At 41.9% G+C, this 282,288-nt stretch overlaps 3 protein-coding genes, 1 long non-coding RNA gene and 1 pseudogene across 8 annotated transcripts; 2 read left to right on the forward strand and 3 right to left on the reverse strand.

Moving 5' to 3' along the window:
• Positions 1–73,627: 73,627 nt before the first annotated feature.
• Positions 73,628–145,131, reverse strand: LOC101429649 (uncharacterized). Of its 5 annotated transcripts, XR_011647913.1 has the most exons (7): positions 144,787–145,100; positions 143,835–143,893; positions 109,865–110,112; positions 108,267–108,468; positions 80,043–80,120; positions 79,653–79,842; positions 73,628–78,751 (listed from the first exon to the last, which is right to left on the reverse strand). It is a non-coding gene; the product is annotated as an uncharacterized lncRNA (long non-coding RNA). The 5 variants fall into 5 exon arrangements; XR_011647911.1 differs by lacking the exons at positions 73,628–78,751; positions 109,865–110,112 and adding an exon at positions 107,747–107,823 and having other exon boundaries at positions 78,835–79,842; XR_009184441.2 differs by lacking the exon at positions 73,628–78,751 and having other exon boundaries at positions 78,835–79,842.
• LOC131277323 (small nucleolar RNA U13) lies at positions 81,628–81,725 on the reverse strand (annotated as a pseudogene).
• Positions 145,132–146,276: 1,145 nt separating the features above from the next.
• On the reverse strand, positions 146,277–168,583 carry LOC111761236 (heat shock transcription factor, X-linked member 3-like). Its single transcript, XM_023585314.3, has 3 exons — positions 168,565–168,583; positions 147,388–148,087; positions 146,277–146,975 (listed from the first exon to the last, which is right to left on the reverse strand). The coding sequence occupies exons 2-3, from the start codon at positions 147,880–147,882 to the stop codon at positions 146,391–146,393; spliced, it is 1,080 nt and encodes a 359-aa protein (XP_023441082.1). The 5' UTR covers positions 147,883–148,087; positions 168,565–168,583; the 3' UTR covers positions 146,277–146,390.
• Positions 168,075–229,107, forward strand: TMEM185A (transmembrane protein 185A). The gene is made up of 7 exons (XM_004480854.4): positions 168,075–168,296; positions 209,117–209,293; positions 211,520–211,727; positions 216,653–216,736; positions 224,955–225,131; positions 225,936–226,059; positions 227,431–229,107. The coding sequence occupies exons 1-7, from the start codon at positions 168,259–168,261 to the stop codon at positions 227,673–227,675; spliced, it is 1,053 nt and encodes a 350-aa protein (XP_004480911.1). The 5' UTR covers positions 168,075–168,258; the 3' UTR covers positions 227,676–229,107.
• Positions 227,902–233,197, forward strand: LOC139436112 (heat shock transcription factor, X-linked-like). Its single transcript, XM_004480856.5, has 3 exons — positions 227,902–227,992; positions 230,235–230,940; positions 232,403–233,197. The coding sequence occupies exons 2-3, from the start codon at positions 230,356–230,358 to the stop codon at positions 233,129–233,131; spliced, it is 1,314 nt and encodes a 437-aa protein (XP_004480913.1). The 5' UTR covers positions 227,902–227,992; positions 230,235–230,355; the 3' UTR covers positions 233,132–233,197.
• The last annotated feature ends 49,091 nt before the right edge of the window (positions 233,198–282,288 follow it).

Consider the following 282,288-nt stretch of genomic DNA (forward strand, 5'->3'; position numbering starts at 1 on the left):
ACAAAATATTTGAACAGTTTATTAGAGGAGCTGGATCTAATAGACATATACAGATCATTACACCCAAATAAAGCAGGATATACATTTTTCTCAAGTGCACATGGATCATTCTCCAAGATAGACCATATGCTAGGCCACAAAGAAGGGCTTAATGAATTCAGAAAGATCAAAATCATACAAAATAATATCTCTGACCACAGTGGAGTGAAGCTGGAAATTTGCAAGGGCCAGAGGCCCAGATTTCACAGCAATATTTGTAAATTAAACAGCACACTCTTAGAAAATCAATGGGTCAAAGAGGAAATCTCAAAAGAAATCAATGACAACATTGAAACAAATGATAATGATAACACAACATACAAAAATTTATTTTTTTATTCATTTTTTAAAAAATATTACATTCAAAAAATATGAAATCCCATTCAACCCCACCGCCCCCACCCCCCACTCCCCCCACAGCAACACTTTCTCCCATCATCATGACACATCCATTGCACTTGGTAAGTCCATCTCTGGGCAGCGCTGCACCTCATAGTTAATGGTCCACATCATAGCCCACACTCTCCCACGTTCCATCCAGTGGGCCCTGGGGGGATCTACAACTCCCATTCCCCGCACCCAGCAGGCACCATGGCCATCCTTCCCACACCAATACCACATTTTCTCTGTGGACATTGGATTGGTTGTGTCCACTGCACATCTATGTGAAGAGGGGGCTTAGATTCCACATGGATACTGGATGCAATCCTCCTGCTTTCAGTTGTAGGCACTATAGGCTCCATGGTGTGGTGGTTGACATTCTTCAACTCCATGTTAGCTGAGTGGGGTAAGTCCAATAAATCAGAGGGTAGGAGTTGAAGTCTGTTGAGGATCAAGGCGTGGCTATCATATTGTCAATCCAGAGATTCAAATCCCCTAGATATATCTTAAACCCCAACACCAACTACAATTCCAGTAAAGTAGCATGAAAGTCTTGTGAAAAGAGATCCCATCTGAGTCCAGCTCCATCACGCAGAAACACCGACTCCAAAGAAGGGCCAACTGACATGACAGTGAACCCCATCTGCCATGACCATAGAACCCGTGGGTCTCTTTAGCCCTCAAAAGAACCAATACCTGGGGTTGTATCTACTTTATCTGTCTCTGAGACTCTGCTCAGGTGTGCATAAGGGCAATCCTTCTGAAAACCTCCAGACTGTTGTTTAGAGACTCATAGCCATATAAACTCATTTCTCCTTTCCATTTCCCCCTTACATTAGGTCAAACAGCATTTTAAAGTCCTGTTATTATATGTAGACAGGGATATTCTGCTGATCCGCGTTGAACCTTTAATTCAAGGTCATTTTCTGGTTGCATCATCAGCTGGTATTTGGTAGTGATCCCTCCGTGCCAGGGAGGCTCATCCCCGGGTGTCATGTCCCACGCTGGGGGGAGTGCACTGCATCTACATGCTGAGTTTGGCTTCGAGACTGGCCACATTTGAGTAACATGAAGGCTGTCAGGAGGAAACTCCCAGGCACAGTGCTGCTCTAGGCCTTGTTCTTATTTCAGGTGTATAGGCTCACAAGCATAGTCATTAGTATCAGGAGCCCACTGTTGGACCCTCATTCCTTCCTGGTTCTTACCGTTGCACCTGGGGGACTGCCGCTGCTCCCCTAGGGACCACGACAGAGCCCCCCCCAGCCAGTAACCCAGTACCCCCCCTGCTGTTGTTTTTAATTGTTTCCACTATGAGTATATCCAAACATTTCCATGCACCCCGGACACATGCCCTGTATAACTCCCTGTCAACCATATGACCCCTGTCAATAACATCCCATACCAGTATTCCTCCACTGCCATTGTTGAACTGCTCCTTTATCCAAAACTTCCTGAAAAGCAAAGCCCAATATAATGTCAGGTTCCCTTACTAGTAAAATGGAATACAGCGATGAGTTTAAAGGTTAGATCTAGAATACGTACTGATTTGGAAAAATTCTACATCCTATCTTTTTCTTTTCTTTTTTCCTAATTATTGAGCTTCTCTTCACAAGAGCCTTAGATCACAGTAATTCACATATACAATATACAGTACTCCCACACATCCACCATAAAACCTTTTCCCTTCCACAGCGATAATCTTTTAACTTATTCATATCATATTTACTGAAACTGATGTACAGACTCCGAGACAATAGCTTTCAAACAAGGTGACATCTGTGCTTACATTGTGGTCCATACATAGGCTATACAGTTTTCTAAATTTTTTAGTTATCCTATGTTTTACATTATGGTTTACATTATTAGTCTGTCGTCCCCTATATGTTATTGGTGTAATATTACATGTTTTATATCCATCCTTGTGTACTCTCGCAAAACTCCTCTCTCGCCCCCACATTTACCTTGGTTCCATCCATTCAACATCCATTTCCCCCTCCCCGTGGGGCCCACAGCGACAGCCAATCTCCATTTCCTGAGGAGCCACGTCCAGAGATACTTGCAACAGTGTTCAGGGCCTGACTTGCTCAACTGCCCTAATGCCCTGGGAGCCACCCTTTCTCTCAAGAGATACAGTTCCCTCTATTTGATGGCATTAGTCCTCCCCAGGATGTGGGTCCACTCCCACTCTCACTACTTGGGTCTCTCCCCAATGGTACAACCCACCCTGGCAAAATGAACATTCAGACATTCCCCAGGAGTCCGTCACGCATCAGACCATCCCCTCCGAGCATCCTAAACAGGTAACCCTCCTAATTATATTTTGATACGGTTTTCTCAGCATTTTACTCTCAACCAACACCTGACACTCTCCTATGTTCGTATGTTGCCCCTCCCTCCCCCCAATTTTTTGGGCAATATTACCCATCCGCCCATCCCCAGCCCCCCTCAAACCCACAAAGCCCCACCCAAAGGCAACCCCTTGCCCCCATTTTATCTCTTCTTTGTGCTCATACTTACCGTCAGCTCATCATAGATTCCACCCCTGCAGACGTCGGCTCACATCCTTCCTCCACATCCCTTTCTTCACATCCTCTCCAGCATTTGTATTTTTCTGTTTTTTTCATAGCTGCCAATCTTATGGGAGCTGGAAATTTGCAAGGGCCAGAGGCCCAGATTTCACACCATGATTTTGAAATTAAACAGCACACTCTTAGAAAAACAGTGGGTCAAAGAGGAAATCTCAAAAGAAATCAATGACTACCTTGAAACAAATGATAATGATAACACAACATACCAAAATTTATGGGATGCAGCAAAAGCAATACTGGGAAGGAAATTTATAGCCATAAATTCATATATCAAAAAAGAAGAAAGAGCAAAAATTGAAGAATTAACTGCACATTTGGAGGAATTAAGAAAAAAACAACAAAGTAATCCCACAGGAAGAAGAAGGAAGGAAATAACAAAGATAAAAGCAGAACTAAATGAAATAGAAAATAAGAAAGCACTTGAAAAGATAAACAAGACCAAGAGCTGGTTTTTTGAGAAGATCAATAAAATTAACAAACCTGTAGCGAGACTAACAAAGAAAAAAAGAGAGAAGATGCAAATACACAAAATAAGAAATGAGAAAGGAGATATCACCACTGACCCCACAGAAATAAAGACTATCATATGAGGATACTTTGAAAAACTATATTCCAACAAAAATGACAATTCAGAGGAAATGGAAAAATTCCTAGAAACACATAAGCAGCCTATATTGACAAAAGAAGAAATTGATCTCAACAAACCAATCACAAGTAAAGAGATAGAATCAGTCATTAAAAACCTCCCAACTAAGAAGATCCCAGGGGCAGACAGCTTCACAGGTGAATTCTACAAAACATTCCAGAAAGAACTAACAGCAAACCTGCTGAAACTCTTCCAAAAAATCGCGACAGAAGGAACATTGCCTACCTCCTTCTATGATGCCAACATTACCCTAGTACCAAAGCCAAACAAAGACACCACAAGAAAGGAAAATTACAGACCAATTTCTCTAATGAACCTAGAAGCAAAAATACTTAACAAAAGACTTGCTAATCGTATTCAACAACACATTAAATGGATTATACACCACAACCAAGTCGGATTCATTCCAGGTATGCAAGGATGGTTCAACATAAGAAAATCAGTCAATGTAATACACCATATAAACAGATTGAAGGAAAAAAATCACATGATTATATCTATAGATGCAGAAAAAGCATTTGACAAAATACAGTACCCTTTCTTGATAAAAACACTCCAAAAGATCGGGTACAAGGAAATTTTTTGAACATGATAAAGAGTATATATGAAAAACCCACAGCCAACATCGTTTACAATGGAGAAATCTTAAAATCCTTCCCTCTAAAGTCAAGAACAAGACAAGGATGCCCACTGTCTCCCCTTCTATTTAACATTGTCTTAGAAGTACTTGCTCGAGCACTGAGGCAAGAACCAGATATAACATTCAAATTGGAAAGAAAGAAGTCAAAATTTCATTATTTGCAGATGACATGATCCTATACATAGAAAACCCTGAGAGATCTACAACAAAGCTTCTAGAACTCATAAATGAGTTTAGTAAAGTCGCAGGTTATAAGATCAATGTGCAAAAATCAGTAGCATTTCTGTACACCAATAATGAGCAAGATCAGGAGGAAATCAAGAAAGAAATACCATTTACAATAGTAAATAAAAAAATCAAGTATTTAGGAATAAATTTACCTAAAGATGTAAAAAACTTATACACCGAGAACTATACAAGACTGTTCAAGGAAATCAAAGAAGACCAAATAAATGGAAGAATATTCCCTGTTCATGGATAGGAAGACTAAATATTATTAAGATGTCTATCCTAACAAAACTGATCTACACATTCAATGCAATCCCAATAAAAATCAACACAGCCTTATTTAAGGAACTAGAAAAACTAACTATGAAATTTATTTGGAAAGGAAAGAGTCCCCGAATAACCAAAGACATATTGAAAAAGAAAAACGAAATTGGAGGAATCACACTACCTGACTTCAAAACATACTACAAAGCTACAGTAGTGAAAACAGCATAAGGTATTGGCATAAGGAGACACACAGACCAATGGAATCGAATTGAAAGTTCTGATATAGAACCTCATATATATAGCCATATAATATTCGATAAAGCCACCAAACCCTCTCAACTGGGAGAGAATGGCCTATTCAACAAATGGTGCCTGGAGAACTGGATATCCATATGTAGAAGAATGAAAGAGGATTACCATCTCACACCTTATACAAAGATCAACTCAAGATGGATTAAAGACCGAAATAGAAGAGCCAAGACCATAAAGACCTTGGAAAGCAGTATAGAGAAACATCTACAAGACCTTGTAATAGGAAATGGCTTCATGAACATCACACCAAAAGCATGAGCAGCAAAAGAACAAATAGATAAATGGGACTTCCTCAAAATTAAAGCCTTCTGCACCTCAAAGGAGTTTGTCAAGAAAGTGAAAAGGGAACCTACACAATGGGAGAAAATATTTGGCAACCATACATCTGATAAGAGACTTATAACTTTCATATATAAAGAACTCCTATATCTTGAAAATAAAAAGATAAACAACCCATTTAAAAAATGAGAAAAAGATTTAAACAGACACTTCTCCCTCCAAAGAAGAAATACAAATGGCTAAAAAGCACATGAAAAAATGCTCCAAATCTCTAGCTATCAGGGAAATGCAAATCAAAACTACAATGAGATACCATCTTACTCCCATAAGATTGGCACTATGAAAAAAACAGAAGAATACAAACGCTGGAGAGGATGTGAAGAAACCATCCACTGCTGGTGTGAATGCAGAAGGATCCAACCATTCTGGAGGACAGTTTGGTGGTTTCTCAAAAAACTAACCATAGATTTGCCATATGACCCAGCAATACCACTGCTGGGTATATACCCAGCAGAACTGAAAACAAGGACACAAACCGATATATGCACACCAATGTTCATAGCAGCATTGTTCACTATCGCCAAAAGTTGGAATCAACCCAAATGCCCATCAACAGATGAGTGGATCAATAAAATGTGGTATATACACACAGTGGAATACTACTCGGCTATAAGAACAAATACACTACAAACACACGTGATAACATGGATGAATCTTGAGAACCTTATGCTGAGTGAAGCAACCCAGGCATTGAAGAACAAATACTACGTGACCTCAATGATATGAAATAAGCAAGCTGCCTCAGAGAGCTAAGGACTGGAAGATAGGCTTACAGGAAATCGGAGGGTGGAGGAAGGATGTGAGCCGACGTCTGCAGGGGTGGAATCTATGATGAGCTGACAGTAAGTATGAGCACAAAGAAGAGATAAAATGGGGGCAAGGGGTTGCCTTTGGGTGGGGCTTTGTGGGTTTGAGGGGGGCTGGGGATGGGCGGATGGGTAATATTGCCCAAAAAATTGGGGGGAGGGAGGGGCAACATACGAACATAGGAGAGTGTCAGGTGTTGGTTGAGAGTAAAATGCTGAGAAAACCGTATCAAAATATAATTAGGAGGGTTACCTGTTTAGGATGCTCGGAGGGGATGGTCTGATGCGGGACGGACTCCTGGGGAATGTCTGAATGCTCATTTTGCCAGGGTGGGTTGTACCATTGGGGAGAGACCCAAGTAGTGAGAGTGGGAGTGGACCCACATCCTGGGGAGGACTAATGCCATCAAATAGAGGGAACTGTATCTCTTGAGAGAAAGGGTGGCTCCCAGGGCATTAGGGCAGTTGAGCAAGTCAGGCCCTGAACACTGTTGCAAGTATCTCTGGACGTGGCTCCTCAGGAAATGGAGATTGGCTGTCGCTGTGGGCCCCACGGGGAGGGGGAAATGGATGTTGAATGGATGGAACCAAGGTAAATGTGGGGGCGAGAGAGGAGTTTTGCGAGAGTACACAAGGATGGATATAAAACATGTAATATTACACCAATAACATATAGGGGACGACAGACTAATAATGTAAACCATAATGTAAAACATAGGATAACTAAAAAATTTAGAAAACTGTATAGCCTATGTATGGACCACAATGTAAGCACAGATGTCACCTTGTTTGAAAGCTATTGTCTCGGAGTCTGTACATCAGTTTCAGTAAATATGATATGAATAAGTTAAAAGATTATCGCTGTGGAAGGGAAAAGGTTTTATGGTGGATGTGTGGGAGTACTGTATATTGTATATGTGAATTACTGTGATCTAAGGCTCTTGTGAAGAGAAGCTCAATAATTAGGAAAAAAGAAAAGAAAAAGATAGGATGTAGAATTTTTCCAAATCAGTACGTATTCTAGATCTAACCTTTAAACTCATCGCTGTATTCCATTTTACTAGTAAGGGAACCTGACATTATATTGGGCTTTGCTTTTCAGGAAGTTTTGGATAAAGGAGCAGTTCAACAATGGCAGTGGAGGAATACTGGTATGGGATGTTATTGACAGGGGTCATATGGTTGACAGGGAGTTATACAGGGCATGTGTCCGGGGTGCATGGAAATGTTTGGATATACTCATAGTGGAAACAATTAAAAACAACAGCAGGGGGGGTACTGGGTTACTGGCTGGGGGGGGCTCTGTCGTGGTCCCTAGGGGAGCAGCGGCAGTCCCCCAGGTGCAACGGTAAGAACCAGGAAGGAATGAGGGTCCAACAGTGGGCTCCTGATACTAATGACTATGCTTGTGAGCCTATACACCTGAAATAAGAACAAGGCCTAGAGCAGCACTGTGCCTGGGAGTTTCCTCCTGACAGCCTTCATGTTACTCAAATGTGGCCAGTCTCGAAGCCAAACTCAGCATGTAGATGCAGTGCACTCCCCCCAGCGTGGGACATGACACCCGGGGATGAGCCTCCCTGGCACGGAGGGATCACTACCAAATACCAGCTGATGATGCAACCAGAAAATGACCTTGAATTAAAGGTTCAACGCGGATCAGCAGAATATCCCTGTCTACATATAATAACAGGACTTTAAAATGCTGTTTGACCTAATGTAAGGGGGAAATGGAAAGGAGAAATGAGTTTATATGGCTATGAGTCTCTAAACAACAGTCTGGAGGTTTTCAGAAGGATTGCCCTTATGCACACCTGAGCAGAGTCTCAGAGACAGATAAAGTAGATACAACCCCAGGTAATGGTCCTTTTGAGGGCTAAAGAGAACCACAGGTTCTATGGTCATGACAGATGGGGTTCACTGCCATGCCAGTTGGCCCTTCTTTGGAGCTGGTGTTTCTGCGTGATGGAGCTGGACTCAGATGGGATCTCTTTTCACAAGACTTTCATGCTACTTTACTGGAATTGTAGTTGGTGTTGGGGTTTAAGATATATCTAGGGGATTTGAATCTCTGGATTGACAATATGATAGCCACGCCTTGATCCTCAACAGACTTCAACTCCTACACTCTGATTTATTGGACTTACTCCACTCAGCTAACATGGAGTTGAAGAATGTCAACCACCACACCATGGAGCCTAGAGTGCCTACAACTGAAAGCAGGAGAATTGCATCCAGTATCCATGTGGAATCTAAGCCCCCTCTTGACATAGATGTGGAATGGACACAACCAAGCCAAGGTCCACAGGAAGGAGCAATACAGTAAGGATCAGAGTGGACTTAATGATATTCTATTCATGAACTATTGTGGTTAATAATCGAGAAAATGTGGCATTGATGTGGAAAAAGTGGCCATGGTGGCTGCTGGGTGCGGGGAATGGGAGGAAGAGAAGAGATGTGGAGGCATTCTCGGGACTTGGAGTTGTCCTGGGTGGTGCCCCAGGGACAATTGCCGGATGTTGTATGTCCTCCCATGGCCCACTGGATGGAACGTGGGAAAGTGTGGGCTATGGTGTGGAACATGGGACATGGGGTGCAGCGATGCACGGAGATGTACTCACCAGACACAATGGATGTGACATGATGATGAGGGAGAGTGTTACTGTGGGGGGAGTGGTGGGGTGGGAGTGGTGGGGGCAAATGGGGACCTCATATTTTTTTATCATAATATCTTTTTAAAAAATGAATAAATTGAGTAGAATTTGGGGAAAAAAACATATTAGGAACCAAATTGATGAAGAGAAGGAAGAGATTAAGAATATGAAGAAAACACATGGAGAGAATACAGAAAAAATTGAAATCCATACACAAAAAGATACTGGATATGATGGTGATAAACAGCACAATTCAAGAAATCAAAAATAAACTCTCATCAAATAACAGAAGATTTGAAGTGGCAGAGGAAAGAATTAGTGATGTGGAAGACAGTACATCTGAAATCAAACAGAGAGTAGAACTGATCGATAAAAAGATAGAAAAAATCCACCAGGGACTCAGGGACCTGAATGACAATATGAAATGCACAAACATATGCATTATAAGCATCCCAGAAGGAGAAGAGAAGGGAAAGGGGACAGAAGCGGTGTTGGAGGAAATAATGGCTGAAAACTTCCCAAACCTATTGAGGGGGATGGATGTACATGTCCAGGAAGCACAATACACCCCAAACAGCATAAATCCCAACAGGACTACCCCAAGACATATACTTGTCAAATTACCCAATGCTCAAGACAAAGAGAAAATACTAAAAGCAGCAAGAGAAAAGAGAACCACCACATATAAACGAGGCTCCATAAGATTAAGTGCTGATTTCTCACCCAAAACCATACAGGCAAGAAGGCAAGGGCATGACATTGTCAATGTACTAAAATTTAAAAATTTCCAACCAAGAATACTCTATCCACCTAAGCTAGCATCAAAAATGATGAAGAGTTCAAAATGTTCACAGATAAACAGAAATTAAGAGAGTATGCCAACAAGAATCCTGCCCTTCAAGAAATACTAAAGTGAGTTCTGCAGGAAAAAAGAAAAAAAAAACAAGTGCAATAGAGTTGGAGGAGACTGTAAGAGCAACTAAAAAGAAAGACAAAAAGAGAAAAAAAAGTCAAACAAAATATGACAAACACAAATCCAAAGAAAATATGGCTAATATAAGTAATTCCTTGACAGTAATAACACTGAATGTCAATGGATTAAACTCACTTGTCAAGAGACTCAGACTGGAAGGTTGGATAAGGAAATATGACCCATCTATATGCTGTCTACAAGAAACACACCTTAGACCCAGGGATTCAAGGAGGCTGAAAGCAAATGGCTCGAAAACAATCTTTCAAGCAAACAATAAACAAAAAAGGGCAAGAGTAGCTATATTAATATCAGACAAAATAGACTTAAAATGCAAAACAATTGTGAGAGACAAAGAAGAACACTACATATTAGTGAAAGGGATAATCTTTCAAGAAGAAAGAACAATCATAAACATTTATGCTCCTAACAAGGGCACCTACAAATAAGTGCGGCAAACACTGGAAAAACTAAGTGAAGGAATAGATGCCTCTACAGTTATAGTGGGGAACGTTAAAACACCACTATCAACTTTGGACAAAACATCTCAAAAGAGAATCAATAAAGAAACAAAGACTTTGACCAACATATTAGAGGAGCTGGACCTAATAGATATAAACAGAACATTAAACCCAAATACAGCAGGATATACATTCTTCTCAAGTGTACATGGGTTATTCTTCAAGATAGACCACATGCTAGGCCACAGAGAAAGTCTCAATGAATTCAGAAAGATCAAAATCATACAAAATAATTTCTCTGACAACAGTGGAATGAAGCTGGAAATCTGAAAGGGCCAGAGACCCAGATTTGGCTCCAAGATATGGAAGTTAAACAACATACTCTTAGAAAAACAGTGGGTCAAGGAGGAAATCTCAAAGAAATCAATAACTACCTTGAAACTAATGAAAATGATAACACAACATATCCAAGGGATGTCCCCACATGCAAGGAGTGCACCCTGTAAGGAGAGCTGCCCAGCGCAAAAGAAAGTGCAGCCTGCGCAGGAATGGTGCCACACACACGGAGAGTTGACACAGCAAGATGACGCAACCAAAAAAAAAAACAGATTCCCGTGCTGCTGACAATAACAGAAGGGGACAAAACCAAGAACATGCAGCAAATGGACACAGAGAACATACAGCTGGGGAGGGGGGGGGAGAGAAATAAATAAAAAATAAATCTTCAAAAAAAACCAAACACTTCAAAACTTATGGGATGCAGCAAAAGCAGTACTGAGAAGGATATTTATAGCCATAAATTCATAAATCGAAAAAGAGGAGCTAAAATTGAAGAACTAACTGCACACTTGGAGGAATTAATTTAAAAAAAAACAACAAACTAAACCCAACGGAAGAAGAAAGAAACAAAGAACAAAGATCAGAGCAGAACTAAATGAAATAGAAAATAAGAAAGCACTTGAAAAAATAAACAAAACCAAGAGCTGGTTCTTTGAGAAGATCAATACAATCAACCAACCCTTAGCTAGACTAACAAAGAAAAAGAGAAAGAAGATGCAAATATACAAAATAAGAAATGAGAAAGAGGATATCACCACTGGCACAACAGAAATAAAGACTATCATAAGAGGATACTTTGAAAAACTATATTCCAACAAGAAGGACAATTTAGAGGAAATGGACAAATTCCTAGAAACACATAAGCAGCCTACATAGATGAAAGAAGAAATTGACAATCTCAACAAAGCAATCACATGTATAGAGATAGAATCAGTCATTAAAAACCTCCCAATTAAGAAGAGCCTTGGGCCGGATGGCTTCACAGGTGAATTCCCCCAAACAGTCCTGAAAGAAGTAACACCAATCTTGCTTAAACTCTTCCAAAAAATGGAAACAGAAGGAACATTGCCTAGCTGATTCTATGATGCCAACGTTACCCTAATACCAAAGCCAAACAAAGTCACCACAAGAAAGGAAAATTACAGACCAATCACTAATGAAACTAGATGTGAAAATCCACAACAAAATATTTGCTAATTGTATTCAACAACACATTAAACGAACTATACACCATGACCAAGTAGGTTTCATTCCTGGTATGCAACAATGGTTCAACATAAGAAAATCAATTAATGTAATACACCTCATAAACAGATTGAAAGAAAAACATCACATGATCATATCCATAGATGCAAAAAATGCATTTGACAAAATACAGCACTCTTTCTTGATAAAAATACTGCAAAAGATCAGAATAGAATGAAACTGTCTGAACATGATCAAGGGTATATATGAAAAACCCACAGCTAACATCCATTACAATGGTGAAATTCTAAAATCTTTCCCTCTAAGATCAGGAAAAAGACAAGGATGCCCATTACCACCTATTCTGTTTAACATTGTGTTAGAAGTACTTGCTTGAGCACTGAGGCAAGAACGACACTTAAAAGGTATCCAAATTGGAAAGGAAAAAGTCAAAATTTCACTATTTTCAGATGACATGATCTTATACATAGAAAACCCTGAGAAGTCTACAACAAAGCTTCTAGAACTTATAAATGAATTCAGTAAAGTTGCAGGTTATAAGATCAATGCATAAAAATCAGTAGGATTTCTATACACCAATAATGAGCAATCTCAGGAGGAAATCAAGAAACAAATACTATTTACAATAGTAAATTAAAAAATCAAATACCTAGGAATATATTTAACTAAAGACATAAAAGACTTATACACAGAAAACTAAACAACACTGTTCAAGGAAATCAAAAAAGACCTAAATAAATGGAAGAATATTCCTGTTCATTGATAGGAAGACTAAATATCATTAAGATATCTATCCTACCAAAACTGATCTACAGATTAAATGCAATCACAATAAAAATCAACACAGCATGCTTTAATGAACTAGAAAAACTAACTATGAAATTTATTTAGAAAGAGGCCCCAAATAGCCAAAGACATATTGAAAAAGAAAAATGAAATTGGAGGAATCACACTACCTGATTTCAAAACATAGTACAAAGCTACCGTAGTGAAAACAGCATGGTATTGGCACAAGGGTGGATACCCTGACCAATGGAACCAAATTGAGAGTTCTGATATAGATTCTCATATATACAGTCATATGATATTCCACAAGGCCACCAAACCCACTCAACAGGAGAATGGCTTCTTCAAGAATGATGCTTGGAGAATTAGATATCCATATGCAAAAGAAGAATAGAGGATTACCATTTCACTGCTTATATAAAAATCAACTCAAGATGGATCAAAGACCTAAATATAAGAACCAAGGCCATAAAGACTTTGGACCGCAATGTAGGGCAGCATCTACAGGACCTTGTAATCGGAAATGGCTTCATGAACTTCACACCAAAGCACAAGCCACAAAACAACAAATAGAAAAATGGGACTTCCTCAAAATTAAAGCCTTTTGCACCTCAAAGGAGTTTGTCAAGAAAGTGAAAAGACAACCTACCCAATGGAGAAAATATTTGGTAACCATATATCTGATAGGAGATTAATATCCTGCATATTAGAGATTTAAGTAACACTTCTCCAAAGAAGAAATGAAAATGGCTAAAAAGCACATGAAAAAATGCTCAAAATCACTAGCTGTTAGGGAAATGCAAATCAAAACTACAATGAGAAACCATCTCATTACCATGAGACTGGCGGCTATCAAAAAAACAGAAGACTACAATTGTTGGAGAGGATGTGGAGGAATGGGAACACTCATCCACTGCTGGTGGGAATGCAGAAGGATCCAGCCATTCTGGAGGACAGTTTGGCGGTTTCTCAAAAAACTAGCTATAGATTTGCCATATGACCCAGAAATTCCAATGCTGTTTATATACCCAGTAGAACTGAAAACAAGGACACAAAATAATATATGTACACCAATATTCATAGCAGCATTATCTACTATTGCCAAAAGTTGGAATCAACCCAAATGCCCATCAACAGATGAATGGATAAATAAAACGTGGTATATACATACAATGGAATACTACTCAGCTATAAGAAGGAATACAGTACAAACACATGTGACAACATGGATGAATCTTGAGGATCTTATGTTGAGTGAAGCAAGCCAGGCACCTGAAGGATAAATACTACATTACCTCACTGATATGAAATAAGTAAACCAATCTGTCTCAGAAAGCCAGAGATTGGAATGATAGGCTTAAAGGAAGTTGGGGGGAGAGGAAGGTTGTGAGCTGACACCTACATGGGTGAAATCTATGATAAGCTGAAGGTAAGTATTTGTACAGGGAAGGGATAAAATGGAGGCATAGGGATAAGTTTAGGTGGGGCTTGAGGGTGGCTAGGGTTGGAAGGATGGTTCAGATGGCCCAAGAAATTGGGGGGAGAGGGGGAACATTTTAACATAGGAGATTGTCAGGTATGTGGAAACTATAATGTTGAGAAAACTCTTTAGAAAATATAATAAGGAAGGGTACATGTTTAAGATGCTTAAAGGGGGGCATCTGACACAGGGCAGGCTTCTAGGGACTGTGTGAGTGCTCATTTTATTATAGTGTGTTATATCATTGGGTGGAGACCCATACAATGAGTGTGAAGGTGTACCCACATCCTGGGGAGGACTGATGTTCTCAAACAGAGGGAACTGTGACTCTCGAGAAAATTGGTGGCTCCCAATGATTTAGAGCAGTCGAGTTTGTCAAATCCTCAACATTGTTGCAAGTATCTGTGAATATGGTCCTTCAAGTAATGAAGATTGTCACTGTGGGCCCTGAGGGGTGGGGGAGAGATATATTGAATAGTTGGAATCAGTGTAACTGTGGGGCATGGAAGTGTTCCACAAGATCATGCAATGGCGGATATAAGACATGTTAAATTACACCAAAAACGTATAAAAGTCTATAGGCTAAAATGTAAACCATAATATAAAACAAAAGATAACTAAAAATTTAGAAAATTGTATAGTCTAAAATATAAACCATAATGCAAACCAAAATGGAACCATGTCTGAAAGCTATGTTTCAATATCTGTACATCAGCTCCAGCAAATATAATATGAACATGTAAAAAGGTCATTGCTGGGGAAGGGACAAAGTGTTTGATGTTGGATATGTGGGAGAACCCTATATTGTATATGTGAATTGCTGTGGTCTAAAACTTTTGTGAAGAAAAACTTAATAATTAGAAAAAAAAAGGAAGGTTGTAAACACCGAGGAAGAAATGAAAGAAATTGCCTTCCCATTGTACATACAGCGCAACACCTATTGCAGTGATGAAAGGCAAAACATCAATAACAAAGCTTTTTCATTTTTTCATTTTTTGATATGCCAATTTATTTTTACTTTATTTTTCTAAATTAGTATGTATTCTATATCTAGCCTTTATACCCATCACCATATTCCATTTTACTATTAATGGAACTTGGCAATATATTAGGCTTCATTTTTAAGAAGTTTTGGACCACAGAGACGTTCAACTATGGCAGGGGAGGAACAACGGTGTGGGGTGTTATTGATGGGGAGTACATGGTTGGGAGGGAGATCTCCAGGGCATGTATATAGGGTACATAAAAATGTTCAGATATATGTTGGTTATTTTCATAGTAGTTACAGTTACCAATGACAACTGAGGGCGTGCTGAGTTCCTACCCAGGGGAGTTCGGTCACATTCCCGAAACGAACAGCAACAAAACTCCAAGGACAATGGCAAAGACCAATGAAAAAGGATGGTCCAATGATAAGCCCTTGACACTGATGACAATGCTTATGAGCCTGTGTGCCTAAAATATTAAGTAGGCCTAGAGCTGCAGGGTTCCTAAGAGTTACCTCCTGAGAGCCTCCATGTTGCTCAAATGTGGCCACTCTCTAAGCCAAACTCAGCATGTAAATGCATTACCTTCCCTCCAGTGTGGGACATGACTACCAGGGATGAGCCTCCCTAGTGCCAAGAGATTACTACCAATCACTAACTGGTGATGCAACTAGAAACAGACCTTGACTAATAGGGTCAACTCAGACTAGCAGAATATCTCAGCCTACATGTAGATCAAGTGTTAAAAGCTGCTTTTTGACCTTGAATAAACGGGGGAAATGGCAAAGACAAATGAGTTTATACAGCTAAGAGTGTTCAAAAAAGAATTGGGAGGTCAACGGAGGGGTTTCACTTATGCATGTTTCAGCAGGATCCCAGAGACAGCCAAAGTAGATACAACCCCAGTTACTGGTGCTTCTGAGAGCTATGGAGACACACATGTTCCATGGTCATGGCAGATGGTTCTCGAGTTCAGTGTCATGTCAGTGGGCCCTACTTTGGAATCTGTGTTCCTGTGATGGAGTTGGACTTAGATATGACCTTTCTACACATGCCTCTTCTGTCACTTTTACTGAACCTGTGGTTGGTGCTAGGTTTGGTGTATGCTCAGGAGACTTGAATCTCTGAACTGTCCATGTGCCAGCTGGGCCCTGAGCCTCAGCAGGGTTGCAACTCTTACTCTCTGGTTCGTTAGACTTACCCAGGTCAGCTAATAGGGAGGTGAAGATGGTCAACCACCACACCAGGGGACTGAGAGTGCCTACAACTACAAGCAGGTGAACTGTATCCATTATCCATGTCAGATCTAAGCTCACTCTCAATATAGAGGTGGAGTGGACATCACCATCCCAGGGTCCACAGGATGGAGGAATAAAATATGGATTAGAGTGGTCTTACTGATATTCTACTTTAGAACTATTGTGACTAGTAATGGGAGAAATGATAGCATTGAGGTGGAGAAAGTGGCCATGGTAGCTGCTGAGGGTAGGTAGAGGGAAGAAGAGATATGATGTGGGGGCATTTTCAGGACTTGGAGTTGTCCTGGGTAGTACTGCAGAAATAGATCCTGGACATTGTAGGTCCTGCCATGGCCCACTGGGTGGACTGAGGGAGACTGCAAACTACAATGTGAACCATTATCCATGTGGTGCAGCAGTGCTCCAAAATGTATTCACCAAATGCAGTGAATGTGTCATGATGATGAAAGACGTTGTTGATGTGGGAGGACTGGGGTGAGGGGGAGTGGAAGTATATGGGGACCTCTTATATTTTTTGAATGTAACATTAAAAAAAATAGATAAAGAGAAAAAAAAATCCCAAAACCTGATGGCTTAACAGATGAATTCCACCAATCATTCAAAGATGATCTAATACCAATCTTGCTCAAGCTTTTCCAAAAAGTGAACAGGAAAGAATACTACCAGTCTTGTTCTATGAAGCCAATATCACCCTGCTACCAAAACTAGATAAAGATACTATAAGAATAGAAAATTACACACCAATACCTCTAATGAATATAGATGCAAAAATCCTCAATAAAATACTTGCAAACTGAATCCAAAAGCACACTAAAATAATTATACCCCATGATCAAGTTGGCTTTATCCCAAGTATACAAGGGTGGTTCAACACAGGAAAATAAATTAGTATAATAAACCACATCAATAAATTGAAGAAGAAAAATCACAGCATTCTTAATTGATGCAGAAAAGACACCAACAAAATATATCATTATTTCTTGATGAAATCACACAAAATGAAAGGAATAGAAGGCACCTTTTTTAACATTATAAAATGCATATATGAAAAACCTACAACAGGCATTGTACTCAGTGATGAAAGACTGAAAGTTTTCTCACTAAGATCAGGAACAAGACAAGAATATCCACTGTAACCACTGTTATTCAGTACTGTGCTAGAAGGTCTAGCTAGAGTAATTAGACTAGATAAAGAAATAAAAGGCACCCACATAGGAAAGGAAGAAGTAAAACTTTCACTATTCACTGATGATACGATCCTATAGCTAGAAAATCCTGAAAAATCCACAAAAAAGCTAGTAGAACTAACGGATGAGTTCAGCAAAGTGGCAGGATACAAGAATAATACATAAAAATCATTAGCATTTCTATACACTACTGATGAGCAGCCTGAGGAGGAAGTCAGAATAAAATTCATTTATAATAGTGACTGATTAAAAGAATCACATACTTAGGAATAAACTTAACCAAGGACATAAAGTAATGTATTCAGAAAACTACAAAGCCTTGCTACAATAGTGAAGAAGACTTAAATAAATTGAAGGATATTCTGTGTTCATGGACTGAAAGATTAAATATTATTAAGATGTCAATTATACCCAAACTAATTTACAGATTCAGTGCAATCCCAATAAAAATCCCAAAAGCTTTTTTGCAGAAATGGTAAAGTCAATTATCAAATTTATTTGGAAATATAAGGGGCTCAAAATAGTGAAAAATGTCAGGTGCAGCAGTGCTCAGAGATGTATTCACCAAATGCAATGAATGTCTCATGATGATGGAGGAGATTGTTGTTATGGGGGGAGGAGGGGGTGAGGGGGGTAGGGGGTATATGGGGACCTCATACTTTTTTAATGTAATATTAAAAAAATAAAGACAAAAAAAAAGAATGTAGTTAGACGTACTTCCCAATTTTTTTTTTTTTTTTTTTACAATTGGATGTCAGTATGTCACTTTATTTTTTTTTTAATTTTTTTATTTTTTATTGACTTTGTAATAATATTACATTAAAAATATATATGTGAGGTCCCATTCAACCCCACCCCCCCACCCCCCCCTCTCCCCCCCCCCAACAACACTCGTTCCCATCATCATGACACATCCATTGGATTTGGTAAGTACATCTTTGGGCACCTCTGCACCTCATATACATTGGTTCACATCATGGCCCATACTCTCCTCTATTCCATCAAGTAGGCCCTGTGAGGATTTACAATGTCCGGTGATTACCTCTGAAGCACCATCCAGGGCAGCTCCATGTCCCGAAGACGCCTCCACCTCTCATCTCTTCCTGCCTTTCCCCATACCCTTTGTCCATTATGTCCACTTTTCCCAATCCAATGCCACCTCTTCTATGTGGACACTGGATTGGTTGTGTCCATTGCACCTTTATGTCAAGAGGAGGCTCAGATTCCACCTGGATGCTGGATGCAATCCTCCCATTTTCAGTTGTAATCACTCTAGGCTCCATGGTGTGGTGGTTGTCCTTCTTCACCTCCATCTTAGCTGAGTGTGGTAAGTCCAATAAATCAGATTGTAGGTGCTGGAGTCTGTTGAGGCTCAGGATCTGGCTATCACATTGTCAGTCCAGAGATTCAAATCCCCTAAATATATCTTAAACCCCAACATTAACTGCACCTCCAGCACATTAGCATGAAAGTCTTATGAAGGGAGATCCCATCTGAGTCCAGATTGATCACACATAAACACCATTTCCAAAGAGGGGCCATCTGCCCTGGTAGTTAACCCCATCGGCCATGACCATAACTCCCATGGGTCTCTTTAGCCCTCAAAGGAACCAATATCTGGGGGTTGTATCTGCTTTATCTGTCTCTCTGACTCTGCTCAGTTGTGCATGAGGGCAAACCTTCTGCCAGCCTCCAGACTCTTTTTTAGAAACTCGTAGCCATATAAACTCATTTCTCCTTTCCATTTCCCCCTTACTTTAGGTCAAACAGCATTTTAAAGTCATGGTATTTTATGTAGACATGGATATTCTGCTGATCCGCATTGAACCTTCCGTATAAGGTCATTTTCCAGTTGCATCATCAGTTGGTAGTTGATAGTGGTCCCTCGTTGCCAGGGAGGCTCATCCCCGGGTGTCATGTCCCACGCTGGGGGGAAGGCATTGCATTTACATGCTGAGTTTGGCTTCGAGACTGGCCACATTTGAGTAACATGAAGGCTGACAGAAGGAAATTCCCAGGCACAAAGTTGCTCTAGGCCTTGTTCTTATTTTGGGTTTATCAGCTCACAAGCATAGTCATTAGTATCAGGGGCTCACTGTTGAACCCTCACTCCCTCCCGGTCCCCACCACTGTACCTGGTACTTCCCAATGTTAAAGCATATTACTTAGCTGGAGTTGCAAAACAGCATGGTACTGGCATAAAGACAGATTGACCAGTGGAACCATTTTAAGAACTCAGAAATAGACCATTACATCTATAGTCAAGTGATTTTTGACAAGACCATCAAGCCCTCCTAGCTAGGCCAGAATGGTCTATTCAACAAATGGTGCTGGGAGAACTGGATAGCCATATCCAAAAGAAAGAAAGAGGGCTCCTATCTCACATCTTATACAATTAATTCAAAATAGATCAAGGACCTAAATGTAAAAGTGAGAACCATAAAATTTCTAGATGAAAATGTAGGAAAACATCTTCAAGATCTTATAGTAGGCAGTAGTTTCTTAAACCTTGCACCCAATGAGCAACAAAATAAAAAATAGATAAATGGGTCCTCCTCAAAATTAAACACTTGTGTATCTCAACAGACTTTGACAAAAGGGTTTAAAGGCAGCCAACTCAATGGGAGAAAATATTTGGAAATCACATATTCGATAAGGGTATAATATTCATGAATATAAAAAGATCATACAACTCAACAATCAAAAGACAAAATACCCAATTAAAAATGGGAAAAAGAATTGAAAAGAAAGTTGTACAAAGAAGAAATACAAATGGCAAGGAAACATATGAAAAAATGTTCAACAGCAAAAGCAATTAGGGAAATGCAAATCAAAACTACAATGAGATATCATTTCATACCACTATTAAAAAGTCAGAAAACTATAAATGTTAGAGAGGATGTGCAGAGATAAGAACACTTAATCACTGTTGGTGAAAATGCAGAATGGTACCGCCACTGTGGAGGACTGTCTGATTGCTCCTAAGGAATTTGACTATAATCTTGCCATGTGACACAGCAGTATCATTGCTATGCATATACCCAGAAGAACTGAGAGCAGTGTCATGAACAGACATCTGCACACCGATGTTCATAGCGGCATTATTCACAATTGCCAAAAAATGGAAACAACCCAGGTGTCCATCAACCAATGAATGAATAAACAAACCTTGTTGTATACACATGATGAAATATTATGCAACTGTAAGAAGAAATGAAGTTGTGAACCATATGACAACATGGATAAACCTGGAAGATACTATGTTGAGTGAAGCAAGCTAGACACTAAAGGGCAAATACTGTATGATTGCACTATTATGAACTAAATATATTGTGTAAACTCAGGGAATAAATAACTAGAATATAGGTCACTAGAAAATAGAATGAAGGTAGAGAATGGAAGGCTGATGGTTAATCTGTGCAGAATTTGTTAAAACATTGTTTAAAATCGTTGGAAATGAAAAGAAATGGTGAGAGCACATCAAGTTGTTTGTGATTGATTAGTAGAGCTATTGTAGGGATATGATAGTGGTTGAAAGGGAAAGTCTAAGGACATATTTATTACTAGAAGGAAAGCTAAAAAATGTAACATGAAACTGTATAACCTAGTGTGATGGTAAGACTATTGTGTCAACTCAGCCAGGTAATCCTGCCCAGTTGTCTGGTCAAGCAAGCACTGGGCTAATTGTAATACAATGGCATTTCATGGGCTTTGTTCATCAGTGAGTTGACTGCAAAGATGGCTGATTATATCTACAATCAACTAAGGAGACTGCCATCAGCAATGAATGATATCTCATCCAATCAGCTGAAGGCCTTAAAAGGGGAAGTGAGCTCAGCATTCAGGGAGAGAATTCCAAGCTCTACGTCAGACAGCCAGCATCTCCTGGGAATTCATCAAGGACCTTCATCAGAGCCCCTGGTTTGCAGCCTGTGCTGTGGAATTTGGGTTTGTGCATCCCCATGGCCATGTGAGAGAATTTTATAAAACCTCATGCTATTTACAGATATCTCATCAGTTATGTTTCCCTAAAGAACCCTGACTAATACATCTTAGTAACAGCAGTGGGGTACAGTCTGTTGCAACTACCAAAAATGCTGGAATGGTTTTATAAATGGGTAAGGGATATTTTTTGAGGAATTGTGAGATGCTTGATAGAAAAGGTCTAGATTGCTTCAAAGAGGCTGATGGTAGGAATATGGACACTAAGGAGACTTTTGATGAGGCCTCAGAAGGAAATGATGAAACTATTATTGGAAACTGGAGAAAAGGCATTCCATGTTTTAAAATTGCAGATAACTTAGCAAGATTGACTCCTGATGTTGGAAGGAAGAATTTGAACGTGTTGAGCTTGGACATTTAGCCAAGGAGATTTCCTAACTAAATGTAGAGAATGCTGCTTGGCTTCTCCTCACAGCTTATAGCAAAATATGAGGGAATACAGATAAGCTGAGAACTGAATTGGGCACAAAGAAACCAGAGCCTGATTCCAGAAATTCTAAGGTTCTGGGAAATCAAGTTCCCAGTTGATAGTGCCCTATTTGAGGCATTAACTAAACTTGGAACTTGTAAGTCAGGATTGAAAATGTAGCTCTCTAGGAAAGACTTGTTGAAAGTCTTACTGTCTGATGGCTTGGACCCCTGCTTCCTGCATGCTAAACCAGCAAGCTTTTTGAGAGATATCTATGAATGAAATCACTCTCAGCCGGGACTAAAAGGGACAGGGAGGGGAGAGATGGAAGGGAAAACAGTTTTAAGAGGAAAACCATGGAAGCTAAGTTCTGAAATTAAGACATCTCCTTGGGTCAAGAGAGGTATCCCGGGAAGTGGATTTGGCTCAACCGATAGAGCATCTCCCTACCATATAGGAGGTCCAGGGTTCAAACCCAGGGTCTCCTGACCCGTGTGGTGAGCTGGCCCATGTGCAGTGCTGATGTGCGCAAGGAGTGTGGTGCCATGCAGGGGTGTCCCCCATGTAGGGCAGTCCCATGCACAAAGAGTGTGCCCCTCAAGGAGAGCCACCCCATGTGATAAAAGTGTAGCCTGCCCAGGAGTGGTGCCACCCATTCAGAGTTGATGCAGCAAGATGATGCAACAAAAAGAGACACAGATTTCTGGTGCCACTGACAAGAATCCAAGCAAAGAAGAACACACAGCAAATGGACACAGAGAGCAGACAATGGGTGCGGGGAGGGGGGGGAGGTAGAAAAAATTCTTTAAAAAAGAAAGGCATCCCACCCATTTGTACAGAGAGGGTGAATTAGTCCCAGAATTTGAAGAGGGTGGATGTTTTAGCCCATTACTCAAGGTGAGTTCGACTGAAGCACGCTACAAGGACGATCGAGCACATCCCCCAGTGCTAGTGAGAGTGAAGTCTCTTATCCCACTCCTCTGAGGGGATGGGCCTGTTCCCCATGGGTTGGGGAGAGTGAGGTCACCACCCCACTGCTAACCCCAGGGAAGAGGGGTTTCCACCAGTACCCAGAGCTGCTATACATATTACCTAAAATGTCATGTTGGTTTGCCAACAAAAAAATGACAATACATGCAAAAACAAAAAACAAAAAAAAACCCACAGGAAAATATGACCCATATACTGGGGAAGGAGCTGGACAGTAACAATAAAAACTGCCTGCAAGAGTGACCAGATATCACATTTAACAGAAAAAGACTTCAAAGTAACCATATCAATATATTCACACAATGAATGGTAAACAGAATTTAAAAAGCAAAGGAAGGTATGATGACAATGCCACATCAAACAGAGATCATCAATAAAGAAATCAGAAATGATAAATAAATAAATGGAAACTTGGGGGTTTAAAATTACAGAAACTGAAATTTAAAATTCACTAGAGGGGCTCAGCAGATTTGGATTAGCAGAAGAATTAGCAAACCTGAAGGCAAACAGAGATTATGCAAGTCAAAGAATAGAGAGAAAAAAGAATGATGAAAAATGAACATTACCTCAGAGAAATGTGGGACACCATAAAACACACCAGCATATTGAAATGGAAGTGCAAAGAGAGAAGACAGAGAAAGAAGAAGAAAAACCATTCAAAGAAATAATGGCTGAAAATTTCCTAAATTTATTGAAAAACAATACTCTATATATCTAGGAAGCCTAACAAACTCCAGGTAGAATAAACACAAAGAGATTTTTTTAAAAGACATGTCATAGTAAAAAAGCTGGAAGTCAACAAGTAGGATAAACTCTTGAAAGCAGCAAGAATGAAACAACTCATCACTTAAAAGAGAACCCCACTGTATTAGTCAGCCAAAGGGGTGCTGATGCAAAATACCAGAAACGGGTTGGCTTTTATAAAGGGTATTTATTTGGGGTAGGAGCTTACAGATACCAGGCCATAAACCATAAAAACTTACTTCCCTCACCAAAGTTTATTGCCATGTGTTGAAGCAGTATGGCTGCTGACATCTGCCAGGGTTCAGGCTTCCTGGGTTCTTCTCTTCCTGGGGCTTGCTTCTTTTTCCTCAAAACCAAGCTCCTCTGTGTGCTTATTTCCTGGGGCTCCAGCTCAAGACTCCAGCATCAAAAACTCCAACATTAAAAACTCTAATTCTGTTTTTTGCCACGTCTCTTTTCTGTGAGTCCCCAACCATTTACATGGCCCAATCAAAGCCTTAATCATAATTTAATCATGCCCAGGTACAGACCAGTTTACAAACATAATCCAATATCTATTTTTGGAATTTATAATTATATAAAACTCCTACACCCACTAAAATTAACAGCTGACTTCTCAGTAGAAACAATGGAGGGAAGAAGGTAGTGGGACAATCAGAGGGCTCAAAGGAAAAAAACTGTCAACCGAGATTTGTATACCCACCAAAGATATGTTTCAAAAATAAGGGTGAAATGTAGACTTTACCAGACTAAAGAAAACAGAATTTATAGCTAGTAGACATTCCTTATAAGAAATTCTAACAGTTCATATTTAAAGCAAGTAATTCCAGATAGTAATTCAAAACCACACATTAAAAAAAAGAGCACCATGAAACATAACTATGTAAATAAAGAGAGTAAAAAATGCATATTTTCTCCCTTATTCTTTTAACTGAGCTAAAAATAATAGTATAAATAATACGCATATAATGTATTATTGAGCCCATAACACATATAAAAGTAATAGATGTATAGTATACTTGCCAATAACAGAACAAAGGAGGGAGGTAGAAGCAAAACTGAATTAGGCTAAAGAAATGACTATAGATGGCGAAATCATACTTACAACAATATACTGTTGAGTATGTAATGTTAATAGATATAATATGTATAACAAAAATACCACAAAAAGGAAGAAAAGGGAATAGAGTACACAGGAGTAATACTTCTATATCTCATTAGAATTTAGTATGAATCTGAAGTAGAATCCGATAAGTTAATAGGTGTATGGTAAGCCCTAGAGTAGGGGTTCTTAGGGTTTTTTTTCTTTTTCTTTTTTAAAATTTTATTTTGTACATTTAATAAATGAAAATATAAACAATAATTATAAAAAGAAAATATAGTTGAATAAAAACATACATTTCTCAATTAATGTACTAGATACATATAATTTTTTAAAATCATACAATATGTTACACAATATATTTGGTTCATAGTAACACAATCATACAGTATTTGTCCTTTCATGTCTGACTTGCTTTGCTCAACACGATGTCCTCCAGGTCCATCCATGTTGTCAAATGCTTTACAGCTTCATTTTTTATACAGCTGCATAATATTCCATCATGTGAATACACCACAGGTTGTTTATCTATTCATCAGTTGATGGACACCTAGGTTGTTTCCAACTTTTGGCAATCGTTAATAATGCCACTATGAACTAAGGTGTGCAGATGTCTATTCATGTCACTGCTCTCAGCTCTTCTGGGTATATACACAGTAGTGGTATTGCAGGGTCACATGGCAAGTCTACATTCAACTTCTTTAGGAACAGCCAAACAGTTGTCCACAGTGGCCATACCATTCTGCATTCCCACTAAAAGTGAATAAGTGTTCCTTCTCTCCACATCCTCTCTAAACTTGTAGTTCTCTGTCTTTTTAAGAGTGGCCATTCTGATAGGTTTGAAATGATATCTCATTGTAGTTTTGATTTGCATTTCCCAATCATTAGTGATGTTGAGCATTTTTTCATGTTTTTTTTTTGCCATTTGTATTTCTTCTTTGAACAAATGTCTATTCAGGTCTTTGCCCATTTTTAAACAGGGTTGTTTGTCTTTTTATTGTCCAGTTTTAACATCTCTTTATATATCATGGATATTAAACCCTTATCAGACATGTGATTTACAAATATTTTTTTTCATCTGCCTTTCCACCCTTTTGACAAAGTCCTTTGAGGTACAAAAGTGTTTAATTTTCAGGAGATTCCATTTATCTATGTTTTCTTTTGTTGTACATGCTTTGGGTGTAAGATCCAAGAAACCACCACTTACTACAAGGTCTTGAAGATGTTTCCCGACATTTTCTTCTAGTAGTTTTATGGTCCTGGCCTTTATATTTAGGTCTTTCATTCATTTTGTGTTGATTTTTGTATAGGGAGTAAGATAGGGTCAAATTTCATTCTTTTGGTTATAGATAACCAGTTCTCCCATCACCAGTTGTTGAAGAGACAGTTTTGTCCTGTTAACATGGACTTGGTAGGTTTGTCAAAAACCAGTTGACTGTATAGGTGAGGTCTTAACTTTTTTTTGTTCCATGGACCACTTTGCCAGCCAGGTGAAAACCATGGACCCCTTCTCAGAATGCAGCGGCAGGTAGTTTTATGACACTCAACATCAGACTCAGAGAAAATAAAGATAGTAAGTTGATCTTTTCAGTTTAAGCTCACAGACCCCCTGTAATCTTTCCACCGACCCCCAAGGGTTAAGAACCCATACCCTAGAGGAACCACAAAGAAAATAACTGAAAGAAATATGGTGAAAAATCATTAAAGGAATGAAAATGTTACATTAGAAAATATTCACTTAATGAGAAAAAAAGGAATAAAGGAAGAACAGAGGAGCAAAAAAAGAAATGAAACATAAAATAATAAAAGTACTGTCTGACCCATCCTCCCAACCCTAGCCACAAGCCTACAAAGCCCCACCAAATAGTATCCCTATGCTCCCATCTTATCCCTTCACTTCACAACTACATACCTCCACTTTACCATAGATTTCAAAAGTGTGGGCGATGGCTAACAACCTTTCTCTCCCCTACTATTTTCTGTAAGACTATCTTCCAGTCTCTAGCTCTCTGAGATAGCTTGATTTGCTTAATTCATATCAGAGAGGTCATGTAGTATTTGTCCTTAATGCCTGGCTTGTTTCATTAAGCATAAGTCCTCAAGACTCATCCATATTATCCCAGGTGTTAGTACTATATTCATTCTAATAGCTGAGTAGTATTTCATTGTATGTATATACCACATTTTGTTTATCCATTCATCTGTTGATGGGCATCTGGGCTGATTCCAACTTTTGGCAATAATAAATAACGCTGCTATGAACATTGGTATACATATATTGGTTCGTGTCTTTGTTTTCTGTTTTTCTGGGTATATACGCAGCAGTGGAATTGCTGGACCATATGGCAAATATATACATAGTTTTTTGAGGAACCACCAAACTGTCCATCAGAATGGTTGGACCTTTCAACATTCCCACCAGCAGTGGATAAGGGTTCCCACTCCTCTGCATTCTCTCCAACATTTGTAGTCCTCGGTTTTTTTAATGGCTGGCAGTCTAATGGATATAAGATGATATCTCATTGTAGTTTTGATTTTTATTTCCTAATAACTAGTGATGTTGAGTACTTTTTCATATGATTTTTAGTCATTTGTATTTCTTCTTTGGAGAAGTGTCTGTTGAAATCTCTTGCCCATTTTTTAAATGGGTGGTTGTCTTTCTTTTGAAATAGAGGATTTCTTTATAAATGCTGGATATCAGGCTCCTGTCAAATATATGGTTACCAAATATTTTCTCCCATTTGGGTAGGCTATCTTTTCACTTTCTTGATAAACTCTTTGAGGTATAAAAGGCTTTAATTTTGAGGTTGTTGTATGCTCAGGAGACTTGAATCTCTGGACTGCCCATGTGTCAGCTGGGCCCTGAGCCTCAGCAGAGTTGCAACACCTACTCTCTGGTTCGTTGGACTTACCCAGATCAGCTAACAGGGAGATGAGGATGGTCAACCACCACACCAGGGGACCAAGAGAGTCTACAACTGCAAGCAAGAGAATCCCATCCATCAGGCACGTGGGATCTAAGTCCCTTCTCAAATTAGAGGTGGAGTGGACCTTGCTATCCCAGGGTCCTCAGGATGGAGGAATAAAATGTGGATTAGAGTAGACTTACTGGTATTCTACTATAGAATTATTGTGACTCTAGCAATAGAAGAAATTGTATCATTGATGTGGAGACTGTGGCCATGGGAGTTGCTGAGGGCGGAAAGAGGGAAGAAGAAGTGTAATATGGGGGCATTTTCAGGACTTGGAGTTGTCCTCAATGGACAGATGTGGGACATTATATATCCTGCCATAACCCACTGAATGGACTGGGAGAGAGTGTAAACTACAATGAAAACTATAATCCATGCGGTGTAGCAGTGCTCCAAAATGTATTCACCAAATGCAATGAATGTGCCACACTGATGAGAGAGGCTGTTGATGTGGGAAGAGTGTGTGTGGGGGAGTGGGGTATATGGAAACCTCTTATATTTTTTAATGTAAATTTTTGTGTGATCTATGTATCTTTTAAAGAAAGACAATACAAATATTTAAAAATAATAATAAAAGTAAAAGGCAAATAATGCAAATCCAACTATATCCAAAAAAGCATTAAAATGTGAATGGATAAAACAATCAAATCAAACAGAAGAAGTTGTCAGGCTGGATAAAAAAAATATGTTCCCACTATATGTTGTCTACAGGAGAAATATATTAGATAGATTTAAAGATAAAAATAGATTGAAAAGGGAAGCAGATGTGGCTCAAGTGATAGGGTTCCACCTACCATATGGGAGGACCCATGTTCAATCCCTGGGGCCTCCTGGTGGAAAAGAAGGAGAGAAAGTGGGCCCACGTGGTGAACCAGTGCCCACGTGGGGAGTGGAGTGCCCACACAGTGAGAGTGCCCACACGGCGAGCCAGTGCCCATGCAAGTGAGTCACGCAGCAAGATGATGCATCTAAAGAGAGACAAAGGAGAGAAACAAGGTTAAGTGCAGCAGAAACCAGGAACTGAGGTGATGTAGCTAACAGGGAAACTCTCCATATCAGAGGTCCCCAGGATCGAATCCTGCTGAATTATAGAGGAGAAAAAAATGAGAAGAAAAGACCAGAAAGAGAAATAGATAAAGAAGAACACACTGCAAATAGATACAGCTGGCAAAAATAGCAGGGCAGGAGGAGGGGGAGGGGAAGTGGGAGAAATAAAATAAATAAATCTTTTTTAAAAATAGATTGAAAGTAAAAGGATAAAAAATATATTTCATACACCACCAAAAATCTGTAGTACTTATACTCATATAAGGCAAAACGGACTTTTTAAAAAAATGTTACAAGAAATAGAGGAACATTTTATAATGACAAAGGGGTTGATGTATCAGGAAGATATAACAACTATAAACATACATGCCCCTAATAACAGAGCACCAAAATACATGAAGCAAAAATTGACAGAAACGAAGGGATATATAAACCATTCAATAGTAATATGTGGAAATTTCAATATCTCACTTTCTGTAATAGATAGAAAAATTAGAATATCTACAAGGAAAAAAAGACTTGAAAAACACCATAAACTAGGTAGACCTAACAGACATCTATAGAACACTACCCTGAACAACAAAAGAATAAACATTCTTCTCAAGTGCACATGGTACATTTTCCAGAATAGACCATATGCTAGGCCATACAATAAACTTCAATAAATGTCAAAGGATAGAAATAATACAAAGTATGTTCCATGAACACAATGGAGTGAAATTAGAAATCAATAGTAGGGAATAAAAGGGAACTCACAAATATGTGGAAACAACATACTGCTAAATAACCTATTTGCAGTTCTTTCAGGTATGTACCCAGGAGGGAATTCCTAGAAATAGGATAATTCTACATTTAACTTTTTGAGGAACCATCTAACTGTTTTCCACAGCAGCTTCCCCATTTCATATTCCCACCAGCAATGGACCAGGGTTCTAATTTCTCCACATCCTTGTCAACACTTTTTATTAGCTAACTTTTTTATTCTAGCCATCCTAGCAGGTGTAGTGGTATCTCACCATGGTTTTGATTTGCATTTTCCTAATGACTAATGATATCTACCATCTTCTCATGTACTTATTAGCCATTTGTATATTTTTCTTGGAGAAATGTCTATACAGGTCCCTTGCCCATTTTTATTTTTATTTTTTTAAGGAGAAAGATACTCTTTAATTACATTTATTATTTTCTGATTAATTTAATAAGAAATTTGATGCTGGTATGCTTTTAACATCTATGGCTTTTAATATTGCTTTTTTAACTTTTTTAAAGATATATAGATGACACAAAATATTACATTAAAAAATATAAGAGGTCCACATATACCCCCAATCCCCACCTCCCCACACTCCTCCCACCTCAACAACCTCTTTCATCAGTGTGGCACATTTATTGCATTTGATGAATACATTTTGGAGCACTGCTACACAGCATGGATTATAGTTTACACTGTAGTTTATACTTTCTCCCAGTCCATTCAGCGGGTTATGGCAGGATATATAATGTCCTGCTTCAGTCCCTGCAATACCATTGAAGACAACTCCAAGTTCTGAAAATGCCCCCATATCACACCTCTTCTTCCATCTCCCTGCCCTCAGCAACTCCCAAGGCCACTGTCTCCACATCAATGATACAGTTTCTTTCATTGCTAGAGTCACAATAATTCTATAGTAGAATACCAGTAAGTCCACTCTAATCCATATTTTATTCCTCCATCCTGAGGACCCTGGGATGGCGATGTCCACTCCACCTCTAAATTGAGATGGGGCTTAGCTCCCACACGGCTGATGGATAGGATTCTCTTGCTTGCAGTTGTAGACTCTCTTGGTCCCCTGGTGTGGTGGTTGACCATTCTCACCTCCTTGTTAGCTGACCTTGGTAAGTCCAATGAACCAGCGAATAGGTATTGCAACTCTGCTGAGGCTCAGGGCCCAGCTGGTGCACGGACAGCCCAGAGATTTATGTCTCTTGGGCATATGCCAACCCCAGTACCACTCCCAGGTTCAGTAAAAGTGACAGAAGAGGCATGTTTAGAGAAGTCACATCTGAGTCCAGCTCCATCACACTCAGGAGCACAAGTTCCAAAAGTAGGGCCCACTGGTGAGGCACTGAACTCCCGAGTCATCTGTCATGACCATAGGACCTGGGTGTCTCCATAGACCTCAGGAGCACCACTACCTGGGGTTGTATCTTCTTTGGCTGTCTCTGAGATCCTGCTGAGTTGTCTATAAGCGTTACCCGTCTGATAACCTCCCAACTCAATCTGAAGTCTCTTAGTCATATAAACTCATTTGTCTTTACCATTTCCCCCTTTTATTCCAGGTCTTTTTCTAGTTGCATCACCAGTTGCTGCTTGGTAGTAATCCCTCCTTTGCCCATTTTTAAATTTGCTTATTTTTCTTTTAATTAGAGTTTTAAGCGTTCTTTATATATTCTAGATACAAGTCCTTTATCAGATTTATGATTTGCATATTTTTTCTCCCATTCTTTGGATTGTCCTTTCACTTTGTTGATAATGTCCTTTGATGCAGAGAAGTTTTAAATTTTGATGAAGTCCAATTTATCTATTTTTTTAATTGCTTGTGCTTTTATGTCATATCTAAAAATCCATTCCCAAATCCAAAGAGATGGAGATTTACTCCTATTTTTCCTTCTAAGAGTTTTATAGTTTCATGTCTTACATTTAGGTATGTGATCCATTTTGAGTTTCTTTTTGTATATAGTATGAGGTAAGGGTCCAACTTCATTCTTATGCATTTGGATATCCAGTTGTCTTAGCATGAGTTGTTGAAAAGATTATTCTTTCCCCCATTGAATGGCCTTGGCATCCCTGCCAAAAATCATTTGCCCGTATTTATAAATGGGATTGTGGATGAAAGGTGTAGTCTAGTTTATCAGTCACAGTTCTCTAGGGAAATAGAATTGAGAGGAGATATTGTAAATAGTATGAGATTTTATAAAATTGTCTCATGTAAGCATGGGGATGCACAAGTCCAAATTCCATAGGGCAGGCTGCAAGCCAGGGACCTAGATGAAGATCCTCATTGAATTCCCCAGGAGATGCTTGCTATGTGAAGTAGAGATGGGGATTCTCTCTAAATGCTGAAATCCCTTCTTTTAAGGCCTTCAATTGATTGGATGATATGCCACTCATTGCTGATGGAATTCTCCCCACTTGATTGTAGATGTAATTACCCACCTATACAATCAACTCACTGATGATTAAAGTCCATGAAGTGCCTTTGTAATACAAATAGCTCAGTGCTTGCTTGACCAAACAAATGGTCAGCATTACATCTATAGATATAAATGTCAACTAAAGAGTGTGAGTTAATAATGTATGGACTGAATAAAAAGCGAAACAGGAGATGAATGAGGATTGTAGTTAATAGTACAAATAGAGAAGCAGATTTGGCCCAACGGATAGGGCGTCTGCCTACCACATGGGAGGTTCAAGGTTCAAACCCAGGACCTCCTGACCTATGTGATGAGCTAGCCCACGCACAGTGCTGATGCACACAAGGAGTGCCATGCCGTGCCATGCAGGGGTGTCCCCCACGTAGGGGAGCCCCACGCACAAGGAGTGAGCCTCATCAGGAGAGCTGCCCAGCACGAAAAAAAATGCAGCCTGCCCAGGAATGGTGCCACACACAAGGAGAGCTGACACAGAAAGATGACACAACCAAACAAGACACAGATTCCGGGTGCCGCTGACAGGAATACAAGCAGACACAGAAGAACGCAGAAAATGGACACAGAGAGCAGACAACCGGGGGGAGGGGCAGGGAAGGGGAGAGGAATAAATAAAAAAAGAATAATTTTTTTAAAAAGAAAAAAAAATGATATTTTTAAAAAATAGTACAAATAAAAGAATGTTCTTATTATGAGCTAGAACAAATATATATCACTATTACAAGACGGTAAGAATATGGAAATTCATGGGAAAATAAATTAATGTAACTTATGTAGTATAGTTAACAGCAACCATGTCAAAGAAGTTACTGGGTTAATAATAGAAGGGGTATGGAAAAAATATACCAAATGTACCGTATAAACCATAGTTAGTGGTAATAGTCTGATGTTGTTCTCTCATAATCTGTAACAAACGTTCCACAACAATGTAAGGTGTTGGTGGAGGGGTGTTGTATGGGAATTCTGCATATTATGCATAATTGTTTTGTAAGTTCGCAACTTCTCTAATTTTATATATATATATATAAATCAGTTGACCATAGATGTACTGAGATTATTTCTGGACTCTCAATTCTATTTCATTGATCTATATGTCTATCCTTGTGCTAGTTCCATATTATCTTTTTTTTAAAAAAAAAAGATTTATTTATTTCTCTCCCCTCCCCCCCCACCCCATTGTCTGTTCTCTGTGTCTATTTGCTGTGTCTTCTTTGTCTGCTTCTGTTGTTGTCAGTGGCACAGGAATCTGTGTTTCTTTTGGTTGCGTCATCTTGTTGTGTCAGTTCTCCATGTGTGCAGCACCATTCCTGGGCAGGCTGCACTTTCTTTCATGCTGGTGGCTCTCCTTACGGGGTGCACTCCTTGCGCGTGAGGCTCCCCTATACGGGGACACCCCTTCGTGACAGGGCAGTCCTTACACGCATCAGCACTGCGCATGGGCCAGCTCCACACGGGTCAAGGAGGCCCGGGGTTTGAACCGCGGACCTCCCATGTGGTAGACGAATGCCCTAACCACTGGGCCAAGTCTGCCGTCCTCCATATTATCTTGATTACAGGTTGCTTTGTAGTACAATATATTTTGAAACCAGGAAGTGTGGGTCTTCCAACTTTGTTCCTTTTCAAGATTGTTTTAGGTAGTCTAGCAAATCCAAATCAATTTTAGAGTAAGCTGGTCAATATCTACAAAAAATTCAGCTGGGTTTTTGGGTTTTTTTTAGAGAGATTACATCAAATCTGTAGATCAATTTGGGTAGTACTGCCATCTTCCCAACGTTAAGTCTCCTGATCCCTAAACATAGGATGATTTTCCACTTATTTACTTCTTTACTTTCTTTCAAAACTCTTTCATAGTTTTCAAGAGTATAAGTTTTGTGCTTCATTTGTTAAATTTATTCCTAAATATTTTATTCTTTTTTTTTTCAGATTTTATTTCTCCTCACCCTCTGATTGTTTTACTTGTTGTGTGCTGGTCTTCTTTTTTTTTTTTTTTTTTTTAGGAGGCACTGGGAACTAAACCTGGGCCCTCCATGTGGGAAGGTGCCTAATTGCTTGAGCCACCTCTGCTAGCCCATCATGTCAGCTCACTGTCTTGCTCATCTTCTTTAGAAGGCACTGGGAACTGAACCTGGGCCTCCCAGGTAATAGGCAGGAGCTCAGTCACTTGAGTCATATCTGCTTCCCTATTTTATTCTTATTGATGCTACTGTAAATGGAATTGTTTTTCTTAATTTCATTTTATATTGTTCCTTGCATTCATTTTTGTATATTAATTTTATATTCTGAAATCTTACTGATCTCATTTATCTAATAGTTCTAATAGTTTTTAGTGAATTCCTTAGGATTTTCTAAATATGATGTCATGTTATCTGTGACTAGAAATAGTTATACATCTTCATTTCCAATCTGGATGCCTTTTATTTCTTTTTCTTGACTAACTCCCCTGGGTAGAACATCTACTACAATGTTGTTCCTGATATTATAAAGAAAGCATTAGTCTTTACCATTAAGTAAGGTAAGATGTTAGCTGTAGCTTTTTTGTAGATATCCTTTATGAGGTTGAGGGAATTCTCTTCTATTCCTAGTTACTTCAGTATTTTTTATTATTAAACGGTACTGGATTTTGACAAATAACAAATGCTACTATTGAGATGATCACACAATTTTTGTTTTTATGCTGATTATATTACTTATTACATTAACTGATTTTCAGATATTAAACCAACCTTGCAGTTCTGGGAAAAATCCCACTGGATCATGATGTATAATTCTTTTTCTATGTTGCTGGATTTGGTTTGTTAGTATTTTGTTGAGGATTTTTGCATTCAAATTCATAAGAAATATTGGTCTGTAGTTTTCTTATGATGTCTTTGATCTTGGTATCAGAGAAATAATGGCCTCAAAAAATGGGTAGGAAGTTCTCTCTCCCCTTCACTTTTTTGGAAGAGCTTGTGAAGAACTGGTATTCACTTTAAAAAAAAATGTTTGGCTGAATTCAGCAGTGAAACCATCTGGGTTTCTCTTTGTGGTAGTTTTTAAAATTGTTTTATTTTTCAATTTTTTTCACTTGCTATATGTCTATTCATTCTTGAATCAGTTCTGGTCATTGGTATTTTTGTAAGAATTTTTCCATTTCATCTATGTTCTCTAATTTGTTGTTCTTACAGTTGTTTGTAGTATTCCTTTATGATCTTTTTTATTTCTGTAAGGTCAGTAGTGTTGCCCCCCCCCTCATTTATGATTCTAAGAATTTGAGTCTTCTCTCCTTTTCCTCTTGCTTAGTCTAGTCAAAGGTTTATCAATGTTTTTCTTTGCAAAAACCACCTTTTGGTTTCATTGATTTCTTTATTGTTTTACTGTTCTCTATGTTGTTAATTTATGCTCTAATCTTTTTTTAATGATTTGTAAGAAACATTTTCTTAGCACCAAGTCATGAAAATATTTTCATATGTTTTCCTCTAAAGGCTTTATATTTTGAAGCTTTTATATTTTTTAAGATCAAAAATTGAATTAATTTTTCTGTATATTATGAAGTAGACATCCAGTTTCATTTTCAAAATATATGTATTATTCCAAGGAACTTTCTTTTCCTCATTGGATTGTTTTGTTACCTTTATTGAGAATCAAATGTCCTTGTGTTTATTTTTTTAAATATACTTTTTACTTATTTTTTAAAGGTACTTAGATTACATAAAATGCTACATAAAAAAATATAAGGGATTCCCATATGCCCCACTCTCCACACCTCCCACCCTTCCCCACCTCAACAACTTTTTCATTAGTGTGGTACATTCATTGCAATTGATGAACACATTTTGGAACACTGCCGCCAATCATGAATTATAGTTTACATTCTAGTTTACATTCTCTCCCACTCAATTTTATAATATAATGACCCATATCTGCCATTACAATGTCACTCGGGACAATTTTGAGTCCTGAAATTGTCCCCGTATTACACCTCTTTGTCCCTCTCCCTAACTGCAGCACCTCCAGTGGCCACTGTCTCTACATCAATGATATAATTTCCTCCATTGCTAGAATCACAATAAGTCTACAGTAAAATACCAGTAAGTCCACTGTTGTCCATATTTTATTCCCCAATCCTGAGGATTCTGGGATGGTGATGCACACTCCACCTCCAATTGAGGGGGGGTTCAGGCCCATATGGCTGATGGATAGGAGTCTCTTACTTGCAGTTTTAGACCCTCTCAGTTCTTGGAGTGGTGGTGGTCCATCCTCACTTCCTTGTTAGTTGTCCTGGGTGAGCCCAATGAACTGGAGAGTAGATGTTGCAACTCTGCTGAGGCTCTTTATTATTTCCTCCTTTCTGCCTGCTCTTCTTTTTCCACTGTCTTAAAGTGGAAGACAAATTATTGATTGGAGATCTTTCTTCTTTTAATATAGCAGTCACAACTATAAATTTCCCTCTAAGCAATGTTTTACCTGTATCTCATAAGTTTTGGTATTTTCTGTTTTCATTTCATTTAACTCATTTAATGCAAAGTATTTTCTGATTTTCCTCTTATGTCTCTGCTTAAAAAGTAAATTTGGGGCCTGGTGTAACACAGACTCTGGGAGTAGCACTGCTGGTAGGAGAAGGCAACGAGGGCAATGCACTCTAGGCCTGCCAGGGAGAGAGGCCAGGCCTAGAGCCCAGCACTAGATTGCCACCCTGCACTGCACATGGCCATGGCAGACAGCCACTGAAAGCCCTGTGCCCCATACTAGGTCTGGAGAGGAGAGACCCAAGTTGAGGATGATGGTAGACTGCCAGTGTATTTATGAGTTGGTTTTGAGCAGGGCTGAGACCTGTATCACACAGCTTCCAGGACAGCAACTTTTCCTATATCATCATCTTCCTGTGCACCTACAGAGCTTTCCCCACCCAACAAGTCCTGGACCTGCTGTTTAAAAGGATATAACATGTCAGCAATGGAATATCTCCACCAACCCACTCCTGCTTGCAGAATTTGGGGAGTCTCACGATCTTCTTTCACCTTTTCTGGTCTCTGTCTGTCCCTTTCAGTTCAAGCTGGCAGTGTTTGTATTGCATAAATATTCTCAAAAACCTGGTTGCCCTCCTGTGAATATAATGGGGGTTCACATGTTAGACAGGAAGGTCGCCAACAGGTTTCTCCTGCCTAATCCCACTCCACCCTGCCTTCTGCTGAGATGGGTGACTGAATGCATGAGTCACAGGCAGAACGTTGTCCTGCCATGCCCTACATCCTCTGTTACCAGCACACATGGCCATTTCCTAATATTACCATTTTTTTGCAGTCAGGATAGACTAGGGACTTCAAAATCATCAAGTGCTGGTTGCTTTCATTTCACATTCCATGCTCAGTTTGTATCTTGCTACTACATGTTAACAGCACTAAGAAGAACCAGATATCATCTTTATCTTTAACAACATCCTTGGAAATCTCCTCAATTAAATATCCAAGTATATTGCTTATTGTTTCCGTTTTCTGTAAAGAAAGAGAACAAATGAAGACTCACTCTCTGCCACTTTATTACAAGGATCACCTACACTACAGTTTCAAGCAAAGCAAAAGTTTCCTCATTTCCTTCTGAGACCTCGCCAGAAGCACCGTTGATGCCCATAATGCCGTCGATGGTCTTTTAAAAGCAATCTAGGTTTTTTATCTCATATATCTCAGAATTTTTCCAGCTTCTATCCATCACCCAATTTGAAAGGCACCTTCACATTTTTAGGTATTGAATTTACTGGCACCCCACTTCATTTTACCAAAATCTGGAATTAATCCCCAGGGTTGTGAAAGCAAATGACCACAAACTTGGTGCATTAAAACACCAGGAATGGATTCTCTCATATTTCTGGTGCCAGAAGTTCAAAATCAAGGTTCTACTGGGTGTGTTCTTTCTGAGGAAGAATCCAATCCATGTCCCTTTCTAAATTTCTGGTTGCTCCAGGTGTTCCATTGCATTCTTTGGCTTGTGAACACACAAGTCCAATCTCTACCTTGGTCTGTGCATGGGTCACCTGAAGTCACTGTGCTTTTATCAAGTGGTGGTTTCCTCAGTGTCCCTCTATTGCTCTCCTGTTCTTTGAATGTGAGGACTGTCCAGCATTGCATTATGCCACAATATTCCAGGATGATGTCATCCCCAGATCCTCAATTCTAGACGAGAGCCCAGGATAGAGAAGGTGGAGGGGGATCCTCACAAGCCTTGAAACAAGAGGGATTTCAGACTGGCTGGCAGAGATAGCGTAGGGGGCATGTCTTATTTGTGTTATGCCCACACCCCTGGGAAAAGTTTGCCTTTTCCAATGGAAGGGGGCTGGAGGGTAGGGAGAGATGTACTTTCTGGCACCCTTGAACTGGCAGGACACCACCTACATGAACACCTGTGGCAAAGCTGACAACTCCATAGGGTGGAGAGAGTAGCTTCTAAAAAGCACATTTTCTCCACTAGAACTCACTCAGTTCTCTACTACTCTTCATCCTTCCCTCTTCTCCTTCCCTAGTCCATAAAATAGCAGGAGCCTTTTGTTCAAGGATCCATCAACAGTGAGATGATTCATCTTCCCTATACTGATCCATCTGACTGACCCCCACCAAGCACTGTCCATTGGGAAAATGAAACAGTAAGATAACAGGGCCTTTTCCATTTAGCCTCAGGCTTAAAGAGTGACTGTTATTCTTATTTTGCCGTGTTGTCAATCAAGTACTTTGACACTTAGCTCAGTTCTCACCCACTCAACTTTGTTCTCATAACTGGTAAGATAGAAAGTGTCTGGGTTTCAGTTTAGGGGCCTAGAAAAGAAGATATAAGCAGTGATGGGAGTGTATGGGTCAGAATTCAAGCTGGGAGACCTTAGCCCCTATCCCCAGAGGATCAGGTAAGAAGTCTGTAAAAACACAGTTATCAATCTTACCAAGGCATATCAATCTTTTGTGGTCTCTCAAGCTTTAGTCATTTGGGAAGTATTATTGTAATAAATATGATACAAAATTACTCATAAAAATTCCTGCAGACCCCCTTGCAATGGGGTTCTTGAATCTTAATCTTCCTATCGTTCTTACATGTTCAGGCAACTCCCATCCCTCCTTTGTAGTCGAACATCATCACAAATCCTCTAAGGCCTGGTACAGAATATGTTTATTCATGCTGCCCACCATTTAAGTATGCTATTCCCACCATGTGTCCTACCATCTCACAATTCACAGGGACTCGCTTCTTTTTGTGTTTGGTGTGTTGTTTTTTTTGGGGGGGGGGAATAATCATTTTTATCTATATAAGCTTAATTCATACCCACACTTATTAGGTTTTGTCAGATTTTTCCTTCATATTATTTTTAATTTTCTTGAGCTCTGCACTACCTCAAAAAGTAACCTATTCTTCAAAGGGCCCAATGAGCATAAAACAATCTAATTCAGTGATACCTAGATTTAATACAAATAAAGTACAAAATATAACCAATATTGTATAACCTAGAATTTTGAAGCTCTTCATGAAGGTCTAAAAATAAATGACTCAAGATTTAAGCTATTTTATATTTATCATGTAAGAGATAGTTGTTATAAAGCAAACCATTTACATTTTGCATATCCTAATATATTTTCACAAGCCTTTAAATGTCTACAGTTTTATAGACATAGTTTTCCATCAGTGAGGTCAGGTAATTTTTCATATGTAACTAATTAAATGGTTAAAGAAAGTATAGGCTGTATATCAGGTATAATTTAGTCATAACACTATTGCTTATTTTTATAGTGAATTTTAACAAAATTTATCTCCATAGTCTTATTTTTAATGCTTCCTATACAATGCTACTTCGCAAGTAACATAGGTTACTGAAATAATGTTTTAATTCATATTCTAATGTGTTAATCAATGCATGTATTCCTCTTTAACTACTTGAGACAGTACCTCAGAAATAATACTCCTAGTAAAAGCAACCATCTCAAGTGGGAAAAAACAATGCAAAGCTTTATCTATTCCTTAAAGATTTTCAAGTATTAATAGGAACACCGATCCATGAAAAAAATTGATTAAAATTTGACATTCCATCTTGCTTTACTAATTACGTGAAAAGAGAAAAATGTGAAAAAAAGGTTCCTTACTATTACTCTGCTCAAAATAAATATTATACTAAGAAGTATTACAACTATGTTTATTAAGTTTTTTAACTCCTTTAAGTATGACTTAACTATGGTACCATTAATGAGGAGAAATGAACAATCTTATGCAACTCAAGGAAGATGGGAGACACAAAAATATAAAATGACACTGGGATTTTAAAACCTACTGTTGACCCCACTCACATCCAACAAAAAATTGAAACTTAGCCTAGTAATACGTATTTCAGAATTACCTCCTGAAAGTCTCCTTGTTGTTCAAATGTGGTCTCTCACTAAGCCAAACTCAGCATATAGACTCACTACCTTCCCCTGGGCATGGAACATGACTCCCGAGGATAGGCCTGCCTGGCACTGACGGATTATTACCAAGCACCAACTAGTAATGCATTTGGAAAAAGACCTTGCCCCAAAGGGGGAAACACTAAATACAAATGAGTTTTTATGGCTAAGAGATTTCAAAGTGAGTTGGGAGGTCATTCCAGAGGTTATGCTTATGCAAGCCTCAGCAGGATCTAATTGACAGACACAGTAAAAATACCTCATATAGTGGAGTTCCTGAGGGTTCTAGATACATCTGGACACTATAGGCAGGGCAGACAACCCAGGAAATTGGCACCCCATCGGTGGGCCTTACCTCGGAATATATGATAACCTATCTCGCCAATGTATCAGAGTTAGACTCATTTATAATATTCCTACACATGGTTCTTCTGTCCCTTTTATTTGAACCTATAATTAGCACTATACCCATTAAATATATGTCCCAGAGCCTTAACTCTTTGGTCAGAGCCCTGAATCTCAGCAGAGTTGCAGCCAACACCTACCCTCCAGTTCATTGGACCGCCTAGGACAACTAACAAAAGGATTAGTTAGGATGGACAATGCCCATCCCAAAAAAGAGAGAATATCTACAACTGCAAGGGAGACAGTTCCATCCATCTGCCCCATGGGATCTAACCTCCTCCAATCTGAAACAGAGTGGGCATCACCTTCCCAAAGTCTTCAAGACTGAGGAATGAACATATAGAAGGGGTGATGCAATTATGGACTAAAGTAGACTTATTATTATTCTAGTAATGGCAGAACTTGTAACATTGATATACAGACAGAGGTGTTGAGGAGAGGGAAAGGGAAGAATAGGTGTAACACGACGTATTTGGGGACACTGGAATTGTCCTGCATGACACTATAATGATGGACACAGACCATTACACATTTTGTCAAAACATATAAAATTGGAAGGTGCAAAGTGTGAGCTATAATGTAAACTACAGACCATGGTTAGTAGCAATGCTTCAAGATTTGTTCATCAATTGTAGCAAATGTATGACACTAATGAAAGATGTTGTTAATAGGGGAAAATGTGAGAGGGGGAAGAAGTGGGGTATATGGGAATCCTCTATATTTTCATTGTAACTTTTATATAATCTAAAACGTCTTTAAAAATAATAAAAAAGATAAAAAAAGTAACCTTGTCCTTGTTCCCAGAACACTCTCTGTACATTCTTACCACTGTTTTTACAATAATATGTTATAATTGCCTGTTTGCTTGTCCATCTGCCCAACTACACTGTAAGCTCCTTAAGAGGAATATTATCATATTCATCTATAAATCACCAGTATTGGCAAGGCGAAAGTATATTTCACAAGTGCTTTTATGGATGAATGGATGGATGGATGGATGGATGGATGGATGGATGAATGGGTTGGTGGATGGATGGATGGATAAATAGATAAATGAATGAAGAAACTGAGATCCAGTGAGGGAATTCCTTTTCATAAGGTCACCCATGTTTGTATTCTAAATTATGACAATCCCTAAAAACTATCTAATTGTTTTTCCACTGTTGTGATTCTGATAAACCCCTTCACCCCACCCCAAATGAGGGTTGCTGCTTTAGTCTGATGCTATGACAAAGGAGGAACTCTTTTACCAGCTGCAGACCACAATAGGAGATACCCAGGCCGAGTCCTATTATCTTCATTTGACACAGACCCTCAATGGGATTGTGCATGGTGACCCTGTTGATATATAACCCAAGATTATAAACCTTTAGCCCCTATACTTCAAGATCATTCATATTCAACCTGCACTCACTGAGTAAATGCTCTGGGTGAGACCCAGTGCTGGATAATTTCACATCCAACATCTCACTGAATCCTTATAACAACCCTTGGAGGTAGGTAGTGATTATCACCCTCAATTTAGGATAAGAAAACTGAGGCACCATTGGTAAACAAAGAAGAATGGCTTGATGGGAAACTAGATAGTAAAACACTTCAATCTTAATCCCAGATTATATTATTTTGATTTTCCATATGATTTTCCATGTTATGAGTCAGAGGTTAGCAAGGGTTTCTAGAAAGAAGAAAAGTATTCACTGTAATAAGGAATATTCAAGGTAGGAGAAACCTGGTCATCTGAGTTGAGTCCAAATTAGGGGTACTTGCCTAAGTTATTGGTTTCCATGCCTGCAAAATATAGGAGAGACATCAGCTGATTATAGGAAAATGTTTCTGGATGACCAAGGGCCTCCATGTTCCAAAGTACAGATGGGAGAGCTCATGGAGTCTCTGCCTATGGAATATGAGTTATTCCCAAGAGTTTCTCTCAAATTAAAAAATAATAAAAAATAGGGGAAGTCACACAGAGAAGTAGAGGAAAGAAAAAATATTTTAAAATCTGAGGAGGAAATCAGGGGGGAAATTCTATTTACAATAGGAACAAAAAGATTCAAGTACCTAGGAATTAATTTAACCAAAGAAGTATAGGACCTATATGCAGGAAACTACAAAACAATGCTGAAAGAAATCAATGAAGACCTAAACAAATGGAAAGGCATTCCATGATCGTGAATTGGAAGACTAAGTATCGTTAAGATGTCAATCCTACCCAAACTGATTTATATAGTCAATGCAATACCAATCAAAATCCCAAAGCCTACTTCACAGAATTAGAAAAGGCAATTACCAAATTCATTTGGAAGGGAAAGTGCACTGGAATAGTCAAAAGCATTTTAAAAAAGAAGAGTGACAAGGGAGAAATTTCACTGCCTGACCTTGAAACATATTACAAAGCTACAGTGGTAAAACAGCATGGCACTGGCATAAGATAGACACATCGATCAGTGGAGTAGAATTGAGAATCCAGAAATAAACTTACCTATACAGCCAACTGGTTTTTGACAAACCTACCAAGTCCATGTTAAAGGGACAAAAAAGTCTCTTCAACAAACCATGCTGGCAGAACTGGATATCTATAACCAAAAGAATGAAAGAGGACCCCTATCTCACTTCCAATACAAGAATCAACTCAAAATGGATCAAAAACCTAAACATAAAGCTATGACCATAAAAAATTACTAGAAGAAAATGTAGGGAAACATCTTTAAGACCTTGTAGTAGGTGGTTTCTTGGACCTTATACCCAAAGCATGTGCAACAAAAGAAAAAGTAGATAAATAGGATTTCCTCAAAATTAAACCTCAAAGGATTTTGTCAAAAGAGTGAAAAAGCAGCTGACTCAATGGGAAAAAATATTTGGAAATCACATGTATGATAAGGGTTTAATATCCATCATATATAAAGAGATGTTAAAACTCAACAATAAAAAGATAAACGACCCAGTTAAAAAATGGGCAAAAGACTTGAAGAAGCATTTGTCCAAAGAAGAAATATAAATGGCAAAAAAAAACATGTAAAAACGCTAAACATCACTAATAATTAGGGAAATGCAAATCAAAACTACAATGAGATATCATTTCACACCTATCAGAATGGCCACTCTTCAAAAGACAGAGAATGTGGAGAGACGGGATCACTTATTCACTGTTGGTGGGACTGCAGAATTGTACAGCCTCTGTGGAGGACTGTTTGCCAGTTCCTAAAGAATTTGAATGTAGACTTGTCACGTGACCCTGCAATACCACTACTGGGTATATATACCCAGAAGAATTGAGAGCAGTGACACGAATAGATATCTGCACACCTATGTTCACAGTGGCATTATTTGCAATTGCCAAAAGTTGGAAACAATCCAGGTGCCCAAAAACTGTGGTATATTCACACAATGGAATATTATGCAGCTGCATGAAGAAATGAAGTCGAAAAGCATATGACAACATGGATAAGCATGGAGGACATTATGTTAATTGAAGCAAGCCAGACACAAAAGGACAAATACCATATGATTACATTATTACGAACCAAATATTGTGTAATATATTGTATGATTTTAAAAAATTCATACTGGGAAGCAGACTTGGCCAGTGGATAGGGCATCTGCCTACCACATGGGAGGTCCGCGGTTCAAACCCCAGGCCTCCTAGACCAGTGTGGAGCTGGCCCATGCACAGTGCTGATGCGCGAGGAGTGCCATGCCACGTAGGGGTGCCCCCTGCATAGGGGAGCCCCATGCGCAAGGAGTGCACCCTGTAAGGAGAGCCGCCCAACATGAAAGAAAGTGCAGCCTGCCCACGAATGGCACCACACACACAGAGAGCTGACACAGCAAGATGACGTGGCGGAAAGAAACACAGATTCCCATACCTCTGACAACAACAGAAGCGGACAAAAAAACGCTCAGTGAATGGACACAGAGAACAGACAACTGGGGCTGGGTGGGGAAAGGGGAGAGAAATAAGTAAATAAATCTTTAAAAAAATATTCATACGTATCTAGTACATTTAATTGAAAAATGTATGCTTTTATTCAACTATATTTTCTTTTTAAAATTGTTTATATTTTCAATTATTAAATGTCCAAAATAAAGTTTAAAAAAAGAAAGAAAAAGATATCAAAAATGCCATTTCAGTTGGCCCTGGAGTTCAGTGCCTCGCCAGTGGACCCCACTTTGGAATTTGTGTTCCTGAATGTGATGGAGTTGGACTTACATGTGACCTTTCTACACATGCCTCTTCTGTCACTTTTACTGAACCTGGGGTTGGTGCTTGGGTTGGCATACACCCAGAAGACTTGAATCTCTGGACTGGCCATGTGCCAGCAGGGCCCTGAGCCTCAGCAGAGTTGCAACTCCTACTCTCTGGTTCGTTGGACTTACCCAGGTCAGCTAAAGGGGAGGTGAAGATGGTCAACCACCACACCAAGGAACTGAGAGTACCTACAACTGCAAGCAGGAGAATCGCATCCATCAATCATGTGGGATATAAGCCCCCTCTCGATATAGAAGGGGAGTGGACATAATCATCCCAGGGTCCAGAGGATGAAGGAATAAAATATGGATTAGAATGGACTTACTGGTATTCTACTTTAGAACTATTGTGACTAGTAATGGAAGAAACTGTAGCATTGATTGCGAGAAAGTGGCCACGGTAGTTGCCGAGGGCAGGGAGAAGGAAGAAGAGATGTGATGTGGAGGCATTTTCAGGACTTGCAGTTGTCCTAAATAATATTGCAGGGACAGATGCTGGACCTTATATATCCTGCCATAACCCACTGAATGGACTGGGGAAGAGTGTAAACTACAATGTGAACTATAATCCATGTGGTGCAGCAGTGCTCCAAGATGTATTCACCAAATGCAATGGATGTACTGCAATGATGAAGGAGGTTGTTGATGTGGAAGGAGTGGGGGGGGTGGGGGATGGGGTATGTGGGAGCCTCATATTTTTTAATGTAACATTTTTTGTGATCTATGTATCTTCAAAAAAACACAATTTTAAAAATGCCATTTCATCCACCTTAGAAATGTCAGTTCAACATGATACTTCCCTCTTGAGTGCCTCCTTCTAATTTCACTCTTTAGATCAAAGATAAGGTATTTAGCTCCATTAGTTCCACTGATCAAGACATAATGAGTGCCAATCATAAGGTCAAACCCCCATATGCCTGAGGGGAAATCCAATTTGTCCAGATTTTTTCTTCCTCAGCCTCATAGCATTAATATTGACATTCATCAATACAGGATCATCAATCCCATTGTACCTTTTAAACACCTATCAAATCCAGTGTTGATAAAAGGGAATACTGTCTTTGATTTTAAGTAGTCCTTATGGCATAAATAATCCAACACCAGACAATATTCTAGTGACTGGAAGCCAAGTCGAAATGGATAACATAAGTGCAAAGCCCTCTGTGTTAGGGACAGTTTGAACCATATATCACTCAGTGTAAACAGTTTCCATTTGACAGGAATGGATTTAGCATAGTCCATTCAAAAAAGGTTCTTTGCAAGTCACTAAGGGCTTTAAGAAAGATGGAAAACTTTAAACAGGCACACTGTATTCTAAAGCCCCTTTGTTGGCCACCGGTACACATACAAGGATGAGAGTCAATAACAAGAATAAAGGTTTTATCTTATTTCCGCGGTATATTTTACTTAGTATGCCTCCAATCAGCAGTGCTCTACCTCTGGACTCTACCTAAGACTGTCAAATGAAAAGGAAATTACTAGCATATTGCAAGGTGATTAAATTTACACAATTACTCTGGATTTGGTTACATGCCAGATCCCCCTCCAAAAAAATTACTGGTAGAGACTTTAAATCTTACAGCCATACACACCCTGCTGCATTTACCCTTTATCCACAGAAGCTGTGGTTCATCTTATCGGAGATTACTGCCATCCCTCCAGAGGAATACAGCATGCAGGTAATGCTCAGAAGTTTATTTAGGAGAGTGACAAGGTCTCATGCAACTGATTTGCAGAATAAATATTAGAAAAATGTGCGTGTGAGAGAGAGCCAGTCATGTGCTCATCCAGAGAAAAGACAGAGCCAAAGGCTTAGATGCAGACTTTTCTCCTCCACTGAAACGGAATGTCTTCTTAAAATACCATCCAGATACTTTCCTCTGAACCCCAAGGCTTTCCTCCCACTAACAAGCTCTAAGGAGCTAACCATGAGCTTACCCTTTCAGGAGCACACTGGCAAGGAGTAAGGCCATGGCATGGCAGATTTAGAATACATTCCTGTCAAGTTGGTAGGTTACTACTTGTTTTTTCATCCTAAGTATCTTCTCTCAGACTGGAATTGCATAGCATGATATTTTCACATTGCTCAGTTGCTGCATGGTCCTAGATGGCAGTCTTCGACATAAAAACATCCACGATAACAGGTAAAAAAAACTATTTATTATCATTATGATATGTGCTAAAGCCAGAGGTACCATGATACAGGTTCCAGAATATTCACCATACCTACTGAAAATTAACATACACAAAAGCACTCTTAAACAGCATTTGCCTCTAGACAAATTGTTGGCTAGGGGCTTGCATCAATGCAGAAAGGAAAAGATGTCTTACCATATTCCAATGAAACATTAAGAAAAGGGACTGTAGCATCAGCATGTTTCTCACTGGATCCAAACTGCTTTAGTCAGAGGAATCTACCAGAACTCATGGAAAGCTGATTTTCTCACAAATTTCAATCTTCAGTAACATACAGAGTCTTGCTTGGGCAACTACAGAAACCTAAATCCCACCCAAAGCTCTTGGCATTATTGTTCAAAGAATCCTATGTTTGCTACCAAATGTTCATTCTCTCCTGCCAGTCATTTGCAAGGATTTGGAGGTATGTCCAGTCTATCTACAGTATATCTACAGCGCACCTGCACTGCCTTCAGCAAATGCAAACCCAGATCTAAGGTCAGTGCTTTATCAGTAAGTTGTAAATAGCTAACCATGATTGTGGCAGACAAGTTGCCTCAGCAACCTGAAAAAGTATTTTAGCATATGTCTGACTGACAACACTTATGAAATAACCTTTAAAAAGTGCCATTATTGGGCTATTTTTCAAGAGTGCAACAATTTGAACATAAAAGGACTAAACTTTCCAGTTGCCAGCATAAAATAAGGATGATAAACTAGTAGATTAACATTTTCTAGGCATCTGTTATGGCACTTAAAAATATGTGTAAGTGTAGTAAATAAATAGTTTTAAAGGGCACAGGATGTCTTTTAGTATTTCAAAAATAACTTTATTATTTGTTAATTTTTATGACAATTGTATGGAAGGCTAAAACTGAAATTGTTTCCCTGTGTTAAGTAAAATAAATTGGCTGCTATATTGGCATTGCCAGGAATGACCCACTTTCCTGAGAAGTGACAGAGACTTTCTAAGAGTGAAAAATTTTAAGTGCAAGTTTTCCAAAAGAAAAGAAAACAGAACAAAAAAAAAACAAAACAAAACAGGATCCCCTGCAAAAGTTGCAGTTTAAGTAACTATTAGAAATAAGCTGGTTTTAGTCCAGGAGAGATAACCTATCAGAAATAGATGAGTATGCTATAATAACCAATCTATGATCATTCCTCAATTTGTAAGACCCTCCTTTGTGATGAGGAACTTAAATGTGAGCCAATTACTCTAACTTCCCCTTTGGAAGTCCTCTAACTGCCTTTATAAGCCAATATAACTTACTAACTGTACTACTTAGCTAAAGGGGTGCTGATGCAAAATACCAGAAAATGGTTGGTTTTTATAAAGGGTATTTATTTGGGGTAGGAGTGTACAGACAACAGGTCATAAAGCATGTTACTTCCCTCACCAAAGCCTATTTTCACGTGTTAGAGCAAGATGGCTGCCAATGTCTGTGAGGGTTCAGGCTTCCTGGGTTCCTCCCTTCCAGGGTCTTGCTTCTCTCTGGGTTCAAGGTTCCCTTCTTCCCAAGGCTTGCTTCTTCCTGGGCTCAGGGTTCCTCTCTTCCTGGGCCTTGCTTTTGTTTCCTCTATGAGTTTACTTCCCGGGGCTCCAACTTAAGGTTTCAACATCAAACTCCAACATCAAAACTCCAACATCGAAAACCCTCAGCTCTGTGGGTTTGCCACGCCTTTTACCCTTGGTGGGTGGGGACTCAATGCCCTAATGATGTGGCCCAATCAAAGCCCTAATCATAACTTAATCATGTCCAGGTACAGAACAGATTACAAATAAAATCCAATATCTATTTTTGGAATTCATAACCATATCAAACTGCTACACTAACCATTCGAGACATTTTGTTCAGTTTGAGACCTCTCTGCTCAAGCAGTTTCTCTTTCAATAAACCCATTGTGTTGATTATTGATTATTATTGGTGACTCAGTTTCTTTTGATACCTGCAGAAATGTTTTTCTTTATCACACTTTTTATTATGGTAGAGTTTCTATGAGTCATGAAACTGCTTTGTTCCATTTTTCTTTTTAGAAGTTCCCCAGGGAACTGAGGGGATTAAACTCATAAATTTAATTTCAATATCTGGTAAGCTGTAAGGACAAATATTAAGGCAGTCATTTATGAGTACCTAGTACCTAGGGGAAACCCAAATGTTAAGCAGTCATCAATACAGATTCTTCAAACACAAATCATGCCAAAAGAAGCTAATTCCTGTTCATGATACGATGACAAGCTGATGGTAAAAGAGGATGGAGCAAAGTTAACATATCTTAGAGAGGAGGATCTGATATAATTTAGTGTGGCATTTGAAGAGGAATACTAGAGAAAGACAATAAAAAATAGAAAATACAGGTAGTCACATACACTATTGAGGAGAAGGATAAATTAAATACATTATGGATATATTGGAGATGTTTAAATCAACATAACATGGCATGTTTTTTAAAGTTAATTATTTTTCACATTGGAAATTTTCATCAGATGAACACAAGTATTTATCAGAATGACACTGTCTGAATAAAAGGACCATTGAGAAGAACCAGGGGCTACAGTGATAGGGAAAAGGATCATCTGTGATTTGGGGGTGGGAGCTTATCCATGACTCCCTTCAGTCTACAGAGCAAGTTCAAACCCTTAGTCTAGCATTTAAGGTTCTTCATTTACTGTTTCCAATCCACCTTTCCAATTGTATTTCTTAATTCTCTCTCCCATATCAGACTAATTTCTATTCCCTGGGCTTTCATGCCTGTAGAGTAAAACTGCCTCAGCTTAAACTACCTGTCAACCCAAGGTCTCCCTGTAGTAGTCTCATCAACCCTTTAAGACCAAGCTCAAATGCTCCTTCTTTCTCAGAATCTTTCCAGATTCCTTAATCAGAATTAATTTTTTGCTCCTATGATACTCCCATAGCACCTTGTTTAAATTTCTACATAGACCATTATCACTGCTTTCCTTGTACAAAAGTCAATAGTGTTAATGTCTGCTTACCCAGATTAGACTGTGAACTCCTGAAGAGGAAGAGCAACATCTTTATCTTTTTAACAGCAAGCATTCAACAAATACTTGTTGAATAGAGTTGGACTGGAACAAAAATACACATACCATCTAAACATTTATTATTAGGATTGGCCCACAATTCCAGAGCAACAGCTATTGGTTTGGCCTTTCTCTTTCTAGATTTTCAGGTTTATTTCCCAGTGCTGGGAATAAAATTAAGCAAAATAAAACTTAATAAATAAATAACAATACAACAATTTTCCAACTACTCCATTTGTACCACACAGTGATGAAATAAAAGGTTGTTGCCTGACATGTGGAATGACCTTTCTTTTGGATACCATAGGACTTAGAAATGCATAATCCAGTGACTGGACCATGCCCACACCTAGATTCAGAATCCTCAAAAAGCATGAAGGCAAGATGGTTGGAGAATCAGGATTGGAGACTACCAGAAGAAGGAGACTGGGATAGAATTTGCCTACTAGTTACTATATACCATCTCTTGGATTCCCCATTCAGATAAAACTGAATTCAAAGAGGCAACTCCTAGGGCAGGCAACATTGACTGAAAAATTGGAGAAGTCTGATGAGAAAAGTAAAATAAAAGACCTTTCCCTTCTTTGTCTTTTGGTGTTTTGAGTCAAAGTTGTATTCACAAGTCTGTATACTCTAACTTATGGGGAGTGTGGCGGTATTAAACAAAAATGCCCAATGGCTGCTGATTCTGGGTGTCGTCTTTAATAATGGCATTACACAGGAAGAAATTGGGGACTTCGTAATGTAGAAATTCTTTTTCAGCTTGAATTATAAGGAGGAAGTGCTTCTTCCCACCCAAGATCCCTCCTATGGTTTCACTTGTAAGAAAACACTGTTCTAGCTTGCAAGAACTCAGCCTCATCCTCCAGCACAGAGCTGGAATTTGAACCCATTCTCAGAGAATTACAGGTTCATGGAAGGTTAGCGCTTCTCTGCATGATTGGCTAGCCAAGAAACACTCACTGACTTAGGGGAAGCAGTACATGAAATGGTTAAAAAGCATGGTTTTCTGGGATCAGATAAACCTGGGTTCAAATTCCAGCTCTTCCACTTACTACCTGATGACCTTGGACAGTGCACTTAACCACTTTGTGCCTCATTTATAACTTGGGGACAATAATTGCACCTCTCTCACAGGATTTTTGTGAGGATTAAAGGAAACAATTCATGAACAAGTCAGATGTACCCTAAATGCTCAATAAGGAATCAGCAGTTCTTTGACAGAGGAATCCCATTGCACACAGTCAAAACCAAATCTGTGAGGAAACAACAAGTACAAATAAGTAAGAACTTATAGTCAATGAGGCCAGACTGGAAAACAGAGGCTGAAGTTGAAGGAGAAAACTCTTATGGAAAGGAAAAAAGAAACTGCCATCAAGCAGTGGAACAAGATCTGAAGACTGGTTTGGGAGCTGTCCAAAGCTAGAGCGGATACTTGGTATTTAGGGAGGGAAATCAATCAAGCTACTTGTAATCTCCCTGGGGCATTTGCAAGCCACGCAAATCCTTCAAGTGCATAATGCATAACTGGGAAATGCCCCGAAAACAAAGAGGAAAAAGTAAAAAGAAATCTGAGGACAGTGAATGAAATCTGAGTTTACACATTCAAAATCGGCCATCTTTAGTGACTGTATTAGTCAGGGTTCTCTAGGGAAACAGGATCATCAAGAGATATCTGTCAATACTATGCGATTTTATAAGAGTCTCTCATGCAGCTGTGGGGATGCACAAGTCCAGGTTCCGCAGGCAGGCTGCAACCTGGGGCTGCAACGGAAGTCCAGTGAAGGTTCTTGACAAGTTCTGGGAGATGTTGGCTGTCCAAAGATGAGCTGGGAAATTCTCTCTCAATGCTGGAATCACTTCCCCTTTTAAGGCATTCAACTGATTGGGTTAAGCGTCACTCATTGCTGATGGCAATCTCCCTGACTGATGTAATTATAACCAGCTATCTATGATTTACCACCACAGTAAAGTCAATGGTGACTAAAGCCCATAAATGCCCTTGTATTACAGTTAGTCCAGTGCTTGCCTGACCAAACAACTGAACACAGTTACCTGGCCAAGTTGACACAAAGCCTAACCACACAGTGACCCTTCGGTAAAGTCCTCAAAACCTCAGGGCTTTCTTAAAGTTATGTTTCAATCATGTAGTCTTTAAAGGAATAAGCAGGACTGTATTTACTGACATGGAAAGCCTTCCAAGATACACATGGAAGTGGGTACACAAAACTGTTTTTTGCATGCTCTGTTTCCTAAAAAAAGCAAATATAAGTCTATATGCATGTGTGTATATGTACAGATGAATATGCATGTTATATAAATACACACTTATTTATGCATTAAAAATTCCTAGAAGGATACACAAGTAATTGTTGCTGATAGTTATATGCATAAGGAGTTAGACTGGAGAGTTGGGGTGGGAGGGGGCCTTCTTTTCATTTTATAACCTTTTGTGGTATTTACATTTTTTACCATGAATATGTATTAATTTGTATTTAAAAAGAAACAACAGCACCAAAAATAACCTCCAAAAACTCAGTATATAACATGGTGATTTACAAAACTAGGACTCAGTAAATGCTTGATTGAAAATCACTCAGTCGCCCCATTAGTTGGTATATAGGAAGAGCAAAAAAAGAAATGAAAAGAAATAAAAAGGGGAAAATAGAAGCATCACAGAAGCAACCTGCTGCAGTTTTCACTCCCTCAAAAGAGAAGAAACAGCCACTGAAGGGAAAAACCAACAAGTACCTTCCCCATCCTAGCGGCATCTGTTATCAAAAATTCCCAAGTGCTTTACAAATAGTGTCTGCAGATCTTTCACAGGGTGTAAACAGAAGGCTCTTTAAGGAGCTGATAAAAGGTGCCCTGTGCTCCAAACAGGGAAGGAGCAGAACAGAGTTTAAACGTTCTCCTACTGGCCATGAGGACGCATCTCAGTGAGGAGCCCAGGGACTCCACGTGTAAAATACCCCATATTGCAAATAACACATGCCATTTGCAGAACACTGGTTTTCTAAACATGACAGTTCATTATAGAACACTTTCCCATAAAGAGCACTATAAACGAAAGACAGAAACACTGACTAGGTTATGCACTTTCTCCTAAAGGGCCCAACTCAGACTCTAGTCCCCTCATAAATTCTAACATTTTCCGTGATGTATACGAGAAGGAATGAAGGTCCAACAGTAAGCCCCTGATACTAATGACTATGCTTGTGAACCTATATGCCTGAAATAAGAACAAGGCCTAGAGCAGCACTGTGCCTGGGAATTTCCTCCTGACAGCCTTCATGTTACTCAAATGTGGCCAGTCTCAAAGCCTAACTCAGCATGTAAATGCAATGCCTTCCCCCCAGCGTGGGACATGACACCCGGGGATGAGCCTCCCTGGCACCGAGGGATCACTATCAACTAACAACTGATAATGCAACTGGAAAATGACCTTGAATTGAAGGTTCGATGCGGATCAGTAGAATATCCCTGTCTACATAGAATAATATGACTTTAAAATGCTGTTTGATCTAATGTAAGGGGGAAATAGAAAGGAGAAATGAGTTTATATGGCTATGAGTCTCTAAAAAAAAAAGAGTCTGGAGGCTGTCAGAAGGATTTCCCTTATGCACAACTGAGCAGAGTCTAAGAGACAGATAAAGTAGATACAATCCCCAGGTATTGGTTCCTTTGAGGGCTAAAGGGACCCACGGGTTCTACGGTCATGGCAGATAGGGTTCACTGCCATGTCAGATGGCCCTTCTATGGAGCTGGTGTTTCTGCGTGATGAAACTGGGCCCAGAGGGGATCTCTTTTCATAAGACTATCATGCTACTTTACTGGAATTGTAGTTGGTATTGGGGTTTAAGATATATTTAGGGGATTGAATCTTTTTACTGACAATATGATAGCCAGGCCCTGAGCCTCAACAGACTCCAGCTCCTACAATCCGAATTATTGGACTCACCTCACTCAGCTAAGATGGAGTTGAAGAAGGACAACCACCACACCATGGAGCCTAGAGTGCCTACAACTGAAAGCAGGAGGATTGCATCCAGTAACCATGTGGAATCTAAGCCTCCTCTTGACATAGAGGTGCAATGGACACAACCAATCCAAGGACCTCAGAGAAAAGGTGGCAATGGAGTGGGAAAAGTGGACATGGTGGCTGTTGGGTATGGGGAATGGCAGGAAGAGATGAGATGTGGAGGCGCCTTTGGGACTTGGAGTTGCCTTGGAGTTGTGCTTCAGGGGCAATCACCGGACATTGCAAATCCTCCCAGGGCTCACTGGATGGAATGGGGGAGAGTGTGGGCCATGATGTGGACCTATGACCATGAGGTGCAGAGATACCCAGAGATGTACTTACCAAATGCAATGGATGTGTCATGATGATGGGAGTGAGTGTTGCTGGGGGGGGGGGGGGGAGGGGTGCGGTGGGGGTGGTGGGGTCGAATGGGACCTCATATTTTTTTAATGTAATATTTTTACAAAATCAATTAAAAAAAAAAGAGGACTGGCACTACTAAAATTCTAAATGAAAACCACAGACAAAAGCAGCAATACTGAATGCAAATTCAGATGTACACCAAATGCTCAATAAGGAATTAGCAGTCCTTTGACTGAGGAATCACATTGCACACAGTAAAAACCAAACTGATAAAATTCTTTATCAATTCATCTTAATGCAATCAATTTTATTATGAATTACCACATGTTTTTATTTATATTTTTTAAAATAATTAAAACTTTTTCAAAAGTTTAATGCATAAATCTATCAGCTTCAAGTAAAAACAAATGAGCACATATGCCATTTTCATTGATCACTTCAATTTAGTATGCTCATGGGAGATAAAGAAACTCCTGAGCAAATATGGGGATAAATATGGAAATATGGTCCTGCAGCAAGCAAAATGTACCTTTATTTTAATAAGGGCAAACAAACACTCTTTAGCCAAAGTGGTCAGACTGCATACAGTGGCTTGCCACTAGAGAAGTCCATAGACGAGCTAATTTAACCGCCAATGAAGCCTACAGATACTGATCATTTCCAATTTTGGGGTTTAGTGATGAGGGACTCTTGTCAATAAATTTTCTATTTTATTTTCAAGACTATTCTATTTTTCCTCCTTTCTATCCAACTGTAAAAATCAGAATGCTTCCTAATTTGGGGTCATTTATTTACCAAAGGCCCATGGAAACATAGGAAAAGTATAAGAGAAATCCAGAGTTCTTTTTATCAGACAACCTTTACCCTTTTCCCTCTCTTCTCTTCCTTAGTTATTGTCAGGAGATCTGAGTGCTAGACCTGGCTGCACCACCAACTTGAATTTTGGCCTGGGGACATGCCTCCTCTTTTCTTAGTTTCACTTTCCCATTTGTACTAGGAGTTGGATCAAATGAGCACTAACATTCTATGCCATTGATTTCATTAAGTCTGAGTAAGGACACCCTCAGAAGTCCTCCTTGACTGCATATCAACCCCTTAGAGCTAAAGGTCCTTTCTGGCTGGATACCCACCTCCTGCTAGAGGCTTTAGGGCTCTCCTCAGGGGATAAATTTCTCTGACATGAAGGTGAGAGCTTCCATGCAAGTTGTGAATGGACAACTCAAGGATCTGAGTCAGCACAGGTTGTGCCAACCAACATGTCTGACACAATAGACACTCAATTAATAGACATAGTAGACACTCAGTCAATACTTCGTAGCTGACTGACAGGTTTGGTAAAAGAACTCATCATAACAACAGCTCACTCAAGGTTCTCCCTGATCCTGACATTGTGTCTGCTCAAAACTACATTGCCATCATAATGATGTCCAAATACGGCCTGCCTTTTACCAGGGACTAGCTGATACTGACTTCGTTCCCCTTGCCTGGTACCTAAATCTTACTAGATCTTATAATAATAGCCTGTCACATTTGATCTATTCTTCTACCCTATTAAATGCTTCCAGAACGGCTTGAGTCTAAGCTGCTGGACCAGCAACAGCAGACACCAAAAAAAAAGCCCTTGTACTCCAGCTCAGGAAATTCCTCTCCTCCCAACTTCCTTATACATTGGTTCTGCTGACTCCCCAGTGCTCTTGGTTTTGAGTATTGTCTCCCTAGTCTCATCTAGCTCCATGCCAGCCATTTGCCTCAATTCAAGATACCGATCCCAGTCTTTGCTATCCACCAAGATTGAACAAAACATGCCATGTCTGTGGTCCCCACTCATTTGGGAAGAAAGACTGGATAACCTGCATCACATGCACATGTTACACTTCTCAGAACACTTTCACACCCACTATTTACTAACTGGTATCATTGACACCATTCTGAGAGCTTATAGATAAGCAAATACATTACCTCCAGAAAGGCTCATTTGACAGATGAGGAAATTAAAGTCAGAAAGAGTGAATCTTCAGCACAGGAGGACACGGCTGGCCAGCATGCGTGCCCCTGCTTTGGGGCTGGGACTCTGGGTTATTTCATCAAGTCAGAGTACCTTTGCAAGGAGGCGAATGCTACTGGACTGAATACTAATAACAATGCCACTTTGGATTTACATGCAACTTTGCTTCCAAAAAAATAAAAAAGGCATTTCTCACCTCTTTCATCTACTTATCTCTTACTGGCTCAAATATTCCCAACAGCATCCCTCTCCCTGATTTAGTCTGAAGAGAGATAAAAATTCTCCCTCATCCTCCACCTCAGAATCTTAACGTGAATTTAGCCTACACAGTCACTGACTCCAAAGTTTTGCAAGGCTGTTTGTACACTGATGCATAGTGGGTAAGAGTCTAGACTCAATAGCTTCCATTCTGAGGGGTGGCTGTACAGGACTGGGCCCAGGTAAGGAAACCTAGACATGGAAATACCTGCAGCCACACAGCCGCAATGACCCTGGACTCTAAATCTCCCTTGACTACATTTAGGATGAAACTCAGAGACCCACTGGGTGGGTGGAGAGGGATGTTAAGCCTATATCTGGGGACCATATAGGTCCAGCTATAGGGAAAGGAGGGCTGAAAAAGCAAGAAGCCAATAGGTCAATTACAGGGCTATGAAGTGGAAACAGCACTTCCCTTATCAGAGGAAAGTCTGCAAGGAAACTCTAGTTCAACACATAATCTACCACTCTGATCTAGGTGTCCTGGGATGTAATTCTCCCTCTCTCATTCCACAAGTAATGCCAGCAAGTGCATTTTGAAGCCATGCAAGGAGAAACACCACCCTAAACATTACAGAATCCTACAATGGGAGAATTCAACTCCTAGCTAAAAAAAATGGTGAATCTGAGACTCAAAGTCCCTTTAGAGACTTGCTCAAGATTGCAAGATGATTTAATAATAGAGTCTGGGACTTAGCTTTCCTGAGTTCCAGCCCAGAGTTATTTCCACTAAACCCCAATGATGAATATTCCAACACCCACACAAATCTGAAGATGGCTTTATGATAGCCCAATTTCCATCCATTCTTTGGACAATCAAGCTGATTTATCTCATTTTCTTTCAAAACACTCATTTATAAATAAAGATTAAGGTTGAAAGTGGGGAGACTTCAGCAGCCACTCAGTAATCCTAACCACCATATATAATAAATTATCTTTCCTTCCAAAGCCTGATTTCAGCACTTGGAAAATAAAGCAAATACCTACAATATGTACCCCATCACAAAGAGTGCTATATTTAGTAAATTTCAGTAGCATATTAATCTCGAAATTCCAATATTTCCCCGTTGCTATAGTTATGGCATCCGGTTAAATCAGAGTTTAGCAGCTGTGGGCAGTACTAATACTGATCCCAGCCAACTTTGCACTTTGTTTCTAAGGCAGGATGAGGAAAAGGGGAGCAAAGCAATCACTTCCTCTCCCATCCCATCTCTGGAGCAAAGCCCCTTAACTAGTCTAGGTTAGACCACATATTGGCTCCCCAAGGGCACCAAAACAACTGGAACTGTGAGTCCCAAGATATTGGCTTAATGATGGCAGCAGCTCCAGTTCTAGAACTGGGAGTCATGTGCTCAGGACTTGCTAATATGCCAAGCTGTCATCTGCTCAACTGCAGAATTCTGCATCTGAATGCTGGTGTGTCAATTCCTTTCACAAGCATACCATTTGAGGATTCCGGACAGGGAAAATGAAAGCTTTAAATGGAGTCATCACTTTAGGTTACAGGACTTTCCATTTTTGAAATTTTGAAGGCTTCTTTTATTTGCTTTTCAAAAGAAGCTGTCTTAGGCAGATTTCTCAGATCTACACACTGAGCCCATTAATGGGCATTAACCTCTCAAGATAGATCTCTATTTCCTTGACTTGGTCTCTAAATGAGAGCACAGAGTTATTCTGAACATTTATGGGCCATGATAAATATACATGACAGAATACTTCCAAAGTTGTGACAATACAATCAATACTTTGCAAGGATCAAATAAATTATGGCATGGATTTATAATGACGTGCTATGTTACAGGATTGGAAAATAGAGTTAGGCACATCTTTTAAAGGGGATTTGGTGGGTTTTCTATAATCCTTTCTCTCAAATGTTAACTTTTCTCTTCAAATTTTCTGTTTCATAGGTACATGTTTTCTGAAATATAAGACCTGTCTCTGAATTTAAATGGACTTTTTAAAAAGTCATTCATACACACCTATTGAGGCTATTCCATTTATGTATACACAAATTGGTAATGGATAATTCCTTGTGGAGAAGTTCTGGCAGCAGGCTATAGCACATTGCTGACAAAAGCAAATTCTCAAAATGGTCCTCAGTTTCTGTGACTGTTCCAGAATATATGATGCACCCTGATTGACCAGCATGTACTGGTTTCTGGTAAAATGGCTGTACAGCTTATGCACTGTACTACATTGACTTAGTCTAGGCTAGCAGTGCCTCTGCCTTTAAACTTGAAGACTATTTCATCTGGTCCTTCTGCTAGGACCTCACATGGTTCTGGAAGTCCATCATAGAAGCAGAATCAGCATTGGGTCATCTTTACACTAGGCCAATGGCTCATCTCAGTATAGTTTCTACCTGCTAGTTCTCAGCTTGGCAAGAACCTAAACTTATGGGAGGCAACCTACTATGACCTTTGTGGAGGACTACACAAATGTGGAATCTATTAGACTGGCACTGTCTTTGTTTTTCAGATAAACAAATATCCATTGAGTGCCCACAGAGTGCCCTCCATGTCTCCAAGATTATGGAATCTTAGCAAGCCTTCTCCATTCCCAACACTTGAAAACTCCTGTACATTGCGCACTTGGTCAGGTGAAATTCTGCTACTTTTAATTTCCATTTATATTGATGTTGCAATAATATGATCACATGACATCGGTATTTTATGGTACAATAATATACTGTATTGGCCAGTATTTCCATTTCTGTTTTGAAATGTCTTATCAACATTCCCATGTTGTATCCATGCACTTAAAATATTCCGTGTAAGAATTCCTTGCTATAATGGGGACTTTTCCTTGCTGATGTTAACATGAACTCAAAATGATGTAAATTGCTAGGACTTTGATGAACGTAAAAGGATGCTTTGGAAAGCAGTTACTTCAAGAGCCGTAAGAACTATTTCATTCCTAATTTTCATTCCATACCATTTGAAATATATTTCAAAGTGAAATCTACATTGCTGACAGCTTCTAGAGGAAAGGTGGTAACAGGGTATCCTTTATCAGCCAGTTCTTGCATATGTCCCAAGTTAAGGAAACACATGGTATGGGAGAAAAACACTGAATTGGCAGTTAAAAGACCTGGATTAATCTTAGTTCTGCCACTTATTAACTATGGCACACTGGGCATCTTCCTTGCCTCTCCAAACCCTATCTATAAAATAATGAACTTAGACCAGGTAATCTCTAAAGGCCTCTTCTACCTAGAAGCTGGGGTTTCCTAATATGTGCACATTCTCATTCTGTATATTATATGGAAGGTCATCCCCAGTTTTCTGGTGATCATGCTAATGTTATCACTATCAGTCTTAAGTGATTCGATGCTTAAGCTTCTTATTCTTAAGCTGTTTCATTCTCAAATACTTATATATTTAATTCCTTTCCAAGTTGCTTTTACTTTGGGGTTCCTTTCATATACCTAATTGTGCTTATCTGTACCAAGAAAAAATGCACAAGAGAATAAATATTTCCTTCCATTGGAAGCCTTTTATGCCCTCACAAATAACAATGGGTAGGTGGGAAACATCAGTTGATGACCAACTGAAGGAACTTTAAATGTTTGCTATAGACAAGAGAAGACAAAACAGTACATAAGAACTTCTTTTAAGCATGTGAAGCTTTCACACTGGCAAGGGATTTGACTTGGCCTGTGTAAACTCCTACATCCAAATAGCTGAAGATTGAAGGATCAAGTTGACAGATTTTGGTTCAGTGTAAAGCAAACCAAAGATGGAGTAAACTGCCTTGAGATATAACGAGTACTTTGTCACTGGAGGTATACAAAGCAGAGTCTAGACAACCATTTAGTAGTGATACAGCCAAAGGTACTTAGGCTAGATTAGCTGATCTTTGAGACCCCTTCCAACTCTGAAATTCTGTGGATTCATTTCCTTCCTCACTCCTCCTGCACCTCTCTCCCTTTTCCTCCACATGCCCTCTCTACCTATCCCAGATCACCAAGTTAGACAATTCATCTAAATGTACTCCTCCTCTCTATCCCCACTGTCTCTGTCCTAGTCCAAGGCCGTATCCTTTCTCACTTGAGACTAATGCAATAGTTTCCAGGCTCTCACACTCCATCCAATGTCCACATTGCTGCCAGAATAATCCTCTAAAATAAAAATGTTGCTACATCATTTCCATAATTAAAAATACCCAGTGCCCTACCCCCATTATTCTATAGAAAAAATCCAAATTTCTTGGTATAGCATGCTAGCCTTTCAAAGCCTAACTTTAGCCTGTCTTTCTAGCCACATACCCTATGCTAGAGTCAAACTTGGCTGCTCACCATTGTCAGAATACCCCAGGGCCCTTTCACAATTATACACTCTTCTCATATTTTTCCCTCTCCTTGGAATGCTCATCCCATTCTTGTTCATCAAAAAAAGCTCCCATTCAGCCTTTAAAGTCTAGGTCCAATGTTCTGTAACTTTTCCTCACCTTCCTAGATAGAATTGTTTCCTTATCTTTGTGGGGCTGCCATTTTCCACATACCTTAATATCCTTTATTCTGTGGTACTGCATTAAGTGAATTGTGTATGTGGTCATTTCAGGAAATAGGGAATGCAAAAGTACCCCAAATGAATCCCTGGTCTTCAGGGTTTAATCTTCAACATGGCACTGCCAAGTTTGTAAACCATTTAGCTTCTTTAATAATACCTCCCCTATGTTTTGGTCTCAATTCAATTTTTAGGTGCTTAGAATGGAAAGACTTTATTATTATGACTTTTTCTATGAATCTTAAAACTTTAGTTGCCACAGCATCCTGAGGAGAAAGACGTTGTTGTGAAGAAAAATGCAAATGGCTTGCTCATGGAATACAGTGAGTCAGTAGCAGATGAACAGGCATAAATTAATTTTGTAGAGCTAGAAAAACATAGAATGGAAATAGAAACTGAACATGTTTTGCCTCTTTCTAAATGATGAATTCCACTTCTTCCTATCCCTGTTTAGGGTCTATCCCAGGTCAGGGTGATAAGTTGAGAGCAGGTGAGAAGTAAAGAATGGTGACAGGTGATGCCAGGACAGGGTAACAGAAGAGGCTGGTTCCAGAGAAATGACCAGAAAGCAAAAGGACATACAAAGTTGAGCCAACTGTGAAGCCCCAAGAGCAAGCAAATATTTACATTTATGTTTGTGCATAGCCTCATTCTGGAAGGATCCACAACAAGGTGATTATAACAGTTACTGCTGGAGAAGGGAATGAGATCACTGAGGATCAGGTAGGAGCCAGGAGGGGCTTACATTTCATTGAACATACTTTTGTTTCACTTGCATTTTTATTATGTAGGTCTTACCTTACAAAAAAAAAAGGACATAAAAAGAAAAGTCACCAACTGTGAATAGAAAAATTGTTGAAATAACAGCACGATACCCTGAAAGAGCCAGAAATCAGCAAGGCTGCCCTGATCTAAGTAAACAAGGCAAGCCAGAGAAGAAGGCAGGTTCTCAGACCAGAGAATAGTGCTGCCCAAATCTCCAGTGTATGTATTTGTTCCCTTCCTACCATGCTGATAATGATTTCTGAGCAAGCCTGACCTGGGGACCTACAGGTGCTAACTGAAATTCCCTGACTGGGCAGAAGGGTGAAACAGGGAGCAGACAGGATTTTCTGGCAGAGGGACTGCTTTGATAACTGGATTCCTTAGTGTACAATAAGTATATGTTTTTATAAGAAGTCTGATAAAAATTTTCTAAATATCAACACAATGAGCATGTAAATAGCAATATCCACTTTTGTCCTAAATGATGACTTAGTACTATCATATACAATACATACTGAATCTGGTTCACTTATTACCTTAAATCCACAAAGCACAGGCTTATGTTCAGGATTGAGAGGGACCTTAAAAGTCATCAAGTTCAATCCCATCAGATGTCTGATTCCCCTCTATGCCTTCCCTGCCAAATGGTCAATCAGCTACTGCTTGAACACTTCCAGTGACGGAAATCACTGACAGCCCATCCCAGTGATGAATAACATGAAGTCATTAAAAAGTTTCCCCTTGTGTTGAGTCAATAATCTGACTTGCAATCATTTCAATCCATTGATCCTGATTCTGTTTTCTGGGGATTTGCAAAACCAGTCTGTACTTTGCCCAAATTCCAACCCTTCAAATCTTTGCAAGTTGCCACGATATTTCCCAGATTCTTCTCTTACCCAAGTGAACTATCTCCAGCTCTTTCCACCATCCCCTATACAAAGGAATTATAAATTCCTTCCATGCCCTGGTCATTTTCTGAATGGGCTCTGGTTTTCCCAGGTTCCTTGTAAGGTGCTCTGAGCAGTGTGTGCAAATATGGACCGTTAACCAGTATGTGCAGATATGGACCGTCACCTCCAGTACTCTAGGCACTACATTTTATTAACTGCTATTAAAGCTGATCACCCCTATATATTTCATTGGTGCTGCGAACCCATAGTTCTTTTTCCTGTTACATTTCATCCTCTTGGAATTGATCTACCATTACTCTCTGAGAGCCAATGACTCTCTGAGCCAATATTTTCACTTGGCTGCCCAGCTTCATACCATCTGTGAATCTCCTCACCGGCCCTCAGGTGTCTCACCAGGGCACACATGACAGGGCTTTACAGGACAGAGGAAGGGACAGTGCACTGAGCAACATCAGCCTCTCTCTGAAGGCATTAGTACAGACATCAGCATCTGTAAAGTATGTTACAAAAGGGCACATTTTTTCTTTTTGAGTTTTGGTAAGAAACCTTCTCTGCAAATACAAGTATTCATAACCTTTTAATTCACATATGCTTGTTACTTTTCTCAAAGAAGATAACAATCTTTGCAAACATTTGGTTCTTTTATACTTGTCTGAAGAAAGTAAACAATCTTTTTTTTAAGATGGAGTCTTTCCTTCATCCATAAATATTTAAGCAGTATCTACCTATGTATCAGGTACTGTTCTAAGAAACTAAGGATAAGCAATGAATAAAGACAAAATTCCCTGTCCTTATGGTATGTACACTCTAATGGGGTTCAGAGTCCAGAAGAATGTTTTTGATGTACCTTCTCAAGGTAGGGTCTAAACAATCAATCCAGTTCTTCCCAGAAGAAGGTTTACTCGGACATTACTCTTGACCTTACAGTAATAAAGATGATTATATGAGAATACTATGAACAAGTGTATGCCAGTAATTAGATAGTCTAGATGAAATGAACAAATTCCTAGAAACAAAAAAATGCCTAACTTGACTTGAGAAGAAAAAGAAAATCTCAACAGACCTACAACAGTTAAAGAGATTAATCAGTAATCAAACACCTGCCAAAAAAGAAAAGTCCAGGACCAGATGGCTTCACTGGTGAATTCTACCAAACATTCCAAGAAGAATTAACACCAATCCTGCTCAAAGTCTTCCAAAACACTAAAGAGGAGGGAATACGTCCTAACTCATTAATATGAAGCCAGCATTACTTTGATACTAAAACCAAGCAAAGACATCACATGAAAATAAAATTATGGGACAATATCCCTTACAACTATAGATGCAAAAATCCTCAACAAAGTACTAGCACACAGAATCCAGCAGCATATCCAAATGATTACACACCATAACCAAGTGGGATTTATCCCAAGAATGCAAGAGCATTTCAACATAAGAAAATAAATCAATGTAGTATACCACATTAACAGAAAACAGGAAAAAATAACACATGTGTATTAGCCAAAGGGGTGCTGATGCAAAGTACCAGAACTCTGTTGGCTTTTATAAAGGGTATTTATTTGGGGTAGAAACTTACAGTTAACAGGCATTAAAGAGTCCAACTCAAGGTAACATAAGCAGTACTTTCTCACCCAAAGTCTGTTGCCTCATGTTGAAACAAGATGGCAGATGATATCTGTGAGGCTTCAGTCTTCCTCCTTCCTCTTAAGGTTCAGTGGGCCCAGCTTCTTCCAATCTCAGCTGTAGGCTGGAGGGTTCATCACTCTCCTTGAGGCTCGTTTCTTTCCAGGCTCAATTGCTCTGGTCTCTCTACAAGGTCAACTACAGACTATAAGGCTCATCTCCCTTCCCAGGGCCCTGTTTATGGAACATTTGCTCCTCCTGTGTATCCGCTTCTGTGTTCTCCTTCTCTGTGTTTTCACTTTCCTGTCTTTGACTGAGCATCAATTTATATAGCCCACAGCTGTAGGTTAGCTGTAGGCAGGGACTCAAACTGAGTCGCATTAATGACATGGTCAAATAAAAGCCCTAATCTTGACTTAATAAAGTAAAAATGAAACCTCTGAGCCTAATACAATCTAATAGACCCAGAGGACAGACCAGTTTACAAACACAATCCAATATTTATTTTGGGGAATTCATAAACAATATCAAACTGCCACAACATGAAAAAATAACAAAATCCAACACCCCTTCATGATAAAAACTAAGATTAGTAGGGAAATTCCTCAACATGATAAAGGGCATTTATGAAAAACCCACAGATAATATCATAGTCAACAGTGAAAGACTGAAATCTTTCTCACCAACATCAGGAACAAAACAAGCATGCCTGCTTACAACACTACTATTCAATGCTTTATTGGAAGTTCCAGCCAGAGCAATTAAGCAAGAAAGAAAAATAAATGGCATCCAGATTAGAAAGGAAAAACTAAAACTATCCATATTCACAGGTAACATTATCCTATATATAGAAAATCCAAACCAAAATCCACAAGAGAGCTACTAGAGCTAAAAAAAAAAAAAGAATTTACTAAAGTTACATGGTACAAGACCAACTTACAAAAATCCATTGTTTTCCTACACACCAGCACTGAAAAATCTGAAAAGAAAATTAAGAAAACAATTCCATTTAAAATTGCACCTAAAAGGATAAAAATACCTAAGAATAAAATTAACCAAGGAGATGAAAACTTTTTACAATGAAAATTACAAAGTGTTGTTGAAATAAATTAAAGGAGACCTAAATAAATGGAGAGATATTCTGTATTCATGGTTTGGAAGACTTAATACGGTTATGGTGCCAACACTACCCAAAGCAATCTACAGACTCAACATAATCCCCATTAAAATTTCAACAGACTTTTTTTTTGTAGAAATGGAAAAGCCTATCCTCAAATTCACATGGAATTTCAAGGGGCCCTGAATAGACAAAACAATCTTGAAAAAGAAGAACCAAGTTGGAGGACTCATAATTCTCAACTTCAAGACTTACTACATGGGAAGCAGATGTGGTTCAAGTGATAGGGCTTCCACCTACCATATAGGAAGACCTGGGTTCGATCCCTGGGGCCTCCTGGTAAAAAAAGAAAAAGAGAAAGCATGCCTGCTCAGTGAGCCAGTGCCCACATGGTGAACTGAGTGCCCGCACAGCAAGCCAGTGCCCGCATAAAATAGTCATGCAGCAAGATGATGATGCAACGAAAGAGAGACAAAGGGGAGAGTCAAGGTAAAGTGCAGCAGAAACCAGGAACTGAGGTGGCGCAGGTGACAGGGAACCTCTCTCCACATAAGAGGTCCCCAGGATCGAATCCTGGTGAATCCTAGAGGAGAAAGATGAGAAGAGAAGACAAAAAGAAATAGATACAGAAGATCACACAGAGAATGGACACAGACAGCAAAAGCAGCTGGACAAGGGGAGGAGAGGGAAAAAAAAACTTACTACAAGGCTATTGGCATAAGGATAGATATATAGACCAATGGAATAGAATTGAGAATCCAGAAATAAAATCACACATCTATGGTCAATTGATTTTGACAAGTGTGTGAAGTCTATCCAATGAAAAAAAAATAGCCCCTTTAAGAAATAGTGCTAGGCCAACTGGATCGCCACAATCAAAAGAATGAAGTTGGATCCTTACCTCATACCATATACAAAACAACTCAAAATGGATTAATGACCTAAATACAAGAACTAAAACCATGAAATTCAGAGAAGAAAACATAGAGGTAAATCTTCATAACTCTCTTTCGCAATGTGGTCTTAGATATGACACAAAAGCACAAGCAATAAAAGGGGAAAAAAAAGAAAAACTTAACTTCATCAAACATAAAAAACTTTTGTGCATCAAAGGACATATTCAAGAAAGTGAAAAGACAACCTAGAGAATGGCAGAAAATATTTGTAAATCGTGTAACTGATAAAAGTTTAACATCCAGAATATATAAAGAACTCCTACAATTCAACAAAAAAAGGATGAAAATCCAATTTAAAAATGAGGAAAGGGCTTGAAAAGACATTTCTCCAAAGAAATATACAAATGGCCAATAAACACATGAAAAGATGCTCAACATTATTAACCATTAGGGAAATGCAAATCAAAACCATGAGATAGCACTTCACATGAACTAGGAAGGCTATTATTATTTCTTTAATGGAAATTAGGCCCTGCCCCCATCAAAATGGCACCATGAGATAATTCAAGGCTCTATCTGCCCACAGAAGCTTTGAACAACCAGCAATAACTGGCAGAAACATCTTTCTCCAGGGCTCCAGAAAACAGTTAATGGACTCCAGTAACAGGGTGTATACCAAATCAAGTAAAGGTGATAGGAAATCCACAAATAAATTAGAAAGCAATAGGATCTTATACTGCCCTGGCTGACCCCTCCTCCATTCCTCATCCGCTCAGCTAATGCAGATCCCTGGTCCAAGGCCTGGGTGGGAACAGAATAGCCTCAACATACATATTGGAGTATATAGGTCTGGCCCAGTTTCTCTGGTGGTAGACTGAGGGACTGAATCAGGATACTCATCTCAAGTTTGGCAACACAGAACTTGCCCTGTTTGTAAAAGACAGCTCACTGAGCTCTACTACAGTGTAGGGGAGCAATTAAGTCGTGGTTGCCTGGGGCAAGGGATTGATCACTACAGGACATTCAGTAAAGTGCCCTGTACTGTGAGAAACTGTTTCCTAAGGAAGAGGGGATATTTGTATCTGTATAAATGGGGGAATTCCTAGAGCCACAGATGCATGCCTGAGAAAAGATAAATGTACAGAAAGCATCAGGAAGGTCCCTCTGCTTTGTCCTGGAGCTATTCTCTAAACTAATTGTATAGATAAGCTCTGAAGTAAAATGCTGGCAGAGGTCAATCTGCAAAAACTGGGTAAGGTGTTTTCTTTTTTTCCTTCTTTTTTTTATTTGTTAGCTCCTGGCATTCAAGGAAAGCTCTGTCAAAACACTAGCTGGATACAAGCTTAAGAAACAGATGCTGCAGTCTAAATTTCAGTGACAACACATTAAAATATAAAAATGCCCACATTTCAACAAAAGATTACAAAACATACAAAGAAACAGGCAAAGAAGATTTAAGCATTAGAAACCATCAAGGTTTGTCTCAGCTGAACTGAGACAAAAACTTTTTTAAAAATTGTCCTAAATATGCTCGAAGAGCTAAAGGAAAACATGGGGAAAAAAACTAAAGGAAATCAGGTAAATGACAGATGAACACAAACATAATATCAATATAGAGATGGCAATCATGAAAAGGAACCAACAGAGCTGAAGACCACAGCAACAGAAATTTAAAATTCCCTGGAGGGGTTCAACAGCAAATTGGAGCTGGCAGAAGAAAGAATCAAAGAACTCGAAAATAAGACAATTGGTATCATTCAGCCTAAGGAGCAGAAAGAGGAAAAAATAAAGATAAGTGAACAGAGCCTGAAAAACCTGTGTGACACCATCAAGTATACCAATATATGCATTGTGAGAGGCCCAGAAGGAGAAGAAAGACAGAAAGAGGCAGAGAGAATTTTAAAGAAATAATGGGGAACCAGACTTGGCCCAGTGGTTAGGGCGTCCAGCTGGCCCATGAGCAGTGCTGATGCGCACAAGGAGTGCCCTGCCACGCAGGGGTATCCCTATGTAGGGGAGCCCCACGCGCAAGGAGTGCGCCCTGTAAGAAGAGCCACCCAGCACGAAAGAAAGTTCAGTCTGCCCGGGAATAGCGCCATACACATGGAGAGCTGACACAGCAAGATGACACAACAAAAAGAGACACAGATTCCTGTGCCGCTGACAACTACAGAAGTGGACAAAGAACACGCAGCAAATGGACACAGAGAACAGACAACTGGGGCGGGGGGGGGGGAAGGGGAGAAAAATAAATAAAAATAAATCTTTAAAAAAAAAGAGAGAACATTGTGAGGTTGGGAATAGCTGCTCACTAGGTCAGTAGTGAGTTGTGTTGGGGTCTGGTTTGGGGTCCTTGACCCATTCCTGCAGCTATTCTAATAAGACTAAGTGTTTCTGCTGGAAGAACCTAAAATGCTGCTTTTCCAGCCCCTGGTGCTCATGTGGTCAAAGGAAAAGTTAATCAGTTTAGAATCTTTGTATACTTGGTCATCTTAGAAGGTTTTAAGAGTATTACATGATTCCTAGATGTTTGGCCCGTCTTATATCTGGGCCATTAAAAAGCTTCCTGATTGTTTTAGATTTATACAGTTGGGGTCTTTTAACATTGCCAGTGAAGGTCATCAAGGTATATATTATATTTATAAAATTATAATATATCTTGATTTCATGAATCAAAGGAATCAATAAAACAAAGCCTAAAATAATAATAATAACAAAAAGAGATGCTGAAGAGAGTTCTACAGGTTGAAAGGAAAGGACAATAGATAATAAATGGAAGCTGCATAAAGAATAAAGGCATTGAGTTAACTACCAGGGCAGATGGCCCCTCTTTGGAAATGGTGTTTATGTGTGATCAATCTGGACTCAGATGGGATCTCCCTTCATAAGACTTTCATGCTAATGTGCTGGAGGTGCAGTTAATGTTGGGGTTTAAGATATATTTAGGGGATTTGAATCTCTGGACTGACAATGTGATAGCCAGATCCTGAGCCTCAACAGACTCCAGCACCTACAATCTGATTTATTGGACTTACCACACTCAGCTAAGATGGAGGTGAAGAAGGACAACCACCACACCATGGAGCCTAGAGTGATTACAACTGAAAATGGGAGGATTGCATCCAGCATCCAGGTGGAATCTGAGCCTCCTCTTGACATAAAGGTGCAATGGACACAACCAATCCAGTGTCCACATAGAAGAGGTGGCATTGGATTGGGAAAAGTGGACATAATGGACAAAGGGTATGGGGAAAGGCAGGAAGAGATGAGAGGTGGAGGCGTCTTCGGGACATGGAGCTGCCCTGGATGGTGCTTCAGAGGTAATCACCGGACATTGTAAATCCTCACAGGGCCTACATGATGGAATAGAGGAGAGTATGGGCCATGATGTGAACCAATGTATATGAGGTGCAGAGGTGCCCAAAGATGTACTTACCAAATCCAATGGATGTGTCATGATGATGGGAACGAGTGTTGTTGGGGGGGGGGGAGAGGGGGGGTGGGGGGGTGGGGTTGAATGGGACCTCACATATATATTTTTAATGTAATATTATTACAAAGTCAATAAAAAATAAAAAAATTAAAAAAAAAAAAAAAAAAAAAGAATAAAGGCATTGGTGTGGAGAAAGTGGCCATGGTGGCTGCTGGGGGTAGGGAGTGGGAGGAAGAGATGAGATGTGGAGGCATTTTCGGGACTTGGAGTTGTCTTGGGTGGTGCTGCAGGGACAGTTACCGGACATTGTATGTCCTCCCATGGCCCACTGGGTGGACTGTGGCAGAGTGTGGGCTAGGATGTGGACCATTGACCATGAGGTGCAGCGGTGCTCAGAGATGTATTCACCAAATGCAATGAATGTCTCATGATGATGGAGGAGATTATTGTTATGGGGGGAGGAGTAGGGGAAGGGGAGTGGGGGGTATGTGGGGACCTCAAATTTTTTAATGTAATATTAAAATAATAAATAAAGACAAAAAAATAAACAAAAAAAAAGAATAAAGATCTCTGGTGAGGGTAAATGCATGGGTTAATACACAAATGCCAGTACTATTGTATTTTTGGTTTATAACTCCTCTTTTTACTTCCTATAGGATCTAAAAGCAAATGTATAAAATGTAACAAAAAATCAGTGGTTTTAGATTCATAATGTATAACATGTAATTAGTGATAAAGGTAGGGGGACGGAGGTGTACAGGAACATAATGAGTGTATACTATTGAAGTAAAGTTGTTAAATTTAAACTCCATGGTAACTACAAAGAAAATATCAGAGAATATGCAAGCTCACAGAGACAGAAAGTAGACTACAGGTTGCCAGGAGCATGGGACAAAGGGAATAGGGAGTTAATACATAATGGGTATAGGGTTTCAGTTTGGGGACATGGGAAAGTTTTAGTAAAGGAAGGTGATGAGGGCACTGCAATATTGTGAATGTGGTTAATACCACTGGATGGTATGCTTTTGAGTGGTTGAGTTGGGAAAGTTTACACTATATATATGAACAAGGAGAAATGTGTGTGGCGGGGGAGAGAGAAGGAGAGAGAAAAAGAGAGAGAGAGGAGAGAGATAGAAAACACAAACAACCAAAGAGACAATGACAATTAAATGCAATACATGGTTCTGATCCTGGATGGGATACAGCAGAGGAGGAGAAAAGGCTCAAAGGGACATTACTGGGACATATTTAAAAATTGGAATATAGAGTACAAGGTTTATATCAACGTTAAATTTCTTGAACTTGATAACTTTACTTATGGTGGTTACATAAATAAATGTCTTTATTCTCAGGAAATTTACATGGAAGTATTATGTGTTCAGGGAGCATGATGTTTACAACCTATACTCAAGTGTTCAGAAAATGTATCAATGAGTAAATAAACGGATGGATTATGGATGGAAGGAAAAAAGGAAGGAGAGGAGGGAGGGTGGGCAAATATGGAAAATGCTAAAATTGGTAGATTCGGGTTTCTTGGGAGTAGGGGTATGTTGGAGTGCTCTGTATGGAGTTTGTATTATTTTTTGAACTGTCCTGAAAATTTGAAAACATTTCAAAATAAAGTTAAAAATAATGGAAAATAAGAAGTGTACCAGTCTCGAAGCCAAACTCAGCATGTAAATGCAATGCCTTCCCTCCAGCGTGGGACATGACACCCGGGGATGAGCCTCCCTGGCAACGAGGGACCACTATCAACTACCAACTGATGATGCAACTGAAAAAGGACCTTATACGGAAGGTTCAATGCGGATCAGCAGAATATCCATGTCTACATAAAATAACATGACTTTAAAATGCTGTTTGACCTAAAGTAAGGGGGAAATGGAAAGGAGAAATGAGTTTATATGGCTACGAGTTTCTAAAAAAGAGTCTGGAGGCAGGCAGAAGGATTGCCCTCATGCACAACTGAGCAGAGTCAGAGAGACAGATAAAGCAGATACAACCCCCAGATATGGTTCCTTTGAAGGCTAAAGAGACCCATGAGAGTTATGGTCATGGCCGATGGGGTTAACTACCAGGGCAGATGGCCCCTCTTTGGAAATGGTGTTTATGTGTGATGAATCTGGACTCAGATGAGATCTCCCTTCATAAGACTTTCATGCTAATGAGCTGGAGGTGCAGTTAATGTTGGGGTTTAAGATATATTTAGGGGATTTGAATATCTGGACTGACAATGTGATAGCCAGGTCCTGAGCCTCAACAGACTCCAGCACCTACAATCTGATTTATTGGACTTACCACACTCAGCTAAGATGGAGTTGAAGAAGGACAATCACCACACCATTGAGCCTAGAGTGATTACAACTGAAAATGGGAGGATTGCATCCAGCATCCATGTGGAATCTGAGCCTCCTCTTGACATAGAGGTGCAATGGACACAACCAATCCAATGTCCACATAGAAGAGGTGGCATTGGATTGGGAAAAGTGGACATGGTGGACGATGGGTATGGGGAAAGGCAGGAAGAGATGAGAGGTGGAGGCGTCTTTGGGACATGGAGCTGCCCTGGATGGTGCCTCAGAGGTAATCACCGGACATTGTAAATCCTCACAGGGCCCACTGGATGGAATGGAGGAGAGTATGGGCCATGATGTGGACCATTGTCTATGAGGTGCAGAGGTGCCCAAAGATGTACTTACCAAATCCAATGGATGTGTCATGATGATGGGAACGAGTGTTGTTGGGGGGGGAGTGGGGGGGTGGGGGGGTGGGGTTGAATGGGACCTCACATATATATATATTTTTAATGTAATATTATTACAAAGTCAATAAAAAAAAATCAATAAGTTAATCTAAAAAAAATAAAATAAATAAATAAATATAGTCCATAGCCTATAAAAAAAAAAAAAGAAGTGATAGGGAGGATGCAGAGAAATCCATGTGCATAGAAGTGTAAAATAATGTGTGGCTGTGGAAAACAGTTTGGTGGTTCCTTGAAAAATTAAACACAGAATTGCCATATGACTCAGCAATCCCACTCCTAGATACATATACCTGAAAGAATTGAAAACAGGGACTCAAACAGATATCTGCTCACCAATATTCATAGTGGCATTATTCACAATTGCCAAAAAGTAGGAGCATCCATGAACAGATGAATGGATTAAAAAAATGTGGTTTACACATATAATGGAATATTACTCACATAAAAAGAAATGAAGTTCTGATATATGCTACAACAGCGGATGATCCTTGAAATCATTATGCTAAGTGAAATAAGCCAGTCCTTTACATTTGGCAATATGTATAAAAGATCACATATTTTATTATTCCATTTATATGATATATCTAGGGACTGGGAGGAGGGAGGAGTAGGAAGTTATTGCTCAAAAGGTACAGAGTTTCTGTTTGGGCTGATGAAAAAGTTTTAGTAATGGATGATGGTGATAGTAGCACAACACTGTGACTGTATTTAATACCACTGAATTGTACACTATGGTTAAAATGACAATTTTATGTGATACATATTTTAATACAATAAACTTTGTTTACAAAGAAGGTTTACTATCTTCCTACTCCTTAGGTGGGTTCTGAATCCCATTCATCTTCAAGGAGCCCCACAGAGAGAGAGTTATAACTCAGCCTAGTGCCTATTTGGAAAGTGCCTATTGTGCACCCAGCACTATATCTGATGCTGTGTGAGACAATAGGGAACTAGTAAGCCAGTTTTTGTCCTTTCTAATAAAGCTAACCATTCTATCAAGGAAACTACCCTGCATTTAGGTTTCCACACTCAGATACAGAAACACAGGATGGAAGGGATGTGACTTGATAGCATACTATGTCAAAAAGAGGTCTTTGCAAGACTTTGGAGAATTCCCTTCCCTACTCTGGGATCCATTTCCCTCCACCATAAAATGAAGGGGTTATACTGGCAGTGGCCTTCAACGGGAAGGGTAATGCACCCCTAGAGGACATAAGGAAATATATGGGCTTGCGGTTTTGCCTGTCATTAGAACAAATGAGGAGACCTACTGGAATTTTGTTGGCAGGAACCCAGGATGCCACACATCTTGTATTGCACAGGATAATCAGACCCCTACAGTGAAGAACAGTTCCACTCAAAATGCTAATAGTGAGTGGCACTGGTAGATCTTCTCTCTAAGGGCCCCTATAGCTCTCTGAGCTTTGTGACTTGGGGGCTTTAATTGACAACTAGAGTGGGACTGGACTGCCAAACTTCTAGTGGCAGGAGTCCCCAGTGTTTCTCTTTGGAATACTGGAATCACACTCACTTCTTATGCTTGTTAAACTATAGAGTCCCAGGTCCCACCTACTGAAACACTTTCCATGGCGGAGGCCAGGATTCTGGATTCTAATGTCAATGACAGTTTGAGGGTATCGATCAAGGAACAGTGGTCTTGCTTTCCAGATGAGAACACAGCTGGGTTTCAACCTCACTACTCTTCTGACCCTGTGCACAGAACATCCCTAAAGTCCTCCAAATTACCCTGCAGCCTACATGCTGTTGCCCACCCCTCCTAAACTCTTCTCTGAAACTCTGTTTTGCTATATCCTCTCCCACCTCTCTCACTTCTGAGTTTTCTTCATTGACTTCTCTTTTCATCCTACTCCCTAAGTCAGTGATTCTTGGGCTATGTGCTAGGTACTTGGTTAAATACAGCCCCTGTCATCAAGGAGATTAGTCTTACTTCAAGTGGTTCATGACTAGCATACTTGAATCATACATGAAATGCACATACAGAATAACATAATACTAAAAATAAAGCAAGTTCAGACAATCAATGATTAAATGCTGTGGGAGGTTAAAGAAGGAGATATTGCCATGTCTATTTGATATCCAAATATGCTGCTCTAATCTCTTAACTCAAGGAGCCAGAAGTGAGGGTGGCAGATGGAAGTAGAGCCTTGAGAAGCTTATAGGAAAATACTCTTAGACACTTCTAAGGACAGTGAACCTATGGTTCTGCTAAAAGTTCCCTTCTGAAATACTACCTTGCTCCCTTGCAGTTTCCTCCCATCCTAACACTGAACCACAGCCTAAAGAAGAAGGCAGAATTGTAGCTAGAGTGGAATAACTGTGCTGGAGGCCATGGGGCCTGGGTTCTTCAGGTAAGAGAGCCATCCAGCCATGTAACCAGAATTCAGAAGGCTGGTAACTGTGCGGCCAAAGCCAGCACTGGAAGCAAGCATCATACCCACCTAGGAAAACAACCTATGCTGTGTGGTTCAGAGCAACTATGTGTTGGTTTGAACCACCCAGAATCTGTAGCTCCCTCAGGGAGGACCTGGGATATAGCTGACATTCACTTTAGGTTGAATACTGTAGGCAAAGGCATCAATAATGTTGTCTTTGAATAAAAAATAATAATACACTGTGATGGAATGTGGAGTGAAGTACCATTTTCTCAGCAATTAGATGGCAAGCACTACACTTAGAACAACCTACAAGGTTGTGATTCTTATGTCCACATAACAGATGAAAGAATTAGGGTCCAAGTAGAAGAGTCCCTTCAAAACTAATTGTGTCTGATTCCAAAGCTCTAAGAACCTGGATCTAGAAATGATATTCTGTACAAGGAAGGAGAGCCTGTCTGGAAGGACAAGTGTAGCTGCCATCTAGGTCCTTCATAAGGTGGTAGAAGGCAATGGTTATTTGCCCACAACTGGTCTAGCTCACAAGGGCTCCAATCAGGACCTGCCACAAATTATTCCAAAAGACAGGTCATTGAGAGCTGGAAACTGAGGTTTATCTATCAACAGGTCATGATAGCTAAAGTCAAAAGGTAGGAGGGGTAAAGAGCACACCCTGATGTAAGAGGCCTCACCTTGCGGTACTCAGAAATCAGTGCATTTCTAACCTTCTTTCCTGGTGCTTTCAATATCTGCCTTCTCCACCAGACTGGGAGACCCATGGGTGTAGGGAGCAATTGTATATTGGTCTGAACCACCCAGAATCTGTAGCTCCCTCAGGGAGGACCTGGGATATAGCTGACATTCACAATCCATACCTGTTTGCTGCATTAACAATTCACCTGTGGGGGGAGGTAGCTGGAAAGTCCAAGTAAATAGAGAAATGCAATCAAATATTAAAATATAATAAGTATAGTAATGGTGGGGATATGTGGGACTGGCTAAAGGAGTCCAGAGAAAGGCATCTAAATCCAATTGGGACAGGTTTGTTCAAGAAGGTTTCCAGGATAGTGACTCTCTCTTTACTTGAAATATTAAAGATGTCTGCCAAGTCATTCCTACTCCTTTCATTGAGAGGTGGAAACTAACTGCCCTTCCCTTGAATCTGGGCTGGTCATTAGTGTCTTACTTGACCAAGAGAATGGAATGGAAGTGATATTCTGGGACTTCTGAAGCTAAGTCATAAAAATCCTTTAAGCTTCCACCAGGGCCTCTTGAAACACCGTTTCTGGGATCCAGGGGCTGCCATGTGAGAAATTCGACTACTCTGAGATGGTGAGGCCGCAAAGTAGGAACTCTGGTGGACAGCCTCAGCCAAGTCTGGCCTTCTAGCCATCCTGCTAATGCACCAGACATGTGATGAGCTATGCTGGGACTTTTGGTCCAGTCCACCCACCAGCAGAATGCCCAGAAATCTCTGTTGAGGCTGTGTGGGCACAAGAATCACCCAGTGGAGCCTTGCCTGAACCCAAGCCCATGGAATCGTGGGATGTAGTAAAATGGTTGTTGCATTAGGACACTAAATTTGGGGGGTGAGGGTGGGTATTGCACAGCAATAAATAGGTAGAACACTTTACCATGATATCCACAGTGTTGGCACCATGTCTGGCACATAGTCGACTTACCAATACATACCTTTTGCTATAAGGAATGGGTTCTGGAGAGAAGGACAAGAGAAGGGGCTATCAGAGAAAGATAAAAGATGAGTTGCAAGTGGCAGGAGTTATATGTTAAGAGAGAACTTCAGATAAATGAGTGGACTTTCAAATAATAAGGTACCCACTCTAGGAGGCTAAGCTGAGTAGACACTTAAATTCTCCTGGGGAGTCAAAAAAGAACAACTTAGTCTTTAGCCCATGTTCCCTACCACAAAGTACAGCTGCCCAATGACTGTCCCTTTTCCCCAAGATCTCTTTTTCTTCCTGGCACTAAAGATAGGGACTCAGTCTAGCTGCAATTGATATGCTTTTCCTTCTTTTCACTGTAAGACCTTTGCATTTTCTTAGAAGTGATTAACTCAAAAAAGGCCAGCTAAAAATTTGAGCAAGATAACAATTACCAAAATGAATGGGCTTCCTAGTTTGGCTTCAGAACCAGACCCACCTTGCAAAGCACACACACTATGCCCTCTCTTGGAGATATAGTCATACGTTGGTACAAGACTGCTTTGAATCAAATTTGGTACTTCATGCATTTTGACACAAAAATTATGTCCCAGTACTCATAGTTTTGTTTGTTACTCGATGTGCAAGCTAGAACTTACTGGTGTCAGTTGCCTCGTGACTCGCTACCCTTTCCAGCCAAAAACAAAGTATCATGTGTTAGTCATGCAGTAGCTTTTGCTCTGTGCACATCCCATTACGGTCATATCTTAGCTTCTGTGGTCATTTTGTATATTTTTGCATGGTTTTTTTTCCTCATCATGGGTCCTAAGAAAATGAGCAGTGATAGCACTGAGCAGAAAAGAAAATTACTTCGCACCACCATTGAGCAAATAAAAAGAAATAACAGGTAACTATGAGAGCAGTATTTGCATTACTGATCTAGTTAGGGAATACAGTATGCCTAAAACAAAAATCTCCACCATGATTAAGTACAAAGAAGTGATTTTTAAAAGTTTGATGTTGAGAAAGGAGTTAAAGTAGTAACAAAACAGCATTCCCAAACACTTGAGGAAATTGAAAAGCTGTAATTAATTTGGGGAAACGAGAAACAGCCGGCAAGTGTATCAGGAGCCATGATATGTGAAAAACTGAAAATTGTTGCATGCCCATCTTCTGAAAAACAAACCAGAACTGGGTGATGAGAATGTTGAAGTTTTTAAGGCCAGCCATGGCTGGCTTGATTATTTTTAAAAGAGGATTGGCATCCATAGCGTCGTGAGGAGTGGCAAGGTAGTAAGTGCTAATAAAAAGGCTGCTGATGAATTTGCCAGTGAATTTCATGACTATGTAGAGGCTGAGGGTTTTATTCCCCACCAAGTTTTTAACTGTGATGAGACTGGAGATTTTTGGAAAAGAATGCCGAGTAGAACCTACATCATAAAAGAGGAGAAGGCATTAGCAGGCCAGAATTTGTGACCAGAAGCTGTGACTCAAAGAAACTTGGAAGGGTTTGAGGCTGACCCAAGACTACAGGTACAGGGGGGACAGTTGTGCAGGATATTGTATCTTTAGGCCAATCCATGGGTCTGGAGGTCGATGCTGCTGATGTGGAGGAGTCAGTTGGAGGAACATCATGAAGAGCTCAGCACTGAGGAGCAGCAGGAACTAAGGAAGGAGCAGCAACAAGAGGTGGCTGGAGAGATTTCTTCAGGTGAGGAGGAGAGAAGGGAGGATGTCCCCAGTTCCCTGATAAAAGAAATGTGTGCAAAATGGACAGAAGTTCAAAACTTTTGGAGAAGTACCACCTAGACAATGCTCTAACAAGCAGAAATGTGAATTTATTGAATGACTAATTTCATACTTTTGAGGAATTCTGAAAAGAAGACAGAAGCAGTCCTCATTGGATAAGTTTTTGGTGAAGGTGACAAGGAGTGTGTCAGAGCCTGTGGTGCAAGTTTAAAAAAGGCAGAAAAGAGAACAAACACCTGAAGTGCAAGTGCCCAGTGTTCTGTTGGAGGGGACTCTCCTTCCAAGCAACAGTCCATGTGACCTCTCCTCCTCACCACTCTCCTCCCACTATCCCATTAGGCCATGGACTCTTCTCAGTACAGGTAACATGAAATTTTTATTTATTTAATCTAAGTATTTATTAATTTTTAGGTTTATTTCTCATGTAAAGTAAGGATATACAATCCTATCGTTTTACATATTGCCTTAAAATGTGCATTATCACTGGTTTGGGAGCACATTAAATTTATTTACATTATTTCTTATGGGAAAAATTTGTTTGGTATTCATCATTTTTGGTACTCGTCCTGTCTCCCGGAACCAATTAACCACAAGTACTGAGGCACCACTGTATGTGGACTTTGATTCTAAATGCAACTAGCTTTTACTCCTTCACCATTAACTGCCTGAAGTTCAGACCAAAATTCAATCACTAGCCTATTGTTCTCTGCTTCCTGGGAAACAAATATCAGTTGAAGGAAGGGCTGGGAGAAGAATTGTGTGGGGTTGTAAATCTGAATCTTGGCGTGACTCTTAAGAATTTTCTTTTCCATTTTATTCACCTCCTTCTGGCAGATGTTACCAGTGATTTCCCAAGACAGAGAAAATCTAGATTTCCTTAAAGAGTTCAACTACCTGCCTCAGCAAAATCCAAAACAGGGAGAACAGAAACTCCCTGTCCGTGTTTGTGTCCTAGGAAACTCATACAAAGGAAACCTATTGGCAGGCCTCTTTCATTCCTGCCTTCCTCTAGATAGCTAGGAAGTAAAGTCCATGTTGATTCTGGGTAGCTCATCCAAAATGCAGAAAGGACAGGACACTCTTGCAACCTATGAATAGACAGCAAAGGAAAGAGAAAATCAATCCACTTCTGATATATATCCATAACCAGCACCAACACAATGAGCTATGCAAAGGACAGAGCAGAAAGCAGACTTAATTTTCTCATCAAGTCCAGGGCTTCATTTGCTCAGGTTTAAGTTTCAAAATGGTATAAATGTTAAAAGACCAAACCTGGCTTTTTTCCTACCTTACACTGTTCACCTGGATTCCTCTGGTTCCTCCCGCAAACCAGCCCCTGTCCCTTTCTAGGCTCAAGTTTGCTCATCTGCAAAATGAAAAGCATCAACAGAGAGGGTGAAAAGAGGCCCCTGCCCAACTATGATGAATATGTAACATGAGCAAGAAATAAAGTTTTGTTGTGTAAAGCCATTGGCATTCAGGAGTGGCTTATATGCAGCATAAGCCAACCAAGCCAGACTGGTATAGGCTATGAGAAAGATCCTCATCTACCATCACAAGAAGTCAACAAATATCTTAAATGATGAATCAAGTAAGAGCGGTATAAGCATATATATATATATATATACACACACACACACATACATATATATATGTTTTTTTGTTAGGCCAGTAAAAAGAAGTTATTGGGTAATGAGGGAAAGAACAGAGCTTGCTGAGAAATGGGAGAAAAAGATGGAAATACACACCAAGATTTGGTGTGGGCTTCTCCAGGCAGAGAGAGAGTGTATATAAGCATATTTTATGAAATACGAAAACAAATACCAAAAACAATAGTTAAAACAGTTAAAAAGTGGCTTTTCTAGAGGAGCAGGCTTGGGAGGGAGCAGTGCTGGCCTGATATTTTGTTGTTATAAGTTTGATTTTAAAATTATTAATAAAATAATCTTATCTTTAAATATTCATATTCTAGCAGGGATCCAGTATAAGGAAAGAGATACTGATAGCAGAAGAGTTGTATGAGCATTCTCCAATGCTCAGAATTGCTAATGGAGAAAACAGCATCTAGCCTTCATTGTTTTTCTTAGAGGAACTCCATTACCACCTGACCTTTAAAACAGGTTCCTCCAGATTAAACACTAACTACAGGAATTTTGTAGGACTTTTATCTCCAGGATCATAATCCCAGAAGCAAAAATGATAAAAGCAGTTGAAATTGATAAATGAAGAGAGTTTATATACTATTTAGGTATACTTAGAACTAGTCTGTCAGAAGGGCTTCGAGATTGTACAAAACAAACCATCCTTTTAAATTCAAGAAAATACATGTTTGTCCAAGGGCCAAGCAGAAAAGGTCTCCTCAGGAGCAGTTCTGTCACAATAGGACACCTGCCCAAATGGATTTTGACACCTTCAGAGATCTTTGCCTCCTTAGAGAACATCTCTTTTTTTTTTTTTTTGAGGAATTTGTACTGTGCTGCTTTAAAGGAGCAATACCTCATCCACCCCCCCCCCCAAAAAAAAAAGGAGTGAAGCTGAGGAAGGACCCAAGCATCTCACAGCAAAATAACATACACATTAAGAAACATGACTGATGACCCTTGGTAAAGCCCTCTTCATCGATAAGAAGGGAGAACCTCTAGTGAAAGCTGTGTTTCCATGTGTACGGTTGCATCAACCCAAGACCACTCCCTGTTATACCACGGTCTAACCACAGCATAAGCATAGAGTTTGTGGCTATGGGCCTCAAGGAAATACCAAGTATGCCTGGCTCTTGATGTACAGGGACCAAGAGCTCCTGGATACTGCCCATGGTATCAAAAATGGCTTGACTTTTGGTTGGTCTTGTAAACAAGCAACTCTTTTTTTTTTCACATCGGATGAGTAGTATGCCAACACAAGGTTTAAGGAAAGTGCATCTCACACAAATGCGTGAATACCTATTCATCATGCTTATGAAGCACAAAAGGATCCAAGCAGTCAGCTCTTGATCTTGTATTTGCTTGTGAAGTGGAATCACATAAAGAATATTGCAGGGACAGATGCTGGACATTATATATCCTGCCACAACCCACTGAATGGACTGGGGGAGAGTCAAAAGTAAAATGTTAACTATAATCCATGCAGTGCAGCAGTGCTCCAAAATGTATTCATCAAATGCAATGAATGTGTCACAATGATGAAAGAGGTTGTTAATGTGGGAGGAGTGGGGGTGGGCTGGGGGATGGGGTATATGGAAACCTCTTATATTTTTTAATGTAACATTTTTTATGATCTATGTATCTTTTTAAAAAAGACAATAGGGAAGAGGACTTGGCCCAATGGATATGGCGTCCGCCTACCACATGGGAGGTCTGCAGTTCAAACCCTGGGCCTCCTTGACCCATGTTGAACTGGCCCACGCGCAGTGCTGATATGCGCAAGGAGTGCCGTGCCACACAGCGGTGTCCCCCATGTAGGGGAGCCCCACGCACAAGGAGTGTGCCCCGTAAAGAGAGCAGCCCAGCGTGAAAGAAAGTGCAGCCTGCCCAAGAATGGCACTGCACACATGGAGAGATGACACAATAAGATGACGCAACGAAAAGAAACACAGATTCCCGGTGCCACTGATAAGGATAGAAGCGATCACAGAAGAACACAGCGAATGGACACAGAGAGTAGACAACTGGGAGAGGGAGGGGGAAGGGGAGAGAAATAAATAAATAAATTTTAAAAAGACAATAAAAAAGTGTCAAGAACAACAACAAAAGAAACAAAATTAGTCCTTTATATTTAAACTGAATGCCTGGTGTTCATGATTACTTTTAAATATGTACCTCTGTATGTTCTGGAACATTACAGTATTTTAAGACAATAATTAAATCAAACTATAAATTTCTGACTGAGGAGCAGCTGCAAAGCTGCCATAATTCCTTCCCAACCCTTCCTTCAAAACCAAGTCTTCTCTCTCTTTTCTAAGCTAAAGCTATTACACATACATCTCAGACTGATGAAGAGCTCCAGCCCAAAGCCATACTTTGTAACTTTGGACTTACACCATCCCTAGGACTGAGGACCATTGTTTTAACTTTAACAGCTTTCTCTTCCACCTTCTGCTAGACTAAACAAAAGTTCTAAGAATTTCAATACGTTGGATACAACATGTTAAGTTCAAGGGATACCATTATCTTCTGAAAGCTAGAAGTCTCTCAGCTCTTCAAAATCTGACCCCAATCTACCTTGCAGTCTTTTCTCCAGGTGCTTCCTGCCAACACCCACAGCACACTCCACCACAGCACGTCACTCATGTTTCTCTCAACAAACCACGTATTTCCCTGCTCATGCCAGTGCCCCGACCTGAACTTTTCTGCCTAACTTCTAAAGTGTTAGAGTTAGTTGTTGCTGTCTCTCTCCCACTACACTGAGAAAAAACCTGAGAGCAGTAACTGTGCCTCCCCAGCATCCAGCATAGCACCTAGTTCATAAAAGGTACTCAATAAATATTTCTTAAACAAATCTTAAAGGACACCACAAACCATTTGCCAATTTCTTAAAAGTAACAAATATACCAACTGAACATACTTCTCAACATACTGCCTCAAATAGCCAAAATCAAGGCTTATGTACCTTGTATAGAAGCTAAACAACAACAACAAAAAGCCCAAAAGCAAAAAATAAAAATTTTAACCCTCCCCTGCCAAAAAAAGTAAACAGAGCTGATCTCAGATTCCAGCTTTTAAAAAAGGGGAAAACTGCCTCTCAAAAAACACTATACTTGTTAAATATATGTATCAGAGACTTAACTCTTCTCTTGTTCATATGTGGATTGAGCCCTGAATCTCAGCAGAGTTGCAATACCTATTCTCCAGTCCATTGGATTTGCCTAGGACAACTAACAAAAGGATGATGATGATGATGGACAACACCCATCCAAAAAAATAGAGTGTACCTACAACTGCAAACAAGACAGTTGCAAGCAAGACAGTTCCATCCATCTACCACATGGGATCTAAGCTCCCTCTCAATCAGAAGCAGAGTGGGCATTACCATCCTAAAAATCCTCAAGACTGAGGAATGAACAAACGTAAGAGGGAATGCAACTATGGACTAAAGTAGACTTCTTAGTATTCTAGTAATGGAAGAACTTGTATCATTGCTATAAAGGCAGTAGTCACCAGAGGTTCTGAGGGGAGGGAGAGGGAAGAATAGGTATGACATGGGGCATTTGGGGGACACTGGAATTGTTCTGAATGACATTGCAATGACGGACACAGGCCAATATACATTTTGTCAAAACCTATAAAATGGGCAGAGTATAAACTATAATGTAGAAGTCACAACTCTGCTGAGGCTCAGGGCCCAGCTGGCACATGGGCAGTCCAGAGATTCAATACCCCTGAGTATGCACCATCCCTAGCACCAACCACAGGTTCAGTAGAAGTGACAGAAGAGGCATGTGTAGGAAGGTCCCATCTGAGTCCAGCTCCATCACACTCAGGAGCACAAATTTCAAAATAGGGCCCTCTGACATGGCACAGAACTCCATATCCATCTGCCATGACCATATACCTTATGGATCTCCATAGCCTTCAGGAGAACCAGCACCTAGGGTTGTATCTACTTTGGCTCTCTCTGGGGTCCTGCTGAGGAGTGTGTAAGCGTGACCCCTCTGATGACCTCCTGACTCTTTTTGGAAGATTCTTAGCCATATTAACTCATTTGTCTTTGCCATTTCCCTCTTTTATTCAAGGTCAAAAAGCAGTTTTTAATATTCGATCCAATATGTAGGCTGAGTTAGTCTGCTGGTCTGAGTTGACCCTTTTATTCAAGGTCTCTTTCTAGGTGCATCACCAGTTAGTGATTGGTAGTAATCCCTTGGTGCTAGGGAGGCTCATCCCCAGGAGTTATGCCCCACGCTGGGGGAAGGTAATGCATTTACATGCTGAGTTTGGCTTAGAGAGTGGCCACATTTGAGCCACATGGAGGCTCTCAGGAGGTAACTCTTAGGCACCCTGCAGCTCTAGGCCTAGTTCATATTTCAGGCACACAGGCTCATAAGCATATTTATCAGTATCAAGGGATCATTATTGGACCATCCTCAGCTAACAGGGAGGTGAAGATGGTCAAACACCACAAAAGGGAATCAAGAGTGCCAACAACTACAAGCAGAGGAATTGCATCCATCATCCATGGGGAATCTAAGCCCCCTCTTGATCTAGAGGTGGCGTGGACATCACCATCCCAGCGTCCACAGAATGGAGAAATAAAATATGGATTAGAATGAACTTACTGCTATTCTACTATAGAACTACTGTGACTAGTAATGGAAGAAATTATAGCATTGAGGTGGAGAAAGTGACCACAGTAGTTGCTGAGGGCAGGGAGAGGGAAGAAGAAATGTGATGTGGGGCATTTTTGGGACTTTGAGTTGTCCTAAATGACATTGCAGAGTCAGATGCTGGACTTTATATATCCTGCGATAACCTACTGAATGTACTGGGGAAGAGTGTGGACTACAGGGTAAACTATTATCTAGTGGTGCAGCAGCGCTCCAAAATGTGTTCACCGAGTGTGATGAGTATGCCACAATGATGGAGGAGGTTGTTGGTGTGGAGGAGTGGGCTGGGGGGAGTGTATACGGGAACCTCTTATATTTTTTAATGTAACATTTTTGCGTGTGGTGTATATATCTTCAAAAAATACAATTTACAAAAATAAAAATGATGGGGTGGGGGGTGAGTGGGGTATAGGGAACTCATGTTATTTAATGTTTTTTTAATGTTTTTAATGTAACGTTCTTTGTGATCTATTAACTTTAATTTAAAAAGAGAAAAAAAACTATAATGTAAACTATAGACCATGGTTAGTAGCAATGCTTCAATACGAGTTCATCAATTGTAACAGATCTACCACACTAATGAAAGATGTTGTTAATGGGGAAAAGTGTGGGAGGGGGATGGGGGTATATGGGAATCCCCTATATTTTTGATATATCATTTACCTAATCTAAAGCTTCTCTAAAAATAAAACATTTTTAAATGTAGAAACAAACAAACAAAAAAACTACTTCAGTGTGGCCAGAACCTTTGAGGAACCCATAGAAGTCTTCCAACTCCAAAACAAAGGTACAATATATGGTTCTGTGCCCCCATGTATTCTGCTCTAGATAGGATTCTGTTTCTCACCTGGGCACTGAGAAATATGACAGGAGAGCACAGCCAATTGGCCTTAGTTAATGGGTCTGTGAAGCTCGTATTGAAACAACTGTGGAATATGAGGAAACAAAATATACTCTTTCCTCTCAACACAGAAGGGGAGAAGCTCCCCCAAAGGATAGCCCAGGAGTCAACTAAAAAAGACCAAGGGTCAACATTTACTACACCCACAGGGCAAAAATGCTACATTTCTCCCCTACTAATTTGTTCAAGGTTAAGCTTAAGCATAACAGATGTTAAGAATTTTTAAATTAGATAGGCTGTGGATAATATACAACTCATATGATAGAGAACTGGTTATTGTATAGATCAAATGCCACTCTACTGTTGATATCATCAAAAAGTCTGCTGACACATACCTCAGGCACCACCTTTACCTAAAAGCTTGGGGTTTGAAAGAAAAATCCACCTCCAATCCTATATGGAAGTAAGCAGGAGGTATGGGAGGGAGGGACAGCAGGTTGACTACAGGCAACAATGATTTGTGTAATTGAACTTCTCTGCCCTTCCCAAAGACCTTGAAATAAACCTAACTTCCAGATGACAGAAGCAGCAGCCATTCAAGTCCATTTGCCAGAATGGCAGGACAAATTCTATGAATAAACATCACATTTGGACTCCAAAGAGGAACATGGGCACAGTGAATTTTAAGATAACAAAAAGGAGAAAACAGTTTTAAAAGATAAGTGACAGTGCCTCTTTAATTATTGCAATATCCTGAGATGAGGGTAGACAGTATCTGGAAGATAATAAATAACCTTCCATAACAGCTTTCAAGGAAAATGCTGGTAATCCTTTTATTGGCTTCTCCTGCACAGTGTACCAATGACATACAGCAGTTCCAAATTCCTTCCGATGACAATTCACCCTGGAGAGTCTATTTCACTGTGAACTACTAAGGAAAAGGAAAATTGTCAAAAAGTTAAGAGCTGCCAGATTTGGCTAATAAATCTGGACAGTTAGTTGTTTGGTGATACACAGTATTGTGTTTCATAGGAGGTTGGCAAATCCCCTTGTGACTTCTTTGGTTAATGCTTCCTGGGAAGGAGAAGAAGTGTGAGGTGAGTGAGTTCAACCATGAATGAATTGTGAAATGCCCACAGTTTCCCTTCAATGTGCAACTGGACTATGGAATAAATATGTTTCCCATATTTCACAGCAAAACCTTTATAGATAGAGGGAGATTCCCAAGACCTCAATGCCAGGAGAGCAAGAAAAGGAGAATGAGCACAGACCAAGCAGTGTTGGAACTTGGTGGACTACAAAGTTGTCCCCAAGAGGGCAGACTGGCAATCCAAATTACAAAACTCAAAAAGACATGGCAAATGCAAGCTCACTATTTCAGGTGGCAATCTGGATAAAAAAGACCCAGTAACAGAAGCAATAAGAATCATTAGGCAGGTGGCAGCACCATGTTTTCATGAGGTTTTATTTAAATTGGACACTAGCTTGCTGCTAGGTGGAGAAACAGAGCCCACCACCAGAGGGAAAGGCCTACCATATTCTAGAATGGATGTCAGAACTCAAACAAACAGGATAGCCTTCTAGAGCACAAATCAGAAGCCCAATCATCCCAACTTCATCTACACAAAAGGAGGAAGACTGCAGATTGGTGAGCCCTTATGGGCCCCAGGGGCTTTTCCTTCAGGTGCTTCATACTAGAGACATTGGGCTAATTCTAGAGATCACCTATGGTGCTGGGCAGACGTCTACTATCCTGCTAAGCTTAGTTCTTAACTCTTCCAGTACTGGAAGGCACTGAGTCTTCTGGCTGCTGGCCTTTACTGCCTATCACAGATCAGAGTGGGGAAAGTCAGGGACTGACAATCAGATGACACGTGTGGCATGTGGAGTCCATCTTACCATCATGTTCCACCAAGAAGATCATCAATCCACTCTGCAGGGCATCCAGTGCCATGTAGGAAAATGGAATTCAACCTTTGGTTTAGTGACCCAGGGCACTGGCTCACATTATATCACTATCTAAATGAAACCAGCAGATAAAAATCTAAATGAACATTTTCGTGTCAGTGGCCTCAGAGAGAGCTTCATCATATGTACCAGATGGATTCACTCTCTTAGATTTAGTTCTCATCTCAAAGCAAACTCCTCCAACACCAAAGGAATAATTACCACTTGGTAGAATATTGCAGAGTGCTAGCCAAAAATAAAGTCACAACAATTTAAAGCAGCAAATATGAATTTTGGGAAGAGAAAAGAATTCTCTTTCCAGAGGCGATTATTTTGTGTCTTTAGAATTTTTTGCCACTGTAAAATGCCCACCTCCCACCCATGGAACTCAGAATGGAGAATCACAGCAGTGCATCTGCAAGGAAGGAACTGGAAGGTGCCAGACAGGGTCAGAGATGGTTCTGCACAGAGCCTGGGGCATAGTCTCAATCTGAAAGCTTCAACACTAAGGAGAGAACAACATAAACCTAAACCTCATGTCCAGCTGAAAGCACATGCACAAAGGAAAGACAGCAAATGGTGAGCGATGGTAATTTCTTTAAGTGTACCCCACTTGACAGTTTACAAAGTACTCTTGTGCCCATTACCTCAACATCTCTGCAAGGTAGGCAGGCAAGGACTGTCAGATTCATTTTACAGAGAGAAAGCTGAGGTGCGGTTGCTGGGACAGACCATTTCTGTCCCACAATTCTGGCATCATCCAGGTGGAAGTGGATACAAAAGGACACACTTCACCCCTCTACTGGCCACCCCATCCCAACCACATCAACTACTGCTCTTAATTCATCAAGGAAAAGTACTTGCATTCTAGGTTTGAAGGAAGCTGTTTGAAGCCCACCACACCAGCATCCACCTGTCTCCTGCTGGAGGCTGATAATCTAATTGAGTTGTCACCAGGCACTAGAGGAGGTATCTTCATTGTTGTAGACTGTTTACAGGTAAGTCAACAAAAGTATCTCCCTAGCTAGTACCGCGTTTACTTAGAACAGTTCACTTTGATTTCCTCTTAAAGCAGTAATGGCCCCACCACAATTACTTTCCCAAACCCCATGAAGCCACCAAGGTGCTGGCAGACATCCAGTCCCTCAAGGAGGTATGAACAACACCTGCCCCACCCCCATTCCCACAGACATTTAGGACACCTTTCAACAATATTACTCTTAAACTCGGGCAACCAGGTCCCTCCCTAGGCCCCACACTCTAGAGGGTGCTATTCTGGCCCTCATCCAGCTACGTTCCTCCCTACACGCAAGGAGTCTATGGGTCAAATGGGACATGCCCATAGTTCCCTCTTCTAGAGTACTCTCAAAATACCCAGGACCTTGAAATTCCCAGCCCATATGTCCCAAACATGCTTCCAGGGCCTATGCAATCCTCATGTGAATCACCTGGGGATGTTAGTAAAAGCCAGTTCCTGATTTAGTGGGCCTCAAGTGGAGCCTGAGAGCTGCAGTTCTAACCTGCTCCAAGGTAATGCTGATGCTCTGGACTGGGGTCTGCACTTTGGGGAACAAGGATGGTATCTACAGACATGTGTGGAAAGCCCTTTAGGATAAGGAACAGTGCCATGAGGTTTGGGAGAAGGGGAAGTTGGCAGTGTGTCTCCATTTGTGCCCTTGCCCCAGACCCACCAAAGTTAAGGGTGGCCTTGCCTTTTATCATATCTAAAGAGTATGCCAATCATCTCTGGGCACCAAAGGAAAACTAAATGAGGGACAAATGGTATTTCCCACTTGACTAAGCCCCTACATCCCTCCCATACCAGCTCCTATGCCAGAGATAGGAAGACTACCCCCTAGGATTCTTCCAAATCACATCATCAATTTCATGGCCTATCAATGTCAGCCCCCTTCCATGCACATATACATAGTCGTTAGCTCCAAATCAATGTCTGGCCCTCAGAACTCATACATCCCACCTTGTTCACCAATGGTCAGCACCAAAGACCAAAGAGAGGGAACTCAAGTAAGCTGGAGAGGAGACACTAGATTCCTAAGGACCATGTACCTTCCACCAAGTAATCCCCTTCACTTCTTGGCCTGAGGGAGAGCAGGACCTGTTAGGAGGACCTGACCTACCCATCCTAACACATAACCAAGCCTCAGGTACTAGACTAGTTACAGATCATCTATATTCAAATTGCCAAGCCCACATGGGGAAGCCTGAATTTTTCCATTCTTTTTAGTATGCAAAGAAAAGGGTAAAAATAAAAATAAGCACAAAAACCTCAGGAATATTATTTAATTGAATATTCAAGTTGGGGAGCAAACTACCAAATGAATTCCTAAGGCACAGTAGCATTCAAAACATTTTCAACATGAAATCACTTATTTAAATAAGTCCACACAAAACAGATGAAAACAAAGCTATCCGGCCGAAATTAGGGTTGGCAGGCCAGGGTCCTGTTTACTTGGTAGCCACTGATCGCTACACACAGAGGCACCTAAGGCAGCTCCGAGAAATCCATGGTATTCTGAAGTACCCAATTTGAAAAATCGCCACTGGAGTATGTCAATTTATTAAGACCAGACTTTCTTCCTAATCTCACTGATTAGCACTCAAGCACAAGAGAAGGAAAAAATGGTCAGATGAAGGAAGGAAACCCTGCCACAATGGTCTTAGGAGCACGTCAGAGAACTACCAAATGCTTTAATAATGCATTTGAAAGAAACCTCGTGATCACTTGAGCAGTACAGAGACCTAGGTCTGAGCCCTAATTCAGCAGCTAAGTCACTCTGTGAGCTTAAAGAATGCCCTTCCATTCTCTGGGCCTCAGACATAGGATCCAGAGAGCCTTTGTCCAACTCTGACAGTCTGGGAGCTTATATTTCAGGATTCCATATTTAAGTGAAGATTCATCGTTCGTCAAATCATTTATCACAGATAGATGCTACAGGAAAATAAAGAAAGGAAACTTTTATGTTGTTCCTGCTGGCACAGTTATATGATTTCGTTCAGAAGCTCAAGGCATTTTAATAGCTTAGTCCTTTGGATCTATAGAAGAAAAACAAAAAGGAAATTAATCTTGAAGAAATCATGTCTAAAATCTTTGAATATATCTTACTGAGTAGGGTTCAAGCTATTTCTGCACTGACTTGGGGATACAGGAAGAGAGAACAGTATTTGCCTTTTGTGGGCAAGAAAGGTGGCCTTTAGGGAATAAGACCTGAGAGGCAGGGAGACTATCAGGAAGTAATTGAGTAGTCTAGGTAAGAGATTATGAGGACCTTAACAAAAGCCATGTTAACAGGGGTAGAAAGCAGAGGGCAGAGCCAAGAGACATTCAGGAGGACACACTGACAAGACTGGGTGCTGGAGTGGAGGAGGCAGAGGGGAGGATGAATGTCAAGGGTCTAACTTGGCTGAAGGTGTGGCACAACAATGCCTACAATGGTTTAAAGCTGTATGTACCCCAGTTGAAAATGTTCTTAAACTAAATCCATTCCTGTGGATGTGAGCCCATTATAAGTAGGACATTTGAGAGATTACTTCAGTTAAGGTATGGCCTACCTCAATCAGGATGGTTCTTAATCCTATTATTGGAGTCCTTTATAAGAAGAATGAAATTAACACAGATACAGAGAAAAAGCCACCAAAAGTAAGAAGCCCACAAGAGAAGGGAGAGACCAGAAGAGGTTGCCATATGCCTTGCCATATGATAGAGGAGCCAAGGATCTCTGGTAGCCAGTCTTCAGGCAGAAAGCACTGCCTTGATGACACCATAATTTGAACTTTCTATTAGCCTCAAAACTGTGAGCACACAAATTCTCATTGTTTAAGCTGACCCACTGCATGGTATTTGCTTGATCAGCCTAAGACAACTAAAAGTGTGCCATTAGCCAAACTATGATGCCAAGGAGGAGAAAGAGATTTGAGAGGCAAGATGGTAAACTGTAGATTGGAATGTTGACTGTAAAATGCCTGTGGGTTATCAGGTAGAAAAGTCCAGCAAGCATTTGACTCTACTATTATAAATCACACAAGCCTAGGAGGGTCCAGTGCCACCACAAGATTAATTTGGAAGTCCTCAGCATATAGGGCCCATCCCTCCTTATAATTCCACCACATTGCCTCATTCATTCATTAAAGTATTTAGAGTGCCAACTGACTTTATTAGGCAAGGGAACCCACGGATGAATTAAGTAGACAAGGTCCCTGCTCAAGTCTAGTGGGGGATGGGGATAAACAAGAAAAAAATACTGGTATACAGGTATAGTTTTAAATTGTTGTAAATGCTATGAAGGAAACATGGATACAGTGACCATGAATACAGCAAGGAAGAAATGAGATTTGTCTGAAAAAAAAAGCCTTTAAACTGAGATTTGAAGGGCATTCCTAGACAAGGAACAGAATCTGCAAAGACCTAGAGGCAGGAAGAATTTAGTCGTGAAGTGGAACACTCACTACCATGGTTTCTGTGGAATGCCTAGAAAAGTGATTGCTGCCATTACTGATATTTAAATTATAGTAATCAGGTAGTACAATAAGGCATGATCATAAAATTATACCAAAGCCAAAGCACTTTATGCCTATGAAATGATATTTAACAATTTTATGTTGTCACTGATGGCTAGATGCAGATGGTTACATTAGTTAAATATAATATTAACTTAAAACTTAGAATAAAATTGCTACAAAGCTCTGCATTCCACTACTGGTAACTCCGATCACCTTAAATCATACCAGCATGTTGAAGCCACACTCTGGGAAAAATCACCATTCTGGAGGGTACTAGTCAAACACTGTTATTGAGGAAGCAATATTGAAAATATTCCTTTCAGTGATTAAAGAGAGAGTTGGCACAAACTGCAGAACAGAAAAAAAAAATTCTATATAGCCATTGGGGAAAGGATAAGTAGGCTGTGTTTTGCAATTCCTTCCTAGTGAGGTTACAATTATTCCACAGCATGACAGCTAAATTGCCTAAGAAATCACTTACCTGAATCTCAATAATAATTAGTCCCATATCCTTTGTATGTTCACCATCAGTTTTGTTGACCTCTCCTCTTGGAAAGATTCAATTTACCCATTTACAGTTCTAAGTATTTATTCCTTGAGGGCAAACAAAAGTGTGCTGGGGGGTTGAACAACTCTTGGCCAACAGTGTGTATTTTAACTAGGATGTTTAAGACGCATCAGTTGAATAATTAATGTGTAAATCTTAGCTGGTTGGATAAGGAAAATGAAAAAAGCTTTATCTGTTATAGACAGATTTAATTATATTAAAGTCTTTCTGGTTTTAAGATGAAGTTGCTATGTCAAAAAGCCAAGAGACAGAAATACTCATTTGTAGTGCAATTTAAAAGGAAAATTAACAAATTTTGTTAATTTGTTGTGCCTGCAATTTAGCTGAAAATTGTGGCACTGCGGTATTACAATTTGGGTGTGGAACAGCATGCAAATGAAGAACTTACCAGCACTTGTTCACGATTCACTTATTCCCTCATCTGCAAAACTAATCAGAAATGTGTGGCCTACCTGTGGTAAGCTATAATTAAGGCTCTTTTTTAATAATTGAGGGCTGTTTTTAATTAACATATTGAAGTCCTCTGGCAGCCTTATGTCTTTTGGCGCACACTGGCCAGGACCAACAGGGTAGACCATTCAGAAGGGGCACTTAATCTTACTGCACCCCCCAGTCAATGCACTATGTGCGTGATTCTGGCACAGGAATAAAGGTCGCCAGCTTGCTGGTGGCCTGTGCGTCACTATGGGGCTATCAGCCCCATCAGAGTCTCAGGAACACAGTGGACCTCTAGTTTAGGACCGGTATGTAAGCAATTGCCTCTGCAGAGGCCAGGGAGCACAACTGTTCAACCCTATTCCGTTTGCTTTGTGCCTTTTCCATAAATGCTAAAAAGCCCAAGAGAACACAGACCATCTTTAACACTTCAAACTCTGACGAACAAACCAGGTAAAGGACTTGACTATAGTTCAATTTGGACTTTCGGGTTTTCCATAGGTTCAGCTCAGTGCAGTACCTAAGGTATATTTGTTTTCCTAAATCAAGCCAAATGCTAAAGGTCACCGAATCCAATCCTTTTCTACCCTTTGAAACTCCCAACAAACAGATGTACTATACACATTTACCAACTTTATCCTCATTTTACTTATGGTGAAACTGAGGCCCTGAAAGATTAGATGACCTGCCTAAGGGTCCATGGCCAATTAATGGCAGCAGGGCTTTTGCCCTCAGGAAGGGCTCTTTCCAGAGCACTATGACTCAGAAGGCCTCTTTCGAGCACACTATGATGCCCCCTAAAGTTGGAATGCTAGAAGAAGTCCAGGCAATGAGTTATACGAAATAATACATGCAGATCTAAGGAGAGATCTATGGGATTTTAAGTGAACAAAACTCCAAGCCTCTTACAGAACAGCCTAGTTATTGAGCTTCTCAGCCTCCCTTTGGGGTCAGACCAAAACCTGACAACTTGCTGCATTAAGAGAAACCCCAGGGAGTCACAAAAGAGGTAGGTTACCATGGCCCAAGTAGGATTTGTCTGCTCCATTGTTCCTTGTGTCTGTTCCTGCTAACTCTGACCTATCACCTTCCTTAGCTGACCCCTATGGCTCTTTCACAGATTCTCTTTCTCCTTCCCTCTGTATTCCCTGTCCTTGTATCTTCTACCCCCTACTGCTGCCCCAGCTTGCCCCTTCACCCCAAGATTTGAAGGACAGACCTCCACAGTCTCTCTCTCAGGATATTAGTTCCTGTGGAAAAGGATGAGGAGAGAGGAGGAGGCAAGAGTATTTAAATACTTTCACTTTTTCAAAATATCACCTAGAAGGTTCTAGGAATCATTCCTTGGAATAGCTGCATACAATGAAAAAGGGTAATAAAAAACTAATCCCAGGGCTTTGCAAAGATCTTAGAGGGCCACTGAATCATCAGGGAAAAATGAAATTAGGTTCTACCCATAATTAGGATTGAGTGCATTTTCCTACAGTCTTTGCTTTTCAAAGTTGTTCACCTCTATATGGTTCATAGTAACTTTTTCCTAGCCCGAATATTTGCTTAAAACTCTGCTCTCCAGCTAGGTATGACAATGTTTTAGTGACTTTTTAAAAGAGCCAGGAAATTACCTCAACTATCTTAAAGATAATTCCTCATAAAGCAGCATGGATTAAGAGCTTTTTATTTAGAAAAACAATCTCTATGTAGAGAAAGTTAGCAAGAAAATTAGGTCTCATTTAGCAAATGTGTGTTACACCAGTGATTGGCAATAACATAAATACAGAGAAAATATAATTCAATTCAGACCACTTCTAAATGTGTGATAATCCAATCATGGGATGGCATCTTTTACCTTTCCTCTACTATTAAAAACAGCAACAACATTTTTAGGTAGAGAGGAATCTAAAGTAACTTCTGCTTAATGGCTTAAATTTTCTCAATAAAATGGAAGCAAGGTAGTCTGTTTAGAGTGAAGATCAAGTGCTTGAGAACAATTGTGAGGGAACCAAAAAATAAAGCAAATAAAAAACAAACAAAACACAGGAACAACGGATTTCTGTGTAAATTAAGACTATAAACATGAGCTCTTAAGGGATGTTTAACCCAGTTCAGAGAACAAACTGTTAATAAGCTCTCTGACAACATTCATTTGCATATAAATAATTTCTGTGCTTATTACAAATGATCTTTACCTACTTATGAGAGCATAGCCAATCAAGACCTATACTTGGCAATATTTTCTTAGCTGTTTATATTATCATTTCTGCTTGAAAAATAATTTTTAAAATTGATCATTTTAAAGTAGTCTATAATTCAGAAATGCCACAGTATTAGAATGCCCATCTCTCCCATCCATCTGTGTTAGAGAGGCCTAACTGCACTACAGACTGCCTACCTTTCAGCATTCACCAAATCCTAATTAAACAGCACTTAGAAAATGCCTATAAATGCCCAGTGCAGTAAGACCCTGAAGCAGTTTATTAGGGGTATATAAACCATTAGGGGTATATAAACCAAGACTCTACTTAGAAACCAAAATGCCCAGGGCTTTAAAAGATGTTAAAGGAAAACAAACCATCCTGGACCTGTACTGCTTTTATAACTTAAAAAATTCTAATTACTATAAACCATTTCAGGGAAAGGATAAAGAAGTGACCTAGTAACTCATATGCACTGAGTCCTGAAAGGGTGCTCAGAAGTCCTGGTGGACCCTGACCTCAGGCAACAAAACCCTCAGGAGAAGCTCTGCAATCCAGCTTTTGTTTATGGACCTCCAGAGCCTCAGAGCCTCAGAGCCTCCCATCTCTTCCCATCAGCCAACAGCTCGAAGCATTAGACATTTTTTTCCCTACTCTGGGCCAAAATCTACCTCCCTGCATTTCCTACACATTGGTCCAAGTTTCTGGGGGTGGGGGAGGGGAAGGCCTTAATGTTTTTATGGGTCTTGACATGGCAAGATCACACACATGATCTCATTGGCCCTCTTCAATAACCCTGTGAAGTGGATATTATTACTATCCTTGTTTTATAGGTGAAGACATTGAGGCTGAGAGAGATTCAGTGACTGCTGAGGTTGCAAAGTGGTAAAGTGGCAGAGGCAGGGCTTACACCCAGGTTCTCTATTCCATTTTATGCCATTTTCACCACTCCACCCTGCATCTCACACATTTTAAAAAAAGGCTGTTCCTGCTTTCTCAGAACAGCCCTTAAAAGTAGGAATGGGTAGAATAATTAAAGGTCCACTCTCTGCCTATTCTCCCTGAGCGATATCTGCTACTCATTCGAGTTTAAAAAAAAATGCAGAGGGGTCCAGATCTGTAAGTGAAATAGCTACCCTCTATCTGGGTATCCCACAGTACTTCAAATTCTGCAGCTCCCAAGCTGAGTTTATCAAATTGTCCACCATTTCCCTCCATTCCTGATCTTGGTCAGAAATAACCACCCTCTACAGAGGAAGCATGCCCCCCACTCACCCACCTACCCCACAACATCATAAGGATTCCACTATTTGAACACTCTTATTATCTGACTCTTCTTCTTCACCCCCACTGCTACTACCACCTTATTCAGTTTACCACATCTTATCTACGTGAATTCAACAGCCTCCTAAATGGTGTGTCTGCTCCCAGTCACATCCCCCTCAAATCTACCCTCCTCCATGTGGATGTTCACCAGAGTGAGTGATCCAATATGGCAATCTATATCCCTCCTCTGCTACCCAATCTTCCAATGGCTTCTTCTTGCTGCCAGAAGTCATTCTCAAACCCAGCTGATCATTCACATCACTGGGTATGTCACTCAGACATCTGTATTTTCTTAAAGTTCCCCAGTGATTTGAATGATTCAGTCACGTTTGGAGGCTAATGGTGTTCAAAGAAAAGTTTACATCCTCAATGACCTGATTCCTGCCTATCTCTCCGGTCATCATTCCCACCACATCCCTCTTGCCAATCAACATTATAGCAGTCCTAGAGAATACCATGTTGGCTCTTGCCTCTGTGCCCATACTGGGGGCTGACCTCTCAGCCTAGAATGTTCTCTCTACCCTTGGCAAACTTCTACTGAGCCTTCGAATCTCAACTGAGGTGTCACTACTTCATGAAGCCTTTCCTGACCTCCTTAGACTGGATTAGGTGCCCCCATAGCATTACATGGATGTCTCTATCATAGTACTTAGCACTCTGTGTTGAAATTATTTGCTTGTGTGTCTAATGCTCTGACAAGCCTATAAGGTCCTTGAGACCAAGGTGTACGTTTATTCATCACTGGTACATGTCTGTCATATAATAGGTGCTCAGTAAAAATTGACCTGAACTGAACCTAATTTCAAGTCTAGGTTCTCCACTGACTAATTGGGATTTTAGACAAGACAATACACCTATTTGGGCTTCAGTGCCCACATCTGTAAAATGGACATAATAAATCCCCATATTCATTCAAACAGAAAACAGGTGAGTGTCCATTAAGTGCCAGGCACTGGATTGTGTGAAGACTGGATGAATCAGTTAATGTATGTGAGGCTATTTTGTAAACTATTATATAGTATCAGAAAGATATTTCTACAATTTTGGCTTTTGCTTAGTCTCTCTGAATTAGAAATAACAATTTCATGCCATATGACCGAATTCTACTAAGCTTTAGTCTCCATTTGGCTTACCAAGGTATCAGGTCAAGAAAGCCACTTAGCTCAAAGGCCTAACCAAGATTGGAAGTACACTCTGGGAAAGCATAACACAGTGAGGAACTCGCTCTAACACCAATAGAGACAGCACTAATCTCTCAAGGATACAGGCCTCACGACTGAGTATCACTGAGGAAAGGTCACTGAGCCTCAACACGCCTCACTGACTTCTGCCTACCCTCTGCTCAGGTTTCCATGGTGATGGGTGGAGCATGGAGCCCAATGCACCAGGCTGAACAGGCTCAACAAGCTGACTTCCTGAAGCCTGTCTACTCAGTGGAGTACTGGATTCCCTGAAATTTCCCTGGGGAGGGCATTCCTAGGAGCAGCAGCCTTAAAGGTCAGTCTCACAGAGCACAAGGAATCAAACTGGTTTACAGACCCTAGAGAAATTGAGCCTGGAGTAGCTCTCAGCTATTCTCTACCCAACTACACTGCTCTCTGAGACCTTGTATCCTGCAGGCCCAAAGGGGCCCATAAAACTCCCCCAAGTCCTTAGACTGAAGGTTCGTGGGCCTGTTCTAAACTCTCAATCTCTCCCATGGAGCTGTTGCTTCTCTTAAGGGAAGTCCCAGTCCATAAATTGCTTCTCAGAACTCCAAGCTCTGTAGGCATCCAGCAGTGACAGCATATGACATCATGCCAATCTCCCCAAAGGAATCTGATTCCTCATCCATCTAGAAGTGACTCCTGGAGCTTGGGAACTATGAGAAGTTACACCAAAAGCCAGGCAAGGAGGAAATGGAAGCACTTCCTTTACATACAGAACCCCAGAAGGTACACATCCACACTCAAGCAAGTTCTTATCAATCACCTCCTTTGAATTCCAGCTAGGTGATCATGCTTACCCCCAAAAAAATCTTAAGGTTTGGAGCTCTTTTATTACAAGGGAAAATACAAAAGATGAAACCTGTGTGACACTAACGCCCATAAAGGCCCCAAATGCCCACTTTGTAGTAATCATGTTAGTTTACACTTAACGCCACACAGGCTTGAGGGATAATAATTCAGCCCATGGGACATCTGAATCATTCATGTGGTAAATATTTACTGAGCATCTACTATATAGCTGAAAAATCAGCCTTTCCTTGGAGAGCTCACAGCCTAGTATGGAAGACAGACATTTAAACAAAAGAGTTATGTAAAAAGTACAGAAAAATCCAGAGCCGGACATAGTTCATTGTTTCTGGAAGCCTCAGAAAATGATTGCAGAAGAGAGGGCACTTAAACAGGGTTTGACGGATGAATGGTGGTGGTTCACTAGGTTAGGTAGACAGGCAGCAAGAGGAGTCCAAGCAGAGGGAACATGTTAAAAGTCCCAGAAGATTATCTGTGCAGCCTAATGTAAGGTGGGGATTAGGAAGTGGTGAGAGATGAGGCAGAAAAGTAGGCAAGAAGTATATTAATATACCAGGCTAAGGAGCTTGAACTATATCCTTTATAAAATTGTTTATTCTTTGCAGAACAATAGCATGACCAAATTTTCAGTTTAGAAAACCACCGTGTGTCAGTAAACTGGGTGGAGGAGTGTTGCAGGGCATGGGGAGACACTAGAGGAAGGAAGAAAAGATTGAAAACCACTGCAATAGTGTAAATGAGATATGATAAAAGCTTGGACAGAGAAGTAGCTTATGGATAAAGACAGCATGTTTGAGAGAATGTTATGATAGAATAGGCAGGACTTGGTAAATACTTGGCTTTGGAGAAAAGGGAGAGAGGAGAGATCTAGGATTATGGGCAGATTTCTGACCTGTGAGCTCCAGATGGATGGGGTTGCCATCAACCCAAAATATGAAAAGGAACAGGTTTGGGGACAGCTGGGGTGGGAAGAGTTCAGTTTGCCCCTACTGAATTTAAGAGGTCTGGGAATCAGAGATGCCCTGTGAATAGTTAGGTAGAAGAACCTGAAGTTCTGGGAAGATCTGGGGGCCAGAAACATATATCTGGAAGTCACCAGAGTATAGATAATAGTCCCAATCTTGGGATTACAATATAAGTAACCAAGAGAGAAGGTATACAGTGCTCACAGAAGAGGATGGCCAAGGAAGAATAGAACAATATTTTCAGGGGCAGGTAAAAATAAACTGAGATAATGTCCACATAGAAGAGGTGGCATTGGATTGGGAAAAGTGGACATGGTGGACGATGGGTATGGGGAAAGGCAGGAAGAGATGAGAGGTGGAGGCGTCTTTGGGACATGGAGCTGCCCTGGATGGTGCTTCAGAGGTAATCACCGGACATTGTAAATCCTCACAGGGCCCACTGGATGGAATGGAGGAGAGTATGGGCCATGATGTTGACCATTGTCTATGAGGTGCAGAGGTGCCCAAAGATGTACTTACCAAATCCAATGGATGTGTCATGATGATGGGAACGAGTGTTGTTGGGGGGGGGGGGGGGGGGAGAGGGAGAGTGGGGGGGTGGGGTTGAATGGGACCTCACATATATATTTTTATTGTAATATTATTACGAAGTCAATAAAAATAAAATAAAATTTAAAAAATAAATAAATAAACTGAGATAAAATGATCAGAGATAAAAGAAGCAGGAGAGCAAATGATCAAGAAAGTCAAAAGAGGACAAAGATCAAGGAGAGAGGAATGACTTTCAGATAAAAGAAAATAAAGAGAAAACAGATGCATAGTATAATGAATGTAACATAGAACTTGGTAACTAATCACCTCTTCCCTATCTCATCTCTCTTACATCCAGAGATGATGCAAAGCTGAAAGCTTGGGTGATTAGAAGAAAAACTGTATAATTAACAGAAATAGAGAACCCAAGAGGAAGAATAGCTTAGGAATAAAGTTGATGAGTTTCAGTTGAACTATACTGATTCTGAGATGCAATTGGGACATTAAGGTCTACTAAGCAGATGAGAATCTGAAACAATATCAAGAGAAAGGTCAGGGGTAGATGTAAATATTTGGAAATTATCTGCTTAAAGGTATTAGTGGAATACATAAAATTCCCATGGAAGAGAATATCAAAAGTGATGACATACAAACGGTTAAGATGCACAGGAGAATATGCTCAACGTAATGAGTCATAGGGAAATGCAAATCAAAAAACAATGAGATAGCATCTCACACCCACTGGGATGGCTATCATTAAAAAAAAAACAGAAAATTACAAGTATTGGTAAGGATATAGAAAAATTAGAACCCACATACATTTCTGGTGGGAATGTAAAATGGTACAGCCACTTTGAAAAACAGACAGCGAATTCCTCAAAGTTAAACACAGAGTTACCATATGACCCAGTCTTTCCACTCCTGGGTATACCCAAGAGAAATGAAGACATATGTTCACACAAAAACTTGTACATGAATGTCTATAGCAGCATTATTCAAAACAGCCAAAAGGTGGAAGCAACCCAAATGTTCAACTCAAATGATGAATGAATAAACAAAATGTGGTATATCCATAAAATGGAATATTATTTGGCCATAAAAAGGAATGAAGTACTAATAAATGCTATGACATGGTTGAACCTTGAAAACATTATAAGTGAAAGAAGCCAATTACAAAAGACCGCTTTGGTAATTTGAAGCTGTATGTACCCCAGAAAAATACGCTCTTAAATCTATTCCAGGGAAGCGACTTGGCCCAGTGGTTAGGGCATCCTTCTACCACATGTGGAGCTGGCCCATGTGCAGTGCTAATGTGCGCAAGGAGTGCCGTGCCACGCAGGGGTGTCCCCGCATAGGGGAGCCCCACGTGGAAGGACTGCGCCTCGTAAGGAGAGCCGCCCAGCGCGAAAGAAAGTGCAGCCTGCCCAGGAATGGCACCACACACATGGAGAACTGACACAAGATGATGCAACAGAAAGAAACACGGATTCCCATGCCACTGACAACAACAGAAGCAGATGAAGAACACACAGCAAATAGACACAGAGAACAGACAACTGGGGCGGGGAGGAAAGGGAGAGAAATAAATAAATAAATCTTTTTTAAAAAATCACCCCCCAGCGTGGGACATGACACCCGGGGATGAGCCTCCCTGGCACCGAGGGATCACTACCACATACCAGCTGAAGAAGCAACTATAAAATGACCTTGAATTAAAGATTCAATGCGGAACAGCAGAATATACCTGTCTACATATAATAACGTGACTTCAGGAAGCTGTTTGACCTAATGTAAGGGGGAAATGGAAAGGAGAAATGAGATTATAAGGCTGTGAGTCTCTAAAAAAGAGTCTGGAGGTTGTCAGAAGGAATACCCCTATGTACAACTGAACAGAGTCTAAGAGACAGATAAGGTAGATACAACCCCAGGTATTGGTTCTTTTGAGGGATAAAGAGACCCACGGGTTCTATGGTCATGGCAGAAGGGGTTCACTGCCATGACAGATAGCCCTTCTTTGGACCTGGTGTTTCTGCGTGATGGAATTGGACTCAGAGGGGATCTCTTTTCACAAGACTTGCATGCTACTTTATTGGAATTGTAGTCGGTGCTGGGTTTAAGATATATGTAGGGAATTTGAATCTCTGGACTGATAATATGACACCCAGGCCCAGAGCCTCAACAGACTTCAGCTCCTACACTTTGATTTATTGGACTTACTCCACTCAGCTAACATGGAGTTGAAGAAGGTCAACCACCACAACATGGAGCCTAGAGTGTCTACAACTGGAAGCGGGAGGAGTGCATCCAGTACCCATATGGAATCTAAGCCCTCACTTGACATAGATGTGCAATGGACACAACCAACCCAATGTCCACAGAGAAAATGTGGAATGGGTGTGGGAACGGTAGCCATGGTGGCTGCTGGGTGTGGGGAACGGGAGGAAGAGATGAGATGTGGAGGCGTTTTCGGGACGTGGAGTTGTCCTGGATAGTGCTTCACGGACAATTACGGGACATTATAGACCCCCCCAGGACCCAATGGATGGAACGTGAGAGAGTCTGGGCTAGGATGTGGACCATTGACTATGGGGTGCAGTGATGCTCAGAGATGAACTTACCAGGTGCAATGGATGTGTCATGATGATGGGGTGAGAGTGTTGCTGTGGGGGGAGTGGGGGGGCGGGGGCGGTGGGGTTGAATGGGACCTCATATTTTTCATAATGTAATTTAAAAAAAATAAATAATTTTTAAAAAAATCTATTCCATTCCTGTGAACTCATTGTAAGTAGGAACTTTTGATAAGATTACTTCAGTTAAGAGGGTATGTCTCACCTCAGTCAGGATGGGTCTTAATCCTATTACTGGAGTCCTTTGTAAATGGAATAAAATTCAGAGAGAGAGAGAAAGCCACAGGAAGGAAGAAGCTGAAATTCAGTGGAACCGGGAAGAGAATGAAGAGGCCAGAAAAGGCCACCATATGAGTTGCCATGTGACAGGCGAGCCAAGGATCAAGAATTGCCAGCAGCCAGCCCCAGAATGCCACAATCTTGGGGCAGAAAGCAGCACCTTGGTGATGCCTTGATTTGGACTTTCTTTTACTCCCAAAACCATAAGCTAATAAATGACCATTGTTTAATCTAACCCATTTCAAGGTATCTGCTTGAGCAGCCAAGGAAATTAAAACCACCATATTTTATTATTCAATTTATTATGAAAGGTCCAGAATAGACAAATCTACAGAGACAGAAAGTATATTATATTTGTCTAGGGTTGGGGGGAAATTAGGGGAAAATGCTGAGTGACTGCTAGTGAGTATGGGGTTTCCTCTGGGGTGATAAAAATGTTCTAAAATTTATTGTGTTGATTGTGGTGATGGTTGCACAACTTTGTGAATAAACTAATAACCACTGAATTGTATACTTTAAATGAGTGAATTATATAGTATATGAATTATACATCTACAAAGCTGTTAAAATGCTAATTAGAAAATCTCAGTAATCAACAATTTTCTAGGAAAATTAGCAAAATGGAGTAAAAAAAGTAGAATATATGGAAAAATAGGTTGTTAAAAAACATTTCCTCCAACAATTGTTACAGTGCCCAGTTTTATGAGCAAATTTCTTCTCATTCACAAGGACCAGCTCATTTCCATGATCTAAAATTGATTTTCAGTTCAGAAGAAAAAAAGGAAATCATCCCCCTTCATTTTATAAAACTAAAGTTATCCTGACCATGAAAACCTGGCAAGCATACTCATACATATACAGATAGAAAACTGTAAACCAATGTCACTTATGAATATAGATGGAAAAATCCTAAATACAATGCCAGAAAATCAAATTCAGCAAGACAAAAAGAATACTATACCATAAGCAAGGTGGGTGTATTCCAGGAGTGCAATTTAATAGAAAATCTAGACAAAGAGTTCATCACAACAATTAGTCAAAAGAGACAACCTGCATAAGACAACAAATTAATATTTTAAATTTATAAAAATATCTCACAATAAAATAAGGAAAATACTTATACCAGAACAAAAAAGGGTGGGCAAAAAAGAAAGAAGAAAACATTCAGCCTGACTAGTAATCAAATAAATTTAATTTAAAAATGAGATAACAATTCTCTGCCAGTCAAATTGGCGAAATTTTGTAACATAATATCCAGTGATGACAAGGATTCAGAAAAAATAGCATGCCCATACCCTGCCTCTGAGATGAGGATTGTTTCAGGGAGATTTAATCATGCCTATCAAAAACCTTGAAAATGTGCAGACATGAGCCACCAACAATTACAGTTCTCGGGATTTATTCAAAGGAAACAATCAAGGATTTTGCAAAGATTTACCCACAGAATACTCATACCTGCATTGTTTACAGTGGGGAAAAACAGAAATTGGCCTAAATGTCCAAAAGTAGCAGATTGGTCAAATAAGTCATAGTACTTTCCTACAATGGAATGCTATACAGCCTTTGAAAGAGTTGTAGAAGAATAATTAGCTTGAAAGGACATTCAGAATATATTAAATGAAAAAGCTTATGAAAGAGTATATAAAGTATAATTCCATTAAATTTCTGTGTGCATAGACACATATTATGTCTGCGTACAGAAAAGAAGACTCAGTGGATATAATAAAATGTTGACAGTGGTTATCTCTAAGTGGTAAGAATATGGGTAATTTTACATTCTATTTTGCATATCTGTGTTCTCTAAATTTTCTATAATAAACATATACTGCTTTGCTAAAGAAAAAAGACAAGAGAGTCTTTTAATGTTCATAGCCTTTAACTCAGAAGTTTCACTTCTAGAAATATATATATCCTGATAACCAGACATGCACAGAATGGTTTATGTACAAAAATACACATTGCTTATAATAGCAAAAAAGGAAACAACTAAATGTCTAGCAATAGGAACTATAAAGTATGATATGGCTATAGCATCAAACACTGGGTGATATTAAAAATCATGAGGTCAAAGAGTAAAGACCTAGAAAATTAAGTGAAAATGGCAGATTATAAAATAGTAACTGCAATATGAACCTAATTTTTTAAAACTATGCAAAAAAAAAAAACTGAAGGGAAGCATGCCAAGTGAGCATCAACTATGGTTATCTCCAAGTGGCAGGAGCACAGGTGATTTGCTTATTTTCATCTTTCTGCCTTTTATACATTCTCTACAATGAACCTCTAAACTCTAAAAAAATTCAAGTTTTCATCTGAGGAACAAAGGCAAAAGAAAAAATAGAATAACAATAATTCTCTCTGCTGCCATTATGCCACAAGACATTTATTTCACTAAAAACAAGAATTGGTCCTGTATGAATGGAAGAACATAGATTAAAACAAATGAGCATTGTTTGAGTATGTTGTCTATGTAGTTTTTAAAAAGTAAAAACATTTTTAAAAACCTGGAAACCAATCTATTGAGATATTAACAATGGTTAATTCTTGTAGGAGCATGGGTGATACTTTTTCATGTGTAATTTTCTGGGTTTTATTTTCCAAAAAGAAAACAAGTAAAGCCAAATAAGAGAGCTATAGAGATTTCCAGTAAATAGTTCTGAGGCAGTGGGGGGGGGGGGTGCATGTTTGATACTCTGCTTCAGAGTCGGTGGGAGAGCCCAGTCAGTTCCTTGGATGGGAGGGTGAGTTCGTGGCTAGTGCTTTCCTCTCCCGGTCTCCAGTGGTGAACATAGCACCCTGATGCTGGTCTCCTCATTTCCTATGACAGCAGCCTCCCAAATTAGGGTCATGGACTTAATGGTCACACACGACCTCCAGTCAGAAGCATTCTCCCCATGCCACAGCCCGCTCTCTATTCCAGCTCTTTTGCCATCTTTCTCTGTTACTCGAAAGTGAGCTCCTGTGGGCAGACTGTGGTTTAGCTCAAATCCTGCTTCTCTTCCTATCACAGTCCCTCACGTAGAGTAGGTGTTCAATGAACACTTATGAGGGTTTGAAAGGCAGGTAAGTATGTAACAGCATCTTGGTGCCTGACTTTGGAGTAGAGTATACCAGCAATCCAGAAGCGTTTCATCCTCTCAGCAAAGCACAACCCAGCCCACGCTAGGTGACTTGTCTTTACCTGTGCACAGCTGAGGGAGTCTCATGGGTTAGACTGCCACCTAGTGGAAGCAGGCAAGCATGGGCAGTAATGAAAGGGCAAAGAAGAAATAAAGGCTGGTTTAAACAGACTTTCTTTTAATTATTTAAAATATATTTTAAAATATATTTATAAATAAATAAATTATCACAATATGTGGAACAGTGGGGACCAGATGAAACTGTAAGGACACAGCAGCAAAGAAGTAAATATGGCATCAACATACAAATATAACTAAAATAAAATAGGCTTCTTTTTCAAAGCTAAGGAACACATCCCATCTCACGATAAGACTTACAGACTGTTGTGGTAGTTCCAGAACTTTAAAATTATTCTACCATTTTTAGCATTATTTCTCTTACTTAGTTGGGAGATGATGGATGTTGTCTATCAGAAGAAGTATATAATGGGAGAAATCTCCTTAGCTAAAGGTTCAGATGAAGGTGTGGAAAATCCATTTTTTTCCATTAAAAATTAATTCTTCAAATACACAGTCCCAAGGCACTGTAAACTGTTCTTTAAAAAGCTTTAGGTATAGAGAAACTCAGGTCAAAATTACACAGCACTTATCTTTTCCCCTTTAAATATAAGCCAAATGGTGGCTGTCATATTCCTCTAGTTCTTTTGTCTAACATCAGAATGGAATGTGCCCCTATTTCTCAAGCTGACATAGAACAGGTCTGAAAGCATGTGTGGGTGAAATACCTCAGACTTGGTCTTTCAATAGTTTCCAATTGATCTGTCATCACTCACCCAAATTTGGCCAAACCTACACATTCTAGCCATACTAATATTCCTAGAGTCTAAATTGGGTCATTTCATATTTCTCCTCCAAACCTTGCTCAAAAACCTTCAACGACTCCATATTTCCTACTGAGCAAATTTGAAACATCTCAGGATGGCATTCAGGACCTCAAAACTGGCCCCAACCTACCTTTCCAAATATATTTGACATAATTCTCCCATCCTGATCCTGTGCTCCAGCCAAACCAAACTGCTCACTGTTCAAGTATTTCAATATATATTTTTCTCCTATAAAAAAAATCAGGCCACCCCCAAAATCCATTAGGATAACTCTCAAGGGCTATAAGAACCCAGTTCAGTAAAGAAGGAGGTGCAGAAGTGCTATCACCTAAGACATTGCCTTTGGAAACACAGACCCATGGACGGTAACTCAAGACTTTATACCTCTTAGTGCCTGATCTGAGTTACTTCAATGCTTGTAATAGTACTTACCAGTCCACTGCTTTCCAAACATTTTTGGAGTTTGGCCATTTCATTGGTTTATACCCACCACTCCCAAAAAGCTACATCTTTTTTAAAAAAAAAAAACTAAAGTCAATTAAAGTGAATTTGGCTTTGAGAAAATTAGGACAATATTGTGAGGCATTCTGAGATCCTATGAGACCCTCTGGAATGCCACAAAAATGGAGCTGAGAATCACTGTCTTGGCAAATGTCTGTCTCGCTATGCTTTTTTGTTTCTTCCTACAAAATGGGAACTAATGATAGTCCTACTTTCTCCCAAGCCTCATAGCCTGGACATTATGAGAACACATGCTATATAAAAAGCACTTTGTGTTCTGCATAATAAAGGCATTATATATAACCCAGGTAAAGCAATTTAGGCATAATTCCAAAATCTCTCTATGACAGTAAATATTCTAAATGTTACCAGGAAATTGTAACACATCATCACATTACTCAATAATAGACATAAACTGGCTACAGAAAGACATTTATGTTACTGAACTTACATTTGGAGAAGTTACCACAATACTTGGGAAGATGTGCAGCCAACATTCCAACAGAATTGCCCTTGGGAAGGAACTTGCCTTCAGGGATAGCATTAGCTTCTGTTAATGGAGGAGTCCCTTGCAAGGTAGGGATGGGAGTTCAGGACTTTCAGAAGATAATAGGTCTAAATTTCCGCTTCATTCTCTATTGCAATGTTTCTTTCTGCAGAGAGATTAGAAGTGAAGCATTGGGAGGAAAGGCTGGAAAACAAACATAAGGCTCCCTTGTCAGGAGTACATTTTGTTCCCACAAAGCTATTTTGTTTGTAATCACAATTCAGCAAATTCTTTTTGATAGAATTCCTTTATTGCAACTATCTCCAAGAGGTGGAACTTCTCCAAGGGCAGTCTTTGGAGATTCCCAACATTAGACTGCAACAGTAAATAAGAGTTCTATACGTCACCAGAGTTCTAATCCCAGACCAAAGAAAGGTGACAAGAAGCCCATCCCAAGTAGACTGGAAGAGAGTCCAAGTCATTCTAAAAGACCCATCTTAGAGCCAGAGAAGATCTTTAGAGATCATTTGTTGATGGTCCTTTGCAGAAAGAAAAGCTATTATGCTATTCCATGTAGGCCTAATGTTTAGAAGGCATGATTTGGTAACTTCTGATGAAAAGAAATAATATGAAGTAAACACACACTGTGCAATCTCAAGTAACAAGATCAAATTACTTATTAAGAATCTATGACTATTTTTTGCTTACAAAAAAGGTAGTATAAATTAGTCAGCTAATCTGAAAATACAAAACAGTCTACTTGCTTCTTAATGATTTCTTCCCTATCCTGTTGCACAATCACTCGAGTCACTAACTGCCTCCAGCTCTTATCCAGATTCACAGGTAACTTTGAACTTTCAGAGGAAGAGCCATCCCAGGGATCAAAAAAAACCCTGAAAGGATGGACTGGCACTCGATATCCCCTAGGAATTTCCATGTATATAGAGAAGATGGTCTAACCCATTTTCAGAGCTGACTAGACATCTCAGCAGGAGGCTGCAAGTAGTTCCCCAGATCAGGACCTAGGCAAACTAAATACATGACATAGCTCTGGGCTTCTGTAGTTTTCACAGCTTTCGCCTCCTCAGCCACAGCTCCTCAGAAGCTCCAGATCTCCCAGGACTATGGGTGTAGGCTAGCAGGCAAGCACAAAGGAAAGCTACCCAATCTCTGAAAGAGATTCGTATGTAGAAGGGAGAAGGCCACCTATCTGGGACACTGAAAAGATGATTACTCAAGGAGGGATTAAGACTCTTCCAGGCCTGGAACTCCAGGAACATTCCAGGATCTAATCCCTGACAGGCATGCTGCATTTTGAAATTTACAAATGACTCTTCCCCGTTACTTATTACCATTTTATTCCAGTTGATCCTCACAATGGCCCTATGAAGCCAATATTGTTAAAATGATTTTTGAGAGGTGGAAATTTATACACAGAGAGTTTGAGTTAGTGGCCCAAGGCCATGAAGCTGGTAATAGAGCTAAACTGCAAATACTCCTTTCATGGCAATACAGGGCCCATGAACAGAAGAAAGTTTTCAGTTTCTCTGCAGTCCCATTACCCTTTCTGGTGAGCCTCCAGAATGAAGACCTTGCAGGAGCCACAATTTAATCTTCTCTGGCAAACTTTTTGCACAGGTGTGGAACAGTCAAGGGTGTCTGTGGCACCATGGCAGTGAGCATGAGGATTAGCAGAGTAAATTTTGCTCTTGGAGTTCTCCTTCCCTGGTAGATTCTTCAGCATGGAATTCTCTATCTCCAATGAGAAAAATGGCTCCTGTGAGTTACTTGTAGTGCCTGTGTCTGAGTCCTTGAAAGTCAGGAAGAAGATTTTGTGTGTTACATTAGAACGGTTAACATATCAAGAGGAAATAACTTTGAGTAGCAGCACTACTAAGGACTCCATAATAACCAGAAGGTACCAGTGCCTCATTCATTCAGACCCTAAAAATGCAGAAGTTAGGACAATGCTTATCTTTTCAGTGTCTATGAAAAACTAGTTTGGTAACCTAATTAAACTGGTATTAACTAAAATAAGTCCTTGTTGATTCCATCCTAAAACAGATCAGGAAATGTGGTCTCCTTCAATCTCTGCTATTTTTGTTCATCTTTGAGAGTCTTTCTTCCTGATGGGCAGTGATGAGTTTATTCCAAAATGAATCTCCTAAAATGTCTCTCTTCTTCAGCAATTTCTACAGTTTATGAAAAACAGATTTAATTTGCAAATAATTGAAAGGTAGTGTGTAAGTGGACTTCTGATTATGAATATGACGGAGTAGCCTGTAGCAGGCTAATACTTCCACTGAGAATATCTAGGAAAACCAGATAAAATTTAAAAACATATTTAAAGGCACTGGAGCAATGATGAGGCAAATAAGTCTTGAGGAGAGAGGGGGGATGACACTCTGCAGCTACTAGTTTCCTTAGGATGATTTCTGATTCTGGGCATGAGGCAAATGGGTGGGCATATGAGTAAAGGGGCTGGACAGAGGACTTGCACTAAGGGGAGAGAAAGCAGCAGAGCTTTGAGAAGTTGTGTGGAACAGGAGTAAAAATAGAGACTGGAGAAGCCATTATTCTGGTGAAAAGGAAGTGGGAGAGAACTGAACCCAATATGCTGCCAGTTTTCCCCTCAAGGTATATAATGAATTCTGAAACTGTATTACCCAGAAAACTAAGAAAATAATTGTCAAACTAGAATTTCATATCTAGCAAAACTATCATTCCAAAACTGAAGGCAAGATTTTGGGAGAGAAAGGGGCAGCAGTGACAATATAGTTTTTGAATCTCCCTGAATCATCCATTTAAAATAGAGTGCTAGAATAGCAAAACAAAAAATTCATAAACAATAGCTACAAAAAAACCAAGTGACAGGTATCCCAATGAAATCCAAAACATGAACAGGTGGAGATAAACCACTAATAGCTATGAGACAATGTAGTATTAGCATCTGAGTAGAGGAAACAGAATGAAAAAATGGGGATGTCTGAAATACCTGAAAATAGGAATACCTCAAAATAGTCAACTTGTAACTACTAAAAAGCACAGCAGAATATTTTGAAAATAATCATTGCAAGAAGGAAGGGTTTCGCACATTCCAATGTGTGAACGACTACAAGGGCACTGAAGGGCTAGAGCAGTCTGGGCTCCAGGAAATCTCAAAATTCACTGGCCTAGAGCTAGTTTCCACTCTGGGATGCAGTAAGTCAGAAGAAGCATAACTCCTATCTTAAAACAAAAAGAGTCAAACTAACTTCAAATTCATGAATTTTTTCCAAACACATAGGAGAGCTGAGGTTGCAGAACAACACACTTGCCCAAAATCTGAGGAGATACAGACATACCGAAGGAAGAGAGATGTGAGTCCTCACTTATATGGAGAAAGCTTACCAAAAACAAGTAAGAAGAGTTCAGCTAGAAGTACTGATGAATTGGTGAAAGTAGAGTATGGGTTGGCAAAACATTATGAAGTCCCTGGGGACCTCAGAAATTGGGGATTCTACACTCTCTTGCAGACTCTTTTTCCATGATCCCCCACAGGGATCTTGTAGAAAATATCAGAAAGATCCCTAAGAAATGAACCGTTGAGTTACAGACTTTGGGGAGAGGAATATTAGTCATACAGGAGGGGCAAAAAATTCTGCCCTACACATTTCCCCTCTCTCTTCTGGAACATAAAATGCCTTAATCTATGGGGGAAGGGGAAAACAAAAAACAAAAAAACTCTGCCACCCTTAGGGCACTGGTGAAACTCACTGCAGCTAGAAAGGATTAGGAACAACAACAAAAAACTATCCCTAGGGAAATGTCATGAATATTTCAGATACAGATAGAGAAAATATAAGAATTATATCAAATTTCTTGTCAGAAATCATGCAATTCAGAATTCTATACCCAGAAAAAAATCTAAGAAATGAAGATGCATTGCTGGTATGAATGTAAGCAGGTACTGCCACTTTGGAAAACAGCTTGGCAGTTATTTCCTTAAAATTTTAAACCTAAATTTACCATTTGAACCAGCATTTCTATTTCTAGGTAAGAAATAAAATGAAAACATATGTCCATACAAAGACTTGTATGCAAATGTTCAGAACAGCATTATACACAACAGCCAAAAAAAAAAGATGGAAATAATAAAAATGTTCATCAATTAGTGAATAAATAAACAAAATGTGGTACATCCATACAATGGAATACTACTCTGCAATAAAAATGAACAAAGTACTGATATACTCTACAACACGGATGTAGCAGTTTGATATAATTGATGAATTCCAAAAAGAAATATTGGATTATGCCTTTAATCTGATCTGTACCTGGGCATGACTGAGTTATGATTAGGGCACTGAGTCAGCACCTCTCATTGGGTGGGGACGCACAGATAAAAGGCATGGCAAAGGACAGAGTTGAGGGTTTTTAATGTTGGAGTTTTGATTTTGGAGTTTGATGCTAAAGACAAACTGGAGCCCTGGGAAGTCAGCACACAGTGTAAAGAGAAGCCAGCCCCAGGAAGGAAGGAACCTTGAAGTTAGAGAAAAGCAAGCCCCAGGAACATAGGAACCCAGGAAGCCTGAACCCTGGCAGACATCGGCAGCCATCTTGCTCCAAATAGACTTTGGTGAGGGAAGTAACTTATGCTTTATGGCCTGGTAACTGTAAGCTCCTACCCCAAATAAACCAACCAATTTCTGGTATTTTTGCATCTCACCCCTTTGGCTGACTAATACAATGGATGACCCACAAAAACATTATGCTAAATGAAAGAAGCCAGATGCAAAAGATCACATATTATATGACTCCAGATAGAATTCCAAAGAAGGTAAGTCCATATAGGGACAGAAAGATTAGTGTGCTGAGACCCCCTCAGCAATAGGTTTGCATGAAGGGAAGGTGACGCAGAACTGAAGAAGTAAAAGGACAGAAAGAAAGACACAACAGAGGAAATAAAGAGGGGACCAGGGGACTCACAGCTTCTGAAACTGATAGTCTCAACCCTAGTTCCCATATCGTGTTTATTTAGAAACTAACAAGCAGCTGTTTGCTATCAGAACTGCAACATCATCTATAATAACAGGAAACAACTGCAACATCTACAATAAGGCAACATCTACAATAGAACAGGTGCATTATTTTACTATAATAAGGTACAAGTTATAGAAAGTTCAAACGGGGAAGCGGACTTGGCCCAATGGTTAGAGCATCCATCTACCACATGGGAGGTCCACGGTTCAAACCCCGGCCCTCCTCGACCTGTGTGGAGCTGGCCCATGCACAGTGCTGGTGCATGCAAGGAGTGCCCTGCCACGCAGAGGTGTCCCTGTGCAGCGGAGCCCCACGCGCAAGGAGTGCACCCTGAAAGGAGAGCCGTCCAGCATGAAAGAAAGTGCAGCCTGCCCAGGAATGGCACCACACACACAGAGAGCTGACACAACAAGATGACGCAACAAAAAGAAACACAGATTCCCGTGCCGTTGACAACAACAGAAGCGGACAAAGAAGATGCAGCAAATAAACACAGAGAACAGACAACTGGGGCGGGGGGTGGGGGGAGAGAAGGGGAGAGAAATAAGTAAATAAATCTTTAAAAAAAAAAGAAAGTTCAAACGCTTCCTCACGCAAACATTTTTTCCTGCTGACCAGATGGTGTTCCATCTAGTCAAGGTCTGGCGTTCCTAAGCCCACATTTTTTGCCTGTGTTATGGAAACATTTCAACTTGAAACCATGTTCCTCACTGTTTTCCCACATTAGTGGTTTTCTGGGGCTGAAAGTGGGGAGATGATTGACTGTAAATGAGCATGAGCAATCTTTTCAGGGTGATAGCAATATTCTAAGAGTGGGACATTTCATAATGATAAGGAGATCAATTCTCCAATAAGACATAAGAATTGTAAATGTGTAAATACCTAACAAAAGAACCTAAAAATAAATAGGCAAAAATAACAAAACAAGGATACCCACTGTCACCACTGTTATTCAACATTAAATAACAATTAGGAGTTCCTGCAAGAGCAATTAGGCAAGAAAAAGAAATAAAAGGCATCCAAGTTGTAAAGGAAGAAGTAAAACTTTCCCTATTTGCAGATGACACGATCCTATATACAGAAAATCCTATAAAATCCACAGCAAAGCTCCTAGTGCTAATAAACAAATTCAGCAAAGTGGCAGGGTAAAAGATCAACACCCAAAAATCAGTAGTGTTTATATACACAAGCAATGAACAATTGGAAGAAGAACTCAAGAAAAAAAATCCACTCACAACAACTGAAAGAATCAAATATCAAGAATAAATAAATCTATCCAAGGATGTAAAGGACTTGTACTCAGAAAACTACAAAGAATTGCTCAGAGAAATCAAAGAAAACCTAAATAAATGGAAGGGCATTCTGTGTTCATGGACTGGAAGAATAAATATTAAGATGTCAGTCCTACCCATAGCAATTTATAGATTCAATGCTATCCCAATCAAAATTCCAACAATCTTCTATGCAGAAAAGAAAAAGCTAATTATCAAATTTATATGGAAAGAAGAGGCGGAGTATGGGGAGCAGGACTGGGGGAGAACTGAGTTTGGGGGAAATAGGGAGCCTGGGAACATCGTCTTGGTAAAAACTAAGGGGAAGCAGAGCTAAAGGGGAAATAAGGGAAGGGGAGGGCTGGTAAAAATGAGAAGGGGAGAAGCAGACTCCCCTGGGAGGTGGGGGTGGGGCTGGAGACTTGAGTAAAAACTGGGGAGGGGAAGAAGTGGAAGGAGGGGGAAGTCTAGATAAAAATGGGGGTGGGGCATTGGGACTGGGGGAGAAAAGAGGGGCAGGGTGGAACACAGGCTGGGTAAAAACTGGAGGAGCAGATCTGGGTGTGGGTACAAGGTCAAGTGAGAAACAGAGAAGGAAGCAGAGCTGAGGGGGAAATGCGATTATGGATAAAAGCAGTCAACAGGGGAAATACGGGGCTGAGAGAAAAATGAGTGGGACTGATTAAAAAACCAAGAGGAGTAGTGGTAGGGATAGAGACTGCGGGAAAAAATGAAGGAGGAGGATACGGACAGTACTGGTAAAAAAAAAAAAAAAAACTGGGGTGGGGAGGGAGCAGGAAGCTGAGGAAAAAATCAGGTGAGGGGATAAATGGGTCAGGTGAAAACCAGAGTGATGATGGGGGTAGAGCCTGGTAAAAACGGGATGGGGTAGGGAGGAGGAGGCCACTGAATAAAAATGAGGACATGAAGAGACCAATTATCAGGGAGAAATTGGAAGATTAAAAATAGAGACAGAGGAGAGAATTGGAGAAGAGTAAAATTGATGGGGAAGGGGGCTGGGAAAACAGGATCTTGGTAAAAAACAAAGTATGGGGGGAGGGACAGTGTAATGACACTAGAGAATAAAATTAGGGAGCTGAGGACACTAGGAAATGAAGAAGTTAAACAGGAGCCCTGGTAGAGTAGATCAGCACAGGGGCTGAAGATAAAAGTGGGGGAACAGAGTAACAGTTTTTTTAAAAATGGGAAACAGAAAGGTTGGCCCAAGGGAAAATGGTGGGTGAAAACAGGCCATACCAAGAACAAACAGGTGGTGTGAAAGGGGCCACCAAGAGAAAGGGATGGGTGTCCAGAAATGGACAAGTGAGGTAAACATGGGTGGTAACTCTGACGTGAAAGGGGGACAGGAGAGAGTGCTCAGGGTAGGTGGGAAATAAGAGGGAAGGGACAATAGGCAGAGGTAAAAAAGGGGGCTCAGAAAAGGAATACAGGGAACAGAGGTTAAGGTAGAAAGCAGACTTGGTTGAAAAGGAAATCAGTTTAAAATGGACACCTAGTGAAGAGCTGAAGACTAGGGGGGTGATGCCACTAGTTGGAGGAAAATGGGGAGAGGGCTCTGACAAAAGAAAGAAAGGGGAAAGAAACTGGGCAACCTGAAGCTGGGAGAATTCTTGGAGACTAAAATTAGCTGAGCCAAGTGAAGAACTCCAAAGCTGAGGACTACTAATGATGCTAATAATGGAAACCAGACTGCTACTATAAACTGTCTTTTGAAATACTTCAGTTCTGTCCTACATTGTAACATCCACCACGCCCTTTAATGTTAGAAAGCATGTCGTCTGACATATGTTTAGGGATACACAGGTACCTGAGCACAAAGAGAAAACAAAATAGAAGAAAATAAGTTTCTCAGGGGGATTAGAAAAAGTAAGGGTTTGTCAGTGAGTGTAATAGAATGGGTAGTGTCTACAAGTCATGGAAAAAAATAAAATGTCAAGGGGGCTAATATCACCAATATTCAGGAAAGCTAGTTAAAAAATTGGGGGGGTGGCAATTTTTTAAAATCTTTTTAGTTTACTAATCAGGTCTAAATAAAGATCACTAAAGCACTTTTTAAAAATTACGTGGAAGGGTAAGCAGCCCCAAATAGCTAAAGCCATCTCAAAAAGAAAGAAGAATGAAAAATGAAGTTGGACTCACATGCCCTGTATTAGTAAGCCAAAGGGGTGCTGATACAAAATACCAGAAACTGGTTGGTTTTTAAAAAGGGTATTTATTTGAGGTAGGAGCTTACAGATACCAGGTCATAAAACATAACTTACTTGCCTCACCAAAGCCTATTTTCACATGTTGGAGCAAGATGGCTGCTGACATCTGCCAGGGTTCAGGCTTCCTGGGTTCCTCCCTTCTAGGTCTTGCTTCTCTCTGGGTTCAGGGTTCCTTTCTTCCCAGGGCTTGCTTCTTCCTGGGCTCAGGGTCCTTCTCTTCCTGGGACTGACTTCTCTTTCTTCTATGAACTTACTTCCCGGGGCTCCAGCTTAAGGCTTCAGCATCAAACTCCAACGTCAAAAAACCCTCAACTCTGTCCTTTGCCACGCCTTTTATCTGTGAGTCCCCACCCCTAATGACATGGCCCAATCAGATCCCTAATCATAACTTAATCATGTCCAGGTACAGACCAGATTACAAACATAATCCAATATCTATTTTTGGAATTCATAACCATATCAAACTGCTACACTCTCCAATCTTAAAACTTATTATAAAGCCACAGTAAGGGAAACAGCAATGGTACTGCCACAGTACCATGGAATCAAATGGAATCAAACTGAGAACTCAGATATCAACCCTCACATTTACAGCAACTGATTTTTGACAAAAGGGCAAAGACCACTCAACTGGGAAAGAACAGTCTCTTCAACAAATGGTGCTGGGAAAACTGGATCTCAATTTGAAAAAAAAAAATGACCCCTACCTCACACCTTATGTAACAATCAACTCAAAATCGATCAAAGACCTAAATATAAAATCTAGAATGACCAAACTTATGAAAAAAACAGGGAAATATCTTCAGGACCTTGTGTTAAGGGATGGTTTCTTGGACTTTTTTTTTTATTGATTTTGTAAAAATATTACATTAAAAAATATATATATGAGGTCCCATTCAACCCCACCACCCCCACCCCACCACTCCCCCCCCAGCAACACTCACTCCCATCATCATGACACATCCATTACATTTGGTAAGTACATCTCTGGGCATCTCTGCACCTCATGGTCAATGGTCCACATCATGGCCCACAGATTTCTTGGACTTTACACCCAAAGTATAAGCAACAAAAGAAATGCCACAAGGGACTTCATTATGAAAGTGAAAAAACACATAATAGGAGAAAATATTTGGAAAGCACATATCAAATAGAAGTTTAATATCTAGAATATATAAAGAAATCTTTCAACTTAACAAAAAGACAACCCAATTCAAAATTGGGCAAAAGACTTGAATAGACACCTTTTCAAAGAAGATAAACAAATGGCCAAAAAGCACATGAAAAGATGCTCAACATCATTAACCATTAGGGAAATGCAAATCAAAACCACAATGAGATACCATTTCACACCCATTAGAATGGCTGCTATTAAAAAAAAAAAGAAAAAAGAAAATCACACATGTGGGAGAGGATGCAGAAAAATCATGCCAGTAGGAATGTAAAGTGGTACAGCTATTGTGGAAGACAGATTGGTGGTTCCTCAGAAAGCTAAGTATAGAATTACCATGTGACCCAGTAATCTCACTTCTAGGTATATACCCCAAAGAACTGAAAGCAGAGACTCAAACAGATACTTGCACACTGGTGTTCATAGTGGCATTATTCACAATTGCCAAAAGATGGAAGCAACCCAAGTGTCCATTAATCAATGAATAGATAAATAAAATGTAGTATATACATGTCAGAGAATATTATTCAGCCATAAAAAGGAATGAAGTCCTGATACATGTGACAACATGGATGAACCTTGAAGAATTGTGTTGAGAGAAATAAGACAGACACAAAAGGATAAATGATCTCACTGATTTGAAATAATTAGAATAAGCAGACTCACAGTCTCAGAATTTAGAATATAGGTTACAAGGAGATGAGGTGGAGATAGGGAATGGGAAGTTAAGGCTTCAAATGTACAAATTTCCTATTTAGAATGATGGAAATGTTTTGGTAATAGATGGTAATGATGGTATCACAACACTGTGAATGTAATTAACAGCACTGAAATATGTATCTGAATGTGATTAAAAGTGGAAATGTTAGGTGGTATATATGGTAACAGAACAAAACTTTTTTAAAAATCTATGAAACTACACTACACAGTGAACCCTAAATTAAAACATGTACAATAGGTTATAGTACAATTATAAAAACATGCTGTCATCACTTATAACAAATGTTCCACACCAATGCAAAGTGTTGGTGGTGGGGTGGTGTATGGGTATCCTGTATTTTATGCATGATTATTCTGTAAACCCACAACATTTCTAATAAAGAAAAAATACATTAGACAAAATACAGAGACTATTAAAAGGAGAAATAGATAAATACATAATTACAATTGGACACTTAAACACTCCTCTGTCAGTAATAGATACAAAAAGTAGGTAGAAAATCAGTAGGGATACAGATGACCTGAATAGTATTATCAACCAACCTAACTGACGTGTATATGCACAACTCCACCAAACACATTCTTCCTAACTGCACATTGAACATTCATAAAGATAGATCATATTGTGGGTCATCAAAACCTCAACAAGTTTAAAGGAATATAAGTCATTATGGACCATAATAGAAATCAATAAAAGAAAGCTATCTGTAAAGGAATCTATTAAGAGACTGAAAAGATAAACCACAAATTTGGAAAAATATTTGCAAATCTTAAGAAGGACTTGTATTCAGAATATATAAAGAACACTCACAGTAATCAAGACAGCGTGAGTGATGTAGTACTGGAAGAGGTATAGACACATAGATCAGTGGCACAGAACAGAGAATCCAGAAATAGACACACACAAATATGCCCAATTGGTTTTTACAAAGGTGCAAATGCAATTCAATTGAGGAGGAGGTAGCCTTTTCAATAAATGGTGTGAAACAAGTAGATAGGAAGGGAGGGAGGGAGGGAGGAACAAAAAGAAAAGAGAAGAAAAGGAAAGAAAAATGAACCTCCACCCAAACCTCAAACCTTAACTCAAAATGGGACCATGAACTTAAATGTAAAATGTAAAACTTTTAGAAGAACATAGCAGAAAACTTTAGAACCTAGGACAAAGAGTTGTTAGACTTGACATCAAAAGTATGACCCATAAAAGCAAAACTGGTAAACTGGTAAACTGAACCTTAACAAAATTAAAAACATTTGCTCTGTGAAAATCCTTGTTGAAGGGATAAAAAGACAAATGACAAACGGGGGGGGGGGCATTCCAAATTATATATCTTACAAAGTCTTGCATCTAAAATATATAAAGAGCTCTCAAAACTCAACAAATAATGCAATTAGAAAACAGACAAAAGACATGAAGAGACATCTCCTTTCTTCCTTCTGTATACTTAACATTTATGTACTTTTTCTGTTTGCAAATTACACTTCCATAAAAATGTCTTAAAAGAGTATATATATTTCATTTTCCTTCCTTTTGTAAAATTTAAGTTTGCTGGTAAAAAATCCTCAGATTGCAATGAGGAGGTGTGAAATATACATGAAAACCTTTATTCCTGATTAAACAGAAGAATGAAAGCAACTTTTGATCACCTGCTCCATCACAAATGACACCAGGGGCCTCACAAATGTTATTGCCTTTAATCCTCACAATGATCAGAAGTAGGTATTTTATTCCCGCTTTCGAAATGAAGACCCAAGAACAAGAAGATGATAAATGGTTTAAACTATGATTGTGTGACTCCAGCATTTCTAGAAGAATAAACTATGGGAACATCAGAGAGAGAAAAGCCTCTAAAGATTTGTCTAACCAGGCCCTTTGTTTATAGAAAGGGGGAAATGTGTCCCAGTAGGAAAGGGGAGTCATTCAAGATTACCCAAGCTACTGAAAGAGAACGAACTAGAACTTCATTCTCTTAAGTGCCATCCAGTGCACTTCTACGTACCATGAGGATTGCTGACAAACAACTCATCAAAGTACAAAGAGAAGGAAAAAAAAAACATTAAATTGGGAATCAGGAGACTTGGATGCTGTACAAGTTTTACCAAGTAATCTTGACTTCCCCACTCTGAGTTTTATTACCCCCACCTGTGAATTATGGAGTGACAATAACAAAATCAACAAGAGGTAACAAGCTTCGGTCCAAGACAAGGGCAGCTCCAGGTTTTGGGGGACCTGAAACTCGTAACATTTAGGGGCCCTCTTTAAGAATAAGAATACAAAATTAAGGAAGAAAATAAATATGTATTTAGAATGAGAAAAGAAATCTAACAGAATACACATTTGAAAAAGTTGACAAATGGTAGAAACATCCTAAAATTCAGAATAACACAATAAATATTTCATTAATTAACTGCCTGTTATACCTCTGTAATATATTATTCCTACTTTTCAGATGGTTATAGTCAGAGATTCACCAGAAGGTCTCACACAACTCAGTTTATAGTTGTACTCACAGCTAAGAATTATTACCACAGTTTGGTAAGGGTATACAGCCAGATTACAGGGGGGAAAGACACAGGTGGAGTCTGGAATCAAGCACGTGCAGGCTTGTGAATGCACCCTATATTCCATGAGGGGGCATGCAGAGCAACAAAAATGCAGCAAAGTGTGTGTGATGTTGCTGCTCAGGGACACACATTAGAGACTCAGTGTCCAAGGTTTATTTAGGGTGTTGGTCATGTTGACATCCTTTGCCTAGCATGTACAAACTTCCACACTCCCAGAAGTAAAGCAGGCATTCACCATAAACCATATGGTCTGCACAGTCTAGCCATACTTATAAGAGTTAACTGTGACTAGGAATACTACAAAAGACAGTCTCCAGATATCAGCCAAAATCTAACCCTGCAAGCAGGCCTTTCTCAAGACAGTGGTCTTGAACCTGCTACAATAACTCTCCTCTGCTTGAAGAGAGCCTTGCTACAGACCTCTGCTCCACAGCAGAGGATTTCAGAAAAAGCTATTGCATGCAAGCCCCATCCAAGTGTTAAAATAAATGTATGCCAGCAAGATGGCAGCAAAGTAAGGAGCTCCTAGAGTCAGCTCCTGCTACAGAGCAGTTAGCAAACACCCAGAGCTCTCTGGAGCTAGGTGAAGCACCTGTATGGGGGCTCCAGGAGGCCAGAAGAGCATCCTGCCACATCCTTAAAAGAATGGAAGGAGGGGACTGCCCATTGGCAGAGAAGACGCATAAGTAGAGTGCTCCATGCCCCAGAGGCTGGTGCTCATCCTCCACTAGAGGCACAAGCCACCTCGGGAGCTGTTCCACAGCTGGAACTGAAAGCTCCACTTCCCTAAAACAGGGGAGGAAGAGATGGTTTGGCACCAATTTCAGCTACTGATGAGTAAATTCAGTGGATGAAAGTATAATCCTAAGAACACCTGAAGTTTGAACCTGTCCAAGTCAGAAAGAGGCTGGTAGCCGCCATCTTAACTCCACACCTGGTGCGAGGGGAAGCGGGGCAGACTGAAAATCACAGTGCTGATAGGGACTGGTTTCTTTCCACATTCAAATCAGATTGCAGCTCTAGCCTAGGCCCCAGTGCCACCTCCAGCAGTGAGGAAGCTGCAGGGATCTGCACCAGCCTCTCTGGGAAATTACTGGCCAAGCCACAAGGGCCAGTGATCATCCTACTCTGGTGGCACAAGCCACCCCTGGAACTATTCTGTGGCTGCAATTGGTAGCCCCATTTCCCAAAAACAGGGGAGATGGAGATGGTTGGCTACTGATTTCAACTACTGATCAGTAGACTCAGCTGGCTAAAGTATAACCCTAGGAATAGCTGGAGGGTGAATCTGTTGAAATTGGAAAGAGGCTGGTGGATGCCATTGTGCCTCTGCACAATGAGGGGAAGACTGAAAATCAAAGTGATGGTAGGAAGAGGTTTCTTTCACCAAGGTCAGCCTACAGCCGTAGACTAGTCTTTAGCCCTATCTCTGACAGGGAGGAGGCTGGCCGGCCCTGCACCAGCCTATCCAGGTAACTGCAGGTTCCTTTGGCTGGCACAGACTGAATAATCCGAAGTCTACCGGGGCAACTGAGGTCATCGTGGGCCAGCACTGCATAGATTGCTGCCCACACCTGCAGCTCCATCCCTGCCCCAGGCAGGGGAAAAAGGGATGTGAAGCTTCATTAGTCTCTCTGGGCCATGACAGCCTAGGCCTGTGTGACTTAGATTATCCCACACAGCTGTGATTCTGTCCTTACCTCTGGCAAAGGAGAAGGTTGGAAGAAGCTTCATTGGTCTCTAGAGCAATAAGGGCAGCTTGAGCCTCCACAGCTTATAATACCAAATACATCCTTGCCTCCTATTGTACAACCACCAAGGGAGAAAGGGCAGGAAGCCCTAAACTAAAGAGAAAAACCGCAACCAGAATAAATACTCTAGTAAGCCAGATGCCAAGACACCAACCAAAAATTACAATCCACACCAAGAAACAGGAAGCTATGGCCCAGTTAAAGGAACAAGATAAGCCTCCAAATGACATAAAGGAGTTGAGACAACTAATCATAGATGTTCAAACAAATCTCCTTAATTAATTCAATGAGATGGCTAAGGAGATTAAGGATATTAAGAAAACACTGGATGAGCACAAAGAAGAATTTGAAAGCATACATAGAAAAACAGCAGAACTTATGGGAATAAAAGGCACAATAAATGAAATTTTAAAACATTGGAATCATAAAATAGCATATTTGAGGAAGGAGAAGAAAGGACTGGTGAGCTTGAAGAAATGACCTCTGAAAGTGAACATACAAAAGAACAGATGAGGGAAGCGGTTGTGGCTCAACAGACAGAGTTTGCGTACCATATGGAGGGTCCAAGGCTTCGATACCCAGGGTCTCAAGACCTGTGTGGTAAGCTGGCCCATGTGCAGTGCTGCCGCACACAAGGAGTGCTGTGCCGTGCAGGGGTGTCCCCCGCATAGGGGTACACCACACGCAAGGAGTGCACCCCACAAGGAGAGCTGCCCTGTGTGAAAAAAGCACAGCCCACCCCAGGAACGTCACCACACATGTGGAAAGCTGATGCAGCAAGATGACACAAAAAACAGCAATACAGTTTCCCCATGCCACACGACAAGAACACAAGCAGACACAAAAGAACACACAACGAATGGACACAGAGAGCAATGGGAGGAAGGGAAGAGAAATAAATAAAACAAATCTTTAAAAAAAAAAAAGAACAGATGAAGAAAAGAATGGAAAAAATTGAACACGGTCTCAAGGAAATAAATGACAGCAAAAGGCATGCAAACATACATGTTATGGGTGTCCCAGAAGGAGAAGAGACGGGAAAAGGGGCAGAAGGAATATTTGAAGAAATAATGGTGGAAAATTTCCCAACCCTATTGAAGGACATAGATAACCATGTCCAAGAAGTACAATGTACTACCATCAGAAAAAAATCTGAATAGACCATCTCCAAGACACATACTAATCAGAATGTCAAATGCCAAAGATAGAGAATTCTAAGAACAGCAAGAGAAAAGCAATGCATAACATATAAGGGATACCCAATAAGATTAAGTGCTGATTTCTCATCAGAAACCATGGAGGCAAGAAGACAGTGGTATGATATATTTAAGATACTACAAAAGAAAAACTTCTAGCCAAGAATCTTGTATTCAGCAAGACTGTCTTTCAAAAATGAGGACAAGATTAGAATATTCGGTCAACCACCATACCATGGAGCCAAGAGTGCCTACAACTGAAAGGAGGATTGCATCCAGCATCCATGTGGAATCTAAGCCCCCTCTTGACATAGATGTGGAATGGACACAACCAATCCAAGGTCCGCAGGATGGAGGAACAGAATATGGATTAGAGTGGACTTACTGATATTCTATTCATGAACTATTGTGGTTAGTTATCGAAGAAAATGTGGCATTGGTGTGGAAAAAAGTGGCCATGGTGGTTGCTGGGTGTGGGGAATGGGAGGAAGAGATGAGATGTGGAGGCATTTCGGGACTTGGAGTTGTCCTGGGTGGTGCTGCAGGGACAATTACCAGACATTGTAGGCCCTCCCATGGCCCGCTGGATGGAATGTGGGAGAGTGTGGGCTATGATGTGGACCACTGACCATGAGGTGCAGCGATGCTCAGACATGTATTCACCAAATGCAATGAATGTGTCATGATGATGGAGGAGGATGTTGCTATGGGGGGAGTAGTGGGATGAGGGGGGTGAGGGGTACATGGGGACCTCATATTTTTTTAATGTAATATTCTTAAAAAATGAATTAAAAAATAAAAATTAAAAAAATTAACAAAAATTAACAAAAAGATTAGAATATTCACAGATAAACAGTAACTGAGAGAATTTCTAAGCAAGAGACCAGATTTTCAGGAAAAAAAAAAAAAGATGTGCTAGAGCCTGAAAAGAAAAGACAGCACAGAGAGGCCTGGAAGAGAGTCTAGAAATGAAGATTATATCAATAAAAGTAACTAAAAGTGTCAAAAGAGTGCTGAAAATAAAATATGACATAAAACTCAAATAGTCAGGAATAGACTTAACCAACAATGTAAAGCACCTGTATTCAGAAAACTGCAACTCAATGTAAAAAAAAAATGAAAAAAGTCCTAAATAACTGGAAGAACATTCCATGCTCATGGATTGGAAGACTGAATATCATTAAGATGTCAATTCTACTCAAATTCATATACAGATTCAATGCAATCCCAACAAAAATTCCACTAGCATTTTTTTTAATGAAAACAGGATTATCAAATTTATCTGGAAGGGTAAAGGGTCCTGAATAGCCAGAAACATCATAAAAAGAAAAAGTGAACCCACATCTCCAGACTTTAAATCGTATTACCTAGCTATAGTGGTAAAAACAGCATGGTACTGGCATAAAGACAGACTCATAGACCAATGGAACCAAATTCATGGTTCAGAAACAGACCCTCACATGTATAGTCAAGTGATTTTTGACTAGCCTGTCAAACCCACAAAGCTCGGGCGGAACAGTCCATTCAACAAATGGTGCTGAAAGAACTGGATGTCCATAGCTAAAAAAAGGAAAGAGTACCCCATCTCACATATCCAAAAATTATCTCAAAATGGATCAAAAACCTAAATAAAAGCAGGAACCATAAAACTTCTAGAAGAAATTGTAGGAAAATATCTTCAAGACCTGGTGGTAGGTGGTGGATTCTTAAAGGAGATAAGAGGAGGACTAAGATGGACTACTGATGTTTAATGTATGTATTAGTTTTAATTAGCTTTACTGTAAAAGTGTGGAAATGTATAGAGTGGATGGTAACACACAGTGAGTAACAGTTAGTTTATAAATGGGGATGGGGCTGAAAATGGTAGTCTAGGTATGTAAATGCCAATTGACAGAATGCTAGAGAATAATCTAGGAACTGAATAGCATAGTACACAAAGAGGTTGATGAGAATTGTGGTTGATGGTACACATGCAAGAGTGTCCTTTGTGAGCTAGATCAAATGTACGTTACTGCAGGGTGCTGGGAATGTGGAGGAGCATGGGAAAAATACAACTGGAGTGACCTATGGACTGTGATTAGCAGTAATATAATATTCTTACATCTATGCCAAAGATGTACTGTGTTGATAATGAGGTAGTATGGAAAATGTGAGCCAAATGTACACTATGGACGTGGTAACAAATGTTTCTGCACAGTGTGGTGTGTTGATAGAGGGGTGTTGTTTGGGAATTGATTGTTTTATAAGTATACAAATCCTGTCATAAGAAATAGATTTAAAAAATAATAATACTGTGGGTTGGGGGGAAAACACATCAAATGTAAGATAAGGACTATAATTAGTAGTAAGATTTTGACAATATTCTTTCATAATTTGTAACAAACATTTTGCGACAATGCAAGATGTTGATAGAGGATCGGTGTATGGGACCCCTGTATGATGTTATGCATGTTTGCTTTATAAGATCACAACTTTTACTATACACTTATTGCTTATGTATATTCATAAATAAATGATATAAAGCTAATAATAATAGGGTGGGTTGGGAGAAAAATACTTTGGTTAGTAGTAATATTTTGACAATGCTCTTTAATCATTAGATAAAAATGTTTTAACAACAATGCAAGGTATTGGTGGTAGGGTGCATTATAAGAGTCCTGTATGATGTTACATGTTTTTTTTTGTAAGTTCACAACTATTATTATACACTTACTGTTTATGTATGAGTGATATATCTCAATAAGCATGCATGAGTGGGAGAGAGTTCTCTGGGGCATGCATATACACTATATAGATATGTTTGGATGTTCATTGGGTATTGTCATAGTGGAGAGAGTTACACATAACAATTGAGGGAGTGCTGATTTCCCATCTTGGGGACCTCTGTTGCATTCCCCAATGGAACAGCAACAATCCACCAAGTGCAAGGACAAAGACCAGTGAAGAAGGATGGTCCAATGATGGGCCCTTGATACTGATGACTATGCTTATGAGCCTGTGTGCTTGAAATTTCAACTCGGCCTAGAGCTGCAGGGTGCCTAAGAGTTACCTCCTGAGAGCCTCTGTGTTGCTCAAATACGTCCACTCTCTAAGCCAAACCCAGTATGTAAATGTGTTACATTCCCCCCAGCGTGGGACATGACTCCCAGCCTCTATGGCGCCAAGGGATTGCAACCAAGCCCTGGCTGGTGATGCAAGTGAAAAAGACCTTGAATAAAAGGGGGAAATGGTAAAGACAAATGAGTTTATATGGCTAAGGGACTTCAAAATGAGTCAGGAGGTCATCAGAGGGGTCGCACTTACGCACGTCTCAGCAGGATCCCAGAGACAGTCAGAGTAGATACAACCCAGGTACTGGTGCTCCTGAGGGCTATGGAGACACACAGGTTCTATGATCATGATAAATGGCTCTGGAGTTCAGTGTCTTGCCAGTGGGCCCTACTTTGGAATATGTGCTCCTGAGTGTGATGGAGTTGGACTCAGATGTGATCTCTCTATACATGCCTCTTCTGTCACTTTAACTGAACCTGTGATTGGTGCTGGGGTTTGTGTATGCTCATGAGACTTGAATCTCTGGACTGTCCATGCACCAGCTAGATCCTGAGCCTGAGCAGAGTTGCAAAACCTACTCTCTGTTTTGTTGGATGTACCCAGGTCAGCTGATAAGGAGGTGAGAATGGTCAACCACCACACCAGGGAATTCAGTGTGTCTACAACGGCAAGCAGGAGAATCGCATGCATCAGCCATGTGGGATCTAAGCCCCCTCTCGATTTAGAGGTGGAGTGAACATCACCATCCCAGGGTCAACAAGATGGAGGAATATAATATGGATTGGAGTGGACTTGTTGGTATTCTACTATAGAACTTGTGACTCTAGCACTAGAAGAAATTGTATCATTGATGTGGAGACAGTGGCCATGGGAGTTGCAGAGGGCAGGGAGAGGGAGGAAGAGGTGTGATACGGGGCATTTTGGGGACTTGGAGTTTTCCTGAATGATATTGCAGGGACAGATGTAGGTATTGTTTATCTTGCTATAACCCACTGGATGGACTGGGGGAAGAGTGTGAACTACCATGTAAACTATGGTCCATGCGGTGTGGCAGTGTTCCAGGGTGTATTCACCAAATGCAATGAATGCGCCTTACTGATGAAAGGGGATGTTGATGTGGGGGGAGTGGGGGGGGGAGGGAAGAGAGGTGGGAAGTGGGGTATATGGGTGCCTCATGTTTTTTAATGTAACTTTTTGTGTGTTCTATTTATCTTTTTTAAAAAAGACAATAAAACAAATAAACAACAAAAAAGTAGTCCTAAAAATAAAATAAAATAATGTATATTTTGTTTGCAATGAAATATGATAGGGTACTCAGAAAATACTTCCAGCCTAAAAAATGAAAAAATAAAAATAATAAATATATGTTGTATATATAATTTTATACACTGCTCACTGAGTATATTACTGGCAGAAGAGAACTTTTATTTTGACCAGGTATCAATGAGAACTGAATCCTCCACTTCTGATTTTATACATCCAATTGATGACTAGAGCACTTTTCCATAGACTGATTTCTGTCTCTATATGTAGGGAACTCTGATTCTCCTCCTTTACCAACATACTTCTGCACCATGTACTGCAAGGTCCAGGCACATCACAATGTACCCTCCAGCCCGGCACCTCTTGTCCTGACACTGAGTATGTGGGCTCCATTAAGCAGAAGGGGTATTCCTGAAAGCTATTCCAGTACAGGGCAGCTAGCAACAATGTGAACATGTATAGAAGTGATCGTGAGCCCCTAAATATACCTCTCCAAGCTCAAACTAAATGTATCACAACCTGAAGTCTCTTAGGTGGATTCCAATATGCCCATGGCCACTGCACTGCAAACAACACAAGGGGATGACTGGTGGAGATGGCAGTGTGGAAAGAGAGGGTGTCTGATCCTACTGCAGTTAAAATGTCTCTTGCAGATTTCACAAACCACTAACTATGGGACCATAATACCTGTGCAAGTGACAGGGCCTGAAGTTGAAGCTTCCTTAGCTTCACAGTGCATCTGTGTCTGGTCTGGAGATATACAGTAGGGCAACAGCACACTGGGAAAAGGCTTGGGACTCAGGTAACAAGGCAGAATGGAGGATAGTTCCTGACCAGAAGCAAGGAGGAGGAAAACAGGATGAATTCTAGATGCCCAGAGTACAAAAGTATCTGGGAATGAAGAAGACCAAGGATGGGAAAGACCGCTTGGAGAGGCATTCTTCCTGAACTGGGTCACTACACAAGGACCCAAATCAAGGACTGGTCTTTCTTCCATGGCCAAGGCAAGAAACGTGGTGTGAGGTTTGTGGACACTGGGTGGACAGGAGGAAGAACTAATTGAGATGAGCTGGGCTTCTTGAGCCATAGGCAGAGAGGAGCTGTACTGGGCAGGCTTGATTGTGGGTGATAGAACCAAGTTGCGCAATCCAGGAACCAAATAGACAGCTAAGAAAGACAACCTTCCAAAATGGTCAAGAACAAATTCCCAAATGCCAGAGTCAAAGCAGCTAATGTTTACTGAGCTGGAAAGAGTCTTCTTGGCACCTCTTTCTAGCTCCCCCTCCCTGTGGGCATAGGGAGCAGATGTATCTCTATGGCTGGAGTCAGAAGGACCAGGTTGGGTCCTGCCTTGGTCACTTACTATGCAATCTGAGGCAAATCACCTCCACCCTCTGAATCTCAGCTTCTTCATCTCTAAAGTGAGAAAAACGATAACCCTGTCCCAGGAACCCTGCAAGAATCCAATGTGATACTAGGATAAGAAAAAGGACCTGGACCAATATTCTTCCTGAACCAGAGCACAACATGAGGACCTGCAGGAAAGCACACCATAAACAGCAAAGCCTTGTGGAAATGTCAGCTTTGCTTCACTACAGAGGAGACACCATCACAGACCCTGTGTCTAATTAACTCCGCATATAGTTGGAATGCTCAGAAAATGCCAATTCTCACTGACTCTTCTTTCTCTCTTACAAACCGGCACTTTAAACAGCAATATTCTTACATTCTAGGGGAAATTTAGGATTAATTTGGTATAAATAAGTCATCTCATAAATAGGATATATTTGATAAGTAGTCATGCCTGGAAAGGAGAAGGAAACAAGGAGAAAGGGACATGAACCATGAGCAAGTACTGAAATGTCTGAATGAGAGGGAGGAAAGCAAGGAGATTTGCTATGACTACAGATGACACTCGTATCCCCATCATCTCCTCACTGACCCCTGGTCTGAGCCCAGCTCTATCCTAGTAGGAAGAGCTATATGGAAGAATTGGAAGTAAAGAGTTATGGAGTTTTCAAAGTCACAAGGCCTTAAACTACTCTGATCCCTGGAAGCCAGCGAAAGATGTTATTGGAAACTCTGGCACCCCAGGTCATCCTGGAGAATCCATCAGTGGGACTCTTAAGTATGGGGATAAAATGTATATACTGGAATTGGAAGTCCCCAGCTACAGAATTAGAGTTGCAAATTTAAGGATAGTGCCTTTGGACAGCTGTGTAGTACAGCAGGCCCTCAATGCCCCTACTGACTTTCAGACTCTTGCACTAAAGAGAGCACCAGACACACCTGAATAAAGGGAATCAATGCTTTGGTTGCCATAGTAAAGTGTACCTTGTGAAATGACACTTTTTTTATTAATATGCATCAGTCTTTCCTACAATGTGAAGGAAAATGAGGACAGCTGACAGACAAGCAACACAATTCAAAGACATGGAATCACAGAATGCTAGAGCTGGAAGGAACTGAAGCAGTCACCAAGGCTGGGCCCTTTGTTTCACAGATGAGAAAGGAGATGTGTAGCAAGGGGAAGGATTTGGTCAAGAACACACCCAGGGCCCAGACCCAACCACTTGCTTTAGGCACATAACTCAGGACAGCAGGACAGCAGTCTTGGCAGCAGGCTTGGAGCATACCTCCTATGATCCCAGCATGCTTTGCAGCTGCACGGACTCTGTGGCTGGCTAACCCTGTCTGTATTTCCACTCTTCCACCAGTCAACTGTGAGAGCTAAGCTGAGCCACTCATCTCCATGCTCTCAGGTCCCCCAACTGGCAAATGGACCTAACAACACCCATCTCACCAGGCTAATTCAAAGACTGCAGTGACAGTCAATCTTCATTTCTTGAGGAGCCATGTTCATAGATACTTGCAACAGTGTTGAGGGCTTGACATGCTCAACTGCCCTAATGCCCTGGGAGTCACCCTTTCTCTTGAGATACAGTTCCCTCTATTTGATGGCATTAGTCCCCCCCAGGATGTGGGTCTACCTTCACTCTCATTATATGGGTCTCTACCCAATGGTATAACCCACTCTGGCAAAATGAACATTCAGATATTCCCTAGGAGTCTGTCCTGCGTCAGATTATCCCTTTTGAGTATCTTAAACAGGTAACTTTCCTAATAATATTTTGAAAAGGTTTTCTCAGCATTATACTCTCAACCAACACCTGACAATCTCCTATGTTCATATGTTGCCCCACCCTCCCCCCAATTTCTTGGGCAATATTACCCATCTGCCCATCCCTAGCCCCCCTCAAGCCCCCAAAGCCCCACCCACAGGTAACCCTATGCCCCCATTTTATCCCTTCCTTGTACACATACTTACCTCCAGCTTATCATAGATTTCATCCATGTAGATGTCAGCTTACATCCTTCCTCTACCCCCCGATTTCCTGTAAGCCTATCTTCCAGTCTCTAGCTCTCTGAGGCAGCTTGGTTTACTTATTTCATATCATTGAGGTCATGTACTATTTGTCCTTCAATGCCTGGGTTGCTTCACTCAACATAAGGTTCTCAAGATTCATCCATGTTATCACGTATGTTTGTAGTGTATTTGTTCTTAAAGCCGAGTAGTATTCCATTGTATGTATATACCACATTTTTTAATCCACTCATCTGTTGATGGGCATTTGGATTGATTCCAACTTTTGGTGATAGGGAACAATGCTGCTATGAACATTGGTGTGGAAAAAGTGACTATGGTGGCTGCTGGGTGCAGGGAATGGGAGGAAGAGATGAGATGTGGAGGCATTTTTGGGACTTGGAGTTGTCCTGAGTGGTGCTGCAGGGACAATTGCCAGACATTGTATGTCCTCCCATGGCCCGCTGGATGGAACGTGGGAGAGTGTGGGCTATGGTGTGGACCACAGGCCATGGGGTGCAGCGATGCCCAGAGATGTACTCACCAGATGCAATGGATGTGTCATGATGATGGGGGGGGAGTGTTACTGTGGAGGGAGTGGTGGGGCAGGGGCGGTGGGGGTGAATGGGGACCTCATGTATTTTGAATGTAATATATTTTTTTAATTAATAAATAAAATAAAATAAAATAAAAACAAAGACTGCAGGAGACAGTATACGGAAAGCACCTTTGGCCCCTCTCCTAACACCTCTGATCTCCCATTGTCCCACCCTAAAACTGCCTTTTGGGAAATGGACCCCTGCCTCACCACCTTCAAAATCCTGCCTGTTCTTCAGTGCATAGCTTAGAGCCTGACTTCCTCACAAAGCCCTTCTGGATATCCCAGCGAGATGCATCTTGACTTCTCCTGAGACCTATGAGCACTTCACAGATAACTCTTTCTATGGACAGTGTCCAGTCCTGCCTCAAATGAGACTTACCAGCATACTTGTCTTTCTTACTGTAACCAGGATGCAACTGGCTCCTAGGACCCTGTCCCACTCATCTGCCACATTCAGCACAGTATGGTATGTTGTCATGGTAGAATGCTGGTTGACACAAATTGAGTGGTTTATTACCATCATCAGTCAACAGCTAGTGAGTATCTCCTCAGGTAGAGGCAGGCCCTAAGGACAGCACAAAGGTGAATTGGACACAGTCTTGTCCTCAGAAGGAGTCTAGTCTAGCTGGGCACACATATCCACACACCAAACAGAAACCACCCAAGGTAACTTTGTACAAAAGGAGTACTGTAGACAGGGTTGAGTAAGGGTGTCAGGAAGAAGAGGCAATCCCTGAGGTCATACTTAGAGAGTTAGGGAAGGCTCTGTGACGATTCAGGAAAGGAGGGGGTAGGGCCTCCTCTGAGAGAGAGCACTGTAGAGGGCAGTGGCACCGAATGGTGGAAACCAACAAAAGTGCGGGTTGCTGGAGTGGAGGGGGCAGCCACTGCCAAGAGGGCAGGGAAAGGCTGCTTTGAGGATGTCCGTGCTAGGATTACAACCTTACAGAGTTTACAGGGTGCTGGTTGATGAGGGCCCATTCAGTGCTCACAGCCACTGCAGGAATTAAGGGTTGCTGTTACTGTCCCTGTTTGACAGATGGACAAACTAAGGCCAGAGAAGTTCAGGCATTTGAATGCCAAGCAATGTGAGCCAGGACACCAACCCATTTTCGGAAGTATGGTTATGCTACAGGGGAGGCTGGGGTCACAGGGTAAGAAAGGGGGTAGAAATCTGTTTACATTGTGTGACCAAAGGTTGCTGGTTTGGGTGGGCTCAGAAAACACCAGGATAACAGGATGTTCTTCCAGAAACAACTTCTGTAAGGGCTTCATCAGTGCTGCCTCTACTTCTGACTGCTATCTTTTGTACCAGGGGTATGGGAAGGAGAAGGAAGTTTGGATGGGGAAGGAGACTGGAAAAAGAGATTCTAGTGCTTTGTAAAATGTGCACAGGGAAGGCTCACACACAAGCCCTCCAGATGTATACTTGTTCACTATGTGGCCTTCACCAGCAACCCCCTCCCCATGATGGGCTCCCATGGCCACAGCCTCACCAACCAAAGCCTGAAGTTGTCTCTCCCTCCTCAGAGCTTCCAGAACCTTTGAGCTTGCCTTTCTTAAGGCCCCTGAAACTTTCAGTTTCTGAAGTAGGGAAGAGCCATGGCACATCCCCTGTGTGTCCCCACACACTTGACACTGAAGAGTCCCATCAGCAACACCCCAGAACACATATCTACCAGATTGCTCTTCTTTCCAATTGAACACAAAAGGAAAACCTCCACATTCTGATTCAGGCTGGCATTCAATCCACCATCCCTTTCTCAGTTGTATGCATGCCACCTCTGCCCTCCCTGGGGAATGTTTCACTCTTCTGAATGAAGGACCAGAGCAAAGCTACAAAGAGCACTCTGGTCTTCTGTCACATTCCTTAAAAACACATTAGCAATTCGGTTCTTCTTACTTTGATTAAAGTGGGCTCCCCAACCCTCACCCAATCTTAGTCATGACATTGCTAAACTGAAACAAAGACTGACAAGTAAAGATTTATATAATCTATAAATCAGCAGCTGGTCCTCTGGCTGCTCACAGAGGAGTCTGAGCAGAATGCAGAAGACAGAGTGTTCTACCACCATTAGGGTACTCAACTTGGCACTGGGTAACAAGAATGGAGGACATTTCCAAGGAGGCTTTTTTCTAGGTACAACATCAGTACACTCATCAAGAATGCACACTGATGCCACACAAATTCACAAACAGCTATGCACAATTCCAGACCTTCACTTAGAGCACAGAAACAGGCATCATCAGCATCTAAAAGCAGGACTTGATTTGTTTACACTGCGAGAAGAACCTTTGTCAAGTGTTCATTAACTCTCTCATAATTGGACCTCCTCAGGGTCCAGATTTCCTAGAACCCTAATTGATTGTATAATTCAATAGTTGCTTCACCCAAATTTGTGCTCTTTACAAAAGATTTTACAAATACTTCATACAACCAAAGTTAGGAGAGAAACAAGTACTTGCATTATCCATTACATCCCTCAATAGAAACATTCAGTCTGCACAAGTTTTCAATATATGATACAATCAGAGTATGAGTAAGCCAGGAACTCAGAATTAAAGGATGTAAGGTAAAAAGCACTTGGTGATTAGACCCTTGCTTGTAAAAATGCTGTCCCTGGTCCAACCCAGCCTCAGCATCACTTGCGATCTGGTTACAAATACAGAATATCAGCTCCCAGCCAAGAACTTGAGTCAGAATTTGCATTTTTTACAAGATCACTGAGAGATATGAGTATACGTCAAAGTCTGAAAAACTGAGTTCTAGGCCAGTGACTTGCAAACTGTGCTCTGTGGTATGCTTTGTGGTCCTCTAAGAGGAATTGTCCAAGAGGAGGTTGGGAAGAGGAAGGCGTAAAGAGAACAGACCTTGCTTCAACTGAGCAGCCCAGCTTTGATCTATCTGGCATGTTGACTTTTCAGTCAGACTTCTTTTGACCAAAGCATTCTGTAACCATAAATGTTTGAAAACTATTATTCTAGATGAACTCTTTTTCTAGATGGTGCAACTGAAATCCTCCAAAGAGAATAAGGGATTTTGCCACAATCTCATCACAATCCCTTGAACACTATTAGAAATTACTGAAATTTACAAAGCTCAGGAACTAAGAAAAATCTTCATAATCAGTGTTGCTGGAATAATTTCCAACCTGCAGATGTGGAAGCAAAGATTAACAACTTGAGCCCTGGCAGGAGAGAACATGATGTGCAATTGTGTCCTGGAAGCAACCTGGTAAATGAGCAGCACAGTATGACCCAGTTTGCAAGAGAGAAGAGGGAGCTTCTGAGAGGTGAGTAACTGCCAGGGCCACCCAAGAAGAGGAAATACTGAGGCTCAAACCTAGATCTGCAGGACACCACAGCTGCCCAGGCTCTGACTTCGTCATTATACAATATCATGGCTACACCCACCCACCCAGCCCCTCTGTGTGGCTCTTTGCATTGATCCCAGCATATGAGCAATGCAGACACATGTTCATTCAAATAAGCCAACAGTTCCATCCTCAAGGACCCACTGGAGGCAAACAATGGGCTTCTGTGCCAATTCCTGGAATGACTCAGATAGGCCCTTAGCAAGGCAAATAAAATTATGTTGCTATGTTCTCATGGTAATGAGCATTAGACATCTGTGTTGGTTTTAACATCCATTGTCCTATACCTGATCTCTTATGTAATATGCCTTGGGACAGGTAGAAAGATTGAGAAGGCAGAAATGGTTAGAGGAAGTAAAGGAGAAACGTTGTGCCATGCATCAACATATTAGCCTTAGCATCTCATTTTTATACATACTACCCCCAAATTAAAAATAAATAAATAAATAAAGCACTGCATCAAGGCTTTTCACCTTGGAAGCAGCTCGCAGATGATACTTCTGATCACAGACCACTTTTCATTAAAAGTGACATTGGACCATGATGTGAACCAATGTATATGAGGTGCAGAGGTGCCCAAAGATGTACTTACCAAATCCAATGGATGTGTCATGATGATGGGAACGAGTGTTGTTGGGGGGGGGGAGAGGGGGGGGTGGGGGGGTGGGGTTGAATGGGACCTCACATATATATTTTTAATGTAATATTATTACAAAGTCAATAAAAAATAAAAAAATTAAAAAAAAAAAAAAAGATAAAAAAAAAAAAAAGTGACATTGGATGACTCAGCCAGCAGATGGCACAACAAGGAATCAGCCAACACATTATTAGGGTACAACTCTGGCGTGGTTTTTTTGTTTGTTTGTTTGTTTTTAAAGAAAGAGGGCCTCTTTCTTAAAGCTTTCACCAAGCATTCATTTATGAACATTCTAGCTGAATGATAAAATGTGCCAACGCCAGCCTCCCTTTATCCTCTTATCTTTACAATCTATCTTCCTCCTTTAGAAGTGTAACTTCCAGAGGCAGTGAGTGACCCCGCTCTGTCAAACCCTGCCAGGCTGGCCCTGGATGCCACAGCAGCTCAGGCTGTCCGTGAGCCTGACTGGGGAAACCTGCACCATGCCTTTTTTCTCCAGTAGTAGCACTGCTCCGTCATGCAATTTAGGGTGCCCTGTGGGGGAAATCAACTTTCTGGTGGGGACCTGTAGAGATGTGGCCCCAACCACCCTGAACCATCCTCTCCAATCCTCAGAACCTAGAATCCTAATGTCATCTCCCACTCTCTAAACTTCATTTCAAAGTCAGGAACAAGAGCTGTAAACCTCATCACAAGATCACAAGCCAGGAAATGAAGTGGCCTTACGGTTTGTGAGGGTTTGAGATTATTTTTGTGAATCCCAAAAAGAGAGATTATGTTTGTAAACTAATCTTTCTTCTGGGTGTGCTACCCTTTGATTATATTGGATTCAGTTGATGGGGCCCTTGATTGGATTACCTGCTAAAGTTACTTTGAGCACTTTCTTTGATTTGGCCACATCAACAGAGTGTGACTCAGGTTGAGTCCCCACCCCCTTGGTGAGTCTGATATAAAACAGAAATTTACTGGAGATAGACACACAGGAAGTGAGAGCTCTGCCATGTTTGCTCCTGGGGTCCTGGGGAGAGATGAGCAATTTGCCTGATAGTTTGCAGCTAACCTTAGGAAGAGAACAGATCAGCCAAGACTGATATAGAAGGCCCAGGCAAAACAAGCCCTATGCCAGGAGAGAGAGGAAGCCCTGACAGACATGCCTGGGCAGAGACCACCCACCACCTTGCTTCAACAAGTGGCAGCTGACTTTGGTGAGAAAGCACCTCTTATGATACCTGGAGTCGGACTTTCCACGGCCTTAAAACTGTAAGGTTTTACTCCAAATAAATACCCTTCATAAAAGCCAATAGGGGCGGCGAACTTGGCCCAGTGGTTAGGGCATCTGTCTACCACATGGGAGGTCCGCGGTTCAAACCCCGGGCCTCCTTGACCCGTGTGGAGCTGGTCCATGCACAGTGCTGATGCGCACAAGGAGTGCCCTGCCACACAGAGGTGTCCCCCGTGTAGGGGAGCCCCACGTGCAAGAAGTGTGCCCCGTAAGGAGAGCCGCCCCGTGCGAAAGAAAGTGCAGCCTGCCCAGGAATGGCAGCGCACATACAGAGAGCAGACACAAGATGATGCAACAAAAGAAACACAGATTCCCGTGCCGCTGACAACAACAGAAGCGGACAAAGAAGACGCAGCAAATAGACACAGAGAACAGACAACTGGGGTTGGGGGGGGAGAATAAATAAATAAATCTTTAAAAATAAATAAATAAATAAATTTTAAAAAGCCAATAGATTTCTGGTACTTTGCATCAGCACCCCTTTGGTGGACTAATACAGGGTTACTCCAAAGTGAAAGACCCCTATTTCCAAATCAGCACTGCAGGGAAGATCTGCTTATCCTGGCAGGGCTGCTACTGAGCCAGAGAGGGGCTGCATCTTATTCTACACACTGCCTGGTCCGTTGGAGGACTAACTGACCAAATGCATGAGTCAATACATTCTTCTCAGGAAGAGAATCAACAGCTGGCCTTAATAAACACCCACAAGGAAACCCAAGTAAGGGCATTGAGCTGCTGCACCCATAATACAGCCCAGATTTCTTAGGATGGCCTTTATGAATTGGACCAACAACTTCACACCACAAACTTATCTGCTCCAGCCACAAACCTTCTCTCAGTTCCCTGAACATATCTGGCCCTTTCAGGCTGCTCTTCCTGTTTTCCACCTAACAAAATCTATTTTCCCTCCAAGACAGCTCAGACACTCCTTTCTCTGTTAAGACTTCCCTGGCCCCTTACACAGAATTGGCAGATCCTTCCTCTTCACATTTACCTATCCTCATTCTCCCTTATTTTAGACTCGGCGAGTCAAATGTCTGCCTATAAGAAACTCCCTACCAGGCCTGAGTAATATAAAGGTGAGCATGTACCTTCAAGGAGCCTCTTAAAGGACCAGTGCTTGACAGATATCCGACAAATGAAAGTTGCCTTTCGGTATGATGCTTTTGTATTCAGATCTGCCCCCTTCCATTTAGATGTGCTTACACGGTGATGCACAGTTAGCAAATACCCTGGAAAAAATCCTCTTCACAACTAAGGCAGTTGTGGAAAGCATGAAATAGGTCAAAGCACCACCCATGAAGCAGGCTGCAAGGTGGAGCAGCAGTTCTGCATTTGCTCAGCAATACAATTCCTCTGGGGATCAATTCTGGGTGTTGAGTCACTCGTTCGGTTACTATGGATTGGATGGCCTACTATGTGCCAGGCCCACTGCAGGCATCTCTAACAGGTGAGCTCTGCTCTGCAGCAGCCTCCAATTGTTGGGCTGGCAGAGACTCTGTCAGGTCTACATTGTGGGCAGAAGGGACACTCTGCCCAACCTGGCTTCCTTCCTTCTTAGTGTCTGCTTTCTGGATCACTCAATATGAGAAAGTTGACTCTGGAGCAGTCCAAGAAAGCAGGCGGTAAGTTGGGGTCTTGGTACAGGACCACTGATAGTCTGCCTAGCTAATCAAGAGGATTGCATCCTTGGGGGTTGGTGGTGTGCAGACATCCCCGCACAAGGAAGCAAGCCAGGTGTTAGTTAGAATGTTCATGGGTGGTGAGCCAGGATGGCCAGAGGAATTTCCTAGCAAGTGATAAGATGCAGGCACAGAATGTAGTGACAACTCAAAGGACAATAGGAATGGATCGCAGTGACTAAGTTGCTTCATGCCCTACAAGGGGATAATAAGAAGCTGAGGGGGATTAAAAACAACTGAAAATTGAGCAGGAGCACCAGAGACTCTCATTGGTACTTTACAAAGCAGCACTCATCTCAGGCGGTGGGAAAACAGCAAAACCTGAGGATCAAACCCAGGATCTGATAAGATCAATTGTACCTCCAGCACTCATCTCAGTGGGAAAATAGCAAAACCTAAGAATCAAACCCAGGATGTGATAAGAACTGTTGTATCTCAAAGTCGGTTGAAAGCTCAACCAAGGCAGCTAGCTCTGTTATGTCAACATTCAGAAGCCCAGTTGGGACAACGTGAGTCTCTGATATATGGAACAGGGACATCTGAACGCCCCAGATGTATCTGAAACTCTTGAACTTGCAGCAGGGGCCCAGTCTTCCCATTAAGAAACAGCACACCCCTCCTCACCCCCATGAGAGAAAGATATCACACAAGTCCTTTCCTCACAGATGGCCTCTCCCAGGAGATCATCTCCTGGCTGCCAGGTAGAGCAACCAACCATCCTGGTTTTCTATGGGACTTGCAGTACTGAATCTGAAAAGTCCCATGCAGAGGCAAGGGCACAAAGGGAAGGATTAGGCATTGGGTGACTGAACACTGGGGAAGGGAGAATAACCAGAAGTTTCCAGGGCTGCTAGACATGGTGTCCAAGTTGACAATGACATCCAGAGAGTTAATAAACTCTGCCTCATTGTCTGCTTCAGGAGGACCTGCCATGCTCAAGTTTCTGAGCAGAGAATGTTGATGTCATTGGATTGAAGGTATGATGGTCTGGTACCTGAGGATTTATCAGTTGGCTCTTCAGAGGGGAGAGACTGGAATCCAATATACTCCAGAAAAAGCAGCAGAGCTAGTGAGATACTTTCTGAATAACCTTTCAGAGCATGGGGTCGAACTTAACATTAAATGAAAATAACATAAGACAAAACTGTAATATAGTGTAAACTTAACTGAGTGAAGAAAAAGTGTAGAGAAAAAGAACTGAGAGAAAATATGTCAAAATTGTAAGCATTCCCACCTCTGGGTGATGGCCTTCTGAGTGTTGTTTCCTGATTCTTCACAAAATTTTCTGTTCATTCCAAAGTTGTTCCAGTGAGCATGCAGAGATTCAAGAGTAGGCTGAACAGGTCTTCTGCAGAGAGCATGTTAATCCACTAATTCAAGTCCTGTACCATGGTTATGGGCCAGCAACTTGTCCTCTAGACTCCCTACCCTGACATCTGAAGCAATAAAGAAATATGCTGGACCACATGTTCACTCAGCTATGACAGGATGTTTTGAACCCCTCCCTGAAGTTTTGTAGGGCCTAGAACATGGGTCATTGCTGATTTGGACAAAGACGGTACCATTATAAAAGGATAGTAAAGAAGAAAATGAAGCAATCAATGAGCTCAGGAGTCACAGAAACATGCAAATGACACCCCCCAATAAAATATAAAAGGTTGATATAAGAGTTCGTAATATGAATACAAGGAGCGGGGAAAGGTGCCAGCAGTTCACAGAAACTCCCAAGGGCTCAAACTCTGTGGTTCAGCATTCTGCATGCCACCTAACTAGTGGCATGAAATAACCTGCTCATGTCTGCAGGTTTACTTTGGTGCATTTTATTCCCTCAACATAGGATATTTCTAGAAGTAAATGAAGTTCTCAATTTTGTACAAAACTAGAAATAAACACAGTTCTCAATTTTGTACCCCCAATCTGGGCCATGTTAAGAGGAACACAGCAAAACCAGAGCTAGAGAGGGGCAAGACTGGAAGGTGGGGGAGAGGTCTGGCAAACAGACCAGATTCAGGATCAAGGTATAAAATAGGGAGTGTTTGAGCAGAAGAAAACAGAATTCACTATCTTCACGTGGCAGTCTGCTTGCCTGCCATAGGGCTTTTCCTACATGAGTCCAGGACACAAACAAAAGCTAAACAGAGGATGAATGAATTGAAGATGCAAGAAGGGGCCCTTTCTAACTGGCAACATGAACGCCTCCACCTCGAGGGTGATCTCATCCCAAGGTGGTGGGGCGTTGGGAGGTTATTGCATCAGGCAAGGGGACATCAGGAGACTTCATGACTTTTGGGGTTCACTTATAATTTAGAGGCTCAAGGAGAATACTGCATCCTAAACAGCCTTCCCAAGAAAGGAAAAAAATCGAGCCCCCAAGAAGGAGATATTTGCAACACAAATAACTAACATGGGATTAATACCCAGACTTCAGACTTCACAAAGAGCTCCTATAATTTGGAAGAAAAAAGACGAGAAGTTCAATAGAAATATGAGGCATTTCAAAGACTAGGAAACCTAACCAGTCAATAAATATAAAACAGGAAAACCATGTATTTGGGTCAAACCAGTCCCAGACCAGTGAGGCTCCAAAACACTTGGCAGAGACAAACGGGAACCCTCTCTGAGGGAGGGGACCTTCACACTGGGCTTCAGAGTCGAAGAAGCAGGAGAGTCTAGCAGAGAGGGGGCATGGTGGCAAGAGTCTAGCAGGGAAGGTGTAGTTTGGGTCTCAATACCAAGTAGGGAGGCAAGAGAAGTAAATGGGGTGATGGCTCAAAGAATGGGAGGAGTTGTGTAGAAATCACACTGAGGATAAAGAGCAGACTCGGGAGGAGGAAATCTGGGCCAGAGGGAGGGTGAGCAGTGCTGGTGAAGACACAGAGGACTAGTGCTGGCAAGTTCCCAGATACAGCACTAGCCTGGGAGGCAGATGAACTGTGGAGATGGAAGGCCCTGGAGAGGAGGAGCAGAAACCGGAAAGGCAAGTGCTCAGAAGGCACGGCAGGATGGACAGTGAGTTCCCCAGGGTGCAAACCCAGAGTGAGAATGGGAAAGACACTCTGAGCAGGTGCTGTGGTCTCGGAAAAGGAGGCAATGTCCTGGTGGCACACTGCCTGAAAAAAGTGGCCCCTGAAAATAGCAAAGACCTCATAAAGGGAAGACAGATTGCACTGTGGGAATAGAATCATGGCCTGGAGAAGAAAGCAGAGCTTGAGGGACAGACTCACCCCCAGCCCTGTGAGTCAGGGGAAGTTGTGGAGGTGTCAGGGCTGTGAGGTAGCACAGGAAATGAGTCACAAGGAGTCCATGGCTCTCAGCAGCTGGCTGACAGCAGCACGGGCTCTAAAGTGCCCACAGGAGGGGCATCAAGTGGAAGATGAGAGCAGAAGTGTTTTGGGGAGGGAAAGGCTGACCTGCTGAGAGATGACCAGAGAAGGGAGGGAGTGAAGGCCCATTCCCACCAGAATTTTGCTAATAAAAGAAAATGGGGAACACCAGGTGGAGATTGTTATATGGAGGACACTACATGGTGGTCAGAAATGAGATCACTTTAAGGTTTGATGCTGTCTTTAGTTTTTTTTTAGGAGGTACTAGGGATTGAACCCAGGACCTCATACATGGGAAGCAGGTGCTCAACACTGAGCTACATCAGCTCCCCTGAGTTTTTTGTTTGTTTGTTGATGTTTTGCTTTCAGGAGGTACCAGGAATCAAACCTGGGACCTCATATGTGAGAAGCACGCATTCACCGCTTGAGCTACATCCAATTCCCTATCTTTAATTTTTAATGAAAATCCACACTGAGCTGCAATCTGCTCTCATTCACAGGGATAGCCAAAATACTTCCCCCTACACCCCTAAAACATAGTGAAGCTACTCTTTCTAGGTCCATCCACAGTGGTGGCAAACTGGCCTTGCAAGCTGGAGAGCAAGCAGAGTGCAGCCAGTACACTTGGACTTCTCCCCATTATCAGACCTCAGTCGAGTGCTTTGCTATTCTACTCCTGAGGGAAATCATGAACTAACATGCTAATTCCATCCTGCTTCTCAGCATATTTACTTACAGAGTCTAATCAAGGCCTTCCTCCACTCACAACCATATTGTTGTGGAGTGTCTAGCTCATTAGGTGAGTTCTATTTCTTCAAACAAGTGCAGGAGGAGCAAGAGCCTGCCATTCCATGGGATCCTTGGCCTATCATTTGAAACTCCTATAAGGAAGTTCTGGGGTGCTCCCCAGGAGCAGGTAACTACTGCTGGGCCTAGAGCCCTGCAATGATGGGAACTGGACCTGAGGATCATTAAGGTTCCTTGCAGCCCTGAGGCCTAATGTCCCATGAAGAAGGTACCCAATCCCCCCTCACCTTATCTCCAGCAGTCCTGTTTCCTCGAGCTTCACCAAAGAGAGAGTAGGTGCATCTCACTAGAAAAGAAGAGAAAGTAGTTCTTTATTGATTAAACAGGTATCTACTAAGCACCCAGGCACCCTGCTTACAGAAATGAGTAAGGCACAGTCCTTGCATTCAAGGAAGTCAGAGATCCTGTGGGCTACAATGACAACCCTGATGAGAGGAGTCTAATGAAGAAGATAGGTAGCAAGGTACAAAATGCCAGAAGGAATCAGACGTGTAGCACCTAATACTTTGGGATTGGGGCAGAGAAGGTGACTTTAAAATTGCACATTGAAGGAGGAATAATTTGCCAAAAGAGGAGGCTGGTGTCCAGGTTGTTGGAAGCACATGTGTGAAAACAGGGTAGCATAGTAGAGCATTCTGGACTCAGGGAACAATGACTATAGAGCATGATGTGAACTGGAGGAGTGTCAGGCAATAAGGAAGGAAAGAGAGCTAGGGCAGACTGTAAGGCCCTCCCAGGCTCCCCTAAGTTGTTTGACAGGAGAAGCCTTGGCTAGGTTTTCAGCAGGGGATGGGGATGCATTTACCATTTAGCTGGAGGAAAGCAAGACAGGAGACCACAGGAGGATTAGGCGGCTCATGTAATTGTACAGGCACCAGGCAATGAGGCCTGTGTCAGGAAGCAGCAGTGGGGACATAGGAAAGGGAGCATTTATTTTTATCCAGCATTTCAGAGGCAGGCCCAGAGAACTTAGTTAACAAGGTAAAGGCAACGTGGACATAGAGGAGCCAGGGAAGGGAACAGAAGCATGGCAGTACTGAGCAGAAGGCAGAAGGCTGAGCCTCTGACGTGCAGAAGAGGAAAAAAGGCAGGTTTGACGGGAAAATGGGTTCCGTTTTGTATGTGTCATGTCAGGGGTGGCAGGATATACAAAGAATGGGGATTTTTCTCCTCACTTACAAAAAAAGGGCCTTATAAAGACGGTCTCTCAGAACCCCGCTGGCAGTCACAGATAGCGTGGCTTGGAGAAAGGACAGCTGGGGAGGTGGCCTGCCGTGGGGTGGGGTGGGGTGGGGTGGGGGCTGAGTCGCGGGGGGCGGGACTCAGCACTAAGGTCCGAAGACCCCGGCAAGTTCCCGCCTCCCTCCAGCCTCGGCCTCTTCCTGGGAACACACTGAGGGTGGAGTTAGGCCGCTGAGGGCCTTGAGGTTGCCAGTTCGACTCCTGCCTAGGGATGCGACGCAGGCTGGATGGCCAGCTCGCGGAGCTGGGAGGGGCACCGCCGCCGCGGCAACCAAGCCCGCCGGCGGCGCGCAGGTCCCCGCGCCCGAAGCCCCAACTCTAGTCCCTCCCACCCCAGCTCCTCCCTCCCCAGCTCTTCCCCTGGCTCCGCCCCGCCCCCAGCCCCTCCCTCCCCAGCTCGTCGCCGGTTCCGCCCCGCCTCCAGCCCCGCCCCCAGCCCTTCCCCCGGCCCCGCCCCGCCCCCAGCCGCGCCTAGTTCTGCCCCTTCCTCTTCCTCCCCCGGCTCCTTTTCTTCCTTCCCGTCCGCCCCTCCCGGGCCATGGGCCCCAAGCGCCCGGGCTCAGGCGGTCCGCTGGTGCGTCAGGGCCTGGCAAATCGGCAGCTTCTCTTAGGGAGGCTGGGCGTGGCGTGCGTGCGTATGTGCGTGGCTGCGCACTGCAAGACCGCGTACTGCATGCGTGGGTACGTGCTTACGTACGGCCGCGTGGAGAAGGGCGTCGGCGGTTGGGCGAGCGTGGCGGAGTGGCGCTGCGTCCCGGCACCCCTTTCTCCGCGGTCCACGTCGGGCCCTCGCCTGGCGGTGGGAGGCACCCGTCCTGGCGCCGGGGAAGGCGGGGTCTGCCCTGCCCTCCGCGGGTCAGCAATTAACTGGCTGCGGAGTTTGGGACACGTGCAGGGTGGGCCCGAGGCTTCCCGTACCTGCCCCTCCTCCCCATCATCAAGCCTTCTAAAGTGTCCGCACCGGTGGCAAACGTCTATATGTAGAAACGCAAGCGTCCCTGTCCTCACGTACTGGTCTGACCTCATACTGAGCCCTTCCCGCCTCCTGCTTGGCTGTTAGGCTTGGAACTCACCGAGGCCCGAGGCTGTGCAGTGCTCAGCTCTCCTGTCTGTGGCACTGCGCCCAGTGTGGCTTCTCCAAGTGGTTGAATCAAATTAAACTTAGTGGAATGGGATTATAGGTCATCAAAGGCGAATCATTGCCATGTAACAATGGAAGGAACAGTATCATTTTTCTCTTCTTGAATCTGGGTCGGTGCTCCAGCTACAATTTGGCCCACCGACATGAAAAGGTTTTCTGTGCTGCTTCTGGAAATGAAAGAGTACAACAAGGACTAAAACCTGTCTTGGGAAAGGATTTTCCACCTCTGGCTTACGCCGATGAGGTGTGTGCAGAGTAGTGGGTTAGGAACAACACAGACTCACAATTCACATCAGATTGTTTATTTACCCTCATGGGGTTTTGGTTTTCTTTATTAAATCAGAAAACAGGTTGTTACAAAATGGCCATCTTGGTCAGTAATAACCAGTGGCCTGTGAGTTTAAGGAGCTGGATTGTCCTGGAAATGCTCACAAAGCGTGCAGTGGTAATCTGAGGGACTCTCCCGCTGCTCCTCTAAGGGCTCATCTGGAGACATGACTGCCATGGCAGCCAGCAGGATCGAGTAACAGATGTTGAACAAAGAAATTATGGAAACACTGTCTGGGTAAACCACAGGGCCCGGGGGCGGTGCCTCCGCCCCTGCAGGTTGGGTGGGAGCCTGGGGTGCAGACCTAACATTCTGGGAGGTGCCTTCCCCACCTGGGATATTCGGCTGACTGGGGAGAGTGCTTCCCATGGGAGGCCCAACTATGCTGCTCACAGCCCAGATACTAGAGAACATGACGGTTGAGGTGCTACTGGGTCCCTGGACATTTGGAGGGTTGACCTGGGGAGTTCTTCTGGCTTCTTGCATGGAATTATTCTTGTGGCTTCTCGGAGAGCGTCTTGTAGCAGTAACCTGCTTCTTTCTTTTCGAAGTTGGCCCAGAGTTCTCTGGCTGAGCATTATTTTTGAAGTTGCCTTTTCTCTGAATGTTTCGAAGGAGCAGAGAGTTGCCTCTCTTAAAATTGGAGTTGCGGTAGATCTGAAACAAAATTAAATATTTTAGTCATTCTGGGATAAAATATTCATTTTTTTAACTAGAATCATAAGTCTCATTTTGCATGGAGGAAATATTTTTTGTTCTGAAATTGCTGGCAAGTATTTCATTATGTCCTAGAACGTGAACTCATTAAAGATAAATATTTTCATAGTTTAAGGAGTTTGTGTGTGTGTGTGTGTATTAACAGGCCTGTTGGAGATTTTAGTCATACCTGCAGATTATCTCTGAGGGTTGTACTTTCATCAAAATCTATACTTTCATCTGTCCATAATGTCTCATGTCTTTAAAAAAGTTCTCTATGGAAATATAAACTCAGTATATCATTCATCTTGGTATTCTATGAAGCTATTCAAGTAACAGAAAATGTAAGTAAAAGAAGTACTTTCTACTTTACCATCACTCTCTTTGTCCCTGGAGCATGATCTGAAGAATCAGTTTGGCCTATTTTGCTGAATCCATAGAGGTTAAGTTGTCGGATAAACCCCTTCAAGCTGTCTGTTTCAAAAAATCTGTCCGCGCCTCTCCGTTGGAGAATTTCCATTTGGAAAAGGTCTGCCTCGATGATCACAGTGTCTCCACTGTCGTTCCAGCGCACAGACTTGAATGCGTTGTTCTCTGCTATCATCCAAAGCTTCCTTGGGAAGGCGAGCCCAAGAACATTATTGTTTCCTTCCACACTTGCTGAGCTTTGGTTTTGGTCCTGTGGTTGCGGGTTGTCTAAGGATCCTGGACCTTGGCTCTCAGCTTGGTTACTGTGCCGGTCTGGAAACTCCCTGGACTCCACATTCGGACCAGATGAAGAAGTAGATGGGGCCCTTCCTTCTGGCTCTCCACCAACAGATGGGGCCAGCCTGACTTTACATCTCTCTTCACTATTCTGAGTAGCCATGAAGCTACACTAGCATCAGGAGCACTTTGTACCCAGGATCATATCACTGTCGTGTTGAGTCAAAAATGCCTTCTGTGAGCCCCGGGATGCCCAATATATAGTGTCCACAAAATTCTAGAGCTTCGGTAGTGGGGCAACCAGCTGCTTAAGTCATCATCCTCTTTATTTGTCATATGATGTCACAGGCAATCTGGGAGAGGGAGCCCTAGGAAAGTGAGGGAAAGGGTATTAATGGGAGGGCCCCAGCTTCTCTCTTTTCTAAAACTATATGAAAATATGGTTCCAGTTCCCAAAAAAAGGCCCCCATCTGCTGACAGGCACATGGTTTTCATAGGGCCAGACCCTGGATGAGTGAGAAACAATAATCCTAGCTTCACTCCCACACTTAAAGACAGGCCTGTTGATAGCCTCCTGATTTGCTCATGGACCAGCCCGATTAGTCCTAGGTTGGGTACCGCCAAGATTGCGCAGGTCAAATGGGCCTCTGGGTGACTCTGTACCCAGAGATGATGGTCCATGAAGATGGTGGTCCCTACCAGGCTGGTTGGCCTAGTCTCAGCCAATAGTCCCCCTCTTCTCCTTCACCCCCATTTCTCCTTCCTGCTTTGGTCTCCCTCCTCCAGCTGCTCATGCCAGTTAGTTGCTCTCACTCAGGCCCAAGTAAATGGTTGTGTTTCATTGCCACTTGGTCAAGTTATCCCTGAGTAGGACTGTGGTGAGTGTGAGGGATGCTTTCCTCTCATTCCTCAACCACAGTGGTACCCAAAGCACCATAGGTTTCATGATAGGATGACCACATACTCTGCTGCACTTTTGCTAGAAAGGAAGCTATACCTGTAAGAGAACAAAAGCTCACCCGATTGTGGAGGAGAAAATAATTTTATTAATGATCTTGCAAGGATGGATAAAATGGCTGGTACAACAAACAGCAAGAATCACTAACATTTGTACCCTAAACCTAACATGCAGTTCCCTCCACTGTTCACCATTGATTAGGTATTCAAGGGTTACAGCCTATCCGACAGGTCACCCAGTTCCCACTCTGAGCCCCTACTCCCCATTCCCAAAATTCCGGCAGGCTGAACAGACTTGGCACTGCTTTCACTCCTGGTGCCACTTTTAAAATTTGGCACCATTTTCACTATTGCCCCCTTGTTTTGGCCCCAACCCGGCTTCTCACCATTGGCCACCCTTACATTGGCCCTCCCCTTGCTTTGGCCCCATCCTTACTTTTCTACCATTGGCCCTCTTGCTTTGGCCCTGCCCTCACTTCTCACCATTGGCCCTGCCCTAGCTATGGTCCCGCCCTCACTTGTCTACCATTGGCCACACTCACTTTGGCCTTGCCCTCCCATTGGCCCCACCCTCACTTCTCACCATTGGCCCCCTTCGCTTTGGCCCCGCCTTCAATTCTCGCCATTGACCCCCCTCGCTTTGGCCCCACCCTGGCTTCTCACCAGTGGCCGCTCTCCTTTTTTCCCTACCCTCGCGTCTTACCATTGGCCCCACCCTCTCTTTGGCCCCGCCTTCACTTCATTACCTTTGGCCACCCTCACTGTGGCCCTGCCCTCACTTCTCACCATCTGCCCCCTCACTTTGCACTCGCCCACACTTTGGCCCCTCCCTCCCTTCTCACCACTGGCCCCCCTCACTTTGACCCGGCCCTCACTTCTCACCATTGGACCCCTCACTTTGACTCCGCCCTTGCTTTAGCCCCACCCTCACTTCTCACCATTGGCCACCCTCACATTGGCCCCCTCGCTTTGGCCCCGCCCTCACTTCTCACCATTGGCCCTGCCCTAACTATGTCCCCACCTTCATTACTCACGTTTGGCCCTCCTCACTTTGGACCCGCCCTCACTCTGGCCCCACCCTCGCTGCTCACAATTGACCCCCTTGCTTTGGCTCCCCCCTCGCTTCTTACCATTGGTGACCCTCGCTGTGGCACCACTTTTCAAATTCTTGGCGCCAAAGGCACTAGAAGCACTTTCCCTCACTTCTCACACTGTAGAGCCGGCTCTGACTTCCCCTTCACATGAATATTAAATTTAACCCTTTCCTTACACTTTGGAGGCTCCTCTTGAGCTCTACTTGGCTCCAAATCTCATCCCTTTACAGTTCACGACAGGATTTTCTTTATATTCCATTTCTTCCCCAGATACTGTTCATATTGCCCATGACATGGTTACTTTTGGAACACCTGCATTTGACTGTCCTTTTCAAATTACCTTCCCCAAACACTCAAGTTCAGTCAGTGAGTTTTTTATTGATGAACTTCCTCATAGCTGCCTCTAAAATGGCATTTCATTTTTCATTAGGGTGGTTTGGCTTCTGCTCAGCATACTGTCTCACCTGGCTCTCCACCCAGATTTCTGGCCTCCCACTTGCAAGCTAGGCCTGCTCTGAAACATCTCCTTTTTATTTTTTTTAAACATTTTATTTTGAGGTGCTGTGGATTGAACCTGGAACCTCATATGTGGGAAACTGGTGCTCAACCACTGAACCACATCAGCTTCCCTGAGTTTGTTTTTGTTTTGTTCTGTTTTGTTGCCTGTTGATATTTTTTTTCAGGAGGCACTGGGAACTGAACCCAGGACCTTCCATGTGGGAGACAGGAGCTCACCCACTTGAGTCGCATTCACTCCCCAAAACATCCCCTTTTAATTACATAATTTTAGGGTTTAGTGTACATTTTTATGACATAATGCATTTCACTGATGCACCACTGTGCCAGCCCCACTCTCCATGACCACCTTGTGTCCTTCTCCTGCCATTACTGTGATGGAAGGTACATCGAATAATCTTGTTCAAACTGTCTTTGCACTCCCCTTTTAGAGACAAAGGGGCTGACCCACAGAGAGGGTAAAGGATGCTCCTTAGTGGCAGAGCCGGAAAAAGGACCCAGGATCATTTCAATCCAGCATCCTTTCCACTGTACTACTCTATCCTCCTATAGAGTAAATATTAAGAACAAAGTTAACCACATAGGCTGGAGAACATGTGTCACCAAAGACACTGTTGTATTATCTAAGGTCTAAGATGACTTTCATGTGGGTGTTTTCCCCACCCTTGCCGCTCAGATTTTCACCTATTTTCAAATACACATCAATGGGGTTTTTCATGTTGGCTTCTTTCAGTCATGTCTAGCTAAACAAATAGGATTGGGCACTTAGTCTTGTTTAGCTGTAAACTGATCAGCCTTGGTGAGAGGAAGTCCATGTTGCTGAGCCCATGCATAACCTCCATCCCTCTATGACCACTTTGTTCATGAGCCCATTGGGCAATGACAGGAGTGGCTGGGAAGAGAGACTGACTGGTATCTACAGAACAAGTCATCCTAACCACTTGATTTTTAAAATCTTCCTCTAGTGAGCATTCATGTGGGACACAAATATCTTCATGGTTTTTTGCCCACTCAGAAAGGTCTACACACATACCTCTTGCCCAGACATCTTTGTCACCAGTGTTTCAAGCCATTTGTAAACCAGTCCCAAGGTTTCTCTTCCTCAGTCAACTGATCATAGAGATCTCCCCAAGAGGTCACAGATGCAGCCTGGAATATGGAAGGTAATGTCGCAGGAGTGGAGACCATGGGCATTTATGCCACTTCCTTGTGTAACTTGTGCCCTTAGGGCCTGCTTGAGCCTGATCTTGTGAATAACACTTCCATTTTATAATGGATTGCTGTATTGCATGCCCAACTTTATGGCTAGGTGAGTCAGACAACACCCAGTTCATGAGGGGTAACTCATGTCTTATGGTAACTTGGTGGTCATTCAGTCTCTACGAAGCATTCAGTCTCTATTAAGGTCCAGTAGTAGGCCAAAACCTGTTTCTCAAAAGAAGAATAGTTATCTGCAGAGGATCGCAGGGCTTAAAAAATCCTAAGGATCTGAGCAGTGACTCTCTTATAGGGGCCTGCCAAAGTCTCCAAATAGCAACCCTATTTGTCTCTAAAACTTTCAGCACCAATGAATCTGCTGGTTCATATGGCCCAAGTGGCAGAGCAGCTTGCACAACAGCCTGGACCTGTTGCACAGCTTCCTTTTGTTCTGGACCCCACTCAAAGCGGAGAAATATATTGCTTCCAAAATCCAAAGAGGCCAACTAAGCAACTAAGCATTGTGCCTCTTTTTTGGTTAGAGGAGGAACCAGATACTCAATGTACTTCACAACACTGGATGCCTAGAAATTTCACCGAGGTAGAAGGCCCATGAATTTTGTTGGACTTATCTCCCATCTGACACGCACATAAATGCCATACCAATAAGTCTAGAGTAGTTGATACTTCTTGCTTATTGGGTCCAATCAACATAATGTCTTCAGTATGATGTCTTGTGGAAGGAAAAGGCCATCAAGGTCCCTGAAGATTAGATTATGCTATAGGGTTGGGGAGTGGATATATCCCTGAGGTAGAACAGTGAAGGTCTTTCTGGTGGTCTTTAGTAACAAGTATGAAGAAAAAGGCATTTGTCAGATTAACAGATTAATAGCTGAATACCAAGTACCAAGGGATATGTTGATTTGCTCAAGCAATGATATTACATCTGGAACAGGAGTTGCAATTGGAGTCACCACCTGGTTAAGTTTAAGATAATCCATTGTCATCCTCTAAAATCAATCTGTTTTCTGCACAGGCCAAATAGATTTGAATGGGGGTGAGGTGGGAATCACCACCCTTGCATACTTCAAGTCCTTGATTGTGGCGCTAATTTCTGCAATACAAACAGGAATACATTATTGCTTTTGGTTTAAAATTTTGTTAAGTAGAAGCCAATCTAGCAGCTTCTATTTTGCCTTACCTATCATAATAACCCTCACTCTACAAGTCAGGAAATGAATGTGGGTATCCTGCCAGGCACTAAATATGTCTATTCCAATTATGCATTCCAGAACTGGGGAAATAACCACAGACTGGGTCCAGAGACCCCCTGATCCCACTGTGAGATGGACCTGAGCCAAACTCCATCAATCACCTGACCTCCATAAGCCCCTACTCTGGTGGACCTCAGTGACATTTTGGGTCTCCTCGAATTAATGTCAGTTAAGAGTTAATGATAATCCCTGAAATGTCTGATTATTTCCTTTTCCCCAATGCACTGCCACCCAGGAAAAATGTCACAGGACCTTTTCGGGAAGGCTGGAAGAAAGATAAACAGTATACATATTTGGCAGTGTAACAGGGTCCTTCTGCAACAGAACTGGGCCTTCCCTTCATCCAAGTAGTTCTGGGACTGTCAAGAATCTCAAGTCTAGGAATTGACCGAGGGACTGTGATTCTCCGTTTTTGTGATTCAAGTTGGCGTTTTGTTCACTTGACCTAGAACTCTTCTACTTATACCAATCAAGTAAGAATTTAGTAGAATGCCCATTTTTTCACTTCTAGGTACCCCATGATCAAATAGCCAGTGCAAAAGGTCTTTGTCAGAGTGTTCTGATTTCTGATTTGGATCTGCTGCCCATTTTGATAGCCATGCCCACATTGTCTTGATTAAGTGCTGCCACTTGTCTTCTGCCAACCTGGGATCCAATCATCCCCACTGTGTTTAAGGATATAATTTCAGTGGCAGCAGTATCTGACCTACAGAGAAGAGCAACCACAGAGCTCTTTACCAATAATGGAGTTAGTCTCACAAATTTATTCCTTACAGTCCTGGTGAAAGGTGTATCATCCGTACATTCCTGGGGTGGATGAACAGGTTTTACATGTTAAATCCATTCTCACATTCCAATCATTGTAAGCCCTTGGGTCCACTCATCTATATTATCTGGCATTTCAGTTTCAGTTAATCTAAGCCACCTTTTGATCCATGCTTTTCCATCCATCCAAATTGTTAGGGCCCTTTCTAACCCTTTAGCTATAATATTGAATACAGAATCTTTGCCTAGTGGGCCCGTATCAATAAATTCAGTCTGATCCAACTTTATATTCCTTCCACCATTATCTCACACCCTTAATATCCATTCCCACACAGATTCTCCTGATTTATATCTACATAAATTACTCTTTACCTCACCTTTCGGGGCCTGTTGGGACTTCAGTCTAGTAGTATAGAAGAAAAGAGGGGTGATGGAGAAGGGTCATGACAGGAATTAGCAATGTCTTGCAAGCCAAAATTCACAATTCAAGGCATTCGGTTAGTTTCATCTGGTGAAACATGGTTAATCTCTTCAGATGGAGGTGTGAGGGTTATTTCCTCGGGGTAAGCTGTTACAGGTTTATCAGGCACAGCAGGGTTAATCTCTACAGGTGAAAGGTGAATGACTGATTCCTCAGCAGATTGAAAGTTGGGTGGCTGATTCCTCAGGGAAGGTTTAAGGTTGGGTGGCCTTCTCTTCATGGCAGACCATTACAGGTTTATCTGGCAAAGAAGACTCAGAAGAATCTATCTATGGTTTCAATGTCCCCATTCCAATTCTCAGGGTTCCACTCCTTTCCAATCAATGCCCTCAGTTTAACAGCAGACACCCTGTATATTTGAGAATTTATGTTGTAATTCATCCACTTGCACAATGAGACTCTGGGTCTGATTTACAGAAATCTCAAGTATGTAGCCACAAGAAATTAGTTTCTTTAAGGGCATGCACAGACATTTTCATGTCCTTCATGCTACACTTGAGCTGAGAATTTGAAGCCCTGAGCACATTCTTTTCTTTAACACTTGTATCCAGCATATTTAGGAACAACCAGCCAACATCATCATACTTTTTAACTCCACAAAACTCTGTTAAGGTATCAAATACACTGTCACCCAGAGCCTTGCCTCTTATAAGCAGTTGAGTAGTAGTATCCATTGTTGATATTTGGTTTCTCTCTCCTGCCTATTCACACCATGGACTATCAGTACTCTCTTGATCACTGGAAATAGAGTCATTAGTGTCTTTTAATCTAATCAGATTGAAGAACCAATTCTCTAAACCCCAGAACCAGCTTAGAAATCTCATCCTTAAGATACTGTTTTTCAGGAACCACTCCCAGTACCAAAAATTGTATTAGTAAGTGTAGCTCCAGAGAAACAGGCCCAAGAGAGGATGTGTGTGTGCATGTGCATACATGTGTAATTATTAAGACATTTATTATAGCAATTGGCAAGTCTGAATTCCATAGGTCACAAGTTGGGAATATCAAGAAAGGTTTTAGTGAATTTCCCCAGAAGAAGCTGACCTGATGAATTTGCTTAAAAATCCTGTTCTGACTGCTGAAATCATCACTTCTCCTTTTAAGGTGTTCAACTGATTGGCTAAGACTTCTCTCATTGCTGAAGGCAATCTCCTTTGATTGTAATTATAATCAGACATAGATGCAATCAATTGACTAATTATTTAAATCCACAAAAATGACTTATGGAATTTTTACAAAGATCTAAAGCAATTCAACAGAGAAATATGAGTTGTTTCAATAAATGGTATTAGAATAGGACATCCATGTTTAAAAAATGAACCTATATATAAACCTCACTTTTTAAAAATTAGATTTTTTTTAAAGATACATTAAAAAAATATAACATTTTTTGTGATCTATGTAAGAGGTTCACACATACCCCACCCCCACTCCTCTTTCATCATTGTGGCACATTCATTGCATTTGGTGAATACATTTTGGAGCACTGCTGCACTGCATGGATTATAGTTTACACTCTTCCCCAGTCCATTCAGTGGGTTATGGCAGGATATATAATGTTTGTGGCCCAACATGTGTTCTATCCTGGAGAATGATCCATGTGCCCTAGAGAAGAATATGTATGCTGCTGTTATGTTCTATATATGTCTGTTAGGTCCATTTCATTTATTATATTATTCAAGTTCTGTTTCCTTATTAATCTTCTCTCTAGATGTTTTATCTTTTAATGAAAGTGGTCTCTATGAAATCTCCAACTCCTATTGTAGAGGTGTCTATTTCTCCCTTTAGTTTTGCCAGTGATTGCCTCATGTGTTTTGGGGCACCATGGTTAGGGGCATAAATATTTATGATTATTTCCATGCCAGGATTTTCTCATTTATATATGTTTTAATTTCTCCTACATTCTTGAATAGACTTAGCAAATCCAGGTTTGACAGCCTAAAATTATATGGAAAGCCAAGAGTTAAACATTTTTTCTCTTTTACTGTTGAGATCTTTCACATTTCCAGGAAGATTCCTATGCCAGTGCTGTGTTATCTTGTTCCAGATCACAAAATAAGATGGAAGGTTTCCCAACTTGTTTTACAAAATAAAATTCTACCCCTGTACTGGATAAACAGCAATAAATGTGTAATCAACATCATTCATAAACTTGATTTGGAGGCTAACAAACCTTCTATTAAAAGGAGCAACTTTTGAAAAGTACCAAAAAGATTTATATCTAAGTCACTCCTATAGAATGGGAACAAAGGGCATTAGCTGCTATATCCCCCAGTCCCAGCCTGACCCTCCAATACTTTGATCTCTGACTTCCCTCTTCAATCACAGAGTGGCAAATGGGCCTGGGATTTTACCAGGGGCAGGGGAAGCTTCTGGACGAGGCTCTCAAATGTCCTCTGGTCCTAGCAGGAGTTCACCTGTGGTGGTAATTCTGGTCTGGGCTCTCGCTTCCTCGTCTCTCAAAGCATCTTCATAACATGGAAAAGCACTGGGGACAGTATTATTGATCTTGGCCAGAAGCTCCAGGACCTCCATCTTGCTGGTTTTGGCGTGCGCCCTGTGACCCCACAGGAACTCCTAGCCTGCAGGCTTATTGCCGGGTACCTGCCGGTACAACAGGTACTTCTCCCGCTCCCAGTCTCTGGTGAGTAGCTTCCAGGGCTCCCCGTAGCTGAAGTGCTCCCTCCCTGGATACATCCCCATCACACTCAGCACTTCCCAGATCTCCTTCTCAGGGACAGGATTGCCTTGTAGGAAGATCACACCCAGGACCGTCACCAGGAGGCCAGACTTGGGCATGCTATGACCATCACTCAGGGTCCCATCGTAGGTGAGGCCCAGCGTGCTGACAAGGACATAGCACTGGCCGGCAGGATCCACTTTCTCCACGTCGATGCCAGAGACCAGCTGCAGGCCCTCAGAGGCTTCCCCAGAGACCATGGAGAAGCTGTCCTTGTCCTGTCTAGGGACCATCTTCAGCATTTCTGCCCCTGTGATGGGCTCCTTGGTTTGATACTCGAGGAGCAGGAACTTCACCAAAATGGCCACCTCCTTGTCTAGCAGGACTCAGGCAAGGACTTGGCATGCAGAAGGCCTGCAAGGTGCTCCGGGCCTCCTCTTCTTGGCCCCGTACACCCTCAGGGTGTGACCTCCCCTTGCCTCCTGGCACTGCCTGGGCCTCCTCTGCTTAGCTGACCTGAGGAAATCTGCCTCCAACTAAGGCCCAAGTGTCCTGGATCCTGGAGTCCCTGTAAGGAGAACTGAGGGGCACCACAGGCTGCCGACAGGAGGCGGGCAGACAGGCTGCCGACAGGAGGCGGGCAGACAGGCTGCCGACAGGAGGCGGGCAGACAGGCTGCCGACAGGAGGCGGGCAGACAGGCTGCCGACAGGAGGCGGGCAGACTCTGTGGGGTCCCCGTTTTTCCCTGGTGGGTGGTCCCCACAGTGCTCACTCAGGGTCTTCCCTTTCCCTGGCAGGGCCTGGGCGCATCCACAGGAGTCACCTCCCTGACACTAATGTGGATGAGGAGAGGCGACTCCAGGACCAGCCACACCTGCCCAAGGCCCCCAGGGGTGACAGCAAGGGCTGGATGAGCTCACCTGGAAACATGGATGATCCTGAGACTGTTCTCACTGCTGACCTGAGACGGGCCCCTGTGACCAAAACGCCCCTCCCCCAGGCTGCCCAGATGGAAGTCAGGAAGCACCACGTGTGTCCACACAGCACTGAGGCTTCCAGGAACGGATCAGGTGCAGGGCGGAGCTGGGCCGGTCCCTCCTAGGGTGAGGGGACCACTAAGGGCTCCCATAAGAGCCTCCCTCGACTGGGCAGGGCCAGGGGCTCCACCCTGGGCTGAGCTGTGTGGCTCCTTCACAACACGCCCTCACCTCCCTGAGAAAACCCTGGTGGGAGTCAGGGAGCCAGGACTGGTACCAACGCACAGGGTCTCCAGGGCGGACAGCAGGGGCAGCGCTGGACTCTGAGGGCCCCTCCGTTCTGGGTGGTGCACCCTCAGTCCTCTTTCCTCATTTCGACTCCTGCCTTGCCCCCTCCCTCTGAGTCCTCAGTCTCCCCCAGGCCAAGTCCTCACCTCTTCACCCCTCACCCCCTTGCTGCATTCAGCTCACAAAAGGTTGGCTTGAAGGGAAGGCAACACAGAAATATAGGTAGAGACACAAGAGGGGAGACAAACCTGGGGCCAGGGTTTGACCACAGCTTCTGGAAATGAGAGCCTCCACCCTAGTTTCCCATCGCATTTATTGGGAAACTACCAAGCAGCTGTTTGCTATCTGAACTGCAACATCATTTACAATAACAGGCAACAACTGCAACATCTAATAACTGCTACATTTAACAGGTGTAACATTTACAATAACAAACAGGTAAGCCATTTTCCCACAACACCCCCTCACCCCTGAGGCTGGAGTGGGGGCGGGGCGTGCTCAGCCTCTCAGCCCTGCCTGGGGTCTCCCAGGGTGGACAGCAGGGGCAGCACTGGACTCTGAGGTCCCCTCCGTTCTGTTCTGGGTGGTGCACCCTCAGTCTTCACTCAAGAGGGTGCTCATTTTGGTTCTTGGCCAGTTGATTCAGTGTTGCATGTCAGGTGCACCCCTCCACTTTTCCTTGTCTGATCCTCGCCCACTGGGAAGACTTGCAGAGAAAGACCTGTGTCCCCGCCCAGATGCTAGAGGGGGAGCTTCAGTGCCCACCTTTCTGTGAGAGAATAAAACCACATTTTCTTTGGGTGTCTGTACCAGGCAGACTTAGACTTCAGAAACTTTTTGTCCTGAAAGTTTTTATTGTATCACAAAGAATGAGCAGCACCATTTTGCTGGGGCTCCTGCTTTTTTGAGTTATCAAACTTTGCATTGTCCAGTGCCATGAATTTCACTTTTAAATTCTCATGCATAGAGATATGTAAATTCTAACACCAAGTTATGTGTACAACATATATAGCATTTCATGCAAGAATACCTACCTTTACTATGTGCCATTTATTCTGATACCTGCCTTTCAATTTCTAATCCATTCTTTTTATTCTATTAAACTAGTTTTTTAAATGGCAGTCCTGATCCACAAAAGTGTTTTCACATGGTCATCAAACACTCTGCATTCAATATACTCCTCGTATTATCCCACGGCTCCTGGTAAATGTGGTCTGGGGCACTGCCTCTGTGGGGGGTGGGTTCCTCATGGTTTGTGTCTTAAATTTTTTTGAGTTTTGACATTGGTTTTTGCCCCCTTTATCCTTTCTGTACTTTTCCAGAGTTGATTTTTGGAGTGGAAGGCAGCAGGCCGAGGTTGATTGTCATCTTGACAGCTACTGGTAATGCACTAAATTTGATAAATAACTTAGGGACAGTTGACATTTTCACAGTATTCTGTTTCTCATTAATGAATATGGTACTTTGCTTGGACTTCTTACCTGAATCTATCAGGAATCATTTCTCACTCCCTCTGTAACCATCTTATATATTTTTGTTGGCTTCTTCTTAGGTAAATTTTGTTTTTTGTTTTTTTTGCTCCTATGAATGAGGTATTTTCTATTTCATGTCCTAATTAGTGCTTTACATAACAAGATTCTTGATTTTCCACTAGTGATCTTCAGTACACTACTTTCAGATACCAGTTATTCATCTGAGTACTGTATCTGCCTATTCCTTTGACTTTTCTAGATACATGATCACTTTTAGTTTGCCACAAGCTGCTAACACAAAAAATACCAGAAACAGGTTGGCTTTTATAATGAGAATTTATTAGAGTAAAATCAGTTCTGAGGCTGTGAAAATGTCCAAATTCAGGCATCAGCAGAGATGTTGTCTCACCAAAAATCAGCTGCTGGCAGAAATGGACTCCTGCCATGTGGCAAGGCAAAATGGCACTGGTTTGTGCCTTCTCCAGGCTCACTTTCTCTCCAAGCTCAGCTGTGGGCAGTCAGGTATATTGTCTTGCCCGGGGTCTTGTCTCTTCATCTTCTGGCTCCTCCACTGATTTCAGTCTCCAGCCTCTCTCTCAGCCTCTTGGGGTCTCTGTCTTTCTGCAGCTATAGGCAATCCTGGAGTCCTCTTTCACACGGCAGGGTAAAATGGCAGCTTTTGTTCTCAGTGTTCCTCTGCTTTCAGTTCTCTGTTTATAAAGGACTCTGGTAAAAGGATTAGGACCCACCCTGCATCCCACAGTCTAATCAAAGGCCTTTCTCTAATGTGATCTAATCAAAAGGTCCCTTATCTGAATCGAGCCAAATGTCCCACATGTAGGCTTACATGCACAGGAATAGGTTAGCTTAAGAACATAATTTTCTGGGTCCTCATAAGACTCAAACCAGGGGAGTCACCAAATACTATCTCTTTCTTTTCAATATTCATAGCTCTTGTTTATTTTAATATCCATAGCTCTGACTTTTGACCAGTGGAGTTTTGAATGATAGAGATGATAATATACATCTATGTCTTGTCCCTGACTTTAGTGAGAATGTTTTAAACATATCGTATTTAAGTATGTTTGCTATAGGTTTTAAGAATTCGAAAGTTCCCTTATGTGTTAGTTTTCCACAGCTGCTGGAATATCACAGACTAGGTGACTTAAACAACAGGAATTTATTTTCTCAGAATTTTGAAGGATAGAAGTATAAAATCATGGTTTCGGTAGTATCATGCTTCTCTGAAGTGTGTAGACTTCTGGTGGTGGCTTCCCAGAAATCCATAACTCACTCTCTGCTTCCATCACATGGTCTTCTGTGTTGATCTGACTCCTGCTCCTGGCTGCCTCTGAATATCCTCTGCTTGTAAGGACTCCAGTCATATTGGATTCAGACCCTCCAGATTCAGTTTGACCTCATCTTAGCTAATAGGGTCTATGAAGATTCTGTTTGCAAATAAGTTCACATCCACAGGGTTTGGGGTTAGGCATTGAACAGGTCTTTATGAGGGACATGGTTCAATCCATAACACCTTCTAATCTTAGTTTGCTAAAAGTTTTTACCTTGAACTCTTATTGAATAATTTGAAAGGCTTTTTCTGTACCCATTTCTATGATAAAATGTTTTTTTCTCCTCTGATCTGTTAATGTAAGAATCACAATTGAAAGTATTTTTCTAAAGTAGAATTATATCTTCACATCTTGTTTGTTCATTCAATTCATTGCTGTGTTGGATATGTTACTAATTTATTTAGGACATTTACTGTTACGTAAGTGGGCTTGGCTGAAATTCTTTTCATGGGAAGGGGGTCCTAATCTGGTTTTGAATCAAGGAGTGCTAGCCTGGCAAAATGAGTTGAATAGTTCCCCATCTTTTATATGCTTTTGGAAGTGTTTACCTAAGATGGTGATTAGTTTTCTCTGACTATTTGGTAGAAGCAGCCTCCCAAACTGCCTTGACCTGGAACTTTGGAGGGTGGCTTGTGCTTTGAATACAGTTTCTGTTTATAGCTGTACCGTGGTTTATTTACTCATTCATGTCTTGTAGGAAGTCTTGGTTGGTGATTATGAATAAACCTGCTGTAAACGTGCATATACAGATTTTGTGTGTGTGTGGACATAAGTTTTCAATTCACTTAGGTTAAACCTAGGAATATGATTATGGTAAGTCTGCATTTAACTTTATAAGAAACTGCCAACTGTCTTCTAAAGTGGTTGTGCCATTTTCCTTTCCCACCGGCAATGAATGAGAATTCCATATCCAATAAATTCCTGTTTTTTAAGACAACCCATTCTGTAGTATTTGTCATAGCAGCCCTGGCAAACTAAGAGAGTCTAACTTATCTCTTATAGATAATGCTTTTGCTGTTGTATCTAAAAACTCATCACCAAAACCAAGGTCATTTAGATGTTCAGTTTTCTCCTAGGAGGTTTATAGTTTTGTATTTTTTATTTATGTCTGTTATCTATTTTGAGTTAATGTTTGTGAAAGCTGTAAGGTTTTGTCTATGTTCATTTCTTCACATATAGATATCTAATTATTTAAGCACCATTTTAAAAAAATACTATACTTTCTCCATTTAATTGCCTTTGTGCCATGGTCAAAAATCAGTTGATTATATTTGTGTGGGTCTATTTCTGAGCTCTGTTCTGTTCCATTGATCTATGTGTTTATTCTTCAGCAATACCACACTTCCTTGATTACTGTAGCTTTATTGAAAGCTTTGAAATCCAGTAATGTGAGTCTTCCAACTTTGTTCTTTTTCTTCATAATTGTGCTGACTATTCCAAATGATTTGCCTTCCATGTAAACTTAGGAATCAGGTTATGTTATATCTAGAAAATAGCTGGCTAGGATTTTCATTGGAATTGCAATGAATCTTTAGATCAAGTTGGGAAGAAGTGACATACTAACAATATTGAACTTTTTTTTTAATTAATTTATTTCTCTCCCCATCCCCCCCACCACCCTGGTTGTCTGTTCTCTGTGTCTTTTTGCTGTGTCTTCTTTGTCTGCTTCTGTTGTTGTCAGCGGCATGGGGATCTGTGTTTCTTTTTGTTGCATCATCTTGTTGCGTCAGCTCTCCGTGTGTGTGGTGCCATTCCTGGGCAGGCTGCACTTTCTTTCGCGCTGGGCGGCTCTCCTTGTGGGGTGTACTCCTTGCACATGGGGCTCCCCTATGTGGGGGACACCCATGGGGCTCCCCTACGCAGGGGACACCCCTGCGTGGCAGGGCACTCCTTGTGCGCATCAGCACTGTGTATGGGCCAGCTGCACACGGGTCAAGGAGGTCCAGGGTTTGAACCACAGACCTCCCATATGGTAGACAGACGCCTTAACCACTGGGCTAACTCCGCCGCCCAATATTGAGCTTTCAAATCCATGAACATGGAATATCTCTCCATGACCATACTCAGGCATTTGTCATGCGTGTGTGCCTTTAACACCCTGGGCAAGGGCAGAGACCTTTACAAGAACTGCCACCCCACAGGATGTAGACTGCAGGGATTCCTGGGATAATACCTGCATTTTGGGGATCCCTGAGCTGTACTCATCAATTCCCTGAGAGCTGTGGTATGCCTGCTAGGCAGAGGCCAGTGGCCCTAATAGACCAGTTGGAATTGGCTGTTTCCTGCTCATGGGGCCCAGCCCAGAGTCTCCAGAGCCCCTATTGCTGGGTACACAGTTGCTCATACTCTCTTAGCCTGCCCAAACATAGAACCTGGGGCTGATTCTCATGTGCAGATTCCTTTATATGAAATTCTCTAAGAGTCCCTTCCCCATGTACGCGCGTGTGTGTATGTGTGTGTTTACGGGAGAGACATCAGCAGCAATTTCATCTCATTTTAGAGATATTGCCAACATCCAACGGGGGGGAGACGCGCTTCATCCCTGGCGGGGGGCATGCGCTGACGGCAAGGTCGGGGGTGGGAAGGGCAGGAGCAGGCGCAGGCAGGGAACTGTGCCCTCTGCTTCAGTGGAGGATGTTGTGGCAGAGATGAAGGCTGGGCAGAGGCCGTGGAGTCTGAGGCAGAGAGATGGCCCCAGAGGTGAGAAGAGGAAACACCTTTACAGCTGCCCAGCTAGAGAGATCCTGCAGCCTTTCCCAAGGGGGCTCCGGAGACAGTGGAGCTGGGCTTAGGCCTGCAGGTCTGGAGCCAGGCCCAGGGGCCAGGACAGGAAGCAGGGCCCCCCTGGAGGACTGAATGAGCAGAGGAAATGAATCCCTCGCCAGTGACAGGGGCTCAGCAAACGTCTCCAAGGGGCTAAGCAGAGAATCTATGAGGGAGAAGAGAGGGCCATGTCTCCTAAGGAGACAGGACTGGCCCCTGTTGAGAACTGGAAGCCAGGCCAATGCTCTCCTATTTCGGACGGGGAAAGGACTGTCCAGAAATATGGAGGTAGCTGAGGGGCATGTGGGGTGTCAAGTTCAGCCTTGGACATCAGTCCTTGGGCTCCAGGACCTGAGCTCCTATCCCACCCCACTCCACAGGCCACCCTGATCTCACCCCACTGACTACCTGCCCCCCCCCCCCCCGACTTGGCCAGCCCTGCAATGGAGCCTGGAAGCTTGTCAGGGAAGGAACTTGCTTCTCCCTTTAGGACTCAGTGCTTAGCCCAGGGCCAGGCAGAGAGGCCCTCACCACAGGTTAAGCCATACTAGGCCCTTCTCCATCTATTCCAGGGAAGCTCTGGCGGGCCTTGCTCGTCTGATCTTAATTATTATATCTGTGGGTTCATGTGTTCTTTATTTCTTTTTTAAACCATGATATAGCCTTTGGTGAGTTTCCTAATGGCTGGTAAACAATAATCATTGCTATATGAATAACTGACAAATCACTCTAATTATGAGTTATTATTGAAATAATTCCCTATGTAACACCCAGCCTTTGATTGAACTGACATCTTGGCAGGGTGAGAATGAGAGTTTGCTTTCTGTGGCTGAGCCAGGGAGGTAGGGCTGTGGTCTACCCTGATGGGAAATTTGAGCAGCCTAATGCCGTGGCAGATTTGGCAGGGGGGCAGTCATCAGGCCCTAGAACACCCCAGCTTCTCACACCGCCTTTCCTGGAGGTATTTCCAGGGTCTGGCATCCTTGGTAGAAGTCTCTTGTGGATATATACCATCTGGATCCTGAGCCAATCCTGACCAGGGCAGGGCAGCATGGACTGGAGTTGCCCAGGACCCATCAATGGACTGGGTCTGGCATTTTCCAGGTGCCCTAAGCACACCCCCTTAGAGGTTGGCATGAGGCCTCTCAGCCATGGTCTTGTTCTTCCCAGAAGCCCCCTGTTTCTCTGGCCAGGCCTAAGGTCTTTCTCTGCACTCCAGCCTCCTTGGCAGGAGCTGACATCCTGCCTGGCAGCCATCCCTGTGACAAATATGCTGGCCCTTTGTGAACAAGAGGTCCCTGGTCCAGCCTGGCCTGGGGTCCCAGAGTTGGGATGGGGCAGAGGGTCCACCTGCTCCTTGGGCACAATGCTTTGGACTGGCGGCCCCTTAGTGTGCATGACAGACAGCCTGCCCAGCCCAGGTAGCTTGTCCCAAGGGCCCTTGTGACTGTGCCACTCCAGCATTCATGTCATGAGCTCGCCCCAAGCACCTCCTGTCTGCCAGGCCCGAGGGACACAGGAAGGTAAAGGGGAGTTTCGTGGGACTCCTGAGCTGAGGCCTCAAAGCACAGAGGCCCAAGAGGGCACACCCGTGACTGCAAGTAGTCCTGGGGAGGGCAGATGGGATGGTCGATGGTGCTGGGGAGAAAGAGCATTTAAGAGGTAGGGGATCCCATGATGGAATGGAGACTGTGATCCTACAATCTAACTGTATTGCAAATGTATGAAACAAATGTTGCTTCACGTTGCCTTATTTTATGTGCTCGTGTTTTGTTTCCTTTAAAATCTAGCATGAATTCGGGTGAATCCTGTCCTGTTTCAGGGGTCAGTCCAGGGAAAGGAATTCTGTGATGAGCTCTCAGATCCCTGCCTGAAAGGGGGGCAGGTATTGCAACATCTCCACAGAAAGTTTATCCAGGATGTTTGGGAGCTGTTCAGTCCAGGGCTCAGTTGGTTGTCCCTGGTCATGTGGCTGATCTTAAGAGAGTGCTGATCAGCCTGGACAAAAGGCTTGTCCAAAAGGCTTGGCCATGCCCTTCTGACACTTGGGGGCACAGGAAGTTGAGGACTGCTGTGGACATTTTCTCCTGAAAGGTCCACCTGCTGACTTCTGTGCCTTTACGAGTGTTGTTCCCTCTTCCTGGAATCCCCTTCCCTCCTTCCAGGCCTGGAAACCTCTTATTTGTTCTTTCATATTCAGCTCAGTGTTTCCTATGGCCAGGAAGCAGATCACACGCAATGCAATACTTTGACTGTTCCTATCTATGTGTTCCCAGGGCCTCCCATAGCTCCTGGTACAAAGCAGACCTGGTAAACCCATGTTGGATGAATGCAGTGGAAGAAGTGAAGGTTATAGGCTGCCATAGTTGAAAGGGTACATTAAGAGAAGGCAGGGGAGGAAGGGGACATCTGACTAGGCAAAGGCAGGCAAGGAATGTGACAAAAAGCCAATGTGGAAGCACAAAAGGGTACGGGCAAGGAGGAAGTGGAGTCTCAGGAATAAGAGCAGGACAAGGAATGTGTCAGAGGGGGGTTGCTCAGGCAGCTAGTTGGTGACATCTAGCATGCATGTTCCTTCCTGTCCACCCCATGGGCCTGGCCATATACACTTAGCCTGGGTCTCCTCTCTGTTCTGTCCCCACAGGCCTCTGTCCAAGGTGGGATACTGAGCGAGGGGTTTGAAGTGAGCAGTGGATTGGCAGCAGGGTCTTTTGTACTTGTTGGTGAGGGGATGACAGGAACACCTGGAGGCTCTTTTATTTGCATGATAGTCCTGGCACAGCACAGGCCTGAGTCTGCAGTGAAGTCAAGGTAGGTACACCCACCTCTCAAAGACTAAGGATGTGAGGGCTTGAGGTAGTCCAACTCATCCTCTGTCCTCACGGAGAGGTTCAAATGCCCAGCTTGGCAGTTTTGCTTGTTAGACAACTGGTTTGTGTGTCAGTGTCTTGTTACCCTGTGGCCTAGTCATCTCTGGGGGAACTGCTAAAATTGAAGTTGTGGGCCTGCAAGGCGGTGGTTCAGGTCCAGGTCTCCCTAGGACCTTACCGAAGTAGCACCTGTCTCTTAAAGCTCTTAAAAGAGCCACAGTGGCTATTAGTGAAATGTCCAAGTCTCACTCTTCTTGGGGTGTGGTCACCTGGTAACTAAGATGGGGCTGGCTGATCTGACCACTGGCAAGTATGTCTTTCTAGCAGAGTGTGGCTCTGGGGTCAGGTAGACACTGAGTGCATCCTTGGTCTTCCACCTTCCCTAGCTGTGTGGGTTGGGGCATGTTATAAGAGCTTTTGGTGCCTTAGCTCTCTCTTCTGTATTGGAATGTTAATTGGTAATCTCCTCAGGGCTGGACACCAGATTCCACCTGGAGTGTGGGCAGATGAGCCTGGTCCAAAGAGTCTGGGACAGGTCATGGAGGTTCAGCAGCTGGCAAATGTGCTTCATGTTACTCATCCTAAAAACCGGCTTAGTTAATATCCATTCCCCAGTGGGTGTTGGGCAGCCTAATTGCTCCTTGTGTAATGTTTCAAGTATGACTGTCACAATTGTGATCCTCTCAAGCTGTCCCCAGGCAAACTAGCATAAAAGTGCCATTCTTGAAACTCTGCTATTGTGACAAGGTACAACTATTACCCATAATGATACATGACTAATGTTGAAGGTGGTGCTTGTTCATGAAAAACTCTTAAATGAGCTGGAAGTAAAGACTTGCTCTCCAATTCGAAGTCATTTGAATCCTTGAGGAGGTGGGTACCATAGAGGCAACAAACATTTCCTGAGCACCTAGCTTATACTAGTCCATGCATTATGCCCGCTAGCTCATTGACTCTTCCTTGGGAAGTACGTTTTATCATTTCCATTTGACAGAGGAGAAAAAATGAGGTTCAAAATTGTTGACCAACGATGATGGGCTTGGTAGTTATAAGTAGAAGGGTCCGGAGTGGGGGGAGGGGGGGGAGGTCAGGTGTGAGGTGAACACAAAGTCTAGGCAAGCATCAGAAGTATCTGAGCTACACTAGCCAGGTCAGGAACACTCTCAGATTTCCGGTTTGGGCACCCCACGTGAAACAGCCTGCTGCCGCCCTGACCAAGAGAGGTCACCTAAGAAGGAAAGGTGTTTTGCAGGGAAGATGACTTTGGTTCGGAGCAACCTGAATTTGGGACGTCTGAAGCTGGCCTGGGGCTTGGGAGAGAAGTTGAGATACAGACTTTGGAGTCACTGGCAGATATGACAGGCGAAGCCTGGAGTGAGCTCCCCAAAACGCCAGCTCTCCCCCGTGCGCGCCTACCACGCGAGGTCCCATGCTTCCTGGAGGAAACCTCCAGAAGGCAGCGCTGGCCAGGTGAGAGGTGTCCGAGAAGACCTCCCGCTCCTCCGGGAGCGCTTTCCACCCAGACCTTTACTGAGTCGGCTTCCCTGTTCTGTCGTAGGCCATAGGCCATAGGCCGAGGACCCGTGGGAATTTCGGGGGCGCAACCGTCCTGGAAGCGCTTCCCAGGCGGGGTTGGCGGCGCCGCGGGGGTGGGGCCCGGGCGCATGCGCGGTCGCCGTACGGAAGCCCGGAAGGAGGGGCGCGGAGAGGCGGCGGCTCGGGTTACCCGGGGTGGCAGCGGCAGCGGTGGGGAAGCGGCTCAGCTGGCACTATGACCTCGGTGTAACGCGCAGGTTGCGCGGCGCTGGGGGAGCGGGAGGGAGAGCAGGACGGAGCGGTGAAGTTCTCCGCCATGAACCTGAGGGGCCTTTTCCAGGACTTCAACCCGAGGTGAGGCACCGGTGACGGTCCCGGGCTCCGGGGAGGCGCGACAGGCGTGATGCTGCAGCCCACGGGCGCCGGGGCAGCTGCGGCCCCGGGACCCCGTCCCGACCCTTCCCACTGGGACAGCGGCTTTCCTGGAAACAAGTCGGCCTCCACGCCGGCCTCTTGCTCTTAACGCACTGGGTGCCTTCAGCCCACCGCCCCGCCGAACCCCCGGCCCCCGGCCTAAGGCATCCAGCCCTGAGCCCTTCCCTGACCGTAGGGAACCCCGTACCTCTTTGCTGTCCCTCCCTCGTTGTTTTCACAACTTCCACCTCTTGGTCCATCTTCTCCCCCTCCCTGCCCTTCATTCTCCGCGCCGGGCCCATCTCATTTGACCTAGCACCCCCATGGCACCTCCCACGCCAGCCGTTTCCTCCAGTTCCTCTCAGCCCTTGAGGTTTTCCTTGGACTTATGCCCATTCCTCCTTGTTTGCTTCTTTGTTGAACTGACACCCGAACATTGTTGAACCCTTGGAGTTGGTGTCAGGATACGATAATGCCTTACATAATACCCTTGGATAAGCACCTGATCATTTCTTATTCTCATCAGGCTTCTCTATAAGTTTACTTGCAGGAAGTAGATATCTCTGTCCTTATTTCCCAGATGGAGGATCCCAGGCCCACAGTGTGCAAAGGAAACTGGATAAGGGATCAAGTCTCTGTCCTTAGCACTTAGCACGCTGTCCTGTAACTCTCTCCTCCCTCCCCCAGGACTGTGAACTGAAGGGGAGGTCATCTCTTGCTCATCTCACTAGCCCCATGCCTACCACCATGTCCTGCACACATGTTTGTTGAACTAAACTGAGGCAGAAGACCTGGATTGGAGATCTGTTCATATGTAACTGGGTGATCCTCTTACCTTCTTTGACCCTTCTGAAAGATAAGGTGTTGGGCTAACTGATCACTTAGGTCCACAGCTCTATGCAGGAAGTATCTATTTCCCTCATTTGCTAGTGGGAAGCCATGCACTCCATAAACACTTCCTGAGCACCTTTTGTACGCTAGGTGTTTCTGACGCTGAAAGGTCCCAGTGCAGTGGTGATCAAGGCATTATATTTTATAAATAGATCATTACAGTACTGTGTAGTCCCGTACAGTGGGAACCTGATGGAGACCACTAACTGGACAGCTTGTTGGCACTGAAAGGAATTTTTGGGGGCGTGTGTACGTTGGGGGATGCCATCTCCTTAGGGATAGTGACATTTTAAGCTACGGGCCATTATGACTTCCTAGGTGCTTTTATTCCTCTTGTACTGACTAGAGTTCATATTCTAGTCTGAGGTGCCAATGTCGCTATCACAGTACAGTTATCATCTTTGTTGATCGTGAAGGCACACTTCATAGAGGAGCTTATATAGAGTAAGTAACAGAACTGTTGTGCCTTCCTCTGCTGCTCCTAGGAGTTAGGATGGATTTGCAGGGTAGCAGGGTAGGTGCTGGAGTTAGTGCTGGCGTTTAGGCATGCCTTACGCCTTACCTGTCTTCAGTGTTTGAGCAGGTGATAAGAAAGATAAGTAAAAGATGAACTGTTTTGTGTCCTTAGGCAACTCAGCCATCTGTCTATTTTATCGGTAGAATGAGTATAATTTCTCAGTAGAATAGTAAAACTGATTTAATGATTGATTGCAAAGTGTTTTACAAATAGAGTTCCCTAACTTGTTTGTAAGGTAACAGATATTCAGAAGCCACAAGGTATTGCCTCAAGTGATCTAAGGTGCTAACAGAGTTGCCAAAGTATATTAGCGCTGCTCTGATAACTCCTTAACCATTTAGCTTCTGTATGCCAAATAAATTAGTATATGAAAATTACAGTGAAATACTAGGTGTTTAAACAGATGTATGATAACATATTTATTGACACCTTAACTCTATCTGGATGAAAACACATCGTTACTGGAAAAATTTAAAGGTCTTTTATACTGTGCCATTTTACTGATTCAGTGTTAAGTCAGTAAGAGTGAGCAGTGCTACATTACAGATATTTCAAGAAGAAGATAGTGACTGGGTAATATTAATGAGTCAGATTTTTTAACCAGTGATGTGTCATGTCTCATGGGCACACCTAGTTTTTGTCATTGTTCTTTAGTCTTGATCCATGCCGTTAGGAGCCTTCCATACAGCTAGAGAACAAACCCCAGGATGTAATCAGGAAGATATCTTGTGCTGGGGCCTCAAACCTTGGTGCTGCCTTGCTCCCTGCCTCTAATTCTGAGGCAATTCAACATCTCCCTCCTTCCCTAGGACCTCAGCACCTGCTGTTCTCTTTGCCAGGGACGTTTCCCTCTTTTCTCTTCTCCTTTCCTCCTGGCCTAGTTAACTCCTGCTTATCCTTGAGTTCTCAGCTTACTTGTTACTTGCAGAGGGAAGCTTTCCTGACTTTCCTGACCAGGCCCGCTGCTCCCTGTTTGCACAATCTCTGTTACACACTGTATTTCTCCTTTTTAGCACTTACTTATACTCTTATGCTTGTTTGTGTGCTTATTTGATTAATGCCTTTCTCTGCTACTAAACTTTAAGATCCCTGAGGCCAGGACTATGATCCTTTATTCATTATTATGTCCTCCACACCTGGAATAGAACCTGGCTCAATAAATATTGGTCGAATGAATGAATGAATGACTGCAGCACCTACAAGAGAAATCTAGAGCTGCTGCTTTCAGTTACTTCCTTCCTATGGGCTTCAGCTTGGTCATCTTTCCCCACACCCACTTCCCTCCAGAATCCAGCCATTCCATTGGCGAGATGAAAAAGACCATGATGCTGAGGCAGAATGTGGCTACCTTTACTTAGTGGATTATGTCTGTGTGACAGTAGTAGTTACTGTCATGGTTTGGTGGATCTCAGTGCATAAGCAGTGGCTCCAGATCTCCTTTCCAGTCTTTCAGATCTTGGTAAGTCTGGACCTGGTGCTGTATTGCCAAGGCTCTGGAAACTGCAATGACAGGGAATGATTCACAAGTGTCAGCACTCCCATGCACAGGCCTGCCAGCTGATCCTCTGCCTATTTCCATCTGGCACAGAGCTTGTTGAGCGTGAACTTCTCTTTATAATTGCTTTTTAGTTACACAGGTTAAGACTTGCTGTAACAGACCCATTGGACCCATCAACAAGTTATTCGCGGAATGCTTGAGGCTTCCTGACAGCTAGGGAACCCTATTCCTAGAGTAGGCAAACTATTAGAACTATACAGAACTGGCAATCTTTGACTCCCAGGTGTTGCTGGGAGGTGGGAATATGGGGGTAAGAGGCATTAACAGAGCCTTGGGATTTTCTGCTATTTGGTGGAGTTGCTGCCTCAAAGAAGACCTTTTAGCCCTAGTACCCTGGCAGAGCTTGAGGGCTCTGAGGGCACTAGCTACAGTGAGCTCCTACTGGGAGTGTGGTGCATCTTCTAAAACCATTTTGGAGTCTATATAAGTAGACTTGTCTCTGGTTTGAAGTTAGGAAACATGAATGTGATTACTGGTAATGGTTAACTAAAGACCTTTAATGCAATGAATGTCTCATGATGATGGAGGAGAATGTTGCTATGGGGGAAGCAGTGAGTTGAAGGGGGTGGGAGGTATATGGGGACCTCATATTTTTTGAATGTAATATTAAAAAAATGAATAAAGACAAAAAAAATAGAAGAAAAAAAAGACTGACCTTTAAAGTCATTATCAAAATATTTACATTTGAAGCATTCATTCATTGAACATTTCCTCAAGTCACTACTGTGTGCCAAGAGATGTGTGATATGCTCTAAATACAAAAACGAATGAGACACAGTCCCATTCCCAGGGCTCAAGCCTAATGGAAGAAGCGGAAACATAAAGAGAAGTTGCAGTTCAGCAGAGTAGGAGGTATTAGAGAGAGGAAGCACGTGCTGTGGGCACACAGAGCAGACCCATGAACTGTCTAGAGCATTCAGGGAGGGTTCCAAAGTGGAAGTGACTTTTGAACTAAGTCTTGTGGAATTTTGTCAGATCAGAGGGCAGGAAAGGTATCTTAGGAGGAACAAAGTATGCAAAGGCACAGGACCATAGAAATGCCTGGTACATTTAGACAATGGTCAGAATGGACAGAAAGTCAGAGTGGCAGGAGCACTGCAGATGACGTGTGTCATGTGAGTTTGAAATATACTTAGTGTTAAGCAGTTACTGCAAATAGTATTTGCAGATTGTTATTTATAAAAAAGGCAGGACCCTAATCCATCATGAGTGCTCTTAGTGAACTACTCACAACCCAAATGTCTTTTTATCCGTCACTCTCTCCTCTTAAACCACCTGTAATTGTCTTGATTATAATGTTATTATTAATAACAGCTGTAACATATTGAGCACCTGCTATGTGCCAGACAAAATGTAAGGGCTTTGTATCCATGATCTCTAATCTTTACACAACCCTGTAAATTAAATTATTATCCTTATTTTAGAGGTGAAACACCTGAATCTTAAAGATTGTTCTTTCTCTAAAGTCATGCTGTCAGTGAGTGGCTACGTGAGCATTTGAACTCAGGTGCTTTCCTTCTGAAGTGTGTGCTCTTTTCTGTATGTCACGCTACCTCTCTACTTGGATACCTCTTTCCCCCCACAAATGAACACAGTAGATCCAATATACTCAAGGACCTTCTATTAATGAGTTGTAAGTGATTAAACAAAACAAGCCTTATATCAGAGCTGACAAATCCAAATGAGTATTATCATTCAAAGCCTGGCAGGGAGAGAATATTTAACTATTCCATTGCACATACTCTGTGTTACTTGTCTGAAATTCCCTTTGGAGTTCGTTTGCAAATCATATAAAGAAATCAGTTTCATTTTTGCATCAAAATAATGCCATCTAGTTTAATCCTACATCTTATTCACTAAACTTGTCTCTGACTGCCTTTTGGCCATTTCCTAAAATCAAATCCACTCTCCGTGAAGGTTTGGCACCACTTAGGATTTTCAAAAGAACAGACTGCTGGCTCCCAAAGTGATTCCAAGAGGAAAACTCCAAAGATAGTTTGAGCAATGAAGCATCATTGGAATTAGTGTATTGCCTCTCAAGGGGACTGTTTAAAGGAGACAGGTCCCATTTGAATATATAATTTCTGGCTTAAAAAAATCATTCCCATTACTTGATAATTACACTCCTTTTTTCTTGGCTGTGAGTTTTTTGACAACTAGGATTTTGAGGTGTTCAATAAATACTTCTGAATGAGTGGATGTTGAGTACAAATAGATATTAACTGTTAGAATATCTTTGTTGTAGAGGATAAACAATGGATTAGAGGAGGAATTTTAGATAGTTTCTTAGAACTCTAGGAGTTTAGCTTTCTGGAATTGAGCTTGGTGATTCTAATTGCCATGCCCTGTCACAGGATGATGCCTCTACAAACTTGAATTGAACTTTTGAGATAATGTTCTTTATAACTAGCATTTTGTACTTTGCTAGCTATGACCCAATAGTGAGAAAAAAATGATTGCTAAACAAGATTGTTACAACCATAGACAAAATCGTAATACTAGTACTAGTAGTAGCTAGTACTAGTATTTTGGAATTAATAATTTACAGAGTGCTCTCACATACCGTTAATTAACTGAGAAATGAAAAGTCAGATGTGCAAACAGACTTAGAGGAGAGTAACTCGCCCAAGATCACACAGCTGATAATCTGATGATGAGGAACTTGAAGGCACATCTTTACGCTGGGCTGTGTACTCTTTCTAGTCCTTGTTGAGAGCAGTTTGTTGTTCTGCTTTTTTGCTTTGTTTTCAGCTTTTGTGCTTTCTTAGATCTACTGGTTAGATACTCTTAAACATTTTTCATCTTAATAAAACCAGTTGAAATTGCCCCTAACAGACTGAATTTTGTTAATATGATTCTGCTCAGTGTTAGAAGTGCAGTCCTTTTAGCAGTTTGTCATTGTTAGCATGTTGTCAAGTGGAGTCATTCTCTCAAACTGTAGACAGGGAGGCACTCACAGGGACGTGCTGCCCAGAGGGAGAGACAGACAGACAGATAAGGAGAGAGAGACACTGTGTGTACACGCGCACGCATGTGCCACTTAAGCCAGCAGCTTCCACTGGAGAAATCTGATGGGTCTAAAAAGAATCAAGTTGAGTTCTTTTGATTTTGGGGGAAAAGATACTAGAACTTTCATACTTAGGAAGTCATCCCTTTACTTTGTAGCATTCTCTCGTTCTCTCTGTCTTGTTCTCTCTCATAGAGACCAGATATCTGAGCTTGAGCAGAAGGCTCCATATAAATTTCAGGGAAGATACTAGTTTTGTAGTTTGGTCCATTTGACTCTACTTAGCAATAGTGTACTTTAAAATACATATTCAAATGAGAGTGGAATCAATCCATTTTGAAGGTGTAATTGGAAAACTGAAATTTAGGATGTAGTAGTCAATGCCAAAAATATCCAGTGGAACTTCTTTGACTGGTTTGTGAGGAATTAAGAAAAATCTGTATTTATACATGGGCTCTGGTCTAAGTATTTCAGGAAGAAGTAACTCAAAGCTTTTAGTTGAGGGACCTAGGGCTTTGTAAATTTTTAAAAAATATTTTTTTCTTATCAATGTGTCATTGCTGCCTCTTATTCTCTTCTTGCTGATCATGTGTGGCACTTCCTAATTTGATATGAAGTCTTCTTTTGAACCTGGCTCTCAAATATATTGGTGTAGTTGAGATACTATTCCTTCTTCCCCCACTTAAAAAAAGTGTATAAACTGCGTCTTTTAAAATTTCTCATATTCATTTGTTCTTTCACTTGATCAAGTTTGTAGTTTGATAGTTTTTTATTCATCAGTTCTATTTTTTTATCTATAGTTCTACTTTTAGTTATATTATTTTCATATTTTGGCTGCTGCTTCTGTTTCTTTTCTAAATTTCTTAGCAACTCAGTTCACTAGTTTTCCCTTTGCCTCTCTTTTTTTTCTTTTATTTAAACTTGGCGTGGATACATCTCCTGTGAGTTTTGCTTTGGCAGCAGCCTAAGCATTTTAATGTTTCAGTTGTATTCTAGTATTTTAGTAGTATTTTAAATATTCCATGATAGTGTTCTGTTTTAGCCTTGATTTAGTCATTATTTGAGGAAGGACACTAGCATTTATTGAGTATTATCTGCTTGATGCCAAGCCCTGCAATAAGTGCTTTCTGTCAGGTTATTTAATCTTTACCTCAGCATTTTCAGCATTTTGCCTAGGAGAAACCTGAATTCAAATAAAGGCAAACAAACCAGTCTCTCTAACAATGCTGTTCTGCTTAACAGATGATTATTGAAAAAGATCCATGTGGTTAGGCAATTTTCAGTCTTATTTTTGTCAATTTATTATGAATTGTGCAAACTCTCTGCCTTCATTCTCTACCCATTGCATTCTACCTTATACCTGCTTATACACCTTATATCACTCTCTTGTTCAGAAAGTCTTCAGTGGCTCCCTGTTGCCTATTAATAAATTCCAAGGACCTTACCTTGATATTCAAATCCCCCTACCATCTTACCCCAGCCTACCTTGCCCTTTTTTCCTCCAATGCTTTACCTCCTGTCTCCCCAGCATCCTACCCCTAAGATTTACAGAATGTACTCCTTGTGTTCTAGTATCCTGGGTTATAACAGACTGTTTTGCACTTTTGGAAATTATATCCACTTTGTTTGAAATCCCTACCCTCAACCTGCTACCCAGATCCCACCTCCCTTCTTAACTCTCCAATGGAAATTAATTTTCCAAGTTTCTAGTTTTCTGTTACATGCAGTTACTTGTTGATAGACCATCCCTTCTTCTGTTAGTCTTTGAACGTCTTGAGGGCAGAGACTGTTTATTTCTCATCTTTATATATCCCACATATTGTGGACACTCAAATATATTTTTTTAAATTTTAAATTAGATTTGTATTTATTGTTTATCAGTGCCTGGGCGCCCCCCCCCCCCCCCCGGAAAAATCACATGCATATAAAGAAACTGTATTTTTTAAATTATTTGTTTATTTATTTATTTGTATTTTTTGAAGATACATAGATCATAAAAAATGTTACATTAAAAAACATAAGAGGTTCCCATATACCCCACACCGCACCCCCGCCCACTCCTCCCACATCAACAACCTCTTTCATCATTGTGGCACATCCATTACATTTGGTGACTACATTTTGGAGCACTGCTGCACCGCATGGATTATAGTTTACATTGTAGTTTACCCTCTCCCCCAGTCCATTCAATGGGTATGACAGGATACCTAATGTCAAGCATCTGTCCCTGCAATATCATTCAGGACAACTCCAAGTCCTGAAGATGCCCCCACATCACATCTCTTCTTCCCTCTCCCTGCCCTCAGCAGCTACTGTGGCCACTTTCTCCACATCAATGCTACAATTTTAAAGAAAGTGTATTTTTATTGTCCTGTTCTCTCATTCTTTTGACCTACCCATTGTTATTTTAAGATTTATTTCTCCCACCTCCTCATTATTTGCACTCACTGTCTGCTCTCTGTGTCTATTCGTTTGTGCTCTCTGTGTCTGCTCATTTTCTTTTAGGAGGCACCAAGAACCAAACCCAGACCTCCCATGTGTGAGGGAGGCACCCAGTCACTTGAGCCACATCTGCTTCCTGCTTGTTGTATCTCTCATTGTGTCATCTCATTCCGTCAGCTCATCATGCAACCCACCATGTCAGCCCATCACATCAGCTCACTGCCTTGCTCGTCTTCTTTTAAGAAGCACCAGGAACCAAACCCATGATCTCCCATGTGGTAGGTGGGCACCCAACTGCTTGAGTCACATCTGCTTCCCTCCATATTATTTTTATCTACTCTAGTGTCCATTTCCCTAGTAGTCTGTAGGAATTTTATCTACTTAATCTTTCATGATTTAATAGTAGCACGTAGAAGCCCACAATAAAAATACTTCTGTATATTCTTCTTAAAAAATTATCTTTTGGAAGAAGCTTTAGATTTATATAAATGTTACATCGAGAATATAGGAGGAGTCCCATATATCCCACACACCCCTTCTTTCCCCCATTAACAAAATCTTTCATTAGGGTAGTATATTTGTTACAATTGATGAACACATATTGAAGCATTGCTACTAACCATTGTCAATAGTTTACATTGTAGTTTACACTTTGTACTGCACAATTTTATAGGTTTTGACAGAATGTATAATGGCCTATATCCGTCATTGCTATGTCATGCAGACCAATTCCAGTGTCCCCAAAATGCCCCATGTTACACCAATTCTTTCCTCTCTTTCCCCTCAGAACCTTTATATCAATGATACAAGTTCTTCCATTGCTGGAATAATAATAAGTCTACTTTAGTCCATAGTTGCATTCCCCCTTATGTTTGTTCATTCCTCAGTCTTGAGGGTTTTAGGATGATGATGCCCACTCTGCTTCCGACTGAGGAGGGGCTTAGATCCCATGGGGCAGATGGACGTAACTGTCTAGCTTGCAGTTGTAGATACTCTCTGTTTTTTGGGATGGGCATTGTCCATCATCATCAATTTTCTTAGTTGTCCTGGTCAAGTCCAGTGAACCGGAGACTAGGTATTAGCTGCAACTGATGGGATTCAGGGCTCAACCGGCATATGAACAGACTGAACATTTAAATCTCTGGTACATATATTTAACAAGTATAGTCCTAAATATAGATCCAAATAAAAGGGGCAGAAGAGCCACGTATAGGGAAATTATGATAAATGAGTCTAACTCTGTGACACTGGGGAACATATATTTCAAGGTAAGGCCCACTGACAGGGTGTTGAATTCCTGAGATTGTCTGCCCTGCCTATCATGTCTGGATGTCTCTGGAGCCCTCAGGATTCCCCCTGTTTGAGGCATTGTTTACTGTGGCAGTCAGTGAGATCCTGCTGAGACATGCATTAAGTGTAACCTCTAGAATGGCCAACTGACTCACTTTAAAATCTCTTAGCCGCAAAAACTCATATTTAATATTTCCCCCTTTTAATCAAGGTCTTTTTCCAGATGCATTGCTAGTTGGTACTAGATAATAGTCCCTCCGTTCCAGGGAGGCTCATCCCCAGGATTCTTGGCCCACAGCGGGGAGGGGTAGGGGGGATAGTGCGTTTATATGCTGAGTTTGACTAAGAGGCCAAATGAGCCACAAGGAGGCTATCGGGAGGTTACTCTTAGGCAATATACAATACTGCCTAAGGCAATAAATAATACTAGACTAAGTTTCTGTGTATTCTTAAAAGAAAAATTGTCAGATTGTTTTCATCTTCTGTTGCCATGTTGTTAGGTTTTCATTTTTTAGGTTTTCTTATTAGTCATTTTAGCGTTTTAGTGCTTTTTTGCTTTGTAATCTATCAACTTAAATTACTGTGATAGTTAACCGTTTCTCTGTCCTTGCCTGGGCAGGATAAGCATTTGTCATCTCCTTTCTTGTTGTCTGTTTGACTTTTTTTTTTTTTTTGGCTTAAAACAACACACATTTATTTTACAGTTCTGAAGGTCAGAACTGACATGGGTTTCATTTGACTAAAATCAGTGTGTCAGCAGGATTGCCTTCTTCCTGGAGACTCTAGGGGACAGTCCATCCCCTGGCCTTTTTTTTTTTAATCACCCTTCCACCAGCACCTTACATTGTTAGGGAACATTTATTACAGATTATGAAAGAATATCGTCAGACTCTTTCCACTAACTATGGTCCATAGAATGCATTTGGTATATTTTTTCTATACATCTTCTTTTATTAACACCATGTATTAGTAATATATACCTGTTCATGAGAGAAAGCTTTCATATTTGTACTGTTAACCACAGTCCATCTAACACATGGTTCACTATGTTATACAGTCCCATGCCTTGTACAGTCTATCCAATGTGTACACTCAGTGGCTCTCACTTTTATCATAGGGTTGTGCAGTCATTGCTCCAGTAAATCTTCAAATTTTTCCTTAGTCCAAAAGAAAAAACTCCCACATCTATTATTGACACTTAGTGTTCCTATAGTATCTTCTTTGACAGTGATGTAAGAGTATTACATTGCTGTTAACTAAAGTCCATGTTACGTTAATTGTATTTTCCCATGCATCACCATGTTTTGTTTTTCCCATACATCAACATATTCTTACCACCTTGTAATAGTGACATAACATTTGTTCCAGTTCATAGAACATTCTTGTATTTGTACAGTCCTCATTCACCTCCAGTTCACTATGTTATTCAGTCCCTAGATTATTCTCTAGCTTTCTTTCAGTTGACAATTACATCCCTAGACTGCCTGTTTCAGCCATAGTCCCATTTATAAACCAGCCATTTTAGTTATACTCACTGTAATGTGTAACCATCAACTCTATGCAGTTCACACTTTTACAGTCAAGCTAATTGAAATTTCTACTTAAGCATCAGTACACCTCCTCAGCCCTCATCCTATCTCCTAGTAACCCATGTTCTAGGTTTTAACTCCATGTGTTTATTCTTCATATTAGCCCATAGCAGTGAGACTGTAAAATTTGTCCTTTTCTGTCTGGCTTATTTCACTCAGCATAATGTCCTCAAGGTTTATCCATGTTATCATATGTGTCCTAATTTCATTTCTTCTTACAACAGCATAGTATTTCATATATATATATATATATATATATATATATATATATATATATATATATATATATATACCACATTTTGTTTATTCATTCATTGGTTGATGAATACTTGGGTAGTTTCCATCTTTTGGCAATTGTAAATAATGCCACTTTATGCACTGTTGTGCAAATGTCTGTTTGCATCACTGTTTTCAGTTCTTCTGGATATATTCCTAGTAGAGGGATTGCTGGATCATGCACAGTTCTATATTTAGTTTCTGAGGAACCACCAAACTGTCTTCCACAGAGAATGCACCATTCTACATTTCCACCAACAGCGAATGAGTGTTCCTATTTCTCCACATCCTCTCCAGCACTTGTAGTTTTCTGTTTTTGTTTTTGTTTTTTTAAATAATGTCCATTCTATAAGGTGTGGAATGCTATCTCATTGTAGTTTTGATCTGTAGTTCCCTAATAGCTTGTAATGTTGAACATTTTTTCATGTGCTTTTGACCTTTTGTCTTTCCTCTTTGGGAAAATGTTTATGTAACTCTTTTACCTGGTTGTTAATTGAGCTGCTTATCTTTTTATCATTGTGTTGTATGATCTCTTTATATATAATGGAAATCAAACCCTTATTGGATATGTGGTTTCCAGATATTTTCTCCCACTGAGTAGGCTGCCTTTTTACTTTCTTGACACAGTCTTTTGAAGAACAAAAGTGTTTAATTTTGAGGAGGTCCCATTTGTCTATTTTTTTCTTTCATTGCTCGGGCTTTGGGTATAAGGTTTACCTACCACAAGATCTTGAAGATGTTTCCCTACATTTTCTTCTAGGAATTTTATGTTTTTGGTTTTTTTTTATATTTAGGTCCTTGATCCATTTTGAGTTAATTTTTGTATAAGGTGTGAGATGGGGTCCTCTTTCTTTCTTTTAGATATGGCTATCCAGTTCTCCCAGCACCACTTGTTGAATAGGCTGTTCTGACCCAGCTATGTGGGCTTGACAGCCTTGTCAAAAATCACTTGACCATAGATGTGAGGGTCTATATCTGAGTTCTCGATTCAGTTCCATTGGTCAATCTGTCTATGTTTATGCCAGTATCATGCTGTTTTGTTTTGTTTTTTATTACTGTAGCTATGTTCCCTGGCCTTTTTCAGCTTTCAGAGGTGCCTGCATTCCTTGGCTTGTGCCCTCTTCCTCCATTTTCAAAGCTAGCAGTAGAACATCTTTGGATCTCTCTCTCCTGACTTCTCCTTCCATCATCACACCTCCTTCTCTCTGTTTGACTTTTTTTTTTAATTAATTAATTTTATTTCTCTCCCCTCCTCCCCCTGCCCCCGGTTGACTGCTCTGTGTGTCCATTCGCTATGTGTTTGTGTCCGTTTTTATTCTTGTCAGTGGCACCGGGAATCTGTGTCTCTTTTTGTTGCGTCGTCTTGCTGCATCAGCTCTCCATGTGTGCAGCACCACACCTGGGCAGGCTGAACTTTTTTCACCCAAGGCGGCTATCCTTACAGGGTGCACTCCTTGCACGTGGGGGTCCCCTGCGTGGCACAGCACTCCTTGTGCGCATCAGCCCTATGCGTGGGCCAGCTCACCACATGGGTCAGGAGACCCTGGGTTTGAACCCTGGAACTCCTATGTGGTAGGCGGATGCTCTATCCACTGAGCCAAACCTACTTCCCTCTCTGTTTGACTTTTGATGTTGGTTTTATGTGCTAGTCTTGAATGCAATAGATTTTACTTTTTAATCCAGTCTGAGACCTTTCTTTTCTTAGGACTGTGGTAGGCAGAATAGTGCCCCCCCCCCAACATGTCCATGTCCTAATCTCCAGAATCTGTGACTGTGTTATGGTACAAGGCAAAGGTTAATTCCCCTTTGATGAAATTAAGGTTGTTAATCAGCTGACCTTAAAATAGAGTATCCTGCATTTTCCCGGTGGGCTCAGTGTCATCACAAGGGTCCTAATGTGTAGAAGAGGGAGACAGAAGAGAAAGTCAGAGTGAATCAATGTGAAGATTCTTCCCTTCCTGACTGGCTTTGAAGGATGGAGGAAGGGAGCCATAAGCCAAGCAATGTAGGTGAACTCTAGAAGTTGGAAAAAGCAAGGAAACGGATTTGACCCTAGAGCCTCCAAAAGGAACACAGCCCTGCTGACATCTTTTTTTTTTTAATTTTTTATTGATTTTGTAAAAATATTACATTAAAAAAAAATTATATGAGGTCCCATTCAACCCCACCACCCCCACCCCACCACTCCCCCCCCCCCCCCCCCCCAGCAACACTCACTCCCTTCATCACGACACATCCATTGCATTTGGTAAGTACATCTCTGGGCATCTCTGCACCTCATGATCAATGGTCCACATCATGGCCCATACTCTCCCACATTCCATCCAGTGGTCCCTGGGAGGATTTACAATGTCCAGTGATTGCCCCTGAAGCACCATCTAGGGCAACTCCAAGTCCCAAAGGCGCCTCTACATCTCATCTCTTCCTGCCATTCCCCATATCCATCAGCCACCATGTCCACTTTTCCCATTCCAATGCCACCTTTTCTCTGTGGGCCTTGGATTGGCTGTGTCTGTTGCACCTCTATGTCAGGAGGAGGCTCAGATTCCACATAGATACTGGATGCAATCCTCCTGCTCTCAGTTGTAGGCACTCTAGGCTCCATGGTGTGGTGGTTGTCCTTCTTCAACTCCATCTTAGCTCAGTGAGGTGAGTCCAATAAATCAGATTGTAGGGCTGCTGACATCTTGATTTTAGCCCAGTGAGACCCATATTGGACTTCCAACTTCTAGAACTGTAAGATAAATTTATTATTTTAAGCTACAAGTTTGTGGTAGTTTTATATGAATTATGAAATATTTTTATACTTCTTATCCTTATGTAAGTTTCATCTTGTTCTGTTTTTCGTTTTTCATGTAATAGACACAAAACTCTTAATTTCCCTTTAAATTATGCTAAAATTTTAAACATTTTGATACTATTTTCATTATTTACTGTATTCTTTTATTAAATAAAACTTTTCTAGGGAGGATAATGAATTTAGTTCCCCCCATTTCATCTTTTTAAAAGAAATTATAGTCTGAAATCCCTTTAGAAAAATTTTCACCTCTACCTATGTTTATCAGTATCCTTACATTTGTTAATGTTCTAATTCGCTTATTTATTTTAAATATTCTGTTTTCAAGTCCATTGTTTCTGGTAATGAAATTTGTAGCTGCAGGTTGTAGTTCACAAATTGGTTCTGATTCTCTAGATTTTGCAATATGCCCCTTCTGCTTTCATCCAGGCTGAGCCCTTTCTCTTTTTGTGCTGATAACTTCATTTGTATTAGCTTATGAAAGCCCCCTTTTCTTGTGAAGCCCTTTTCTACTCCAGAGTCTAAGGAATGAAGCCATTCTTATCTTGGCATCTTTCAGTGTTCTGCTCTCTGTTTCTTTGTGGCAGCTTGTAAAAGTCTGTCTTTGCTTTCCATAAGAATAACTAACATGAATTTAGTGCAGTAGATATCAAACTGTTGTCCCCAGACCTATGGGGGGCCTTGAGACCCTTTCACGGGGTCTGCAAGGTCAAAACTATTTTCATAATAATACCAAGACACTACTTGTTTTTCCTCTGTGTTGACATGTGCACTAATGGAGCAAAAGCAGCAGTGGGTAAAACTGCTGGTGCCCGAGCACAAATCTGGGCAGTGATGCCAAAAGATATTAGTAATCATTGAATTCTTCACTGCCACGCACTACAGTTTAAACAGAATACCAGTGTCACTTAAGAATGTCCTTGATGAAGCAAAAAAAATTGTAAGTGTTACTAACTCTTGACCCTTGAGTACACATCTTTTAAAATATTTTGTGTGACAAAATGGGAAGAATGCATAAAGGCTTTCTGCTGTATATTAAAGTACAGTTGTTGACTCAAGGATGAAACCTGGTGTAAGCTGATCTACCTGCTTTTTTCTCAGATCAACATTTTTACTTGGAAGGACAACTAACAGACAAACTATGTTATTTATATTTGGGTATTTGGCAACATGTTCTTGAAAACGAAAGTCTTGAACTTCAGAGAAAACAACTGATGGTATCTTTTGCAAATGATAAAAGTTGTGCTTTCAAGTGAACATCAGGTTTTTTGAAAACTTGTATCCACCACCATGAGCTTGACTTCTTCCCAGTATTTTAAATATTTCTGATAAGATGGATGGTGATATTAACTAATTGGATTTGGGGGGAAGGGTATTGTATAGTGAAATGTATCAAAATTTGAAAGATCTTCATATCTCAGTGAACCATTATTTTGCAGTTGACCTACATGATATTGCACAATCATGCAAGAATATAAGATTCATTCACAGTGCAAGAGAGACCAATGGATTTTAATGTAGCAGAGTACAAAAAGTTCATTGATAGACTTGCAGATTACACATTGTCGTTGACCTTTAAGAAACTATCACTTACTGAGTTTTGGTGTCCTACTGAAGAAGAATAGCCACAATTATCTGGAAGAGCTATTAAAATACTTCATTCTTTTCTAACTGCATATGTCTGTGAGGCTGATTTTCTTTATATAGTGTATCACAACAAATGGAGTGCAGATCTACATACAGAATCTGTCTTCTGTGAAGTCAGATATTTTTAAAAATTTGCAGACTAATGAAGCAATGCCACTCCTCACTAAATTTTTGTTGTCTTTGGAAAACAGTTCTTTTTTTTCATAAAATGCTGTTATGTTAACATTTGTGTTTATTATTGTTATTTTTAAGTAAATTGATAGTACTTTTAAATACCAGGTTTTATGTCTGATACAGTAAATATCAATAGGTATAACACATGAAAACAAAAGGTCTTTGGAGTCCTCAGTTATTTTTAAGAGTATAAAGGAGTCCTGATTCTAAAAATTTTGAGAACCACTGATTTAGTGTTTTACACAAATCACTTTTCATATTCATTAGCTTATATTCAGAGCCATCATATGAGGTAGATATCGTTACCCTAATTTTGCAAATGAGAATAATACTATGATACAAAGATTCTTAAACATGTTCTAGTTAGCAAACCCTCCAAATCTGGTGGCCATCCCACTATAGTTTGCTGCCTCCTGTTGAGCCATCTAGGAAGCTCTCTTGGAGGTTTGTTCTTGAGTTCAATTTTATAGGTCCATTTCTTTACACTCCACCACTTTTTTCCCAATAGATGTTTCTTATTTTGTTTTTCACAGTACAAAAGCAGTATATGCATCTTACAGAAAAATCAAAAAATGTAAAACCAACCTTCCAGTCCCAACTAAACCATACTTGGTCATAATGTAGTTTCCTTTTTTATGTACTGCAGGATTCAATTTGCTAAATTTGAGAATTTTTGCATCTAAGTTCATAAGGGATATTAATTTGTAATTTTCTTCTAATGTCTTGGTCAGGTATTGGTATGAGTATAATGCTGGTCTCATAAGATAAATTGGGAAATCTTCCCTTGTCTTTTTCTGCAAGAATTTGTGAAGAATTATTTCTCCCTTAAATGTTTGTTAGAATTTGCCAGGGCATGGCATTTTCTTTGTAAGAAATATTTTAAATTTCAGTTTCTTTGATAGCTATGGCGATATACAGAATATCTGTTGCTTCTTTTGTAATTTTTTTTTTTTTTTTTTTTTTTGGTGCCAGGAATCAAACCTGAGACTGTTGTATGTGGGAAGCTGGCACTCAACCACTGAGACACATTAGCTTCCCTGATTTGTTTTTGTTTTTGTTTTTCCAGTTGTTTTGCTTTTGTTTTTTCAGAGGCACTGAGAACTGAACCCTGGACCACCCACATAGGAGGCGGGTGCTCAACTGCTTGAGCCACATCTGCTCCCCATTTGTGTGAACTTTGATAATGTCTTTCTTTCAAGAAATTTACTGGCATAGAGCTATTCATAGTGTTCCCTTATTATCCTTTTGTTTGTAGACTCTATAGTGACAGCGTTGCTTTCATTCATAATAATGGTGATTTGTATCTTCTTATTTTCCTGATCACTCTCGTTTACCAATTTTCTTGATCTTTTCAAAGAAGTAGCTTTTAGTTTTATTTTTTTTCTATTGTCTTTCTACTTTCTATTTCATTGATTTCTGAACTTATCTTTACTATTTCTTTCCTTCTATTTACTTTTTAAATTTCTTTCTTTTCCTCATTTCTTAATGTGAATTCTTAAATCATTTATTTGAGTTCTTTTTTTCTAATGTAAAATTTGCTACTATAAATTCCTGTAAGCACTGCTTTAGCTGCATCTCACAAACTTGGATATGTTGTGTTTTCACTTCCATTTATTTCAAAATATTTTACTATTTTCCTTGTGCTTTTTGCTTTTACCTATGGATTATTTAGAAGTGTGTCGTTTACTGTCCAAGTATTTTGAGAATTTTACATTATTTTTCTGTTATTGATTTCTGGTTTAATTCCATTGTGCTTATAGGTTTACTTTTATGACTGTAATCCTTTTAAATTGTTGATATTTGTTTTTTGGCCAGAATACTCTGTTTTGGTGAATGCTACGTGTGCACTTGAAAAGAATTTGTATTCTACTGGTTTTGGAAGAAATGTTTTATCAATATCAATTAGCTCAAGTGGGTTGACAGTATAGTTACAGTCTTGTATGCCCTTAATAATTTTGTATATATGTTCCATCAATTACTGAGAAAGGAATGTTAATTTCCAGTTGTAATTGTGGATATTTCTGTTTCTCTTTTTTGGTTTGGTTAATATTTTCCACATGTAGAAATGTACCTATTTGTCCCTGGTAATAATATTCCATGTTCTGAAGTAACTTTGTCTTATATTGTGGTAGGTAGAATGCCCACCTCAAATATATCCATACCCTAAGCCCTGGAACCCGTGACTATGTTATGTCACGTGGCAAAAGGGATTTTGTAGATGTAATTAAGGCTATGGTATTAGCTTTCTGTTGCTGCCATGACAAATAATCACAAACTTAAATGTGGCTTAAAACTACACATATTATCTCATGGCTCCCACAGATCAGAAGTCCAAGTACAGCATGCCTTAGTTGGGTATTCTGCTTAGAATCTCACAACTTCAAAATAAGTGTTGGAAGGGACATATCCTTTCTGGAGGATCTGGGTATTAATCCCCTTCCAAGTTCGTTCAGGTTGTTGTCAGAATTCAGTTCCTTGCACTTGTAGAGCTGCAGTCCTCATTTTCGGGCTGCCCACGTTCCTTGGCTCATGTCTCCCTTCTCTTGTCTTCAAAGCCAGCAATGACAGGTTGCATCCTTCTCATGTGTGGAATCTCTCTCACTTCCCCTTTTGCTGCTTCTCTTCTCTGCCCTCCTTTTCTGCTCTTAAGGGCTCATGTGGTTACATTAGATCTACCCGCATAATTTATTTTAAGGTCTACTGATAAGAAACTTAATTCTACCTGCAAAGTCCCTTAACAGCGGTACCTAGATTAGTGTTTGATTGAAAAACTAGGAGAGATATCTTTAGAATTCTGCCTACCACAGTTACAGACCTTAAGATAGGGATGGTATCCTGGATTATCCAGTTTTGCCCGATTTAATCATGTGAGCCCTTTAAAGCAAAGTACTTTCTCTGGCTGGAAGCAGAAGCAATATGGCAGAAGGAGAAGGCAGAGAGATTCTAAGTGTGAGGAGTCAATATGCTGTTGCTGGCTTTGGGATGTAAGGTTCTCTGTACAAGGGTTGGAGACAGTCCTCTAGGCTCTAAGGGTGATCCCCAGCTGACAGCCAGCAAGGCAACAGGGACCTCAGTCCTACAACCACACGCAAAAAGTGGATTCTGCCAACAGCCTGAATCAGCTTGGCAGCAGATTGTTCCCAGAACCTCCTGATAAGAGCCCAGCCAGCTGGCACCTTGATTTTAACCTTGTGAGATTCTAAGCAGAGAAACTAATTGAGGCCACTTACACTTCTGACGTACAGAACTCTGAGAAAATAGATTTGTGTTGTTTTAATTTGCCAAATTTGTGGTAATTTGTTACAGCAGCAATAGAAGACAAAAACATATTAATATAGTCACTGCCTTTCTTTTGTTTGGTGTTTGCTTAGTATAACTTTTTCCATCATTTTTTTAATGTATCTATGACTTTATAAAGTGGGTTTCTTATAGACAGCATACAGTTGTCTTACTTTTTTATCCAATCTGACAATATCAGTCTTTTAATTGGTATTTAGACCACTTGCATTTAATGTAATTATTGATCAGTTTGGGTTTAAACTAACTTCTTTTTTTTTAAACAAATCAATTTTATTGATACATATCAACAAGGCATAAATGCATCCAAAGTGTACAGTCAGTATTTGGTATAATGACATAGTTGTACATTCATCACTTCAATAATTATTAGAGGGAAACAGACTTGGCCCAGTGGTTAGGGCGCCCGTCTACCACATGGGAGGTCCGCGGTTCAAACCCCGGGCCTCCTTGACCCATGTGGAGCTGGCCCATGCACAGTGCTGATGTGCGCAAGGAGTGCCGTGCCACCCAGGGGTGTCCCTGCGTAGGGGAGCCCTACACGCAAGGAGTGTGCCTGTAAGGAGAGCCGCCCAGCACGAAAGAAAGTTCAGCCTGCCCAGGAGTGGCACCGCACACACAGAGAGCTGACAAAACAAGATGACATAACAAAAAAGAAACACAGATTCCCGTGCCGCTGACAACAACAGAAGCGGACAAAGAAGAAGACGCAGCAAATAGAAACAGAGAACAGACAACTGGGGCAGGGGGAAGGGGAGAGAAATAAATAAATCTTTAAAATAATAATAATTATTATTAGAGTGTTTTCTTTGTTCCATTAATAATAAAAAAAAAACAAAAAACAGACAAACCCCTTGATTGCTATATGCTTCTTCTGCCATACATAGCTGCTATTCTGTTTCTGTCTCTCTAGTTTATTTGCATTTCTATTTTGTAAAAATCTTATATGTGCAATATTACCCATATTCATATTTCACGTGAGGTTTCACTATGTTATACAATCCCATGTTACATTTTTTAGCTTTCCTTCTAGTAATATATATGTCCTTAAACTTGCTATTTCAACCACTTTCATACCCATATAATAGCTCTGCTAGTTAGTTACAAACACTGTGATGTGCTTTCACCATTTCTATTCATTTCCAAAGATTTACATACAGCCTTTTTTACCAATTTTGCACAAGTTAACCATCAGTTTTCCATTATCTAACCTCATTCTGTTTTCTGGTAACCCATATTCAAGTTATTAACTCCATGAGATGACACAATATATTTAGTTCACAATAGTGCAGTCATACAGTATTTGTCCTTTTGTGTCTGGCTTGCTTCACTCAACATAATTTCCTCCAGGTTCATCCATGTTGTAATATTCTTCATGATTTCATTTCTTCTTAAAGCTGTATAATCCATCATGTGTATACACCAGAGTTTGTTTATCTAGTCCTCAGCTGATGGACACCTGGGTTGTTTCCATCTTTTGGCAATCATGAATAACACTAAGAACATCAGTGTGTGGATGTCTGTTTGTGTCACTGCTCTGCCAGGTCATGTGGCAAATTTATATTCAGCTTTGTTAGGAACTGCCAAACAGTCCTCCACAGTGGCTGTACCATTCTACATTCCCACCAAGAGTGAATAAGTGTTCTTATCTCTCCATATTCTATCCAACACTTGTAGTTCTCTATCTTTTTAATAGTGGCCATTCTTATAGGTATGAAATGATATTTCATTGTGGTTTTGATTTGCATTTCCCTAATAATTAGCGATGTTGAACATTTTCTCATGTGTTTGCCATTTGTAGTTATTGTTTAGACAAATGTCTATTGTAGGTTTTTGGCCGATTTTTAATCAGGTCATTTGTCTTTTTTTGTTGAGTTGTAACTTCTCTTTATATATCATGGATATTAAACCCTTATCAGACATGTGATTTCCAAATATTTCTCCCATTGAGTTGGCTGCCTTTTCACCCTTTCACAAAGTCCTATGAGGTGCAAAAGTGTATGATTTTGAGAAGGTCCCATTTATCTAGTTTTTCTTATGTTGCACATGCTTTGGTTATAAGGTCCAAGAAACCCCCACCTACCATTAGGTGTTTAAGATGTTTCCCTACATTTTCTTCTAGTAGTTTTATGGTCCTGGCTTTTATATTTAGGTCTTTGGTCCATTTTCAGTGGATTGTTGTATAGGGAGTGAGATAGGGGTCCTCTTTTATTCTTTTGGTTATAGATATCCAGTTCTCCCAGCACCATTTGTTGAAGAGACTGTTTTGTCCCGTTAATATGGGCTTAGTAGGTTTGTCAAAAACCAGTTGACTGTAGAGGTGAGGGTTTATTTCTGGGCCCTCACTTCTGTTCCTCTGATCAATGTGTCTGTCTTGATGCCAAGTCCATGCTGTTTTGACCACTGTAGCTTTGTAATATGTTTCAAGGTCAGACAGTGAAGTTCCTCCACCATTTTGGTTTTCTTTTTTTGAATGCTTTTGGCTATTCAGGTGCATTTTTCCTTCCAAAGAAATTTAATAATTGCCTTTTCTATTTCTGTAAAGTAGGCGTTTGGAATTTTGATTAGTATTGCTTTGAATCTATAAAACAGTTTGGGTAGGATTGACATCTTCACTATATGAATTCTTCCAATCCATGAGCACAGAATGTCTTTCCATTTGTTTAGGTCTTCATTGATTTCTTTTAGCATTGTTTTGTAGTTTTCTGCATATAGGTCCTGTACTTCTTTGGTTAAATTGATTCCTAGGGATTTAAGTCTTTTTGTTGCTATTGTAAATGGAATTTTTCCCCTGATTTCCTCCTCAGATTATTCAATACTAGTGTACAAAAACATTATTGATTTCTGTGTGTTGATCTTGTATCCTGCCGCTTTGCTGACCTCATTTATTAGCTCAAGTAGCTTGTAGACATTTCAGAATTTTCTAAACATAGGATCATGTCATTCCCAAATAGAGTTTTACTTCCTTTTTTCCTATTTGGTTCCCTTTAATTTTTTCTCTTGTCTAACCTAACTAGAACTTCTAGTACAATGTTGAATAACAGTTGTGACAGTGAGCATCCTTGTCCTGTTCCTGATCTTAGAAGGATAGCTTTCAACCTTTTCCCATTGAATTTGATGTTGGCTCTGGGTTTTTCATATATGCCTTTTATCATATTGTGGAATTTTCCTTCTATTCCTTTCTTTTGAATTGTCTTTTTTTCAAGAAAGGATGCTAGATTTTGTCAAATGCCTTTTCTTTTTTTTTCTTTATTTTTTTTAATATTACATTCAAAATGTATGAGGTCCCCATATACCCCCCACCCCCCTCGCCCCACCCCTCCCCCCTTAGCAACAATCTCCTCCATCATCATGAGACATTCATTGCATTCGGTGAATACGTCTCTGAGCACCGCTGCACCCCATGGTCAATGGTCCACATCATAGCCTACACTCTCTCACGTTCCACCCAGTGGACCATGGGAGGATATACAATGTCCGGTAACTGTCCCTGCAGCACCACCCAGGACAACCCCAAGTCCTGAATATGCCTCCACATCTCATCTCTTCCTCCCATTCTCCAAACCCAGGAGCCACCATGGCCACTTTCTCCACACCAATGCCACATTTTCTTCGATTACCAACCACAATAGTTCATGAATAGAATATCAGTAAGTCCACTCTAATCCATACTCTATTCCTCAATTGCCTTTTCTTCATCGATTCAGGTGATCATGTGCTTTTTTTCCCTTCAGTTTATTAATGTGGTGTATTACGTTGATTGATTTTCTTTTTACCTTTGCATACCAGGAATAAAGCCTACTTGATTAGAATGTATGTCTTTTGATATGCTATTGGATTAGATTTGCAATTATTTTGTTGAGAATTTTTGCTTCTATGTTCATTAGAGATGGGTCTATAATTTTCTTTTCTTATAGTATCTTATCTGGCTTTCGTATTAGATTGAATGTTGGCTTCGTAAAATGCGTTGGGTAATTTTCCATACTCTTCAATTTTTTGGAAGATTTTAAGCAGGTTGATGTTAATTCTTTTTTAAATACTTGGTAGAATTCACTTGTGAAGCCATCTGATTCAGGACTTTTCTTTGTTAGGAGATTTTTAATGACAAATTCAATCTCTTTAAATGTGATTGGTTTGTTAAGTTCTTGTATTATTTTAGCATAGTGTAGGTTGTTTGTGCATCTCTAGGAATTTGTCCATTTCATCTAGGTTGTCTACATTGTTGTTGTATAGTTTCTCATAGCCTCTTATGAGCCTTTTTTTAAAAGTTTTACAGCCTTTATTCATATAAACTGCTCCTGAAGTGATCGAAAGGTTAGACATGCAGTTACCTGAACTAGAGTTTTAAAAAAGAGTGTGTGCTGTCTAGCAAGACATTTTTACACACACTGGATTGTTATAATGAGAAAACATGGGTGTGGCACAAAAAGCAGCTGGAACAGGCACTTCCAACCAGGAAATGAATAGTTTGTTAGGTCCGTAGGGAAAGCCACTGATGCTTTTCCCAAGGACCCACTGAGAACTAGTGGCCAAGTCACGCCTGGAGCCCAGGTCATCTGAGGCCAGGCCAGTGGTCTTAACGATCCTTTTTATATCTGTGTGGTCAGTCATAACTTCCCCCCTTTCATTTCTGATTGTATCTATTTTTCTTTGTTAGTCTAGGTAGGGGGTTGTCAATTTTATTGATCTTCTCAAAGAACCAGCTTTTGGTTTTGTTGATTTTCTCTTTTTTGTTGTTGTTGTTCTCAATTCCATTTATTTCTGCTCTAATCATCATTATTTTTTCCTTCTGCTTGCTTTGGGATTGGTGGGCTGTTCTTTTTCTAGTTTCTTTAGTTGTTCAGTTAAATCTTTGAGTTTAGCTCCTTTTTTTAAAATATAGGCATTTAAGGCTATAAATTTCCCTCTTAAGACTGACTTTGCTGTATCAAAGTTTTGATAAGTTGTGTTCTCATTTTCACTTGTCTCAGTATATTTACTAATTTCACTTACAGTTTCTTCTTTGATCCACTGATGGTTTCAGAGTGTGGTGTTCAGGCTCTATACATTTGCGCACTTTCCCCTTTCCTGTCTGTTTTTTATTTCCATTTTCATTCCATTATGATCTGAGAAGGTGCATTGTATAATTTCAATCTTTTTATATTTATTGAGAGCTGCCTTGTGACCTAACGTGGTCTATCCTGGAGAAAGATCTATGAGCACTTGAAGAATGTATAACCTGCTGATTTGGAATGCAGTGTCCAGTATATGTCTGTTAGGTCTAAATCATTTATCACATTGTTCAAGTACTCTGTTTCCTTGTTGCTCTTCTGTCTAGTTTTTCTATCTAATGATATGAGTAATGTGTTATTGTAGAGATGTCTATTTCTTCCTTCAGTTTTGCTGGACTTTGCCTCATGTCATTTGGGACACCCTGATTTGGTGTAAAGATAGTTATGACTGTTATTTCTTTCTGGTGGATTGTCCCTTTTATTAACATATAATGGCCTTTGGTATCTCATAACTTTTTTGCATTTAAGGTCTGTTTTGTCCAATATTAGTATAGATATCTCTGCTCTTTTTTGGTTACTGTTTGTATGGAGTATCATTTTCCAACCTTTCACTTTCAGCTGGTTTGTATCCCTGGGTCTAAGTTGAGTCTCTTGTAGGCAGCTTATGGATGGCTCACATTTTTTTCCCCAGTACAGCCTATATGTTTTGATTGATGAGTGTAATCCATTCATATTCAGTGATATTACCGTAAATGCATTATTTACTTCCACCCTTTTATTCTTTGGTTTATTTTTGTCTTTTTACTCTTTTGATTATCCTTTCTGCTATTCTTGCCTTCTACACTCTTCTCTAAGCATCTCTTTCCTGTCTTTTTCTTTTGGGCTGTAAGACTTCCTTTAATATTTCCTGCAAATGCAGATTCTTTTCTTACAAACTCTCTTAGCTTCTGTTTGTTTGTATTTTAAACTCACCTTCATGTTTAAATGACAGTTTTGCTGGATAAAGAATTCTTGGCTGGCAGTTCTTCTCTTTCAGTATCCTAATTGTGTCATACCACTCTCTTCTTGCCTCCATGGTTTCTGATGAGAAATCCACACTAAGTCTTACTGGGCTTCCCTTGTATGTGATGGTTTGCTTCTCCCTTGCTGCTCTGAGAAGTTTCTCTTTAACTTTGACATTTAACATTCTCAGTAGTATGTGTCTTGGAATAAATAGGTCTATCCAGATTTATTCTGATTGGGGTACGCTATGTTTTTTGTACATGTAAGTTCATTTATTTTGTAAGAGGTGGGACATTTTCTGCTCTTATTTCTCAAATACTCTTTCTGCCCCTTTTCCCTTCTCTTCTCCTTATGAAACTCCCATGACACATATGTTGTTGTGTTTCATATTATCATTCAACTCACTGAGTCCCTGCTCTGTTTTTTCTATTCTTTTCTCTATTTGTTCTTTTCTTTCTTCAATTTCAGCTGTTCCATTTTCGGTATCACTTATTCTTTTCTCTTTCATTTCGAGTCTGCTGTTGTATACCTCTTATGTAATTTTTATCTCATCTATCGTGTCATTCATTCCCATGAGCTCTTTTAGTTTCCTATTCAGGTTTTCAAATTCTTCTTTGTGCTCACTCAGTGCCTTTTTTTTTTTTTTCTGAGGTACAGGCCAGGGATCGAACCGAGGACCTCATAAGTGGGAAACCAACACTCAACCACTGAGCCACATAAGTTGTCCTGATTTCTTTTTTTCATTTGTTTGCATGTTTGTTTTTTGTTTTGTTTTGTTTTTAGGAATGCATTGGGATCCGAATCTGGGACTTCCAATGTGGGAAGCAAGCACTCAACTGCTTGAGCCACATGCAATCCCTCAGTGTCTTCTTGATGTCCTCTCTTTCAGCCATACTGTCTTTCAACTCCATGATTTCAACTCTATGATTTTTCAATTTCATTGATTAGTTATCTCAATTCTTGTGCCTCATCTGTTGCTTTGAGATCTTATTTGTGTGGGCCATTTCTTCCATTTTCTTAGTATGTCTTGTAATTTTTTGCTGATGTCTAGGCATCTGATTATGATGATGAATTTACTCAGATGCTCAATTTCTCTTTCTTAGATATTTAGTGGCGGGAGGTTTTGTGTTACTGCTATTCTTTGATTCTTGGTTCAACCTGTTCTGGGTCTTTAGGATTATCCCTATTAGTTACTCATATCTGGGCCTTGGACCCAGTAATGGGTTCCAGACCCCCTTCCAAGGACCTTGGGGATGTAGGCTGTAAAGTCCGGAAAAAGCCTCTTTCACTTATTTACTTTTAATTTCTTCACATGCACTTCCTTGGTCGGCCAGCAGATGGTGCTCTTGCTCTTCGACAGCTCTCTCAGTTCAATATCTGGGTGGGTGTGTTCACTGTAACAGGGGCTGGATCTCTGATAAAGGATCTTGCCTGGAGGTTAAGTGCATTGTTTTTTGTTGTTGTTGTTGTTTAATTTTTTTATTCATTTTTTAAAAATATTACATTCAAAAATATGAGGTCCCATTCAACCACACCACCCCCACCCCACCACTCCCCCCACAGCAACACTCGTTCCCATCATCATGACACATCCATTGCATTTGGTAAGTATATCTCTGGGCATCGCTGCACCTCATGGTCAGTGGTCCACATCATAGCCCATACTCTCCCACGTTCCATCCAGTGGGCCCTGGGAGGATCTAGTAATTCAAACCTTCTCAGAGGTTGTTTTCCAACCTTTGCTGGCTACCCCCTGGTTTCCCAGGTATGATATAATTCCACTCCCCTCTGCATCCTCAGCAACCAGTCCTGACCAGTAGGAACGGTGTTTGAAAAGGTCAGATCTCATTAGTACCCTGCTAGCTCCTGGGGAAAACAATGGCATGGCCCCTCCCGGCCTGGAAGGGTTCCTATGACACAGGAGACCAAATTTTTGGGTCAAAATCTGAGTCAGCCTTAGCCTGTGTCCCTCTCCTTTCCATTTCCTGGGGATGTGGGTCCTTGTGGGTCCCCTTTGTCTGTAGCAGGTGGCCCTGAGGCCAAAGAATTCAAAATTGTGTATAGGATATGGGAGGATCCCAGCAGTTTCAGCTGCAGCTTGAACTTACAATTTTGCTATCAAGATTCTTTTCCTTTGCCCCTCTCTCTTCTGGGTGGTGTCTAGCCTACCTCTGGTGTCCTAAAGCCTAGACATTTTTCTTAATTATCTTTTTTTTTTAAAGATACATAGATCACACAAAATGTTGCATTAAAAAAATATAAGAGGTTCCTATATATCCCACTCCCCACACCCACCACTCCTCCCACATCAACAATTTCTCTCATTAGTGTGGTATAGCCATTGCATTTGATGAATACATTTTGGAGCACAGCTACACAGCATAGATTATAGTTTACATTGTAGTTTACATGCTCTCTGAGTCCATCCAGTGGGTTATGGCAGAATATGTAATGTCCTGCATCATCATTCAGGACAACTGAAGTCCAGAAAATGCCCCCGTATCACCAATTTTTCCCTTTCCCTACCTTTAGCAACTCCCATGGCCACTGTCTCCACATCAATGATATAATTTCTTCCCTTGCTAGAGTTACAATAGTTCTCTCTAAGCCATATTTTTTATTCTTCCATCCTGAGGACCCTGGGATGGCGATGCCCACTCCACCTCTAAATTGACAGGGGGCTTAGATCCCACATGGCTAATGGATTGGATTCTCCTCCTTGCAGTTATAGACTCTCTCAGTTCCTTGGTGTACTGGTTGACCATCCTCACCTCCTTGTTAGCTGACCTGTGTAAGTCCAATGAACTGGAGAGTAGGTGTTACAACTCCGCTGAGGTTCAAAGCCTGGATAGCACCAGAGGTTCAAGTCTCCTGTGCATACACCAGCCCCAGCGCCAACCACAGGTTGAGTCAAAGTGACAGAAGAGGCATGTGTAGAGAAGTCACATCTGAGTCCAACTCCATCACAATCGGGAGCACAAATTCCAAAGTAGGGCCCACTGGTACTCCAAGCCATCTTCCATGACTGTAGGACCTGGGTGTCTCCGTAGCCCTCAGGAGCACCACTACCTGGGGTTGTGTCTACTTTCGCTGTCTCTGAGATCTGGCTGAGATGTGCGTAAGTGCGACCCCTCTGATGACCTGCCAACTCATTTTGAAATCTCTTAGCCATATAAACTCATTTGTCTTTGCCATTTCCCCCTTTTATTCAAGGTCTTTTTCTAGTTGCATCAATAACTGGTGCTTGGTAGTAATCCCTCAGTGCCAGGGAGGCTCATGTCCCATGCTGAGGAGAGGTAATACATTTATATGCTGAGTTTGGCTTCGAGACTGGCCACATTTGACCAACATGGATGCTCTCAGGAGGTAACCCTTAGGCACCCTGCAGCTCTAGGCCAAGTTGAAATTTCAGGCACAACAGGCTCCTAAGCATAGTCATCAGTATCAAGGGCCCATCATTGGACCATCTTTCATCACTGTTCTTTGCCCTTGCACTTGGAGAATTGTTGCTGTTCCATTGGGGAGTGCTACAGAGCTCCCCAGGATGGGAACTCAGCACTCCCTCAGTTGTCATGTGAAACTCTACCCCCTATGTCAATACCCAATGAATATCTGAACCTGAACATATCTATATACCCTATATGCTTGCCCTGGAGAACTCTCTCCTGCCCATGCATCCCCCATCAATGACACCCCACACCAGTGTTCCTCCCCTGCCATATTGAACCCCTCTGTGATCCAAAACTTCTTCAAAAATGAAGCTTAATATATTGTCAAATTCAATTAATAGGAAAATGAAATAGTTATGATAGGTTTAAAGATTAGGAATAAAATACAAAATAATTCAGGAAAACCAAAATAAAGTAAAAAATAAATTGGGGTATTAAAAAAATGAAAAATATCATAAAAATTTTTTTGACATTTTACCTTTCGTCACTGTAATAGGTATTGCCCTGTATGTACAGTGGCAAGACAATCTCTTCCATTTCTTCCTCAGTGTCTTAACATCTTATTTTTTTAACTATGTCTTCAAAAGAGTTTTATATCACAGTAAAGTCACATATAGAATATAACAGAATATAGGGGACTCCCATATACCCAACTTCCTCTCCCTTTTCCCCCTTCCCCAGCAATGATCTTTTTACATGTGGATGTTACATTTGCTCCAACTGATGTACAAATATTGAAACATAGCTACTAACCATGGTTCCATTATGGTTTACATTTTAGACTATACACTTTCATAAATTTTTAGCGAAATTTAACATGGCCTATATCCATCATTGCACGATCATGCAGAACACTTCCATTGCCCCCCAGTTACCCTCTCTTCCATCTATTCTATTCCTCTCTCCCCTTCCCCTCAGGACCCACAGTGACATCCAAGTTTCACTGCTTGAAGGACAAGATTCATAGATACTTGCAACAATGCTGAGGGCTTGACACACTAGTCTGTCCTCCCCCATTGGGAGTCACCATACTCTCGCGAGACACCCTCCCCTCTGTTTGAGAACATCAGGCTTCCCCAGGATGGGAGTACAACCCCTTTTCGCTCATTATATGGGTCTCCACCTACTGATATAACACACTATGACAAGATGAGCACTCACATGCTGCGTAGAAGCCCGCCTCAGACGCACCCTGTGCCAGATGCCTCCCATCAAACACCTTAAACCAGTAACCCTTCCATATTATATTTTCTAAAGAGTTTTCTCAACATTATAGTTTCAACCATGAACCTGACAATCTCCCTTGTTCACCTTCTCCCCCGACCCCAATTCCATGGATCATCTGACCCATCCTTGCAACCCTAGCCCCCCTCAAGCCTGCAAAGGCCAACCCAGTAGTATCCCTATACCCCCGTCTTCTCACTTCACTTCACAACTACTTACCTCCACTTTATCGTAGATTTTGCCTGTGTGGTCATTGGTTCACAACCTTCCTCCCCGCCCCCCCCCCCCATTTCCTGTAAGCCTATCTTCCAGTCTCTAGCTCTCTGAGACAGCTTGATTTGCTTAATTCATATCATTGAGGTCATGTAGTATTTGTCCTTCAATGCCTGGCTTCCTTCACTCCACATAAGGACCTCAAGATTCATCCATGTTATCCCATGTGTTTGTAGTGTATTCCTTCTTAGAGCGAGCAGTGTTCCATTCTATATAATATAGACCACAGTTTCATTACCCATTCATCTGTTGATGGGCATTTTGGTTAATTCCAACTTTTGACAATAGTGAATAATGCTGCTATGTACATTGGTGTGCATTTATCAGTTTGTGTCCTTGTTTTCTGTTCTTCTGGGTATGTACCCAGCAGTGGAATTGCTGGATCATATGGCAAAATCTGTAGCTAGTTTTTTGAGGAACTGCCAAGCTGTCTTCCACAATGGCTGGATCCTTCTACATTCCCAGCAGCAGTTGATGAGGGTTCCCATTTCTCCACAGCCTCTCCAACACTTGTAGTCCTGTTTTTTTAATAGCTGCCAGTCTACTGGGTGTAAGATAGTATCTCATTGTAGTTTTGATTTGCATTTCCCTAATAGCTAGTGATTTTGAGCATCATTTCATGTGCTTTTTAGCCATTTGTATTTCTTCTTTGGAGAAGCATCTGTTCAAATCTCTTGTCCATTTTTAAAATGGGTTGTCTTTTTATTTTTGAGATAGAGTATTTCTTTTTATATGCTGGATATTAGGTTCCTATCAGATATATGGTTTCCAAATATTTTTTCCCATTGGGTAGGCTGTCTTTTCACATTCTTGACAAATTCCTTTGACGTGCAAAAGGTTTTAATTTTGACGAGGTCTCATTTTCCTGTTTTTTCTTTCGCTGCTCGTACTTTGGGTGTGAAGTTGATGAAGCCATTTCCTATTACAAGTTCCTGTAAATGATTCCCTATATTGTCTTTGCTCCTATATATAGATCTTTGATCCATCTTATGTTGATTTTTGTATAAGATGTGAGATGGTATTCCTCTCTCATTCTTTTGCATATGGATATCCAGTTCTCTAAGCATCATTTGTTGAAGAGGCCATTTTCTCCCAGTTGAGTGGGCTTGGTGACCTTGTCAAATATCAGATGACTATATGCAGGGATCTATATCAGAACTCTCAGTTCAGTTCCATTGGTCAGTATGTCTATCCTTGCACCACTGCCATGCTGTTTTGACCACTGTAGCTTTGTAGTGTGTTTTGAGGTCTGGTAGTATGATTCCTCCAATTTCACTTTCCTTTTTCAATGTTTTTGGCTATTTGGAGCCTCCTGCCCTTTCGAATAAATTTCATAGTTAGGTTTTCCAATTCAGTAAAACGGCTGCAATGATTTTTTTTGGAATTGCATCAAATCTTTAGATTAGTTTGAGTACGATATATATTTTAATTATATTTAGTCTTCCTATCCATATACAAGGAATATTCTTCCATTTATTTAAGTCTTCTTTGATTTTTTTAACGGTGTTGTGTAGTTTTCTGTGTATGTGTTTTACGTCTTTAGTTAAATTTATTCCTAGGTATTTGATTTTTTTATTTACTATTGTAAATACTTTGAAAAACTATATACCAACAAGAAGGACAATTTAGAGGAAATGGACAAATTCCTAGAAACACATAAGCAGCCTACGTTGATGAAAGAAGAAATTGATGATCTCAACAAACCAATCACTAATAGATAGAGTCAGTCATTAAAAACCTCACAACTAAGAAGAACCCCAGGCCAGATGGCTTCACAGATGAATTCTACTAAACATTTCAGAAAGAACTAACAACAATCTTGTTTAAAATCTTCCAAAAAATTGAAATAGAAGGAACATTGCCTAACTCATTCTATGATGCCAACATTACCCTAAAACAAAAGGGAAACAAAGTCACCACAAGAAAGGAAAATTACAGACCAAACGCATCTAGATTCATTAGTATCCTCTTCTGATACTCTTTCTTTCTATGGGGTCAGTGGTGATACCGCCTTTCTCATTTCTTATTTTGAATATTTGCATCTTCTCTCTTTTTTTCTTTGTTACTCTAGCTAAGGGTTTTGATGTGTTGTGTTGTCATTGTCATTAGTTTCAAGGTAGTTACTGATTTCTTTTGAGTTTTCCTCCTTGACCTACTGTTTGTCTAAGAGTGTGTTGCTTAACTTCCATATCTTTGTGCCTAATCTAGTTATCTGGCCCTTACAGATTTCCAGCTTCATTCCATTATGGTCAGAGAAGTTATTTTGTATGATTTCCATCTTTCTGAATTCATTGAGACTGCTCTGTGTCCTAGCATGTGGTCTATCTTGGAGAATGATCCATGTGCGGTTGAGAAGAATGTATATCCTGTTGTTGTTGTTTTTTAAGATTTATTTATTTATTTATTTCTCTCCCCTCCCCCCTCCCACCCCGGTTGTCTGTTCTCTGTGTCTATTTGTTGTTTCTTCTTCTTAGTCCGCTTCTGTTGTTGTCAGCGGCATGGGAATATATGTTTCTTTTTGTTGCATCATCTTGTTGTGTCAGCTCCCCGTGTGTCCATGTGTGCGGCGCCATTCCTGGGCAGGCTGCACTTTCTTTCACGCTGGGTGGCTCTCCTTACGGAGCTCACTACTTGCGCATGGGGCTCCTCTACACGGGGGACACCCCTGCGTGGCACGGCACTCCTTGCGCATATCAGCACTGCGCATGGGCCAGCTGCACATGGGTCAAGGAGGCCCACAGACTTCCCATGTGGTAGACGGACACCCTAACCGCTGGGCCAAGTCTGCCGCCTATCCTGTTGTATTTAGGTGTAGTGTCCTCTGATATATTATTCAAAGTCTTTGTTTCTTTATTGATTCTCCATTGAGATGTTCTGTCTAATGGTGATAGTGGTGTATTAAAGTGCCCTACTGGGAAGCGGACTTGGCCCAATGGATAGGGCGTCCGCCTACCACATGGGAGGTCCGCGGTTCAAACCCTGGGCCTCCTTGACCCATGTGGAGCTGGCCCATGCGCAGTGCTGATGCGCGCAAGGAGTGCTGTGCCATGCAGGGGTGTCCCCCGTGTAGGGGAGCCCCACGCGCAAGGAGTGTACCCCGCAAGGAGAGCCGCCCAGCATGAAAGAAAGTGCAGCCTGCCCAAGAATGGTGCAACACACACAGAGAGCTGACACAACAAGATGATGCAACAAAAAGAAACACAGATTCCTGGTGCCACTGATAAGGATAGAAGCGGTCACAGAAGAACACACAGCAAATGAACACAGGAGCAGACAACTTGGGGGGGCGGGGAAGGGGAGAGAAATAAATAAAAAATAAATCTAAAAAAAATGTTAATACCTTTTAAAATAAAAAAAATAAAAATAAATAAAGTGCCCTACTAGACACTTTATAGACGCATCTATTCCTCCACTTAGTTTTTCTAGTGTTTTCCTCATGTATTTTAAGGTGCCCTGGTCAGGTGCATAAATGTTTTTGATTGTTCTTTCTTCTTAAAAGATTACCCCTTTTACTAATATATAGTGTCTTTCTTTGTCTCTCACGATAGTTTTGCATTTAAAGTCTATTTGGTCCAATATTAATATAGCTGCTCCTGCCCTTTTTTGGTTATTGTTTGCTTGTAAGATTGTTTTCCAGCCATTCACTCTCAACCTCCTTGAATCCCTGGGTCTAAGGTGGGTTTCTTGAAGGCACCATATAGATGGGTCATATTTCCTTATCCATTCTGCCAATCTGTGGCTCTTGACTGGTGAGTTTAAAACATTAACATTCTATGTTACTACTCTCAAGGAATTACTTATATTAGCCATATTTTCTTTGGATTTGTATATGTCATATGTTGTTTTTATTTCTTTTTTTGTCTTTTTAGTTGTTCTTACACTCATCTGCAAATCTGTGTCTCCTGTTTTTTTTCTTTCAACCTGCAGAACTCTGTTTAGTATTTCTTGAAGGGCAGGTTTCTTGTTGGCATACTCTCTTAGTTTCTGTTTATCTGTGAATATTTTGAACTCTCCATCATTTTTGAATGCCAGCTTTGCTGGATTGAGTATTCTTGGCTGGAAATTTAATTCCTTTAGTACCTTGACTATGTCATACCATTGCCCTCTTGCCTCCATGGTTTCAGATGAGAAATCAGCACTTAATCTTATGGAGCTTCCCTTCTTCGTGATGGTTGTCTTTTCTCTTGCTGCCTTCAGTATTTTCTCTTTGTCTTGAACACTGGATAATTTGACAAGTATATATCTTGGAGTAGGCCTGTTGGGATTTATACTGTTTGGGGTGTGCTGAGCTTCCTGAACATGTATATCCCTCTCCCTCAATAGGTTTGGGAAATTTTCAGCCATTATTTCCTTCAGCACCCCTTCTGTCCCCTTTTCCTCCTCTTCACCTCTGGGATGCCTGTAATGTATATGTTTGTGCCTATTGTGCTGTCATTCAAATCCCTAAGTCCCTGCTGGATTTTTGGTATCTTTTTATCTATCAATTCTACTACTGGTTGATTTCAGATGTACTGTCTTCCACATCACTAATTCTTTCCTCTGCCTCTTCAAATCAGCTGTTATTTGCTGAGAGTGTATTTTTGATTTCTCGGATTGTGCAGTTCATCGCCATCATATCCATTATCTTTTTGTGTATGTTTACAGTTTTTTCACTATGCTCTCCAAGTGTTTTCTTAATATCCTTAATCTTTTCCTTCACTTCATTAAGTTGGTCTATGATACTTGTTTGGGAAGCTCTGGTTAGTTGTTCAATGTTCTGCTCCTCTTCCTGGTTTTTAGTTTGTTCATTGAACTGGGCCATGTCTTCCTGATTATTGGTATAGTTTATAATTTTTGTTTTATCTTGATGGTTTTGTTCAGTTGATTAGTTTCTCCATCTAGTCTCGGGTTTTATTTAGGTGCTGTTGTTGTGTGTGTGTTAACTTTCTCTTTGACACTTTGTACTTCTTATTCTATTTCCTTATTGTTGTTTAAATTCCCTTGAGCAATCACTCTTTTTGTTGTGCTCTCTCCAGATCAATGCCCTGAAGCCTCCTGCTTTGTGGGTTCCCAAAACAGCTCACTCAGGCAGGATTTTGCCCCTCAGCCATTTTTTGTAGGAAAGAGGATGTGGGTACACTTAATATGATGCCATCTTGTCCCTCCTCTCTGCCATTTCCTATTTAACCCACTGATTATTTAAGAGTGTGTTGTTTAATCTCCATATATTTATGAATTTCCCTTTTCTGTACACTTTTGATTTTCACCTTCATTCTGTTATGATCAGGGAAAGTGTTTTGTATAATTTCAGTATTAAATTTATTGAGACCTGTCTCATATGGTCTGTCCTGGAGAAGGATTCATCAGCAATTGAGAAAAATGTATATCCTGCTATTTTGGGGTATAATGTACTGTAAATGTCTGTTCGGTCTAGTTGATTTATCATATTATTTAAGCTCTCTGTTTCTTTATCCTTTGGCCAGATGTTGTATCTATTACTGAGAGTGGTGTATCAAAATCTCTAACTATTACTTAGTGACATCTGTTGCTCTCTTTAGTTTTCCCAGTGTGTGCCTCATGTATCTTGGGGCACCCAGGTTAGGTACATAAATATTTATTATAGTTATTTCTTCTTGGTGAATTGCCTCATTTATTAATATATAATGACCTTCATCCCCTATAACAGTTTTGTATTTAAAATCTATTTTGTCCAAAATTAGTATTTCTTCTCCAGATCTGTTTTTGTTACTATTTGTGTGGAATGTATTTTTCTGGCCTTGGACTTTCAACTGTGTTGTATCCTTAAATCTGAGGTGAGTCTCTTGTAGACAGCATATACCTGACTCATTTTTTTAAATCTTCTATCAGTCTTTATCTTTTTTTTTTTTTTTTTTTATTGACTTTGTAATAATATTACATTAAAAATATATATGTCAGGTCCCATTCAACCCCACCCCCCCACCCCCCCTCTCCCCCCCCAACAACACTCGTTCCCATCATCATGACACATCCATTGGATTTGGTAAGTACATCTTTGGGCACCTCTGCACCTCATAGACAATGGTCCACATCATGGCCCATACTCTCCTCCATTTCATCCAGTGGGCCCTGTGAGGATCCACGATGTCCGGTGATCACCCCTGAGGCGCCATCCAGGGCAGCTCCACGTCCCAAATACGCCCCCACCTCTCATCTCTTCCTGCCCTTCCCCATACCCATCGTCCACCATGTCCACTTTTCCCAATCCAATGCCACCTCTTCTATGTGGACATTGGATTGGTTGTGTCCATTGCACCTCTATGTCAAGAGGAGGCTCAGATTCCACATGGATGCTGGTTGCCATCCTCCCATTTTCAGTTGTAATCACTCTAGGCTCCATGGTGTGGTGATTGTCCTTCTTCAACTCCATCTTAGCTGAGTGTGGTAAGTCCAATAAATCAGATTGTAGGTGCTGGAGTCTGTTGAGGCTCAGGACCTGGCTATCACATTATCAGTCCAGAGATTCAAATCCCCTAACTATATCTTAAACCCCAACGTTAACTGCACCTCCAGCAGATTAGTATGAGAGTCTCATGAAGGGAGATCCCATCTGAGTCCAGATTCATCACACATAAACACCATTTCCAGAGAGGGGCCATCTGCCCTGGTAGTAAACCCCATCGGCCATGACCATAACTCTCATGGGTCTCTTTAGCCTTCATAGGAACCAATATCTGGGGGTTGTATCTGCTTTATCTGTCTCTCTGACTCTGCTCAGTTGTGCATGAGGGCAATCCTTCTGCCAGCGTCCAGACTCTTTTTTAGAAACTCGTAGCCATATAAACTCATTTCTCCTTTCCATTTCCCCCTTACTTTAGTTCAAACAGCATTTTAAAGTCATGTTATTTTATGTAGACATGGATATTCTGCTGATCCGCATTGAACCTTCCATATAAGGTCCTTTTCCAGTTGCATCATCAGTTGGTATTTGATAGTGGTCCCTCGTTGCCAGGGAGGCTCATCCCCGGGTGTCATGTCCCACGCTGGAGGGAAGGCATTGCATTTACATGCTGAGTTTGGCTTCGAGACTGGCCACATTTGAGTAACATGAAGGCTGACAGGAGGAAATTCCCAGGCACAATGTTGCTCTAGGCCTTGTTCTTATTTTAGGTTTATCAGCTCACCAGCATAGTCATTAGCATCAGGGGCTCACTGTTGAACCCTCACTCCCTCCCGGTCCCCGCCGCTGTACCTGGGAGACTATCGCTGCTCCCCTAGGGACCACGACAGAGCACCACTGGCCAGGAACCCAGTACCCCCCCTGCTGGGTTTTTAATTGTTGCCACTATGAGTATATCCAGTCGTTACCATGCACCCTGGACATATGTTCTGTACAGCTCCCTGACAGCCATATATCACCTGTCATTGGTATCCCATACCAGTATCCCTCCATTGCCATTGTTGAAACACTCTGTGATCCAGAACTCCCCGAAATTTGAAGCCCAATATAATGTCATGGTCCCTTACTAGGGAATGGCATATAGCGATGGGTTTAAAGGATAGATAAAGAACTTGGATAAAGTTAGATAAAGAACTTAGATAAAGAATGTTGACTTGAAAAAATTCCACATCCTATCCTTTCCCCCCCCCCCCTAATTATTCAGCGTTTCTTCGTAGGAGTCCTGGACCACAGCAATGCATATATATAATATACAGCACTCCCATACATCCACCACAACACCTTTTTCCTTCCACAGCGATACTCTTACACCCTATTCACATCATATTTACTTAAGGTGATGTACAGAGTCTGAGATATTAGCTTTCTAACATGGTAATATCTGTGCTTACATTATGGTGCATACTTTAGGATACACAGTTCTTTACATTTTTAGTTCTCCTATGTTTTACATTATGGTTTACATTATCAGTCTGTCGTCTCCTATATGTTATGGTGTAATATTACATGTTTTATATCCATCCTTGTGTACTCTCAAGAAACTCCTCCCTTGCCCCCCATTTACTTTGGTTCCACTCATTTAACGTCCATTTTCCCTTCCACCTTGGTGCCCACAGTGACAGTCAACCTCCGTTTCCTGAGGAGCCACTTCCAGAGATAGATGGAATAGTGTTTAGGGCCTAACTTGCTCATCTGCCCCAATGCCCTGGGAGCCACCCTTTCTCTCGAGGGATAGAGTTCCCTCTATTTGGTGGCATTAGTCCTCCCCAGGATGTGGGTCCACCCCCACTCTCACTACTTGGGATTCTACCCCATGGTGTCACCCACTCTGGCAGAATGAGCATTTAGACATTCCCCAGGAGCCCGTCCTGCATCAGACCCTCCCCTCCGAGCATTCTAAACAGGTAACCCTCTTTATTATATTTTGATCAGTCTTTATCTTTTGATTGGGGAGTTCAAGCCATTAACATTCAATATTATTACTGTAAAGGCATTACTTCATCCATTTTGTCCTTGGCTTTCTGTTGTCAGATCTTACTATTATCTGTCTTTTTATCCATTAATTTACCCTTCCTAATAATCTTCATTTCTATACTCTTCTTCAAGTCTCTAGCCCTTGTTTTTTTCCTTTCAGGCTGCAGCACTCCCTTCAGTATCTCTTGTAATTCTGGTCTTTTTGTAACATACTCTCTGTTTTTGTTTGCCTGTGAAGAATTCAAACTCACTCTCTATTTCGAAGAACGATTTTGCCAGATACAGAATTCTTGGTTGGCAGTTTTTTTTTTCTAAATACATCTTATCACTCTCTTCTCACCTTCATGGTTTCTGATGGGGGATTGGCACTCAATCTTATTGAGGTTCCCTTACATGTGATGCTTCGCTTTTCTCTTGATGCTTTCAGAATCCTTTCTTTACCTCTGATATTTGTCATTCTGAATAGTAGGTGTCTTGGGGTAGGTCTATTTGGATTTATTCTGTTTGGGGTGCATTGTCCTTGGATATTGATATTTATTTCTTTCATCAGGGTTGGGAAAGTTTTGGTAATTTTTTCCTCAGATATTCTTTCTGCCCCCTTTCCATTCTCTTCTCCTTCTGGGACACTGATAACACATACATTTTCATTCATTTCCCTGAGATCCTGTTCCTTTTTTTCCCCGATTTTCTTGCTTTTTTAATTGTATATTTTTTATGATTTTCTTCTAACTTCACTGTTGGTTTAGTTTTTTCTGAGTTTCTTTCTATTTATTGATTTTTTCCCCTGGAGAAAGTTGTCTTCTTTATCTACTGCCATCATCTCCTCTGAATGACCTCATTACCTGAGGGGAAGAACTGGGTTTCTCACAAGGGATATCCATGGTGACTATCAGAGCATCTGACACAGACATAGTTCTCAAACATTTTCCACAGGGATGAAGAGATGTGAATGTGGATCATTCAGTTGTCAGCCATACAGAGTGACTCATGTCACTGTTGCTCCACATTTTGGTTGCTAATTTGGTCTTGTCTAAAAGGGTGCTTATGGGAGGGTATTCCTAAATGCTTGAGTCTTTTGTTCACAGGTCCCTATTAAAAATTTACACACATCTAAACATGTGAAGTAGCCATGAGCTGAAGGAAATTTCTCACTCTGAGCATTTGTGTATCTTTACTACTAGGATATCTGACACTTTTGTTGAAGCTTGGGGTGGATGCAATGACCAACTCCTCTTGGTCCACATTCTGGCTCTCTTGTTAGCCTCAGCCTAGACTTTGTTTATGCCTTGTTCTTTACCCAGCTGAGGCCTCTACACTTTCTGAAAGTGTCCTGACCTCCAGTCTGTGGAGGCCTACTTCCACTTCCCTGGCCACACTTGGAGTTGATCTCCTCCTGGGCCATCTCTGAGGAAGTGATCCAGAAAGATTCTGTTGTTAGTTGGCTGGTAGTGGAGCAAAATGGATGTAGACACATGATGATATTATGGGAGAATAGGGCTCATTCAAAGGGGTTATGGTTCCAACAGAAAAAAATGGACTGTTAGAAGCAGCTAAAGAACCCAGCAACTGCTCAGTGTCAGAGTTGATTGTGCAAAGAGAGGCACAGGCAGCAAGTATAAGGGTACTACAGAGGCAGATGGAGACTGTAAGAAACATGATAGCTGTCCAAACTTTTGCCTCCCTCTGCCCATAGCACCACAGTAGCACATGTTATGTGTCATGCTTGGTTATGTATCTCTGTGTGTTCTCTCTCCCCCAAGAAGCCCTGAAAAGCAGGGAACTTAGTTTAGTCTTGTTATGTTTCTCTTGTCCCCCAACACAGTATATATGTTACATAGAACTTCTCTTTTTATGTACTGAAAAATATTGCTGTTATTATTCCCTATATTAGTTTCAAGTGGTTGTAAATAGGAATCTTCTTTAATTATTTTGCTTTTCTCCTAGTAAATTCCTCATCTATGCCTGTCTGCTGCTGTTTTCTGTGCTGTTGGCCCTTCGTCTGGATGGCATCATTCAGTGGAGTTACTGGGCTGTCTTTGCTCCAATATGGCTGTGGAAGTTAATGGTTATTGTTGGAGCCTCAGTTGGAACTGGAGTTTGGGCCCGAAATCCCCAGTATCGGTAATAATGCTTTATAAAATCCACTGGTTTCTGTCCTGAATCATAACGGTTTTTTTCACTGTTATTGATAAAGGGCCATTTTCTCTTCTATCTTTCTGGGGTTTTATAAGAATTATAGTACAAACAAACTGAATTCTAGTCTAAGTTGTTAAAAGTTAAGAATTAAATGCATTTTCTTGCAAAACTGGTGTTATTTTGGGTAATCAGTTTCCTATTCAGCTCACAAAAGCCTATATAATCCAAAATGTACCCAAAATATAAAATTGTTATACCATGCTAGACTTAGAAGTATAAAACCATCATGTATTCATAGTTCAAGCTTTGCTCATCAGGGCTATATTCTTCTCCAGTTCATTCCTGAAACTGGGGCTTGCTTCATCCCAGTGTTCTAGTACTGGGCTTTCAGGACGGCTGGTGGTACAAGGAAGGTAGCTCATGAGACAGCGAGTCCCTGAGACATGGGCTATGGTATGAGGAAAGATGAGGGCTAGATGCTGAGAGGGAGAGCAGAGACTTTGGGGGCAGGGTAGAGGGATAACCTTTACCCTCTCCAGTTCCCTACCCTTTTCTTCTTGGATGCCTCAGCTGGTCCACATTCCTGGGAATTGGCTCACTCCAGTCTGCAGCCTGGTGCTGCTGGGACCTGGGATTGCCAAAGTGTAAGGGCTTTTGGTTCTTCTATTTCTTTGCTTTCTCCTTAGCAGAGACTGGAACTACAGAATGGAAAAAGGGGAACCTTGAACCTGGGGTAGGGGTAGGGGATATTCTAAACCTTCCCTGGGAAGATGGCAGAGTGAAGGAGCTCTCAGTGGGCAGGTGGGGAGAGAAGAGGAGGCAGCTGCTCCTGTGAGAGACGCATAGAAGATGGGGTACCTCAACTTGTTTAATTCTTGGTTTTTAACTTAAAAAACAAGGTAAAGCTTAGATTACAATTTATATGTTTCACATATAAATTAGAAAGTCTTAAAACGTCTTCTGCTTCACCACTATTTCTGATTTACTTTCATGTCAAAAAGAGAATAAACTGAAAAGAGCCTGGCCTAGATGGGGCCATATACTTTCATGTCTGTTTTACTCATTTCTACTTTATAAGTCCAGAGCTGTTTTAAAGTTCTTAGGTGTATTCTTAAGATTGTGAGCGTAGATGTGAGTCTTTTCTTTTTTATGGGATATTTTCAGATAACTGATATTCAGATAATGACAAGTTAAATAACTAAATATTTTCAGTTCTCCTAATTGATATTTAGAAGCTATTTGAACTTTGCTCTGTTGGGTTGAGCTAAGACTTTTAGAGCAAAGAAAGGAGTTACGTGTGGGTGGTTGAATGTGGTGACTGTGCAGACGAGGTAGATCTAGCATTAACGCTAACCATTGGAATGCTGCTGGATACCAGAGCAATAGCCACTGACCTCATTTGCTTTGTACTCAGGTATGTTGATCACCAACAAGACATATCATAATAGACAGTCTATATTTTGAATGAACATCACAGACCTTTAAATGCCTTATTAAGCATTTTCCTGATTAGTGGCCTTATTTTTCAATTGTTAATCAAAGTTCATACATGATACCTAAATAGCTAATTAAGTTGATTTTGTTTGGGGATATCTTTAACTATTTTGCTCTTTCTCTTTCATCTACAGGTATTAACTCATCTTAATGGAATAGAAAGGAAAATAAAAGACGTTTATACTTTTCAGTTGTGCTTTTAAATAGCACTTAACAATAGCTACTATATATTCTTGAAATTAGCCCACACATGTTCATAAAACTGGAGTTATTTATAATAGTATTGCATGAAATGTAATTTGTAAATTTTTAAAAAATTCTTTGAGAGATGAGGACCCTGAGATTAAAGGAACATTGTAAGTTTTAAGCAGTACAAACAATTGGCTTGAATAATCATGGAAAAAATGCTTATGTGCAGTCAGGAAAATAATAACTGGATATTACTTGTGAAAATCCTTATACATTTAAAAAATTAAAGTCTAGTTTGGTTATAATACTCATTTTGCCATGTGGTTGTTCTTTGATGTTTTAAAAATTACATATGAAAGATTAGGTTTAAGAGATTTCTACCTGGTTTTCCTTCACTTTTTGTCAACTTTACAAATAAAATTCATAGTATCAATATAAGTTGGTATTTGCCCTGGACTGCTTGTTTGTAATGGAGATTCTGAACTGAGGGTGTTTTTATTCCTTCTTCTTCTTTATGTCCCTTTTTAGAGCAGAAGGAGAAACATGTGTGGAGTTTAAAGCCATGCTAATTGCGGTGGGCATCCACTTGCTACTGTTGATGTTTGAAGTTCTGGTCTGTGACAGGATTGAGCGAGGAAGCCATTTCTGGCTTCTGGTCTTCATGCCACTGTTCTTTGTTTCCCCGGTATCTGTTGCAGCCTGTGTTTGGGGCTTTCGACATGACAGGTCACTAGAGGTGAGATTTCATATATTTAAGAATGTTTTTCAAAAAGTGAAATAGTTTGGTCAGTTATTTTGATGTAAATTTCTTGCCTTATGTTAGGAAGAAATTGACCATTACCTCTAGATCATGGTATATAAGGACACATAAAATGATGGAAATAATCATGTTTTTCTTTCTTAACTTAGGATATTGGCTTTTCACCCAGGCCATCAGCCTTCTAACAGCTTCACCTCTTTTGCTGTCCACCTCAGACCCCATGATCTCGCACCTTAACTGCCCTCTGGTTAGCCTGTCCTGATGTGTCCATATGTTTGTTTTTTCATCCAGTAACTCTGGTACTGAAGGAGAGGTCACAGGGTGGGTGTAGCTAGTAGATAAGGGTGGAGCATGGAGGGAGAATACCTCTGAGGACCCAGTTACACTCTCTGCACAACTCCCTAAGCCTTCAGCAATCCAACCCCTCATCTTCTGTTCTGTTCCCCTCTGGCTGCTGAAAAAATTCATGTGACCCATGGACTGGGCCACCACAGGTTTGTGGTCTCCAGCTTCTCCAGTCTAGGCATTCTGAAGGGTGTCATAGTGCCTGGCCCCAAACAGGAGAAATCAACTGGGGAGAGGATGGGGAAAGACTTACTCTGTTTATGACTAAAGCACAGATAATCATATGAACATAAAAGAATATACAAAATATCTGTGATATTAAAATGCAATGGTGGGATGGGATGACTTGGGAAAAATGTCTAAAAAGGCTCCTTGGGAACATGGCAGTGAGGAGACGGTTGCCCCTCCTTGCTCCTCTGCAACACATTGCCTGCCTGTCTCTTCACAGTGCCCCCTCCATTCATCAGCAGCCTTGTTGTACTGCATCCTCACTGCCTATCCTCCCTCCTGATGAAGGCCAGTCACATTTGGGTAGCTCCCTCTCAACCCTCTGGTTAGCTACGTGCTTTTCCTTCCTATTCACAAAAATGATCCACTTCATCACCTCCCCCTCCTTTCTCAGCCCACTGCAGTCAGGCTTCTGCCTCCTTCATTCTCCAGAAATGGGCAGTGACTTCCCTGTTGCCAAATCCAGTGAACCTTTGTCAGTCCTCAGCTTTCCTAACCATTGGCCATTCATTCTGTAGCTTCTGATATTGTTGAGCATTTCTCTCTCTTTTTTTTTTTTTAAGATTTATTTATTTATTTAATTCCCCCCCTTCCCCCGGGGGTCTGTTCTCTGTGTCTATTTGCTGCATCTTGTTTCTTTGTCCGCTTCTGTTGGTCAGCGGCATGGGAAGTGTGGGCGGCGCCATTCCTGGGTAGGCTGCACTTTCTTTTGTGCTGGGCGGCTCTCCTTACAGGCGCTCTCCTTGCGCGTGGGGCACCCCTACGCGGGGGACACCCCTGCATGGCACAGCACTCCTTATGCGCATCAGCACTGCGCATGGGCCAGCTCCACACGGGTCAAGGAGGCCCGGGGTTTGAACCGCGGACCTCCCATGTGGTAGATGGACGCTCTAACCACTGGGCCAAGTCCGTTTCCCTGTTGAGCATTTCTTGATGTGTTACTTTCCTTGGCTTCTGAGACTCCCCTCACTCCTGATCCTTTGACCTCTCTGATCACCTGTCTTGGGTTCCTCTGCTCAGTTTTTCTTCCTCAGCTTACTCCTTACAAGTTGCTGTTGCTTAGGATTCTGGTCTGGGGTATTTTCTGTGCTCACTGTACATATTTTCTCTGAATGATCATGTTCACACTTCTTGCTTCTACTACCACCTGTGTGCTGTTGGCTCCTAAGTTCATGTTTGTAAACTCAGATTTTTCCACTAGGGCCAGATGCCTTATCCAACTTCACCCAAGTTTGCATTCCCTGTATTGCTTTACAGCACCAATTCCATCCAGTCATCCAAATCTTTCTACTTTATGTTTCTTTTGCTTTGCATGTTTCTTTTTTTCCTAATACCTGAATAAATGAAATAAAACCAAGCATTAACATAATTTTCAAAAGCTTACATTAAAAAAATCACTGAGATCAAAGTGTTCTAGATGTTAACTGTTTGATTCGCTGTTTCTTAGTAGAGGTGGGGGATATGCTATTGGCATTTTGGATAGAGAATTTTTTTGTTGGGAGAACTGTCCTGTGCATTGCAGGATAGTTATCATTCTTGAATCATGCTCACCAAATACAAGCAGTACCCTTCCTTCCTCTCCCCCCACCCCACAAGTATCTCTGGCATGCAAAAATGCCCCTGCATGTTTTCACCCTCCCCACCCAGCAAGGACAGCAGTGTTGCCCTGGTTTAGAAGCACTGCTAGAGCTGTCTCAGTACTGTTGGGTAGGTGCTGGGAAGGAAGTTTCAGAAACCTGTAAAAATTTAGAACTCTGTTTCTTAAGAAGCAAAGCATATACAAGGATTAGAACTGCACTGGGCATGAAACCTGTGTTTCCCTAATGCAAAGCTATAAAAAGTAAGTCTTTCACATCTTCCCACGAAAAGAAGCAACATGCTGGGAGTTGAGCTCTGTCTTGGATCTTGTATTACAGAAGGAGGTGTATCTCCGTTTGTAGGAGATAATTGGAGATAGGTCACAGAGATGTGGGGGAGTTGGGGTCTGACAGAGAGCGCTGTGTAGGTGGGCAAGGAGGTGATAATTTTCAGGCCGAGGGAATAATGCATGCAAAGGCTTAGAGGCATGAGAAAATCTGTCATGCTGAACACCCTGCAGGTAGTTCAGTATGACTGGAGCATAAAGGGAAAAGGAGGAAGTAGTGGGAGTTGGGGGAAAGGGAGACCATTCAAAGGGGTTGGGCCAAGTAGGGGCCAGAATACAGTTCTCCCAGCATGTGCTGAGGTATGCCAGGGCAGCATGGTGAGCTTGCAGGGGGAAAACAGTGATACCTGACATCTGCTGGGACACCATTCAGACTACCTCAAAGTAGTTTACAGTTTCATTATTATGTCACACTACATACCTTTTGATGATGTTAAATCTTTGTGAAACTTAGGTTTTGGCAATTGCTGTGCTAAAAAGCTAGTTCTGTGCAAAACTAGTGTAACGAGGTAATGAGGTAATTACTAGAGGTAATGAGATGAAAGTGTCCTACCTGGTTCCAAGGTTTCGGAAATTGTGTGCATACATCTCATTAAGAATTACTTGTGGTTATTTAAGAATGGAATAAAAATATTTTACTTTTGATTTATGTGAATTATTTTTTTCAAATGGCTATTTAGGGCATAAATACTTATTAAGTTTAGACCTAATTAACTCAATAGAGCTGTTAGGTATTTCTTTTAGCCTAGGGACTTAGGAAAGAATTGCTCAGTCACTAGGCACCTGTGAGCTGAGAACCTCTGAGCCAGATCATAGGACCATGCTAAAAGTTTAGATTTTCATTCTGTATGCAATGAAGAGCCATTGAAGAATGGCAAATAATGGGTCCAGAAGGAAGAGCAGCTTAGAGGGGCTTTGGGAACAGGGTTTTCAAGTCTGGAGACAGGAAGTCCAGTAAGGGAGCTGGTGAAGTGTGTCGGGGCAGAGAGGGGTGGTGGTGATGAGAAAAGCCTGAACCAGGCAATAGTAATTGGGACAGAGAGTGAACAGAGGGATTCAAGAGAATTTTAGAAGATGGTGTGGATAAGATTTGGTGACTGGATATGAGCATTCGGGAGGAGGAATATAGGGCACTTTCCAGGTTCACGGTTTGTGTAATTAGGCAGTTGTGGTAACTTACACTGAGATGGGTGAATATTGAAAGGGAGGGAAAGAAAGGGCTAAAGGTGCAAGGGGATAATGAACTCAATTTGGAACTGGATTCATTTGAAGTGCCTATAGGACAGCCAAGTAAATAGCATATAGACAGATTTGAGAATCAACCAATAGGAGGTAATTCAAGTCATGAGTGTGGGTGAAATGTATTCTTCCCCACCCCCAGGGCAGAGTGAGTGAGGGAAAGTATGTATGTGCTTAGTGAGTAGAAAAGAAGACAGTTTAAAGCCCTGGGGAGCATCACCATTTAAGGAACAGAAAAGGAGCCAGGATTGAAAACCAAAAAAGAGCTATCAGAGCAGTAGGAGGACACCAAGACTGCATTGCATGGTGTGCCCTAGAAACCCAAGGAGAGTTATAAGAAAGAAGGAGTGGTCAACAATATCAGATGTAACAAAGACGCCCAGTAGGATGTGGACTGAAAAGTGGTCTGATGCCATGGAGGTTATTGGTGGCTTTGATGAAAGCAGTTTCCATGTGATCAGTGGGTGGAGCTTGGAAGAGGAGGTGAGGCAATAGGGGCTTAAGTATCTGACCATCTCACAAAGCTTGGCTCTAACAGAGGGAGAGTGCTGGGGCTGAGAGGGCATACATGATCAAGAAAGGGAAGGTTTTATTTGGCTTAGAGGTTATATTTTTGGTTTTTAATGGAAAAGTTGAACTTGTTTTTGTGCTGCTTGGAAGGATAAGTGGAATAGACAAGGTTAAAGATGCAGTAAAGAATCTATAACTGAGGTCTTGATGTGACAAAATCTTTGAGGAGTCAGAAAGGAACGAGAACTGGGTTCCAGGGCCAAGCCTGGGAGAAGAAGGAAATATGAGGGTGGTTAGGGATAGAAATGTTTGTTTGCAGGGGCAGTAAAGAAACTTGGAGAGCCCCCTGCAGATAGGCTGTTTTTGGTGAACTAGAAAACAAGGTCATCCATCATCTGCACAGGCAGTGCTTAGGCTTTGAGTGGCGTGAAGGGTAGGGCAGCCACCAAGCAAAATAGAAGAGGCAGGAGGATGGGCCGTTTCCTCTTTGGCACTGTAATATTTTGCTCCTCTGTTGCCAAAAATAAGGAATTTCCAATGTAAGTTAATAAAAGTTTTATTTTAGTGTGTTTACTTTTTTAGTGTGTTAACCAAATAATTTTAGTATTGAATACAATTTTTGCTTTGTTTAACTAATTCTTCTCTTCATTTTCAGTTAGAAATCCTGTGTTCTGTCAACATTCTCCAGTTTATATTCATTGCCTTAAGACTGGACAAGATCATCCACTGGCCATGGCTTGTATGTAAATTTGTTATGTTTCTGCCTCTTAAAATTTTAAATAAACATTTCTCTCTTTCTTTTTTTTGTTATATATGTAATCCAAGTCCATGTTAAAAAACTTGGAAAAGACAGACAAGCAGAGGTAATAGAATAAGAATAACCCATAGTCTCTACACTGGGAAATAAGGTTTCTGGTTCCTTGTTTGGGATTTATTGTTTTATAAAGATAGTGGAGATTAGATTACACATAAAATTCTGTTTTCTACTTTTTTGTTTTAAAGTATCATAAGTATTTTTCCTTGCCAATAAAAGGTCTTATGAACATGAATTTTAAAGTTAAATTGATATAAAATATTATTCAAATGTATTTATCAAACCATCCCTTATTTCTGAGTATTTAGGTTGTTGCCAGTGTTTTATAATTATAAGTCATGCTGCATTGTATATTTTTGTGCATAAAATTTTTTCCCACTCCAGAAACAGAATTACTGGGTCAGAAGATGGGAACTTTTTTGAGGTTCTTCAGTTCATATACTGCATTGCCAACTTGCTTTTCAAAAAAGTTCTTAATTTCCATGCCTGCTAGTGATGCTTTTAAACTATGACTTCAGTTAATGGAAGTTTAAAATTAGTCAAATTTCAGTTAAAATTGACTAGGAATGGCAACCAAGATGGCAACATAAGAGGCTCCAGGGTGCCTCCCACACACACATCCCCTGCAGAATCTTTGAACAACTAGCAAAAACTGGCATAACCATCTTCCTCAGAAGCCTGGAAAACAGTTAAAGGGTTACAGTAACTGGGAAAGTACCAAATCAAGAAAATACAGCTTTAAAAAATGCCATATTACACCACAATAGAACAAAGGAGGAAGAAAACTAAGATCACCTCAGTTGATGCAGAAAAGGCATCTTACAAAATCCAGCACCCTTCTTGATGAAAAAACTTTGAAAACTAAGAATAAGAGACATCCTTAACATGAAAAGGTGCATATATGAAAAACCCACAGCTAACGTCATACTCAATGGTGAAAACCTGAAAGCTTTCCCCCTAACAGGAACAGGACAAGGAATCCCACTGTTACTACTGTTATTCAACATTGTTCTGGAAGTTCTAGCCAGAGCAATTAGGCTAGAAAAAGAAATAAAAAGTATCAAAAGGAAGAAGTAAAGCTTACACTATTTGAGGATGACATGAGCCCATTATAAAGAAAATCCTGAAAAATCTACAACAAAGCTACAAGAGTTAATAAGTGAATTGAACAAGGTGGTGGGTAGAGAAAATCTAGAAAAAAATTCTGTTTACAATTGCAACTAAAAGAATCAAATATCTAGGAATAAATTTAACCAATGATGGGAGGGGGAGTTAAAGGACTAGTAGACAGAAAACTATAAAACATTGCTAAAAGAAATCAAAGAAGACATAAGTAAAAGGAAGGATATTCCGTGTTCATGGATTGAAAGACTAAATATTATTAAGATGTCACTTCCACCCAAAGTGATTTACAGATTCAGTGCAATCCCAATCATAATTCCAACGTCCTACTTTGCAAAAATGGAAAAGCCAATTACCAAATTTATTTGGAAGGTTTAGGGGCCCCGAATAACCAAAACCATCTTGGAAAAAAAGAACGAAGTTGGAGGACTCACATTTCCTCATCTTAAAACTTATTATAAAGCCATAGTAATCAGAACAGCCTGGTACTTGCAGAAAAACAGGCATATAGACCAATGGAATCAATCGAATTTAGAGTTGAGAAATAAATCTTTACATTTATCAATCACCAGTTAGTTTTTAACAAGGCTGCCAAGTCCACTCAGTGGGGAAAGATAGTCTCCTCAACAAATGGATCTGGGAAAACTGAATATCCATATGCAAGAAAGTGAAGGTGGACCCCTACCTCACACCTTATACAAAAATGAACTGAAAGTGGATCAACAACCTAAATATAAGGACCAAAGCTATAAAACTCCTAGAAGAAAACATTGGGAAATATCTTCAGGACTGTGTGTTAGGAAATGGTTTCTTAGACTTTACATGAACAGCATGAGCAACAGAAGAAAAAAATAGATAAATGGTGTTTTAGTCAGTCAAAGGGTTGCTGATGCAAAACACCAGAAATTGGTTCGTTTTTATACAGGGTATTTATTTGGGGTAGGAACATACAGATACCAGGCCATAAAGCATAAGTTACTTCCCTCACCAAAGTCTGTTTTCATGTGTTGAAGCAAGATGACTGCCAATGTTTGCCAGGGTTCAGGCTTCCTGGGTTCCTCCCTTCCAGGGTCTTGTTTCTCTCTGGGTTCAGGATTCCTTTCTTCCTGGGGCTTGCTTCTCTTTCCTCTGTGTGCTTACTTCCTGGGGCTCCAGCTTAAGGCTTCAGCATCAAACTCCAACATCAAAAACCCTCCAACTCTGTCATTTGCCATGCCTTTTATCTGTGAGTCCCCAGTCACCAAGGGTGGGGCCTCAACACCCTACTGGCACTTACTTAATCAGGTAAACCTCTGAATCCAATATAATCTAATACGCCCAGAGAAAAAGATCGGTTTACAAACATAATTCAGTATTTCTTTTTGGAATTCATCAGTAATATCAAACTGCTACACTCTACCCTCTGAATTCCAAAAGGACATTACAATATTCAAAAAAAAAAAAACCTTAAATCAGTTACAGTGCAAGTACTAAATCATATCACAATCAATTTAAAGAAATGCAGTTGGTCTTAGGGCAAAGTCCTGTCTGCTGTAGACCTCTGAAACTTAAAGAACAATTCATCTACTTCCAATACACAAATGGATAGACAAAGGATAAACATTTTCATTACAGTAAGGAGAAATTGGGATGGAAACATGAGTCATGGTTTCTCTACAGTTCAGTAGACCTGCAGGGAATCCTCTGTTCAATTTCAGAGTCTGAGAGTCATTCTTAAGAAGATGGTTTCTTCTCCTTGGGGTCATATGGGGTCCCACCTTTCTACCAGCTTGCCCAAAGGCCATTTTCTTGGTTCCACTCTCATCAAGCATCTGGGTGGCGACCAAGCTCTACACACCCTCCAAGAGTGTTGGGGTGATTTCCACACCTTACCCAGTCTTTGGGTTAGAGTCTTAACCCCCCTAGTACATTGATGTGAAGACAACATTCCCCCTAACTTTTGGCATACAGGCTCAACCCTCTCAGAGCAACAAGTTGACCACCTGGCCTTCCCTAACCTGTGGGGGACAGGTCCACTCCTCTCAGACCTGTGGGGTGCTGGCCTTAACCACCCTAATCTTTGGGAAAAGTGCACCACTCTCTCTGTACCCTAGGTCAGCAAAGCTCTCCCAGAACATCGGACAGGAGCATCTACCCTCTTCAACTGCTGGGGCAAACTCACCCTCTCTGTACACATGGATGGGGTTCCTCTCTTGGCCCAAGGTAATGTCCTAATTCCAGATCTCAGCTTCCATGGTTTTCCTCTTAAAGCTGTTTCTCCTTCAATCTCTGCTTTCCATGTCCTTTTTAGTCCAGGCTGACAATGGTTTTGTGTAATATACAGCTCTCTCAAAAACCTTTTTAGTTTAGCATGCAAGAAGCTGAGGTCCAAGCCATCAGACAGTAAGAGTTCCCACAAGTTGTCTTTCCAACATAAGTGCATCTTCCATCCTGATTTACAAGTTCCAAGTTTAGCTAAGTCCTCCAGTGGGGCTCTTTGATCTGGGAGCCTGATTTCCAGAGGCTTGGAATTCTCAGAATCAGTTTCTGTTTTCTTTGTGCCCAACAATTCAGTTCTCAGCTTATCTCGCTCATCTAGCATTTTGCTATAAGCTCCAAGGAGAAGACAAGCTGCATCCTCCAAGTTTACTTTGAAACTTTTTCAGCTAAATGCCCAGGCTTGCCATTTTCAAATTCTGCCTTCCAAAAAACACCAGGAGTTAAGCTTTCTAAGTTCTCTGCAACTTTAAAACGCGGATCACCTTTCCTCCAGTTTCCAATAATAGTTTCATCATTTACTTCTAAGGCATCATAAAAAGTCACTTTAGCATCCATTATTACTATCAACAGTCTCTTCAAAGCTATCTTGGCCTTTTCCATCAAGCATTTCACAATTCCTTCAAAAATGCCCCTTACCCATTTATAAAACTGTCTCAGCATTTCAGTATTTGCAAAAGTACTACCCCACTCCCAATACCAAATTCTGTTTTAGTCAGCCAAAGGGGTGCTGATGTAAAATACCAGAAATCTGCTGGCCGTTATAAAGGGTATTTATTTGGGGTAGGAACTTACAGATACCAGGCCAAAAAAACATAAGTTACTTCCCTCACCAAAGTCTATTTTCATTTGTTGGAGCAAGATTCCTGCCGATGTCTGTAAGGTTTCAGGCTTCCTGGGTTCCTCTCTTCCAGGGTCTTGCTTCTCTCTAGGTTCAGGTTCCTTTCTTCCTGGGGCTTGCTTCTCTTTCCTCTGTGTGCTTACTTCCTGGGGCTCCAGCTTAAGGCTTCAGCATCAAACTCAAACATCAAAACTCAAACATCAAAAACCCTCCAACTCTGTCCTTTGTCATGCCTTTTATCTGTGAGTCCCCACTCACCAAGGCTGGAGGCTCAATGCCCTACTGGCACAAGAGGTTTACCTGAATACTTAATCAAGTAAACCTATGAATCCAATATAATCTAATATGCCCAGAGGAAAAGATCAGTTTACAAACATAATCCAGTATTTCTTTTTGGAATTCATCAATAATATCAAACTGCTACAAATGGGAACTCATAAAAATTAAAAACTTCTGTGCATCAAATGACTGCATCATGAAAGTAAAAAAAAAAAAGAAAACCTATAGAATTGGAGAAAATATTTGGAAATCACATATCCAGTAAGGGTTGTGGTAGTTTGAAACTATCTACCCCAGAAAAGCACATTCTTTAAATTAATCCATTCTTGTGGGTGTGGGCTCATTGTAAGTAAGGTCTTTTGAAGAGTCTAATTCAGTTAAGGTGTGACCTACCTCCTTCAGGAAGGGATTTAGTCCTGTTACTAGAGTCCTTTATGAATGAAATGAATAGAGAGAGAGAGAGAGTGTGTGTGTGTATGCTAATAAATTCCTATTGCTAAAGCCAAACACATTTCATGGTATCTTATTTCAGCAACCTAAGAAACTAAAACAAGGGTTTAAGAATATATAAATATATATATTCTAGAATATATAAAGAAGTCCTACAACACAACAATAAAAAGACAATCAGTCCAATTTTAAAATGGGCAAAAGACTTGAATAGACGTTTCTCCAAAGAAGATACACAAATGGGGGAGCAGATATAGCTCACATGGTTGAGCACCTACTTCCCGTGTATGAGGAACCTGGGACCTCCTAAAACAAATGAAAAAACAACTCTCACTGGGGAGTGGAAGTGGCTCAGTAGTTGAGCACCTGCTTCCCATATATGAGGTCCTGGGTTCGATCTCTGGTACCTCCTTAAAAAAAAAACGAAGATATATATGGCCAAAAAGCACAGGAAAATATGCTCAACATCATTGACCATTAGGGAAATGCAAATCAGCCACAAGATACCATTTCAGCCCACTAGAATAACTAGCTACTCTTTTTTCTTTCTTTCTTTTTTTTTAAGAAAATGTTTTAGAGAAGATATGGAGAACCCTAGTATATTGTCGGTGGCAGTATAAAATGGTGTAGCAGCTATGGGAAACAGTTTGGTGGTGCTTCAGAAAGTTAAGAATAGAATTACTGAATGACCTGGCAACTCCATATCTAGGTCTATATTCAAAAGAATTGAAAGCAGGGATTCAAACATATTTGCCCACTGATGTTCATATCAGCATTATTCACAAGCTGAAAGTAATGCAAATGTCCATCAACAAATGAATGGATAAATAAAATGTGGTATATACATGGAACAGAATATTATTCAGTCATAAAAGGGAATGACGTTCTGATACATGTGACAACATGGATGAACCTTGAAGACATCATGTTGAGTGAAATAAGCCAGACACAAAAGGACAAATATTTTATCATCTCATTGATATGAAATAGGATAAACAAATTCATAGAGTCAGAAGCTGGAATACTGGTTACAAGGGGCTTGGGTAGGTTAGGGTATTGGGAGTTAATGTTTAATTGATACATAGTTTCTGTTTGGGGATGATGGAAAAGTTTTGATTATGGGTGGTGATGTTGATAGCAAACATTTTCAGTGTAATTAACTCCACTGAATTATTATTTGAAATGTGGTTGAAATGGGAAATTTTGGGTTGTATATATGTTCCTAGAATATAAAAATTTTTTAAAAAAGGACTGTGCAGCACATGCAGTGAACCTTAATGTAAACTGTGGACTATAATTTATAGAATAATATTGTTTCATCAGTTATAACAAAGGTACTATACTAAATGAAAGTGTTAATAATAGGGAAACCTGTATATGTTTGGGGAGGGGTTGTATGGGAACTATGTATTTTCTGCTTGATTTCTCTGTAAACCTACAACCTCTCTTACTAAAAAATGGTCTGTGAATGACTGTATGAACAAATAAATGGCAAACTACAAATCTGAGAATGCAGTATGGTTTTAACTATTAAATCCATAGAAAAAAGATTGAGAACCAATGCAGAAGAGTTGCATTGCCTCTGGGAGGTAGGATCACTTTTTTTTTCCTTTCTGTTGTTTGATGCATATTTTTTTTAGTAAATACCAGGGTTTGAACCCAGGGCCTCATACATGGGAAGCAGGTACTCAGCAACTGAGCTCCATTCACTCCCCTTGATGTATACTTTTGCAGGCAAGAAATTTTCTATAGTGAACATGGCTTGCCTTTTAAAAAGCAAAATAAAAAGTATAGTTTTAAAAAAGTATTAATTTGGAGACAGGGAAGAAAATCAGTGAACATAAGTAGCTTCCATATTTAGTACAGATGGGGCTCATAATTTCTGCCCATAGTCACTCATAAAACATTCATAATAAAAAACATTAGTACTCATACTGCATCTTCTGGGTGCTATATCTGTAGAGTGGTAATTGGGTAGCAGGATGTTTCTGTGGTGACATGGAGGCAACAAATCTGGATAAGACCCAATTTTTAGTGTAAAGTACAATCAGGCAAAATAGTTTAGGAATTTTGAATGTTTCCTCTAAATTTTTCAAGTCCCAATCTTGGGCGGGTCCCAGCAAACGAAGAGGACTGAACATGTTTTCCACAATGACCCAGAGGGAGCAAGTAAGGCTGTTAAGGTCACTGACATTCCACCCAAGAATGGAAGTCCAGTGAGTGACACTCTCATCACAGAACAGCTAGTCTCAAAAGGTTGCATGCTGTATGATTCCATTTATGTAACGTTCTTGAAAAAACAAAAGTGTAGTGATAGAGAGCAGATGAGTGGCTGCCAGTGGTTAGGGCTGGGGTTGGGGGCTGTCAGTAAGGATCAGGAGGGGGTTTTCTGCGTGAAGGAACTGTTGTGTATCCAAATCTACACACGCATTCAAAGTCACTGTACACCAAAAGCAAAGATCAATTTTATTGTATAACAATTCGTAAAAAGGCATAACTGAGAAAGTAGTCCAATGGGGCAGTGTGGAAGGGCGAAAGCATCATATGCTAGAGCCTGGTCAGATGGTGGCCCCTGGGCTTACCCTGCAGACTTGTGTGAGGATGAAACAAAGTCCTGGCTGGGTCTTTCTGGACCTACAGCGACACACTAGAACCTACTTGGGCATGGCAACAGGGATAGGGGCAGCATTTTGCATGCAGCATCAGTCTGCCAAGTTAGCAGGGGGTCTGTGGAAGCCTGGGTGGCCGATGTTTCCAGGGAACATGTTACCAAATACTGCCAAAGTACCTTTAGCAGGATGCGGAAATGTTGCCTATACAGAGAGCATGTCAGGGTGAGATGATCTCTGCGTCCACAGGGTGGTAGCAATGTCCTGTTTACCTCGGGGAGATGTGGTGCCAGCAGTGAGCAGAGGCTGAGGGAGTGTCTGCTGCAGCTACGGGCACAGGGCCTGGTGCCAGGCCAGTGTGCCTGAAGAGTGACTGGATGACGGAGCGTTTCTCACTTAGCAGGCTGTTTAGGAAACACAACTATGCGTGTTCTTTCCCTTGCTGTGCTCATAGCAATCCTGTCAGGCAGGCCTTTCTCTTCAGTCTTGTGCTGTCCTACCTTGGAGAGACCCAGCAAGGTTGAGACCATGCCTCCCATCAGATGCTGGGTGGAAGCTCTAAAGAGATATCTCCTCCTTCCTTCAGGTTGTGTGCGTCCCCCTGTGGATCCTCATGTCCTTCCTGTGCCTGGTTGTCCTTTATTACATTGTGTGGTCCGTCTTGTTCCTGCGCTCCATGGATGTGATTGCAGAACAGCGAAGGACACACATAACGATGGCACTAAGCTGGATGACCATTGTGGTGCCTCTTCTTACCTTTGAGGTAGGTTTTCTGTGGGAGAACTCCTCAGACTCCATGGCACATCCTTCCCTCTGGAGCATCCTGAATACCTAAGGCAGCCAGCTCTCCCTTGAAATCATGATGAGCCACCTCCTGGAGAGAATACCTATGGAGAATGTCAGTGATATTAGAACATCCTTTCTTTGGGAGCTGGGGGACTGGCAGTGAGATGTGCACCTTTCTAGGCATCGGGCATGTTAATGACTTTTTCTACTTTTTGAAAAAGAAAGTGGAATGTTGTATTTTTTTGAGGTCCCAGGGCCGGAGATTGAACCCACAACCTTGTATGTGAGAAGCCAGTGCTCAACCACTGAGCCACATCGGCTCCCCTGAGTTGGTTCTTTCGTTTATTTTGCTTTTTCATTTTTGTTTTTTTCAGCAGGCACCGGAAACCAAACCTGGGACTTCCCATGTGGGAGGCAGGTGCTCAACCACTTGAGCCATATCCACTCCCCCTGAATGTTGTATTTTTTAATTTTAGTTCTGTGGAGAATTATAAAATGGGCACTGTTGGCTCCTGAGAAGAAACACCAAGAGGCACTTCCCATGAAAAACATTGGCATTGGAAACTTTTCAAGTTGATGGACTTTTGCTTAGTATTGGAGGAGGATGTGAAAGCCTATCTTTTTCTTTCCCATAACAGTGGATGCTTTTCTGTTGTTTCCTTACTTTTCCTCTTATGAGACTAGACAAGGAAGGGGTTCTCTAATGAGGCTCTAGCTTTGGCCTTGTCTGTATTTTCAGGTGTTGCACCAGCATGATCTTGACTTTTTCTGTTTTTTTTAGATTCTGCTGGTTCACAAGCTGGATGGCCACAATGCATTCTCTTGTATACCAATATTTGTCCCACTTTGGCTTTCATTGATCACTCTGATGGCAACCACATTTGGACAAAAGGGAGGAAACCACTGTATGTACAAAGTGTTTCAGAAGCCCTTTAAGTGTATATATGTGTGTGTGTGCATGCACCTGCACCCTATGAAAGGAGCGCCCCACTGCTGTTTGAGGTGTGACTGTTCAAGACATATAGCATCTCCAAGCCTCTGGTCTCTCCTCTGTAAAATGGGGATCTAGATACCTCTTTCCCAGGGGTTTGTGAGGATTAGATGAAAAATCCATGTTGCCAGAACCTGGAGTCATACTAGGTTCCTTTTTTTTTTTTTTTTTTTTTTTTTAATTTTTTTTTAAGATTTATTTTTTATTTATTTCTCTCCCCTTTCCCCTCCCCCCCCCCGTTGTCTGCTCTCTGTGTACATTTGCTGTGTGTTGTTCTGTATCCACTTGTATTCTTATCAGTGGCACTAGGAATCTGTGTCTCTTTTTGTTGCATCATTTTGCTGTGTCAGCTCTCTGTGTGTGCAGCACCACTCCTAGACAAGCTATGCTTTTTTCATGTGAGATGGCCCTCCTTGCAGGGCACACTCCTTGCATGTGGGGCTCCCCTATACGGGGAGCACCCCTGCATGGCACTCCTTGCACATGGCAGCACCGAGCGTGGGCCAGCTCACCACATAGGCCAGGAGGCCTTGGGTTTGAACCCTGGACCTCCCATATGGTAAGCGGACGCTCTGTCAGTTGAGCCAAATCCGCTTCCCCTGGGTTCCTTTTCTTCCCGCCCCATCCCCAAAGTTGCTCCTGACATCACCAAGTCTTGTCGGTGTTACTTTGCTTGCTTGCTTCCTTCCCACCTCCATGATGTAGCACACAGTTTGAAAATTATCTTTGATGAGTGCCCCTTCCTCATTAGACTATGTGCTCTCTTGCATGTAACCACAGAGTACTGCCCTCTGGAGAGCCACTGTTGAGCTGACTGACAGTCCTGGGGAAGCAGCTTTGAGGTGGTCCCCTGAACTCAGGACTTCTCCTGGCCTAGACTAACACATAGCTGTCATCCTGCCTAATCCCAGGGGATGGCACATTTCCTTTTCTTGGATGACATTCTTTGTTATTCATGAGTTTGTTTGGGCCAGGGACGATTCGAGCATGGCAACTCTGTCCAGCTGTGCACAGGTATTGGAGACTCACTAGAGCAGTGGTTCTCACACTTGAGGGCCCATCAGAATTCCCTGGAAGGCCTGTTGAAGCAGACTGCCCAGCCCCACCCCATCATTTCAGATTCAGGGGGTCTGGGCTGGGGTGTTCAGACCTTGTTCAATCTTCAATTCTAAGACACTAGGATAAAGCATTAAATTGCACAAGTAAAACAGCTGGTTCAGAAAAGGAAATTTACATGAAATGCACTTGAATCTAGTTTTTGAAAAAGTAAATTCTCATTTTTCAGGGTGGTTTGGTATTCGCAAAGATTTCTGCCAGTTTCTGCTTGAGATTTTCCCATTTTTAAGAGAATACGGAAACATTTCATATGATCTCCATCATGAAGATAATGAAGAAACCGAAGAAACTCCAGTTCCAGAACCTCCTAAAATTGCTCCTATGTTTCGGAAGAAGACCAGGGTAGTTATTACACAGAGCCCTGGAAAGTATGTCCTGCCACCTCCCAAATTAAATATTGAAATGCCAGATTAAAACTCCATTTCCTAGGACAGGACGTAAATGGAATTGGACACACGTTCTTCTCTACCCTCCTCTGCCTCTCTGTTCACCCTTCCACCCAGAACTGGAACGGGAGCTGGGTCTCCAGAGACTTTCATCTCAACGCTGGCTGTGTTTGCATTCAATGCCTAGCAGTGACTCATCACTGTGTGACCCAGAGGTGGGAGGTGACTGGAGTACAGGGGTGTGGTGTCGGGTCTGTGTCAGAGTCCGAGTCTGCCAGGGAGAGTGTGCGAAACTGATTTCCAGCTGGGCGCCCATCCGGGAATGGCTGATTAGGCCCACAGAAGGTACATCTACATTGCTGTTTTTTTAAAGTGCTAAAATTTCGATCAAAAGTATTGTTTAAAAATGTATTTTGAAACCATGCTGGCCTCAATGTGTAGCTCGGATTTCTCCTGTTGTGGCGTAGTCAGTAGGAACTGTAAATATGTCTCTATTGCACCACTTGTTTATACACATCACAGTCTTTATTTTTAGAGTTCCTACTGTGGAAGTAGCTTCTCTTTGGGCATGCTGACAGCAGTTTTTAATAGCCTCATTGGTGAGCCCTTTCTAATGGAGTGACTCCATGCCTGTATAGTATTTATACGAATATTTTAGCGTTGTAATATACGGTGTTAAATCCTAGTTCTGTACAGTATATTCTGTTAAAGTATTTTTTTACAAGCTTGTACTGGAGATGTATGTGTTCTGTTGCCGACATAGAATCCAGTGGCTCACCTGCCCCACAGTAGTGGGGATCCACACCTAGCGGACATTGAAATTGCCATTTTACCCCCTTGAATTTCTCCGTGTATGTAGTAGGCCAGAGCAGCCACAATAAGCAAGAAATGGTTCGTGCTTCTCTAAGAGTCTAAGAATTTTGGCTTGCCAAAAACCTATAAAGCACTACTTGAAACTGGAACACTGGCAAAGATACCCAGATCAGCAGTGGCCAGCAGGATTATGTTTATGTTAAAATCTGAAGCTTTTTGTCTGCCGGCGACAAGAAAGCTTTAGAGTAGATTCTTTTCTTCTAAATATGAGAGTGGTTTCTCCAAGCACTGGTAGAACAGTCATGGATCAAAGGGGGAGAAACCGGATTCTACAAGTGTAATTTGAAAACAAAAAAGTAATTGTTTTAAAGAAGGGTACAAAGGAGTGTTGATATTCTCACTGGGGAGAAGGTATAGGATTTACCAGGTAGGCAACTGCTAAATTGTCTAAATCAGGCTTACTGTAAATCATGTAAATAACCCCACCCCTCACACTGGCCTCCAGCAAACCTGTTGTGTGTGGGAGTAAAAAAAAAAGGGGAATGGATGGTAAAGCCTTTCCTGCTTGGTGTGTAAAAAGTTTAGCTAAATTCACTATTTTTGCTCCCATTAGCTGTTCAATAAACTGGTTCCTCATTTTCCATGTGCATTGTGTGTAGCTCGTTTTATATTTGGTCTGGGAAACTTGAATTGTTCTCAGCCAGCATCAAAGGGAATCTCGTTGCCCCAGACAGCTGAGGCTTGTGGAGGTTGGTGAAAACCCATCATCATCAGTGTTCTTCAAGGAACAGTATATGGAGGGAAATAAGGATATCCACAAGAGCCTCCTGTTGGTGAAGTGCTGCCATGCCACAAGCTTATCCATCTCACTAACGTGGCCACAGTGTTCTAACACAGGCTTAAATTCATAGCTAGCTGCTTTGGTCCCAGTGCATTGTCAGGCCTTGGCCACCACTGAGTATTGCCCATATTTCAACAAGCTACCCTAGTGACGATTTTTGTTCCACCCCTCCCCGCCACCCCCAGCTGTCACTCCAGTTTAATGGGAACTTCACTCAGGTGGAGTTTTGATTCATGGTTTGTAGCAATTGACAAGAAAATCCACCACTTGCTGTAATCCAGATGTCGCTTTGGATGGACACCTCTTGCTTGATCTCCTGGCTCCACACTACAATGAGAACACTAGCAGAGATCAAACCAAGATGTGTCATTGTGACGTTGTCAAGGAAAGTAAGATGTGTGTGATGGCATGGCCACATGCCCTGTCACAGGGTATCCATGAAGATAGAGGGTACTGGGGTCACATGTCCAGGCTGAGGAGAGATGCAGGAAAAGACACCTTCTACTCCTCCCCTGGCTGCTAAGCAGGGGTGGGTCAGTGAGCCCAGTGGCCTTGGCAGCAAGCTGCGATTTGCCTTCTTGTGACCCGCAGCCTGGGCGTGTTGGGAGGGTCCCTGTGGAGGGCCTTGCTGTTGCTGGCTATGACAGTGTTAAAGCAGTGGTGTGGTTCCAGCCTTAATCGTGGGTGTTAAGGTCATATGGACTAATGGATTCAGAGAAGGAGCTTGGATCCTCCTGAGTCAGTTACTTCAGTCTGGTTCTACTGGCCCCAGGAGCACTAGAACCCAGAAGGAAGGGTATAGTTTGAGCCTGAGTTTTGACATATTACCTTAAACACATATACTAGTATCAGCTTTTGAATTAAAATGAGTCTGTATGGACCAGAAAGTGCTGCATGCTGACAGGTCACTTGTTTGGCTTGTGCTTTCCTTAGATCACTTGCTAGATGTATTATGACATCATCCCCAGCCACCTGAGCCCCTTTGTGACCCCCCCGGAGCGGCGCTCTTAGCAAAGGGTGCTGCTGGCGACTCCGCACTCTCATGTTTTCATGAATGAAGGACAAGCCATCACTTAGTATGGCTAGAAATGAGAAGCGTAACCCAAGAGGCCGAGAGCGTGGCTTGGAAATGGCCCTTTGCTGTTCAGAAACTTGGGCTCCCCAAAGTGGTTCAGAGAACTACGCTCGTTCAGTAGCTCCTTCATCTGCCTGGAACGACCCATCCTCAGCCGGGTACTCCGACTTCAGATTTTTATTTGAAGAAACTGCTTTTCAAGCTTTGACCCAAGGACCTTTGTTCAAAAGACCACGCCTTACCAATGATGCACTGTCAATGAGAGACTCTCATCTCCTTTCCCTCCCCTTTCCAAAAAAACTTTGGAAAATCGTTAATAGCAATCAGTTTGCTTCAGTTTGGTGGGACTGTGATGGGACTTGTATAGGGATCAATGAGAAGCTGTTTGAAAAAGAGATTTTGGAAAGGGAAGGTCCTAACAAAATATTTGAAACAGATTGTTTGAAGAGTTTCATCCGCCAGCTCAATCTCTATGGCTTCAGCAAAATGCGCCAGGATGTTCACAGATCTGTCTGCCTCACTAACTTTTTCACAGAAGAAAGACCAGTCTGCATTGTGAACAAGGTAATGACCTACAAACCTCGCAGAGGGGCTAAGATGGTGGGCTCTGGGGCCAAGCTGGGTTTGGGTGACCTTGGGCAAGGTACCTAAGCGCTCCTGTGCCTGTTTCCCACTCTGGGTGGGGGTGACAAGGACTACGAGTTAATATAGAGAGGCACTTAGAACGGCGCCAAGCCCTTGGAGAGTGTTACCAAGGTGTTAAATCACTGTACCTTCAGTTCATTCCACTGGGGTCCAAATTTCATCTGGAGCTTATGTGCACCCCTGATTTTTCTTTTTTCTTTTTTTTAAATTATTTTTTAAAGAAGCTTTAGATTACATAAATGTTACATAAAAAATATAGGGGATTCACATATGCCCCACTCCTTCCCCCTCACACAGTTTCCCACATCCTTCATTAGTGTGGTACATTTGTTACAATTGATGAACACATATTGAAGCGTTGCTACTAACTGTGGACTAGAGTCTACATTAGAGTTTACACTTTGTTCAGCACAATTTTGTAAGTTATGACAAAATATACAATGGCCTGTATCCATCACAGCAGTGTCATGCAGGACAATTCCAATGTCACAAAAATGCCCCCCTATTATACCATTCTCTCTCCCTCCCCCCAGAAACTCTGGTGGCCACTGCCTGTATATCATTAACAAAAGTTTCTCCATTGCTAGAATAGTAACAAGTCTGTAACTGAATAGAAATGTCTACTTTAGTCCATAGTTCATTCCCCAATCCTGAGGATTCTAGGGTGGTGACACCCACTCCGCCTCCAACTGAGAGGGGGCTTAGATCCCATGGAGTAGATGGATAGGACTATCTTGCTTGCAGTTGCAGACACTCTGTTCCTTGGGGTGGGTGTTGTCCATCATCATCTCCTTGTTTGTTTTCCTAGGTGAGACCATTGAACTGGAGAGTAGGTGTTGCAACTCTGCCCACAGCTCTTTTAAATTGTAACTTAGATGTGTCTGTGGTGCCTTTCCTGCTACGAGATCAGGGTGCCATTAGCATGTAGCTGGGGAAGTGCTGTCCCAAAGCACTTAACCAGGACTGTCCAAGGGAGAGTGAGTGTGCATGTATACTGGACTCTGGGGCCCCTGGTGTTAGAGAACCAGTGACTCCCAGCAAGGGGCTAATTCTGTAGCCAGTGGCATGGCATTATGAAGGCACCCAGTCTTCTTCACTTCCAGCCTGTAATGTCAAAATCCCTTTTCATTGGTCTCGTATACTTGGCTAATTTACCATTTTTAGCATTCTCCAAGGGTGAAGTGCTAGTCATAAATTGGTGACTCTTGAGGATTTAATAACTAGCCTGCAGCTTCCATTTAGGACTGTGACTTTATCAGAAAGATAGCCCAGGACCACTAGAGTTATATTGCACAGGGGTATACATTGTTGTTGTTAGTTGCTGTCAATTATTTTGTGACTTCAATTTTATTTCCTTTTCTTTTTAAATTCTGAATCTTAGGTAGAGTTTTACTGCAGTCCCTACTTTAAAAGAGACTCCCCTCACCTTCTTACAAGGATGAAGAGAAGAGTGGGTGTTAAAACTACATTGAAACAGGCTTTGGACAAGGCTTCCCAGACCATGGCGAGCACACCAGAATCCCCCAAATCTCCAGGACCTACAGCCACCCAACAGCAAGAAGAGCCCACGTCTCTACATGAGAATCATCAAGAGATACTGGAGAGCCAAGAACTTGACAAGACAACCCAGATTGGGAATGACGACTCTGCTCCCCCAGAAACTCCAGGGACAGAACTGGAGCCCGCCATGGTGAGTCATGAGGCTGCAGAAAGCCAGTTAGCTGAGTTTCAAGGGCAGCCAGTGAGTATCCAGGCTCCTGTTATTCCACACGCTGCAGTTGCCACCGCCCCTTCCCAGCTCCCCTTTGTCTATTATGCCACACCTTCCACACAGATGAATTCTTACGGGCTCATGATGGGCCTTCCTGCCATTCCTCCCAGGCACCCTGACATGCCACGCAGGCAACTGCCTTTGGCCAGCCTGCTGCCCTTCTGGAATCCCTGGATGCCTGTGCCTGTCATGCCCATTGGGCCTGCTACCTCCATGCCCATGTTTCCTCCTCCCCCGGCTCCATACCACTGCTGGGCCAACTGCCACTACTTCTATGACTACATGCCAACTTTCCATGGGCCCCCAGTGTGCCCAGAATGTAGAGGCTATCACATGTAAAGGTAGTCATCTTTTCTGAAAACGTCCAGGTCAATAAACAGTACTGGAAAAGGAATAATTATCTGTCTGAAAAAATGTGTTCATCATCTCTGTTTTTTGTGTGTGTTTTTTTGTTTGTTTGTTTTTTGCAGTTGTATAGCTCCCTTAGCTACATTTTGCTTGCATGGTAAAGAATTAAAAGTAAAAACCCTAATCCCTGACATGACACAGGTATCTAATAGATGCTCAAATAGGCTATGGGTTTCATTAAGCCCCTCAGATATTCTGTGTCCAATCACTAAACATCTGTAAAAATGCTTGACAAGTACAGAATTCGAGCATCGGTGACATAATGATAACAATGACACTTTTCCTGGATATACACACAATTCCCTGTTGTGTTGGTGCCTTTTGTAACATCTTCATTTTACAAAGGAGAAAAAGATCAGTTCTCACCTTATAAGAGTACTGAAAAGTGTCCTTTACATTCTCCCTATGCACACCTGTGGAGGTGACAGTGAGTCCTACGGGTTTTCAGTGTTTGTAAGAGGGTGCCAATCAGTATCTGGTTTGCAGGATTCACATTTGACTTTTATTTCAGGTGCTAGATCTGGGGACTTTTTTCTTTCTTTTCTTTCTTAGCTAAAAAATATAAAACAATTTAATGTTTCAACTTAAACTTTCCAGTGGCAAACTGATGATGGCTTTTCTCTATGTCACTGCTGGCTACATGGTATTTAATTTATAACATCCTCCCATCAGTGAGCCTCTTTAAAGAGTGATTTTTCTTAAGGAACAAAAATAAATTTTCAAATTCTTACTATTAAAATCACTGGGTTTAGACCCCAAAATAAGGTAACAGAGCCCAGACACCGGGACCCCAAAACCAAGAGATACCACTCTCCTTTATTTTTAACTTGACAGGGGAAGGGGGGTGGGAGCATTGTGTAAGAAATGGGAAGAGTCAATAAGAAAATGAAAATATAAGAATGGATTACAGAATTGGCAATCCAGGGTCTAGCACTGATCTGCAGGTAAATCTCCCTGACTCAGCTCATTTATAAATGGGTGCTAATGGCATTTCTAAATTTCATTAACTTGTTAACTCCTTAACTTTTAAAAAGTACATTTTTTTCATCTTTAGCTTGGACTTCAAGATGCCTCCTGATCTTTACTTGAATCATAAGGAGATGCTGCTACTATTAATTAATTAATTAAAATTAAAATTGGACTTCTCTGGTTTTCAAAAAATGCTTTCCTAAAAACATAAAGCATTTAAAAATTGTTTACATATAAATATATCTAGAAAAATGAAAATTTGCAAAATGTAAGATCAGGTTATTTACTTCCCAAAAGGGTTTGCTTAAAGGGCATGGTTTTATTTGCAAATTGTAGACTGCATGACATCAATAACAGACCTATTTCATACTTCATCCCTACCACTTAGCCGTCTTTACATTTTGAACCTAACATTAAGTGAATGAAATCTGCTGACCTTGAATCCTCCTCAGCCAGGGCAGAGGACTGCATTTTACTTACACCTGGGAGTAAACTGAGCATGAGAAGGTTTGAATGGGCTGGACCATAACAGATAAGTAAAGTCTAAAAAACAACTCATGCTCAGAGGAGCAGAAGGAAGACCAGGCTGATCCAAAGACATCACGTGACAGTGTTTAGTAAAGTATAAATCATGATTCACCTAGAAGTGGTCTAGAAACAGAGCTGCATAAAATGTGCTCCAAAGCATGAAAGTTGATAAAATGCCTAAAGTAGTATAGTTAGGTGATTTTGATTTCTATGTATCTATACCCACACACACACACACATACACGACAGGATTATTTGGAGTACTTGCTCTCTATGTACTGTGTATTAATCAGGATTCTCTAGGGAAACGGAACAGGAGATACCTATCAATAGTATGTGATTTTATCAGAGTCCCTCACGTGACCGTGGGGATGCACAAGTCCAGGTGCCACAAGCAGGCTGCAACCAGGGTTTCCAATGAAAGTCCAGTGAAGGTCTTTGGTGAGTTTCTGGGAGACATTGGCTGTCCAAAGACAAACTTGGAAATTCTCCCTGCTGAAATCACTTCCCCTTTTAAGGCATTCAACTGATTGGATAAAGCATCACTCATTGCCGACGGCAATGTCCCAGGTTGATCGTAGACATAACCAACCATCTGTGCAATAAACTCACTGGTTACTAAAGTCCATAAATGCCCTTGTATTACAGTTAGCTTAGTGCTTGCTTGACCAGACAACGGCACAATTACCTGGCCGAGTTGACACATCAGCCTAACCATCACATACCACCTTAGTTGATACAGCTTCCTTGACACTTGACAAAGCTGTCCAGAAGTACTTGCATTTGGTTGCCTAAGTCTGTACAAGTGTCAAGTCATCTCCCACTTCCTGAACTGGGGAAGAATAGAGAACACTTGGACTCCCTTTTCACAAAGGTGTGCCCAAACTTTCTTTAACCCAAGGGTCAACTATATCCCCACGGACCCCCAAGATCTCAAAGGTTCCCTTTCTCTCTCTCCCTTCTCGGGTACGGTGCCTACAGCTGAGGTGATGAGAAAGCAGGTGGAAAACAAGTCGGAACCATTACCCACTGAGCATATCCAACAAAAGTGGTGTTGCCGTCGGCCTTGTAGCTCATTTGGTGGAGAGGTGCACTCCGCTTTTCTGTGGGTGCTGCCTGGTGGGCTTCAGTGCGATTGTGTGCACAGGCACTACGATGCTTCACCGCATGAATGAATGACACACCAAAGGGGTGTTCTGGGTCATTTCCACAAAGATGGACATTGTCCATCATGTGGATAAAATAGCGACTAGAGAAATTTTTTAGAAGAAACACCGAGAGGTGAACATTTATTCCCAAGTAAAGCCTTAGAAATCCCCATGTAAATCCCCTAGAAAAGTGGTCTCATTCAAGGGCAACTCTTATCCCCAGGGCATTTGACAACATCTGGAGACATTTTTTAATGTCATAACTGGTGGCAGTGGGTGCTACTAGCATCTAGTGGATCCTACAATGCCCAGCACCACCCCTAACGACAAAGAATGATCTGGTCCCAAATATGAACACTGCTGCAGTCGGGAGACCTGCCCTAGAATATAACCTGCACACCCTCATCTCTCAACTTCTTTTCTCCTCCTTCCACATAAAGAGAATTCAATTTTCAAGGCAGGTTGAGAAAAAACAACTCATCCTTCTGCTGCCAAATATAAAAAACAATCTCAAAGTTGATGAAATTGGATCAACATGATGCTAGGTCAGGTCAGTGTGAGAATAAATTCAGGCGAGCACAGTGATGACTAAATCTGTTACTGGTAGGACCTTTGTTTTGGAGAGGTGTTTGGGCTCATTGAAATATGTGATTACAGTATTTACAGGTTTGAAAGACGTGGAGCTCTAGTGAAATGGCTAAACTGCAGGCGGCAAAGAAACGTTTCAGTGGCGCAGCTAAATCTGAAAAATGAATTTGCTGCAAAACAACGTCAAGTATTTTTACCAAACTTGGCTTAGCTTGTTGTCATTAAAACAACTATCCAGCACTTTAGTGATCAAGTTTGCCCTTTATGGGGGAAAGGCCTGGAGGTGAATCAGAGCTGGACAAACCAGGCAGCTCAGGCTGACTATAGGGTCTTTTTTTGTTTGTTTTTTTAAGATTTATTTTTATTTATTTCTCTCCCCTTCCCCTGCCCCAGTTGTCTGTTCTCTGTGTTCATTCGCTGCGTGTTCTTTTGTCTGCTTCTGTTGTTGTCAGCGGCACGGGAATCTGTGTTTCTTTTTGTTGCCATCATCTTGCTGTGTCAGCTCTCCGTGTGTGCGGCGCCATTCCTGGGCAGGCTGTACTCTCCTTCGCGCTGGGCGGCTCTCCTTACGGGGCTCACTCCCTGTGCGTGGGGCTCCCCTACGTGGGGGACACCCCTGCGTGGCAGGGCACTCCTTGCGCACATCAGCACTGCACATGGGCCAGCTCCACACAGGTCAAGGAGGCCCGGGGTTTGAACCGGGGACCTCCCATGTGGTAGACGGACGCTGTAACCACTGGGCCAAGTCTGCTTCCCTATAGGGTCTTTCCCATGCACCTCCATGCCCGCCTCCAGCCCCAGCACCACCAAGTTCCTTGGGAAGACAAGATGCTGAGCAACCCTGGGCTCACAGCATTGTAACAGGGAAGAGCCTCGGAAATGGGCAGGGAAGGAAGGCCCGGCATTGCCAGTGAGAGGCCTCCCCAGGCAGGGCCCCTGTGCTCAGGCCCGGGTGCACCCTGGGCTGCAGCCCTTTTCTGCTGGAGCAAGCCTGGGGTGGTCCAGGTGGCTGGGGCTCCGCAGAGAGAGCAGAGTGAACAGGCCACCTGAGGACCATTGCCAAGGTGCCTCCAGTCTCATGGCTTCCCCAGCCTAGTGAGCAGAACAGTCACGTGTTCTTGAATGTACTGAGACCATCTAAGGTAATCATGTACAAAAACAGGTCAGGTAGTCTCTGCAGGCAGCTGGGGCAGAAAAGAGAGAGAGAGGACACCCAGTTTCATTGCTTACAGTCCAAGATCAACCCAAGCGCTCAAGCATGTGCTGTGCTCTTGTTGACCGAGGTTTATGCCAAGTCTGAAACCCCTTACCTTCTCATCCTTACTCGTGACAACCTTTAAAAATATTAGTGATTCTACCTTCCTGCCTCTGGAAGTGTAAGGAGTATAAGGAGTGAAGAAGGTGTCCATCAACCAGGCTGATGAGAGCATGAGCTAATCACTGTAGGAGAGTTGCAGAAGCCTGGGCTCAAGGTGTACTGGCCGCTGGATGAATTCAGGAAGTTTGGTTTGAAATCAGTACCAAGTACTTTTGTTGACAGTTACCCCCTTCTGCTACCTTGAGAGGGGAGGGCTTTTGTTCAGCAAATTCAAGTTACTAGCTTATATTCATAGCACTCTTGGCTCCTTAGAAGAGATGGGAATACCACTTCATTTTCCTGGCATTCATGGAGAGGGCAGAAGTGAACATTCACTAGACTAGCCCATTGTATTAGTCAGCCAAAGGGATGCTGATGCAAAATACCAGAAATCTGTTGGCTTTTATAAAGGGTATTTATTTGGGGTAGGAGATTACAGATACCAGGCCAGAAAGCATAAGTTACTTCCCTTACCAGTCTATTTTACATGTTGGAGCAAGATGGCTGCGAATGTCTGTGAGGGTTCAGGCTTCCTGGGTTCCTCTCTTCCAGGGTCTTGCTTCTCTCTGGGTTCAAGTTTCCTTTCTTCCCAGGGCTTGCTTCTTCCTGGGCTCAGGGTTCCTCCCTTCCTGGGACTGGCTTCTCTTTCCTCTGTGAGGTGACTTCTGGGGCTCCAGCTTAAGGCTTCAGCATCAAACTCCAACATCAGAAGCCCTCAACTCTGTCTTTTGCCATGTCTTTTATCTGTGAGTCCCCACCCACCTAAGGGTACCCTAATGATGTGGCCCAATCAAAGCCCCAATCATAACTCAATCACACCCAGGTACAGACCAGATTACCATTTAATTCAATATCTATTTTTGGAATTCATAACCATATCAAACTGCTACACCGATGCTTATGCCCTGTAAGAGCACAACCTTTCCATATGAACCTTTTCATAGTCACTTTTCTAAAATGTGTTACACATCATCATACTGTCATAAGCAGGAGACACTCTCTCTGATGCCCTGGGACATCACAACAAAGGCCCACTTTGCTCTGGGTGATAATGGTTCAGTGACACCTTCAGCAGCTATTGAGATGGGCAAGCATGTCAGCTGAGGACCAACCTAGGTTATGCCCTTCTCTCGGCTCGCATGCTTCCTTCAGTTGCTGGCTGGTTTTACACAAGATTTAGCAAGGCCCAGAGGTCTGAGCAGAAAGTCACACACGGACCTGACTGATCAACAGCTATCTGCTGTTCAAAGGCACACGTTCTGGAAATGTGCTGTGTCCCAGCTGTGTGACACAGTCCTAAGGCTGGCAAGAACAGAAAGCAGCAGAATCATTGTGCCAGAGGGCCTTGAAGAGCACAGAAGGAGAGAGGCTGTACCAATAGCTAATGACATGCTGCCCCGGGAATGCAGCTGCGGGAAAAGAGACGAGCAAGCTAGGACTCATTGGCTTTGAAAGGGACAAGGTGATACAAGTGACACATTCACAACACTGCTGGGGAGGGAGATCAGAAGGAGGCAGGGGAGTTGAGTGGAGGTACAAGGAATGCAGCAAACACCAGTCAAAGGAGCCTGGCACCATTTCCTCTGGTGATGGGTGGTTACATCACCCTACCTTGTTAGGAGCAATCCAAATGCTAATGAAAGGTCAAGAGCCCCAAAATACATGAAGCAAAAACTGACCGAATAGAAGGAAGAAATAGCCAGTTCAACAATAACAGTGGGAAACATCAATACTCCACTTTGAATAGTGGGTAAACTTCTGGAAAGAAGATCACTAAGGAAATATAGCCCTTGAGGAACACCATAAACCAAGTAGATCAAACAGACATATACAGAACTCTCTAACCAACAGCAGCAGAAGACAGATTCTCCTCAAGAGTACATTCTCTAGGATAAGCCATAAAACAAGCCTCAGTAAATTTAAAATGATTTATAAGGATTGAAACCATACAGAATATGTTCTCCAACTAAAATGGAATAAAATTAAAAATCAATAACAGAAGGAAACTTGAAAATATATGGAAATTAAGCAACACACTTCTAAATAACCACTTGGTCAAAGAATAAATCACAAGAGAAACTAGAAAATACTTTGAAATGAATGTATTAGTCAGCCAAAGGTTTGTTGATGCAAAATATTCCCAGAAAATCAGACCAGTTCACAAACATAATCCAATATATATTTTTGGAATTCATAAACAATATCGAACTGCTACACTCCACCCTCTGAATTCCAAAAAGATATTACAATATTCAAAAAACCTTAAATCAGTTACAATGCAAGTACAAAATCGTATCACAATCAATTTAAAGACATACAGTTTGGGGCAAAGTCCCATCTGCTGTAGAGCTCTGAAACTTACAAAACCATTTACTGCTTCCAATACACAGATGGACAGACAAAGGATAAATATTTCCATTACCATAAGAAGAAACTGGGAGGAAAACATGAGTCATGGATCCTCTACATTTCAGTAAACCTGCACAGCTTACTTCATTAGATGTCAAAGTCTGAGAGTCATTCTTTTTTTTTATTATCTTTTTTAAAGTAAATATATCACAAAAACATTACATTAAAAAACATAAGAGGTTCCCATATACCCCATTCCCCACTCCCCCACCCCAACAATTTTAATTGTGTTTTTTGAAGATACATAGATCACAAAAAATGTTACATTCAAAAAATATAAGAGGTTCCCATATACCCCCCACTCTCCCCCACCCCACTCCTCCCACATCAACAACCTCTTTCATCAACGTGGAACATTCATTGCATTTGGTGAATACACTTTGGAGCACTGCTGCGCCACATGGATTATAGTTTACATTGTAGTCTACACTCTCCCCCAGTCCATTCAGTGGGTTATGGCAGGGTATATAATGTCCAGCATCTGTTCTTAAGTTGATGGTTTCTTCTCCCTGGGGCCACATGGGGACTGACACTTTCCACAGGCTTACTCAACTGCCATTTTCTTGGTTCCACCCTCATCAAGCATCTGGGTGGCGACCAAGCTCCACACACCCTCCAAGAGTTTTGGGGTGATTTCCACACTTTACCCAATCTCTGGGTTAGAGTCTTAACCCCCCTAGTACAGTGAAGTGAAGACAACATTCCCCCTAACCTTTGGCATACAGACCCAACCCTCTCAGAGCAATGAATTGGTGACCTGGCCTTCCCTAATTCATGGGGGACAGGCTCACCCCTCTCAGACCTATGGGGTAGCGAACTCAACCTCCCTAATCTTTGGGGAATGTGTTTTACCCTCTCTGTACCCTGGGGTGGCAAACTCTCTCTGAACATCAGGCAAGAACATCCACCCTTTTCAACTGCTGGGGCAAACTCATGCCCTGTATACCTGGGTGGGGTTCCTTTCTTTGCCCAAGTTGATGTCTTAATTCCAGATCTCAGCTTCCATGGTTTTCCTCTTAAAATTGTTTCCCCTTCGGTCTCTCCCTTCCATGTCCCTTTTAGTCCAAGCCAACAGTGATTTTGTTCATTGAGCTCACTCAGAAAGTTTGTTGGTTTAACATGCAAGAAGCAGGGGTCCAAGCCATCAGACAGTAAGACACAGAGGGAGTAGTCAAAAACTGAATATCAACAGAACCCAGAGGAGATGGGAGAGACCAGGAGAAGCCACCACGTGCTTTGCCATGTGAGAAAGAGTACAAAGGATCACCAACAACCAGCTCCAGAATGCCAGTCCACTAGAAAGAAAGCATCACATTGGTGATGCCTTGATTTGGACTTCTAGCCCCAAAATTATAAGCCAATAAATTCCCATTGTTCAAGCCAACCCATTGCATGGTATTGGCTTTGGCAGCCATAACAACATTAATAAAACACCCATGTAATGTGGGAAATGAATGGAATCTGTAAGACTAAAGGTACAGAGACTACTTAAAACCTGTACTCTAGTTGAAAAAGTTTTGTTCCCTAGAAGATTTGGGTTAACAATTCTGATACTGCTATACATGTATATTTAATTGAACCATAAAGTAAATGGATGGTGGATGGTGGGGATGAGGTTTCTAACTGCTCAAGTGAGAGTTACAGATAAAGGGAGCAAGTAGAATAATCCATGTGGTAATGGATTAGAGCTGGAGACATCAGCAAGAACTCATGTTTAGCTTCATATACATACCAATAGAAATATTTATGGGTAGGTGTGTACATACAGGAGTTAGCATCACACATATATTTACTTACTTTTGTCAACTGGGAGAGCCTGAAGCAATGACATGCCTGTCCAATGAGCACTTCAAGTGTTCAGATCTTGGTTTCTAATACCATTCTCTCATTAAAGGAGCCAGAGCTCCTTGGGGAGATGGCTGAGTCTAGAACTGGAGCAGGAAATATGCAAGATGAAACTGGAACCTTTTGTAGTGCCAGATATAAGGAGGTGCTAATGATGGGGGAGAAAACCCACATTCATGGGAATATGTTAAAGGAACATAGAATCCAAGGTGGAACAATTGAAGCAACAAAATTGGGTCACTAAGATAAAGAATTGATGAAATAAACAGAGAAAAATTTCCCTTACCCAAGAATTCCAAACAATTTATGTAGATATCCCCCCTCAAGAAGATTGAACATAACTCCCCAGTCATTACGTGTGGGCTGTGCAGAGTGAAGTCCTTCCAAAACAATACAGTATTGAAAGGAGAAATAAAAGAGTAACTTTATAGGAAAGAAACCTGACAGACTCTGTCTACCTCATCCAGGTAATCAAGGTCAACATCAATAACGTTGGGCACTGAGTCATGTCCCCCACAAAAGGCATGCTCAGGTCCCGTCCCCTGCCCTGTGAATGTGAACCCATTTGTAAACAGAAACTTTGAAGGTGTTATTAGTTAAGGTGAGGCCAAACTGAAAGAGGGTGGATCTTAACCCAACATGGCTGAAGTCCTTATACGCAAAGGACATTGAACATGGAAAAAGAAGCCATGTGCAGCAGCCAAAAGCTGGAAATGATGTGATGAAAATGGCACTTTACCACTGTGTTCTTCCTCCCCAAATGCCATAACCCCAGTCTAATCATGAGAGAAATATGAGTCAAATTGCAGTAGTGGGAAATCCTACAATATGCCTGACGAGTACTCTTCAAAACTGCTAAAGTCTGATAAACTGTCACAGCCAAGGAAAGCCCAAGGAGACATGACAATTAAATTGATACTATAACCTGGAACAAAAAAAAGACATTAGATAAAAACTAGGAAATCCAAATAAGGTACAGACTTTAATAATAATGCGTCAATATTAGCTCATTAATTACAGCAACCATGCCATTCTAATATGGTAATAATAGGAAAGTGGGTACAGGGTATATAGGAATTCTGTACTATCTTCTAAATTTTTCCATAAATCAAAAACTCTTCAAATATTTCCATTAAAATAGAAAAATAAAAGGGACATGAGGAAACTTTGGAGGGTGAGGAATTTGTTTCAAAAAACAGTAAACTAAACATAAGCACACAGAGCAGGCTACGTGAAGCAACACATTCCTGAAATATCTTCAGGTCTTTCTTCTCCCTCAGCTTTCAAGCCCAACTCGTTCACATCACATTCCTAAACATCTCTGGAATCCATCCACTACCCTAATCCAGCCTCACAAGAGAGCTCACTGGGACTACAGACCCCGAAGAGGCCTGTCTCCCATCCATATGCCATGAAACTACTGAGTGGCCTTTGCAGATCAGAGCTGTAAATGCGTAATTCTTGGGCATAAACTCTTTCAGTGCTCCCAGATACCCATAGAAGAGACAACACCAGTGCCCTCTTGGGCCTCTGTGCTTTGAGGCCTCAGCTCAGGAGTCCCACGAAACTCCCCTTTACCTTCCTGTGTCCCTCGGGCCTGGCAGACAGGAGGTGCTTGGGGCGAGCTCATGACATGAATGCTGGAGTGGCACAGTCACAAGGGCCCTTGGGACAAGCTACCTGGGCTGGGCAGGCTGTCCGTCATGCACACTAAGGGGCCGCCAGTCCAAAGCATGGTGCCCAAGGAGCAGGTGGACCCTCTGCCCCATCCCAACTCTGGGACCCCAGGCCAGGCTGGACCAGGGACCTCTTGTTCACAAAGGGCCAGCATATTTGTCACAGGGATGGCTGCCAGGCAGGATGTCAGCTCCTGCCAAGGAGGCTGGAGTGCAGAGAAAGACCTTAGGCCTGGCCAGGGAAACAGGGGGCTTCTGGGAAGAACAAGACCATGGCTGAGAGGCCTCATGCCAACCTCTAAGGGGGTGTGCTTAGGGCACCTGGAAAATGCCAGACCCAGTCCACTGATGGGTCCTGGGCATCTCCTGTCCACTCTGCCCTGCCCTGGCAGGATTGGCTCAGGGTTTGGAGGCCCTTGAACTCATACTGCTCGTGGCTTTTTCTCCCCCATTATCTTCAATGGTTCTTTATACAGGAATGGGAAGGACCCTTGGCCAAACCCTCCAGCACCTCCATCTTGCTGGTTTCGGCGTGGGCCCAGCGTGCTGACGAAGACATAGCACTGTCTGGCAGGATCCACTTTCTCCACGTCGATGCCAGAGACCAGCTGCAGGCCCTCAGAGGCTTCCCCAGAGACCATGGAGAAGCTGTCCTTGTCTGTCTAGGGACCATCTTCAGCATTTCTGCCCCTGTGATAGGCTCCTTGGTTTGATACTCGAGGAGCAGGAACTTCACCAAAATGGCCACCTCCTTGTCTAGCAGGACTCAGGCAAGGACTTGGCATGCAGAAGGCCTGCAAGGTGCTCCGGGCCTCCTCTTCTTGGCCCCGTACACCCTCAGGGTGTGACCTCCCCTTGCCTCCTGGCACTGCCTGGGCCTCCTCTGCTTAGCTGACCTGAGGAAATCTGCCTCCAACTAAGGCCCAAGTGTCCTGGATCCTGGAGTCCCTGTAAGGAGAACTGAGGGGCACCACAGGCTGCTGACAGGAGGCGGGCAGACTCTGTGGGGTCCCCGTTTTTCCCTGGTGGATGGTCCCCACAGTGCTCACTCAGGGTCTTCCCCTTTCCCTTGGCAGGGCCTGGGCCTATCCCTCTGCTCAGCTGAAGGGAAACTCTAAGGACAAGGAATCATCACTGAGCGTGACAAGGAGGAAATGAGGGGGGTCTTATAACTGGCCTCACTTGTTAGACTGACAAAGAAAAAAAACAGAAGGTGCAAATAAATGGGGGGGGGCATTACCACTGACCCCACAGAAATGAGAGAGATCATAAGATGATACCGTGGGGAAACGGACTTTGGCCCAGTGGTTAGGGCGTCCGTCTACCATATGGGAGGTCCGCGGTTCAAACCCCGGGCCTCCTTGACCCGTGTGGAGCCGGCCATGCGCAGCGCTGATGCGCGCAAGGAGTGCCGTGCCACACAAGGGTGTCCCCCCGCGTGGGGGAGCCCCACGCGCAAGGAGTGCGCCCGTGAGGAAAGCCGCCCAGCGTGAAAAGAAAGAGCAGCCTGCCCAGGAATGGCGCCGCCCACACTTCCCATGCCGCTGACGACGACAGCAGCGGACAAAGAAACAAGACGCAGCAAATAGACACCAAGAACAGACAACCAGGGGAGGGGGGGAAATTAAATAAATAAATAAATCTTTAAAAAAAAAAAAAAAAAAAGATGATACCGTGAACAACTGCATGCCAAAAAACTAGATGAGGTAGGTGAGATGGACAAATTCCTAGAAATACAAAAACCACCTACACTGACCCTAGAAAAAATAGAAGACCTCAACGAATCAATCACAAGTGAAGAAATTGAAACCATCATCAAAAACTTCCCAAAGATGAAAAGCTCATGACCAGAGGGCTCCACAGGTGAATTCTACCAATCATTCAAAGACTACATTGCACAAATTCTTCCAAAAAATTGAAAAGGAAGGAACACTACCAGACTCATTCTATGAAGCCAATATCACCCTAATACCAAAACCAGAAAAGATACTACAAAAAAAGAGAGAAAGTTACAGGCCAATATCTCTAATGAATATAGATATAAAAATTCTCAACAAAATACTTGCAAACCAAATCCAAGAGCACATTAAAATAATTATACACCACGATCAAGTAGGTTTTATCCCAGGTATGCAAGGGTGGATCAGCACAAGAAAATAAATTAGAGTAATTGAATTAGTCAGGGTTCTCTAGAGAAAGAGAATCAACAAGAGATATCTGTCAACAGTATGCGATTCTATAAGAGTCTCTCACACAGCCACGGGAATGCACAAGTCTAGGTTCTGCAGGCAGGCTGCAACCAGGGGCTGCAATGAAAGTCCAATAAAGGTTCTTGAGTTCTGGGAGATGTTGGCTGTCCAAACACGAGCTGGGAAATTCTCTCTCAATGCTGGAATCACTTCCTCTTTTAAGGCATTCAACTGATTGGATAAAGTGTCACTCATTGCTGATGGCAGTCTCCCTGACTGATATAATTAGAACCAGCTAACCAGCTATCTATGATTTGCCACTGCAGTAATGGCGACTAAAGTTCATTACAGTTAGCCCAGTGCTTGCTTGACCAAACAGCTGGGCACAATTACCTGGCCAAGTTGACACAATAGCCTAACCATCACAGTAATAAACCACATTAATAAATTGAAGAAGAGAAATCACAAGATCCTCTAGATTAATTCAGAAAAGGCATTTGACAAAACACAGCACCCTTTCTTGATTTAAAAAAAAAACACTCCAAAAGATAGGAATAGAAGGAAGCTTTCTCAGTCTGGAGAAGTGCATATATGAAAAACTACAGCTAGCTTTGTACTCAATGATGAAAGACTGAAAGCTTTCCCACTGAGATCAGGAACAAGACAAAGATGCCCAGTGTCACCATAGTTATTCAATATTGTGCTAAAGGTTCTAGCTAGAGCAATTAGGCTAGATAAAGAAATAAAAGGCACCCTAATAGGAAAGGAAGAAGTAAAACTTTCAGTATTCACTGATGATATGCTCCTATGGCTAGAAAATCCTGAAAAGTCCACAAGAAAGCTTCTAGAACAGACGAGTTCAGCAAAGACGGCTGCCGAAGCCTGCCAAGGGCTCAGGCTTCCTGAGTTCCTCTCTTCCCAGGGCTCTTTTCTCTCCAGGCTCAGCTGCTGTGCTTTCTCCCATGTGTTTATTTCCCAGGCTCCAGCTCAAAACTCCAACCTCCTCCTTTCTCTGAGGTACAGGCTGGGACTCAACATCCTACTGATACAGCCCAATCAAAGCCTTAATCATTATTTAATCACATAAAAGTGGAACCTCTGAATCCAATATATCTAATATGCCCAGAAGAAAAGACCAGTTCATAAACATAATACAATATCTATTTTTTGAATCATAAACAATATCAAACTGCTATACCATATTTTATACCTTACACAAAAATTAACTCAAAATGGATCAAGGACCTAAATATAAAAGCAACAACCATAAAACTCTTAGAAGAAAGTATAAGGAAACATCTTTAATATCTTGTGGTAGGCAGTAGATTTTTGTTTGCTTGTTTTGTTTTGTTTATTTTTGTTTTTGAGCTACCAGAGCTGGGAATTGAATCAGGGACGTCATATGTGGGAAGCTGGTGCTCAACCATTGAGCCACATTGGCTCCCCTGAGTTGTTTTTTTTCATTTGCTTGCTTCTTGTTTATTTTTGTTTTTCTTAGGAGGCACCAGGGACTGAACCCGGGACCTCCCATGTCAGAAGTAGGAACTCAACCACTTAAGTCATATCCAATCCCAGGTGGTAGTTTCTTAAACCTTACACCCAAAGCATGCACAACAATAGGAAAAAATAGATAAATGGGACCTCCTCAAAATTAAACACTTTTGTACCTCAAAGGACTTTCTCAAAAGGGTGAAAAGGCAGATGACCCAAAGAGAGAAAATATTTGGAAATTACATATCAGATAAGGGTTTAATATCCACAATACATAAAGAGATCATACAACTCAACACCCAAAAGACAAACTACCCAATTTTAAAAAGGGCAAAAGACTTGAATAGACAATTGTCCAAAGAAGAAATACAAATGGTGAAAAAAACACATGAAACAAATGTTCCAAGATCACTAGCAATTATGGAAATGCAAATCGAAGCCACAATGAGTTATCATTTCAAACCTATTACAATGGCCACTATTAAAAAGTCAGAAAAAGGAAGCAGATGTGGCTCAATCAATTGGGCTCCTGTCTACCCATGTCCAGGGTTCGATGCCCAGAGCCTCCTGGCGAAGGCAAGCTGGCCCGTTTTGCTAGCTAGCCCAAGCGGAGTGCTGGCCTGCACAGAGTACTACCCCACACAGGGGTGCTGCCCTGTGCAGGAGTGCTGCCCCACACAGTAGTGCTGGCCCACACAGACAGCTGGTGCAGCAAGATGATGCAACAAAAAGAGACACAGAGGAGAGAAAATAAGAGACACAGAAGATCAGGGAGCTGAGGTGGTGCAAGAGAATGATCACCTGTCTCCCACTCCAGAAGGTCCCAGGACCAGTTCCTGGAGCTGCCTAATGAGAATACAGGCAGACACAGAAGAGCACACAGCAAACGGACATAGAGAGCAGACAATGGAGGGACAGGGGAGAAATAAATAAACCCTTTTTTAAAAAGTCAGAAAACTACAAGTGTTGGAGAGGATGTGGAGAGATAGGAATGCTTATTCACTGTTGGTGGGAGTGTAGAATGGTGCAGTCACTCTGGAGGACTATTTGGCAGTTCGTCCGGAAGTTGAATATAGATTTCCCACGTGACCTGGCAATACCATTATTAAGTATATACCTAGAAGAACTGAGAGGAGTGACACAGACATCTGCATGCCAGTGTTCATAGTTGCACTATTTACAATTGCCAAAAGATGGAAAGAAACCAGGTGTCCATCAACAGATGAATGGGTAAACAAATATATGGTATATGCACGTGATGGAATATTATGCAGCTGTAAGAAAAAATGAAGCCGGGAAGCATATGACAACATGGACGAACCTGGAGGACATTATGTCGAGTGAAGCAAGCCAGACACAAATGGACAAATACTGTATTATTGTGCTATTATGATCTAAGTTATTTTTAACCTCATCCATTGTTTATTTCTTTACCATGAAGTACTTTTCTTTTTAAGCTTTCAAATGTTCTTTATGTTCACCCAGTATCTTTTTTTAAACAAACAAATCAATTTTATTGATACATATTAACAAAGTATACAATCCATGTGCAGCAAGTTGATATGACTATGAATTCCAAAAGTAGATACTGGATTATGTTTGTAATTTGGCCTGTACCTGGGCATGATTAAGTTATAATTAGGGCTTTGATTGGGCCATGTTATTAGAGCGTTGAGTCCCCACCCCTTGGTGGGTGGGGGCTCACAGAAAAAAGCATGGCAAAGGACAGAGATAAGGGTTTTTGATGTTGGAGTTTTGATGTTGGAGTTTGATGCTGAAGCCTTAAACTGGAGCCCTTGGAGGAGAGGAACCCTAAGCCTGGATAGAAGTCCTGGGAAGAGAGGAACCCAGGAAGCCTGAACCCTTGCGTCGGCAGCCGTCTTGCTCTAACACGTGAAAATAGACTTTGGTGAGGGAAGTAACTTATGCTTTATGGCCTGGGATCTATAAGCTCCTACCCCAAATAAATACCCTTTATAAAAACCAACCAATTTCTGGTACTTTGTGTCAGTACCCCTTTGGCTGACTAATACACCATGGTATTTTGTATAATCACATAGTTGTGCATTCATCACTTCAATCAATATTAGAGCATTTTCATTAATTCAATAATAATAATTAACAAAAAACAGACAAGGAAATGCTTCAAATCTCAATCTGTCTATGTTTCCCCTGCTGTACACAGGTGCTATCTCTGGCTATTCTTGCACAATTATTTATTTATTAAGCAGCTTTACTGAGATATATTCACATACAATATGATCTATCTAATGTGTATAATCAATGGCTTTTATTATAATCACAATATTGTGCATTCATCACCACAAAAAATTTTAGAACCATTTCATTACTCCAAAAAGAAAAACTCCACACCCCTCAGCATACCTTCCCCAGCTCTATATAATATATATATATTCATATATATAACAATAGGTGTTAAAATATATTAGTGCATTATGACCCTACTTATAAATAAAATGCATCAATAAGTAGGCACTTTGTGTGTGTGTGTTTTTTGCTTATCCCTTACTTCTAAGGATGTACAGTAACTATGTGTCCCTTTGAATTATTTTTTTATTATTATCTTTTTTTAAGACACATAGATCACACAAAATGTTAATTAAAATTATAAGAGGTTCCCATATACCCCCACTCCCCACCCCTCCCACACTCCTACCACATCAACAACCTCTTACATCACTGTGGCACATTCACTGCATTTGGTGAATACATTTTGGAGCACTGCCATACCACATGGACCATAGTTCGCATTGTGGTTCACACTCTCCCCCAGTCCACCCAGGGGATTATGGCAGGATAAATGACGTTCTGCATCTGTCCCTGCAGTATCGTTCAGGACAATGTCAAGTCCCCAAAATGCCCAATATCACACCTCCTCCTTCCTCTCCCAGTCCTTTAGCAACTCCCGTGGCCACTGTCTCCACACCAGTGATACACTTTCTTCCATTGCTAGAGTCACCACAGTTCTATAGTAGAATACCAGTAAGTCCACTCTAGTCCATACTTTATTCCTCCATCCTGAGGACCCTGGGATTGTGATGCCCACTCCATCTCTAAATCAAGAGGGGGCTTAGATCCCACATGGCAGATGAATGGGATTCTTCTGCTTGCAGTTGTAGACTCTCTTGGTCTCCTGGTGTGGTGGTTGACCATCCACACCTCCTTGTTAGCTGACCTGGGTAAGTTCAATGAACTGGAGAGTAGGTGTTGCAACTCTTCTGAGGCTCAGGGCCCAGCTGGCACGTAGACAGTCCAGAGATTCATGTCTCCTGGATATACACCAACCCCAGGGCAAACCACAGGTTCAGTAAAAGTGACAGAAGAGGCATGTGTAGAAAGTTCACATCTGAGTCCAGCTCCATCACACTCAGGAACACAAATTCCAAAGTAGGGCCCACTGGCAAGGCACTGGACTCCAGAGCCATCTGTCATGACCGTAGGACCTGGGTGTCTCCATAACCCACAGGAGCACCACTACCTGGGGTTGTATCTACCTTGGCTGTCTCTGGGATTCTGCTAAGACGTGCATAAGCACGATCCCTCTGATGACCTCCCAACTCATTTTGAAGTCTCTTAGTCATATAAACTCATTTGTCTTACCCTTTACCTCTTTAGCCATATTTTCCTTCAACTCCTTGAACTGGTTTAGGAGATTTCTGTGCCTATCATTGATTCATTTTCTTAAATCCTGTATCTCATCAAGATTTTTCATTTATTCCTTTGGCTGAGACTTCTCTTCCTGATTCTTTGTATGGCTTGTTATTTTTTTCTGATGTCTAGGCATCTGAAAATGTTGGTGAATTTATTCTGATGGTCAGTTTCTCTCTTTTGCCTTGTGTTTTTGTTTCACCGCTCTTTTTTGACTTTTGGTTCACCTTATCCTAAGTCTTTAAAATTGCCCAGATAGGCGGCAGACTTGGCCCAGTGGTTAGGGCGTCCGTCTATCACATGGGAGGTCCGTGGTTCAAACCCCGGGCCTCCTTGACCCGCGTGGAGCTGGCCCATGCACAGTGCTGATGTGCACAGGGAATGCCCTGCCATGCAGGGGTGTCCCCACGCGGGGGACCCCCATGCGCAAGGAGTGCACCCTGTAAGGAGAGCCGCCCAGTGCGAAAGAAAGTGCAGCCTGCCCAGGAGTGGTGCCACACACACGGAGAGCTGATGCATCAAGATGATGCAACAAAAAGAAACACAGATTCCTGTTCTGCTGACAACAACAGAAGCGGACAAAGAAGACATGGTGGATGGACACAGAGAACAGACAACCAGGGTGGGGGGGGGAGGGGAGAGAAATAAATAAATAAATCTTTTTTAAAAATTTCTATTAAAAAAATTGCCCAGATTAATTTATCAGCATAGGGTCAAGGACTAACTAATGGGTTGCAGCTCTGTTCCAAAAGGCTGGGATGAGAGACCCCTGAAAGTGGTTTTGCAGAAAATCTCAAACATATACAACAGTAAAGAGAATAACATAATGAACCCTATATCCCCGGCAGTCAGCATGAACAGTCATCAATCCACGGCCAGTTTGGTTCCAACTATACTCCCACATTTGCCTCATCTCTGACCATGGAATAATGTGAACCATATCCAAGACATCATACTGTTAGGCCTCAAAGCAAGGCCTTTATTTTTTTTTTTAAGATTTATTTATTTATTTTTATTTATTTATTTCTCTCCCCTTCCCCCTCCCACCCTGGTTGTCTGTTCTCTGTGTCTATTTGCTGCGTCTTCTTTGTCCGCTTCTGTTGTTGTCAGCGGCATGGGAATCTGTGTTTCTTTTTGTTGCATCATCTTGTTGTGTCAGCTCTCTGTGCGTGTGGTGCCATTCCTGGGCAGGCTGACTTTCTTTCGCGCTGGGTGGCTCTCCTTACGGGGCACACTCCTTGCGCATGGGGTTCCCCTATGCGGGGGACACCCCTGCGTGGCAGGGCACTCCTTGCGTGCATCAGCACTGCGCATGGGCCAGCTCCACACGGATCAAGGAGGCCTGGGGTTTGAACCGTGGACCTCCCATGTGGTAGACGGACGCCCTAACCACTGGGTCAAGTCTGCCGCCAAAAGCAAGGCCTTTATGGATAACCAGAGATGGCATGAAGAAAACCTCAACACAAGAGTTAGGCAAACTCACATTTATTATGTCTGCAGAGGTAAGGAGCTAAGGGCAGTCCAAAGTAACTCAGACCTGACTCCCTGTGCTGCAGTTTCACTCTTACTTAACTATCCAAGTTACTACTTAGCATTTGCTTTGATTATGCATTAGTTTTTATACATATGGATGAACACACATAGCTGGTTATATAACTGTATGATTAGCATGTTCAGGAAATCACGCTTGCACATACATTGCATGATCAAGAAAGGGGTGGATAACTCCACCCCTGGGTGGGAATTTTACTACGTTAATTAAGCAAGTTGAAGTGAGGACAGCAAGGGGCTGCTTCTGCGCAGGTCCGGCCAACTGGTTGAAGCTGGTTTTCATACTTCATTGCTTCAACAGGATATTCTTGACCACCAAAAGCAGAATTTGGCCCAAAGAGAGAGTTGCATTTCATTACCTTCTGATTTACATACAATTCTTTTCTTTGTATCCTAGCAACAGGGAGAGAAACAAGTTACTTTCAGGTATTTGGTCATCCTACATCCACCAATTCCCTCCTTCTAGTTTTTGACGATATTCTTATCACAGGGGAAAGGGACGAAGCTCAGATCTTCTGTAACTACTTCCTGCTGACACTATGGGCATTGAGCTCTTAGAAAATTATAGTAAGAGGGTGGTCTGAGGAGGAAAAGTTAGTTTGTTAGAGTTTGCAACTGCTCTTATTTAAAGCATTGCTTGTATGGTGTGAGTACAGTTGCAATTGTCAAAAGAATAAGGATAATAATTAATAAAGGGGACCAGCCACTTGGTGAAGCTGGATGGGTTCCAGGAGGAGAAATTATTCTCCTGTATTATGAGATTATTGGCTTTGTTTTTTTTTTTTTAATGCTCTCACTTTTTTGGAGAGGTTGGCGACTAAATAGAGGGGTGTGGCTGCAGTACCAACAAATGCTGTGATTCCTAAGAAGGTAAACAAGGGGATTAATTGGCTTTTTAAAAAAATTATTTGTGGTGTACATGTTTTGGGGTCTGCTTTTACAAAAGCCTGTTGAATTTTATTTAAGTAAGCTATTCTGGCTATTGCTTTTAAGGTATAGATTAACTGAAACCTTTCACAGTAAACTGGTTTAGGCATTACTGGATATTGATTGTGCAAATTTACACAGTACCAACACTTGTTATTACATCTGCAAAGGTAAGGATAAAAATACCACCTCATTTCTAAGTATTTCAGCACACATTTATAAAAGATAAGACTTCTATTATAAAAACATAAACCAAATAAAATTGTCATTCCTAAAATAATTAAATGATATTAATATCAAATATCCAGTTGTTTTCACATTTATCTGATGGCCTTATACTTTAAAAAGAAATGTGTTTCTTTAAATTGGCATCTAAATGTGGTCTATATATTGAGATTAAGTCCCTTAAGTCTTTTTAAATCTAAATATACCCCCATCACATTTTTTCCCTTGAAATTTATTTGTTGTAAAAGAAAACTGGTCTTGTGTTCTGTCCAATTTCTCAAAATCTGGATTGTGCTAAATCCAATACTTCTTACATTACCCATATATTCTTGCAAGTTTTTCTATTAGAGCTTCTTAAGATATTAAACATAGGTATTTTAAATTCATTGATAATTCCAACATCTGTATAATATTTTAGTTTGGTTCTGATGCTTGCTTTGTCCTTTCAGACTGAGTTTTTTTCTTGCCTTTTAGCAATCCTTATAATTTTTTCTTGAAAACTGGACATGTTGTATTAGGCAAGAGGAACAAAGGTAATTAGGCTTTTAGTGTAAGGTTTTACATTAATCTGGTTAGTAGTTGGGCTTTCTTTCCCTAACTATTGGTGCACGAGGCTTCAAATTCCGCTGGTGTCGGGAAGGGACGTGGCTCAGCTGATAGAGCACCCGGCCTACCATACGGGAAGGCCCAGGGCTTGATATCCAGGGCCTCCTGCCTTGTGTGGTGACTGGCCCGTGCACAAGGAGGGCCGTGCGCAAGGAGGGCCGTGCCACGCAGGGGCACCCCTGTGTGGGGGTGCCCCACGCACAAGGAGTGCACCCCACAAGGAGAGCCACCCTACGGGAAAAAGTGCAGCCTCCCCAGGAGTGGCACTGCACACACCGAGAGCTGACACAGCAAGATGATGCAACAAAAAGAGACACAGATATCCAGTGCTGCTGATAAGGATAGAAGAGGTCACAGAAGAACAAAGAGCAGACAACTGGGGTGAGGGTTGGGAATAAATAAAAAATAAATCTTAAAAATGAGATACAGATTCCTGGTGCCACCCAGGGTGCAAACAATGGGGGACGGGGGGTGGGAAAGGGGAGACAAATAAAATAATTTAAAAAAAAATTCCTCTGGTGTCTTGGTTTTTGTCTTCCCTCTTGACTTTGGACACCCCTAAATACCCCACCTCAAGTCAGCTGATCAAAGTTAACATCAACAGTAATAATTCATATTGCTAATATGTACCTTTGATATGACCTGATTAGAATGGCACTTTACCTCTTAGTAAATTAATTATCACATAAGTGGTATCCGGATGGGATCCTGGAACAGAAAGAGAAAATGAGGGAACAACTGAAGAAATCTGAATAAAATATGTGCTTTAATAAAAGTGTATCAACATTGGTTCATGTACTGTGTCAAACATACCATCTAATATAAGATGTTGTGATGATTAATTTCATGTGTCAACTTGGCTAGGTTATGGTGTCCAGTTGCTTGGTCAAGCAAGCACTGGTCAGATTGTTACTGTGAGGATTTGTATCTGTTGCCAAATGATTACATCTATAGCTGATTGCATCTACAATCAACAAAGGAGAGTGCCCTCAGCATTAGGGGAGGTTCTGCATACAGTCAGTTGGAGGTCTTAAAGCCAGAACTGTGGCCTGCCCTACAGAATTTGAAATTGCCAATACCCATGGTTGTGTGAGACAATTCCTATAATAAATCTCAAAATTTAAACACACATATACATGTGTTGTCAGTTCTGTTTCTCTGGAGAACCCTAACACAGATAATAATAGAAAAAACTGGGTGTGAGGGGTATAGGAATTCTCTGTCCTATCTTTGAAACAATTCTTTAAATCTGAAACTGTTCTAAAATAAAAAGTTTATTAAAAATGATTCATTGGACCCCATTGGAAATGACAAGGACAGCCACTCCTTACTCTGAGAATTGACACTCCATGGGATAGAATTAAACTTTTGACCTGTGTTTCCTGTACCAACTATATTTCAGGATTTTACAATAGCCTGCAGTTGATAAGGGAGCGTTTTCCTTACTAAAGAATCCCATCTGAGGCTAGCAGAAGGAATGATAGAGAAAAGAGTACAATTATTTTTAACCCCCAGTGACATAACTGAGCCTAGTGGTGATAATCAGTGGATAAAGCCATTTGGTGAAAGGTCAATGAGGCTTTTTTTTTTTCTCATTGCAAGTTTAATTTATTTCTTTTTTAAAAAATTTTTTTGTCTTTATTCATTTTTTTAATATTACATTCAAAAAATATGAGGTCCCCATATACCCCCCACCCCTCTCACCCCACTCCTCTCCCCATAACAACCTCCTCCATTATCATGAGACATTCGTTGCATTTGGTGAATACATCTCTGAGCACCGCTGCACCTCATGGTCAGTGGTCCACATCATAGCCCACACTCTCCCACAGTCCACCCAGTGGGCCATGGGAGGACATACAATGTCCAGTAACTTTCCCTGCAGCACCACCCAGGACAACACCAAGTCCCACAAACGCTGCCACATCTCATCTCTAATGAGGCATTTTTTTAATGGAGGGATGAGGCTGTGACCACCTGAACCCGCTGCTCAGAGTTAATATGATCAAGAGGGCAACAACCTACGATCATGTGCTCCATGCTGGGTTGTAGTAGAAAGCATGCAGCACCAACTATGAAATACTTTTCCCCAAACAAAGTTGATCTTGCTTCTGACCTAGCCCCTGAGGCTAACTTCCAGTTAGAGGAAATTCTCAGGAGTCCTCAGATGTCTCGTGAATCATGAGGTTCTTCCATTCTGGTGGGTGGGGGCAGGCGCTAGTCCTGATTCTGCTGGAGGTCTGGGCATGGTTTCCTTTAGTATGTTGGATGGTCCTTTCCCTGGCCTTGGGTAGTTTCCAGACATGTGTTTGCTGATCAGTACTCTGCTGAGTGCTGCGGGGGGACACTGCAGATCTCTAGGATTCCGTCTCTCTCCAGCTCTCGTCTCTGATACTCTGCCCTGCAAACTCTAGCTGCCCAGACTCTCCGTTTCTGTTTTCTCAACTCTGGGAACGGGCTGGGCTCTGTCTGGAAACTTTCTCCACACAGTAAGCTGGGGAATTCGTATGCCTTACCTCATTTGTTTCTCATCTCCCAGAGATCACTCTCCTCCATTACCCAATAGCCAGTGTCTCCAAAACCTTTGTTTTATATGCTTTATCTGGTTTTTTATCGTTGTTTCAAGTGGGAGGGTGAATCAGTCTGTTACCTCATATGCCTGGACAGAGTCTGCCTTTGCGGAACCTGGAGCACTCTGATGTTGTGAGTTCAAAGGAGAGAGATGCTGATGATGGTGATGGTGGAGGTGGTTGCGATAACAATGATGATGACTCTCAGATGGCCAGCGGCAGCTGTAGTGGCTACAGCGAGGATCTCATTCTTTCTCCCTTCCTTTCATCTCTCTTTCCCTTTCTCTTCTCCCACCTTTTTTCCCTCTTTCTTTCTTGATTCAGCATTTTTAGACATTCATTATTGATGGAGTTTAGTAAGGTTGCAGGACACAAGGCATTTTAGAGAGCGCTAAGCACCCTCACCAAATACTTAATTGTCCCAGCACTTTTCCTCACTGTTCTGAAACAAGGCCAGTAAGTCATAAAATTCCTGTTCTACTGTTTCTGCGTTGTTTTCTCACGAAAACTTGAGGGCAAGGGGAGGCAGGAGGGAGACCCAGTGGTGACAAGAATGTGGAGAAACCAGAATTCTGGTGGGAAGGCACAGTCTCTGGAGGGCAATTTTGTTGGAGATCAAGATTCTTAAAAATAGAAAAGTAAATATTTAGCTTAGCAATTCTATCCCTTTGAATCTGTTTTAAGGGAATAAACATTCATGCAAAGACACATACAAGAATCTCCCTGGGTTATCTATATTAAAGGAAAAATTGGAAACAAAGTACAAAGCATCTCTTATGCATCCATTCAATAACAAGCGTCAGACTGTCCGCCGCCTGCTCACTGCGCCAAACTGTCAGTCAGAAAGGGAAACACCTATTATCGCCTCTAGGGGAAGGGTCTCACCCTTGGAGAGCAGCAAAAAGCATAACAATGCCTGCCACAGGAACACAGTCCTAGGGTCCCAACCCACTCCATGGTGTCAGGTCACCAGCAAAAGCATCGCTCATGGAAAACAGAAAACATTTTACTCACAAAGAAGAGAGAAAGAGCAAGGTCAGCTGCACTAGGGGTCATCGGTTCCCCCACCGCCAGCCACGTTCAATTCGCTGGCCCATGCCGGGCCTTGTTCTAGGCACTCCCTCCTCTCTGGGAACAGATGCCCTTGTGGGGGTGAGTTGGGTGTCATAAAATGGACATAGTTCAGTCAGACTGTCTTCAGTGTATGTTTGCGTTTGCTTGCGACAAAAGGGGAAGGATTGTGTCACAGTCCCCTATCTAGGAGTCCCATCCTAGGAGCCAGGCTAACACAGTTCCAAGCACAGGCCGTGCTCAGACCCGACCAACCGCAACATGTTTTTGATGAATTTTTAGAAAAAGGAAAATCTCATTAATCAGATGAAAGAAAAAATTGATGCTGAACTTGCAAAAATGTGTGCATTATATATTATTGTTATAAGGTAATGTATAACTGCAGCTATAAAACTAACAAAATGTTCCGAAATGTCCGTAGTAATTAATGCTGAATAACCGGACACGTTTGATCTTCATTTCCTTTCATTTCTTAAGTTGTCTTAATTACCTTGTACTACTTGAATATCTGAATGCTAGAACCTCCCCTCCAACCAGAGGACAAAGTCAAAAAATCTGGAGGTGCGGTAGCTGAAAAGAAACTCATACACGGAATAGTAGCTTAGATTTATTTTCTGCAGTAACATTTCAGCATCAACCAAAAACAAGAGGGCCAAGAGTTCCCGAGCACCAGTACAGGCAAGAGTTAGGGCCAATAGTCAAGTGTTAACTACTCCAGGAAACCATGTTCTAGGGCAGGATGCATTATCGCCTACGAAATAGACACAAAGTTAGTTCCCCTTTCCCAGCTGAGGCTTAACTACGACTAAGGCACCCGCGAGAGCCTGAGGGACTGAGCCTCCCTGACCAAGGTTCTCTGCTTAGAGCAGGCGGCATCGTGGGATTCCCAGTACGCCTGCGCGAAGAAGCTCCTAATTACGCCTTAGGGCACGTGCCATCTTCTCGCCAAGTTGGCCCTAGAGCTGGTGGCTCAGACTCCCGCACGAAGCCCCGCCCCTGAGCACATCACCCCGCCTCCCCGCGCATGCGCATAACAGGAGGCCCCTGGGGCGTGAGGACGTGAGGGCTTCCCGCCAAGCTGGCCTGGGCACGTGCTCCTTCACGAAGCCCCGCCCCTGAGCACATGGCCCCGCCCCCCCGCGCCTGCGCACTCAGGCCCCTAGCGAGGGCCCCGGAGTGTGGGCACTTGAGGGCTTCCCGCCAAGCTGGCCTGGAGCGCATGGCAGAGAGACAAGGCTCCCTCACGAAGCCCCGCCCCCGAGCACATGGCCCCGCCCCCGAGCACATGGCCCCGCCCCCGCGCCTGCGCACACAGGCCCCTGGGGCGGCTCCTGGGGCAGCACGTGGCTGCTTCCCGCCAAGCCGGCCCTGGCCTTCTGCAGGATGAGGCGCCCTCACGAAGCTCTGCAAGTTTCCTTCGTGTTAAGGAGACCGCGGAAAGTGCAAGAACCCAGATGGGGTGGGCACTGTGCAAGTGGAGCGCCCTGAGGGGGGAGGGCTATTCCTGCCTGCCTGTTGGCGAGAAGGGGAACCAGCCCAGACTCGCCCTCTGCTCTCCACTCCCTTTGCCCTCAGCCCCCAGCTTGTGCGTCTGCCCCTTGCCGTGGCGTGTGACTGCCCAGACCTCATTTTCGAGGGCAAAACCAACGTTCCAAGCGGGTCAGTGTGCGTCCTGGGCCCGGGGCCGAGGGCCCGGGGCCGAGGAAGGGCCAGGGTGGGGTCCCGGGGGCTGTCTCCAGCCTCCCCCTGCCACGCCCCCAAGTCTGTGGGGTGAGCGGGCGCAGCGTCGTGCCCTGGGGGATGTGGGCGGCTCACCTGGCAGGCTCAGGCCTCCCGCACCTGCTGCCTGGGCGGGCTACGGTGGCAGGGAGCTTCGGTGGGCAGCGCGCAGGGAAGGGGTCCCGGGCACGGCCCAGCTCCAGGCTGAAGGCCGATGCACCTTGACATCTGGAGTCTTCCACGTGGCGGCTTTACCCACGTCTGCGTCGCGTCACGTCCCGAGACAGTTGAGAGGACCCAAGAAAGGCTTCCCCCTAGGGCCCTTGCACAGCCAGAGCTGCGAGAAAGAGAAGCCAGCAGGGGAGACCGAGGAGCAGCATCCGTGGGGGTGGGAGGGAATGCAGGCGGCAGTGTGGCTTCCTGGGAGACGGTGAACACCCCTCACGTGTCCAGGAGCGGGGATGATCAGCTGTGTCCGAGGCTGCTGCGGAGTCAAGCTGAGTCATGACAAGAGACGCTGCCAATGAAAGTAGGGAGTAGAAGCCTGGTTGTTTTGGGTTTAAGTGGGAATGGGAGGAAAACAGTTGGAGGCAGGGAGTGTTCGCACATTTTAAAAACCTCACTCTGTTTGTTTTCTTCTCATCTGTCTGCAATTCCTAGTCTTCTTTGAAGACTCATCCTTCTCTAGCCTGCCTGTAAATTAGCTATTCTTAACTGGAGTCCATTTTGTGAGCCCCCCATCCCCACCAGGGGACACTTGGCATTGACTGGGGACATTTTTGGTTGTCCCAGCTTTGGGTTTGTGCTACTGGCCTCAAAACATAGAGGCCAGGGATGCTGCAAAACATCCTACAATGCATAAGACAGCCTCCCCACCACAGAGATTTATACAACCCAAAATGTCGATAGTCCCAAATTTGAGAAACTCTGCTGTGATGTTGGTTTTCCCCGAGGCTTGTTCCTAGCCCCTCTTCTCTTTTTATTCTGTATGCTCTTCCTAGGTAATCTCACTAGCACTTTGTAATAGCTTCAGCCTGACATCTCCTCACTGTTTCCTTTCAGATGTGTCAGAGACGCCTCATATGCAATATATCTGAAACAAAACTCTTAATTCATTGCCTTGCCACAAGCTGTTCTTCTCTGTGACGGCCCCTTCTCAGTAAATTGCATCCCCTTCCCCCCAGTTGTGACATAAACTGGAGGTCATCCTTGACACACTCCTCACCTTCCACATTCATTCATTCCTTCAAAAAATCTGTGGATTTTACCTGCTAATGAGCTTTTTCCTGATTTATGTGAAACCTCTTGAATGACTTCATCCCCCTCTCTCATACTTGTAACCATCATCTCCAACTGCCCCATTCCTTGTCTTTTATAATTCCATACACGTTTTTTTCCACATCTGAGATCAAGCAAACGTTTTAGGGCCCCACTGCACATGCCTCATGCTCTTTGATGTCAGGGCTGCTGCGGTAGGCAGTTCTTTGCCCTATGCCAGCATCCCATCTGAAGCTTCTGGGGCATCTCCTGCTTTTCTATGTAGAGGATGGACCTGAAAATGGGGAGTTTGCAACCTGGAGACAGCCATCCAGCCAGCAGCTGGCAACTCGCATCCTAGGGCCTGGTGGAGACACTACACCAGTGGCTGGAGAGCCAGGAAGCTGACCACTAGTATTGAATCACTTCCTTGGAGTCCTCAAGAGCTGTGGCAGCCAGGAAATGGGCAGGTTCCAGCCTAAGGGGTCGGGGATAGGACTGGGGTGACTTTGTGGGCAGGGCAGGGTTATGGGACAGCCTGTGAGGAACAGAAGAGGGAGCAGGGGAAGTAGTGACAACTAGGGGTGGGAGGGGAGGAGGCGGCCACTTGGTGGGATAGTGTGGGGGATGCCTGAGGAGGATCAAGGGTGGGGAAGCGGGCCAGAAGGGAAGGTGGTGGGGTAGGAAGGTGGGCAAGGGTGGCCTGAGGGAACGGAGGTGGTGTCATGGAGAGCCTAAGGGATGGCTTAGGGGGGACGCAGGCCTCAAGTGACAAGGAGGCTGAAGCACAGGCAAAGTCAATAGTGAATAGTGCCTTAACTATATCTCCCACGGCATCCACAGTGTGCCTTTTCCATCCCCTCTGGAGGATGAGAGAGCTGCAGGGCTCTGGTGCCAGATAACGAACACCAGGAACAGGCAGATCAGAAGGAGCTCACAGTGTCTGGCAGGGTCCTGGCTGTGTAAGTTCTAGAAGGGACTGGGGTGGGGGCCGGCGGCAGGGCTTGGGGCCAATCTCTGCCTAAAGGGCACTGTAATGGAGGCAGATGCCTAAGAGTTAGCGCTAAGGAGGGGTGTTGGTGCACTGAGCCTAGATGAAGGGCACAGGTTCTTACCTTTAATTTACTTTTCTTTATTCCTCACTTTCAGCCAAAGCTCAGCTGAAAACCCTGTTTTCTTCGAATTTCCATCAATTTCTTCTTCAACCACCTTTCCCTGCCACCTCTCCCTGATGGTGAGGAGCATTCAGTACATCGGCCTCCCTGACTCCACTCAGCCTTGGTCAGGAAAATGGTTCTGACGCATAACTTTGTTTCCCCTCCTAGGCAATGCATAGGATATTGATTCCTGGGGTCTTTGTCACTTTATTATCAGGGTCTGATTTTTTACCTGTATTGGCCATTAGGCACTCAGGGCCCTCTTGTTTTATTTCCCACTTGTTTGGGGAGTGATTACTTAAATGTTTGTAACCACAGGAAAGAAAAATGAGCTACTAGTCCCTCTATGAGTTTCTTTTGTGATAGATACTGTTCCTCCAAACTTTCTCGCCTTTGCCTTAGGGTCAGAGGGGAGGTTCTGGGATTCTGATATTCCAGCAGTACAAGGTAATCAAAGACAATGTAGGAAAAGTAAGAAAATGAAAACCATTTGTGTCCTGTCATTCAGCATTAACTACTGTAGATATTTGGAATATTTTCTTGGTGTTATAGCTGTGTTTATAACTTAAATGTATAGTAATAATATACAATACTTTTCACACGTTTAGCATTAAATTTTTCCTGTTTTTTCATTTGACATACAAGCTTTTCCTTTTTCTGAAAATTCCTCAGAAACATGTTATTGAATAGATGCATTATAATGTGATTATTGAGCATGTAAAATGTTTCCACTTTTCCCCTATTATAGGATCGCCTGTTATAGAATCCAATGGGATTCTTGTATGGAAGACCATGCTTGAATGGTCATTTCCCTAAGATAGATGACCAAAAGTAGAATTACTAAGTTATTTACTGTTCTATTTATAATTTAAGGCTATTGAGCTACAGTACAAAATTGCTCTCCAGAAAATGTGCCCTCCCACCATAATTCTGGTTTCCCACATCCTTGTCACCCTGGGCTGCTTCCTGCCAAATTAGCAAACTTGAGTGCAGGAGAAGAGCAAATGGCCCAGAAACACTAGAATAGGAGTTTGGGGGTTTTTTTGTTTTTGTTTTTGTTTTTGTTTTTGTTTTTGTTTTTTGGCTTACTGGTCTTGTTTCAGATCAGGGAAGAAAAGTGCTAAGACAATTGGTTCAGTGTTAGTGGGGCTAGCTCCCTCTAGCTTATCTTGTGTATAGCAACCTTACTAAACTCACTTACTCTGGTAGCTCTTGTGGCTTCCCTTGGATTTTCTACAGAAAAAAAAAAAGTGACAAGGAGACTGAAACAGGCAAAGATTATCTGTGAATGAGGCAGTTATCAGGTTATCTGTGAGTAAGGCAGGTTTACTTCTTTTCCAACGTGGATGTCTTTACTGATTGATTCCTCTCATCATGATGGATTGGATTTTCCTGCTGCTCTGCATGCCTGGTAGTGTTAGATTGGATGCCAGACATTGTGATTTTACCTTGGGTGCTAGATAATTTTGTATTCCCAAGCATATTCTTAAGCTTTTTTCTGAGATGCTGTTAAGTTGCTTGGAAACATTTGGATCCTCTGGAGTCGGTTTTAAGATTTGTTCGGTGGGACCAGAGCAGCTCTGAGTGTAGAATTAATTTTTCCACATCTGTTGCCCCCTGAATTATGAGGTTTTCAATTCTGGATGGGTCCCTGTTCTGTTTGAGCACCAGGCATAGTCACCTTTAACCCTTTGGGGTGGTCCTTTCCCCAGTCTTGGGGAGTTTTCTCACATGTGTGTACTGATTAGTAGTAGTCTGCTGAGTTGTCAAGGGGGACCCTCTGCAGATCTCAAGGATTCTCTCTTGCTGCAGGTCCTTATCTTTTCCTCTACAGTGCACCAGGCTTTAGATACCAGTCGGATCCTTCCCCACTCGCCCAGCAAAGCCCAAAATTACCTTTGCCCCACAAATGGACCGCTGGAACTGCTGGGTTGCTTTGACACACATCAGATTACTTCCCTCTTTTGTTCAAAACCCTCCAATGGGACCCCCCACTCTCTGAGTTGAGTCCAAAGCCCTTAGAGTGGCCTATGAAGCTTGACAGGATTCAGTGGACTGTCTCCTCCCTGACACGCTCCCTCCCACTGCCCCCTGCTCACTCTGATCCAGCCACACTGGCCTCCTCACCCTTCCGGAAAGTCCCCAGGTCGACTCCTTCTTCAGGGCTTTGCACACATTTTCTTCCATCTGGAACTCTCCTCCCCCAGGTTTCCCCCTGGGTGCAATCCATGACCTTCTCAAATACCAACCTCTCAGGAAGGCTTTTCTGGCCACCCTGTTTAAAATTGCATCCCACCTCCTCTACCCTAAATTACTTTTTAGCCCTGATGATTCCTACCTCCTAGAAGAGTGCCTGTCAGGCACAGAGTAGCCCCAGACACACTCACTCCTTAAACAGACCGTGGCCTCTCTCCCCAGGGTCTTATCAAATGCCTTTCTCTTGGGTTGGACCACTCCCAGCTTGCCCCAGCTCCCCACCTGTGCCCCACTTGAAGAGGTGTGGGGCGTGAGAAGTAGGTAGGCATATCAAGATGGGAGATACAGCTGGAACAGTAAGAAGTTTTCAGAATTGAAGGAGTTTGGGTGCTATTGAAGCCATCAGAGGGTTTCAAACAGAGCAGTGACATGATCTGCTTTACATCTTTACAGGATCCCTCTGCCTCCCACATTGAGAATAGGCTGAGAGAGACAGGATAGAAGCAGGAAGTCTCTCCACCCTGGATGGACAGAGTGGTAGCTGGGACCATGGTGAGGATGGTGTTCGTGGGGAGAAGTGAGCAGATACTTGTATGAAATATCAAGAAGAGGTAAATCTATAGAGACAGAAAGCGGATTTGTGGTTGCCAGTGACTGGAGGGAGGGTGGAATGGGGAGTGACTACTTACTGAGTGCCAATGTTCTGAAGCTAGATAGTGGTTCGGGTGGCACACACCATGAATGTACTAAATTCTACTGAATTGTAACCTTTTAAAATGATCAAAATGGTAAATTTTACATTAGGTGTATTTTACCACACACAAAAATCATAGAACTAAACACACACACAAGCACACAATCGAATCTATGTAAAGCTAGTGAAATCTGAATGTTGATGGATTACATCGATGTCAGTTTCCTGCTTGTGATCTTGTACTATAGTTATGAAAGATGTTAACAAGGTGGGGGGTGGAACTGGGTGAAGGGTAGGTGGAATCTCTCTGCATTATATCTTATAAATGCATTGGAATATCCATTATCTCAAATTACAACATTTGATATAAAAACCCTTACGCTGAGTGGCAAAACCCTACACAATATATTGCATACTTATATTCTATGGTTTAAAAAAGTTGATGATTGCCTCTGTGGTAGGAATATAGGGTCAATGAATGACTTGGGCAATTGCAATGTTCTATATAAGGGTTTAGATTACATAATTGTAATCACTTGTCTAAATTCATGTACTGTTGCATTTAAGATGGTGCATTTTGATGTATGTAAATGATACCCCAAAAGAAAACTCCCATAAACAAATATTGACTAGTAGTTAATGACATGCTTACTGATGTGATTAGGGGTCAGATATTCTGATGTCTGCCATTTCTTTGAAGCACATCAAAAAATAAAATAAAGCTTATCCTTCCCTTGGTGTTAAAAACATGCACACATACCAACATATATTCATATCTGTCATTTTCACTTGACACTATATTCTGGATATCACTCCATAGCAGTATATGGAGATCTTCCTCATCCCTTTTTTTTTAGAGATTTATTTATTTATTTATTTCTCTCCCCTTTCCCCCTGTTGTCTGCTCTGTGTCCATTTGCTGTGTGTTCTTCTGTGTCTGCTTGCATTGTCAAGCGGCACTGGGAAACTGCGTCTCTTCGTTGCATTATCTTGGTGTGTCATCTCTCCATGTGTGCAGCACCACTCCTGGGCAGGCTGTGCTTTTTTTTTCACATGGGGCAGCTCTCCTTATGGGGCGCACTCCTTGCACGTGGGGCTCCTCTACACAGGGGACATCCCTGCATGACATTTCTCTCCTTGCGGGCAAGGACTGCACATGGGCCACCTCACCACACGGGTCAGGAGGCCCTGGGTATCAAACTCTGGACCCTCCATATGGTAGGCAGATGCTCTATCAGTTGAGCCATGTCCGCTTTCCCTCATTCCTTTTTGTACAACTCAGTTTTGTGGATGTTACAGAGTTTACTCACCCGTCTCTGACTAATGGACATCTAGGCTGTCTCCAGGCTTTTGCTATTACAAGTAGTGCTGCAACAAATAGTCTTGTGTGTACATCATTTTATAATATTTTTGCCAGTGTACCTTGGACTATATTCTTAGAAGTGATATTGCTGAGTAATGCTAGCTTAATGTTTGTGTAATTTAGCAGATATTACAAACTCTTCTTCAAGAGGTATTATTTACTTTTGCATTCCCATAAGCAAAGTTTGAATGTCCTGACTCTTCCATAGTATTTCTAGCAGAGCAAATCCTCAAACGTTTGGATTTTAAGCAATCTGGTAGGTCTGAAATGGCATCTCGATGTATCCAGAATTTGCATCTCTTTTGAGTGAGGTTGAATGCATTTTCATATGATTAGGGACCATTTACACATCTTTAATATGAACTGTCTATTCATATCTCTTGCACATTTTTCTCATTTCCCTTTCAATTTTTTAGAAATTCCTTATATGTTAGAGATATTAGCCCTTTGACTGTGATATAAGTTGTAAATTTATTTTTTTTCAATTTGTCATTTCTCTTAAAATTAGTTTATGGAGGGATTTTTAAAAAATATTTATTTATTTATTTATTTCTCTGCCCCTCGTTGTTTGAGCTTGCTGTCTGCTCTCTGCATCCGTTTGTTGTGTGCTTGCCTTCTATTTTTTTTAGGAAGCACCAGGAACTGAACCTGAGACCTCCTATGTGGGAGCAAGGTGCCCATTGGCTTGAGCCACCTCTGTTCCCCGCTAGTTGTGTCTTATTTTATTTCCTCATTGTGTCGCTTTGTTGCATCATCTTGTTGCGTCAGCTCACTGTCTTGCTTGTCTTCTTTAGGAGGCACTGGGAACTGACACAAGGACCTCCCATGTGGTAGGTGGGTGCCCAACTACTTGAGCAACACATCCACTTCCTTATGGAAGGATGTTTTGATATTCAACTTTGCAGTGTCATCAAATTCATCATTCCTTTGTTTTGCCCAACACATTATTTTTAAATTTTAAAAAATCAAGAATTTATCTGAAGCCATATAATGAAAACATAGCCATGAACATTCTGATAGCTCTGTGATGCATAAAAACATATAGTAACACTAATTTTTTTAAAGTATGGCACATAACACTTATTGCAGTACATTCTCCATAGAGAAAGTTCTAAGAAAATTTTGAGCTGATGGGCACTGAATGATTTTTGCCTCAATAAGGAAAAATAACTGAACATGGGCAAAGAAGCTGAGAGCCAAATGGTGCCAGGAGGAATATCAGAAGCTTCACTTAGGTGCTCCAGTCACCCTCTCCAGACATCGGAAAAGAGCGAGACTTAACAGAGGCAGACATGGATCATTCTCCCTAAACAGAAAGGAAATCAATCAAGGATCCTTATGCTCTCAAGACCTTTGGCTATTTCCTTGCTTTGTCCTGAGCATCACATTACAGTCAAGGGGAGGATCCTCCTCTTTCCACTGGATATGCTACAAAGAAACCAGAAGAAATGGCAAACAATAAGGGTGTTAAGCTAGAGAAAAATACAGAAAGGATGTTGCATGCAAGGCAACAGAAACCCCAATGTAAAAAGGAATGACACCTTAAGGATGAAAACAAGAAACAGAAGGAAGGGGAGGAAGACAAAGATGATAATGAAAATGAAGAGGAGGCAGAAGACAAGGGTGACAAAGATGATGATTTTGTTGAAAAAGTTGATTTTAACAGAGATTTTTCTATCTCGAAATCATTTAACTTCCCATTATAAATCTTATGCCTTCTAAAGGAAAAAAGGAAATACAAGACCTTAGAAGGTTTATTCTTAAGCTTTATAATCTTCTTGTGTAGTTACACCTTACCATACATGTCCTTACACAGTATCATCCTCAGAATGTGTTTTCAGTAACTACTGATCTTGCCCAGTACAGTCTGGGGTCTGCACACTGGCCCAGAGAAGTAGAGGAGGTTCTTGTTGGTCAAGTAAGATAGAAGATTGTTCTGGTTCACATGCATTTAATGCATCCTCTATGAAACAATCGTGTTGTGTTAACTAAATATCAGCCTTCAATTGCCAAGATCTCACAATCGTTTCATTGGAATATAGGAACTTTTCAGCAAATACTTTTCTAAAAAGAGGAGGGTGGTACTAGCATGATCATATTCAGACAGATCAATGGGCTCGAAAGAAAAAGAGTCCAAAAATTGATTTAAGCACCTATGGGCACTTAATACACAATAAAGTTAAAGATGGAAATCTTCAGGGAAAAGAAGAATTACTTAACTGTAAAGTCAGATGACCAATTGTTACAGACTCTCTCCTTACACCAAAATATAGTCCAGGGGAATGGATGTAGCTCAGTGGTTGAGCACCTCCCTCCCACATACGAGGTCCCAGGTTTAATTCCCAGTACCTCCTAAAAAAAAAATATATATATATATATATATATTCCAGAAAGCTCATATTTCTAATGTAAACACAGCATCCACCACCCTCCCAGCTCCCTGCTGCTCTACCTCAACCCTGTCCCTTCCAGGGCATGTGTTTCTAACCTGAAAGCCCTGTGAAACCCAGAAGGAAAGTACACTTACAAATCACTAAAAAAACAGCAAATAGCCAAGTTGAAAAACAGAGAAAGACACAAACAGGCAATTCTCAGAAGAACTGTAGAAATGAGAAAGGTCCAATAAAGAAATGAGAATATGTTTGTCCTCTCTAATAGTCAAAGAAATGCATATAAAACCCATCTCATAGTATCAAACTTTATGAAGATCGGTAAAACTCTATCAGTGAGAATAAAGGTGGAACCAACTCTGGGGCGAACAATTTGACAACGTCTCTCAACATTTTAAAACCGCATCACTTTTGCCCTATCTACTGTATTTCTTTAGTTATGTTCTTCAGAAGTGTTTCCACAAACAGAGTTAATCGTACAAGAACGTTCATTGAAGCACATTTTTTTTTATTTTATATTTTTTATTAGGAAAGTTGCAGGTTTACAGAAAAATCATGCATAAAGTATAGAGGTCCAATATACCACCATATTATTTTTTTTTTTTTTTAAAGATTTATTTATTTATTTAATTCCCCCCCCCTCCCCTGGTTGTCTGTTCTTGGTGTCTATTTGCTGCGTCTTGTTTCTTTGTCCGCTTCTGTTGGCGTCAGCGGCACGGGAAGTGTGGGCGGCGCCATTCCTGGGCAGGCTGCTCTTTCCTTTCACGCTGGGCGGCTTTCCTCATGGGCGCACTCCTTGCGCGTGGGGCTCCCCCACGCGGGGGACACCCTTGCGTGGCACGGCACTCCTTGCGCGCATCAGCGCTGCTCATGGCCAGCTCCACACGGGTCAAGGAGGCCCGGGGTTTGAACCGTGGACCTCCCATATGGTAGACGGACGCCCTAACCACTGGGCCAAAGTCCGTTTCCCTATACCACCATATTATTAACACCTTGTATTAGTGTGGTACGTTTGTTACAATTTATGAAGGAACATTTTAATAATTGTACTGTTAACTATAGTCCATCATTATAATTAGGGTTCACTGTGTTATACAGTCCTGCGTTTGTTGTTTTTTTCCCCATTCTTTTTTTTTAATTAATTATTTTTTAATTTTTAAAGAAGCTTTAGATTATATAACTGTTACATAAAAAAATACAGGCAATCCTCATATGCCCCACTCCCTCCCCCTCCCACACTTTCCCACATTAACAACATCCCTTATAAGTGTGGTACATTTGTTACAATTGATGAACACATATTGAAAGCTTGCTACTAACCATGGACTGTAGTTCGCATTACAGTTTACACTTGGCACTGTAGAATTTTGTAGGTTATGACAAAATGTGTAATGGCCTGTATCCGTCATTGCAGTGTCATGCAGGACAATTCCAATGTCCCGAATATGCCCCCATGAGCCTATAAAAGCTCACACTCACATTCCCAGCCTTGTCAAAATCAAGGCAGTGGCAACTGTCTGGGACAGGTATAGCAACGAATTTGGTGAGGCAGGAGTCACACAGACTACTCTGTAAGAGAGAGAAGAGAGAGTAGATCCTCTGCCCCTCTCTTCCCCAGATCCAGGCTCCTGGGTAGGAAAGTTCTCCCCTCCTATCAGTCAGTGGGCAGGAGTGAGTTTCTCCTCATCAGCTGCAATGTGGGAAGTCTGTTCTGTATCATGGGCCAGGATAGCACCCTTGATCCAACCTCTGGGGGTGATGAACCCAAGTCTTCTGGCTTAGATCCTCTCATGACTCACTAAAAGTTCCTGTTCTATATACTGATATATATAGGGCATCTAGGGAAAAGCAGCAGGGCCGCCTTAAAGAAAACGTTGCCCTAGGGGCCTCAAACTGATGGTCATTATTTTCAAGGTCATTGTAAGAAAAACCCATGTTCTGTACCCATAGAATAAATGGGAAATGAGGTGACTGTCTCCCACCTCTTGCTATTTAATAGATGTCTTCCTTTCCTGTTGATTTGAGTCTTTGAGAAGGAATCAAAGAGGATGGTAGGTCCCCCATGGAGATCAAAGTGTCAATAATTGGAAAAGTAGGGTATACAGTTAGTGGAAGGTGTGGGACAGCCTAGTCTAGTCAAACATGCCGCACAAATAAGTTTCCATTCAGGGCACTGCTGCCCTGAGACCCCAGATGGCTCTCCTGAGATGTATAGTCCAGGCTGGGGTTATCTTTTCCCCTCCCACTAGTTGTTTAAACCTGTCAATTAATTGCCCATTAAAATGCTCAGCCACACCTGCAGTTTGGGGGCGATACAAAGCATAGAGAGTCCATTGTGTGCCCCATTGTTGCATTCATTGATGTGTAGCTGGGCTGTAGATCCGGGGCTGCTATCAGATGTGATATGCTCAGGGAATCCAAACGGGAAACAAATGTGGTCTTGTAGTTCTTGAATAGTGTGGTCTAAGTCAATGGAGCACATGGGGATGGCTAGGGCAAACCCATAGAAAGTGTCACCTTCCATCAGGATCCAGCAGACTCCCTAGATGGGACAAGAGACTCAATATGATCCATCTGCCAAAAATACACTGGCTCATTACCTTGAGGGATCTATCCTCGGGCAATATTTTTAGCCTTGGCCAGGGTCTGGCAGGCAGGATAACTTTTCCATGCAGTTTTAGCAATTTATGATGACAGGACTTGTGTGACGACCTGGCCAGGGTCTGGCAGGCAGGATAACTTTTCCATGCAGTTTTAGCAACTTATGATGACAGGACCTGTGTGACGACCTGGTCTAGGATGGTGTCTGAATTTCCATGGGCCATTATCATCTGCGGATCCAGGAGGCATACGGTAAGACAACTGCTCACTCTAGGGTGAAGAAAAATTCAGTCTCCACATTTAGCTGACAAGCATGGTCTGCTCAGTGATTATGCTCTCCTTCATCAGTATAAGGCCTGTCTCGTGAGCATTCACGTGTGTCACAAAAAGTTTATTATGAGCAGAACTGAATTTTATCCAAATGTCTCAACCCCATGGTGGGGAGTGGCTTGTTTTATATGTTATCCCAGGCTTGCCCAACAACTGACCAGGCCATTAGCCACAGCCCATACGTCAGTGAAAATGTACTATGGCTCAAATGCTGGGGTGGCTTGGATAGCCATTCATATACCACAGGAACATGTGCCCATTCAGTTGAATATCATTTACTGCATTCAGTAAGGGACAGATCTCTCTCAGGTGACATGGCAGTCACATCTCATTTCATCCTGATAGAAGTTAACGGGATGAAACCATCAATGAATCTGCCTCATTTGTGATCTGGGAGATCTCTATATCTAGATGCCCATTGGGCCCGTGGAGGCAGAGGCTCCTTGGGCTATATGCCTGGGAAGTGGAGGGGCCCTCCTGAGACCTCTTCATGGAGTTGTGAAGGTCATCTGGGACAGAATTCATCCAGTCCTATATGTACTGTTTCTGCTTCACTAGAGGATTTCTGAGCCGCCTCACTGGCAATTTGAGACCTTTGTTCAGACATCATTGGGATTGTTGGTCATAAGACTACTTCATGGCCATCCTGCACTCGGTTTCCACCATGGCCCAATAACAGGCCAGTAACTGCCTCTCAAAGGGACTGTACCTTTCAGCTTATTCTGGAAACTTACGGACCCAGAATGCCAATGGGTGCTTCTGGTCTGAGGCACTGTCTTTCTGCCATGGGCAGAGAACTGGGAGGTTGCTGAGACTTGTAACTCACACAACAAATGTGCATCTAGGGGTCTAGGGAAAAGACAGCCTGGGTGACCCACTGGAGGGATCCCACTCAAAGGTAGTGGTCTTTCTGATAACCTGGGAGATGGGTGCCATCAAGATCCTTACATGGGGAATGTGAACTTGCCAGTAGCTGATCTGATCACTGTGCATCCTTTGGATTTGTTGGGGCAGAGAAGGCTAAAGGCTTGTCTATCATATTCACTGGAAGGTGATGTCATGCCCCTTCTCAGCTCATGCCCAGGAATTTAACTTAGGTACTAAGTTCTTATACCTTCTCTATGTTAATGGTCCAGCTAGGTTGTCACATGTGGGCCAACAGGGTATCCAGTCCTTGTTGGCTAATGCCCTTGTCTGGACACACTGGGAGTTTATCATCAGTGCAGTAGAAGGCTAGCGCTCCCCTCCAGATCACGGCCTACCTATTTTTGGCAGATAGCCGGGGAATTTAGATTGCCTTGTAAAAAGGAATTAAAAATGTTTATAAGCATCTCCGTGTTTTTGTGTTTTGTTTCTTTTTTGCTCATGAATTTTTTTTCCTGTTTGTCATAGAAAGGTAAGAGTGGAATATTAATACATTTCAGTTTAGTTCTGTAATGCCAGGAATTTTTCAAAAAAAAATTAAAAGATGGACTGGAGCTTTTTCTTTGTGAATAGAAACTGGATGTCACAATGATTCATGTGGGTTTTATTCCTGTTGTCTTGCTCTTGTTTTTGTACTTTTATCCCTTAAAGAAGAAGAACCCCGTTTGGGTTTGAAAGAAGAATAGAAGCCTTTATTCCAGCTTTTTAAAAAAGTGCATTGTAACTCATTCTTCATGAAAATAAACAGATCCTTCATTCGGGTGGAGGAACATGCTGAAAAAGGCATTTGCAGCGTCAAGGGCTGCATAGCAAATTCCCTCAGCTTGGGCAATAGCTTCCGTGATAATCACCACGTCAGGCACTACTGGCGGGCATATGGCTCTGAGCTGCCTAAAATCATTGGTGAGTCTCCATGCATTGGAGACCTTGTCAACAGACCAGAGGGGACTCCTGAATGGAGAAATAGCCTCTTGAAGGAGGCTGGTTCCCTAAGCTTGGCAACAAGGGTGGTTATATCTTTCCCCGGGCAGTCAGTATTGGTGTTTGGAGGTAACAGCACTGAGGTGGGTACTCAAGCAGGTTCACCCTCTTCCACATGCTCTGTTAAGATGGCCCTAATTGCAGAAGTTCACCTCAGGGCTTGGGGGTGAAGGTGAGCGAGAGTGCACAGAGACAGTACACCTATTCCAACAATACATTCAGCAGTGGGTCTAGAACATCAGAGGCCATAAACAGACATGGGAAAGGGTCCTGGTAGCAGTGGCCTCACAATCAGAACTGGAGAGCATTATCTATTTTCCTCTCATCCTGGTACCGGGACACCTGTGAACAAGTACTCAAAAGGCCCAAGAAGTGCAATTCCCCCCCTCCATCCCCACCACTTCCCGCCCCCATTCAACCCTCCTGACTTTGGCAAAGGGTCTAAGGTCACCTCTGGGGATTGAGGCTCTTGCTTAACCCTCTTGGAAAGCCGAGAGGTCTGGGTGTAGGTTGGCAGGGCTCACCAATTCACCTCTGGAATCACTGGGACTGGACAGAGAGGATAGCCCTTGTGTCTCTTTCAGGGGCTGTCATTGTTTGAACCTCAGAAAGGCCACCCATGAGGTAACTCACGGCTGAATACCGCCAACTTATTCCTCGGTGGGAATCCTATCAATCTTTTTTGAGATACAGTTGTGGTGTAATCAAGCCCAGGGATCTTTTCTGGAAGGTCCTGTCCTTTCCTCCAGGAGAGGGCGCCCGGTTACCGTTCTTACCCCGCTCTTGTTGCTGATCAGTCTTTGACACCTTGGTGGTGGCCGCTCTTTCCATGCCAGGGAATTTGTCAGATAAGATGGACTGGGTCATGGACTATTGACCTGACCTCAGAAGGAAGTTTGCCTGGGCTCAGTGACCTGTTTTGTGGCATGGATGAATCTAGAAATTTGAGACACATTAAAGGCCTCATTATGCACTGTTCCCAGTCCTTCATTAAGGACCAGGGACATCTGGAATGGCTCACAGAGCTGCTAGTTTTTGTGAGGGTGGTCCAAACATGTTTTTCAGTGGTAGCAAACAAGTCATGGGTACACCCAAGTAGCACCCAGCTGAGAGAAGAGAGGGTCTAGGGTGAGCATGCCCCTTCATTCCCCCTCTGCCTCCTCTTCCTTAGGCCAAGTGACCACTGTCAGGGCACTCTGAAGGAAGAGGTCTGTAGTAGCACGTCCCACAAGGTTCCCCCCACCCACTAAGTTTAACAAGATTACCTCCTTTATCGTGGAGGCGAACAAACCAAATGTCTAAGGTTTCTTTGGGCTGCTACGTGAAGCAATGCCAAAGAGATCTGCATTCTTTTTCACTGAAGACAAGAGTCACAATAATTCGCTGCATTGATTACAAGAAGGCATCCACCAGTGCCATGGACCTACTTCGAGCTAACAATACACATTGGATACAACCCAGTGTGGGATCTTGACAGTTTGAACCATGAGTACTAGTTGGGATATTGTTTCCCAAACTTTCTTAGAGCCCCCCTATTGGATCTCTAATTTGATACACTGAGGAAGCTCAGCCAGTTAGCCAGAGGCTAAAAGAAGGACCCCTGGTCCCACTCAGACCTGGAAAGTTTCTGTAAACAATCCACTAGCACTTTCCAATAGTGTTTCATGGGACATCAGGCTTTTTGCTCCTCCAGAATGGCACTGTGCTCCATTGAGCACCGTACTTACCATGTCAATTTGTTGAACTGCTAGATGTCAAGGTGATCAATGAGGACAATGTGCAAAACTGAAAGTAATAATCAAGGCTTTATTTACTTACTGCAAGCAATAATGAAAGCAAGAGGCAAAAATGGGTGCTGGCTCCCCAGACACAAAAGGTTGCAAATTGTATGATACCATTTATACAAAATATCATAAATAGGCAAATCCATAGAGGCAGAAAGAAGATTAGTGGTTGCCAGAGGCTGAGGGAAGTGGGGGATGGGGAGTGACTATTTAGTGCAAACGGGGTTTCCTGTTGGGGTGATGAAAATATCCTGGAACTAGGCATTAGTGATGGTTGCACAACATTGTGAATGTTCTAAATTCCACTTTAAAGTGGTTAAAATGGGAAATTTATGTTATCTGAATTTTCCCTCAATAAGACAAGTGGCAGAAAGAAATTCTCTACGTGGGCACAATTGCAAGCAGTACATTTTATTGTTCATTGGCCTGGAAGGAGAGATGTTTAGAAGTGTAGAGCTACTCTGGTTAATGAAGAATGTCTAATGGTTTAGCCATGTGTTCAGGACTTGGAAGGACCAAGACTGGAGGATTGATAACAAGGCTGTCTGGGAAAAGGTAGATGAATGGACTTCCAAGAATGGGCCCAGAGTGTGAGGAAACGTGCATCCTTTGGAATGTTCACCAAGGTGTATCCATTACAGACAAGGCTTTCTATAATCAGGTGGACGAGATGACCTGTCCTATAGATGTCAGTCGGATTCTTCCCCAGTTACCCCAATTCATGCCCAAGGCGCTCAGGATAAAAGTGGCCATGGTGACAGAAACACAAGTTATTCATGGGCTCAATAACATGTTCTTCATCTCACCAGAGAGTACTATGTTTCCAACCTACCAAGAGCAGAGCCCCATATTAGGTGTCATTCCTCAGGGCAACCAGTGAACTACCAGTAGAGGGTTGAATATATTGGACCCTTTCCATTATGCAGGGGGCAGTAATTTTTTCTCTCTGGAAGAGATACTTTTTCTATACATGTTGTTGCTCCGCCCAACTATCATGGTCCTGCCAAAAATATCATCCATGAATTTACTAAAAGTCTTATTCGCCATCACAGTATCCCACACAAAGTCTTTATTGAGTTGGATCTGACACTTTTGCCTGTATTTTTTGGTTTTCAAGGGCAAAGAGAACTACTGCTACCTAGTGGAGATGGGAAAGTCTGCATAATAGCCCCAGAATTTGGGAAGAATGAGTTGCCTTCTAGTATTACTATGTACAGTGGTAAAAAGTAGTGTAAGATGACAGCATTCCCTAAAGGATAGGGCCAGCAAGGGCTACCACCCCTCAGGAATGAAGTCTTGGTCCACTCCATCACATCAAGAACCATAACAACACATGACTATTCATAGCAGCATTATTCACAATTGCCAAAAGATGGAAATAACCCAACTGTCCATCAACAGTTGAATAGATAAACAAAATATGGTATATACATACCATGGAATACAATGATGCTATAAAAAGAAATGAAATTGGGACAAATATGACAACATGGATATACCTTGAGGACATTATGTTGAGTGAAATAAGCCAGACACAAAAGGACAAATATTGTATGGTCTTGCTAATATGAACTAAATAAGATGAGTAAACACATGGAGTTAATATCTAGAATATAGGTTACCAGGAGATAGAATGATGACAGAGAATGGGTAGCTGATGCTTTATTTTGGGCTAAATTTTTAATAAGATTGATTGTAAATGTTTGCAATTGGATTGAGATGATGGTAGCACATTATCGTCAGTATAATTAATAATGTTGAATTGTGTGTGATTGTGGATGAAAGGTGAAGTTTGGGATGGTGTATGTCACTAGAAAGAAAGCTAGAGGATGAAACATGGGACTGTATAATATAGTGAACCCTGTTGTGGACAATGAATGTGTACAAATATAAGAATGTTCTTTTGTATTTTATATTTTTAAAAAGATAGTTAGATTATACAAATGTCACATAAAAAATATAGAGGATTCCCATATGCTCTGCTCCCCACACCTCTCACATTTTCCCGCATTAACAACATCCTTCATTAGTGAGATAGATTCATTGCAATTGATGAACACATTTGGAGCATTGCCACTAAGCATGGATTAAAGTTTACATTGTGGTTTACACTCTCTCCCACAAGTCCTGACAATGCCTCTATATTACTCCTGTTTTTCCCTCTCCCTCCCCTTAGAACCTCTAGTGGCCACAGCCTTTGCATCACTGATATAATTTCTTCCATTGCTAGAATCACAATAAGTCTACAGTAGAATACCAGTAAGTCCACTCTAGTCCATAGTTCATTCCCCAATCCTCATTGAGAGGGAGCTGTGATCCCATAAGACTGATGTATGGGACCTCTTGCTTGGTTGTCCTGAGTGAGACCAATGAACTGGAGAGTAGGTGTTGCAACTCCGTTGAGATTCAGGACCCAGCTGGCACATGGACAGTGCAAGGATTTAAGTCTCTTAGACGTGCACCTACCAATTCTAGAAGGACAAAAGAGCCATATGTAGGGAAGCCACAACTGAGTCCAACTCTGTCACTCTGGGGAGCATAAATTCCTAAGTAGGGCCCACTGTCAAGGTACCAAACTCCTGAGCTATCTGCCCTGACTGTAGTGTCTGGATGTCTCCAGAGCACTCAGGAGCCCCGCTATTTGGGGTAGTATCTACTTTGGCAGTCAAAGAGATCCTGCTGAGACGTGCATAAGTGTAACCTCTGGAATGATGTCCTGGCTCACTTTGAAGTCTCTTACCATATAAAAAATATTCTTACATGTACTAGAACAAATGTACATCACTATTACAAGGTGTTAAGAATAGAGTGGGGAAACGGACTTTGGCCCAGTGGTTAGGGCGTCCGTCTACCATATGGGAGGACCGCGGTTCAAACCCCGGGCCTCCTCTTGACCCGTGTGGAGCTGGCCATGCGCAGCGCTGATGCGCGCAAGGAGTGCCGTGCCACGCAAGGGTGTCCCCCGCGTGGGGGAGCCCCACGCGCAAGGAGTGCACCCATAAGGAGAGCCGCCCAGCGTGAAAAGAAAGTGCAGCCTGCCCAGGAATGGCGCCGCCCACACTTCCTGTGCCGCTGACGACAACAGAAGCGGACAAAGAAACAAAAAGCAGACAAAGAAACAAGACGCAACAAATAGACACCAAGAACAGACAACCAGGGGAGGGGGGGAAATTAAATAAATAAATAAATCTTTAAAAAAAAAAAAAAGAATAGAGTGGTATATGGGAAAAATACACCTAATGAAAACCATGAAATATAGTTAAAAGTAATATTTTAATATTCTTTCATTAATTGTAACAAAGTTATCTCACCACTGCTAAGTGGCAATAATTGGGGGCTATAAGGGGTGCGGTGTTTTTCTTCTTAGAGCAATGAAAATGTTCTCAAATTGATTGGAGTGATAAATGCACAACTCTGTGATTATACTGAGAGCCACTGTTTGTACACTTTGGATGCATTGCATGGTGTGTGAATTATTTTAAAAAGAAGCATAATCAGCTGAGAAGTTGGCTGAGGGCAAAACCATGGAGTGTAGAGGAGAGGAAAGAAATGAAATATATCAGCTACAGCCTTATGTCTAATTGAAGACATGAGAGCTGGGGTAGTTATGCCTGCTTTATTTCATTATGCCTTTGTTATGTTGTGTGTAATTTTATTTTTGTTAACCACTTTCTTCCCTTTCCCACCTTCCCTCTACTATTTTATATTGGTGACAGTTACCTTTACAATTTTACCATAGCTTTTAAGTTATCAACACAGTATTATGAATAAACTTGAGAACCTAATGATGCTGTTGGGAAGAGTCTTTTTCAGGCAGGAGGTCGTTGTTACTATTATCATCTGAAAAATTAGGCAATGAATCAATATGTATAAAGTACTTGAAACAGTGGCTGGAACACAGTAAGTGTTATTAATTGATAATTTTGTATTAATGGGAAGGATATGAATGGATGTAGAGTAGTCAAAATGATAGCTGTGGTGGATTCTGTGACTTGGCTCCCCACCATCTATTCCAATCTTCTTCTGGCCAGCCTTCTTTTACTGCACAAATTGGAGAAATAAAGGCTACTTTTATCAGGCTCCTTTGATACCAACATTCTGGTTGTAGTTTATGTTTGGCCAATTAGATGCCCTTGTGTGTGATTTGGTAGGCAGAGAGAAGTGGAAGTCTGTGATTTCTGCTCTTCCTGAAAGTCACAGAGACACAGAGTTTTGGGTGTCAGCATCAGCAGGAGAGTGTGTGTGTGTTGTGAGGCAAGGCGCAAGCGGTGGTGTGCTGGAGGTGGCTCTTGCCAGCTGGTGAGGGCGATTTCTAGCAGCTCTTCCCAAGTCTTTCAATGATGTCATGTTGGTAGCTTGAAATTGGCCATGATAGGAGTATTTACACCATGGAAATCAGCAAATGCTACAAATCAGGGGCTAAGCCCCCCAACCACACCCTGAGCACTGTTGTTAAACATTTACCAGCATAGCCCTGGGTCTGAGGCATCCCTTTTTATGGTCAGTGCCACTCTAGCGCTGCGGTGTGGCTCTGGAGCCAGTAGTTAGAGAGGAAACTGCCTGATACTTGGAGCATTGCAGGCCCCCCACAATCAACGGTGGAGTCAGCAGCCTTCCCCTTGTGGTATGGGGACCAGCAACCTTGGCTGGTCAGTTCTGTGGTGTTCTGGGAGTTATTCCCAGAACCTCAGCATACATCCCTTATTTCCTTCTCTTTAATTAATATTGTAAGTGCCTGCTTCTCTGTGTTAAACTAGCCAGAAGGTGTATGGTATCTGCCAGGGAACCTGACCAATACGTGAAGGTGCCCCCAAGAAATTCTGATTTGCCTGCATCTACCATAGGAGTGTCAGTCAGGGCACAGCCAGAAAGCATCAAAAGCATTTAGCTGAAGATCACTGAATAAAGGACTGTCTACAGACGTAGGAGTAGGGGAAAGGGCCCAGAAAGCACTGGTGTGCTGGAGCTGGCTCATGCTGACTAAAGAGCACTGACTGGTAAATTTTCAGAAATGTTGTCATCTGGTTGCCAAATGCAGCCATTATTAAAACTTTAATTATATAATTTCTCAGTTAAGTTATATTATAAAAACAAAGGTAATATTCATCACTTCAATCATTATTAGAACATTTTCATTATTCCAATAATAATAATAAACAAAAAGGTAACAAATGCTCAAAACCCATCAATTGTAATTATTTGACTACATCGTACTGTTCTCTGTGCTCTTGGGGTTCTTTATGGCCATTGTATCTGTAGGGCAGAAATGCTACATAATGGTAGATGACTGTACATCTCTTCCCAACTCTTCATTCAGTGACATCAAGTTGGTGGCATGAAATTGGCCATTGTAGGAGTATTTACACTGTGAAAATTGAAATACTACAAATCAGGGCTTGGTTTATTTTGTTGATTGCCTAGACTTAGGAAAATGATGGAGAAAACAATAATGTACATTAAACTTGAAAGTGTGTAGTATCTTTAGCTGTTATTTTGTATTTGGCATAAAAATTTGAGGAGGCATTATTCTAGTATTCAACTATTATCTGACTCAACAAAAAATATGGCTCACATCAATGATAAACATGCAAAGTGCCAGCATACATCTGGGTTCTTTCACTTTCATCTTTCTTGTTAACACAACTGAAAATTTCAAACAACATTCATGTCAGAATCTCATTTGTTCATTAACAGCAACTATAGATTGGCTACAGATAGAAGAATTTGGAATCTATGAGAGTCAAGTACCTATATGGAATTAAAGAGTGTTTTATATTTGTTTGTAAACTGTGTGCAGCACATCCTTTATATACCTATGTATATGTGTACTTTCCTGCCCAAAGAACCAGTTGTCAAACATTTGCCAGCACACCCTTGCTCACAGGAGGTTGAGGCAATGAGGGGAGTCATTACTAAGCCTGAAGGGGCACGAGGAGGGACAGTTCTAGCAGATCCTGCTGAGAGCTGGGGCCACAGGGCAACGTGGCCACTCCCAGAACCACAGTGAGCTGGGCAAGGTGTAGGGGAGCAAATACTCTGGACCCACTCTCTCCTCCCAACCTCTGATCTCCTGCTAGTGCCTTCCATGAATCCAACCGGAAGCAAGGGAACCTCCTGAATGACGCAGTCCACCACTGCAACCCTTCCGGGGCAGAGAGCAGGGCAGGATGGGTGGTGTGGGGACTGGGAAGGAGCAGTAACTGGCGACAGGGTGTAAAAGAGTGGTCTGGAAACAGCAGTGGGGAACCAAGACAATGCCTGTGCCATCTCCTGGCCTGGAGATTTAGGAGTGGTCAGCTACCACCACCGCCAAGGACTGCAGGGAAAGTGGAGTCATCCAGGGAGGGAGCACAAGAAGGTGGAGTGGACATTCCAAGAGGGGATTGAGAGTAAATAGAGTAATAACCCTTTCCACAGGGTTATTGATAACCTTTTGATTGCAGGAGCTTAATTAGGGTATTTGGATTCTAATTGCTTTTTAAAGTTTGTATCAGAAAATTTGATTCTCGTTTGGACTAACCTCTCACAGTTTCCAGCATGGATTATCAATCAGGAAGCTTTCCTCTATGATTGGTCGATTAAACCATTGGTTCTCTGTTAAAATATACTCATGTACACATAGATGGGGTAAGTGAGTAACACACATGATTAAATTATTTAATGGTTTATTTTGGTCCTGTAGCTGAGAGTACTATGAAAAAATGGAGCAAGATAGTTGGAAGGGAAGAAGAAAGCAGCTGGAGAAGGCAGTTTTGGGTAAGGTGTGGTCCCTGCTGGGGTGCTAGGGGCCAGCCATGAAGACGACTGTCAATAATCTCTGAATTTTGGGAGATCTTTCTCCTTTGAGCTCATATGGTTCCTAAGATACTTTAT

Source organism: Dasypus novemcinctus, chromosome X, assembly GCF_030445035.2.
Source record: "Dasypus novemcinctus isolate mDasNov1 chromosome X, mDasNov1.1.hap2, whole genome shotgun sequence".
Lineage (NCBI taxonomy): Eukaryota > Metazoa > Chordata > Mammalia > Cingulata > Dasypodidae > Dasypus > Dasypus novemcinctus.

Excerpts from the sequence above, each read along its gene's own strand:
- LOC139436112 (XM_004480856.5), top strand. The coding sequence starts at position 230,356 with ATGAAGGACAAGCCATCACTTAGTATGGCTAGAAATGAGAAGCGTAAC. Across the intron at positions 230,941-232,402 it reads CAGTCTGCATTGTGAACAAG|GTAGAGTTTTACTGCAGTCC; the intron begins GTAATGACCTAC and ends TCTGAATCTTAG.
- TMEM185A (XM_004480854.4), top strand. The coding sequence starts at position 168,259 with ATGAACCTGAGGGGCCTTTTCCAGGACTTCAACCCGAG. Across the intron at positions 209,294-211,519 it reads GCCCGAAATCCCCAGTATCG|AGCAGAAGGAGAAACATGTG; the intron begins GTAATAATGCTT and ends GTCCCTTTTTAG. Across the intron at positions 226,060-227,430 it reads ACAAAAGGGAGGAAACCACT|GGTGGTTTGGTATTCGCAAA; the intron begins GTATGTACAAAG and ends CTCATTTTTCAG.
- LOC111761236 (XM_023585314.3), bottom strand. The coding sequence starts at position 147,882 with ATGGCTACTCAGAATAGTGAAGAGAGATGTAAAGTCAGGCTGGCCCCA. Across the intron at positions 146,976-147,387 it reads CAGGGACAAAGAGAGTGATG|ATCTACCGCAACTCCAATTT; the intron begins GTAAAGTAGAAA and ends ATTTTGTTTCAG.